At 38.1% G+C, this 279428-nt stretch overlaps 6 protein-coding genes and 1 non-coding gene across 9 annotated transcripts; 4 read left to right on the top strand and 3 right to left on the bottom strand.

Annotated features, from left to right (window-relative positions):
- Nucleotides 1-169: 169 nt before the first annotated feature.
- LOC139714153 (TOG array regulator of axonemal microtubules protein 1-like) lies at nt 170-37180 on the bottom strand (the record flags this gene model as incomplete). The annotated part of the gene is made up of 5 exons (XM_071625872.1): nt 35063-37180; nt 20452-20584; nt 18290-18430; nt 2061-2363; nt 170-414 (listed from the first exon to the last, which is right to left on the bottom strand). Coding segments are annotated over exons 1-5 (2769 nt in total), but the record flags the coding sequence as incomplete, so codon positions are not given.
- Nucleotides 37181-46462: 9282 nt separating this feature from the next.
- Nucleotides 46463-53071, bottom strand: LOC139714148 (transmembrane protein 179-like). 2 transcript variants are annotated; one of them, XM_071625865.1, is made up of 5 exons: nt 52714-53071; nt 51177-51588; nt 49402-49533; nt 48002-48089; nt 46463-46696 (listed from the first exon to the last, which is right to left on the bottom strand). In XM_071625865.1, exons 2-5 carry the CDS (start codon nt 51464-51466, stop codon nt 46544-46546), a joined length of 663 nt encoding a protein of 220 aa, XP_071481966.1. In that variant the 5' UTR covers nt 51467-51588; nt 52714-53071; the 3' UTR covers nt 46463-46543. The 2 variants fall into 2 exon arrangements, with proteins under 2 accessions (XP_071481966.1, XP_071481967.1); XM_071625866.1 differs by having other exon boundaries at nt 52743-53071.
- Nucleotides 53072-58641: 5570 nt separating this feature from the next.
- LOC139714152 (2-(trimethylamino)ethylphosphonate dioxygenase-like) lies at nt 58642-144414 on the top strand. The gene is made up of 15 exons (XM_071625871.1): nt 58642-58735; nt 73530-73534; nt 75517-75626; nt 77234-77364; nt 81446-81585; nt 82304-82362; nt 86567-86642; nt 87641-87685; nt 90784-90908; nt 95784-95924; nt 98804-98864; nt 119539-119592; nt 131890-131958; nt 137915-138019; nt 143440-144414. Exons 1-15 carry the CDS (start codon nt 58642-58644, stop codon nt 143545-143547), a joined length of 1323 nt encoding a protein of 440 aa, XP_071481972.1. The 3' UTR covers nt 143548-144414.
- On the top strand, nt 123639-128307 carry LOC139714150 (uncharacterized). The gene has a single exon (XM_071625869.1). The coding sequence runs from the start codon at nt 123639-123641 to the stop codon at nt 125178-125180; it is 1542 nt and encodes a 513-aa protein (XP_071481970.1). The 3' UTR covers nt 125181-128307.
- An 11739-nt stretch (nt 144415-156153) lies between the features above and the next one.
- On the top strand, nt 156154-203657 carry LOC139714149 (TNF receptor-associated factor 3-like). 2 transcript variants are annotated; one of them, XM_071625867.1, is made up of 8 exons: nt 156154-156326; nt 181090-181721; nt 182374-182704; nt 196577-196624; nt 197394-197627; nt 198805-199027; nt 200145-200488; nt 200873-203657. In XM_071625867.1, exons 2-8 carry the CDS (start codon nt 181183-181185, stop codon nt 201098-201100), a joined length of 1947 nt encoding a protein of 648 aa, XP_071481968.1. In that variant the 5' UTR covers nt 156154-156326; nt 181090-181182; the 3' UTR covers nt 201101-203657. The 2 variants fall into 2 exon arrangements, with proteins under 2 accessions (XP_071481968.1, XP_071481969.1); XM_071625868.1 differs by lacking the exon at nt 156154-156326 and adding an exon at nt 167070-168601.
- A 14994-nt stretch (nt 203658-218651) lies between these two features.
- Nucleotides 218652-247638, top strand: LOC139714151 (tRNA (32-2'-O)-methyltransferase regulator THADA-like). Its single transcript, XM_071625870.1, has 31 exons — nt 218652-218894; nt 219268-219383; nt 220226-220445; nt 220921-221035; nt 221505-221821; nt 222734-222854; nt 223718-223908; nt 224454-224541; nt 225065-225306; nt 225724-226052; nt 226609-226813; nt 228428-228720; nt 229279-229505; nt 230518-230581; nt 231042-231266; nt 232766-232977; nt 233553-234094; nt 234623-234760; nt 235911-236126; nt 236598-236841; nt 237083-237344; nt 238057-238302; nt 239124-239346; nt 240060-240502; nt 242182-242352; nt 242889-243036; nt 243727-243851; nt 244687-244771; nt 245257-245383; nt 245958-246127; nt 247295-247638. The coding sequence occupies exons 2-31, from the start codon at nt 219334-219336 to the stop codon at nt 247379-247381; spliced, it is 6126 nt and encodes a 2041-aa protein (XP_071481971.1). The 5' UTR covers nt 218652-218894; nt 219268-219333; the 3' UTR covers nt 247382-247638.
- Nucleotides 247639-253758: 6120 nt separating this feature from the next.
- Nucleotides 253759-253840, bottom strand: Trnal-uag (transfer RNA leucine (anticodon UAG)). Its single transcript has one exon. It is a non-coding gene; the product is annotated as a tRNA-Leu (tRNA).
- Between the last annotated feature and the right edge of the window lie 25588 nt (nt 253841-279428).

Genomic DNA, 279428 nt, shown 5'->3' with positions numbered 1-279428 from the left:
CTGTTGCTTCCCAAACCTTGACCTTGCCACGCACATCCCTCTGTTTATCAAAAGTGATTTCTTTTGGCAAAAATATCTCTGTCGCGGATGCGAAATTACAGCAGGTTTGCATGAACTTGACTTTGCAAAAAACAAAATAACTGTTGGGATTTGTGGTAAAAGGACTTACATCTGGCATCGTTTCTTCTTCGGGCCAGTTGGATCTGTAGCTATTTGGATAGGAGTCCCAGTCATCGTCATACTCATCCCGAGGACTGGTCTTCTCGAGGGGGACAAGGGGCGCCCGCTGCTGGCCCCTCCGGCCAGCAGACCGGGCCAGGGTGGGCTTGAAGGGGATGGGTGAGATCGGTGAGGTGCCCGCCGACATGGCAGACTTGTTTGGCGAGGGGATGTCATGGAAGTCATGCCCAGAATCTATGTGTTTGAGAAAATAAAAGCAAACATGAATGCACAGAGAAGTGGTAATACAAGGAAAGCACTAAAACTGACAATTTGCTCAGCTCCAAAAACAGGTATACATGGAATAGGCGCTTCACATGCAACATGTGAAATGAAAACGTATGGGCCTAGTGTGCCTGATTGAGAAAGATAATGTTATGTTATGTAGCAAGAATCATGCATAAATTTAGCTGAATCTCTATTAGGGTAGGACCCACAAGCAACCTTCATAGTTTATTACTTGTTTGCACTATCCTGATTGACACACGAACGAATCGGCATGTAATCCTCTCATTAATCAATTTCCATCACTGTCATATTCAGCAGCACACAGGAACCTCAAGCAGCAGAATGAACTAGACGACCAACTACTGTATACAACAATAGTCCATGGGGTGGGATGCCAGAGTAATTACCAGCATACACACAAACACACACACCACAGTAAACGGCACACAGCATTATACACACAGTACAGTAGCGAGCACCAGAGAGAGAGAGAGAGATTTTAATCCATTTTACAAGCAATATTTCATCTATTCTGCCCTTGAATGGCACTGGACCCTGTAATTAATTTGTACAGTCTGTAGAATATTGAGGCTTTCAATGTTACTAAGGCCCTGCTCAGCCATGGTCAACGATAAGTTTTAATTATACGCAAACATGACTCATAGACATTGTTTATCTATATCATCATTTTTTTTGCATTCATCCCTGAAATTATGTATTCTTTCCTACACTGGTCATTGAAGAATTGTAATCTAATATGCACAGAAACATGTACCACCATCACTGAGAGAAAGTCACTTCAAAGAGTGAAGATCTGATGTTGATTTATCTGACTCAACCGGTCAAAATTTTCAGTGCACTGAAATTCTGATTATGAGTAGAACACTTCAAGAGAAGAATACAAAAATTTATTCTCTAGTGGGAGCAGGCAGAGCATTTTAAATAAAGCTGTCATTCAACTGTGAGTTCCACTTCTAATGCAAGTTCAAGACAACTTTCAAAACTCCCACACAGGGCATGCAAAAAGAGAAGAATAAAATAAACAACAACAAAAAATATGCTCACTTCTAAGTTTAGTGGATATCAAAGGGATTATGGCAATATTTGTCGCGGGTTATGAAGACTTCACACTGGATTCCACCTCCTTAAATGCTTTGAAACAATTACTGCAAAGTCCTAGAGTTTGTTGAAGAGTGTATGATTCTGCTCAGCACCTGGATTTTGGTCACTTTTCATCACACTGGTGCCTCAAGGTAGTTGGGAAATCTGATGAAATTGATGATCACCCCTCACTGCGTGGGTGCTGGGAAGATCAGGCAACTACCCTGGTTTTCGACAAGCAACTCTCGCTACGTTTTGCTTGTCGCATGTGAAATAGTTCATCGACAAATGGGAGCGAGAGAGTATGGCACACCACACTTTGTCAAAATGTCTGGCTTTGCAATAGACACACTTGCTCTGATGGTGTACAAACATTATTGTTCTCACATATTAATTAAAGAGAATGTTGAAAAGAAAGCCATACACACGTACATATCATCATACTTTTGAATTGATCAAGGCGAACTGTTTAGAAATAAAAATAAAAATGGAATAAATGAATGAATCTGTACCCAGGTTCAGGTCCATCTTCTTACGGCTGTTGGAGTTGGCAGACACCCCATCGTCCATGCCGATGCCAGGGTCCGGCCACGAATTAGACAGGCTCATGCGGTGGATGCGCTGCTGTTCAGCCTCGTCCCGAGCCCGGGGCAGGCCCACGGAGGGCATGTGCTTCTCGCTGTAGGACAGCTGCTTGCGGCTGGAGTGCTCCACCTCCTCCCGGCTGTGCTGGTGGGAAAGATGGTGGGGCTTTGCATTGCCACTGCGTTTCTTTGGGATGACGGCTGTGTTGCCAATAAATGGGTCTGGACCAGCTGTATCATTTGGAGATCACACACGCAAAAAAAGGAGAAAACAAACAAACAAACGTCACATATGTGAAAATAGAAAGAGGTCTTGAAATCCCAATATCAACACTGAGAAGTACGAAAGCTTCAAAAATAGATGCACAATATGCAGATGATTAAAGTATCACAAAACTTGGTAAAAGTTGGATCAAACTTGAGTTGACTTTCTGCAGCTCAGCTTTCTCAGCTAGCTTTTATGGTAACTTGGATTACTACTTGAAATATGTGGCAGAAATGCAAAGTACCAGTGGCGGCTAATGCCAGCTACAGATGGCACTTTTGACACTGTTGTACTAAAAAAACAAAATGCTTTTATTTTGTTGGTGTTGTCCACTCAATGACAGTGAAAAAGGAATCTGCTTTATTTTCAACACACTGCTAGAATAAATTGCCCAGCAGATTTCATTATATCAAATCTATGTATGTTCTCTGGGAATGAGGAGGTCTGAAGACATATTCACATGAATGTTTATATTGATATACATACAATATATTAGGCAATGTCAAGTATGTCAGTTCTTACTATGTTGTTACTGATGCCGGTACAAAAAGCCATTATGGTTTTTTGTATCTTACAAGGTTTTCTACACAGAAAGGTGTTGCAACTGGAATACTTGAGCCTAAATGTGTATCCAAGAAGCAAGGTGATTGAATCACGACGTAGAAAAAGAAAAATCAGATTGTATTAATTGAGCAAAAGTGACCCCAGATTGTGTGTGTGTTCTCTCTGGAAAGGAAGAATCCACAGCAAAAGAAAAAGAAATTCAGATAAAAGGAACAGGGAAGCACACATGAGGTGATAGAGGTATGTAAACTGCACTTATTTCATACCATCCTCGTACATTAGCCAAGCAGGCTACGCTGTGCCGATGATAGCACAATTGGCCGAGTATGAGTATGGTAATGCTGGGGGGGGGGGGGGGGGGGGGGGGGGGGGAGTAAAATTAGTAGCCTTGCCCAAGGTCAAGGCCAATGTAGGACAGTCAAAGTGGCATCTATCTATAATTCATCTCATTATGTATAACGCTAGAGATGCTTTTCATACAGCTCTCTGTTTTGGTTGCAATGTACAGAAAAATTTCCTTATTGGTTCACTGCTTTGCTGCTACTGCAATGGGCTTTATCCGCGCGAAATGACGCGTGCATTTAGAGTCCACATCGGTTTATTACCCAACTCTGCCAGGGCTGAGCTTTGTCAACGACGACATGTAGTATGGCCTGTTGACGTCAAGTCCTAAGTTTGCGTCTAATTGATAGGGACAGGAAGTAATCTGACCCTCGTTCTGCACAACATCATCAATCAATAGATGGAGGGGTGGGGGGGGGGGGAGGGCTTGATGCGTCAAAGAGATTTGACAAACATTGGATGAATGATGCCTTTTAAGCACTTGAAAGTTATAGACTGCACTAACATAAGTGAAATTAACTTTTTAATCATCTCCTATAAGGCTAACCAATATTAGTTCTTCGTTCTTTGATTTGGAATATCACGTGGTGAACAGCCTGAGGTTGCTGGGTTTTGTTTTTTTTCACTGTCATGCCATGTTATCATATGTACATCTGAGGTCTTCCCATTTACATAGTATACTGTGACCTTCAAGAGTAGATATTACAGCCTATTTGTGCTGTCTGCAATTCATGTGTCAAATAAAGAAAAATAAAAAAAGAATAACTCAGAACTGCCAACATAAACCAAGTAGTTTCCAGCAAACTGATTAATTTGAAGAGATAAGAATATCCTGGCGACAATCACAACGCTCAACTTTCTGCCTTAATTTCTTCATATTTCCACTAGACTGGCCTCACTTTATTTCTATTCATTTTTTCTTTTTGAAGCAAGATTCATATCTATGTTGTGATCCTATCTCTTCAAGGTGAATTGAGTCAGCACATAATGTAGTCAACCCCCCCCCCCCCCACCCCACCCCAGGTCCACTTTAATGTATTTTACACAGTTTAAAACAGAATTTAGAGCAGTCACAAGTGGTATGTCATCAATACAAAGGTACATCCTCTCATAAAGTCATCTGCAAACTGTTGCCATGGCAAATGCCATTGTTGTCAGCTCTTTACAACATCAAGGCCTCGTCTAAAGACTGCAGTATGGTGTGGTCAGAATGCCATCGAGTAATTCCCCACCCCCGCCCCCCTCCTCCCTCACAAATTTACTAAATACCTGGTAGGCAAATGATGAATAAATCATATCAAGAACAACAGTGGGAGTCACGCATAAGCAGAAATGGCATTCTGGCATTGCCTGAGTAGTTACGTTCAGAAAGTGATCCTTAACCTCAAGGATAAGCTAATTGTAAGTTCATTGTTAACTATAAAACGCCAAGTGTTGCAAGGTCTCTTTCCTAACAAAATGACAATTTTGTCAAGACAATACCAATTTCATATGTGAAATTACATTTCCATTGACGAAATAGCAATTTCCTCAACAAAATGACAATTTCATCAAGAAATTGTCATTTCAAGACAAAGAAAAGAGACTGATGCAACACTTGGTGGCCACATAATGAATGACGAGCTTATCCTCAAAGTTAGCAGTTCCCTAAGGTTAAGGATCACCGTCTGAACGTAACTTCTGGTATTCATGTTGATTTGCACCTCATTTAGATTTTTGTGATACTAATATATTGGCAGGCATCAATACACTCTCAAGATGCCAGTTATCATTGTGTCCTTAAATATATTTCACACTTTCCAGGTTTACATAGTTTTAGTAACTGAAACAACAGAGTGAAGAATATCAGCCATTGACTGGCTGATTATGCAATACAAGTATTTGGCAGACTTCACAGATATGCATCGATAACTCTCAATGCTCATTCTCATGGCCACTTTTATTGATACCTATGGCTGTGGATCAATTTCCAATTCAGTTTCAACCTAGGTAAACTTATGAGTACATGATTAATCATGTATATATTATTTCACTCATAGATCCATGATGTGATATACACTATGAGCTTCGGGGAAATAGTTTTGTATGACGAATTGTTAGGAACTGTTTCCCAGTGAGTTTATGTGGGCTTTTTAAAGAGCACATGTCTCTGGTGCTGTATCAAGTGTCCAGAACAGAACAAGTGTCCCTTTCCAAATGTTCCACATTTTCAGCTTTTTTGTGATGTCCAACAACTGGTTCCATGACATGTGCTCTTACAACAATTGCTCCCATGAAATATCTGCACACAAAGCCAAACATAAATAACCCTAACATGCATAACAAACATAACCCTAACCCTAATCCTAATCCTCACATGAAACTAAACCTAAAACCCTATCACAAACCTAACCTAAGTCCTTGGAGACAATAAGACCAGAGCAACTGCCTCAGGAGCAAATGTCATGCCACCCCAACAACTACATGACTCTCTCTCTCTCTCTTTCAGTGTCCGTCTTTCTTCTGTTCTCCTTCTCTTTTTGTCCCTTATAACTAAGTGGCAACAATACATTTGATCTGTTATGGCATCGGATGAAATATAAGGTTGGCATGAGGAGGGATAAGTATGACAACCTTCCCCGGAGAAGCCTTACACTCCTGGGGTCACTGATAAGCTTACTGTTCACAGGCTACAGCACATGCCAAACATGACATCATGTGGCACATAGCAGGTCTCCCTGCGCATGTCATAAGGATAACAATCATCCCAGAAAATTAATAATTGGTGGGTGGGTGGGGGGAAGCATCGCCCTCTTATTGAACTAGAAACTACAATATTCTCCTCATACAGCTTACAGTAAAACCATCTCTCAGAACCCCACCCCCCTTTTTCCTCCCCTTTTCTCCTCCCTCTGTTCGTATCTTCCTCTAGTAGGAAGAGCTCATGAAAGGCCTCCCTCAAGCACAGAGAGCACTCCTCTGCATGAATGGATATCATCTTGATTTGGAGACCCGCTTCTCTGTCCAATTGTGTTTGATGGCAAGCATGTTTGTGGAGGTGTGGGGCAAGATAAGGGCAATCAATAATTATACAACAAAACAACATCAAGCCCCTTTCATTATGCATGGCTCCACATGGAAAGACAGTCACATTCTTTTCTGTGCTGATGTTATTGTATATAATGAATGTTATCAACAACTATCTCTGGAAAAAAAAAGAAACACAAAACAAGTTTTCAAGTTACACTGTAGTTGACATTCCTTAGAAACATGAACATTTTGAAATGCAGGGAATATTATATAAAAACTTGGAATTTCAAACAATTCTTCTTTTTCCCATCAAGATACTGTAAATCCTGAGATCAGGCAATCATAAATAGAAAACAGGCTTAGCTAAAATTCAAAATGAGATGCCCTAGCATTCATGATGAAGTCAATTCATCACTAAGAATGCTGTGCAACATGCACTCAGCTTCACCTCATGCATGTTTCACCATTGTAATAATGTAAATATCCTCGAGTGTGCTGCATCTCCACTAATGCCCTCTCACCTGCGTATTATTTGCACATTAGACTGACAGAATGTCATGTGGCAAGGTCTACCAATGATTTATCCATGGGACTATAGCGCAAATGAGTTCATGGTTTGAGCACAATTTCAGACAGATATCTTTCATGCATCACGACAAACACAAGAGACATGTGATACTCAAATTGCCTGGGCAAAGCTACATGTCCCCGTCAACAGTTTAGGTGCAAAGTCCAATCACTTTCATTAAAAAAAAAGAAATGACAAAATCAGCAAAGCTCTGAGAACAGCATTAATTGCATCATCCCGCATAGCCTGGGGTTAACAATTAACTCTTTAAGTCCCATCGGCAAAATTATTTACAAACGACGTTGACAGCATTTTAGGAGGGTGGTCCCACAAGGGTTTAGGATTGTGCAGCATTGATCAGCGTCAATCCCAGAGCTATTTCACACTTACATGCGAGCCAGATTGTAAACTTGTTTAATTTCATGCTCATAAAGTTACTTTTGTAAGTGTGATCAAGCAAACTAAAATCCCATTTTCTCAGACGCTCATTTCACATCTGGTCACTTAAGGCTTAGAGGTATTTTCAAAATCCAGCTTTGCTCAATCCCGAGAGCTATTCTCATTGCTCTTGCGAAAAAATCAATGACTAGAAAGCTGAACTAGTTTGGAAACAAACTGAGGTAGGAGTTTGGAAATGAATTCACCATGATGAATACAATGAATTGTGGATGGAAGTTGTAGAAAACAGTTGCTTTAGTGGGTTTTTTTAATATTAGCCATTTTTATTATAATAAAAGGCTTCTTACGCTTTGCACAACACTTCTGGAACATGAAAAGGAGGACCTGTGCATAAAAAGGTAGACATGATCTTCTAAAATGTTCCACATAATGTACAAATGCTAACCTTTTTTTTGTTGTTGTTGTTGTTGTTGTTGCTGCTGCTCTTAGTTGCATACCAATATCAAGTGCTAAAAGTTATTGTTAAATTGATTAATGACATAGGATTCTGAAATGCAGTCTCACTGTACTCCTCAAAAGTACATCCAACACATTCATTGTCATTCATTTCAAGTGCAGGCTGAATTTTCGGTGTAGATCTGTTATGATTTTTTTTTCCCCTCCAGCAAGAGTTCCATGCACTTGAGCTTCCTCTAAACCACTGCGCTACACAACCCAAGCTGCAAATCCAGAATTCATTATCTACAATCTCTTCGGTGATAAGATTGGATGCCTTCCAGATGCCCGAGTTCCAACTGGCATAATGAGGATGCCACACAAGATGTTCTCTTCTTGTGGTACTACCTGGGCAGAGCGAGGAGACAGGAAATTAATCCAGTCAAGATACTTAAAGCTTTTGATGAACACTTCATGATCTGTCTGAACATCCCTTATGTGTTCCTCAGCATAGAGCTGGACCCAGAAAGGGCAGGGCATCTACTATTCTTCTTTTCTTTTCTTTTCTTGTTCTTAGTCTCAACCTCAAACTTGAGCGCTCTGCATTCATTTTGTGAAAAGGCAGCACATTAGGCGTGTCTTCATCAGCCCGAAGTTTCAAAATAGCGCGCTATCTTGCGGTTACCAAACTAGTCCGATGTCAAAATAGCGCGCTATCTGTGTAGTGAAGACGCAGATAGCGCGCTATTTGATCGGGAAAATTTCCCCAAAAATCTTGGTCTAGTTCGTCAACTAGAGCGCTAATTCGTGAAATAGCGCGCTATCTTGGGTGCGTCTCCATCAGCCCGAAATTTTCTCGATCCCTCCACGCTTCTGGTTAGCCAGCTGGCAATGGAAAGCGCATGTACAAGCAGCTAGTGATTGTGTATAGTACATTACACGCACGGTGTATTCAAGGATCACATGTGTGTACTAAAGGCCTACTGTTGTTGTCATCTTTAAAACCAGGGAGGTGATTTCTCTCACCTCCCTTTTAAAACTCAGTGCCGTGCATGCAAGCTGATTTTTTGTAAACTTCTTCTTCTAGTCCACTCTACCTTAGCTGAAGATTCTTGCAGATTGTGTGCATTTTGGATTTGTTTAAACATTGCAATTCGTTAATTTCATATAAGATGCCTCACTGGACAGAAGAAAGAGTAGCGTTATTAATATCCCTTTGGAGAGAATTTGCTGTACTGCTCACCTCCCTGGTTGTAGAATCGTACATACGGTGACATAGTAGATTTTGAGCGGGGAAATCCACTTTCGAACCGCGAGCCAGGCAGAGTAATATTGCAAAGTGCGCATGCGTCAATTTTCGGACTAATTTCCCGAAGCAGGCTGTTCGAGCTGATGAAGACGCACATTCGCTGTATCGGGCTATTTTCTAAGACCGCAAAATGTCCCGCTAGTTTGAACTTCGAGCTGATGAAGACACGCCTATTGACTCCAGAACCTACACAGAATGATGGCACAATTTTTATATTACTATGTCCGTTCTTTAATTTCCAAATATCAGGACATTAAAAATGGCTAGGTTTGAGCTTTCCACTCACGCTTCAACCAAAATAAGAAAAACAAGGCAAACAGCAAGCGATGTCTTGCCCGCATATTACAATTTGTGAGTAGAGTGTTGTTCAATGTAAGTTCATTGACCCTTTGACCTTTAACCTTGTCCGACTGAACCAATACTGCTTACAAGTATAGGCTTTAAGTTCTCATTTTTCACTTCGGGGTTCAGTACATCTACATTGCACATTAACCATTTAAAATTTGTCTAAACTTAGCACACCACGATGGCGAGATTGAGACAATCAGTGGCTAAATTTCAGTGTGAACACACCAAGCTCCTGCAATTAAGCCTGGGCTGAGCCAAGGCTCGGCCCATTTCTTTGGTATGAACAGGGTCTTAAGACTCGCGATGGAATAAAAATCTGCAGGGAAGAAAATGATGCATCACACTGTGACTCCTCCAACACTGAGGAAAAATCATGATGCAAATAGAAGGGTATTGAAACATAGCAAGAGACTTCATGAAAGGCACTCAGATAATCTTTCTACAAGATAAAATGCATTTCTACCTTCTACTGACTACTGCACCTTCTTTCTACCTTGAAATAAATGGCACAGTGAGAATACAAATGAAAGAGGAGTCTTTCTGAAAAACAGAGCACATCCAACAAACAAAGAGGAGGAAATCGTCACTCTTGCCATACAAAAATAGCTCCTCATCGGCAGAGGACGGACAGGCAGGTGGCCCTTCAACTAAATATAAGTCAGTGAATAGCCACTCGATCAATCAGTCGGACATGGGCTGTGTTAGTTGGTGGAGGTGAGTAGTGTGATCAAGGATTTGAAGTGACTGCCTCTGCTCTAGTCCAGGAGGTTAGACGCTCTTTGCTCCCTGTCATTGGGAATGATATTTGGAAAAGTCCCACATCCTGAAAATGTCAGCAGAGTACTAGGCATTACTCAGGGTATTGTGTGTGAGGATACATTTAAAGACACTCAGTCGTGGCGAGTGGTTTGTGCGGCACGGAGACGAACGCAACACGCTGCCTCCCCCATTCTGTATCAAATGTATTGACCCCCAATGAGAATAACGCTGGCTCAATGGGTCAGCGAAAATACGGTAGGCTACAAGAGAGCTCCCTGTGCCTATCTCCTCACCCAAAATGGCTGTCCCAGCGAGCCACGAGAGCTTCCGAATGGACGTACTCTCTCAGTGCGCATGCGCATGAAGAGAGGCCAAAAGAGCCACGCGTCTTCTGGCCTCTCTCCTCCAATCACCGCAGCTCGCGGTGACAATGTTTGTGTATGATGCGTACACACACAGGCACACACACACACTTGTCTCAGTGGTAGCATTGTCCCACACGTTTATGGATATAGCACCGATACTGGCATTGCGCAATTGCATGCACAAACTTCGGTCGTTCGGAGTTTACGTACCATCAGGGATGGCGATCGGCTGCCTTTAAAGCTAAACAACACCAAACACTGAAAAGGTCAGCACCAGGTGCATGTCTCCTACATACCTGGGCATTGCAGAGTATATCCTTGCATTTAAAATGGCTCTTCTGTGACAACCTAGTGAAAAATACACTGATTTCTTTTCTTTTCTCGAGGGCATTTCATGAAGCAGCTTTTTATGCCACAAATTTGCTCTTAGCCAATCAGATGCAAGGAATTCAGTAGCTTGTAAGTTTGTAAGAAAAAGTATCAGGCAAAATGCTTTATGAAATGCCCCCCCCCCCCCCCCCCATCTTTATGTACATGTAGGACATTATCATCTTCTGGTGTAATCAACGTTATTACATTTTGCTGCATTTCACACATCAGTCAGCCATAATTCAGTAAGGGCATTTTTTATGTTGTTGTTTGGGGAGGGGGTTTGTGTGTTTTTAGGGGAGGAGCTATTTTGTCTTGTTCTGTTTTTATATAGAGCAAAAATACTGTTCAGTATATCTGCGCTAAAGACAGTGTCACCGCACACTCTAGACGCACACAGCAAATTGACAGAAATCCCCATGATATGATGGAGTCCTAAAGAACAACTTCACACTCTTGAATTGAAGAACACTACAAATATTTTGGTGGGAATTGAAGCAATAGATCTGGAAAGATCAAATTAGCATATAGTGGATAGGGATGGATAGAATAAGCAGTCAAAACTCCTTTTTTATTATTAGTGGAAGAAAACTGGTGAAGATTCAATGACAAATCTAGATTTACCAAAGACATCATCTTCCTCTATTGGCAAAGACTGCCAAGTTCTCTTGTCTGTAAGAAAAAATGTCACATCAAATGTGGAGGTTAGTGCTGCAAAATGCTTGAAATAGACATCTCTTGCCGGTCTGAAAGTAAGAATTGATTGGTATTATACTATGTATATTAAAGATCATTCTTGCAGCCCAGAAAGAAAGCCCATTTTATGCAATTCATGCAGACAAGACACAGAAAACACCCAGGCAGATAATTTTGAGAAAAATGAGGCAGAATGCTGTGAGTAGCTACCAATATGAAAAGCAAAAAGTAAGGTGGTGTATCGAGCACCACAGCAACTGACATCAGTTCATTTGCCTTAGTCTAGGGCTATTCAGCCTAAATGAAAAACTACATTTTCTCTTCCAACATAACACTTATCCCATATCACATCTGCACAAAGGCCAGGCATTCACATTTTTTTGAAATTCACAAAACACAGGAGGCAACAAATGAGTTAACAAACATGTTGACAACATAAATTACTATCATATGAATATGAAAACAATGAAGTTATGCATGATATTAATAAACGTTATGGGTTACATGAGAAGTGCTGGTCAGTTTCTCTTGGCTTCACTTGATAAAGTAATACAAATAAAATGAAGGCAACAACATCATCTTTTATTTCCCTAAGATTTCCCGAGGACAATTTTAGTTACAGAGGCAAAATTAATTTTATGGAATATACATATATTACTGTCCAACTGATCACCAACATGGCAAAATTTTGCAATTGAATAAGTTGTGAATCTTACTACATGGGAAAATATTTCTTCATCTGAATTTGTATAAAGCATTATTTCAACCACAAAACATTGATGATTATCAGATCTGTGTTTTACCTTGGATCATCATACATTTGGGCTGCTAATCATAGCTGCAGCTAGACAGCACAGTGTACACCAACACACTGTGCTGTCTAGCTGCAGCTATAATGTAATGCATCTCTCACGTGATAGTGTATAAGAGAAAACATGCCGTATACTACTGTATGGCAGAATACATTTCACAAAGATAATATTTTGCAAACTGGGACTTAGAAGACAATTTCACAATGGTTGAACTTGCAATGGAGACCCATAGTGACAGAATGAGAAATAAGTATTATCCCTCTTTTGGAGAAAACTTTAGAGATTTTCCGATTTGGAGACAATACAAAGCATGTTTGCCTTTAAATGGTAAAAACAGCCATCTTGCAAAACAATTCCCCCCCCCCCCACTAAAAAAAAGTAACAAATACAGCATATATACAGGCCTACAGAAAAACAGAAAAAGTTGGGGTCCTTCTTTGTTTGGTTTGCCAGGGTTCTTTCAAAGTTTTGAATATTGAAACAGTAGGCTTGGATTCAAAACCAAGAATAAGTAAAATCTCTCTCACATGGCCATCCTCATTATAAACTGATCTTGTTTGCAACCTGACGAAAGAAAAAGTTGAAGTAAGATCATTGCCTCTTCTGGGTAGAATTTTAAACCTCTGAAGCAATAAACTCTTATGTTGTCCTTTATCAGGGTCTCTCCTTCTGTATTAGTCAGTGTTTTGATGCTTTGGTTGGCAAAACAGGCAAGTATTTTGGAATTGATGCAAATAAACCTGAAATTTGATGCCGCACATCCCTTGTTTGAGCATACACAACAGCCAGCTCAAGATCTCCATATTAAACACCAAAATAAAATCACAAAGCTCATATTACCCTGATGCGGACATGGTAGGGGAAAAAAAGAAGGCATTTGCCGATTACTTTTGTATTCATCGACATACGAAGAAAATGAACGCATCCTTTCATCCCAAATCTTGGATGTCAAGAATGAAAATAAACCAATCTAAAGAGTCTCTCCCAGTCTACAAACAGGAATACAACACAGTCAAATATTAAGTGATCGTTATGAGAGAGGATTGCTGCTCGAAGCTACTGTCGAGCCCTTGATATGCTCAATCTTGGACGCATCATGAGAAAAATCAGGGTTGTTTTTTTTTTTAATGGCATCAAAGAAAGCTTCTCATTTTACATGGCCTATATCAGATTTACGACTGCATTTTCAAAATTAAATCTCTCCTTCCTCTCCTGTATTATTCATTTCAATAGATCAGGAACCCAATAGCCTGTCACTGACTTTGCATACTTTCTACATGCATCGTATAGGCCATTGTATACTGTAGGCATGTGATGTGTCTTGCAAGAACTATGCTGCTTTGAGTGATATTGAAGACAATACTGGTGTATTTTGCATACAGTCTTATGAATTTAAATAAATCCAGTTACCTTTGTCAGTGGACACACAAATGTTCATTCCAAAGTCACCTCTTGTAGAAAGTCACACATGTATGGTACACAAAAACTCCAAATGATAGACTAAAGATAGAAACTCAATTAAAGCAGTTTGAAAAGAATCTGAGCGTATCCAATTAACAATGGATTTTCTCTGGGGGAAACCTTTGAAAATACCATAAAGTTTCCAAAGGTTAAAGATAATAAAAAGTTTTGGTACCTCAAAAGTTTCCCTGAATTTCCTTGTCTTGGTTTGTGTTTCACGTTAAAGTACATTGTCTGTGAGAATTACTCGCCCCAAAGTGCTCTCATGTCTTAGTAATCATGCAATAATGGTTTCGTACCAGAGCCGTCGCCGTACGGCGTCGATAAATATTGTACGAAACCACTGACTGCGACCAGCAGCGTGCAGCCCATTGTACGCATAGCTAACTGCGACCAGCAGCCCCATACGCATAGCGTAATGGGGCTTCGCATTGTAGCATTCAGGATCATGACAGAATTAGTATCGCGGGTAAATGTCAACTTACAATCCAAAAATTTCTTCGATTTGAAGACATACCAATTAAGTTGAAGTATTGAAAACAGGCTTCGAGCAACGTTTGGTTCTGCCAATAGTCCCTTTCTTTTCGAATTGACGACTGAATGTGACTCGGTCGAGAGGACCTTGGGAGAGCTACATACACTGACTACTACGGCCAGCGCATGCGCACACAAACATCTTATCCGTTGATGGATTTGAAATTTGTGCGCATGTGATGTGTTCGCATGCACTGGCTGTAGTATTCAGTGTATGTAGCTCTCCCAAGGTCCTCTCGACCGAGTCACATTCAGTCATCAATTTGAACAGAAAGGGACTATAGGCAGAACCAAACGTTGCCCGAAGCCTGTTTTCAATACTTCACCTTAATTGGTAAGTCTTCAAATTGAAGAATTTTTGGGATTTTAAGTTGACATTTATCCTGCGATACTAAATCTGTCATGATCCTGAATGCTACAATGCGAAGCCCGATTACGCTATGCGTATGGGACTGCTGGTCGCTATGCGTATGGGGCTGCTGGTCGCAGTTAATTGCATGATTACTAAGACATGAGAACACTTTGGGGCTAGTAAGTCTCACAGTGTTAGTTATATGAAAGGTACTTTAACCTGAAACACAAACTAAGACAAGGAAATTCAAGGAAACTTTTGAGGTACCAAAACTTTTTATTATCTTTAATATCTCTTCGAATGATGAGATCTTGACATTTATCAAACTCAATCAGAGAGGTTTATTTCAATCCACACTGGCAAGTTCAATGTTATACTTTCATAATTTTCATATAGTTTGCAAACGACTTTACAAATTTGACCCAAAGCTCAAATCTTCACTTCAGTAACAGGAGTATTTATGCTCTAGAGTTGCCCTGCTTAAACCATTTCCATGATAATGTATCTGTTTCATTAAACTTAAAAACAAGAAACTCAAGATCAGAACACATGACAGGATGTGTTCAAAGAAATATTCATCAAAAAAAAAATATATATATAACTAGATATATCGCTACGGCTACTGATATGCCTCCGCCATAATGCATGGTTCTCCTGATAGGTTTATAGTTCAATGTCTTGACAATGTGTGATGACAGTTTCACACAATTGGCAAAATATTAAAATGACAGGTTTGACACAAATGTGCTGAATGTTCACTTTCCTAGAACTAGGTTCAATTGGATGAATGATTAAAATGTCAGAGTGCAGGTATTTGGGGAACTGATGATTTTTACTTGACTTTTGACCCTGTTATAAGTTTATGCATTGAGTAATTTTCAAGGTATTGAGAAAAAGTATAATTTCAGTATCAAATGGGAAAATAGCATTATCTAAACCTGGCCTTTGACCTTTGACCTCACAGTTCCAAAGAGAATCACTGTTAGGTTGAACATGCATAAATATGTAAGTTTCATGATGATACCTTTAAGTTACTTTCGAGATATGGAGGAAAAAGTGCAATTTAGCACTTTCACTTGACCTTTTACCTTTTGACCTTTGACCTTTTGGCAAAAACCTTCCCCAAAAATATATATTGGGTAATACATGCCATACATCAAGTTTAAAAAAAAAAACCTTCCGGCACATTGCATTTTAAGGAAAGTAGTGATATTTTGAGGAGTTGACCTTGACCTTTGACCCCCTGACCTTTGACCCATGACCCCCAACTTCCCTAGATAATCACCGCCCATCGATACAAGCATATATACTAAGTTCCATGAAGATACCTTGAACCATTTGCGAGATATGGAGAAAAACATGAAATTTCAATTTTTTTCACAAAATAACCTGTGACCTTTGACCTTTGACCCTGTGACCCTAAAATCCACACAAAGTATTATCCCCCAATGATATACCCTCATACCAAGTTTGATGTAAAACCACCACACGGTTCTTGAGATATCGACAAAAACAAAACGGGACGGACGGACGTACGGACGGACGTACGGACGTACGGACGGACGGACGGACGGACGGACGACCCGAAAACATAATGCCTCCGGCCACTTCGTTGCGGAGGCATAAAAATATATAGGGCCTAATCCAATATTTCAATATTCCCAATGGTAGTTCTTTATGCTGTTGTTTGTTTGTTTGGTTGGTTTTTTTTTTCCTGCAGGGGATTCATGAGATCGTCATAAAAATATGACCCTTATTCAACTGTACATCAATCGGATTTCACAAATTTTCACGCTTGAGATGACATACAGCTCCTGCTGAATTTCTTTCACAGAGAAAAATGCAATTTTTTTTTTCCATTGATTAAAGGGAGAACAATATTGAGATAGTATACCATGTGTTTGACATCAGCCCGAAGTTTCAAAATAGCGCGCTATTTTGCGGTTACGAAACTAGCCTGATGTCAAAATAGCACGCTATTTGTGTGGTGAAGACGCAAATAGCGCGCTATTTGGTCGGGAAAATATCCCAAGAAATCTTGGGCTAGTTTGTGAATTAGCGCGATAATTTGTGAACTAGCGCGCTATTTTGGGTGCATCTCCATCAGCCCAAAATTTTCTCGATCCCTCCATGCTTCTGGTTAGCCAGCTGGCTGTGGGGAATTATTGGAAAGCGCAAAGAAGTTAGTGACTTTGTACATACACCCACGGTGTATTCAAGGATCACAAGTGTGTACTAGGCCTACTGTTGTTGACATCTTCTTAAAACTCAATACTGAGCATGCTGGCTGTTTCATCCTTGTTTGTACTTCTTCTTCTGGTCCACTCTACCTAAGTTGAAGATTGTTGCAGATTGTGTGTATCTACTACTCATTTAAACTTTGCAAATCGTTAATTTCATATAACATGTCTCACTGGACAGAAGAAAGAGTAGCATTATTGATATCCCTTTGGAGAGAATATGCTGTACTGCTCACCTCCCTGGTTGTAGTATCGTACATACGGTGATATAGGAGATTTTGCGCGGGGAATCCACTTTTGAACTGCGAGCTAAGCAGAGTAATGAGTAATAAGTGCGCATGCGTCAAATTTTAAGCTAATTTCCCCAAGCAGGCTGTTCAAGGTGATGAAGATGCACATTCACAGTATCAGGCTATTTTCGAAGACCGCAAAATATCCCGCTAGTTTGAACTTTGGGCTGATGAAGACACGCCTACTATGGGCCTCCCTTTCCATGCTCTAAATCATAGCATTACATGAAAAACATGTGTGGTCATTTAACATGTATTGCAGCTGACTGTAAGTGACATGTATTGCAGCTGATTATCTCCTTCTTCTGTATGATCATGAGGTAATTGAGAGAAGTCCACAACACCCTTAAAGGGATCATATCGTTCTGGTTGAGACCTAATTTCAGGTTTCTAATATTTTTTGGCGAGATGATTAAAAAGCTCTTATGAAATATGAAAGAGCATGTAATTCCATGAGGAATTAAATGTTTATTTGATGAAAACTGGTTTTGAAATGGCTGAGATGTCCAAAACAGAGCGATTCTAATAAGTGTGGGATCCACACATTCCTACGATCACTTTGTTATACCTTGTTTTTGGATGTTTCAGTCATTCCAAACCCGATTTTCATCAAATAAACTTTGAATTCCGCTTAGAATGGTATCCTCTGTACTATTCCATAAGTGTTTTCTTGGTATCTCGCAAAAAGTTAAAAGCCCAATTCTCATCTCCACCAATACTGTACCATCCCTTTAAAGGAGTACTTGTACTCACATACAAACTCTTTACTATGCCATCAAAGATGTAACAATGAGACAAAAACATGCACAGCAACAACAGACAAGTTTATCACCAAAAGAATCCATAAATCCTGCTGTATCATTGTACGCAATTATACACAAATTCTGTGGAATGCATGTAATTTCATGTTTGAGAACAAAGGCATCTCCAGTGTCTACATACCTACAGACATTCCTGCGCAGTATGTTCGAACAAGACTTCTCACAGCTGAACTGTTGGAGGAGGAGGGAGTGAAAGCAATTATCAGAAAACCGACCCACCTCTTTCTGTGACAGGAGCACTGTGGCTTCCTGATGGATGTGAGTGTTCCTCCCAGTTGTCACGCCCCCTCCCTGGGTAAGTATTTAGGGAGGCTCTCTTCAGCTTATCCAGGTGAATTTGACGGTATGACCCACTGGAACCTACAATGGTAATGGGTGAAAAAAAAAGAAAAACAAGAGATAAAGTATATTAGACTGGTAGATTAAAATATTAAAGGGTTACTACTACTGTCTACTTATCATATCGTTTTAGCCATCGTCATTCAGAGGTAATAAAGCACCAATTTCTAGTGTCGGGTCTGAAATAATTTATAAAAGTGACCAGACTACCCAAAAATATGATATACATGTACCACTAGACTACCGATCTTCTTCCATTAAATACAGAAACAAACACAGACACAATCAGTGCAAACATAATCTGAAGATTTAAGTGAAGTTATTAGTAACCATGGTTCAAATTTGTAGGAAAATTGTATGAAACAAATGTAAAAAAAGAAAAAAAAAAGAAATGTGATACAAAACTTTTTTTCACCTTTAAATACTTGTTTGAACTGAATCAGTTTAGATATAATTATGTGCAAATCAAATTTACCTGTATTGACTGAAGGCCAAAGCGGAGATAATTAAAACTGGTATATAAGTGTATAGGCCTATATCAAGACTTTTTTTTTCAAAAACGTGCAATTTTCACGTGGTTATGAAATTGTAGACAATGTGAAAGTTGACCAAGAATAATATGAGTTTTCATCTTATATGAACAACCCTGAATACAATATATAAGCAGGCAAGAATGAGGTGGAGTGACTATTTCACACAACACAACCACACAATCTTCAGTTGTGTTTTCAGTATTAATTTCTAAGGGGTATTTTTTAGCAAAACCATGCTCTATTTTGAGCTTACTATAGACACTATGCACTATCATGCGCACAATACAATCTCCGAAGCTATAGACTTAATCCCACAGGTCTGTAGGTTAATAAATATAGCTCTCTCAAGGTACTTTCTCTTACATCCCTCTGCAAGAAGAGTCTCTACTTTGATTTTTTTGAGCAATCCTCATTTCTTCTTCTCTTTTTCTTTTCTTTTCTTTTCTTTTTTTTTTTGCCAGGTGCATGCTGAACTTAAGCCATTTATACCCTCCAGAATCGAGGAAAATATACATATACATATGTTATGTACATGTATATGTATTTGCCCTTGAAGGACGATTGCATTTGATAAGGGATGATTTGAGTCTTTATGTCAAAAGTGAATACAGGATGTCTCAAGAGGTCTCATTACTGGTAAAACTCTGAAAATCAACCTGACTGCTTCGTATCTTTGCAGGCTATATTTGTATGTGTGCAGGGAGGTAGGGATGGCTGAGGCACCTCAGTAAAAGCTAATGAATCACCATAAAGTGCTTGACGTCATTCAACCTCCTGAACTGAACTTATTTTATTCTTCTCTTTTCAGTCCTCTGGGTCTATTCAGTGCATATCATCTGATGATCAAATATGCATTCATTGTAACCAACTACCCACTGTACAGACAAGACAATTTGATGCATTTATGATCTCACAATTCTCAAATTCAACAAAAATATGAATATCATGTTTTTGATCATTAAAGAAGCAGCTACAAAACCCTTCCCTTGTGAACGATGAATGCAGTGTTATTACAATTAAGAAAAGTGGTGACCATATGCAGGGGTCGCACTTACCTTTTTTTTTTTAACTAGCCAGGCGGACTACTTAGAATCAATTTTGACACTGAAGCAATATTTTGGCTAGCCAGACGGACTAGTAACTTCAGAATTTTATGATTTTTAGCTAGTCCGACGTGATTTTAGGTGGCCAATGGCCAGCGGACCATCGCCAATTTCGAACCCTGATATGGATGCATTTTATTCTGTTTTCATTTCACTGGCAACAACAAAAGAAAAGATTTGCATTACAATGTAATCTAAACTTTCAATGTTTAATGAAAAATTAATGACATTTCTAACATCCTATGTTGTACATGTATATCCTCTATTTCCCCCAAAAAACTTTATACATAACTCAAGAGGTCACATTGAGCATAAAGTGGTGGCTGCACAGTTCATACAGCATGGAGGCAGCTTTTACATAGTAAGTGTAAATGGTCATTTGGATGTAGAGGGATCAGATGATTACCTTGCTCAAAGCCCAGATCTTGTGTTGCTGCATGGCTGCGTCTCGTGGTCGGAGTCGAGTCCCACACATCGTCCCCTCCATTCCAAGTGTTTCTCGCCTTGATTGGTGGTCGCCTTGGTCCCTCATCATGTTTCTGCAAATGCACATGACAGGCAAAAACTGACTTCAGTATAGAAAGTGGAAGAAACTGATCTGCAAGAAATTGAGCTTGTTCTGCACACAGGACAATCTTTTACTTTCGAGAACATTCTTTTGATGTCATACCAATGCGTGAAAATAGGAGTGCATTGTGGTGTGTGATTGGCTCATTCACAGCAAATCCCCAGTGAATTCAGGTAGCTGTAGATCGTGCCACTGATCTAATATTCAATCTCGTCAAGAGTACAGTGTCACGGTGTAATGATACTGTGATGGCTTGAACTTGAAAAATCCTCGCTTCACCTTGAGGATGACGAGAACTGTGTCCTACTGAACAGACCTTGAATGCGATAACTTTCCTATGACTTTCCTATACAAATTTCACCCAATAATCAGAGAGCACGTCTAAGGTTAAATGAATGGAACTTTTTCCCTGATGTCATTATCACAATCTCAACCATTCAAATTTTATAAAATGTATGTTGTCCAATATTTCTAATTCCGATGTGCTAAATCAATAAGTTGACAACCAATTTAAAGTTTGTGGTTAAAAGCACTCCATGTGATTAGATTTGTAGCCAGAGTACTCTATGAACATGCTTTTGATGTTTGCAACCTAATTTAACTGTATGATATTAGCACTTTGCTCTTTTATTAACAATCTCTGCTCTTCTGTATCATTCATCTCTGCCTTGCTCTGAACACAAACAGGATTATACACTGTACGTACAAAGTCAACCAACCAATGGAATCAAAGTATTTTTCAATCACATTTACGGGATGTGCTACAGACAATTCTTGGAAAATGTTTAATAGAGACTATTTTGTTGAAGGCCATGGCACGCTTTTTGCTGTTGGAGAGGTTTTGTGTACCAGTATGTGTGGCTGTACTGGGCATATGACATTAGGAGCGGTTACACACGGTCAAAAATTCGTCATTTGAATGATGATTCCAGTGAAAAATAATTCTAATGACGAATTTTTAGCATGTGTGGAAGCAAATTAGAATCACGAATGCTAATCACAATCACGAATTCAAATTCTAGTCCGGAGGTGAATTCCAGTGAAGTTTCACTCAAATTACGGTGCGAAATTTGCGTGTGTAATGCTTGACCTCCAAAACATCTTTTGAGGGGCGGAGCTTACATGACCTTTCAAGCACTTCCGTAGATAATACGCGCGCCGCATGCATGCACTCGATCATACATTTTGATTGACAAGTCACCACGGATTACGTAGCGCCTTAGCTCGAGAATTCGAATTCTAATCACAGTTTTCGAGTGAGCGTGTGTAAGGTCCGATAATTCTAAAGACGAATTGCAATCATCATTACAATGATGATTCAAGTTACGAATTTTCTCTCGTGTGTAACCGATCTAGGTGAAGTCAAATTCCCCGCCTGCTTCCTTTTTTAGGGTCACCTCCTTTTCTTTCTTTCTTTTTTTAATTGAAATTGGTTTTCCATAGTGCTTTCAGGGATTTTTTTTAGAGATGATAAATGCAAAGCTGTTTTGATTATGGGGTTCGGAAAGCCTTTTTGAAAACCACAAATTTGTGCTTTCCGAAACAGGTTTCAGCCAGAAACACGGTTCTAGAAGTGACACAAGCACAGAGCTGTTTTGAAACGACTTTGTACTGCGGTTACCAACCATGCGTTTCCGGTTTCTGAAAAGACACGCGCCACGCCAAACATCACACACAGCACAGTGTGTATTACGGAATTTGTGCATGTCATGTGCACTGTGTAATACCTTAATACGTACTATAGCGTAGACGTTCATTTGTTTGTTTGTAAGCTGCTTTCTGTATTGATCGCTCTTCTCTAACCAGGTATTTATGGTTTTGACTGCGGACAGAGGACGTGAGGTACGATGTATCTGCTGCTTTTGTGGGCAGAGCCCGAGGTTCAACATGAACTGAAATTGAAAGTCCAAAACTGGCCCTCGGAGCTATGATATAGTACACATTATGTACCATATAGGAACACTATCATAGCTAGCCAAAACAAAAATGCGCACGCCGTATATGACCCCTTCTCCTTGGGTCAAACGGTGTAATGCAGCTGTGCAGTGATAAGGCCAGTTTTTGTGGTGGCGATGAGTTGATAAACGCAACTTATTTTGAAAGGCGTTTGTAAAGGGCTTTGGAAACAACTTTTGGTAGTGGGTATGGAAATGGAAAGCTATTTCAAACTTGGGACAGATGATAAACGCAGCCAAAGATTACTAAGTATCTATGTATAGCAACTAAATGACACCCTCCCACCAGCATCCCATTCCCCTAACACCCCCCCCCCAAAAAAAAAAAGATTTACAAAAAATGATACAGTTAATTTCTTTTAGAATTCTTTTTTAATAGCACTGACATAGATAATTGGTGTGATGTTTGACAGAAAGGGAGAGTAAGAATTAGCAAATCTTGATTATCGAGAGTCTTGAAACTTTACAACATCTGCTGGACTGGCAACCATACAGAAACTGGTTACTGTAAAAGCTGTTATTTTCAAAAGGGCTTAACTACTGCAAATTTTGCAAATCATGGTTGGGTCGCAAATTTAACAACACAAGAAAATATTGCAATGGAAAGGAATTACTGCACTTATGATAGCCTCAAAGTCAAAATATCACACACACACACACACACACACACAAAAAAAAAAAAACCTCACTCACAAGAAAATGTTGGTGACCTCCTCATTTGTAACAATATCTGTAAAGCAAAAACAACAGCTCTTATAGTACTCTGCACTTGGTCCTTGCATGCACATGCACACACACACACACACACACACACACACATTTCCCTTTTTTTTTCCTGAAAAAAAGAGACACTTGTTGAATGTGGACTGTACAAAGAAATCTAAATGTGCACAAAGGTTCCCATGACTGAATAGGTGAGGAGCGGCCAGGTTTGTTTTCTGTTGTCCTGGCAGTCTCTCTGTTCTCCTAGCTTGGAGTGTGCCGAGCGGAACCCCCCTGCAATTGAAACCTTGGCAGGGCAATGAAAGGCTACTCATCAAACATGTCCCCAACTACGCTGATACTAGACAATGTTGATACTGATTATTGACTCAGCCGAAGCGCAAATACATATACTCCTCCTAGCTGCCAGTCGCATCTCGTCAAAACTCACAGTGTCCTGCGCTTCAGTGTTTTGTGTGAGGCAGATGTTTGTTCACACTGTCATTCTCGTGACACTCACATGAATGTCAGGGTCAGCCTGTTGCACGATACTCATAATTTTGCTAATCAAGCAGCACGACTTGAACGGTTGCAAACAACATTTACAGATCAGATCAGATTAAGATTCTCACCCCAAGCACTTGCATGTAGTGTATTTGATGACAGAATTGGAAACAAGCACACTGCAGAATTCAACCCCTTAAAATCTGAACTGCCCATGAAAAAACTCATTTGTGGGTGTGTGTGTAGAAATGAGTTTCTTTGCTCGGATTGTCATTCCAGAACTACAGTACACTACTCGCAATCTAATCTCTAGTAGAAGTGTGACATTTACTGCATCTGTCCATGAGTTTTCATATGGGTTGACAGTACAAAAAATTTCTAGGATCGAACTTAAAAATCTTACAGCAAAAAGGATTATAGTTTTTACAGCTACCTACAATGAATGCTGAATCAAGTAGTGCTTTAAAAAAAAAAAAAATAAGCAATGGTTACTGCTTTAAAGGTGCATGGTCCCGGTAGTGTAGAGGGTGCTGTTGACGATACTGCCGATTCACCGTTAGCATTGATACGAAGATTACCGAAGTTCAGCTGTCATCAACAGTAAAGCGCGTAGGTGTTGCTAAGTAACGTTGCCTTCGTTGTCTTTTCTGCGCATCACGCAGTCTGTATTAATGCCAGGGTGCGTGCATATAATGTGCTACTTATTATGACATCACAAAAGAAGTTTGCTAAAGCTGTCATCCCCCTCAGCCTAATCATGAGCCAAACTGTGAACTGACCACTCACTACAGTGAATCGGACTTCTTCGGACTCAGGGAAATGGGTCAAAGCATAAGTGCTAAAGAGGAGTCGATAGCGTATAATGTCTCTATAGGAAACTTGCACCATGCGCCCGCGTCCGCATTTGACTAAACCACCGGGACCATGTGCCTTTAATTACCCCTGTCATTCGCGGAAAAAAAAAATCTACAAACAAAATATTGAATTCAATGACCGAATAGAAATGCAATGCCTACAGGAAATAAAATTTGTCACAGTATGCTATCAGAATTTGCATATTTCTTTGAGAAAATGCCGTACATGTACATAAAGAGCCTAACTTTCTTCGGCCCAGTGAACCAGGAACAAATTTCAATTTCTCCACAAGTACTGGTACACTCCCTGTAGGTCAATTCCACGGAAAGGTTGCATTTTATGAAAATCAAACTATTGAGTATAGATGATTAATGAAGCTTAATTAGATGATCTGGTATTGTTTACTCAAAGCAGCCTTTCACAATGGATATTTTGATACCTCATTTGTGAACATCGGTGAACATGGAGTGGAGTTATGTCCGAAAAACCTTCATTTTTCATGAAAATTGCCAATTTTTGAAGAATTTATGTATCATTTCTGATACACTATTATGACCATAATACAGCTTGTATAATTCTCAGATGGCTTATTTTCTGAATGTTCTTTGGTCATAGATTGGTTTTATGATGTTCTAGAACTTGTTCCGGCATCAGTAAATATTATTCTCTCAATCTCAAAATGTGGTAGTTGATAGCGTCCCATAAGTCACGTTTTTGTGTCTCATCAGTCACACTGGTTTTCCCTATCCTGTTACTGTACCAATGAGTAGATATTCACACCACTTGGCTCAGGGTTAGCACCAACCCTTTGCTACATTCAGGAAAGAAAATATCTTTCCAGAGACTCTGTGTGTAAGAATATTTCAGAACTTACTTTCCCATTTGAAAAACGGTGGTCCTAAAATGTCCCATAAGTCACGACAGCAATTTTTTGTTGCTGTACATAATGCAATGATACTTTTCAAACTAAGTATGGTATTTTCATAAACTGTGATATGATGGATCTAACCATGAACTGAGAAAAATGCATTTGATGCAGTTATTTTCTCAAAATACTGGTTTGAAATTGCTGAAAATTGTCACTTTGTCCCATAAGTCACAATGGAATTGACCTGTAACAATTGAAACCAATTTCCAATGCACTGAACTTTGGGTAAACATATACATAAGAAGCAGGGTGCAAACGTTTCACTCCTAATAGAGCTACCCAGACCCTAAAATGCACCCTTCACCCTATTACAGTCCTTTCAACCATTCTAACATATCCAGGGCTATACACCAGTAGTCTACTTCAAAAAGCAGGGGGTGAGAAAGGATTCCAGCACAATTTATTGTGCAGGGAATACGAAGTCCCTCACTCTGAAACACGCCTTACGAAAGAATACAATAGAGGTGGACAAAGAAGCGTAGAGAAAGCAATCAATTCTCATTACAAATTAATGATGTCCTGGCTGTTCTGCTCAAGGCAAGCACACTTCACACACACACCGTCACAACTACAGGTTGTACCTGTTGGTCTACTGCCCCCTATGGGGACAAAACAATGTAGCGTATAGGCATCTGAAAGTCAGCTAAATAGCGGTCATTTAATCTTTTCATTATCATTACAACCTGCTAGTTCAATGTTTGCTATGTCAATGGTAAATTGAAAGATGGATCTAAGAACGCTATATTGGTAGAGCAGGAGTTTCAAATTGTTAATCATTATTACTCCTCGATAATAAACCTTACGTTTTTATTCATCTACTGTTTTGTGAACAATTGCCAAGATAGAATCTAGGATGACAGTATACAAGATACATGTAGTTTAGGAAATCTTAAAAATACAAGAATTGAATTAACATGTATTACTTGAAAAGCAACAGAAGCATGCAAACTTACTGACTTTTAAGGTTTTATTTTGGAAGTCACTTTCAGAGTACAAACTGCTCTACTTCTCTGGAGAGTAAAAGTCTTTCTCACAAATGGGCATTGAATAAATAAAGAATGAAATAATTATACATTGTGTATAGATAATGGTGACCAATTATGTGGATTCATAATTACTACAGGAGTGATATTTTCAGCATTTCATAAGATATACATGTACTAATGAATTGAGACTTTAATTTCAATGCAATACAAACATGCATGTTTGTAAGAAGAGAATCAAAGAATTGAACACTTCTGTTTTAAGTGGGGCATGAAAAGGTGAGAAAGCAAGCTCAGATGCTGTCGTCTTGATGTCCAGTTGTCTATGACAAGATTGCCTATGATGAATGCCACACTAATGGTACTTGCAACTAGTGTTGCTTAGCAATACTAGAAATAATGGAACTGCCATGTCATCATGCTGCCTTGTTAGAGGCAGCTCCACCAACAGGAGAAAAACAATCATGCTGAATTAGCCACAGTCCAATAGCTGCAAACGGAAAAGCAGCAATGGAGCGTGCCACTTTTCCTCCTACCACGTATCTGTACATCATTACGACACACTTGATTAGCCACACAAAATTAATGAAGTATCAATGCCGCGGGTCAAACAGCACAGTTGCAACACTTAATCGCCATCTCGATATTAGGAAGATGACCACTTAGGAATTCATCTGCTCAGTGTTGCACGGGCATGTATGAACTGGGTTCCTCGGCTGCAACACTGCCCTTGACTAACCTTGCTCCACACAATCGTTACTTAATGATAATGAAGGCAGCACTTCGCCAGAAGCAATGACAATGGCAGCATACAAATAGTTTGTGGGCCGGAAAGTTTGACATTCATGCTTCATGCATCCTTCCCAGTGCGCATGCACTCACCTGATAATGAGAGCGAGAGAATCTACAACGTTCACTGTGTGTCATATTGATATGTGTTCACTGTACCTAGTTCATTAGACAAGAAGATACACTGTACTCTATGCAGAAAAAGAAGAGAGCAATTAAATTAACCCATTAGCAACTAAACTGCCCGTCTTATTGCTCCCTGAAATGCCCGAAACCGCCTGTCTTATTAGTCCCTAAAACCGCCCGTCCATTTTCTTTTATAGTTTTATAATTAACCATTTTTTGTTTTGTTTTTATTATGTACACTGTAAATATGTAATTCAAAAACGGTCAAAGGTCAACAAAAGTATGTCAGAATTACTTCTGTGACACACCATTCTCTCGGTAAAGTCTTGATAGGCTTTCATGATTTATAATAGACAAAAATAAACATGCAGTGAGGTATTCTAAATCATTTAGAAATTTGTCGAAATGAGAGCAATATTGTTATGTTAGGGAACCACAGGCCATTACTTGTATGTACAGAATCTTCAGTTGCTAACAGGGTCAATCAGCAAAAAGATGGAAGAAAAAGAAAGGGAGATTAAAAAGAGAGCGACATTTTCAACTACCGGTACAACTGTATCCTACCGTACATTTTTCTCAGCCAACATGATCAGTCAATATTTCATTACTCCGTCACAAGTTCAATGAAATCTGATTCTTTACCCCTCACAAAAGAATTAGCGCTGCCAAATTGAGTTTTGCAATACCATTTCCATTCAGCCTTTTCTCAAATGAAGAAAAGACATAATGGCAAATCTTCTGAGTTCTATGCTGTGCAGTAGCTATGACATAAAATAGCATTTTTATACACGGTCTGTACCACTGTTAACAGACTCTCATACCTGGTACACCGGAAAAGGTATACACATTGTAGTTGAACCTCTCGTATCCGGACAAGTCGGGACCGGGGCTCATCCGGATAAGGGATTTGGCCGGATAAGGGAGACTCAATGCTTTATACATGTACATAATATACATACACATGTACAGTAGCCCATTGTAGTACCACATGTAGTAATGTGTATACTGCAACCTTTTCATTGTTACACTCAGTAACAGACCCCAAAATAGAGGTTCGTGTTTGCAAGAATGAAATCATTTTCTTTTATAAATTCTTGGGATTATTTACCTAAATAACTATTAGGAAATGTATCAAGTATATGTAATTCATGTGTGTTTGTGTAGGAGTTCTCAAGGAGTTGGGAATCCCCCCTTCCTCCCGTAATTATAAAAAAGAGGAAAAAATCACAGCGAGATTGCGTCCGTATAATAGAGAGATCCGGATAAAGGGAGGCCGGATAAGAGAGGTTCAACTGTACATGCATTTAACGCACTACTAGTATATCTTTTGCAGAATGTTGTTGCTAACATTTCCTTTCAAAAAGAGTGGTTTGAAGAAGCTTTTGTCTAGAAGTTTACATCACAATTAGATACAGTTTGTAGAAGATGCTAATCTTTAGTGTCCAAACAGTTGCTTACAGCAATGACAAAGCTTTTTAGCATATGTTTGACTGCATCATACACCCATTTCTGCTGTAGTTCAACCAAGTAAATTTGTGTGTTCTCTACTTTTTTTTTCTTTAAGTTGAAGAAGGGAGCAATGTACTGTATCTCTCTACCCATAGGTTAAAACATTACATACTGATCACATTAAGGTGATAACCTTTAATAGCTTACATTATCTACTTATAATCAACATCTTGCTTGCTGATATTCTGAAGTTTGAAAATTCAAATCTGCTCCTTCATTACTCACCCACGAAATTGGCATTTTCAGCATGGTGATGATTTTGCTTTGAATTGCAGACTTTATAGCTTGCATGTACATGTACATCGATATGACAATGATTTGAAAAAATGATGATTTGAAAATGATTTTGAGATGGGTCTTTTGTATTTACTTTGTCTATTTTTGGAATACCTCTAAAGCATATTTCCATAAAACAAAGGTCAGAAAAACACATGAACAATGAATTGCTGAAGGCAAATCAAATATTTCTATTTGCAAGGTTGCCCTTAGAGATGAATCTTGGGCAAAGATGCTGCCTGTCTTCCACCAAGTAGCATCCCACACAGCTGATTTACGACAAAATTTACCCAAAGGTCAATCCTGACAGACTGAATATAACTTCACTTGATCACAGAGGGGATTACAGTTCACTCAATGCTGCACACTGGAGGCCACAGTCGGTATGCCTTACTGATGCCGAGCACTATTCATTACACCTAGCTGAAGCCAGAAATCCAAGCCCAAGAGCAGTTCATATTTAATATAATGGAAATATTCTGAACACTTCTGGCTGTCATGTGTGGAAAAGCAGAGGAATAGGCATCAGTATGTGGGTTCATAAACTTAGAGGTGACTCAGTTAAACGAGAGCGGTTTAATTAGACACTCACACAAAGTTTAGCTTTCGCCATACAATCTCATACATTGAATAGCCAACTAGTAATCCATGTGAAGCTTCTCTAGGAGCAAGATACACTGTATATTCAAGATAAACAAATATATTTTGGATGATGGAATATCCTTTAATTAAATTTTTGCATCAATCCCCACCCCTCCCCACACACACCCTTTCTCATCCCTCCTACAGGTACATTGTATGTACAGTGTACTTTATGCCTATACATTTCATAGTTTTCAGTCAGCTCATTCAGTTCGATATGTGCAGGAACATGGTACATAGGCCCTACATTTTTGTTTCCCTCTTAAAGTCTGAAAGGATTACACTATCACATTTCTCAGGTTGAGCATCTCTTGGGTGTATATTTCCACAGTTTACAGTACAGTTAGCTACTGTACATGTAGCTAACTTGATTTGAGCAAAATATAATGTGAAACATCTGACAATCTACAAATTTGTAATTCTACAAGCCATTATTAGATCAGGTGATTATGATCCAATCAGGTATGATCACCTGATTTTTGCCAATCTCTGATGTAAGAACAAGATAAGCAATTTGGCAAGGAATAGCTACAATATGTAGGTCCACAGCTTCAAGAAAACATTAAAAAAACAAGAAAACAAACTACCCCCACTCTGTTGTCCATGCCATAAAGGCATGTTCACACCAACCCAAAGCTGAAGTGCATGATCTGGCCCAGCACCAGTGAAGCGTTATAAATGTACTTATATCTCCACAACTGAAAAAATGGAAATGCACTGCCACAATTCGCACGATTAAGTTTTTGCACTCAGCCAGATAAGATGAATTTTGCGTGCCTTAAATTCCCCAGAATAAAGATGTAAAATAGCATTTCTAATTACATGTATACAATGTACCAGTACACTTGTAACTAGCAACAACAAAAAAGTGTGCTTTTTGCACTAGTTTCATGTTGCACAAAATGCATGCATATTTCCACATTTAATGCACTTACTTATCCTTTAGTAAGGCCTCATCATGTCATGTTTATATTGCACAAAATGCAACTTACTCGAAACTAGCATGTGATGGCGGAGAACAGGGAGGCAAGGGATGTTTTAGTTTAGAGAACTTTGACCCCGTTTACAGAGCGAGGCTCGGCCGCGGCTCGGCCGCGGCCGTGCCCAGCCCCGCTTCAGTGTAAACGCGCAAAAGGCCAAATGCGAGGCCAAAATTGGCCTCGCATTTGGCCTCGCTCTGGAGGTGGTCTCGGCCGCGGCCGAGCCCGGCCATTTCTTGGTGTAAACGCAAACTGGGCCAAATGCGCGGCCAATTTTAGTCTGGCTTCAAAACCCTCTGTCTGTATCTTTCGCTATTCAGGATATTAACCCCCTCAACGTCGAAAACTAGTATAGTTTAAGGTGGTTTTGTCCTGCAAAGGATTCTTTCCTTCGGCAAAGGCCTTTGCCCGAACGGCGACTTCGTCGCCACGGAATTCATTTGGCAAAGGGTCTGAAAACCAGACAATACCAAATTGCATTTGTTTACAAGCAGAGCGCCACTACGACAAAATATTGAAAGGTTTGAATCAAAAGCGCGGCCGAGCCCAGCAGTGTAAACGGACAAAATTGCGGGGCTTGGCCGCGCAATAGAGGCCGGGCTCGGCCGCGGCTCAGCCGCGGCCGAGCCCGGCCCCGCACTGTAAACGGGGTCTTTGTTGATCCAATGCCAACCATTGGCATGAGGTTGCTGATTTGATCTTACACTACTGGGACAATTGTCTCCAAATAAACTCTGGCCATGCACTCTAAGCCAATTTAGTACAGAACTGTAGCTGGACTTTTCCTTTTTTTCTAAAAGACCAAAAATTTGGGGTGCCTAAACCAATGAAAGTGAATACATGTAGAAGGCTGACATTCAGAGAGCAGTATACTTCTAAAAATTAGAACTACATGTAAGAGGGCATTTTGCTTTCTATTCATGATCATATAAAATGAATCAAAAGTAATGCATGTGAGGAGCCTCTAAATAAGAAAAAAAATGCATGCATTAACAATATATTGTATGAGTATGATATATTGTATACAATACATAGCAAATTCGAAAAGGATTAATGAGTACTTTTACACAGTTGGCAAATTGAAGTGTGATACATGTACAGTTGTACTGTACATTGTATACTACATTGTATGTACAGTTCTACAGTATATTGAACAGATAATCATAATACACCAGAAATATTTTAGGCCTTTTCAGGAGCTGTATGTGACAGGAAGAAAATTTCAATGCTCTTTGAAGTTTTAAACAATTCTTTTAAAAAAAAAAATCATAAAGCTGGGCTGCACACTAATCCATTTTCTAATGGCCCGACCTGTCCCTGTCAGACCAGTAGGTACCCAGTTTTTCAATTTTTTACTTGTCCGAACCTAAAATTTACAAGTCCAAAATAAAAAGAGAAAAACAAAAAGACTCATATTTTGTAAGCATATGGTTTCCCCTCCCCTGTTACATGCTGCTTTACTGAGTGTGAAGATGGCAAGAAGCTTCAGCTTTGCCTTTGAGATCGTTGTCTCATAAGCTGCGGTCACACTGGTAAAAGATCGTAAATTTAAAGATCGCAAGGTTTTCGTGATCTTTGCGGTCACACTGGCAAAATTCTGCGAAGTTTTTGCAGTGAATTCTTTTGATATTGTCCAATTTGAGTAAACTCTGAAGATATAAAGTGAGTGCAGCTGTAACACAATGGAAGCTTGTTTAATCTACCAAATATGAATCAACTGAGCCAGTCACTGTAATTTTCTATTTTGAGAGGATGGTCAATTGGTGGGACAGGGAAGGGATCAGGTAATAAGTAATCTGCTGTTCCCATGCAGCAGACATCATCTACAATACCAGTGAAGTTAAAATTCTGGGAAAACTACATGTACATTAGTACAAAGATACTTGTATGCACAAACCCTAAGACAAATGTTTCATTGTTCAGCTCCAGTCGCTTCTGCCAAAGAGTCAAATTGAGGACTTATCAATTACACTCATCAAGTGATGGCATTCTAAATTTGAGGAGTACAGATCATTATACTTGCTACAGTACTAATGTCAGGTACTGTATATACTGTACTCTGGTCCTGCCAGTCCAGGTTGATGCATCGCAATTTACCAAATGAGACACTATTTATACTAATACTTCTGTACTAGTGTTTGGATTAGCTCTCATCTCAAACAGTTTGTTCCTACACTGGTAACATACAATTTGTATACATCTTGATGATGTTACAAGTGTACAAATGTATGTGCCATTATTACATTTGGTGTGCACTTTGTACATTGGCAGTTCACAAGCCTCATTGAGCTGATATTTACAGGCCCCTTTAGCACATTATTATGAGAATTTAAAACAGCTAAAGGGACATACATTTTGTATTGGTACTGTCATGCTTGCTGGTTGACAAGGACATGTACTGCTAAACTGTACCTTTGCTGTCATAAAAGGTACATGTATTCATGAGAAAACACAATAAAGCCTGGTGAACAAGTAGTGTGGCTTCAGGAAGAGCAAAGAGGATTAAACTGGTTGGGTGCTCAAACAAAGCAGTATTGTTACATGTTCTCTTCATAGCAAACCTAAATTGATGTGACAGACCAGTGACTCTTACAAAAGCACAAGATTAACCCCTATGGGTTGAATAAAGGAGGCAGTATGTGTATTCTATTGAAAGGGTTGGTGTTTTTTTTTTTTTGGACATAGTATCAATACCTGTAAAATCAAACACATATATCAGGGCTCGACACTAACGGTGGCCCGGTGGCCCGGGGCCACCAAAAATGAAAGTCGGGCCACCAAATTTCAAAAAGGGGCAAATTTGGTGGCCCGCCTCGGGCCACCCAAATTTTTTTGAAAAGTATGTCAATAAATTCATAACTTTTTGCGCCGGAAATTAGCAGTTAAATTTGTTCAAAGGATGGATGAAAAGGATTGAATGAATGCCTGAGAGTGAGTGTTGCAAGTTTGTTGAAGTTTATTTATGAGTAGATATGTCCAACTTCTAATTCTTACTATCATAAATCTTAAATATTTGACTCATTAAAAAAAAAAGACTTTTATTGTTTTTTATTGCTTTTTCGGGACACCAAATTTTTCTCTCGGGCCACCAAAAATTTGAAATGTAGGATTTTGGTGGCCCCATCGGGCCACCAAACAAAAAAGTTAGTGTCAAGCCATGCATATATGTAACTGCACCCAGCTTTACAAACTGGGTATGGCCATGACCATTGGTAAAGGTGTGCACACATGAACAAATGATATTATTCATTTAGTTTGATGCATTTTTGTTCCAAAAAGTATGTAAACAAGTATGCTGAATACACATTTTTTTTTTCATGTATGTTACAAGAAGTTATTTATTCGAATTCAAGAAATTCTTCCGTCGAGATGTTTTCATTGCAACTGATTGACAAATTGCCCTACATCGACATAAAAGTTGCAAAGAAGTTATTTGTTGACACTTTGTGAATCTGTTTTTCTGATACACCTATACATACCTGTATCATTTCCTAGTAAATAAGCACTGTACACTTTATTTCAACCAAAAAGTGCAAAGAGCAAAAAGTTAATTTAATTGCCTTCCACTTTATTTGTAGAAAACATTCTTTCATAATGTGAAAATTTTCTCCGTTCCACTACCCATTTCATATAGCTTCTCTCATTTCATGATCAAACGTTTGTACTCACATAACAATGTACATAAGATAATGTATGGCTTTTTAGAGAGAACCCTATCTTAATTTAAGTTATTGAGTCAATGCATCAGCATTCAATGCTATGTCTCCTCACGTAAATCTTTAAGATCTAATTCTTAGTGTGTGTTCGTGTGCATATATGTGTACAACCTTCTTCTATTCAAAGTGCAGAACATACACATAAAGGTATCCTTAGTCTGAAAGCATGGAAAATAGAACATTTTGCATGATTTGGAGCTTGCTAAGGGATGGCACATGACATTTTGTACAGTACTGTAAATGCAATAGTTTCACGCGATTGATTATTTTTTCGCACTGAGCAGCTTAAAAACATATTCACAGGTTCTTGAATTCACACTGTGCAATTTTCAACCCATTCGACATGTGCAGATAAAATTGTGAAGATATTTTTCGCGGGTTTCAGAATTCTACTAGCCAAAAGAAACATGAAATATGGAAAAATTTAAATGCAGTTTAGGACCCTATACAGTATAATCCAGTAATTATTCTGATGCAATCTCACCTTTGTAGGAGCACTATTGATTTGCACTCTGCCGTGGCCTGCTACTTCATGTCCTCTCCCATTGTCATGGTCCTCCGCTGCCCTGGGATCTGCCACTTCCTCCCATGGCAGTTTGGAGCGGCCTCTCCCTGCGCTGAAAAAACGCTTTTGGGGCTGAGACTCTGGATTGGCAGCATTCCCTGTTGAATATTTGCCCCTTGTGGGAGATGGCTGGGAGAGCTCGATTCCAGGATCGGTGAATGCGCGCTCTTTAGCACTAGTGTTCCGGGCTGCTTTCAGGATCCATTCTGTGTCATGACCCCCAAAGGGGTTTCTGCCTGTGGTTGCAGCTGACGAAGGAGTTTGCGAGGCATACTCTACCAGCCCATCTTCATTGAGTCTTGGCAGCTGCCGTCTTGCTAATCTCGCCTGCACTGCTCGCATCACACCTTCCTCTGACATTTCAAGTTCAACCTTGTCAACAGCATCAATGAGTGGACCTATTCTTGTCGGCCCCATTGCTTGGGCAAGGACAGCAAAAAGCTCCAATGATGCCTGTCGGATCCTCCTCTTTGGATCATTAAGGCATTGCGATAAAGTCCTGCAAAGCATTGGCAGATCAAAGTCATAGCTAGGAAAGGTGAGAAGAGCTGCAATTATGACATTTAAAGCTTCCTCTCTGACGCCTGATTTCCGATGGTTCTTCAGCTCTGATACTGCATGAACAACTGCTTTGGAACCAGCAACCTGCATGAGCTGGATCATGACCTTCATGTTTGCTTGTCTTATAACAGTCTTGTTGTCACCAAAGCGCTTTGACAATGCAGTCACAACATGTCTAAGATATGGCTTGATGTTCTGGTCCAGTTTTCCAACAAGCCCTTGAAACAGTTCCAGAGTGTGAAGGCCAACTTTGAAATTAGAATCATCCAATAAGTTGCAGAGGAAACTAACAAAATTGATCATGTGTGGAATCAATGGCGCCGTGTCCTTCAGATCAGAGATGATAGCGTTGAGTTCTTGCACACCCGATGCCCTCTCAGTCCAGTGCTCTTGATTGGATAATTGATCCAAAACATCTTGTGGGATAATGCCAAAGTGCAAAGTAGAATGTCTATGCTGTTGGTCATTCTTTACGGGTGCACTCTTAGATTTGATGTCAGAGGTTCTATTCGAGTTCCAATCAAGAGCACTACCAGGTTGCGAGGTTCCAGGATCTGGTCGCCCAGTACGCTTGCAGTAATTAGACCTGACAGTTGGTGGCAAGTTGTCAATGTAAGATTCAAAGGTTGCCTCTCCTACAAGGGAGCATATTCTATCAAGAGAAACACCAGCTGTCACCATCAAATTTGTATCCTCTGTGAACTTTTTAGCTAATGCTCCTGCCACAATTGAGAGGTCGGTTTTGGAGAATTCCCCTGTTAGAAGGACGGGTATAGAAACTGCCATTTCTGACCTGATTTTCGGGTCATCACTTTCTAACCCAAACTTCACGATGGAGTTGAAGATTGGCTCAACATTTGAAGTATTCTTCATGTACATGTGCAATGTCTGAACAGCTGCCTTCCGAATTGAGACCTTGGGATCACCAAAGTTTGAAATAAGGTCTGACAATACAAGCATCATGCACGAATCAAGGTCTTGTTTGAGAATTGGCACCATGTCCATAATAAATTGGATGCACTTAACTCGCACATCCTTATTCGTGTCTTGCAGAACAACTGCAAGACCTTTGAATAAGGAGCGCGTATTCTTGAATGGTACTTTACCTCCATTTTTCCTTACTCTTGAAATCAACTCGTCTATGATATATTCTCTGTGTTGGGCATAGCTATCGTCTCGCAACTGTCGGAAAAGATCATCTTCATCCATAGTTCGCTTGATGTCCGCATCGTTCCCATTCATTACCGTGCGGCGCTCACCTTGCCCGAAGTTGTATACAGGCAACTTGGCAACCGTTCCGGCCATCGAAGCAGCATACAAGTCGCATTACCCTCTGTTGTCTCGTGTGACACTCATAGTGAGATGATAAGGCGCCACTTGCAAATGATCTGTTGCACAATCACATCTTCTACGGAAGTTGATTTCCGAGGAAAATAGACTGAAATGCGATCAGGTCAGCGATATAAACATTCGGCAATTTACATGGCAATGCGAAAATGGCGAGAGACGGCGTTTTGTCACGTGACCTAAATATTAGTTGATAGCCGCTCAAGAGATGGCGCTCTGCAGCATTCAGATGGCAGGTCCATCAAAGCGCAGATTCAGACATCACCGCTAATCATGATTCAAAACCACACACCGTCTTGATGCCCTGCATTCAAATCATGCATTGGTACCTTGTACGAAGTCGCAAGGTCAAATGCATAAGCAATATTCTGTTTAAACATTCTGTGTGAAAATGATTTGTATAATGATTTTACTTCAAACTGCTTGCCTAGACTATCTTCAAGGCGAAACTTGGTAAAAAATGGGAAAAAAATAAAATGAGTAAGAAAATATGGGATATAACAAGTGAGGTATCATTGGAAGGGTTTTATTTTGCTCCATCTGATGATTAAGAACTTATGTATTTCAAAGCATTTTAAATGGTGCTTAAATTGTTTTGTGATTAGACTCTTCATATATCTCATTCTTTTTGATTTGATGTCAAAATGGGAAATCTAGTGACAATTTTTGTACCCCTAAGTAGAAGATTTGGGAGATGATGACATCAGTGGTTTCTTCTAATGACAGTGATTCCTGAAAAAAAAAAAAAGTTTTTTTAATTTTTTCTGTGGGGGTGACAAGTCGGGGGCAGGTTTCGCCCCCCCCCCCCCACTTTCTTAGCATAATACATAGAAACACATTGGGTCTAAGCACTTGCCCCCTTTTTTTTTACCCCAAAAGTGGCACCAGAAAAGAAAATGTAGCACCAGAGAGCAAGGCCTAGCTTTTTTTCCTTTTTTCTTTTTTGCTTGGTAGCTGATGAAACCTGGAAGTGGCACCAGAAATGATAAAATGCCCCCTCCCTCTTTTAAAAATGTAGTGCCAACTGTGTTCTTTACCATTGTTTATCTGATTTATCTTATTCAGTTAAACCAAACTGAGACATGGTGTAGATTTAAAGTATAGTTCCAAACCAGACTATCAGTAAATCATATCATATTTAGACTTATCAATCTTATTTGCGATGTTGTCATCTGTTTACTGTCTCATGCAGTAGTTGTTATTATCATTATTTTGATATTATTCTGATTTCCATTCTCATTTTTTGTTATCCCTATTGTCATAAATATTATTAAATCGATATTGCTTTCATAAACATTATCATCTAATCTGAACTGCTCAGACTTGGGGATGATGTTCACCTTCAATTTTTCTTTCCCATTGGTATTATTAGAAATTGGTCAAATGCACATTTTCTGTTCTCCATGCCAGTCCAGTCAGTTGTTCTGGAACCTACGTAGTTCAACAACATTGCTTCTAGGCAGGTTCAATCATGTTTCTCTATTTCAGATACCAGTCAGTTGTAATCTTGAAGTTGATCCATGTTCATTGTGTTCATCAATACAATTTGTAATTGAAAATGATATTATATTACTGTTACTGTTATTAATTTGTCAACATTATAAGATACAAAAAACAATAAAGAGAATGGATGCATTATCTCATTTGTATTACAGATGCATCACTGTCAGGGTCAGGTGCATCAAGATGGGCTGTCTGGCATTGGGGAAAACTAACTTTCCCTTTTGTGTGTCAACAAGTTTGAACAGTGCGTACAATGCAAAGAGGTTTTTGTGCCAGTCGGCACGCAAAGCATGCAAGGGGTTAATTGATCAGGCCAAAGAGCCTCCTCCTGTGTATCAAAGGTACAGATTATTATAAAACAAATTATTATCATATTTAAAAAAGATTGGGGTTGGTTTTTTTTTTTTTTTTTGCTTATTAACAACATACATAAGATTGATAAGATATAATATACATAAGATTGCTTATCAAAAAAAGATTAATTTGGGAGACATTTAAGAACCAACAGAGTGGCAGATTACATCATAATCACAAAAGTCAAGCAGGAACTTTTTCAAGGATTTTTTTTCCACTGTATACCACTTTTTAAAGTTATTGTGTCATATTTTCTTGAATGGATATTCCTGAACCTACATTAATGATTATTGATATCAATTATTCATTTCATTTACTACAAGGTAGTTTTGTTGGTCAATGAATACACTGCATACTCAGTGAATCAGCTATTAATTCACTGCATATGCAATTCTGTATGAAAGGACTCAAAGAGCAAGTTCTGTTGCAATTCCAAAATCTGGATGAACAAAGGAATCAATGCAGTGCACTATACTTACATCCTCAGTTTGTGTGTGTGTGTGTGTGTGTGTGTGTGTGTGTGTGTGTGTGTGTGTGTGTGTGTGTGTGTGTGTGTGTTTGTTTGTTTGTTTGTTTTTGTCTGGTTACCATGGGTCTCAACTGGTTTAACATTTATGTGCATTTATCACCCTAGAATGACTCCACTGTAATATAAGAAACATCAAGACCTCTCAACAGAATTTACATTGTGTGAGACAAGAAAGTTTCTGGAATATTCATATAAAACTCTTTATTACAAAGGATATGTTACAAGAGTCATACAAAGAAGCATAGTAAAGTTGGAGAAAATATGGAACTGGTATACTACATCCAAAAAAAAAATGTACTGTCAGATAATATCAAGTATTACAAGCAAATATTCTTCTTCAAGGCAAACAAGCTTCCAATGCCCTAAACTCTCACAAATAATGGTTTATAAAGAAAACAAGGGGTAGAGAATTATGTTCCTTTACTGATTCAATGTCAAACTGTCCAGTTCCTTAAGTGAATCCTTCCAGCATACAACTCCTTTTTTTTCTCCTACATTGTATTGTGTTTTTATAAATGGGCTGCTGGCAAGCATATATGCATTTTGAAGAGAGCAATCAGAACTGAGCACAGCTTTCAGCCTATCTACCTCACAAGACTTAAGTGGCACATAAACACACACAGTGACCATCTTGCCAGCAGACTTGAGAATGCTATCACTAACACCGCACTCTATTGTATGACTGCACATCCAATAATACAATCCCTTACTTTTACCGTTAGTGTACATCTTACATGTACTTCATGCAGCCAGTTCGGAAAAAAAAGGAGCAAATTCAGCCTATGTACTTCTACTGTGTTAATCAGCTCTGTTTAATACAAGTTAGATCCTTTCTCTCACTGCATTTGATGCATCCATTGCAAAACATATTATGTATGTATTTCACACACATGCCTATGGTTAGGAAATTCATGGGTATGCAGAGGGCCAACAGAACTAGAGACCCAAAGGGTGTAGCACTCATCTGAGTCTCAGAAGTTCACCTTCCATGCATTCTTGCAGACTATTACCAAGGGAGGACGTAGCAAATATGGAAATCTTTGGGAGGCCAGGGGGCATAGAATCCATTTGTATATTCTACCATAATGGCTATATTTTGCACCTGCCATGTTTGATGAAACATGCATTTTCAAAAAAGATTAAAACATGAAAACTAGCCCTGCAATTAGGTCTCAACCCACAGCGAGCTACCCCTGGATCTGTCAGTAGAAAAAAATAAATAAAGAAATAAAGGTGAAAGAACACTCATCAATGTACTTACAGTATTTACTCATAGCACTGACTCCATCATGTGTGGTTTGAGAGAAAGAGATCTTTAAAAAGATTTTCTAAAGTGGGGCATCTGAACAAACTGAGGTCCCATGACCCTAATGATGCCACCTGGCAAGTTTTGGGAAAAATCCATCAAGGGGCTTTCAAGAAGAAGTTGAAAATGTCAAAAAGTTTACACATAACCCACCCCAGATGACAAATGGTAGCAACAGCTCACTTGAGCCATTGGCTCCAGAGAGCTTAAAAAAAAGAGAAAAAAATGACTTGAGAAATACTTTGTTTCAGTATCATACAAGTACCATCAGCTACTGTAGTACTAGGTGTGACACAAAACCCTAGCCACAAATAGTTTACTAGGAAATGGACATGCATGCAAAACAGTGGATCTAACATGATGGGTAAAAGCCCTCATTCATGTCACATACCTAAAAAAACACTGTGGTGCCTGAACAGATAAGCCATCACCATCTCAGGATCTGACATTTAGTTGACAATCTAACTTTAATCAAATTTCAAGGAGCGGAAATGCCTCACTCCTTCCAATTAGCAGATTAAAGATTTCTAAAAATGCTTCCTTTCCTGAATACTTGACATGTAGGCAATCTTAGGCAGAAATATTACATACACTGTAATTCAGACTGAGGATTACATCTTGATATAATGTAAAGAATCAAACCAGATACATTACATATACTGCAAAGTTTAGGATTAAGGCATCAAATACATTATGCTTCTCTGCCTGAAGTCATGCTGTTTGCACACCATTCTCACATACTGATACTAAGCTTTTGAATACACACCCTTCTTTTTCTCAATCTCTGTTTTACACTTGGGGCAGGAGAGAGTTCTGGCATAAAAGAAGTGTACTCTATAACAGCAAAGAGGTGAAACAGGGTCTTTAGAGACGACCAAGGTTTATCACTTTTTGTGACAAATTTCAGTACAAATACTGTAGTTCACCCAGGGTTAATAACTTTTAGTCATTAAGGTGTAATCTTCAAGAGTATAAATTGAGTCACTAAAAAAAAAAAATCTAAATTATGGTATGCAAAATAAAAAACATACAAAAGAATCTAAAGGGATGATACAGTTTGGGTTTATATGGGGCTGCAGGTTTCCAACTTTTGTGTGTGTGAGTGTGTTTGTGAGATGAGAAACCTTTTATGAAATAACATGTAATTCCTAGAGGAATTCAAAATTTATTTGATGAAAATTAGTCTTGGAATCGATGAGATATGCAAACAGACTCAGAGTGATCCTAATGAAATATGATAGGCTACAACTGTTATTAGGATCACTTTGTTTTATCTTGTTTTTGGATATCTCAGTCATTTCAAACCCATTTTTCATCAAATAAACTTTCAATTCTCCTTAGAATTGTATGCTCTTTGACATTTCATGGCGCATTTGCTAAATATCTCACAAAATGGTAAAAGCTGAATCCCCAACTGAACTAATATTATACTATCCCTTTAGATTATGCTATACAAAAACAAAAACAAAATTCTTAACAAATGATATTATTATAATAAAACAGATGTGTATATGCGACATCAAAACATGACAGTGATGAAGCAAAGTGTAAAGTGAAACAATCTCAGCCAATCTTAGACCAGCATGAAAAATCATGTAGAAAGCATTGTACACTTGTATAATACATCGAGCAGAACAACATAATTGACCTACTAGAATTATATGGAACAGCATTGCACAATAACTGACATATTCAGTCTCTTCATCTGCTTACACTACAAACATCAGATGTACGTTACGATAAATTCTCGTTCACCTTCAAAGGATTTTTGTCCAGACATTGCAGTCTTCTGTGCTAACTGAACAGAGTAATCATACCATTTTTTTTTTCAACTAAGCTTTTGAATAACAAATAATTTCTATGGACCTCTTTTGCTTTTATTTCATCACTTCATTCAAAGCAAACTCTTTTTGCACTGATACCTTTTCCATCCACATGGAACAAACCTTATTGTCTTTCTTTTCCCCTATAACTGGACAATCAGATGCATTTCTTCATATCAGAATCATTTCAAATTGCCTAAATCAAGCTGTACATGTACATCATGGATAATCTCCACTGGCAGTGGTGATTTTACACACAACAAAGAGGTGCATAATGAACAAGTTTCAATCTACAAGGGTTATCATCGGAGGGCAGTTCTTTGTGCTGTATGGCAAAACTTACAACATCGTTCTGGTGCAATATAAGGCAAAATAAGAAGCAAATGCAGAAGAAGTACAGCCAGCAGTCAAGGCAGTTTGCAGATGTGACTAAATGAAACTCAAAAAAGGGTGCAAGCTTTTCAGCCACCATTTTGTTTTTAATGCTTAATCGGAAAAGATGAACTTTGTGTTTGTAATTTCATGGACAGTCACAATCAAGCGAGCACTTTAAACAGCTCACCGTCATGGCGGTAATAGGCTTCAGCAGCACATGTTACAGTCAAAGGTAACCAGTCTGCGTTATGACAGCAAAATCACTCACACTAAAGGACTAGCAATTGTGAAAAAAAAAACCCTCAAATAACATAGGTGATACCCCTAATATATACCCATCATGATATCAAAGATAAGATAAGAATCATACTTAACAAGAAAAAAGTTAGCAAGCTTTTATTTTTTGCAGAGGTTTCATGCTGTGCAAAATGTATGAAAATGTGTGTTTACAGTACTTTTGTAATCTAGACAATAGCACTGTAGAAATTCATAATATAGCATTTAAACACACCTCCACAAAAATGCAACAAATCGTTTTTCATTAATACACAGAAATGGAACAAACATATTACAAAATAAACAAGTGCATCCTGGATTTGCAGATTGTCAAGGAAACTGTAGAATGAATAAAATCCTACATATTTCTTGTGGACTGAATGGGTAATCAATACACACACACACAAAAAAAAAACTCACAAAATTCCGTCATTCCAAACAGTTCCTTTTAGAGTTGCAAAAGGTTCAGTCACTTCACCAACAAAAGAATAAGAATCCAAATTTCCCACCATTGAGAAATAACTATGAATTTAAAGGGACTTGATCTAACAGCTACATCTTACAGCAGTCACACTATAAACAAGAGATTTATAGATGCTATAATAAAAGCGTTACATGCATTTACAGGTCAAATATTGGCTGTCTTAAGAAGTCAAACAAATTCTGACACAAGCGATGAATTTGTTTTGTGAGTACTGCACTAGGATTATCACAAATATTCTATATCAATTACTTGTCTATGAGTTTTCTCGTTCTCATGATTCTCTACATTTTGATTTCAATCCAATTTACATTCATATTCTATAAACATTTGAACAGCAAATACAGATAAACATGTGAAGATGATACAAAAATATATGTATTCTGATTAGAAAAACATACAAAATATGAAAGTCATTAATAGAAATACAGGGTGACATAACCAATTCTCTGTGTAACAATGTTTCAGAGCATAATACCTATACTCCCTCACCACATCTGTGACCTCATATACAGCTATACAGCAACTCAGCCATAAACTTCAGCGACAGTAAATATTCAGCAAACATTCAATTCAAGCAAGATGGAAATTGCTTCCTTAGTACTTCCTCTACATATCAGTGAATCATTTTCTCCTGATAGAAAAATATACCCTTTATACAGTGAACTGATAATTATTATCATCTTAATAGTTGGCAATCTAAAATGGGTTTCATTGTAAGTACCCGGAATTGAATATCACTGATTATTAGCATGAAAAGCTGGCCTTAAAACACAGATTCCTACCTCACATATGTGGTAAAAAAACCCCAGTGAATTTCAGTTTTAAAGTGAAAAGTACAGCAAATATTTGTATGAATGCCAAAACAAGTAATTTCTATGTGCATACAATTATACTGGACACTAGAAACTGTATATTGTTTGCAAAATCTTGAATAAAATGCAGCACAAATATATTTAAGTCCTGAGGGTTTCAGTCTGCTAGTTATAAAACCATAAAATATGTTTCAGTATGTTCCTTGCCAGCCCAGTGGTATTCTTTTTTGGAACTTTAAACTAGCATTTTTTGAAAGACAAGAAATTTTGACTTCGTTTCCGTCTTATACCATACATCAGCCTGAAAAATGTAGTGTCAAATATACGTCTACACCCAATATCCTGTGAATGTCAAGGACACATAAACTACTGTATAACGTATAAGAAGCAAGCTATACAAGTAAGAAATGGTAAACACAGTATTCTCCTATGTTTCAAACATAAATTCTTAGTAGTATACTACCAGTACAATTAAAAATTGCTTCATGTGCAGAATATCACCTTCAGTGCTCTGGAATGAAGCTTGGGCTTTGAGGGTAGGAAAAGGTTTCATACAACACCAAATCTCCTGGTTAGCCCTTATGGAAACAGGATAGATGTTGGACATAGACATTTTCATATGTGTACTGATCAACAATTCATAAGATTATGAAGTACTGGATGTTTTCATATTTCATATCTATTTGGTGCCCCACCATTCACCCCAGACTTGTCTAAAACTTGTCTGGACTATTCTGAGCAGCACAGGGCAAATATGTGATATACTAGTAGTGACCCCCCAACTACATAAGGTGTCATCATTTTGGGCTCCCCCACTTTTTTTAACCCGGAAGTACGTAAGTGGTACTAAAGAGAAATAGATAGAGATCTTGAGGTGTCAGCGTGGTAAGGTTATGTTTTTGCGCTGAAGACCCCCTTTTTTTTTTGCTTGTCAGCTGAAGAAACCCTGAAGTGGAAGGGGAGAGATGAGCTGAAGACCTTTTTTTTTTTGCTTGTTAGCTCATGAAACCTGGAAGTGGGCCTCCCCTCCCCCCCCCCCCCCCCCCAACTTTTCAAAACGCTCCGCCGGCCCTGTAACAGACTATCAATTAAAAGATTTTCTGCATGCAATTCTGTGAATACAAATGATTTCCATTGAAAAAAAAAAAGAATCCTGCAATATTTACCATTTTCCTCATTTGCTGGAGTAAATGAAAGCAAGTCATAAGTCTAAGAGATATGATTTGTGGTGTTGTGATATGCTTGTGAGCTGTAATGGACACACTCAAATACAGATATAGTGTGGGTACCCCTAACAATTACTGCCTAGACTGTTTGATTGTTCCTTTAACTAATCTTTCTCTAGGACCTAAAGATTTTTTTTTTCTAGCATTGCTACCCACAAAGTTCAAGAGTCTGCCTCGTAATGTCAGAGATAGAACCTTAATGTCCCTGCGTGGCTCCTCAAATCATACCTGTTCTTGTGATATTGTATTTCAAACAATTGGTACATGCATTTTGTGTAAGCGCTACTGTATATCATAGTTGATAGCCCATCTTAAGGCTCCTTGTATTTTCATTACCATTATTCACTTGCAAACAAATACATGTGTCCTGTCAAGTGCAAACAGGAAAATACAACTGACAGTCGGAAGCTGTGTTGACAAATATACCCTTATTTTGCTGTTGACACAGCCTTTCTTACATTTAACAATAACCATAATGACTATCATTGATGTAAATCAGTGATATCATCATGATCATCATGTTTTTAAAGTCTGATCGTACAGTGTGGTGTCATTTTATTTTAAACCTAATCCCATTGTTACCCAGAATGTATACAGGTGAGGTTGAGCTAGCAATATTACATGGCAACAAAAGCCCACGCTATTAAAACTACAGTGAGGTACATGGAAGATCCACTTCCGTCACTTGGCTGATATATCATAGCTGATGATTACCATGCTTTCCACCAATTTACATGATGTCAAACAAGCGATAGTGCTGCAGACTCTGGAGAGGCACTGGTGAGGAACTGTGTACTACTGGACTCAGATGTCCGGTTGCTCGTAGTGTCCAAGGAGACGTTGCCTCTCCCTGCTCAGACTGCGCAGAATGTTCTCCTGCTTGTGCAACTTGAAGAGCTTGGCAAGCGAGAAACAAACCAGGATGGTGTATACAATCCAGCCACACCACAGACCAAACTGTAAAGAGGAAACAAGCAGGATGTTTGACGAAAATGAAAAATTCACCAATTTTACAAAAATACACTAGATGATTTTTACAGCAGTAACAAGTGAAGCCACTCATTTATGAACAGTATCATATGAAAATCTGTCATTAATTCATAAACACATAGGATTATATACATATCAGCAGAAGAAATTGATGTGCTCCATACACAGCTTTCCTCAGTATGCAATTCTATTTATCTTCTCCTTTTTTTTCCTTTTCAAATCATGGTCTCATAGTATCTGTTGGTGTGAGTTGCAGAAATAATGTTTAATATGTATAAGGTAATGTATACAAATACATATGATTTTCATACACTACATGATTTGACATATTTACTATGGCAAATATGAGACTGCATAAATCATATGGCTCATTTCAAATGAGGTCCAAAAATATCATAAGCTGCTTTAATTGTAGATATCACATACACATGGTCACAGCCATGAGAAAAAAAAAAAATGTCCAGTGCCTATTACGTTTCTGCTGTAGTAAATCACTAATTGCCAGCATTGTAATGTTCTGTTGGAACTGTTCCAGCAACCATTGCTACTTAAATTAAACATGCAAGCCCTGTTTGATGTGGTACCCACCTGATGATGGCAAAACAAACACCACAAAATGATTTGGCAAAAAGCATTGTAAGACTAGATCACACATACCCCGTTTACAGTGCGAGGCTCGGCCGCGGCTTGGCCCAGCCCCGCTTCAGTGTAAACGCGCAAAAGGCCAAATACGAGGCCAAAATTGGCCTCGCATTTGGCCTCGCTCTGGAGGTGGTCTCGGCCACGGCCGGGCTACGGCCGAGCCGCGGCCGAGCCCGGCCTTTTCTCGGTGTAAACGCAAACTGGGCCAAATGCGCGGCCAATTTTAGTCTGGCTTCCAAACCCTCTGCCCTTACTATTTCGTTATTCAGGATATCAACCCCCTCAACGTCGAAAACTAGTATAGTTGAAGGTGGTTTTGTCCTGAAAAGGATTTTTCCTTCGGCACAGGCCTTTGCCCGAACGGCGACTTCGTCGCCACGGAATCCAGTTGGCAAAGAGTCTGAAAACCAGACTATACCAAATTGCGTTTGTTTACAAGCAGAGCGCCACTACGACAAAATATTGAAAGGTTTGAATTAAAAGCGTGGCTGAGCCCGGCAGTGTTAACGGACAAAATTGCGGGGCTCGGCCCCGCAATTGAGGCTGGGCTCGGCCGCGGCTCCACCCAGTCCCGCACTGTAAACGGGGTCTTAGAGAAGGATAGCATACAAGAATGGTGTACAAGATCACCTTTGCAACACCCCAGTCAATGTTGAATCCTTTCGGATCAATGCTTTTGTCAGCAAAGAAATTCACTGCATAGCCAGCAAACTCGCAGCTGTTGAAAAAACCAAAGGAAATACAAACACAGACTGTACTCGTACATTTGCAGGAAACACCCAACTTGCAGAATTGACAGTAAGACTGAATTCAAATGTGATATATTCTAATTAACAAACAAGAGAGTTCTTCTTCTTTTTTTCTTCTTACAATACAATGTTGCTTCATTCCTGAAGATTATGCACTGCATGTGCATGTATGAGCACCATACCCGAAAAATGACATTACCGTCTTTGCCTAATTTGCATGTTGTGAGTTGTGAGTGATATCACCATTTCATGACAACATCATTAAAAACTACACGACAACATATTTTCCTTACGTTAAGGCTGTAGTTAATTCTACCAACCTTTATTGTTTTGTTTGTTTGATGTAGTAATTCATTTCATCAAGGTCAACTAAAGTACACCAGAAACAAAACTAGAGGCATCTCAATGAATATACCTCAACAAACTATGCCAAATATTACCCAGATGCAACCTGTGCCTGGAATAATATGTGCTATTATGAATTTGCTTTTGTTTAAAAAAATGTTTAAAAAAATGTAAAAGAAAAAAAAATCTATGACTCACTGTAATTTACCATGTTCTAAATTATGACAAAATGTCATTTGCATTAATGTATTGATGGCCACTGCAATATCCTCTAAATTTGTAGTCTCATTTATTATCCTCACAAATAACATACCGGGTACCTGTACCACTACAAAGACAAACAATGTACATGTAGCATAGAAAAATACACAAATGAAGACCCTTCATGCTTCTGGCACTAATTCATTGCAGAGGGAAAGTGAAGCAAAAATCTAAAATTGTAGTTGCATTTAGCCACAATCTCATTCATTTATTTATTCATTTATTCAGTATTCTTTACCCAGGGTAGCCCCATCAGTGGTTTATACACTGCTATTCTTGGGGGCCCCACAACAGAATAATAAAGTACAATAGATACAACATACACAACGTAACAAATCAAGGACATCCCGCTATACATCGCAATATCAAAACAATATCAATGCTTTAAATGCAAAATAAATCTTTGATGATATTCATGATACACAAATTCACATTATTTGAAACAGGATGATACCCTTGCATAATAAAGGGATATCAAAATGACAGAATTTCCAACTCAGATCACAATTAATTTTCTTCAGAGATGTTGATAACATTATACTCCACAAGTGGTGAATAAAACTGTGACTTATTCATGATTTCTGACAAATGTTCGTGTGTCACTAGCATGGCTTACCAGGCAACAACAGCAGGCAAGATAACCAGCCACAAACAATGTACTGTACATGTACTCACATTTCACCCGTTTGCTCTTTAATCCTGTGACACCACATATTGTAGCCATCTGTGACTGTAATGGCTGAAGCCAGAAGCATGACCGACATCAGCATCGTGAATAGCCCTGTGATGCATGTCATGAGGAATGAACTGTGGAAGCAAGTCGTTCAAGAAAAAGTTCAATTGAACTCACAAAACAGCACTTGATATTGACACTCACATGGACACTTAAAGGCAGCCGATCGCCATCCCTAATGGTACGTAAACTCCGAACGACCGAAGTTTGTGTAATGCTACCACTGAAACAAGTTTTAGTGTATGTGTGTGCGTGTGTGTGTACGCATCATACACAAACATTGTCACCGCGAGCTGCGGTGATTGGAGGAGAGAGGCCAGAAGACGCGTGGCTCTTTTGGCCTCTCTTCATGCGCATGCGCACTGAGAGTGTGCGTCCATTCGGAAGCTCTCGTGGCTCGCTGGGACAGCCATTTTGGGTTATGAGATAAGCACAGGGAGCTCTCTTGTAGCCTACCGTATTTTCGCTGACCCATTGAGCCAGCGCTATTCTCATTCGGGGGTCACTACATTTGATAACAGAATGGGGGAGGCAGCGTGTTGCGTTCGTCTCCGTGCCGCACAAACCACTCGCCACGACTGAGTGTCTTTAAATATTGATTTAGTTATAACAGTAAATGACTGTCAACAGACAGGGCAATACCAGAATCAATTTTAGATAATGAAAAAGGGAAAATTTTCAGTGTAGAAATTTCTGAGGAAACAGGGCAAAAATACATGCATGCAAATCTTTTGCTTGTTAATATGTAATACTGCTTTATGTTTTGATTTTGCAGAACTAAAAACATGTGAAATTCATCTTACCCAGCCAAGTGCAAAAAATATAATTTTTATATATTTAGTATCCAGAGAGTCATGGCAATACAAGCATTAATAACACAACATCAATGAGGGCATCTCAACTGTTAGCCCGACCAGACGCTGTAAGTACGCTGTGCGAATACAGCGTCTGACAGGCGAGGCATGCAGCTTCAAAGTGAGGAACCTCAACACAACTAAAATACTTATGAAAAATTATACTTTTATTCTACAAAGAATACGTTACTCACGCTAAATGCATGCTTGTATTACAGAAGAATTGTTCACCACATCGGGTCCATAGAGAGCCCTTGCGATAAGTCCGTGGAACAAAAAAATGACAATTTCAGGCGCAATTCTTGACCGTCCGGGGTTTATCATTGCAGAATTCAAAATGGCGCCTTCATGCTCCAAAGCAAGCGCGGCGTATGCGTTGAGAACGTACTGTATTACAGAACCTATATCGTATTGCGTAGGGCCTACTGCCTAACGTCGTCTGCTGCGGAGAGATCTTATGCATGCGTGCGCTGCTTGAGTGTAGCAGCATGGTCGATAGCATACAGCTCTATGGGGCATTCACATCACGTATACGTATGTGTATTCAAATTGGCCTGGCGTGAAAGACAATGTACCGTTTGGACATGCTGGATATAATCATCAATTTCGGTAAGTTTCATAACGTAAATTTGAATACTGATAGCATAGATATAGAGTCTTATTATTGAAGATTGTGTTAGATGAGTTTGAGGTGACAAAAATGATCTTAAGTATCAAAATTGAAAGCGATCGGAATCCGATTACAGAGCTCTCTTCGTGGTTGGTGGTCCCGCCTGTACAGCCCTGTCACGACGTACCTACGTACAGCGACTGGGCTGTGTATAGTTACTCAACTATGTGCAATGTCATATTAAAACACAAACCTGTCTGTTCCATTGACGGCGTGAATGGAAAGACGAATGGCCTGCCACAAGGATATCCCCATCAACCACACACCAACAAAGATGGCGAAGCCACACTGGCTCCCATCAGACCAGTTATCTATAATGTACGTGTCTGTTGTGGTGTTCTTGATTCCGTAGGAGAAGAGGATGCAATGTCCGTTGAATTTGCTCTGGCTGGCTGCTATCGGTGGGAAGATGAAGAGGGAAAAGATGACACCAAAGACGTATCCTGTTATCTGCGACAGGAGGATCAAATTGCCCATTCCCATTGTGGTGGTTAACGTGTTGCCTTCCCCCTTTCTCTCAACTGGTGTCAAGTATCCTCAAGGAAGCCAAGTGTCAGTGGTGCCCAAAGGTGGAGTTCAGAGGTTAATTTCCCGCTATTCACATCCTGTAGGCATAAATGATACAAATTCACAAATGTTACAGATGCAGATGAGAACATTGTATAAGCAGGGCGCAAATGTTCATGGTTATCAGACTTATTACCATACACTTTGGTCTGCTATTAAATTTGAATTTATATGATTGCAAGCTTTAAGTTGCTTAGAATTTGACAGGGATTATACAGCCATCAAATTATCTTAAATGCTAAAAACTAAGAGCTGATGTGGATGCAGCTTTGGTGACAAAGGAAGGTGAAGTGTTAGTTCCTTGGTAGGCCTACATGTAGATAGGTATTCCATTTAGTCAAGAAATCTGACGTGGCTCTTGATATATAACTTGCATACATTGTACATGTTTGGCTTTCTGGCCTTGAACTAGCAATACTCTTTATCAAATGATCAATCAATCCATGTTTCAAGATTGCATCATTGCTGGTGACCAAGTGACAATAGACTCATTTATGTTGTGGATCACATTATTTGCACCTACAAACTATACAAAAATCAATATGATTGCTCTGAATGATTTCTAGACTAATAGTAGAGTAATAGATTAAATTCTGCATCCATCAAACTCAAAGGGAAGGACATCAGTGACATAGACGTATGTTTTCAAAAAAACTTTAATGTTTTGAGTTTGTTTGGTTTTAGAATACATACGTCTACTCACATTGCATAATAATAATACATTTATTGTGTAATCAATTTCTAGAAGTCAAGTCCCAGATCGGGATTAAAAAAAACAAAAAAAACCAAAAAAAACCAATGTGTTATCTCAGCGAGAGGTCATTCTTAAAAGCTTAAATTCCATTTCAGAACCCAGCTTGCTGCCACCTTCCATAGGCCCAACAATACATGTTAACAGTTAGATAGTTCCAATTCAAAGTCTACAAAGCTACACTAAACCTAAACTTAAAGAGAGCGATTTATTCCATTGATTGAATGAATGATTATTCTCAATCATGCAGTGCATACTAAAATATACTTCGTACTGAGTAGTTTGAGATTCATATCATACATGTACCTGTCCCAGAAGAAAACAAAAGATAACCAGGTATCTATGTATTCTATTAGAAGTTGTCAAAATGCCTAATTATTGTTAAACAATCACACACAGTATTTTTATTTACCCTCAGAATTCTGGCGACATCAGACCCACCTCACAGTATGCCTACTCAGCTCAGTCTCAAGAGTCGGAGCGCGCACGTCTCGATCACCGACAGACAACCCGAACGAACACGAACCCCGATATCTGTTTACAACAGCGATTTGTTTGTAGTCAGTCAACAAAACTAGACAAATATCCGACGAACGGACGAACGTGTGTCCACTTTTACCACTAAGTTTTACTCATGACAACAACTCCATTCAATTGTTTTCCCAAGTTCATCATCTAGCTAGCTCGGCGTAGTAGGCATGCAACATCAGGCAGGCGCAGGCTTCTTCGTGGGGAAAGTGATCATGTGATCACGCCCACCACCACCACTAGTAATACACCACACAGTTGCGTAGCTAGCCCAGCCACTCATCCTGACGAGCTAGCAATGCAGCTAGCACATAACCCGGTTCACCTCGGGGGCTGAACAACTCGACCCCGAGACAATACGAACCGAACCCTGAACAGCTCGACTGGGCCCTGTTGATCGCAATGACAGGGCTAAATTTGATGTTTCTTATAGAAGACGTATACTTAGCGGTATAGTTTACTTGACTTTAATCCAACGATGATGTAGGACAATGCCTGTTCATTTATCTAAGCTTGTCAAACATAGAGTGTGTGAACAGACAGAGGTGTTCAAGAAAATACAGTATACAGCTACTAAATAGCAGCCTACAGAGTGGTTCAACAGACAAGATCATGATTTTTCAGTGGACCAGGATGAGGACTTAATTCTTGAAACTATATGTATACAGACATTGCTGAGATGACATATTCAGCTAAAGGAAACGTTTGTTTTAATTGCATGATTGTGTTTTAGATTAGATGAGTAATGTAAGAAAAACATTTGGCCGAATTTCTTGTTGTTCTTATTGTTACTATTGCGAACACATGAACTCCAACCCTATATGGTATAGGCTTATAGCTATCGTAAGTTTAGGGTTTCTAAAAGATGACGACGAACCGTCACATGAATCGTATGTAGGCCTAGATAGATCTTTATCTAATCCTCTTTGTCATTTCTATAAATATACTAGTAGTTAGCCCCACCAGACGCCGTCGCGTTTTTACAGCGACTGGGCTCATAAAAAAGTAGTGGGATCATTTTAGCAATTGGCATCTTCGCTACGGTCACAACTTCTCATCCACAGGTCTGGAGCGCCACTGATCCCGATCCCGCACTTCAACAAAACGTAGCTCTGTTGTTGTTATTGTTATTTCTATTTCAAAGACGCGTGTAGGCCTACACTCACATTTTTTTTTTTATTCAAATAGATAAGAAAACTTCCACGCTGCATAATCACCCAGCATTATCATCGCCGCAATTTTGGAGATTCTGAGCAGACTGTCGATTATCAATTTATCACACATGGACAGTTTTTAAACTCTGCCAGTAGGGGAATATACGGTGGGCGAGGTTATGTTTCCGATATGTTTGGTTTGTCAATCTGTCTGTCTGTTCCGGTGTACAAAATTACTTGAAAACGGATGAACGAATTTTTATTTGCAGTGTCTTTATAATGAGGTGATATATAAGACCAAAATTTTGGGGGTCACGAGGTCAAAGGTCAAGCTATATAAAATATAGAATAAACTTAAAGGGATGGTATGGTTTTGGTTGAGATGGGGCTTCAGGTTTTCATCTCTTTTGGTGAGAGAATGAGAAATTTAGTCTTACGAAATATGAAAGAGTAATAAAAGGTGGGACCCACCTTTTATTTGGATCGCTTTGTTTTACTTTGCTTTTGATATCTCAGCCTTTTCAAAATCAATTTTCATTAGGACTTTGAATTCCTCTTAGATTGGTATGTTCAGTAACATTTCATTAGTGGTTTATGAAATTATCTCGAAAAAAAAATGAGGGGAATCCGGTCAAAATGATATATGAAGTTAGTCTGATAAAAGAAAGAGTGAAATCTTACGTGTTCAACGGTAAAAATTTGACTGAAATTGGATGAAAAATAAGGAAGTTATGACATTTTGAAGTTTGTCTAATTTCTGCAAAACAGATATACAGTGGATATGGATATGCAGATGAGTGAGCTATACCATGTCATAACCTCACAATTTTCCATTGACTGCATGTGTAGTGTGTTTCCCCCCCCCCCCAAAAAAAAAATAATAAAATAAAAAAATACGAAAATTCAATGTTTCTGCATGTCATTGAAGTCTGAAACATGATGTTATTCCTGGTTGAATAACTTCGGAATAGTGATTATTTAGATATACCAGGATTTGAACCTCAGGCATAACTGCTTTTGAATGAAAAACTGGAAATTTCAAGATTTTATGTGCGAACTATAATGGCACGTTGTGAGAGGATGACATGCTGCCATTTGCATATTCACAGTGACCGTTCAAGGACTGTTTCCTGAAAAAATAGCGAAACTTCAAAATGTCATAACTTCCTTATTTTCCACCCGATTTCGATCGAAATTTACCGTTGAACTCGTAATATTTTACTATTTCTTATCAGACTAACTATATACTATTATTATTTGGACTGGACTTTCTCATCTCAACCAATAGGCCCTATACCATCCCTTTAATCTTTAAAAAAAAATATCAGTAACAGATGGCAAGGCAGGCATGATTTCACCGAACTCGCAGGGTGTGTTTGTAATGAAGTAAAAAAGAAAGAACTTAATTAAGGGATCACGAGGTCAAAGGTCAGAGTGTCATAAAGTATGAAATAAGCTTAATCTCCCAATAACTTAAGAATGGATGATTGGATTTTCACCAAACTTGCACAGTACGTTGATGTCCATGATAAAATACTAGAAAGGTCGGATTGAATTTGAACAACGTCATAAAGAGGTCAAAGGGCAAAGGTCAACTCAAAAGTGTCTATACCTCTATGGTTGTGTTGAGATCTACTGCCTACGAAATGGATCATCATGCCATTGGCAGATCTACGACGGGTGTGTGTGTCAGAGATGCCAAGTTCAAAAAACTTTTATGAGTGACATTTTTATGACTCGGCGTCTCGGCGCTCGCGGGCATGCGCACGCGAACGAGGAGGGTGTCCCCCTCCCATGGTAGGGAGCTTTTTTAAATTATTAGCTCATAACGATGCGATCTGGTGCATACTTAAGTGACTATTTTTTACTAATTTTGAAAGGCAAAAGGGAAATATACCTTCAATTGCAACTATCACTCTAATCCTTTGAGCTACGCTCCTTATTTTTGGCCCAAATTGCAGACTTCACCAGATGCGTGAGAAAAATGGGTGCCATGCGTGAGATCGTGAGACAGACCCTAAATGCTTGAGTCTCACGCAGAATGCGTGAGACTTGGTAGCTCTGGTGTGTGTGTGTGTGTGTGTGTGTGTGTGAGGGGGGGAGGGGGGGGAGGGGAGGGGGCGGGGGGTATGGGGGTATTGGGGTTGAGATGATGTGGATATGGAGAGTGACATCTTCCCCCCCCCCCCCCTTTCCGCTGGAGGGAGCTTTGACAATTTTACATTTTGAATGATGCGCATTGGTGCAGACTTCAGGAAAGATTTCAACACATACATACACAAAGTGTGCGTCTGAGAAAATCTCGAAAGTTTGCATGGGCTCCTTTATGGAGCTCCTTTATGGAGACAATAATATTATGAGCTCCCTCGTGGAGACTTTATGAGCTCCTTTGTGGAGACAGATGAGCTCCCTCGTGGAGACGATAATGTGCTCCCTCGAGGAGACTTGGTATGCATTTAATATTCTTGTTTATATCTCTTTAAGATCTATAATGTTTGTTTTATGTTATAAGTGCTGTCTGGGGCAAATTATTTGTGTAAGGCCCCATTTCTCTCTCTCTCTTCTTTCGTTCTTTAAAACAACAACAACATGGGCTTGGGCATATTGAATGTTCGGATGATCAGGGATTTGGGGAACATTTCTCACTCCTTTTTTTAAACTTCTGTTTTGGGGTTCATCGTGAGAATTCTGTCACCAGAGTGACATAGTTTCATTTTGATGAATTGCGTGAGTCCTAACTGCATGGGAGTTGACAGTCCTTTATTAGAGTTTTCTTTTGGTCAAACTTCCTTCAGGTTTTCGCTTGGAATATTATAGTTCAGTTTGTATAGGTCTTTAGGTTGTCACCCAAGCATTGATCTCTATTCCTCTCAACGCTTTCATTCCTTTCCAATTCTGTTTTGTGTCCATTCATTGCACCCCACATCCTATTCTCTTGCTATATTGTGTTAGGTAAACACCCTATGATTGTCATCTTCATACCCGCTTTTGTGAACAGATTGTGGTAAATTCATTGTATTTATAGTTCCTGTTGTCCGTTTAGTCCGTTTATCTCTACTGGTTCTCGCAGTTAATTTGAGTATGCAAAGTGCAAAATGTACTTCATTAAAATTAATATGTTCATTGTGATGAACTTTCCTGGGGGCAAGCAGCTCCACAATAAATCAGTGCACCTCAGAAAGTTATCGTTCGTTCATCAGATCTTTAAACCCGTGAGTGAGTGACCGTGGTGAAATAAAGGGTTAATAAACTCAAACTCAAACTCAACCCCCGGCCTGATGACGGGTTTTCCCCGAAGAGATCACATACAATAAAAGTTAGATGGCAACTGAGGGCGGGCTGCGTAGCACGGATGATTGTGTCGTAAAATAACGACAATTATTCTTATTTTTAATACAGTTTTATTTGAATCAGACATGATATGAAATGAAATCATACATATTTAGAGGTGCAAGAAAACAAAGTAAAACAATGCTGGTGATAAGATCGAACCCAGAAAAACAGGGAGATGGGCAAACATAATTATCATTTACTGTTTCCCAGTTACCCCGTAATTATGATCACTGTTGTATAGTTGTTGTTGTTATTATTATTATTATCATTATTATTATTATTATTATCATTATTATTATCATTATTATTATTATTATTATCATCATTATTATTATTATTATTATTATTATTATTATTATCATTATTATTATTATTATTATTATTATTATCATTATTATTATTATTATTATTATTATTATCATTATTATTATCATCATCATCATCATTAACATCAGTTCATTCTATTTTAATTGTAAAAATGCAAAAGCTCCGTCGTGTGGGACGGGAAGAGTGATCCGGTTCCAGAGTTCTGTGTCCGGTACACGTATATGTACTCGATTAACACATTTCTGGGGCCTGTTTCATAAAGAATTGCGATTGATCTTACTCTCAATTTATTGAGCGCACTTAACTCGGTGAATCGAGCGTTAATTCAATATTGAGCGTAAGTCCTGTTTCATAAAGACATAGGCCTATTATACGCTTGATATCAAGAAAAATCAAGTGTATCTTCCAGTAGATTGAGCGTTTATTTGCGATCAATCGCAAAGGTTGTTTAAATGAAACGCCATTTGCGATAGATCGCAATAGGATAACGTTTGATCTTTATGAAACAGGCCCCTGGATGGCGGAGGTGAGCCTCTTTCCATCATTCTATTATTATGAGGTAATTTGCTACAGCTGATATGCACGACAACTCTGCACTTGTTGGTGCAAAAAGTGATGTACCTACTAACAGTGGCTCCGTTTTGCTGGAGTATTGGAATAATGTATAATAGTGATCCGAGCGGGGCTGGGATGAAAGCGGTACGATATTGAAATACAGAGTCAATATTATTGTAGTTGTACGTTGCATGCATGGCCCTGCGGGATCGGAGCTGCATTGCCCAAATTCTCCTTGCTAATTTATACAAAGTACGAATTCTACAAATTCATTAGTTTCCATGGGTGGTAAGAGCAGATTGCCGCAGGTTGCCGTTATTATTCCTTGACATTTCGTTGTAATGTTTTAATCAGGATTCTGTTTCATTATTTTCCCTGCGGCTCCTTCCCTGCTTGTAGCGGGCACGAGAAAGCATCCAGGTTCCCGCGGTGACGCAGCTCGGATGCGCTTGGGAAGGGTACGGCAGTCTGCGAGTCGAGTGTGCCAGCTAGCAGCAGCTGCAGCAGCATCGATCATCCTCAGTCAGGAGACGCAGGGTGAGTGAATACTGTACATTGGAATCCTTGACCGAAAGATCGGTCTGTATCTGGTCGTCGGGGATATGTTCCGCGGAGACTGCGTCAGGCTTTGCGGATCCTCTCTAACGCTACGGAGAAGAGCCGATTTAAAAAAAAAAATGATAAAAGGCTCCTCCGAGCTCCGGATAGACGGATTTTTCTGCCGCGTGAAGTCATTGCCCTTCTTTAGCTTCACACAATCCTGTCGCTTCGATCGAGAGGTGGGTGACACGGATTGCCCGACTGCTGCTTCATGAGGATTCTCACGCATCAGACTCATTTTTATTTATTTATTTGTTTGTTTTTTAAAGACAAGTTCACCTTCATAGACATGTGGATTGAGTGAGTACAGCAATGTAGTCATGTAGAACACATCAGTGAGAGTTTGAGGAAAATGGGACCACTCATTCCAAACTACATGCCACATTGTAAGTTATGAATTTTTGAAGTTTCTGCTCAGGCACTGCTGGATGAGAAGACTAGACTAACTTTGTTACACTGTAGGTCCTACTGAACAGCTGTGATGTCACTTGTAGAACAGTATAGAAATTAGAATATGTCTAACTCGTTAAAGAAAATATAAAGAAAATTCAACAAATTTTTTCTTTTCTTGCTTACCAAAGAACACTTGACTTGCCTCTTTCAGAATTAGGCGAGGGGAATAATATTACCCTCAACATACAACCGTGACAAGTCGAGGAAATGTGCACTCTTTTTTGAAAAAATAAAATTTTGTAAAGTTCTCTTTGTGTATTTTCCTTGTATTGTTCACATGTGACATCATACACTGTAGCAGAGTGTAATACTTGGTACTAAATAGTCTTCTCATCCAGCAGTGACTGTGCAGATACAAAATTTGTAACTTTTGATTGGATTGTCCGATTTCCCCCCAAATTTTTTCTGATGTGTTCTAATATTGCTGCTTTCACTCAATCCACATGTATAGTATATGAAGGTGGACTTGTCCTTTAAATTGTAGCAGGGCCTACTTGTACTCCCCTGAGCAAAATTTAGATAGTATACTTGGGTGACCCGCACCTCGTCATAGTTAATGTTTGCGCGTATTTGAATCACATTTCCCCACTGAAATTCTTTGAAATTCAACTCACATACAGGAAAAATGCTGAAAATTCCAATGGAATCACAAGCTCACTGATCGATATCGAAAATTTGCAGCTATCGTCGTCAAACGCGAACGATGCGAAATAGCTGTGCGCTAAGGAAGGGGCCCGCAACTCGTCACCCGCGCTCCCATAGACAAAGCACGTAAAAGACGTGTGCGGGTGACCGTGATGCTCCCATAGACATACACGTAAAAGATGCGTGCGGGGACAGTGGTGATACTTATAACACGTAGGGTCCTATTCCGATTAAAATTTCCGATTTTCGCGAAAAACTGTTCGGTTTTCACCAAAAATTTGCTTTGCCCTGCCAAGTTTCAAGCATACTGAACACAGTCCCGGGCTTAAATTTTTGTTTAGTGCGCTTAAAACAATTTTAAGCGGGGTGACGGTATTCGGGCCCCTGACGAGGTGCGGGTACCTCGCTATATACATGAGTTGTTCTGTGTAAATTTTAGCTCTCTGTCACTTAGTGTCAGTCTGTTTTCTACTGTCTGACAGCTGTGCCTGACGAATACACGGAAGTTTCATCATAGACCATTATAAAAATAACAAATTCAGCCGAACTAGCTACTTCTTAACATTTTGTTCATAAAATGCATTCATCTGATTCATAAGTAAGCTAACCAACTTTGCCAAAATTCAATGCATTCTTGTCATGAGCATTAATTTGTTATTCTTCTGTTTTGAATTGAATGAAAGGTTTCAACAACAGATCAAATACCGGTATGTTTTAAGTTTGGTAGATTTTCTTTCCAAAACCAAAAGAAAATTGTTCATTCCTCTAGCGTATAGGGCCAGGGTTGTTTTTTTTTTTTTCCTTTTCTTTTTTTAAGTGTGTGTGTGTGTGGGGGGGGGGGGGGAGCCCAGTTTATATTTCTAGGGCCACTTCTGCATTAAGTCAGTTGACAAAAGAAAAAAGAAAAAAAAAAAAGGCTTACCACACTTTTCTGGTGCCGCCTCCAGGTTTTAACAGTCAACAAGCAAAAGAGGCTTATCGGTACATACAACCATGGAGCTACAAGTAGCTCCATGATACAACATATTGTAAAACAGCATTCTTGTGGTGCCACTTCCATGTGAAAAAAAAAGGGGAGGGGGAGGAGACCCCAAGTGGTGAGGCCCTGTGATATGTATTCCTTTTTTTTTTTTGAGGCTATACAAGGGAAACATCGTGCATTTATTACCTCCGCCAAGGGGGGAGGTTATGTTTTCGTTACCGTGGTTTGTTTGTTAGTTGGTTGGTTGGTTGGTTCGTTTGTTCGCTTGTCTATGTGCAAAATAACTCAAAAAGTAGTTATCGGATCGAGATGAAACTTGCAGGAAAGGTTTAGAATGACACAAGTAACAAACGATTAACTTTTGGCAGTGATCCGAGAATTTTGGGGGAATTTATGAAGGATTTTTGATATTTTGGCAGGGAGGGTCAATGAACTTGGGACTTAAGGCTGCGCGTATTTGAGGTTTGCATGCGCGCACCAAAGTGCGTGCTCTAGTTTCTGCCAGGGCGAGGCACGCGGTGCAGCTGAGGGTTTATGACGTAAGAAAGGCTGCTATATTGGGAAATTGGGCGGCTTTCAACACACAATGCAGCACGTATGGGTGGAAATCAAAGACGCTTGCTACTGTCTTTGGTGGAAATCACTGATCTCTGTGGAAGACCAAGATCAGTGCGGGTGGAAATGGGCTGCATGCTTGGCGGAGGTCTGCGCTCTCAGAGTGCTTCTCTAGTTGTAGTCATGTATCAACTATGTACATCTTTGTACAATGAAACACTTTGTGCACATTTAGCTTGCAATTGTCGTGCAGTAATGGGATCCCTACATAAGCAGAACCAAGCAGACCTGCATGCTGGTGAAAGTTTAGAGAAGAACTGTTCAATTTGTGTATGGGCATTTAACACCAGAGAGAGGCTATAGTCACTGCTATGAGGGAAAGGATCTGTTTCCCCTCTCTAGAAGAAAGAAGACAATTTACAATGTAGCTCATCTGACCACTTTCCTCCAACTGTACGAGGCAGTAAACAACCAGATTGGTTATTGGTGTAGGGCCTACCTATACCAGATGACTTCAAACAGAGATACAGAACAACACAAAGCAGCCAATACCAACACTTCATGAGACTTGCCTCTACCTTGCACAGATGCTTACATAGTAATAGGGCCTACAAATAAGCTTTTAACCAAGGACAAGCAGAGCGACCATTTGGCTGCTCTCCGTTAAGCAGTGCAGATCAAGAGCCTTAGAAGCTAACTAACCAATGGTAGAGGCCTGTTTACCTTCACAATGAACACTTATCATACCTGAAGAAGCACAAAGCATGAATTCCATCTATTGTTCGAGATGCCGCACCACAAACTCTCACCCAGTTGCTGGACAGGCCTTGATAAGAATCAAGCACCATAAAGATGTATTCTGTTGGTTGGTCAATCTAACCTTGTGGTCACAATACCCTGATTTTATTTTTCTTTCTTTTAATCGAAATGTGTGTGGTATTCCGCAAGGAACCGGTTCTTGGTCTTAGCTAGCAAGCTATAATCTGAGCAAGAAATTCATAAAATGTGGGAGGGGACTCGGACACTTTGTGCATGAAGAGTGTTAAGTGGTAATGTGTTAGTGCTGTGCTTTAAATTGTGTTGTTTGGTTTTCATTTCTAGATTTCTGTTTTTGTTTTTCATATGCCTGACCCTGCATGTGCCAGATTTGTGATTCGGATTGCAAATTTACAGATATTGTCATTTCAGTTTTGAAATCAATATCGTGTTTATACAGGACCAATTCTGTAATTTTGATTTACAAGTATCAATCATAAATGAATTTAGGTTAGTGGAAGCACTTTGCAAATAGGAGCAACATTGAGCCAGACCTGGAATGAGCCTTCAGGCATTTAATATATACTATCATCAGAATGGTAATTTGGGCTTAAATGAGTGATCAGAGTTAGATAATAGATTGGCTTTCCAAAGTTCCAGTTTCCAGCTCTCCAAAGCTTTTGATTATTATTATTTGGCAAAAACAAAACAAACCAACTTCTGCTGCCTACACATATTCTAATAATGTAAAGCCACACTCTTCGTAAAATTATTACTGTGAAATTTACCTGTATCTTGAAATATCAATATTTGAAATACTTCAGAAATGACTGTACAAGTAAAAACAAAACAAAACTAAACTCCAAAAGATGGAGAAACAAAATTCCTACAGACTGTTCCAAAAATGGCAAAAATCAGATAAGAAGTAAGATATGACATTTTGAAATTTCTCATTTCTTTGGAAAACATTTCTTGACAAATCCTAATGAATATTCAAAATTAGCAGTTTGATGATGTCATACCCTCTCACAATTTTTCATGGATTGAAATTCTGAAAAAAAAATTGTTGTTAACATTTTAGCTAATACAGGGAAATTCCCATACCAGAGCATATCACAGCTAACCTTTTTTTTTTTTTTTTTTTTTTTTGGGGGGGGGGGGGGGGGGGGGGTTTAAGGCAAGTTTTTATTTATACAACTGAAATATGAGATTTTTTTGCCATTTCTGGGTATGAAATGAATCAGAAAATGTGAAAGCATGACATCATTAACTTACTGATTTGAATATTCATTTAATGACTTGGCAAGAAGTGTTTCCCTCCACCCCCAAAGAAAAACAACATTTACTGTCAGAATGTCATGATAACTTCCTTATCAAGCAGAAAACTTTCATCAGTTGGGGAGATCATACAATAGGAGATTCAGGCTTCTACCAACCTTTAGTGATTCCCCAATTAAAGCAAAGATATGTCAGATCCTTTCAGTCTTATACAGCAGTAAGGAGTGTTGCTGTATTTTTGTTGTGTGTGTTGTTGTTTTTTTGTCCCCGCCGAACGAGTTCGAGCAGGGGACTATGAAACGGGCTCCGTACATGTGTGTGTCCGTGTGTGCGTCCATCCGTGCGTCCGTCCGTGTGTCCATGTGTGCGTCCGTGTGTGATCAAAATGTTCAATTTGCTACTTCTCTGTCATTTATGAGCCAATTTTGATTCTGTTTGCTTTATATGATAGCACTACGTGGGAGCTTTGAAACTTCTGCACAGAATTTCAGTTGTGACCTTTGACCTTGACCTTTGACCTATAATGTACATTTTGCTTCTAAATGCTACTCCTTCGCCATTTCTAACCCGATTTCGATTCCGTTTGCTTTATGTGATGGCACTAGGTGAGGGCTTCAAAACTTATACACAGAATTTTGACCTTTGACCTTTGACCTTGATTTTTGACCTATATTGTACATTAGCTACAAAATGCTACTCCTTCGCCATTTCTAACCCGATTTCACTTCCGTTTGCTTTATGTGATGGCACTAGGCGAGGGCTTCAAAATTTCTACACAGAATTTTCACCGTTGACTACTTTGACCTTTGACCTTGATTTTTTACCTGTATTGTACATTTTGCTACAAAATGCTACTCCTTCGCCATTTCTAACCCAATTTCGATTCCGTTTGCTTTTTGTGATGGCACTAGGTGAGGGCTTCAAAACTTCTACACAGAATTTTGACCTTTTGACCTTGATTTTTGACCTGTGTTGTACATTTTGCTACAAGATGCTACTCCGCCATTTCTAACCCGATTTCGATTCCGTTTGCTTTATGTGATGGCACTAGGTGGGGGCTTCAAAACTTCTACACAGAATTTTGACCTTTGACTTCTTTGACCTTTGACCTTGATTTTTTACCTATATTGTACATTTTGCTACTAAATGCTACTTCCGGCGGGGACATATATTACGCACCGCGTAATTTCTACTTTTCCTTGTTGTAAATGATACTTATAGAAAATTACGTTACACTAATTGAAATGCTCAAGATGAATACTTGGTGTGTTTGCAAGGTAAACAATGTTTATTGTTGCTGTTGTTGTTTGTTTTTATGCCTCCGCCATGAAGTGGTGCCGGAGGCATAATGTTTTCAGGTTGTCCGTCTGTCCGTACGTCCGTCCGCATTCGTTTACGCGATAACTTGAGTAATATTGAATGGAATTTTACCAAACTTGGTCCAAGTATAAAGAATGATGGGGCAATTACTTGATTAGATTTTGGGTGAAATCGACCAAAGGTCAAGGTCAAATCATGAAATTTTATCTGTTTACGGGATAACTCAAGACTATAAGATCATGCAAATTTCACCAAACTTTGTCTGAGGATAATGTATGGTGGGACAATTACTTGATTGATTTTTGAGTGAAATCGGACAGAGGTCAAAGGTCAAAGATCAAGGTCAAATCCTAAAATTTATCTGTGTATGTGATAACTCAAAAGTGGATGGAGCAGCTTTCCCCACACTTGGTCCAAGGATGATGTATGATGGGGTAATTAGTTGAGTAAATTTAAGTGACATTGGCAAGAGGTCAAAGGTCAAAAGATCAAGGTCAAATGCTAAAAATGTTGCTATTTCCCCCATATCCATGCCATGCCCAAAGGTATTTTCTTGAAACTTAGTATAGACATGTACTACTGCTTAAAGATTCTCCAGAGAGAGTTTCATGTTATAAGGTCAAAAGGTCAAAGGTTAGGTGAAAATGTTACAATTTCACTTTTTTCGCAAATGGTTCAATGTACCTTCATGGAACTTGGTACATACGCATGTACTGACTGGCAGGGATTATCTAGGGAATATAGGGGTCATGGGTCTATAGTCAGGGGGTCAAAGGTCAAGGTCAATTCCTCAATATTTTACTATTTCCCTCATATGCAATGCTTGCATTATTGTTTTTAAAATTCAATATACAATATGTACATGTATTACCTAATGGAGATTCTCTTGGAAATTTCCTGCCAGAAGGTCAAAGGTCAAAGGTTAAGGGTCAAAGCAAGGTTTTAATGCAAAAGAAAAAATCTATTTTGCACTGTTAAATTACACTCTTTCTTCATACCTGTAAAATTACTCGATGCATAAACTTATCAAAGGGTCAGTCCGAAGTTAAGTAAAAATCCTCAATTCCCCAATTACATGTACCTGAACTCTTTCGTAGACAATTATAGCAAACCTAGTTCAAGGAAAGTGAACATTCAAGATATTTCTGACAAACCTGTCATTTCAATATTTTGCCAGTTATGTGAAACTCTCATCACACATTTTGAAAACATTATCCTATACACCTATTGGGAGAATCATGCATTATGGCGGAGGCATCAGCCGCCATAGCGACATTTCTATTTTTTTTTTAATGGGGGGGGGGGGGGGGGCGGGGGGTTATTGCTTGTTGGACCACATGGTAGGGTCAATGATCCACACTGATGAATTCAATTTGAATGGGCATAATTCAAATCCATGCAGCTACAGCCAATTTCATCTTTTTTGTACTCTCATGAGCGATATGCCCAAATTTGTCAAAATATCTGTAGGTCATCTCATCGTACCATGGGCCTGGGGTACCAGGTCACTGTTATAAGGACTACAGGTGGTTTTAATGATTGAGATGTACAGTCTTCAAAATCAGTTGATTTACCATCCCTTTTCAGGCAGCTAGTTCTGTTCTTCTGAATTCATATAAAATTTTCTCGGCACAGTTCTCCTGTTCCCTTCCCCTCCTTTTTTTTTTTCAGAAAGTTTTAGTAATATGTGAACGAGGATTGCTCTTTTGTGTATTTTGGTGGGGCACGCACCTCGTAAAACTCTGCTTGTGATGGCAGTCTCCTGTATTTGCTTTGTCGGAGTGTACATATGATCAAGGTGCAGCGTATTACTGTGTTTTTTGTTCAAGTAACAATGATGAATTTGATAAAATGATATGAATTTGGCTATTTCTATATTGTATGTCTTGCATACTTTGTTTCAAATTGAAAAAGCACAGAAGCAAAACTAAACCAAACGAAATGTTGAAATTATCAGATTGTCAGAAATGTGTGTGATGTCATACATGTATCATGATTGGTGTTTGTTGCTCTCATCCTATTGAATGCTTATGTGGGGAAATCTTTTTGTTTTGTTTGTCTTGTTTTGTTTTGAATTATTCAGAACAGTTTTGATCTGCTTCAAAATGGCCTCGATGGTAAGGATGACTGCCAGAGTGTTGGGATCTACCCAGCAGGCTTGCCGAATGCAGATATTGCCATGGGGCTGCTACCGACGATGGTGGGCTAGACCAAACACGGCTAGGGAGAATTGGACTGGTATGAAAGGGCTGGCTTTCGCACGGACTCAGTCAAACTACTCATCAGTGGTTTGTATCATCAATTAAACCAAGTTGGGACCGATAAGGATAGGCAATGATACTAACAGTGGTAGGGTCTGAAGTGTTACACAAGGCACAATGACCTCATGAGTGGTATCATTGTTCTTTGTGACATACATGTCACTAGCATCCATGTTGTAATCTACAAGATTGAGTCTTCACGTTTTTGAAATTATCAATTTCTAATTTTAATTAATGAATTAATTAATGCAAATTAAGCTCAAGATCATATTCTAGCGTGATTAAAAGCATTGAGAGACTACTTTTAATTTGTAGATCTGTTTTGATATAATCAACAATTGTGCATCACAAAAACTTCAAAAATCATTTAATTCTTAAAGTGGTGGATCCAGAGGGGGGCGCAACCGGCAAAGGCCCCCTCCCTTTATTTTTCGTTAAAAACAAAAGAAATAAAAAGAAAAACTGAAATGAAACCCGGAAGTGGCACCAGAAACGTTAGTTGCGCCCCCCCCCCCCCCACCCCTTTACAGAATTTCTGGATCTGCCCCTGTCTTACGTATTTAATTGTTTTTGGAATTTCTTATGTATTTCTTTGTTTGATAATTTTTTCTTTGTTTTTAAATGGAAAATGTCAGTGACCACTCTTCTACCATAATTAGTATAAGATTAATCAAAGTGATTAAAAGTAAAAATAGTAAGACTTTTATGAGTTTCATGGCAGTGAACTGTTTTCTATAGAACTGTACACAAAATCACAAAATTGTGTCTGTTGCGGGATGACTGACATGCAGGTACAAAAATGGGCATGGCTTCTTAGCAGTACGTGCGGACATTGCAAATTTGGTCTCAAAAGTTGCACAAGACTAAAAAAAAAGCTCAAGAAGCCTTATGACAGGGCATCTCACGTTGCAGAATTATTGCCCCCCCCCCCCCCCCCCCCACCCTTTTAGGGTTAACAGACCTCTAGATATGAAAATAATGATGATATGGTCTTGGCTGTTTGGAGAGTCTTAGTGGTGTCAACTATTGTCACTAATCTTTTTCAGGGCACCGATGTGATTTTTACCTCCAATGTTGCCAGGTGTCAAAGTTCAAACTAAGGTCAAGACTAACTGAAAAGAATGGAATTATGTATTGTTTTGCTTGAAATGTCAAAGTACATATGTGCGAGGTAGGGATCAAAACTCAAGATCAACTGGATTAAATGTTTGAGACCTCTTGTGTTCTACCAAATATATGTGTGAATAATGGTGTAGCAGGATGGTCTGTTTGTGCCAGTACATATCAGCAATTTCTTTCCATTTAGAAATGTCTATCGATATACTTCTTTCAACGACAGTTGTTCAAATCTAAGTGGCTGCGGACATGTATTTCTACATATTCTGGTCTTTGTAAAACTAAAGAAATACCAGTATGTTTAAAAAAGCTGAGGACAGTAGATATAATACTACTACTAGATTACTACCCATGTAACAGTCAAGAAATCAGCTCTTTTGCAATAGGGTCTAATGTCTGCCTCTACAAAATACAACTCTGTTAAATATCTGATTTAGTTCATATTCTTAGTATCTCCTCAATTTAAACATGGAAACACTGGTCCTATACGGGGGCCAGTTTTCACATTTTGAACTACACTGTATTTGAAAATACTCACCGGTAGTCAAATTTTCTACAAACTTGGGAGGTGTTATTGCTAGTGTGATAGGATACAAATGAGCTCCATGCCCGCCTGGAGGCCCCAAAAGCCCCCCAAGCTTGCTAAATTCTTCTTCAGTATTAAATGTGACCCTGCACCTCAAAACAAACAAAAAGTCGCCAGATATGAATTTTTAGTTAAGACCATATTCTGAAAGAGCAGACTTTAAGCTTTAAAATAATGTATAACTCGGGTCAAATGGACTCTCCTAACCTATCTAAATATTGGAAAGAAAGCACAAACTCAGGAAAAGTGTGTACTGAGAAAAGAGGCTCTGAAGTACAGTGTCTATTCAAGCGCTTAATCTTTACCAAACCTTGCTTGCTGTTCGATGAATGGGACAAAAAACAGGAAGTAAACCACCAGAGTGACAACAATGAAGGGATTATTGGATTAAATTGAAATTAAGCATGCCTCATTAACAAATCTGTCCATATTCAATGCCAACTTTCAAAGCAGTAGCTATATCCTTTCAAAAGTAATTAGAAATGAAAGTGAAGAGTGTGTACAAGGTTTTTCAGAAATGAGAAAGGGACACTAAAAACACACCTAATCACACTATTCTACCAAAAAATGTTCAACATAAACTGCTAAAAAACACACTTTCCCGCCCGTTTTATGATACCAAATTTTAACATAATGTAAAGAAGACCTGCTCTTTCAGAAAATATGAAAAGGTCAATATCGGCTTGGTTGACCCATTTCACTTATTTTCAGTCCTCATGCAAAATCAATGTGTGCGACTTTATGTTCGTTTTGAGGTGCACGGTCACAAATAGTCTGCAAGAATGCATTGAAGATGAGCATGCAATACAGTTGAGCACAAGACCCACTAGGTCTCTTGTTTTTCCAGAGCACCTTGGGTGTTTACCTCTGCCAATGTGGTTATGGTTGTACTTATGTTTGTTTGTTAATTTGTCTGTTTGCAAAACAACTCAAAAAGTTGAAAACATGCAGATTGGATGAAATTTTCAGGAAAAATTGACAGTGATACAGGGAACAGCTGATTGAATTTTGGTAATGATCCAGATCATTGTCTGGATGAAGGATTTTTTTTTTCAAATTCTTTTTAGATTTAAATCTCTATCTTTGGAAAGAAGGGCCAATAAACGAGGGAATTAAAGCTGGGCATATTTGAGGTGTACATTACGCCATGCGCACACTAAGCATGTGCACCATGCACAGGAGGTAGCTGAGTTAGAGGTACTGGAAAGAATTCTTTATCATTGGGAGATAGGGCCATTTCCAGCATATGTGTATATTGGTGGGTACGAGCTGCTTGACGGAGGTCTGCACTCTGAGTTCTTGTCTAGTTTATACTTGTATGTACAGTGCACTCTCATTATAACAAAGTCCTGGGGGCTGGCAGTTTCCTTTCATTATATTGATTTTTTTTTTTCTTTTTGATAGCTGAAGAGTAAAGAGTGTAAAGATATGTAATGGCAATTTTGAGACCTGAATTTTTACTTCATCGTAACGAGAATTTTGTTATAACCATGTTCATTATAACGGGAGTGCACTGTACATATTTGTGTGTGTATGATATGAAGGAATGGAGAACATACTACAAGCATGCACTGTCATACAGCTTATAGTGCAACAACTCCCCATGTTTGTAGTTACTTGAATTGATGAATTTGAATGAATTTACAATATGTAACATTAGAGGAATGTGCACTTCTGCCTATATATAGATATATATTTGTTTGTTCTTTCTTTTTCTTTTTCTTTTTTGCTTCAAGTAACACAGTCACTATGGTAATGGAATTTTCTTGGTAAAAGTCAAACATAATCTTTATTTTTGGACAGGTACAAATACTAATATGTATGCTGTTTGCTATGGATATACTTTAGACCAGTCTTGACTTGGCCACATTGGGTGTGGTCTGTTTGCATATTATTGTAGTCCAGACCTAGACCAAGCCTTTGTTTGTCACATGGTGTAAGCTGACTTGAGCTTCCAAGGTCATATTATGAGAGAGCAAGTGACATGTTATTGACCTTGGTATGCCAATGTCTGGTATATGAATTTAAGGTATTACTTTGACTAAATTTTTAGCTTGTAGTATAAGAATATATATCATTTGCCAAGGACAGCAAACTATAACTACGTATCTTAAAACTTCAATTTGCAAGCCTAGAAAGAATGTAGTCGTGAAGGGGTTTGTACGTTTCTGAATTGTCCTTCATGTGTACTGTATAAGTGGATATTTTTGTGCGACTAATTTTACGCGATCAGCTGGGTAAGAAGGGTTTTGCATGTTTAAATTCCACGTAATCAAGATATCAACTACTGGAACATATGGCAAGCAAAAATATTTGCGTGCTTTTATTTTCGCGCTAGTTTCTGGTTTGCACGAAATGCGCGACAATTTCAACACCGCGAAAATTTCCACTTTTACATTATGGCATTTACTTAACTCTTTCATAATTGTTTTTTTTTTTAATTCAAAGCTCTCTTTGTGCCTCTGTCACTAAGTGTCCCTTGAGGCATTGTGTGTGTGTGTCTTTTTTTTTCTCTCTCTCTGTGCCACTGGTTCCACTTGCAAACTGCATGTACTGCACCATTCTATTAATGCTCCAACTGATCATTGGCGAACCTCCTGTACATTGTAGTTGGTGCTAGCTGGCATGACATCCAGATTACACAGTCATGGGTATAGTTACAGTGTGAATGGCATGCTTTGTTCAAGTCTGGTCTCACATTAGTGCATGCTACATGACCTTGACATGAATGTGTCTCCAGGCAAATACGGAGCCCAGCTCAAGCTTATTACACGAGGCCAAATGACAAGAAGAAGAAAGGCTTGTGGTTGAGTGATTAAGAACATTAGAGTGCACAGATACTGCCAATTTCATGCAGGCGGTACTATAGAATCGCAGAACTATAGCTGATTGTATGTAAAGATGGTTTGTGAAGCTGTATCCTTTTTGGGGTACTGGGTATCAGTATTGGTTACATTCCCCCTCATTCTTGTTGATATATCTCCTTTATTCCTCTCATGACCTTCATTCCTTTCTTGTTCAGATGAGTTCATTCAGTGCATCCTCGCATCTGACTCTTTTATTCAACATTCTATGTTGAGGTGTTGACCACAGCAAGTTGCCATGCATGTCCTACTTGCTTCCATTGGTATTTTTTTGGTGAATTCGGTTCTTACATTTCAGTGTACCTCTTCCATTCCATTTACCTCTATTGGTTCACATAGTTAATTTTAATATATAATTCAAATATGCAAATGCACTTCATGCAAATTATGTTCATTGTGGTGAACATTCCTGAGGGCAAGCAGTCCCAGAATAAATCAGTGCACCTCATGATTTCATGCTGTACTTGATGTGTACAGCATCATGTACATGTAGATGTACATAGCACTCCCATAGAACTCATCGCTCAAGCCTGCCATGGTCTCACAATTGTTGCACACTAGGTAATCCAGATATGAATGACAACGTGTCCCAGGGTAAAGACTGTATGAGCCCATCCTAAGCATAACGTCTGTGACAGGAAGAAGGCGTGGGGTTGATACATAAAGAACGTAATGGGTGCACTGATGCAATTTCCTGCAGGTACTGCAGAATCACTTAACTTTCACATGATCGAACCTGTCCCAATTCTCCCCCCCCCCCTTGAATTCATTAAAAAAAAAAATGGCTAAATGGAAGTTGCGTGCGGACTTGGATGTTGGATAAGTTGATGGAAAATCCAGTCCCTTTCACTTTAGATATATGAGAATTTTAATTGCATGAGTCAAAGTGACTGAATCTTCCCATAGATCTCACGATAACAAACATTGCTTCATGGTAGATACAGTTCCAATGCATTCTTCTATTTTTTTCTGCATGTGTTCACATCCGTTATGACCCTGTGTCAACACAAACATTGGCTGCATTTATCATCTTTCCCCTGTTTAAACGGCTTTCAAAAGCTGTTTCCAAAGCCCTTTAGAAACGGCTTCCAAAATAGTTGCGTTTATCAACTCTTCACGAACACGATAACTGGCCTGTCACTGCACAGCTGCATTGCGCAATTCGACCCGAGGAGAAGAGGTCATATAAGGCGTACATGGTTGGCAACTGCAGTACAAAGCCGTTTCAAAACAGCTTTGCGTTTATCTCGCTTCAGAAGGCTTCTAGAAAAAACCTGTTTAGGAAACCTGTTTCAGAAAGCACAAATTTGCGGCTTTCGAAAAGGCTTTCCAAAAAGGCTTTCCAAACCGCTTTGCGTTTATCATCTCGTAAAAATTCCCTGAAAGCCGTTTGGAAAACCTGTTTCTGCCGAGAAAAAGAGTTGATAAACGCACCCATAGAGGTATAGAGACAGATATCTTCATCTTCACAATACATTTTGTGAAAATGATCACTCATTCTCGAGTAATTGGGAGATTAAGGTTCTTTTATGTTCTTTTATGACCCCTACGATCTTCGACCTTAGACCTCATGACCCCCAAATTTAGTATTATCTCTCTTCTTTGTGAAAGCACCCTACAAGTTTGATGAAAATTGGATTATCCGTTCGTTTGTCATTGGGAGATCATGGACTTATTTCATATCTTTTATGACCCCTATGACTTTTGACCCCTGACCTCATGACCCCCAGATTTAATGCTTTCTCTCTTCATTCTGAACACACCCTGCAGGTTTGGTGTAAATCTGATCATCCGTTCTTGATGTAGTGGGATATTAAGCTTATTTTGTCTTTTATGACCCCTCTGACCCTTGACCTCTAGCCTTATGACCCTGAAATTTAATACTTTCTTTTTTCATTCTTATTACCCCTTGCAGGTTTGGTGAAAATCTGATCATCTTTTCTTGAGTTATGGGGAGATTAAACTTATTTTATGTCTGTTATGACCCCTATGACCCTTGACCTCAGACCTTATGACCCCCAAATTTTATTGCTTTCTCTTCATTCTGAACACACCCTGCAGGTTTGGTGAAAATGGGATCTTCTGTTTGTGAGTTTTGGGAGATTAAGCTTATGTTAATGTAATTTTATTACGCTACCCTATGACCTTTGACATTTGACCTCATGTCTCCAAGATTAAATTGTTACTTTCTTATGGGCTGATTTCACTGAGCATGCGAACGATATGCAAAGGATGCGACTGTCAAAATAATGGCAAAGTCCAACATTCAGAAAATTTTTCTCCCATGTGTTCAGCTTATGGAACTGTAAACCAGTTTTGCGCAGTTTGTGCGTATGTAGTTCTCATGACATGCATACATGTTAATGTCGTGTGTACCATTGCTAAACTGCAGCCAGTCACAAACATGAAGAATTACACACGACTTGAATGCAAACTACGCAAATTTTCCAATCACGGAAAAAAAAAAATGTTACCAAGGAGAGTTGATAGCTGTCTTGAGTTGAAGTTATATTTGTTCTCTTTTCTATCTCCTTCCTCTCCTTTTCATTTCTGTCTGTTTTTTGTTTCTTGCACACGCGCTTGTTGTGTCTGTGTGTGTGTGTGTGTGTGTGCGTGCCAATTTCTTTTCTTAGAGCCTACCCCCACAGGCAATTTTCTTTTATGTAGGTTCCTCCACACATCTCGATTTTCAAACATAATTTTGGTGTAATGTAGGCTGATGTGTCTATGTATTTTACGATTTTGATTTGTAGAAAACTTGATATATGGTGGTATTACAAATTGATGACACTCGTCCATCGGCTTGGCTTGTACATAGCAGCAATCAGTGCGCTCATCTTGCGTATTTAGTGCGGAGCACGTGCTTATTCGGTACGATCTGCATACTCATTGAACAGTTGAACTGAGGGAAGTGCCGAGTAAGCATGGACTATGCACTTACCACGGGCACAACACGCACGTGCTAAGTGCTAAGCGATGGTGGGAAAATTTTCAAAGATTCACGGAGTCAGTGCGTTGTGCACACATTGACTGTAGAGGGCATGCACGTCACCCGTACTTAGGGTGAATCCATAGCCCGAACACAGTGAAAGTTCCTCGTGTCCTAAAAGTGCTGTGGCATGTCTGCGTGCTTTAAAATCCGTACTGAAGCGGTACTTACTACGTACATTTTTGCAAGTAGACGGCACACACTTGCAAGTACGGCGAGTTGTGACCAAGGCCTGAGGTTTATGAAATTGAATTCATTTGCATTACAAGCTCTTGCTCTGAAGTACATGAGTGGAGTGTATATCAAATGTGTGTATACTTCTAGGATGAAAACCAATTTGCAAGGTCGGTTGAGTGTACGGGTGGGGCGGGGGGTCTTTTCTTGGATAATGCATAGGAATACAAAGATACAATACAAACATTTTTACCCCTGATGTGGCACCAGAAAAAAACAATCGAACAAATAAACATACAAGTGGTTAAGCTTTGTGTGTGTGTGTGTGTGTGTGTGTGTGTGTTTGTGTTGTACAAGATGGCTTAGAAGTGTGGGTAAAAAAAGTTGCGCTGAAGGCCTTTCTTTTGCTTGTCAGCCGGAAAAAACCCGGAAGTGGCAGCAGAAAGTTGCGCTTAAGGCCTTTTTTGGCCTTATTCTCTCAGACAAGTGGGGCTTATTGTGTCTAGATTATCTGTAGTCCTATGTTTGTGCACTTAATGAACCAACCATATACACATCTATTTCAACCAGATTCCACGAAAATAAAAAACTACTTGCTGTCCCCAATATCTTGTTGCAATGGGGTTTCACTGTTTCGTGTATGCAGAGTTAAAGAGTTATGGCATACATCATTATGGCATACATCATGACTTCATACTCTTGTTATATGATATGTATTTATGTTCTCTTTGAATCACAGAACCTTGACGAGAGGAACAGAGGCAAAAGGCTCGGCTTAGTTGCATCCCTGGATACAGACAATGATGGCAAGATTCTCAAAGTGGGATGGCAGGATGGCTTCAGCAGTAGGTAGGTAGAGTGCGATGCAGCACTCGTTTGCACTGGCGTAATCTATGACCCCGTTTACAGTGTGAGGCTCGGCCGCGGCTCGACCGCGGCCCACACCACCTTCATTTCAGTGTAAACGCGCAAAAGGCCAAATGCGAGGCCAAAATTTGTCTCGCATTTGGCCACGCTCTGGAGGTGGTCTCGGCCGAGCCGCGGCCGAGCCCTGCCTTTTCTCAGTGTAAACGCAAACTGGGCCAAATGCGTGGCCAATTTTAGTCTGGCTTCCAAACCCTCTGCCTGTACTATTTCGCTATTCAGGATATTAACCCCCTCAACGTCGAAAACTAGTATAGTTTAAGGCGGTTTTGTCTTGCAAAGGATTTTTTCCTTCGGCAAAGGCCTTTGCCCAAACGGCGACTTCGTCGCCACGGAATTCAATTGGCAAAGGGTCTGAAAACCAGACAATACCAAATTGCGTTTGTTTACAAGCAGAGCGCCACTACGACAAAATAATGAAAGGTTTGAATCAAAAGCGCGGGCGAGCCCAGCAGTGTAAACGGACAAAATTGCGGGGCTCGGCCCCGCACTGTAAACTATTACAGTACAGGGTGATGTACATGTAGTCCAGCATGCTATTGAGAGTTTAAGAGTTCACTTTTTTTGCCATTTGGTCCAGAGTCCTTGTGATAGAAATTCATAAATACAAATGAACAAAATGAAGTCCTTCACCTTACATTTTGAAGAGGAATTTTACAAATGAATGAATGGAATGTATTTGATAAAAGATGAAATCATATACTAGTGTTTAGAAACTGGGCACCAAGCTTTATTTGAACTTGACACTACTCTTGACAATGTAGGTCTGTGTAGTATATGCATGTGTATAATTTGTTATGCCTTCCAGCTCTTTACTTTTATAACTTTTTACATTTTTTTTTTGAGAACTAACTGTGATGTAGTAGCACAACAGCGTGCCTTAGTGTTCGATGTGAATAATGAATAAAGTGATAAGTAGAGATGCGATTAATTTTCGAGTAGGTGTAACAATAAGAAAGAGATTGTGTTATCGTGCAAAAATTCATTTTATTTCACCAAATACAATTTCATGCAGTGAAGTTTACAGAAGTAGTGAAATGAGGTTTGTATATCATATATGATAATGGTACTAAATGGGATTGATGGCACCATCAGCTTGAGATAACAGGCTGGCACAATCAACTTGAAACCCCTCCAACCCCCCCCCCCCCCCCCCCCCCAAAAAAAAAAAAAAAAAATAATAATAATAATTATAATAATATTGCAGCTAGATTCAGTCCATACTCCTCTGATGATGGTGTAGGTAACCAAAACCCAAATATAAACATGGATTGAGAGAAAGCAGCAATTTTGGTAGAACACATCAGTGAAAGTTTAGGGAAATCGGGCAATCAATTTAAAAGTTATGAATTTTTAGAGTTTCAGTGCCATCGATTTGCGAAAACATCTTGCTGAAATGTCTATGACTTCATTCATGAAAATATGTATACACAAAAATAACACCTCATACAGGACTGTTTGTAGTGGTAGTAGTAGATATAGTATTTCTAATTGTACTGCAAGGATTATCACATTAATCTTTCTTACAACAGATTCAATACGTCATGGCTGCGATACAACTGCCACTGTGAGAGATGCATTCAGCCACTTACAGGTCAAAAGATTGTGACGATATTAGACTATCCCAACCAACTGACCATACAATCTGCAAGTCTAGAACAAGGTAATGTTTAAAAGAAAAAAGTATAGTACACTTGTAATAGCTACATGTGGGATAAAAGATATTTCCTTCGTGATCTGTCAAATGTGACAAAAGCTGGTTTCTCATTTACTGACAGTGCATAATGTGAACCACGATTCCCATGAAGCATCACTAGAATCATGATTCAAATGACATTTTTTTTGCCCATGTGTATGCAAACTGGAATCATGGAGGTGATTTTGATCGTGATTCCACTAGTGATGCAAATGACGATGAGGTGTTTTTCAATCACAATTTTTCAAAATTATGAAATGAAACAGTCGTGTGAGTGGATTGACCTCCAAATCGTGCTTTAGGGGATGGAACTTGTGATGACCTTTTAACCACTTCTGCCGAAAAATTGCACCCCTTGAATCCTCACACTGCAGCTAGTCAAAGGGAGTGCTATTTACCACTCAAAAGCAATTAATGGGAACTCAGGAAGAAGTTCAACTTCCCCTTGCACTGAAACTCAAAACCGCCGAATCCGCAAAGCCTTCCTTAGTCATGTGTTCGCGCAATAATTCTAATCGTAATTATGATTGTAATTTCTCAACTGGTGTGAAAATGGCCAAAGGCATTTTTACCGTTGATAGATATGATATGGAAGGATTTTTGCATTGCATTACTTGTGTTTCCACTGGACAACTGAAAAGTGAACTCATTGACCGCTCAGTGGCAGGAGAGTGATAGGCACACTACATCCTTCATGGCTGTCACATGAAACCAATGCCACAGAAAATCATTCAGAGCAATGTCAACTGGTGGCATTGTAAAAGGACTGGGCAATTAGCCAGCACCAAGATGCATACTAATGTGCCTTGAAAACATCTCTAAAGGTACCCACCTTTCAATACAACACTTGGTTACTGACACACGAAATATGTGGCCACAAAACACACCACAAGTGCATCACGGGCCCAGAGATACTGGTCATGTTTGAATATTGATGAAGTCGGACAAGGTTAAAAGTCAAAAGGTCTGTGAACTCATTGAATAACACTATACTCACAAATTGTGATATGCAGACGAGATATTGCCTGGTGTTTGCTGTGATAGCTTCTCTGAGATAAGCATCTGTGATATAATGATTATTCATGTGATCCGTACAGATGGTGCTTGCCGCAACATCCACCTGGCAGCAAGCCTAGTATTTTGCAGCACCTACATTAATAGAAAAATAATACATTCAATAAGAATGAACAAAATCGATGTTTTCCCCATGTGTTAATTGACAGACCATTCTTGTCACCTGGTCCCTGCAAATTTCCTCTTTGTTTGAACATGATTGATGAATTCCATAAATTGCTACGCCAGACGAGGTTATGCTTTCAGTTGGTTTGAAAACCAGCGAAGTGCTTAACCAGCTGATTAAAAAAAAGAAAAAGAAAAGTGATATGAAGTAATGTGTACATGATCGAGCTAACTCTGAGCTTGCTTACTAAAGCCCCCGTTCCACTTTCAAGATCTGGACCCCGATCTGTCCCGATCTAGCAGATCGAGAGAGAGCGGCAAAAGCGTACGGGGATCGGAAGCATCGTGGCAGCAGCGTGTGGAGGTCGGGGTTGGAGCTGGCATTTTTTGAAATTTTGAACTTGTTCAAAATTTCTTCCCGATCTCCCCGATCAAAATTGACCTATTTTTAATCGTACGGCAAGCGGGGAGAGCGTAGTGACAATGTAAACGTACTGTGTCCAGATCGGCTCAGGTTCTACCCGATCCTTCCCGATCTGAGAAAATTGTCAAATCGTAGCAAGAACGGCAAAGTGAAATAGGGGCTTAACGCTCAGATATGTTTGTGGTCATTTGTGACATTTGTAAACTGGTGTAGATAATGTTAATATGAAAAGAACAAAACAAGCAACCTCTTTAGGGCTTTTTAACACCAGTGGCCCTTTTCAGGACATGAGTTAGAGATCAAAGAGCACAAATTGTATGAAATCAAAGTGTAAGGAAGACAAAAAGCAGTGTTAAGCACACATTTCATGCTGACAGTAAATACTGACAAATCAAATTTGCTTTGTGGTTTGAAATGCTTTAGATGTAAACATATGTTATAATAGTATAGACAGGGCAGTGCAAAAAGTTGCTATGGTCACTCACCCATATTTTATCTTGCTTGGTCATAACAAAGTCACTTTGAAAGTAGAGTGTACTTGTACTTAGTCCATATTTATTTTACCTGGACTTTGGTTGCTCATGCGTTTTAGTAACACTTCTTTGATCTTTTTTTCCCTTTCTTTTAGTTGGTCTTCCAGTAATAGTATGGCCTAAATTCTGTATTCCATAATTCCCCCAGTCTGATTTATCTCAGGACCTGCAACTGTATACAAGCTTGCTTTTACGCAGGCCCCATCATATTTCTCGCATTATGACCAAAGCTCAACTTTAATGTATACAGACCTTTGTGTTAATATTGAGACAAACTGTTGTACCTTTTGGTGAACTTTTATCTAAGTTTTTGTCTTGTACTTTATTTTGTATTGTATAATTATTTTCTTTCTGTGCTATTTATAAGAAATATTTAAAAGAAATTGAAATTGAAATTGTAAAAACACGATTGTGAACTTGCCAACTCATAGATTCAACTAATAGGACATTTTTATGGAGATTTGTGGCCATGAAAGATATTAACTTGCCAGCTCCTTTCTCGAACCAATGATGATTCTCTAAGTCTTTAAACCCTAATGGCCATTGTAGGACCTGAGTGAGAAATCTTTCAATTCCCCTTATAATATCATATTTTAACAATCCAGTGTAGCTAATTCTCAGGTAATGCAAAGAATGAAAATGGAAATGATGATATTGGTCTTTAACATATACTGCACAGACAAACAAATTTTCATGAAAAGGACAATTAAGCGAGATAAAAGATATGTTAAGCACACATCTTTTACTATAATTGAAAGTCATGACAAGTGAAATTTATTTCTTGGATGCAAATATGTGGATGTAAACAAATGTTATCGGGGCGCTGTATGAAGGACAGTGCAGAAGGTCACTGTGGTGTAGAAAGGTCACTGTGGTGTAGAAAGGTCACTGAGGTATAGAAAGGTTACTGCTGGACAAGGATGTCATTTCTGCTGTTTGACCCTTTACACCACTCATAGATTTTGACAACTACTCTACGAGCTGAAATTTTCGGGACTTGCTACTTGGAGGACATTTTTGCGTGTTGTTAATTTCGCAGTTGTGAGGGTGTAACTGAACTTGGTTATTCACGCGTTGTTATTTATCGCGTGTTGTTATTTTCGCGGTTCAAAGGCGATTCGCGAAATTCGCGAAAATAAAACCACCGCGAAAATTTCAGCTCATACAGTATTATGTCAAGACTTCTGGGGGGCATTTCATGAAGGAACTTGTCGGATAAAATATCTGACAAGTCAGTTATATCCGACAAGTTCAGAGAAATCAGCCAATCGGACTAAAGAATTTCTCAAAACTTGTTGGATATAATTGACTTGTCAGATATTTTATCCGACAAGTTCCTTCATGAAACGCCCCCCTGATGGACTCCACTCAAAGGACAATATTTGTGTAATCTTTTGCCGGATTGATGCTCTGTAACAGTAAATCACCTGATGCAATTGATGTAACATAGAGTAAAGTATCACTGGCTTCCGAATGCACCCAGTTACAATACACAGAATTTATGTACTTCATAAATTCTGTAAACAGCATCAATTATTTCTTTGTTTTCTGTTCACAGAAAAAGTAGCAATGCTATGGATGTTTATTAGCATATATATATTCACAAAGGAAAAACAGAATTAAAAAAAAAAACAAGTCTCTCCGAGCACAGCATTCTCCTTTGAATATTTAGGGTTAATTTCATTTTTAAAAAATGACTCTCTCTCTCTCTATGTATATATATATATATATATATATATATATATATATATATATATATATATATATATTTTATATATACATGTGTGTATATATCCATTATGTGTATATCCATATCCTATGTTTGTCTGTACAGTTTATTGTGCCTGTGTAGAAATAATCATCTCCCTGCTTTTTTTTAAATTAATTTGTTAATACATTTTCATTGATTCAGATGGTACATATATTGTGATCCAGTTCAATGAAGAAGACGATCACGAGTGCGTCCTGCCCGTAGAATGGTTAAAGCAACACAGCTACTCGCCTGAGGACCTTGAGCGCAACGCAAGGCTGAGAGATGTCAAGTACTTGGGCGTGAGTCACATCTCAAAGCCTCCCAGATTCCAAATGCTTCAGCTGAGGGATTACAAAATAGTGTTTTCCATCATGCTAGTTTCTAAGCTAACCGACATGTAGTTCTGTGGATTATTGTAGTGTTTAGGTTTCCACCATTTATCAGAAAACAAAACAAAACAACAGAGGAAAAGATAAATGTTCCATAATACATGCCTTTTATGTTTCCCATGAAGTCTAGATTAGGACTTAATATCTTAAAGAAGCAATTGTCAGTTCAGCAGTCACTGAAGATGGTCCACCTGAAAAAGAAATTTTTTTAGTGTTTTCAGTGCTTTGTCATTCCAACACCATGATAATGTCATTCGAAGGATGCATTTGTTTCCCCTGTCTGATTCCATGTCAATGCCATGGAAAGTAGGGAAAACAAGTCAAGATATATATCAGCAATCAAGAAAGTATGCCTGTATTATAAGAACATACAAAGAATGCCCTGCATGGATGCACATAAAGATGTGGCAGCAACAAGCAAAAGAATCATCTATACCAAAGTATTACAATCCTCATGGTCTCTTATTCTCCCATTCTAAGGAGTTTATGACATACATTTACATAAGCATCTGGTAAAAACAAGAAAAAGAATCATCTATACCAAATTATTCCATGGACTCTTATTCTACCATGCTAAGAAGTTTGTGACTTCACTTTTGAACAATACTTCCATCTTTGCCCAATGCAGCGTAGTATTGGCTCCTTCGATTGGGAAGACATCAATGAGTCGGAGGATTGCTTCTTTGAGTAAGTGAAACTGATGAAATGTGACCGTGCATCACAAAACCAACAAAAAGTCGCACTCACTGATTTTGTGTGGGGACTCAAAATAGGTGAAACTAGTCATTCTTGAGTTTTTCATATTTTCTGAAAGAGCGCTTCTACATTATTGTAAAGGTCGGGATCATAAAATGAACGGGAAAAAGTGTTTTTAGCAGTTTTTCTAGAACACTTTTCTTGTAGAATAGTGTAACTAGGTGTGTCTTAGAGTCCCCTTTAAACTCTCTACATACTCTTCACTTTCAACTCTTGTAACTTTTGAAAGTGATGCTACTGCTTTGAAAGTTTTTATTAGTCATGGATAGAATGTGATAAGAGAGCATGGTCAATTTCAGCTTAATCTGATAATCCCTTCATTGTTGTTGCTGTGATATTTTACATCCTGTTTTTTTGTCCCATTCAGGGCACAGAGCATGGCTTGGTAGACGATTAAGCACTTGAATAAACCCCACTAAGTATACTTCAGAGCCTCTTTTCCTTACACATACATTTGCAGAATTTGTGCATTCTTTCTAATATTTAGATAGGTTAGAAGAGTCCATTTGAATTGAGTTATATATAATTTTAAATCTGCTCTTAGCTAAACATCCATGTCTGGTAACTTTTTCTTGGGTATTGTGTTGCATGGTCACAAATGTCCAAACTCTTCCCTCATTGGTAGAGGACCATTTCTTGATGTGTGTGTGTGTGTGTGTGTGTGAGAGAGAGATAACACATGATGCCAAGACTACTATATATGCCATTTATTTAGCAAGTCTAATTTTTATCGAGCCCACCGGAGGTGTGGGGAGACTAAGGGATCGCCTGCGGCGTCTGTCCGTCTGTCGTCCGTCCGTCCGTTGTCTGTCCGTAACGCTACAAAAACTTGAATAACTCTCTACTGAGGATTTCAATTTCAATCAAACTTGGAGGGAAGAGTGGTAATACAAAGTTGCACATTTTATCAAACATGAAGGGCACCTCAAGGTCAAAGTTCACAGGCAGAGGTCAATGAACTTTAGGGCCCAACGTTAAGTTTTTAGGGCGCATTTTGTTTATGGCTCGTAACTTTTGATGTATCTGTCTGTTTGTGACCAAACTTAGATGGTAGATGTCCCTTGGGAAGTTGAAGGTTACCACAAGGTCAAAGGTCACAGACAGGGGTCAACAAACTTTTAGGGCCCAATGTTAAGTTTTTATGGCGCGTTTTGATTATGGCTCGTAACTTTTGATCCCTTTGTCTGTTTGTGACCAAACTTGGATGGTAGATGTCCCTTGGGGAGGTGAAGGTCATAACAAGGTCAAAAGTCACATACAGGGGTCAACAAACTTTTAGGGCCCCAATGTTAAGTTTTTATGGTGCGTTTTGATTATGGCTCATAACTTTTGATCCCTTTGTCCGTTTGTGACCAAACTTTGACGGTAGATGTCCCTTGGGGAATTAAGGGTCATGACAAGGTCAAAGGTCACAGAAAGGGGTCAACAAAATTTTAGGGCCCATTAAGTTTTTATGGCGTGTTTCGATTATGGCTCAGAACTTTTGATCCCTTTGTCTGTTTGTGACCAAACTTGGATGGTAAATGTCCCTTGGGGAGTTGAAGGTCACCACAAGGTCAAAGGTCATAGGCGGGTCAATGAACTTCTGGGAGTTTGAAAAATATTAATTTCTTGTACGCGAATGGGCGAGACACAATTTGACACTTGCCTTGTTTGCAGATTGGGACTTCCCGACAATTTCGCAAGTGGTTAAATTCGTGATTGTGGAGTACAGTATTGAACAGAGGAATTTATGCGTGCACGTCACATTCATGTCGGGATGAGAGTTTATATTTTCGCATGTTTTTCAATTCTCGAATAGCACCGGACTTGTGAAATTCACGAAAATAAGCCTCGCAGAATATTTGGCATATACAGTAGGCGTACTGTAACCCTTTGTGTGCTTGAAAGCCAGTTGGCCCAGAAAGAGTTACTCCACTAGACCTATAAAAGCCAATGAATCGTGCAACAGTTTTGATGGACAGTGTATTGAAGGTTCCATGATATTTGCTCCTGCTACAATTCCTCCCATGAAATATCTGCACACTGAACGAAACATGACCTCTACCCACAAACATAACCCTAACCCTAATCCTACATTCCTCGCAGAAAACAAGACCAGAGCAATTGTCGCTGGACCAAATGTCATGTCACCATATTAGCATCACCTGACATTTGTGGTATGAGGGTTGCAATAACTTGACCACCTATATCAGTGGCAAGATGTTTTATGTTTTTGTTTTTATGCCTCCGCCACGAAGTGGTGCCGGAGGCATTATGTTTTCGGGTTGTCCGTCCGTCCGTCCGTCCGTCCTTCCGTCCGTCCGTCCTTCCGTCCGTCCGTAATGAATTTTGTGGACAGGGTAACTATCAAAACCTTTTGAGGTATCCTAATGAAACTTGGCATGAGTGTGTAATGGGGGGTGAAGTTGTGCCTATCAACTTTTGGGTGCACATGCTCAAGGTCAAAGGTCAAAAGGTCAAGGTCAAATACATATAATTTCACTATTTCCATCATTTCTATGCAATGCCTAAAGATATTTTCTTTAAACTTAGTGTACACATGTATTACCCGATTAAGATTTTCTGGTGAAAATTTGGGTCATGAGGTCAAAGATCAAAGATCAAAAGGTCAAGTAAAAATATTAAAACTTCACTTTTTTTCTCTGTACCTTAGAAATTGTTCAAGGTATCTTCATGGGATATAGTATATGTACATGTACTGACTGGCAGTGATTATCTAGAGAATATAGGGTTCATGGGGTCAAAGGTCAGGGGTCAAAGGTCAAGGGCAACACTTCAAAATTTTACTATTTCCCTCATGTTTATGCAATGCCAGCAGGATTATTTTTTTTTTTACACTTGGTGTATGCATGTATAACCTAACAGAGATTCTCTGGAAAGTTTTTTTTTTTTCTTTTGTTTTTTGCCTCAAAGGTCAAAAGGTCAAAGATCAACTGAAAGTGCTGAACTAAGTTTTTCCTCAATATCTTGGAAGTGGCTCAAGTTATCTTGAAATGTACTTCATATTTATGCATGTTCTGCCTGACAGTGATTATCTTATGAATTTTAGGGTCAAAGGCCAGATGAAAATGGTAACAATTTACTATTCAATACAGAAATTGCACTTTTTCTCCATACCTTGAAAATTACTCAATGCATAAACGAATGAATGGGTCAAAGTCAAGTTAAAGTCCTTAAATCCCAAATACATGCTCTCCTATTCATCCAATTAAACCTAGGTCAAGGAAGGTGAACATTCAACACATTTGTGACAAACTTGTCATTGTAATATTTTGCCAATTTTGTGAAAATGTAATCACACATTGTCCACATGAACTATCTAGACCTATGAGGAGAATCATGCATATCAGTCGCCATAGCGACATTTCTAGTTGTTTTTGTTTTTTACCCTTTGAACATCTCCGTTGGTCTTGTAACAGGAGTAGAATGATTGCTTTGTTTGGCCATGTTTTACATTTTGTGTGACATTTCTCTTTGGTAAAAAAAAAAAAGTAGTCATGGCAATCTCACCTGCGTCCTGGGGACCGTTTCATGAAAGTTGTCAGCCTTGACATGTTGTCAGTCTCTGACAATCACCATGGTAACAGTCAGTGACCAGAGCTTCTCAGCCAATCAGATTTTGCTGAAATTGTCAGAGACTCACAACTTGTCAGCACTGACTAAATTGATGAAACAACCCCCTGTATTGTATACCAGAGTTGTCTTAGATGCTTTCTCCTGTATGAAAGTACAGTATCTTTAAAATGGGCTGTGAGTGCTCGAACATATGTCAAAACAAATTCTGTGCTTAATACAACCAGTAGCTCTTGAAGCTACTCTAACAAAATTTGTCATATGTTCATCTTGAGGTGCCAGGCACAGGTTGTTGTTGTTGGGTTTTTGTTTTTTTTTAGGGGGGGGGGAGGTGAGATGGGGAGGGAGAAGCAGCAGAAATTGCATTGCTATATTAACGATGTAATTATGTCAAAAGATAAGTGGAAACTTTATGAGTAATTACTTCCATAAACCAGTGCCCTCATTGCTCATACAAAGCAGTGATACAGCTTGTTTGCAAACTGATACTGGTAAATCCTTAATCAATATGCACAAGTTGAACTAACAAAAGCGATTACTTTGTCAAATTTGTTTACAGATGGCTGGATTATCTAAATGCTTATGGTGTGGCCATTGTGAAGAAAGTGCCTTTGTCCCCTGATGCAGTCACAAAGGTATATGTTTGTGACGTGGATATTCTTTCTCGATTTCTGTATCTTTTTTAAAGACTCCCCCCCCCCCCCCACACACACACACACACCTTTATATCCTACTAGCTAGGTTGAATTCCTATAAAACAATTATTCAGTGGCAACTTGTCATTGGCAAACATTGGCACTATTTTGATTGTTGAGGTAAACTCTTGAAAGAATGGTCAACTGTCATAATTCATTGCAGCATGCATTCTTTCAGACTTGCCCTAGTATACCAAAATATATGTATTTGTGAGGATTGATTTGAATAATTAATCTCTGAAGTTTCTTGTAATTATACTTTGAACCGCTCGCTCTGATTGGTCCCATTGTTAGCAGGAATATAATTTCACAGAATTATCAGGATTAGATCATCAGATTGTATCATTTATGAAAGAGGGGAAAAAAAAACCAATAGTTAAGCAAACTGCATTTCCAGCATTGCGTGTCATTGGTTGGTGTGCAGCTATTGGAGAATCCAAACACATGGTTCTCATTGACCATTGTCCAAGATTTTTATGAAGTTTATTAGCAGATCAAGGGTAAAGCCTCCTGTTAGTTCCACACAGTCACTCTGGACTGGAATGTCTAATAGTCTCTTGATGTCCAACACAAAAATAGTGGAAAGTCTTGCGCAAGAAACCTCAAAACAGACTAGTTACACACATGTAAAAGAAAAGAACAACAGAACAAAAGAGAAAATTGTGAAATGATGAAGGGAATTTCTTTTTTCATGGTAAAACCAATGAGCATTCAATCATATTTACAGAGAATAACAGTGAAAAAAAAATCTCTGTAAGAAAATTGTTTCATCTCAAAGGATGTGTCAGATTTGATCTACAGCTTATATAAAGCCTTTGCGATTATTCAGTGACTACGCTAGTGAATCAAGACATTATATGCATGATTGCAAAATGTTTAATGAAAATATTCTCATGATGAGATTTGCATGTACGCTTGTATCTTTTCTCCTCCTTCAGGTCGGGGGTCTTATTGGACCAATCACTGAGACTCTGTATGGTGGGGTAAGTTTCAATGAAATAGCACACAATTTATACCACATCAAACTTGTGTAGCCCCTCCCTGCAACCTATTACTGATGTTATTCTTGTTGTCGTTATTACAATTATTTTTATCATTATTGTTGTTATCATTTCTATTGTTGTTATTATTATCATCATCATCATTATTATTTTTACTATTACTATCATCATTATCATCATCATCATCTCTATCATCACAAGATATATCTTGAAGATCAATGTCGCATCAAGCTCCATTCTTGAACTTAAGACTTCTAACAACTTTTCTGAGGATTCTTGCCGTTCCTAGCAATGCTGCTTTTTGGAGTACTTGCAGTCGGTTGTTACGAGTGCTCCAGCTAGGGGAGGGGTCACATTCGCTCTTATAACCCATAGGCAGCAAAGATCTCTTTCCAGGTCCTGGTACTTTCTATCTTTTCCTTCTCCTTCTCTGCCACCCTGCTGTCTCCTGGTACCATCATTGAGGCTGATCTGCTCCATCTCCACGCAATCTTGATGCTCTCACGAGCCATCGGCCTCCTTCTTTCCTTGACAGGTACAACCTGTCGACATCAGCGCTCCTTTGGTGTGTTTTGTAGATTGAAAACAATTTTTCTTGTCTTTCGATCCATAGCAGCCAGTTCCACCTTCGTTCATTCCACCACTCCTCCTGTGTATCTCAAGACTGCTACCGCCCAGGTTTTTAGAGCTGTGATCACGTGCCCTCCAGTTAGGTGTAATTTTAGTACTCTTTTCACTCGTGAGAGGTACTCCTTTGTAACAGACTCTTTGATCGCATTGTTCCAGACATCATCAGACTCCATTACACCCAGGTATTTGTGATTCTATCCTTCTTCCAAGCTCTGTATCATTCTTCCATCAGGAAATGATATTCCTGCATTCTTCACTTGTCTCCCTCTCTTCATAACCAGGGTAGCGCACTTATTGCTGCTGAAGTCCATTTGGATGTCTTTCCTGACCAGACAAACCTTTTGAACTAGCATGTCGCACTGCTTCTCATCTTTGCAAAACAGCTTCAGGTCGTCCATGAACAGCAGGTGATTGAGAGAGCCATGATTTCCTCCGAGGTTGTAACCGACCGAGACATTTCGTAGCATGACAGTGAGAAGAGGTGACCGTGAGTCTTCTTGAAATATTCCTCGTATTCTCACCTGACCAGGATCCTTGCCAGTCGATGAGAGGGTTGTGCACCATGCCTTCATAGGCTTTGTCAGCAAAGCTTGTGTGTTATCTGCAAGTCCAAACATCTGCAAGCAATCATCAATCCCTGAGTGAGGCACCATATCATATGCTTCTTTGTAATTGATCCAGGATACTCACAGGTTGGTCCTCCTTCTCTTGGAATTTTTCATCACCATTTTGTCAATCAGTAGTTGGTCTCTAGTTCCTCTGCACCCTCGCCTCCCACCTTTTTGTTCAAGAGGGAACAATTAAGTCCTTCCCTTCAATGAAGCTATAGATCTCATTCGCTATGATGCCAGTCATTAACTTTCATATCATGTCCAAATAAGTTATGGCTCTGTTATTGGAGGCAACATTGCCTTTGGATTTGTCTTTCATGACAAGTGTCGTCCTGCCTGTGGTCATCCAGTGGGAAACCTCTCCTCTCTCCAGGGCAATCTGTAGTTGTTTTGCTATTTTCTCATGGACTGCCGTGAAATGTTTCAACCAGAATTCACTATTATTATTATTATTATTATTATTATTATTGTTATTATTGTTATTATTATTATTATCATTATCATTAGTATTGTTATTATTATTATTATTATTATTATTATTATTATTATTATCATTATCATTATTATTATTATTATTATTATTATCATTATCATTATTAAATAGGAGTAGTAATACCTTTCTCTCTCAAAACAAAATCAACACATTGCTTCGCTACAACTGCATTTTCGCAAATGCATTTATGACATAATTGTTGTTCTTCGTTCAGCCATTTAAACGAATATAGATTATGACATGGCTCAATATAACAACGATCCTTTGCCAAAACAAACACCTATGAAAGGGAAGAAATGTGTAGGCCTTGGGTCCAAAAGGCTAAATTCAAAGCTGTTGACAGCAGCCAAGTAGCTTGGCATAAATTCAACAAAACTTGTTCAAAGTATGCATATTTGTGTGAAGTAAATATAAAGGTGCCATACATGATGAAGTGAATTAGTTTGAAAAGGTTATGCATTAGCTGAATATTGCATGAGAAATAATGATCAAGACTCTACGCTTTTCATGATATACTGTCATGTTGAAACACATTTCCATTTATATCCCTACCCAATTTGGCATAATAATGATTTTTTTTTTTTTTTGGCAACAGAATCCCATATACCCAGTATTAAAATTAAAGTATCCATACCATATTGTACACTGTATGTGATTACAACAATGTGAGCAGTACTACAACTCCTACCCCATAAAATTTAACAAATGAAATGTCAATATCCTCAACTGAGATATGATTTTGAATTTGTTTTGAGCAACTAAATCCTGAGACTACGTGTTATTCTCATTTGACACCTTATTGAAACGCTATTCATGTATCTGTAACATTCTTGCCAGTTTTATCTTTCCCATAACATTTGGGTCGGCACCCACAAACTTGACCTTCCATAAGAAAGAAGGTCCGAATGGGCATAACAATTTGTCAGTCCTACAAGAAGGCCATAGTCGCATAGGAGTGATGGAGGGGGGGGGGGGAGAGAATTATGTAATATCTATTTACAGTTGACAGTTGACAGTTGCCTCCAAACAGTGCTAATCTATGTAAAAAGCACAGTGAAAGTTGAACTATTTGTTAAGTTTTATAATATTTCCATGAGATTATCTTCAGTCATCTGTACTCTTCTCAATTTAACCTTTTTTATTCTCCTGTGGGTCAGTAAAAAAATATTAAAAAATAACTACAGAGAGTGAGTTTCGGCAATATCAATAAAATGTCAGTAAACATGTCATCTTTGAAGCTTGATCATACTGGCATAATGCATTTATCTGAGAATGTCTAATCACCTTTTGCCATCTGTCTGTCTGTCCGTCTGTCTGTCTCTTGTCTGACTGTATGTGTGTACTAGAGCTTTTCTGTGAAGGCTGATCCCCAGCCCATCAATGCTGCCTACACCTCTGTGGGCCTTGACCTCCACCTAGACCTGGCCTACTATGAGTCCCCACCGGGTTTGCAGCTGCTCCATTGCTTGCAGTAAGAAATTCACTTACTTCGCTCTCCTGAAGCCACTTAACCCTAAAACGGCCGGGGTGGGGGGGTTGAATCAACCTTCCCCCCCCTCGACATTTTCCATGACCATTACGCCGCATGAGATTTTTTGACCAAGCTGCTCGCTGACTTTCACAAAAATTGGGCATACCATTACGAAGCTACACGACCTTTTATACATGCTTGTCAGACAAAAAAATGGCTCAAAAATGTGATTTTGTGTAAATAGAGTTTTCTCACCTTTTTCAAAAAGATATTTTTACTTTAACTTTCAATGGCTGAAATCAATTGATTTTTGCATAATTATCCATAGAATAGGTTCTGTAATAGATTTTGTGAAAAAAAATGGAAAAAAAAACAGAAAGTTAAAAAACAAAGAAATACAAAAAAAATTCATAAAACAATAGAATACATAAGAAATTAATTCTTTTTTCAAATACATTGTTAGGAATGCTACAAAGAATAACATCACCAAAAATAGGATGCTATTAGCTTTATTTTCTGAATTAGAGCAAAATGTATGATTTCACGCATATTAATTAATATAAAATATAAACAATGAAAATTTTGATTTTTTCTTTTAAGCTTGGTAGATTAAACCACAGGTAATGTATATGCGAATTTTCATGGTGATTGCGCAATCGACAGCTGAGATCTCTCGGGGGGTTTGAATCTACCCTCCCCTGGCTACAGAACAGCCCAAAAAGCCCAGCCTGGTTAGGGTCAAGGGACATGTCCACCTTCGTAGACATGTGGATTGAGTGAATGCAGAAATATGGACAATCCGTTCAAAAGTTATGAATTTCTGAAGTTTCTGCTCAGTCACTGCTGGATGAGAAGACGACTATCAGATTGTGACGTCACATGCGTAGAACGATATAAAGAAACTATGAAGAAAATATTTTCATGTTTCTTGCATAATAGAAGAACACTCGACTTGCCTCTTTCAGAAGGCAGGGGGAATAATATGTGACCCGCTACAACAAAAGGATCCGAAAGTCGGGGGAGGACAATTTTCTGAAAATTGCATGACAATTTTGCCTTACTCTTCTTCTTTAATTTCATATTGAGCATAACTCATAAAAGTAATCGGTTGTGGAGATATCGATGATTTTATTAGCGCATGTCAAGTGGTTGAGGAAATCAGAGTTTTGAGAAAAACGCCTTCAAAGTTTTCCTTCCGACGCTATTATGATCAAATGGAGGCGAGACAGTTTTCACCGCTTGACAATAGAAGGCATGCTCCTAGTGACCTCCACGATGTTCATTCAAGCTTAGCGCCAGCGGTCCACGCAGGACCAATCAGTAATCAGGATGCAACGCACTGACTAATAAGATCACTCCCTCGTTGCTAGGGGCGGAGTCTACCTTCGGTGCTAAATCCAAATCATCGGACACGTTTCTGTTACGTTGAAAGTTGGAAAATCATCGCCCAGAAAAACCATGATTTCTTGCCTTTCCTTTGATCATTTAGCTTCGAAATTTCGGCGGATGATAGACAAAACATTAGTTTACATAAGGATGCCAAAATTAGAAATCGGATTGTTTTGACCGAATTTGATAATGTGACTTCAAACTCCATTTTCGCGGCTCGGCCGTCAGCGACTTTAGGATCCTTTTGTTGTAGCAGGTCACATATTATCCTTAACATACGTCAGTGACAGGTCGAGGAAATGTGAACTTTTTTCAAAAAATAAAGTTTTGTGAAATTCTCATTATATTTTCCTTATATCGTTCTACGCATGTGACATCACACACTGTAGTAGTCTTCTCACCCAGCAGTGACTGCGCAGATACTTTAAAAATCTGTAACTTTTGAATGCATTGTCTGATTTTCCCCAAACTTTCACTGATGTGTTCTACTAAGTATTGCTGCATTCACTCAATCCACATGTCTATGAAGGTGGACTTGTCCTTTAAAGATTTCCTAGAGTGGGGGATACCATGGGAGTGGGAAGGCTGGTCCGGCTCGGATATATTCGAGAATCCCCGTAGTGAAATGTGTACAGCTTTATCACTGATCTCTATGTAAGTAAACACACTTCCAAAAAATCTCCACTGGAGTCGACCGTTTCTGATGAGCATACGCTTCAATGTCCACATTCGCTTTTTTGACCACTACTATTTGTGGTTTTCGAATGTACCCCAGTGGGCAGCGAATGGATTTGGCCACCCTTGAATCCCAACACTACTGGGTTTTTATTTTGCTATAACATGCATTTAGACACCTGTCTGAGTATAAGGACTAATCATCAGCAGGTTAAAGATAAAACATAATTTCCTTACACCTGCAAAAACTTGTCAATATTTGCTCAAAAATGGACACATATGTGTAAGAAATGTGGAAGATATGCTGTGACATTAAACATGATTTCAGTTGGGCTATGATAAAAGTGAGAAATATTAGTTAAAAAGGTACTGCAACAGTATCGCAATCGGAGAACATATCTGATCGTGGTTACTACATAGTATTTTATAATTGACCACAAATGGGTCTTAAAGTAGTATCCATCAATCTTTTCGACAAGAATGAATCACATGCAGATTGTTGGGACATACTACTGCTAAGGCACTATCGATGACATAATATTAAATGGGTTAGTCAAATACTGGTTAGTGATTGGCTAAACACAGTCACATGATGGAGGCACATTGGTTTTGTTCACCCATGGGCAGAACATTTTTGTAATGTTCTCCCATGGGAAAACATTATCACGTAACAAATGACAAACGATACCAAACGATTGAACAATCATAGTTTTCATGTAATCGATGGGATAAATTTGCCTATTCCATACAATGTGAAAAAGCAGATTTGACTAACCCATATAACAGATGATGACTTTTGTTGTCGGTAACATGTACCAAATGTTCCCTCCCCCGCCAGTCATCATCTAGATAATGTTCTATCTACCCACTCACAACTTAACAGGAAGGGTGCTTATTAGGAATGAAAGTCGGGTACTCTAATCTAAATTATTTTAAACTTTTGATCACAAAATACTCCAAAGCAACTCATCCTGGCAAATCGCGTCAGCCAGATAAGTTTCTCAGGAGACCATTTTGATATATTGCAAACAAATTCCAAATGGTGGGAGGTGAATATTTAGCCCTTCTGAGAACCATGTTTTACCTTTAGGTTATTGTTGAATTACTCTTGTTATCCTTTGTATTTTGTTCTTGTGTGCTGTTTCTGTAAACTGCATATCTAGATTCCTCTCTTGTGGCCTTTTTATGCCTCCACCACGAAGTGGTGCCGGAGGCATTATGTTTTCGGGTTGTCCGTCCGTCCGTCCTTCCGTCCGTCCGTAATTAATTTTGTGGACAGCGTAACTATCAAAACCTTTTAAGGTATCCTAATGAAACTTGGCATGCATGTGTATTAGGGGGTGAAGTTGTGCCTATCAACTTTTGGGTGCACATGCTCAAGGTCAAAAGGTCAAGGTCAAATACATAAAATTTCACTATTTCCATCATATCTATGCAATGCCTGAAGATATTTTCTTGAAACTTAGTGTATACATGTATTACCCAATTAAAATTCTGTGGTGAAAGTTTGGGTCATGAGGTCAAAGGTCAAAAGGTCAAGTAAAAATATTAAAACTTCACTTTTTTCTCCGTACCTTGGAAATTGTTCAAGGTATCTTCATGAAACAAAGTTTATATACATGTACTGACTGGCAGTGATTATCTAGAGAATTTAGGGTTCATGGGGTCAGGGGTCAAAGGTCAAGGGCAACACTTCAAAATTTTACTATTTTGCTCATGTTTATGCAATGCCAGCAGGATTATTTTTTTTACACTTGGTGTATGGATGTACTGTAAAACATGATATATTCGCGGCATGAATTTTTCGCGAATTGGAGCCGACAGCCTTTTTTGCGGCATGAACTTTTCGCGAACTGCCACTGGCATTCAATGCATATAGTGTCGACAAGAACTTTCGCTTGCATTTTAATTTCGCGAATCTTGGCGCTTGCGAAATTCGCGAAATTAAAATGCACGCGAACATTCCTTGTTTTACAGTATAACCTAATAGAGATTCTCTTGAAAGTTTTTTTTTTTTTTTTGCCTCAGAGGTCAAAAGGTCAAAGATCAAGTGAAAGTGCTAAACTAACTTTTTCCTCCATATCCTGGAAGTGCTTCAAGTTATCTTGAAACTTACTACATGTTTATGCATGTTCTGCCCGACAGTGATTATCTTGTGAATTTTAGGGTCAAAGGCCAGATGAAAATGGTAACAATTTACTAGACTATTCAATACAGAAATTGCACTTTTTCTCCATACTTTGAAAATTATGTAACATAAACGTATGAATGGGTCAAAGTCAAGTTAAAGTCCTTAAATCCCCAAATACATGCTCTCCTATTCATCCAATTAAACCTAGGTCAAGGAAGGTGAACATTCAACACATTTGTGACAAACTTGTCAGTTTAATATTTTGCCAATTTTGTGAAAATGTAATCACACATTGTCCACATGCACTAGACCTATTAGGAGAATCATGCATTATGGCGGAGGCATACCAGTCGCCATAGCGACATTTCTAGTTTAGATTTTTTTTAAAAATCATGTTGCCTTTGTGTATGACATTTCTTCCTTTATGTTGTTTTTAACTTTAAATCTTAGATTTTATTGACAATCATACAGCAGTTTGCATGGTTCTGTCACCTACATTGGTTGTGCCAACTTGATATTCTAAATGTGTACTGGTGTTGCATCTTTCTGTTTTGATTTTGTTTTGCCGATTTTGTTTTTGCTTTTAGTTTGTTTTTTTTTGTGTGGAAAAAACAACAACATTAAATTGTGAGTGAAGAACATCCTTATTTCATGTAGCATTGATTTTTAATTTTGACCAGGTTTGATGACGTTGTGACAGGGGGAGACAGCATCTTTCAAGATAGCTTTTACATCGCAGAGGAATTCCAGAAACGCTACCCAGAGCTCTTTGAGGTGCTGACCAGAGTACCTGCCACTTTCAAGAAGTTTCACTTTGAGAGGTGAGCTGGTTACCATGGTGAATTTAGCTTCTCAAAGATGGCATAAATACTATTTGCAGATATAGATCGAGGGGGGGGGGGGAGACAGAACTAGTTATATAAGGAGTGGAGCACATACAGAAACAAAAGTAGATCAATCCCACCTGTCGGATTTTACTTTGTTTGGTTTCTAAGGAGCTCACAATCAAATTTTTGTCTGCATAAACTTCCTGTTAAGTGGAAGTCTCTTCTTAAAGCTTTACTAGTCAACCCAAACGTTCTCAAGACTGAGGTTAATTCACTTCCATTCAAGTTCATTTCTTTACTTGGTTGCATAATAAAAACTTTGTTCAGGTATTGCCAGCGATTGAAAACAGAAGGTAGAAAAGGTGTGAAGTGACATTGTATGACCATTGCACCAAAAGCAACAGTATGAGATTACCCAAGTTGGCCTAAATATACACAACATGTTTGATTTTGATTACTGGCAGAAGTGAGAGGTAAGAAGAAAGATCTAAGACTAAGAGTATCAGAAATTGGTAAAAACTAGAACACTGACTGCTAATGTTCAAGTCAAATTTCTGGTATTATTACTACTTCTGCCTTTACAAGTGACAAAGTGACAAAGCTCCTAAACTATGGAATCTTTAGAAATCATCTTCTTTAGAACCAGAAGTGATAAACAAAGTTTGTGTTACAAGTAAGTATATTGGTGACTGCAGTATCAAGTCTGCAGTTTTTTGTTGTTGTTGTTGGTTTTTTTGTGAGTTTTTTTTTGGGGGGGGGGGGATGGGAGACCAAATTAGGGTCTAATTTGCACATTTTCTTTTTCTTGAAAACACTTCAAATCTGTCACCAAACTTGGCAGGCATTATCACTAGAGTTACGATTAATACAAGGACCCCAGAAACCCCTATTAGAGAATCTATTAAAAAAAGAGTCTTGTTTAAAACTAGAAATATTCTGATTTAATACATTAGTTAATGCACTTTCAATGTTATTTGTGGTAGATCCAGGGATCAGGCGGGCCCTTTTTCAGGCCACTTTTCACTTTTTGAGCTTTGCTCTTTTTTTTCCCTTTTTTTTTTCTTTTTTTTTTAAAGCTACATAATACAATTTTCTAAATACACTGCACTTGGAAGGTATTTTAACCGGTGTGATAGAATATACAAATGGACATCATACCCCACTAGAGGCCCTCAAAGCTGCCCCACCCCCAAGTTTGATATGTTCTCAGGTAACGCCATATATCTAGCGAGTCTAAATCTTCGCGAATCGGGACTTCCCGACGATTTCACGAGTGGTTAAATTCGTGATTGTGGAGTACTATACTGAACGGAGAAATGTACATTTACAATTGTATATGTGTGCGTCACATTCATATCGGGATCAGAGTCATTGTTTTCGCGAATAGCATCTGACTCGCGAAATTCGCGAAAATAAAAACCTCGCGAAATATTTGGCGTATACAGTAATAGTCTGCAAGAATGCATGCAAGGTGAACTTGTGTTTCTCTGGTGAGGGCCAGACCCCTGGGTCTCTTGTTTTTGGTTGGCACCAGTCCATTGTTCATGTCTCATGAAAAATAAAAAAATAAAAAAAAAATAAATAAGTTTCTTCCTCTCCCCCATATTCTAGTATGAGTGGCTTCACCTTCTGATATATACATATATTTCTTTTATTTCAGCATATTGCTTTAAGAATTACATGAAAGTTTATCCATTATCTGGATCTTGCTTGAAGAATGCACGTAGTTAATTCATTGAAACTCATGTTTGTAACTTTCTCTGAGCAAAAAAAAAGAAAAAGAAAAGAAAAAAAAGTGGTAGTTAATTTCAGAATTGATAAATCTCTCTCATAAAAGTTGATCCTTCTCCTTTCCTCATCATGTTTTGTTGTCCCCCCCCCCCCCCCCCCCCCCCCCAATGACCAAGGTTTTGTAAGTCATTTGACTGCTATGGGAAGGTCACATATTGTTTGTTGTTCTTTATCTGTAAGTTACTGCTTTCCTGCCTCGCTGGATCAACAGATTTCAAAAAGGAAGGACATTCTCACATGCATCATTTGTCTACCTAGTCTAATAGGTGTCAACTCAGCTCTGGTTGCAGCACCTTTAAAGGAGACCTCCGGATGATTTTCAGACTTGTACATTTGAACACCAATAATCGGTTATACTGAGTACAGAGTTTCAGAATTTCTAGTGATTGGGAGAGGAATAAGAATGTTTTCAAAATCTATAACAGATCACAAAGAGCAAGGATGATGACATGGCAGATTCACCTTAAGAATGCATGAGTGTTGGTTCAAGGAAGCAAAACAAAAGAAGAACACATGCATGAATTCTACACAGGTGAACTTGTTAAGCAAGCAGTATATTGTAGTGGAATTACACTGCTACATTTCTGAAAAATATGAGCCTCCTATGTCATTGTCATCATCTTTGTTCAGAGTAATTTGTTTCGGGTATTTTTTACAGTATTGGTTTATCTGCTCAAGGACCACAATAAATTCCACACATCTATATATGGAGCTGCTGATTTAATAACAACGAATCATCTGGACTTCCCCTTTTGTGACTGTTAACAGCTGGATAAAATCTGCAGTGTCTGCTATGCCAAGTATATCTAAACTCAGGTTGCAATACTTTTGATACTGTAAATGGATGTAATAAAGCTGTTGCAGTGCTCACTATGCTAAGTACAACGTGTAAGTCTAAACTCTGGTTGCAATACTTTTGATACTGTGAACGGCTGTAATAAAGTTGTTACAGTGCTCACTATGCTAAATATGTCTCAACTTAGGTTGCAAAACCTTTAATACTGTAAGCAGCTGTAATAAAGTCTGTGCCAAGCTTGAAAGAAGGACGTCTTCAATTCTGTGTTTTTCTTTTCTTACCACAGAGCAAATCCAGCTGCTTACATCTATCAGAGGCCCCACATAAACGTGAACAGATATAATCAGGTTAGTGAGCTGTAAGTTAAAAATCCCATTGACGCAAAGCCCCATCGTATGAAAGCAATGCTGTTATAGAGTGCGCGGCCCAATACTGTGAAATCATTTTTACACTTTAATGATGAAACCCGCGATCGAAATTTATCATGGGTAATAGAAAGGTAAGTTGAATTGAAATTGAATTTAGGTAACTCAAGCCCATGTTCAATGTGACTTTAGTAAACAGATCGAAATGAAATGAATGAAAATAGGTTAGGCATGTAAAAATGAAAAATATGGAAATTTACATGTACTTGCCCAATTGGGCAAGTAAAATTTTGATTGGAAAAAAAAAAAAAACAGATCCCAAAAGCAAGCCAGTTATGTGTAGAATTTGTTGAAATTAAAAAGCCAGTTTTATCTGAAAAAGCAAAGCTCACACGATCACTAACAAGTCCAGGAAACAGCAAGCATATCGCGCAAATATTGTATGGGTAAGGAGTGCAGACAGTGCATGAGTGTTGATGGCCCAAAATAGCAGCATTTTGTACCAATCAGCTATCTTGATGTCTGTGCAGCTAGTGACAGAGCAGACTGAAAATGTGAACTGGATATTGAGATATTACGACAACGCAAGTGTGTGCGAACATGTTGTGTATGCAGGGCAATCGCTTTACGACTTGGCTGAGATTGGTATGAACACAACGATCGGGTGATCAGGAAATCAAAAAAGTTAATGAGAGGAAGAAATTAAATTGATTGCCATTGTTGTTCTCTGTTGATGTGTAGTTATAAGATTTAAACAGTAAATCATTCAATCGTATGTGTCAATTTGTTTTCTGTGTTGATGATCACTAACAATGTACATATTTTACATCTTCCTCTTTTTTTTCTCTTCCTCATAGCACTGGTGATTTGAATCTCATAGTGTTTTATGTGTTCAAGTATATTCCAATATAGACACCATACTGAAAGTCAATGATTAGTAGATTATTTCTAATCACAATCATGGACATCAAAACCAGCAAGGCACCCTCCTCTTTAACATTTTCCTTTTAAATAGCAAAAGAAAAAATAATGAAAGATATTTTTACAGACTTTTGGGAGATGTCCATAAGAATCATCATAATGCTCATCTTTGTATTTTTGTTTCACTTTTTTGGGCAAAATACTTAGATTCCTAATAAATCACAGTTCGTGCAACCCCAGATCAACAATAATAAACTTCAAATATGCTATGAAAAGAATTTTCACAAGTTATGTCAGTCGTATGATTGTTTAATATACCGTAAAAGCTGTTTTTTCACGAGGGTTTTATTTTCATGAATTTCTGGAATCACTAAAAACACATGAAAACATCACCATGTACAGTAAATTGACGGAGCAAGCGCCTTGGTGTCAAGTCGTGAAAACAACATGTTGCTTATATGTCTGTGACCGCATTTGTGAAAATATCTGTACACAAAAATAACAGCATTTGCAGTATTTTGGGGTTCCAGTGGTGTGTCATCATGCCTTGTCTTGAAATAAATGGGTCTAGACAGGCACAGAGTGATCTCTTTGAGCAGTAAACAATGAACAGAGACACACGTTGAAAGCTGCTAGCGTTTATCAATGATCTGTCTGATACAAAGAATAAATGTCATTTGTCACCCTGCACTTTTCACAAAACACAACTTGAAAACATGTCAGACTGTCACTGAGATGACTGTAAAAAATATGCCAACGCAATTGCTTCATGTTCACCCTACAAATTTTGTTCTGTCATTGTGGAAATATTGTGGTTACATTTTTTTTTTTTTGGTATTGCATTGTTAGGTACTGCACATGTATACTGTAGGTTTGCTTGTAACCTTATCTGCAACCACAGTGGATTATTGTTTGTTGGTTTTTTGTTGGGGTTTTTCTATAGAAGTGTTCAGAGGTTCCATAGGACCTCTTTGTTTTTGGATATCTCAGCCATTTCAGAAGTGATTTTCATCAAAAATATTGTGATAACTTTAAGTCTTTGTAAAATTGTGTGCTCTTTAATATTTCATAAACCTGGTAAATGATTTCTAATTACCTTGCAAAAAATTAAAACCTGAATCCCCATCTCAGCCAAATCTATACCATCCCTTTAAAATGAAACCTTAAAAGGGCTTCCTGTATTATACACTGGTCATTTCCTCTGACTGTGGGAATTGGTTCTTGGAAAAAGATGGTGTAAATGACAACAAAATATTTCCTAGTGGTGTTGCAGAAGTAAACATAGTGGAGATAGGCAAGTAGAACCTGATCTCACTTGCAGCACTGTTTTTCTACAATTATCAACTCTAATGTTGCACAGATTATTTTTGAGCAGAGATGAATGTCCACAATGCCCAGCTGACTCATATAACAATTACATTGTTTTGAGGCATTCTCTACACAATAAATTAGTCAGTACCCACAAGGAATGGGTCTGGACTTAAGACAAACTAGATGACTTCTGTGAGAAACCGGATGCGATACCACAGTATTGCCACTGGCTGTCAACGTCTTGTTGAAACATGATCTGTGGTTTGACCATTCAAACCAGTGGTCAGATCAGTCGGACACGTTCCTCCCTGATTAGATTCTGTTGGGATTCCCAGTCAAGTATGCAACACTCAGTTCAGCCCATTTGAGACTGTCAGAGGCTACATCAGGAAGTGAAACAACCACTTTGGTCAGAAGCAAAGAAAATCCCCCATCCTCAAAAGAAGGAAGAAAGAAGTATGTTTGTTTGTATGCATGTGTGTGTAGGTTAACATGTAGTATGAATTAAACGCTCTATACTGTAAAACCAGAAATGTTCGTGTGCAATTTAATTTCAAAAATTTTGCAAGGGCAAAGATTCACGAAATATGTATAAATACATATATTTATATATATATGTATATATATATATATATATATATATATATATATATATATATATATATATGACATACATATAGCATCCACAGTACGTATACATGAGGATCATTCTTGGTCGTTTAATTTGCATATATGTGAAGTCAACCACTATATGTGTATCTTTCCCAAGTAGGATGATTTTGCCATGCTGTTATAAATTTGTCACTATGTTAGGATTGTTATGTTTGTTATGATTCAAACAGGTTAAATTTTGACCATTTACACCTCTTTTAATGACTTTTAGATTATTCATATTATAACTCTCTCAAAATTGAGGTCATTTCCTTTTTTCCCCTCTGTGTACTGTATGTACCATATGTTTAGCGAGTCTAATTTTCTCAACAATAGAGCGAGTTGTTAAATTCTCAATGATGGAGTACAGAAATTATCATCTACTTTGTTCATATACTGTATACTGCTTTCCAGTACATGTACGCATTCATGCTGCATTCGTGTTTGGATTAGAGTTATTTTTGTGTGTGTGTTGCTGAATTTGCCAAAAAATACAAAGCTGGCAAAATTTGTAAAGATAAAAACCTCACAGAATATGTGGTGTATGCAGTATCACTGAAGCATTCCCTTTTATCGGATCTTGTTGGTGATGAAAACAGTGAGCAGTGTGCTATCCTTACAAAAGTAAAAGGTAGGTTAGGCCCTACTTCTGGTTTCGCTACTGAACATAAGGCTGCAAATGACCATGTAATAAAGATGCGGGTTTGAATACGGAGATGAGTGTAATACGTTTAAAAGTGCTTTGCTCGCAAGGCCGTGACACAGTACATGTGTGATATATGTAGAGTAAGTTTTATGACTGTCCCCAATGTACCATCAGATGTTATGGACAGCCTTTACAACGGCTGGTAACGCCTTCTTTAATGAATGATTGATGGTGATTTAGCCAGCGCGATAGAAACCATATATGGTACCCACTCAAATGGATGGAAATGCACGATATGAGCAGCATATAGTCAGCTGTTCCTTTTTATATCACAGGATGTGTTTACAGCCCCCCTGGATCCCCCCCCCCCCCCCCATACCCTCAACAAAATCATTTAGGTTTTTCATCAGTGTTGGTTCAAGAGTATTGAATGTATAGAGGTTCAGCATACGATAGTCCAAATTGAAGAGTTTCACTGTTTGTTCAGTAACTAAAGATTTGAAAACAGTATGACAGCTACGACAGTATAGTTTGAATTTAGTACTAAATCCCAAATATCACTGTTAATTATTATAATCCAAGAGATCATGGAGCTACCGTGAAGACATATGTTTGGCATTGTTTCACTGACTATCCTGCTTTTGCGTAGGAACAATGAACCATGAACAGATGAGCATTTGAATCAGTGAGAACTAATGAAATTCATAATTTCAGAAGTTGTTATGTCAGATTTAGAATTTAGATTGACTTCGATGCTACGAGGGATCAGAACCATTACTGACTATTGGGCGAAAGCTTGGTAGTCTAGGGGATGTGATGCTTGTCTAGTAGTTGGGAGGTTGTTGGTTTGCTTTCCACCCATTATGTCTGATTGTACTGTATTGTTTACTTAATTTACTATAAATCATATTTTGTCAACTTGAACAGGGTGTGGACTGGCACTTCAAACTTTTCAAAGTGCAGCATATCTTTCCCAGGGTGTCAAAACCTCATATCTCAATTGGCATAAAATCAAACTCAAATTTGAATGTTGCTCATACTGATTTGAGTTCTGAGACGAAACAATTTTCGATGTAATCCAAAACAATGTCTCCATTCTTTGACATGAACATTGATGCTTTATGTTGTTTCAATGTTGCCAAATATGGAAAAAAAAGAGAATTTTGTCCCCTGAAGATTGCTGATTTTTAAGGTATGAGACCATGTTACCTCAAGGACAGTATGTACTAAATGTGCTTTCATTTGAAACAAATCTCTCTCATGTGTTATCTGCTGTTCTCAAACCTCTTGAGGACCATCATCTGTGAATACCAGCTGCATTGTATTCAAACACGTGGCCATAATCGGTGGCAACGTGTTCTCCCGATGACACCCATGAATAAATGTTCGTCTACAAACTACACATGTCTGCAAGCTCCCTCTTGCGATGATTCATGCCATGCATTATGTATAGAGACCTGTCAGCATATGGCAGTCGGTTGTACAGATGTTAAGAATGCTTAGGTACTTGTCATCAGTTTCGATCAGGATGAAGCTGTGAAAGCTTTCACTGTTGTTTTAATGAAAGTCGCAGCTATCAGGGGCAAAGCATCATTGCTTTCTGTAACAGGAAGATATGAGAGCCCCCTGGACTGGTGGTTATCACTTTGGAGGTGTTTTACAACAACCTTCGCAGGTACTTTATGTGTGAATCCTAGTCATGCTCAAGTTTAACTTGAGTAAATAAAGAAAAATCAGATTGATAAAATTGTAGAAGTTTCATCAAATTTGACAATTGATGGAATAGTATTTGGCGGCATGGAAGTTACAGTTTCACATGTTCAATAACCAAGAAATGATGTTGGTGGCAGCCAACCTCACAAGCAATGATGTCATATCATATTACAATTGTCATTTTCTTGTATTAAAAAAATAAATATTTTAAAAACGATATTTCTAATCAGATATTTATGAAGTGCAACTCTCCTCTACTCTGCACAAATGGATGCATCTTATTGAACTACTTCATTCCAAAACAAAACAAACACAAAACAATATAATGCAACTCTCTTACATGGCATGTCTGATTTTGTTGAAACCTTTAGCATAAGGTTCATCAACTTTATTTTTTTACTCAAAGCCAGGTCCACCATGACTGGCATGGTACTTGCAATAATGGTTACATGACACAGTCATCAATGCATGAGTTCATTTTTAACTCTCTTTAGGTCTTAAAGTTCTGTTTCACAATTGTAAAGACCCGAGTCATACATAAGTGCCCGAAAGTCATGCGCACCTTGCCACGAGGATTTTACCAGCACTTAAATGTACTAAGTCATGCATATAAGTGACTATTAAGCAGTGTCACTGTACGAATTGCCTGCCCGTATAAATAAAAAAAGAGAGTTAACCCATTGAGGATGAACTGATTTTGCTATCACATGTTTCCTGTAGACACCTGCCTGTGAATACTTGGTACTAGTCTTCAACAGGTCAAGGCCTTCTCTGTGAACATAAACAAAGAATTTCTGTAGTTGACTCAATGGTCAGAGTAGCATAATCCTACAAGCATGATTTTCCATTGCTTGTTTTATTGACCTGGTGTACATGTATGTTTGTTTTGTTTGCTTTTAACCCGTTGAAGATGAGTCCCGAGTATACTTGGGCAAGTGTCTGTGGGAAATGCATGTTGTAGCAAAATCAGCCTGTTCTCAACGGGTTATAGTGTGTTTTATGTGTATTATGTGTTTGTCTAGCTGATGAGAATCTATTTTTCACATTAATTTGATAGTTGCCAATTACAATTCCATTGTGCCACAACAGGGTAAACAGTAATTACAATACTCTTTGAAACTTCATTCTTCTATTTTAGTTAAAAAATGAAAGAAATAAAGTATAACTCATATCAATACAATTTGCATTGCATGGTGCTTTGGTGTGATTGTATATCATGCTGTGCTCAATAGTTATTATATGGAGATATACAGCACAGCTGTTTTCACTAAAACTACAAATTAGCTGCTTTATGGTGTGTAATCAAATATCATAAAAGTAGTTTACTGTGCAGGGAGATCAAGATTTCGAAGCTAGGTGGGCATTTGCTTCTTATGCATACACTTCATGAATAAAATGAATTTTGTACTTCTTGTCATTTGATGCACAGCTTTCAATTTTGAACCTGTATTTTTGTCATGGCCCAGTGATTAAGACTTGTATGCCCTTCCAGAGGAATGCAGCGAAACTAATCATAGATCATTGTAATAACATGTTTATAGTTTCATTTCAAAACTATCATGTTTGGTTAGTGGTAGATTGGTCATTGAAATTCTGTATCCAGATTATATATGTTGCTATACATTGGTATTGGATGAATAAATGATCGTAATTCAACTTGAACAAATCAATTTAGCATCATGCAGTGCTTGCTAGATTTTATATTTGATACAGTGTATTTGGTAAGCTGCAATATTTCACATGAGACATCCTAAGAGTAATGTCATTTCATGGTAGGTCGATGCTGTTATTCATGATATGTTTGGCCAGGTAGAATATAGTTATTGATTTTGATGCCCAAGTACAAGGAAATACAACTGGAAAATGATTCATGACCTTGTCCCTAACAATTGTGTCTTCTAACGAGACTGATATTTGACCCTTATTTTAACCAGTGAAATCATTAAGATTGCTGACAAAAGGTAAAAGTGATCACAGGATGGCTCATATTGGGCTCTATTGAATAATCTTTTTCTTTGGCTAAAGTTATGATTTCATTGATTGTAATGACATCCTTTCTTCTATCCATTGAAATTTGTGGGGTAGTCTTGAAAATTCATGGTGTAATGCAATTTCTAAGGTCTGTTTTGTGGCAACTACTATGGTAGCAGGAATGAGTGGGAGTGGGAATTCCCGACTAGAGCACTATTGCGCAATCCAATAAAGCCTTTGCATAGTTCAGTGTTCAGTTTGGTTAGACCATGGACTGCATCAAATGTGGTAGTACTTATTTTTCTTCAGGGGTGAGGAAGGAGGGTCTGTAAGCATTGCTAAAGAACAATGAACTGTGAGCACACGGTCCTATAGGGAGAAAAAATAGAAAAGTGCGAACAAAGGAATTTTGCCGACATTGCTATGAAGTGAAATAAATCAATCACTTGGCAGGGTCTCAGGAAGCTATACAGCTGGCCTGGAGTGAGCTAGGCAGAGGAGGATCGGTATTGTTCGGACTGGACAGGGTCATATCAATTGTGTGCATGCCTGTGTTACTATATTTAGATGAAGACATGATAAATCCAGTGGATGACAGTATCAACTGGACTTGAGCTGTATACAAAATGATAATTATCCAGGCGCCCTGAGTTCGAGGACATGATATAGACAGAAGGCATGGAAATCAGTCAAACATATGTCTTAATAGCGACCACATGTCTATAGCAGCTATATGTCTTAGCGACCCATGTCTATAGCAGCTACCTGCTGTATATGGCCACTAAAAGCAACTCCTTCTGAGAGATAAAGCATATTAAAGAACCTGTCTATAGCAGCCACCTGTCTATAGTGGCCATGCACTTATTTCATCTCCCTTGGGGGCCGCTTTTTAATTACTGTAAAGTGGAGAAAGTCACTACCTGAAAGTTCACTCACTATCATGTTTGTTCCAATTAGAACACCCCTAACCTAAAAGTCTGAGTGAAGTTGCTAAAAGTGATGACGTAGTAATGGGTTTAATATGTTGTCTCGTCATATTATACTAGTAGGTCAATAAAAGTACCAGTTTATGAGGCTCAGTTGCACTGAAATCTAAAATGTGCATAGATATATGGCATTGCTAGTGGTGGATGAAAGACTAGTTACAGATATTACAAGATCTATTATAGGCAGACAAGAAATCAGTCTTTAGTAAAGTGGCAGCCAGTTTTTGTCAGCACACAGACTGGGTGGTGGCATATCATGGCAAACACAGGTCCAATGTTAATCGATCCCCCACCCGTCAGCCCCCACTCAGGCAAATATTAGACAGGGTGTCTCTAAAAAAAGTAAACCCAACTTCAACAGCAAATTTTCAGAAAACTATAAAATGTTTGCACATTATTTTTTCATGGTTAGATAGTCCAATAAGTCCTCTATCCAATGATACCACGTAGGTTATGTAATTCTCATGCATGACTGAGCATGATTCAACTTAGTGAATGGGTGTGAAATCATCACTGTGGCAAGTTATTTCTTGCTATTGTCATGCATTCAGGGCATATTTGAAGTTAAATTTTTGTCACATGTTAGGCCTATAATTACATAACAACTTCAGCAAAGGTTGTTCCTGACACATTCACACTTCACATGCTTTCCAAACATGATACAGTTGACAATTGAGCAGAGAGTATTCCTGGTAACTCGATACCAGGAAACAAGAAGTTTCGTGGAAGTTCAAGAGGCTTTTCGGGTGCAGTTCCCCGACAGGCGGCCTCCAACAAAAAGAGCCATCTGGTACAATGTAAGAAAGTATGCTGATCACGGAACTTGCCACAGTGATGATTTCACATCCATTCACTAAGTTGAATCATGCTCAGTCATGCATGAGAGTTACATAACCTACGTGGTATCGTTGGACAGAGGACTTATTGGTCTATCTAACCATGAAAAAATTATGTGTAAATATTTTATAGTTTTCTGAAAATTTGCCGTTGAAGTTGGGTTTACTTTTTTTAGAGACACACTGTATAGCTCTAGGCCAACCAAACACAAGAATTATTGATTTTTGGATTGCATGCAGACATAGATTTTATTTGCAGCCATTCGGGGGAAAAGAAAGAATTGCATTGCCACAAGTGAAGCACTCTTTAGGGCTTTTTACACTTGTAAATTTTTGCTTAGCCCCGGACCAACGGTGGGGCTAAGGGGGGGCCTTAGCCCCACCGTTGGTACGGGACTATCCTTAGCCCACTTTCTGTTTACACTCGTTTTTGCCAAAGTGGGCTAGCCCCACCGATAGTACGGTACTATCTGGCCCTGCAAAATAGCAGGGGTTAGCACCGCAATTGCGGTGCTAGCACCGCAATTGCGGTGCCAAGCAAGTGAGTGTAAACAGAACGAAAAAATAATCCTGGGCTAAGCGACGGAGACGAAGTCCGACCTTCACTGACCAATCAGAAACGAGGTAATCAAGTGCTGCCGGTACGTGCGTGTACGTGTACAGTACACAGCGTAATTATGAATATTCATGTGGTTTGGAAAGTCCGGGGCTAAGAAATACGAGTGTAAAAAGGTTAGTTTTCTCCTTAGCCCCGGACAAGAGATAGTACGGGACTAATTGGCGAGTGTAAAAAGCTGAAAAAATTGGTACGGGACTAACGATAGTCCTGGGTCAGAGAAAGTCCGGGGTTAAGAAACACAAGTGTAAAAAGCCCTTTTATCTCCATACTGGGCATGCCAAAGCAATGATCCGCAGTATGACCTTAATAATCACCCTTACCCTGGCATATTGCACCTAGTTGAATTATTGTTTCTTTGTTTATATTTTATCCATTTTATATTCAATTGGATTTTCGCCTTGGGTTGTTGTTGCGTGCTGTTCACACACACTGCACAGGCAAATTAATCACAAGGATTTTTACAACAACCCAAGACAGACAAATTTTTCGTAGCAATGTAAATTGTGATAGTGATTTCTTGTGTGTCCACACTCGAGAATTAGTGTAAAACCTAAAATTTTTGCTTTATATTTCACTCCCAGCCAGGTAAGGTGAATTTCACATTCTTTTCTCTCTGCAGAATCGAAATATAAAGTAGTATTACATATCATACCAAGTAAAAATTCTGCCTGCTTTCATTTTTGTGTTAGTTTCATGTCACATAAAATGCACAAAAACATTTACTCTCTGTTTTTGCATTGCATTGCCAAAACTGAGCTTTAACCCACTGTTAATTTGAGGTGGGTGTGAACAGGTCGTCTAACAACAAGACTGCACGGAAGTGGGTGTGTCGATTGAAGGATGTAGGTTAATATTAAAGACAGGCTGAAATGCCAATCTGCTATTTAGGTTACTTTGGCGTAGGCCCAAATGCAGTAACAGATGAGGGTATATAAATTTCATAGAAATCTGTGGAAAGTTGAGATATATGGTTAGATGTATTAACTTTCGCAGTTTTGTGTTGATCCCAGCAGTGCACACAACATCTGCCATTTTTCTGGGCATGTTTACTTGGACTTGCATTGTTCAATTGTACATTTTTATAAGACAGTGCCATAGTTGAAAATAGAATAGAAAATTGAATATGAAGGAGAAATAGCTATGAGGAATGATCCAATTTTTATTCAGTGGGGTAAAAAAGGAAGAGAAAGTGGATAAATTTAACCTAAACTTTACAAATTCATAACTGCTTTACAGATCGTCTGACAGAATATGTTTATCTTAGTTCTGAGAGAATTGAATCATGGTAATTGTTCTTTGAAGAAAGAAAAAGGAAGAGGAGCTTGGTGAAAGAAACATTGTGATCGAGAGGAATGGAAAAAAAAACCAGACACCGTCTGGGCAGGGAGGTGTCTCTCTCACACCTCCCTGGTCTGGGTGATGTCAGAGGGAAGACAATTATTGGCAGTAACCTTATCTCCAGTACCAGCAAGTATTTCATTCTTACCCGAGACAAGTCTGAGGTATGCCATGTCACTGCCTGTATTGCACGATACCCATGTGAGAAGAGGATCACATAAAATTACATTGACACGACATTCTTAAGCTTAAAGTTAAACTCAAAGTTTCAAACATAGTTGATAAGCTCGGAGTATTCTCTGGACCATGTTGATGCACTCAAAGAGTAATAGCTATCTGAAAGATTACGCGATAAGAACCACAAGATTTCTCAGGGTGTCTGCCCTATTCATGAACTGCAAGGGTCCCCACTCAAATAGGTTGCCATCGAGTGAATAGGATAATTGACAAACTCAAAATTTAGCATGTCCTCTAAGTGAACCTTATTCCCCCTCGGCTTCAGGTCAACCTTCAGAGCATGTTGTACACTACTGTATCATTGCACCAGGATCAGGTTTATCACTAGTACTCCATGTATGTATTTCTCCCGCTTATGTGGTTTTAATCATTAAAGTGGGACTCTTGTCCAAAGTTCAGTCTGTAAGATCAGGTGTCTTGTGGATGGGTGTCATAGTTTAGGGGGCAAGATCTTATCAGTGAATAGCTACCATCGATGATTAGCCACCTGTGAACGTATCTAATAATAGAGAGAAGGCGGAGAAGATAGCACCGTTTGGCAGCGATCAGGGCATGAAATGGAAGAGAGGAAGCAGAGGGCGTTGTGGATCGATGCCCCAAAGTTTAAGAAGTGGGAAAGAGCAGTTAACCCTTTGTGTGCTCTGACTGCTAATCAACACAGATAACACTAGCATTATGCACACTGTCCAAAGTCCATGGCACAGAAAGGGTTAAAGGCAAGGGAGAGCACATAAAATGCCAGAAACCATATTTTTGTAGCCTCTGTCTTCAGACATTTTTTGCTACTCAGATCATTGGATCCCTTTGTTGTTAAAATGTATTATTATTATTATTTTTTTTTTTTTTGGGGGGGGGGGGGGGGCTTTGCTGGCAGATAATTAAGCAAAAGCCTCTGAATTGCTAAAAACGTTAGGCCTATATTACTGATTCTTAAGTAGTTGCCAATGTATTTTTGACATATGACAGGGACGTTCTTCTTTCTGAAAGTGGCAAATGTTAGAAGATTTATTTATATATCTATGTATATATTTATACATTTATATATTTGTATATCTATACATTTATATATTTATATATTCATATAGTTATATATTTGTTTATATATATAGTTATATATTTATATAGTTATATATTTATATACTCATATATTTACACATTTATTTATTTATTTTTCAAGAATGTATCCATTTCATCATATCCTTCTCCAATAATAGATAATGCAATGAAAGTCAATAGTACCAATTTAATGATGATAAAATCATTACTTCAGCTACAAATTGCCCAAAAGGCCTGATGGTGAGTTATGACAGTTCAAAGTAGAGCACTTTGCAGTGTAATGATTACAAAAAGTCAGCATTTATGATAGATGAGGGCAAGAAGTCAAGAGATATATTTATAGATAGATTGAAGAGAGAGAGTTGGGGGGATAGAAGGGTGCTTGCCTGGGAATTATTCATGAAGTTGAAAAATATTTGGTGGGAAATCCCATGCGTGGTTATTGGGAGAGATCAGGAGCAAACAGGTGACACACAATCATCAATGTGATGAGTTACCTGTCCGGGCCTGTCTTGGTCGGAGGCAATGAATCACAGGAACAAAAGGTGTTATAGAATGGGTAGCGAGAATTCTGCGATCTCATTGGTCGAGAACTGTGTGTGAATTTTCTACTGGCCACACGCTGACTCACAGTGGTAAACCTGTTATCACGCACTTGTAGCAAGAGTACGCGCACTTGTAACAAAGGTTCGCACACTAAGCAAGCGTTCGCGCACTCAGTATGAGATGCCTATTACCGGTGGCTGAAAAATCGTGCATCCAGTAATTACTGAATGCATGATTTGGGGGCATTCGTCCATGGCAAGCCAAAAGGAAATGCATCCAGTAAATTTGCCATCAGGGAACATGACCGAAAAATTGATTTTTGGTGAGAAAAGTGTCCTCATTCTATAACACACAGATGACACACATGTCTTTTCCTACATCAGTCATATGTGCAATTTAGCGTAAACCAACTCGGCTTCGCCTCATGGGTTAAGCATGCCATAGTTACCTTATGCACATAATTCCGACTGACGCATTGAGACCTGGGTTTTTTTTTTTGTGTATTGATAATTTCACAGCGTTGCTTTGTTGTTGTTTTTTTGTGTATTGATAATTTCACAGTGTTGCTTTGTTTTGTTTTTTGGTTTTGTGTTTGTTTGTTTGTTTTTTTGCTAGAAGACCCAATTCTTCCTACTGAATGTGTATTCTCTTTAAATGCTGAGGGCAGTTTAGTTACTACTGATGCTATGGGAGCAACAGCTTTGTAACAGACGGTCATTTATGATCATATTTTTGTTCTCTGGGGTGACAAAACCTTGTATTTCAAATTTTGGTGACAGTCACTTTTTTTTTTTGGGTGGGGGTAGGGGGATTAATTGTCAGATAATCAGTTGAGTGATGTGCTGTCCAAATCCTAGCTGTCTTACCCTCAAAATGAAGCCACCACGGCATGACACAGGATTGGTGATCCCACTTGATATAGTACTTTAGCTGCTTTTTTTTTTTTCACAAGGTTTTGCTGCCCCAACAGCAATTTGGTATATGTTTTGTAGTTGAGACTGTGTTATGAGTTTGGACCAATGACAAGTGATTTCTTGTTCTGCAGGTGGGGCAAAGTACATATCAATAATGATTGTATCACGTGTAACAGCAAGAAACGCTGAATACTTGTTTTTCTGTGTTTTCATGATCGCATCAAAAATACCTTTATTTAGTATGTTTTATATTTTTAGGCTCTGCTCAAGCTTACTGTTGTATGGCCACTGGGCATCTGTTTCTTTTATTCTAGTCTTTGTCAGAGGCCCTCTTGTTGCAGTACTTGCGAGAGAGGTGAGCAGATGGTGTTCACAAGAGGTGGAGTTAACCACCAATGAGTAGAAAGCTCCAATATGAGAGGGCGCTTTAGGGAGGACCTGTCCAAAGTTATTGACTACCCCTTTGAATTACTGAAGTTTGCTACCAACCAATCAGTAGATCTATAGAAAGAGGATTATAAATGCATATACAACGTTTCACACTGATGGCCATTAGACAAATGTAACAATTTCATTGGTTGAATTAATCTATCGGCTCAATAATATTCGTGTTTGCAGGTCTCAAAGGGCCCTCAGGCTGATGTGCTCGGCTGCAACAATTGTCCACGCTAACAATTGGGGTAGGATCTTTTAAAAGTTTAAGGGGTATAGTGGGAGGGGAGCATTCCATTGTCACAGGTAGATTGAGTGGCCCAGAGAAGCTGGCACGTAGGCTAACCCATACAATTCAGGGGGAATTCCAGGTGTATTGTTTTTAGTCTCGATCTGCTTTATAGGCGTGAGACTATCAACGCGTTGGATTCACGCAGTGGAGAATCTGTCAACCCTGGAAAAACAAATAACATTTAATGGATCCTTTTTTGAGATGTGAATGAAATAAACTTCACAAAGAATGTTTTAGATCATGAAGGAATGTGACAGTCTCATTTAAGATTATAGTGTATAATGTTATTTAATGCAGGTATCAAATGGATGAGCCTTGTATAACTTGGCTTGTGAAGCAGAGCTCTAGATCATGTTGTAATGCCTTTTGTTCAGTATCATATTGACAAAGATTCGAAGGCCACTTAGCCATTTCCTGCCAGCCATGCATTCCCTGGTAGATGATTCTTTGTTAAACTGTGATTATGTAGAGCTTCATTAGTCAGTGCTGGATGGACAGATACTCGTAATCTACAGATACTAGTGATGTCACTGCAATTTCCTGCAAAACAACCAATGTTCAGTAATATGTATTCTTGTTATTAACTTTATGTGGGGGCACTGTGGCATAGTGGATAAGACTCCCAACTTTCGATCGGATGACCCGAGTTTGATTCCTGCCCAGTGCTTACGTCCTTGGACAAGATGCTTTTACGCACCATGTCCCTCTCAACCCAGGTGTATAAATGGGTACCTGGCAGTGCTAGGGTAGTAGTAATGGCAGGGCCCTCTGATAGAGCAGTGGAAACACTGAAGAGGCTACCCTGGATAAACAAGACCTTATAATAATAACTTTTATTAAGTGGAGGTTTCTCAGTTAGTCCTAAATGTTGAATGGTAGATTTGTAATTTACCAGAATGGAAAATGTTCAAATATTTTTTTTTCAAGGTTCAATTCCAGGGATGCTGAGTATTTACTGTATTAAAGAAAAAAAAGGACTGCTCTATAGACTATAAACCATTGTTTTTGTAACATCATATATATTTTATATGTATATATTTTGCAGGGTTTTTGTTCTCATGAATTTCGTGGGTCTCATGCTTTTCACAAACACACAAAAATGCCAGCTCTGCCTCCAATGTGAATGTGATGTGCATACATGCATTTCTCTGCTCATTACTGTACTCCACAATCATGAATTCAACCACTGGCGAAATTGTCAGAAAGTCCCAGTTTGCAAAATATTGGACTTGCTAAATATATGGGGTATATAGTGTACTGTCATAAATTTAAGCTAGACCTTAGTGGGGAATTGCACACTGAAGACCTGCTGTTTGTGTAGCTCTAGCTTCATTCCAAGTTCCTTGTGTGCATCCTTGAGTATTATGTGTTCGCTTGTGCATATGTGGGAGTATATAATGCGAGTATAATGTTGAGGTAAAACGTGCATGCGTTACGATATAATTCTATGAGGGTGATTGATGGTGGAAGAATTTACTTCGCCCTCGCCAAGCAAGAGGATGTGGTTGTAATGAATGCTTGATGAGGCAGATGATTACTCTGGCTTGGTTTTCCCCAGTTATCTAGTGCCAGAAAAGAGAGCTCGCTTCAGATAGGTAAAAATTCATAGGATTTCACAGAAAAAAAAAGTAAAACAAAGGACCTTTGAAGATTTTTTGTGATTCTTGGCTACTCTCTCAATAATAGTCACTTTCTCTCGTATGCAGTCATTCTATCCACATACTATGGACTGCATCCGGAACGTGGGCTAGCTGTCTGTTCAGTCTGATTTCAAGTCCGCTCTAGTGGCATTTCGTCAAAAGACCAGGATGTACGTCCATTGACCATACTTTCTGCTCTCATTTGATTTACGTATATGGGTCATCCTTCGCTAAGTGTATATTTTTGGCCTTACAAATTATTGAAAGAAAAAATGTCTCAGAAATGGAAAATCTTTCATAAAGTGGGAAAATCACAATGAATGTTGACTTGATTTAATACGGGCGCAATCTTTATGGGGTGTTTCCTCATTTAAAATAACTTCCAATTTTTGTCTCGCCCACCGGAGGTGAAGGCGAGACTAAGGGATCCAAATGGCGTCGTCCGTCGTCCGTCCGTCGTCCATCACAAATGTTAAAGTTTACCTGCAAGACGCTCTTATGATGCATAACTTGGCAACTGTTACAGCAATGGCAGCCACACTTGGGTGATAGAAGTACTAGGGGTATCTTCATGTTATGGTGTTGTCGGAGGTCATGTGATGATGTCGAAGGTCATTTGAGGTCATATATTAAAGAGTTTGAGCAAGACTCTTTTCTATGTTAAAGTTTACCTGCAGGACTCTCTTTTGACAAATAACTTCACATAAGTTGCTTGGATTACAACCGAACTTGGGTCATAGATGCACTGGGGGTACCTTCATATTATGGTGCTGTTGGAGGTCACAGGATAAGGCCAAATGTCATTTGAGGTCCTACGTTAAAGTTTACTTGCAAGACTCTCTTATCACACGTAACTCGACACATGTTGCTACAATGGCAATCAAACTTGGATGATGGATGCACTGGGGGTACCTTCATGTTATGGTGCCGTAAGAAGTCACATGATAAGGTCAAAGGTCATTTGAGTTCATACGTTAAAGTTTACTTGCAAGACTGTCACAGACAGGGGTCAACGAACTTTTATGGCGCATTTTGATTATGGCTCATAACTTTTGATCCCTTTGTCTGTTTGTGACCAAACTTGGATGGTAGATGTCCCTTGGGGAGGTGAAGGTCATCACAAGGTCAAAGGTCACATACAGGGGTCAACGATCTTTAAGGGCCCAATGTTAAGTTTTTATGGCGCGTTTCCATTGTGGTTCAGAACTTTTGCTCCCTATGTCCGTTTGTGACCAAACTTGGACGGTAGATGTCCCTTGGGGAATCAAAGGTCATCACAAGGTCAAAGGTCACTGAAAGGGGTCAACAAATTTTTAGGGCCCATTGTTAAGTTTTTCTGGCACGTTTTGATTATGGCTCATAACTTTTGATCCCTTTGTCTGTTTGTGACCAAACTTGGATGGTATATATCCCTTGGGGAGTTGAAGGTCATCACAAGGTCAAAGGTCATAGGCGGGTCAATGAACTTCTGGGAGTTAGAAAAATATTAATTTCTTGTACGCGAATGGACGAGACACAATTTGGCACTTGCCTTGTTGAAGTAAGATTTATAGTTTCACTTGATGACACAGCTCAATCTTTAGATAAAAAGTTTACTTTCTCTAGCACCAAAGCCCCACCTCTTTGAAAAGAAGGAAAACGATGAGTTATCATTGGAGGAAAAAGGCAATACTGTGTATCCTCTGTTAATAGCTGTGCTTAGCCCAAAATATATCAAACCATGCAAGTTTAAGATTGTTTCTTTTTTTCTGAAGACTTTTTGACAAGCCATTCCATCAACCCATTTAAATTTGTATAGGCCTACTCATTACCTCTTATTATGGAAAACCAGATCTTAACAACCAGTACATGTAGTTGCTTTATGGAGCAAGGCTTTAAAAGGCAAACTTGTTCTGGTTATCGGAAACACTTTTGTCTGTATTTTTTTTTTCATGCCTCTGCTACAAAGTGTCCCCAAAGGCATTATGTTTTTGGGTTGTCTGTCTGTCCACCTGTCCGTCCTTCGGTCCATAATAAATTCTGTAGACAGCATAACTAAAACTCTTTTTGAGGTATTCCAATGAAAATTGGCATGTATGAGTGGGCAAACTTGTGCCTTTTTACATTTTTGGGTGCACATGCTCGAGGTCAAATTCTCAAAATTTCACTATTTTCCCCATAAATCTATGCAATGCCTGAAGGAATTTTCTTGAAACTTACTGTATACGTGTATTGCCTGATCAAAATTTCTAGAGAAAGTTTTGGGCCATATTTCATTTCCAGTAAACAGAGAGCATCTGAACAATGTTAAATAAGTCTTAAAAAGAGTGGAAACACACACATACAAACATGATTGCAAAAGAGATTTTTTTTTTCTGGTAAATATCGCAGACTTTCGTAGCGTTTTCTTTATGTGATTTGATCCCCAGGTATGATCTTGACAGAGGTTTATGACTGTGCAGAATTCATAGTTCAGTTTTCTTTGTGCTTTTGTCCTCCAGCAATTTCCTGATTACACTGATAATCAGATCTTAATTAACATCGTCAATGTAAAATTTACCCAAATTTCAAAGGAGAGAAACAGGAGTCTTGGAGAAAACATGTAACACACATAACTGGAAGAAAAGATGCGTGAAACTGCAAGAAATCAAATGCCTTCATACTAAATAATATATGCTCATCAGCTAGGTCACCACAGATTTGAATAAGCCTCAGTCTTTAATAGCATTTCTAACATTATCCCTTTGAAGGAGACGTTTTCTTTTTCACTGTTGTGTGCCAAATGTGAAGCACTGTAGGGCACTATTTTTTTATTATTTTGCTTATGAGTGGATGGACATAAACATCTTTTCTTTTATGCTTCCAGAGCAATCTTAGTGTTATTTGAATCTGTAATGAGAAATCTCAGTACTGTGTCACTGCTAAATATAGCTACAGTGTATGTGTATCACATATGCATTATGGCGAACAAACACCATCATGTGTGCGACTTTCGTATTAAAGCTTGCCAGAACTGGATAATGATTATCTGCTGGTTTTTCCCCTAAATATATATATTATTCATAATTCAAGTTTACACCAGTGTGCAAAGCTAAAGCATTAAACAGCAAGAAGTCTCTGAGACATCCTTCCTATTTGTGGTATTTGGTTTCTGAATGGCTAGAGGGAAAACAACCCCAGACATGTATCATGTGGTTTCAGCAAATGCAGAAACGCTAGAAGAATACATTTGTGAAGTTTGAAGAGAATCAGACAGTGCATTCAAAAGTTACAGAATTTCAACAATTTGTTCAAATCCATGAGCCATCATTACTTTATTATAAGAAATCTATAAATGAGCCAGATTCTCACGTACAAAATAGCGGGATGCCGATAACGTTCCAAATCTCAAGATTTTTATGCAAGCGTTCATATACCCAGAAATGGCAGGTTAGCAATCACGCTCCAAAGCTCAAGATTTTTTGCAAGCATTAATTCACAGATACATAAGTAGCCCGCTTAGTTGCCGATCGATGAATTAATAAATCTACTATTCTTGCGCCTTACAGTGGTGTGGTGTGCCCACTGTATATTGTAAATAGTGATGTGCACTTTGAATAATGGGATATAAAATCTTGAGCCTATTTGGTCAAGCTTTCACACCGTCACAGAGGGGCACGTTGGCGTGCTAATTCAGAAATAAGCGCAAGATTTCTTCGGTATAGCATACGCTGCTGACCGTGCAAATTTGTGAGCTTTTGTGCCCTCACATGCAAAAAATATGAGCTTGCAATTGCAATGCAAATATCAAGATTTGTAACCCACTAATTTAGGTACTTTTGAATCCCCCTATCGTGATGGCAGAGCAGTGGAACAGTGTAGAGAAAATGAAAATAAAATTGCACAAAATCAAAATCTTAATGAAAAATACATTCACTCGACTTATAAGTGATGTGTCTAGGGTGATATTCTTCCATCTGCATTCTGAAGGAGGTATTTAATAAGTCAATTGCTCTTTCATCATCCCAGAAAAATGTATATAAGTATGTTGAAATCTCTAAAATGTTTTCTTTATATTATTCCACTTCTTTGACGTTACAAGCTGCTAGTCTTCTTGCTTATGCTGTGCTAAAGCGAATACAAGAATGCTATCAAACCTCATTTTTTATGGTTTTTTTTGTTAAAGACAAGCTGAAAGACATCTGCTCCATCAACATTCATGTTGATTTCATCACATTTGATAAGATTTGCACATTACGTGTGCAGTGTTGACATTGAAATAGAAGAAGTTACACCTTCATATGAAGTAGGATTCAAACCTGCATAGGTGCGAATCCTGCCCGAGTATGTATGCCCATGATTTCTTTTGTCATGGCTACTACTAAAACACTGATCAATTCAGTACTTGTTTACATTGGTGTAGGGCAATTTGTCAATCAGCTGCAATTAAAAAAAACAACAGCAACAACAACTTGAGGGAAGAATTATGTGACTTTGAATATGTATGAAGTGTTAAGAAAAAGATATGTATTTTTCACCAGTTACCCCATTCATCTATCCATTGTCCTTTTGTTATTGGTCTTCCTTAGATAACTGCTGTCACATGGTCACCACAATTTGAAGGCCCCCTGTTTGTACCAGAGGTGAGTCTTTTTTTCTTTTCCCGTTGACTTTTTGCAAATTTTTAATAGCAATTTTAAGAAACTTAACTCTCAAATAAGGCAGTCTGAAAAAGAGCAGTAATATGAAAAACTACACTTGAACTTTATAACTGAGATGAGTTAAAGTATGTACTTGATACGAAAGATATGTCATCGGTCGCTAATGATCACCATCTTTGTAAAGGGCGATAGGACATGTAAACCAAGATACAGAATTAAGTATTTTCGACATTTAACTCTTATTTATGCAGTCAGGATGGCATCTGATGAAGTAGTTGTTATTTTAAGAAACAATCCATGTAAGAAACAATGTAGGTGATGTGTATGCAAAATATGGGGGCAACAGGGCTTGGATCAACCAGGATAGAAAACTATAGATATTTTTTTTTTCGTAATTTCCACAGCTAAGATGACGAGAGATTAAGAAGTCGTTACTTTAATGAAGCATCAAAATGTTCAAAATTTGTGGAAGATAGAGCATGTGTTTCCAAAGACACACTGGAATATGTTCTAAGGTACAGAAGTGAGTATTTTTTACCTTTGACCCCCAATTTGTATAGCCAAGATTACATCTGATTAAAAAGTTGTTCTTTCACAAAAAGATCTATATAACATGATCTGTCTATACAAAATATTGAGGTGATACGGCGTGAGAGACGGAAGCTTACACACATTTTAAGAGTTTCATCGTATCCAGTATAGTTTCTCCCCAAGATGATCTGAAGTGCTCTCTTCTGTACAAATTAAATTTTGTCAGCTTGTGCTTTTGTTAGCAAAGTGTGCCAAACTGGCCATGCTCTCACATTTACTTAAAGGAAGAATAACCCTCTGATGCTATGCAAGACAAGTCATGAGATGTGTTTTTCCTCTGATGACTATAGTCACAAAATTTATGAAACCATGTGCCTTTAAAAACAAGTTACAAATTTATGAATAGATGCTTCAAGTTCTTACTGAAATATAAACTTTGGATAGAGATTTTCCTCAGAGTTTTTAAAACATGTGCCTTTCTGCAGAAGGCATGCTAATACTCAAGAACCGGAGGGATGATAATTGTTTGGTGTATGTGTCCTAGCATTTATGCCGTTTTGCCTCTTGAATATGTGACCCATCATTACCTTACTTTGTTAAAAGTCACAAAGCTAAAAAAAAAAATGGAAATAAAGTACTAGTATAACAAGTTGTCATGATTTCAAATGGAATGCCTACAGTCTAGAGAATTCAAATAATGGCTTCCCTCAATGAAAACAGTTGTTGGTCTTGGAAGACATGTTTCCTTCCTACCAATATGACCTTAACATATCCCATTCACTTTGTTATTTCAGTGAGCAAGTATTTGTTGAGAGAGGTTTAAGTGCCTGGACTGTCACATTCTGTACAAACACACGCACATGCACACACACACACACACACACACACACACACACACACAAATGAATAAAGCAATTGAAGCTCAAAAGTTTTAGATCATCAGGCTCATCTCTTTGTTTTAACACATCTGCTGAAGCATTTCTTAATATTCATGAAAGTTCCCTGTGAACCGTTTAGAACCAATAGGGTGTTACAACTCGCATATGAAGTGCCTGTTGAGATAGGACCAGTATCCACCTATTCAACTGATGATGATATCGGGACATATATCTCCATAATGTTCTCTTTGTCTTTGAAATGAAAGCATACTTTCTTCCCAATTAAGAATGAATCATTATCCCTCAGACCCTCAACCCTCAATGACTCTTGTAACCACAGCCTCCGTGCTTATGACTTCCTTAATCTCTGATGCATCTGTCACATGTATAATCCTGTTTCTTTCTTTCTTTCAAAAGCTGCACTGTCTCCTCTTGCTTATGCTTTTGTCTGTCTCCCCATTGGTCGAGTTTAGCAAAGCTTCTGCTTTCTGACTGCCTAGTTTGTGCATGAATTAATCTACGTGGTTTCAAAGATTTTGCATTGTTTTATTTAGTTTTTTCGCTGGGATTTTTGCCCCACTAGCTTTGATGATTTTCCAATTCTGGACTCGGCAGTGCACACAGATTATTATTTCGCTTTCAGCATGTAAGTGTGGACACATTTCCATCAATTTCCATCTTGCTGTGTGAACAAAGCTCAAAATTTGTTACATTTTGGATTAAAATGGAGTGAATTCACCATTCATGGCATCATCTGCCTTCTGTGGCATTAGTATTGTTATAACTATCATCGTTATCATCATTGTCAATTTTTTAATGTATCAATTGCATACTTGTCTTTAGATATTAAAATGCAATCATTTGACAGAAATGAATATTTTACTGAAGGATTATTGGATAACTTAATCATCAAAATGCAATCATTTGACAGAAATGAATATTTACTCAAGGATTATTGGATAAGTTAATCATCAAAATCATGGACATCAAAACCAGAGCTCTTTCTTCAGACTTTCCTTTCAAAAGAAAAATGAATAAAAATATCAGCAGATGTCTGTACAAATTATCAAAGCACCTACCAGTCTGTTCTGTATAGTTGCACTTTTTTTAGCTGAAGTATTTCAATTCATAACAAATAATACCTTGTGCAACCCCAGAATCTAGATTTAAAACTTCAAATGCCGTTACAAAAAAGCCACTGTTGCTAAGAGCAATGAGAAATGATAATTTTTGATGTTTGTTATTCTTAACATCATTCAAGTAGGATTTCTTTTAGGGCGAATGGAATATGAAAAGTAAGAAATCTGCTAGCCCAATGGGTACATTAAAATAAAAGTTAGTGTAGAGCCCTGTGGAATATATTTGTGAATCTAAACCTGTGTATGGTATTGTGAATTCATCCTCTCTCTTCTGTGTTCATTGTGTTCATGAGTTCCAAATCACCCATGGTAAAAACTTGTCCTTGACTCTATGTGTTTAATCCCATTTGGTATTTAACAAAAGACTGCATCATGCACCATCAGGTTCACTGTTGCTACTATTTGCAAGGGCCAGGAATGTTCAAACAAAGTTCAAGTTCAACTCTGTGAATTTAGGGCAAAGTTACACAGGAGGATGAACAAATGTACATACATATTGTTGATTTTTCACGTTTCAGTTTGCATGTGAGTATTGGAACTTATACATGCTTGGTAGTCTCAAGAAAATGCGCTGAATCTTTTGGTGCCATGCATAAGGGGACTTTGGTCACAGTCAGTGGAAAGGAGTTGAATTTTTGCATAACTCAGGACCATTGTTACCATGATAAAGTCCTACACATAAACTGGGGGAAAAAAATCAAAATTTTTAAAGATTTTTAGAATGAAAATTGTCAAAGATTTTAAGATGAAAATTTGTACATTTGTAACAGAAATTGAAAGTCCAATACTGTAGAAGTGGATATTTTTGCGCGTGTAATCTTTTGTGCTCAGCCCGGTAAGATTGGTTTCATGTGTTTTTAATTCCATGGAGTCAAGACATGCGCTACTAGGACATACAGCAAGCAAAAATATTTGGGTGCTTTTATTTTCATGCTAGTTTCTGGTTGCGCAAAATGCACGAAAATTTCCACTTTTAGAGTATCTCAGATACCTCCTGTTTTAGTTTTAAAGTTTGAGATATCCTTAAACCATGAGAGTGTTGGTTTTAGGAACAGGAATGGAACAAATTATTGATCATTTGAATGCTTCGAATCTTTACTGAACTTTATGTAATACCAAAATCAGAAGATAATTACATGGCAACTTCAATATCAAGCTAAGCCATAATGTGTACATTAAATGAGTATACAATAATTTCATAACATGGAAACGCTTGATACCATTGCATTCTTCCACCTCACAGCAGAGAAAAAGAAAAGTTATTATTTTTCGTAATCTCCGTTGTTCGTTAATATGAGATCCCACTCGTACGCATGCGCAGTCAATTCATTCGTAGCGTGTGTTTCTTAGCGGTCAAGTCGCCATTTTGAGCTCTAAATTTCGCCGATTTTCTTTCACTTTGCAATCTTTCGCGTTCTAGTTTTCGGGGTTTAATAGGTTATTTTACCTCCCCGATCTTTGGTAGTATTTTTGGAGAGTGATGGAAGCGAATTCGGGTTCTTCCACGAAGCCGAATTTCCCGCACGAGAAGCTGGTTCGCGATGCGGGTTCCACCAGCATCGCCAGCGGACCGCGAGCGGGTCCCTCCCCCGGCAGCGATCCGGGGGGAAAGGGTAAGACGGCAGCGGCGAGCTCGGCTAGCCGCGGTGGTAAAGGCACGGGGAAAGCCAAAGGCAAAGCACCGGCGAAGATTACTTCTCCTCCTCCCGTGATTGCACGGAAGTTCGCCAAGTCGGCTGCTACCTCTGATGTCTCAGACCTTTTGATTAAGAAGCCCTCGATCATGATTGACTCTGAGATATTAGCCAAAGATTCTCGGGCTGTCCAGGACTGCATTCGTGCAGATCCTATTTCAAAGAAGGACAGTCAGGCCTGCATTCGTGCAGAGCCTCCACAGACCACGACCTCGAAGTCGGGACCAAGCACTAGTGTTGGTGGCTCAAATTTTGAACATCGTCTGAATAAACTGGAAGAGATGCTGGGAAAATTGGTGGATCATTTGCCACTTTCTCATCCACAGACTCGTAGTAGTCATGACACGAGAAGTCTCGGAGATGAGGATGATAATCTCCTTTTATCTGACTATGAGTATGACTGCGATCAAGATGATGGGCCTTTTGGCTGTAAACTTACACCAACGTCTGACTCACAGACTTCTGATTTCAGTGCTGAAACAAGCACTGAAGATAGTACTGCTACTCCTGCCTCTGGCAAGAATGTAGCCATCCCAGCTATCGCAGCAAAATTCGCAGTGCCTCTCAGCGTGGGGAAACCCTTAGATGAGAATATTGCTGGGTCGGTATCCTACCTTGTCAGCCACACTCTTGAACAGGCTGCCCTAGAGGAGACTGGTAAGAAGTACACTAGCCCAGAAAACTGTCCACTACTTGACGTGCCCAAAGTCAACTTGACAATTTGGGAGAATCTCAACCCTACTACCCGGGCTAGGGACCTGAAGCTACAGCGTATTCAGAGCGCTCTTGTAAAAGGCATCACTGCTTTTGCGCAGACCCTTTCTGCTTCGGAGCTGTCAGAAAAACAGCAGGACGCTCTCGGACTCCTGTGTAGCTCTAATTTTGAGCTAAACGCCTTGAGGAAGGACCTCATTAAACCTGGTTTGAATGCAAAATTTGCACACTTGTGCAAGCCTCAGAACCCTGTGACCAAACAGCTGTTTGGTGATGACTTAGGAAAGAAAGTCAAAGACATCCAGGAAGAACAAAGAGCAGCAGCCGGTGTTGTGAAAGGCTCAAAACCTTTCTCAACAGGTAACTCCCGTCAGCGTCCATATTCGCAGTCACAGTCTCATTATCACCCTTACCGCCGACAGACGGAAGCTAATTACCGTAGAATGAGATCAGCGGGGTGGACCACGCCAACCGTACAGGCTGGGTCGGTACAGCGGCCTTTTTTAGGCCAGCGTTCGTGGAAGCCACACACTGCCACCCCGATGACCAGACCCAACAAGGGCAGCAGCCGACAGAGCCCTCAATACCGGGGGTTTGCGGGGGCCCGCAAGTAACTGAGCATGTTAAACCAACAGTCTCCTCATCCTCTGCAGAGGTGAGTACATGCCCTCTCATAAATCTTGCTTGTTCAATGGTGGGTGGACGACTGAAAAATTTCTATGACAAATGGAGAAGCCTGACTTCAGATCCATACATTTTGAATGCTGTCAAAGGATACAAACTCGAATTTGATCCTAATGAATTCCCTACTGTAAGAGGGAAAGAGTTGTATAATTTATCTCGCAGTTCAGAGCTTAACAGTCAAATAGAGGAAGAGATTTCTCGCCTCTTAGCTAAAAATGTGATTGAACTTTGCGAACATGAGAATGGAGAATTCATCTCCAATATTTTCACGAGACCCAAAAAGAATGGTTCCTTACGAGTTATCCTTGATCTTTCTGATCTTAATACAGGCATCCTTTATCAGCATTTCAAAATGGACAACATACATACAGCCTTGTCACTGCTCAGCCCAAATTGCTACATTGCATCTATTGATTTACAAGATGCATACTATTCAGTTCCCGTCCATCCATCATCGAGAAAGTATTTGCGTTTCTATTGGCAAAGTAAACTGTACCAATACAAGGCCTTACCTAATGGTCTCAGCTCGGCTCCCAGACTGTTTACAAAAATGCTGAAGCCAGTGTTTGCCCAGCTTAGAACAGAAGGACATGTAGTTATGGGTTATCTTGATGACACTTTGATAATTGGGAGATCTAAGGATGCTACCCAAAGGGCTGTTTCAGCTACCACTAAGCTTCTAACAGAGCTGGGGTTCTTAATTCATCCTGAGAAGTCAGTACTTAGCCCAGGCCTAGACCTAGAGTTCCTTGGGTTTCATTTGAATACTAGGTCAATGCACATTACTTTGCCAAGGGAAAAACAAGATGACATTTATGAGGTTTGCACCTCCCTCTTATCCCTTGCCACCCCTTCCATTCGAAAGGTTGCTAGGGTCATAGGGAAAATAGTTGCCACGTTCCCTGCAGTACAGTATGGCCCACTGCATTACAGATATCTAGAGAGAGACAAGGTACAGGCCCTTAAGGCAGCTTGTGGTCATTTTGATAGGCCCATGACTCTTTCCATGGAGGCACGACATGAATTGATATGGTGGAAAGAACATATTCATGAGTCATTTAATCATGTTGTCAGACAAAAGGTCAATTTGGAGCTACGTACAGATGCCAGTGCAGAGGGATGGGGTGCTACAGACTTAACCTCTCACACAGGTGGCAGGTGGACCACAGAGGAAGTACATTCAGCTCAAACATCGGGTATTAATTACCTAGAAACACTGGCAGCTGGACTGGCTCTGAAATCCTTCTGTGCAGATAAGAGAAATGTACATGTCCTATTGAGGATTGATAACACTACGGCTGTTGCCTACCTTAATAACATGGGAGGGCTGAAATCAGAAACGTGCAATCAGGTAGTGTTAGACATCTGGCATTGGTGTATAGAACGCAATATATGGCTGTCAGCAGCTCACTTACCTGGGTGCCAGAACAACGAGGCAGACTTCATGTCTAGACACTTTAATGACAGAACAGAGTGGATGCTAGATAAGAATAGCTTTGAGAAGATTGTGGCTAAGTATGGTACACCAGTAATTGATTTGTTTGCATCCAGACTAAATGCTCAGCTACCTAGGTACATTTCATGGTTGCCAGATCCCAATGCAGAGTCAGTTGATGCATTCACACTAGACTGGGGAAAATTTGCACTCTTTTATGCCTTCCCTCCTTTCTGTTTGGTAGCAAAATGCCTACAGAAAATACAAGAAGACAATGCACATGGCCTGCTTGTGGTACCAAATTGGCCTACACAGGCCTGGTTCCCTCTCTTGACAAGTATGATGAGTGAAGAACCTTTGATCTTGAAAAGAAGCAAATCCTTGCTGACACAACCAGTATCTAAGGCTACCCACCCACTCTGCACTAAACTCGATCTTCTTTGTTGCAGGATTGGCGTTCACAGTTCGAGATAAAGGGACTACAGGACAGGACTGTGGACGTGTTGTGTGCATCTTGGAGACTGTCTACACGCACACAATATGGAACTTACATTAAGAAATGGCAAGAGTATTGCAGACAGGAAACTTTGAACAGTCACTGCACTGCTGTAGAAAGTGTTATAGAATTTTTGAGTTATCTGTTTCATGTACATAAGTTGAGTTACAGTGCTATTAACTGTGCCAGAAGTGCTTTGGCCTCGGTGGTGCTGTTGGAGAACAGCAACTGTACAATTAGTACACATCCTTTGGTGACAAGATTCATGAAAGGTGTATTCCATTTACGAACTCCGCTGCCACGGTACAACCATATCTGGGACGTTAAAATCGTGTTAGATCATCTCCGCAGAATGTCACCAGCCAGTAAGCTATCTTTGTGTGAACTTACTCATAAGCTGTGTATGTTGCTCGCACTCACTTCGGCACAAAGGGCACAGACTTTGTTCTACATTCATATTGATGGCCTGGTTTGGAAGGATAATAGCGTAGAGATTCATGTCAGTGACTTGGTAAAACAGAACAAGACCTCCGACAGAGTAGGGAGTACGACTACAATTGAAGAGTATCCTTCAGAGAAGAGACTCTGTGTGGTACGCTACCTGAAAAAGTACATTGAGCGTACAAAAGTGATGAGGAATACGGAAAGGCACCTGTTCATATGTCATAGGAAACCTCACAAACGAGCCAGTAAGCAAACCATCTCCAGGTGGATAAAGGAGACAATGAGTGCGGCGGGTATCGACACTAGAATTTTCAAACCGCATTCTACAAGGGCTGCAGCAGTCTCTACTGCAAAGACAGCAGATGTGCCCATAGCGGACATTCTGAAACAGGTCGGATGGTCTAATGAGGAAACCTTCAACAGGTTCTATGATAAGCCGTCGATCAGGGCAGGACCTACATGTAGGTTCTCCATGGCGGTACTGGATAATCATTGAAGAGAAAGAGTATTATTGGTGAGCTACTATGTCATTCTTATCACCATACATTGCTTGGTTTTTGCAGAAATGCGACCACTTGCTTCAAAATCTCATATTAACGAACAACGGAGATTACGAAAAATAATAAATAAATTAAACGAGAACTTACCTGTTTGAAGTTTGATTTTTATTATTTGAGTAATAGGAGTGTGAGTTAATATGCCCTCCACTCCCACCCTCAATTCAAACTTCAAGGTAATGTTCTTACTCCGTCTATTTACAGTGTATTCCAGATTGTGGGATTGTGACAGTGGTCGCATTTCCTCATGGATCAGGCAAATCTCACTTGACCCAGTTGGGTCTTTGGTTCAGTTCTCTCACCTAAGTTGACATTATGTATTAGACGTCGGAAGACAGTCCGATTGCTTAGGTGGAGATTTGCCTGGGCGACGAATATTGACTGCGCATGCGTACGAGTGGGATCTCATATTAACTCACACTCCTATTACTCAAATAATAAAAATCAAACTTCAAACAGGTAAGTTCTCGTTTAATTTATTTATTCATCAATAGAATATAGATTTTCAAGTTAATACAAAATACTATGGTGACAGGTCCTTTTTGGTTGCTGTCCTCAGATTATGAAAACCGCCACCACAGCAGACTGTAATACATGATATATTCGCGGCATGAAATTTTTGCGAATTGGAGCCGACAGCCTTTTTCGTGGCATGAAATTTTCGCGAATTGCCACTGACGTTCAATGCATGTAGTGTAGACAAAAACTTTCGCGTGCATTTTAATTTCGCGAATTTTGGCGCTCGCGAAATTCGCGAAATTAAAATGCACGCAAAAATTCCTCGTTTTACAGTATCCATCAGTCTCCTACATTGGTTCATTCAAATCTTTTTTGATATGTCTTTATATTGATTTGTGAATTTATTTATTTTTTTCCATGTTACCTAAATCAAAGCATACAGCTTATGTTGTGTGTTGTATATGTTGTAAAATATGCTATATTCATTGTTATTTTGAATTTAATTTGTCATTATGTCATGTGTTAGTGTTTGTGAACCCGTCTCGCACCATTTCATATTTGCTTGCAATATATCGTAAGGGTCTACCAAGAAACATACCTGGCTGACGCGATTAGCCAGGATGATGAGTAGTTCTGGAATATTATGAGATTAAAAGTATAGAAAAATAAAAGTTGGTATAAGGACTTTTATGCCGTGAAGGATCCAGGCTAAATCGGACTCACAGACAACTTGGCCCTATTTCAGACAATTTACACGCAGCAGTTCATGATTACCATTTTTGACACATGTAGGCGCACGCATGCATGCCAAAGAGGTGCTCTTCTAGAACCTCTTTGATGCGCGCATTGTATCAACTCGGCCCCTTACTGCGACCAACTAGAACACGAAGCACTCCCATAGTACAAGTGTGCAGTTCAGATAGACAACTCGGCCCCACCGTCAAAGCGAGGCCGAGTTGTCCTCGAGTCCGAGTTTGCCTGACCCCGATCGGGTAAGTTCTGAGATTGCGACTTCAGTGAGCCCTTTTGGTTGATGTTTCGCATTTTCGTCGTTACCCAACAAATATCTTGTTTTAACAGCGTTAATATGTACATTTTAGAGCAAAATTTAGCAGTTTGAAAACTATGTTTTACTTTTAATATTTGTTCACTAAAATGCGCATTCATACATCACACAATATGGTCATCTGCTGAAAGTTTCACAGCTCTTGTCTGTTATCTGTACTACATCATGTATCATTTGTATTCTTGTCATTATTGAACAGTGGTACTCAGTGCATAATGGTATTGGTTTGTTCATCAAATAATGTGTATTTTTGGTTTCTATTTATTTTTGTGTGTGAGCATTTATTTTATGTGTGTGTGTGTGCACTTACCCATGGTGTAAAACGAGGACACACATATGAACTTTACATTTAAACCAAGGACACACAGAGAACCGAGGATGTCCTCAGTAAGCAGACCATTCCAAACGGTCTGCTTTTGCATGCTCTTGCATGTAGGGGTACATGTTTGTAGATCCTCGATTAGCATTATTTTAATAAGTCTTCGGTTGGACGGTAATACGAATGAGTCCTCGGTTGACAAGAGTCCCACTGACACACAAGGCCTCGGTTTTGTGGTAAAATTCTTATGGGTAAAACAGGTCCTCGGTTTCCACCATAGACACGTATGTGTGTGTGTGTGTGTGTGTGTGTGTGTGCTCTGATGATGACTTCTTCATTGTATGATCATCCATAGTACAGTTTCTCAGTAAAACCTGGTGTGTGTATGTGTTTGTGAATAACTATACTGTTAGATGACAATTTAAGGCTTGAGACGATGAAATCCAAAATCACAGGGTAGAGATTTGTGAGGCCAAATTTTCAATTCACAAGCTTTAAAGGGAACACAAACCCCAAAGAGCAATGTGGACTGAGTAGAAGCATAAACATTAGCAGAATACATCAGTGAAAGTTTGAGGAAAATCGGACAATCGATGCAAAAGTTATTAATTTTTAAAGTTTTGGTGTTGGAACCGCTGGATGAGGAGACTACTAGAGGTTATGACTTATGAGTGGACAACAATATAAAGAAAATATAAAAGGAATTCCACAAAAATTCACTTTTCTAGCAAAATGAAAGAGTACTTGACAAACCGCTTTCAGAAAGAAGGAGGAATAAGTGCTACCCCTTACATATGTCAGTATCAAGTTGATGGAATGAGTAATTTTCATAAAAAATGATTTTTTGTTGAATTCCCTTTATATTTTCTTTATGTTGTAGTCCACTCATATGTCATAACCTCTAGTAGTCTCCTTGCCCAGCAGTTCCAACACCAAAACTTTAAAAATTCGTAACTTTTGCATCGATTGCCCAATTTTCCTCACACTTTCACTGATGTGTTCACTAATGTAACTGCTTTCACTCGATCCACATTGTTCTTTGGGTTTGCATTCCCTTTAAATCCCCAAGCATTTGATGAGATTCAGTGCTACCTTGAGTCATATGTGTAAATCTAGTGGAAAGCAAGGTAAATTTCTAAAACATCATTTCCATAACTGCAGGAACATTTCATAACACTTTACCAAACTTGGTTAAATAAAATTACATCATCTCAGATTAATTGCACGAGATTTTGAAAGAGCTGATTATGGTCAACTTGTTTAGTGGTCAGACAAGTTCAGAGATTTCATTAAGGTATCGTGTTGGCACAGAATGTGTAAAAACAATTCATTTCATAATCTTAGACTCACTAAGCAAGGGTATGCCAAGAAAGCTGCATCTATGAGAATTTCAGAAGCATTAAAAGACAATATCTATCTATCTATCAGAAGAAGAAGAAGAAAATAAAGATACCAAAAAAATATTGGATACCAGTATAGCTGTCTTGAAGGTCTGAGGTGTAAGTATTTGACACCAAACCAAAAAAAATATATATAAATAAATGAATAAATAAAATAAGAAAAATTAAAAAAATAGAAAAGAGGGGGAGGGGTCAAATATACTGACTACTCCTTATTTTGCACTTCTTTATGGACTTCATTATTTGTCTAACTAAATTGTTACAAATGTCTACCCTGCTACTTTTACTACTTTCACTGCAATGACTAATTTGTTAGCTTTTTACTCAAGGACACAGTGCCATTTCATGATTTGCAGTGTACTTTAATGCAGAACTCCATGATTCTGCTGATCCTGATGCGAAAAATTCATCTGGTCATATATTTATTCCTGCGTTTAATATTTCACATTGTCCTCTACTGCAGGAAGATGTAGAACCATACTATGAAGCGTATCGACAGTTCTGCATTGAGCTGCAGGCACCCGACAAAATGGTAAGTTATGCTTATCGCTTTATTCATTTATCTTTTTTTTTATCATTTACAGTTGATTCCAAATTCCTAATATTTCTTTCAGTGTACAGGATTGTTAAGCTGCCCTTTCTCAGAATATTTTCAGTTTTGTTCAACAGAAATTCAGGAAAATTTGGAAGTTTCCTTTTGTGAAAAGCGCTGAAAACCGAAATGGAATATGGCTTAGAGCAAGATGCCTGGAATTTGAATACAGCTGGAAATTTTTTTCTGAGAGTCCTTGTTTTGCTCTATAGAAATTTGGTGTGTTAGAGTCAAAATGTAATGTTTTGTGTTCATTATGTTGATTTAAGTTGTAGCAATGTATTTGTATGTGCCCAAATGAGAAAGAATCCAGAGGGCGTAAACACTCCAGAAGTAAAAGCAGGGGTGAAATGAGGCTGACCCTGTATGAGATTGTAGTGTAGAAATAGGAAAAGGAAGGATGGATGCAAACTCTGGTGAATTAAAAAAAAATTTCAAATCATGCAACAGGTTTTTATTTTCATGTAGTTTTAAAGGTGCAGAACACAACTTTCTTGATAATTTTTGTCAACATCTTCATGAAATGAAACATTAAGAATGACATGTTGAGTTGAATCCCTTCTGAATATGGTATTCCATACAGATATCTTTGATTCAGGTGTAATTGGGAATGTTTAAATAGTCTACTGCAAATTTGTAAAAGCTAGCTGATTGTATAAACTAGTGTAAGTTTCTGTGGAAACGAATTTTGTCTGATTGTGTGCTTGTTGAAATGTCAATCAGCTGTGAGTAGCAAAACCAATGTGTAATGCAGTCACGTTCACACTTGTCCTGATTATTTCATACCTTGTGGGGCTTGTCTAAAGCTATGACATCATATCATGAGCAGGCATGAAATGATAAACCAAAATTTCATTTCCGCCGAGAGGAGTAGTCCCAATGTGCACACGTGTCCTGATTATTTTTCATACCTTGCGATGCTTGCCTACAACGTTGACAACATAACATGAGCAGGAATTGAATGATTAACCGAAATTTCATTTCCGCTGACATTTGTGGCCTGCTGAGTAAAACATCTGTTAACGCTGTGGCATCACTGACTTTTCATGACAGCTTAGTTTGAAATGCCTTTCATTCAACTTGCAGAATAGACCACACAGTGAAAGTGAATTTTATGCACCTCATCTTTGCCAAATTTAGCACTCGGTAGCTTAAAGTTACCTGCGTAGAAATATCTGAACATAATGTTTTATGAAGGACATTAGAGAATTTGTCAGTGTTACTGTATTTATGATTTCAGCAAAAAGATACAGTGGTAGCCTGTTTCCACTTTCAATCAGCTGCAACAAAAGATACATTGAAGTGTTATGTCGTGCTTGTTCTTCAACGTTATCCAGCCAGAGTTGACTGTGTATAGAAAATATTTTGTATGTATGTGAATCAGTTAAGAGTATGTTTGTAAATAATACGTGTTTCCTTGTTCCATATACTTATCATTCTATGATATTCTTTGTAACTTTATGGTAGGAAGATGACGGTGTAGTTTGAGTGTAAAGTGCGTAACACTTCCTCATGCGTACTCAGTTCTCTTTGGTTTCAAAACAAAGGAGATAATCAAACATCCACTCTGTTTTACACACACAATGTCCAGACTGGAGCATCTAAGTTTAGATATCATGAGACCCATTACTCTTCTAGTTTGATTTATGACTGTCAAGATGAACCAGGTATTCCAGGTGCAAAGAAGATGATATGGTAAGGACCACTTAAAAAGAAGAAAAAAGTCTTGCTAAGACCATAAAGTGTTTTGTTTTGTTTTTGTTTTTTTCCACAGACAGATTTGCATTTCTACCTTATATACTATGGTGGTTATTTGTTTCTCTTTTCATCTATCCACTTTATTAACCCGTTGAGGATGGACTGATTCTGCTACAACACGCAATTCCCATAGACACCTGCCTGAGTATACTCGGGACTCATCCTCAACGGGTTAAAAGTCACTTCATATCTGGGGAACTACAGTTTGAGGATTGCCAAAGGGCTCAGAGTTCCTCAAGAGACTTTCCTCAATGCTGAAAGAATGAATAGGCACATACAAATTTTATGATCAGAAGCGACATACCTAAGGCAGATATGAAGGCGATGGTGCCAATATCAACGAAAATGAGAGTCAGAAAGACTGTAATTGAGCATTTATTAAAGAGACTTATGACTTGTGGTTTGCCTCACTCTTTATCATACACTGAACAGAAAAATGATTGGCAACTCCATGCCAACAGCTAGAAAGCGATTATCAGATTATCTTCAAACTTATTTTGATAGTCTGTTCACTCTGTCCCCCATTGCCTTAGCCAAGGAGGCTGTGTGCCTGCCAATATAAGTGTCATTCTCATTGCGAAAATTTCCAACTGTGGGTCGCAATCAGGGTCCGTGTCATTTTTGTCGAGCCTACCGGAGGTGAGGGGAGACTAAGGGATCGCCTGCAGCGTCTGTCCGTCCGTCGTCCGTCCGTCCGTCGTCTGTCCGTAACGCTACGAAACCTTCAATAACTCTTTACTCTGGGCTTCAATTGCAATCGATTTGAGGGGAGAGGGGTCATACAAAGTTTCACATTTTACCATATATGACGGTCACCTCAAGGTCAAAGGTCACAGGCAGGGGTCAATGAACTTTAGGGCCTAATGTTAAGTTTTCAATGGCGCGTTTCTATTATGGGTCATAACTTTTGAACCGTAACTCCATTTGTGACCAAACTTGGATGGTAGATGTCCCTTGGGGAGTGGATGGTCACCACAAGGTCAAAGGTCACAAGCAGGGGTCAACGAACTTTTAGAGCCCAATGTTAAGTTTTTATGGCGCGTTTCTATTATGGGTCATAACTTTTGATCCATAACTCCATTTGTGACCAAACTTGGATGGTAGATGTCCCTTGGGGAGTGGATGGTCACCACAAGATCAAAGGTCAAAAGCAGGGGTCAACAAACTTTTCGAGCCCAATGTTAAGTTTTTATGCCGCGTTTCTATTATGGGTCATAACTTTTGATCCATAGGTCTGTTTGTGACTAAACTTGGGTGGTAGATGTCCCTTGGGGAGTGGATGATCACCACAAGGTCAAAGGTCACAAGCAGGCATCAACGAACTTTTAGAGCCCAATGTTAGATTTTTATGGCGCATTTCTATTATGGGTCATAACTTTTGATCCATAAGTCTGTTTGTGACTAAACTTGGATGGTAGATGTCCCTTGGGGAGTGGATGGTCACCACAAGGTCAAAGGTCACAGGCAGGGGTCAACAAACTTTACGGGCCCAATGTTAAGTTTTTATGGCACGTTTCTTTTTTGCCACAAATTTTTACCCTTTTATATCTCTTTTCATCTGTTATATCTCTTTTTTATCTGTTATATCCCATTTGCATAGAATTTCTTGTATGCGAATGGGCGAGACACATTATGGCACTTGCCTTGTGATTCAGTGTTCTCACTGTAAAAAATATTGAAACTTTTTGGGTGGTGATTATTTGCAAAGACCTGACTTCTGCATGTTTTGAATGGTTTGCGTAATCAATGTCACAAAGCCAATTCAATATACCGTGGTGTGCCACATCTGGTTAAAATATAGCAAGGAGTGACACATGTGGTGCATTGGTACATTGTATATTGACATTTTTTGTGGTCACCATTCTTATTGCACATCTTTGTGTCTTTTTGCAAAAAAATAATCATACAAAGTATTGCAATTTGGATGGCGACCCACATCTCACAAAAACAAAAACAAACAAAAAAATTGTTATATCTGTTCTCGCTGTAAACATTTCTAAATTTGGGTCACTATTCTGATTGCGATTCAAAATAACACATTATTTTGAATGCAATGAGATTAGGTTTGCCTCTGTAGGGGAGCTTTTTTAGAGCTGACACAGGAATTGTTTACACCCTCTCCCTGCCAAGGAGGTCATGATTTTTATGATTTGTGTGTGTGTGTGTGTGTGTGTGTGTGTGTGTGTGTGTGTGTGTGTGTCCTTGGTTGTTTGTCTGGCTGTCCGTTTCTGGCATGAATCTCTGTGGGGTAATTTCAACATGTTTCAACATGAAATGATTGTGTATCCCCTAGAAGGAATACCCAGAATACTTGAGTCATGAAATACAGGGCAACCTCACAGCTAGCCTTTCGTCAAGGCCCTATGGTGAAGAGAGCCCAGCTGAGTTTGGTTGCGTGAGGGCCTTTTGAGGTCTGCTTTGCATTCTTTTGTTACAGCCCTTTAGATAACCGACTTTTGCTTCCCGAATTGGGGAGCAAAAATCGGCCAATCTGTGAGTCTGTTTGCCCGAACCCAATCTTCATGCAGCGAATGCATGCCACAAACCTCCACTGGTGGGCAGTGATGCATACGAACAGACCGGACAACGCCAAGTAGACAGAGGATGTGGGGAGCGTGCCGCTCCATTGGTCGACCAGAACCTATTAATATGACTCTTAAGTAGGGTTCATGTGTCATGAACACCAATGTGTGAAGCAGATCTCAAAAGGCCCTCGCACTGTTGCGCTCGGCTGATGGTCTCGTTTCGCTCGCCCGTTATAGCCATCTTACAGTGAGAGGGCCTTGACAAAAGGCTACCTCACAGCAAGATCTATGATAGCATGAAAGGTTTGACCTTGATTCTGGCGATATTCTGGATGTGGCATTCAAGAATGATTAGAGTTACTGTTCAGGAGACACATTCTTATTCTTATTATACACACATCATCATCAGTCGCTTAACATTTTTGAGGAAATTAATAACCTGCCTCTGCCAAAGTCTATGTAAAATCTCTTCAGCATTTCAATAGCTATGTGAATTAATCACTGTGACTGTTTGCAGTATTACTTTCCTGACTGCATGAAGAGTTTTTGTTGCAATTTTGAATAAAGTTACTTTCAGAAAACCAGCTAGTGGGAAGATTAGTGGGTATGCTTAATGTTAAACTTAGGGGTAAAATGGTCAATAAAAACAATAGTAAGTACTTTTGAGTAGATGATGATGTTATGCCCTCAAATTTCAGATTTAGATAGGCCTATCTGATAAAGATTGTAATTCAGAACATCGCACAAACTCAGCATAAACCCAAACCACATACTGTAAAACACGATATTTTCGCGGCATGAAATTTTCGCGAATTGGAGCCAACGGCCTTTTTCGTGGCATGAAATTTTCACAAGTTGCCTCTAACATTCAGTGTGTATAGTGTAGACAAGAATTTTCATGTGCATTTTAATTTCGCGAATCTTGGCTCTCCCGAAATTCGCGAAATTAAAATGCACGCGAGCATTCCTCGTTTTGCAGTAGGCCTATATGATTGTATTATATATTTCGGGTGACCCAAACCACATATTTCAGGCCTACCAAACATTTCAACCCGTACAAGTCTCTCTTGGTCTTTTCTATTTGTGAGCTTTCATATGCTCATTTATTTTCAGTGTCTGCCTATTTGTCTGGTGTAATAGACAGACTTTTTCTCACTTCCATCAGTATGGAGAGAGACAATAAATTTTAATCAAACTTGGTTTGAATTCTCAAGTTATTCAGCTAGACCAAGGGCAACAAGTGCTGCCTTAGTCAAGTACTAAAACAAGACATCGCTTGCTTTCAAGATTCCTTCTCTTAGACAAAGAATATCCACTACCGTACAATGATAGGAACTAGGGGCTTATGTTTCTGTGGTAGTCATACACTTGGTTGTGTGAAGAATATAGGAACATTGTTTCATGGAGTTTCCATGACAACCCTATCTATTCAAAGAGATAGGTACCAGATATGGGAATATTTCCTTTGAAATCAAAGGGGGACCTATTTTCTAAAGGTACTGCACTTGTATATTTTCTGTTTTTGCTGTGCATGTGTAAATTTTTTTGGAGTCTCACGTCTTTAAGCTACGTCTTTTATTGACTGCTGCCTTTGTCCATTATTTTTGTTCCAGGTCTCATGCAGACTGGAAGAAGGTGATTGTGTGATCTTCAATAACAGGAGGATCCTTCATGGCCGCACCCAATTTGAGCTGAATGGTGGGACCAGACTGTTACAGGTAGGCCACTGTAATCATGCTTGTTATGTTTGATTTAATAGCAGGCTATTGGCAGTAGAATAGTTTTTTTTTTCTTTTAAGGTTTAAGCATGTGTCAACGTTTCAAAGCCTCAGAAGTTCTCTGAGAATGAAAGACACTTTGTGAGAGCAAATGTTAACCAGGTATGCTTTTTATTCTAGATGCTTGAGATGTTTATGGAATAAAATTTGCAAAGATAGAAACTGCATAAAATGCCAACTTGGGCATTTAGCTCATGGGGTGGTGTGAGACAAGTGACATACTCTTTCTTCGACATAGATTTTTCCATCTTTATTTGTATGAACATATTATGATCTTCTTTTGTCCTAATAGGAAGAAGTAAATAAAATTTCATAGTATTTGTAAAATTGCCAAACTGTAAGTTGGTTTATGATTTGGAGTAACTGACTGTAGGGACTACATTAAAAGACAAAATTTATCATACAATGTACAGTCTTTACTAATCAAAAGCCACATGTACTCTTAGCTCAGCCTAGGTAATCAAATGCTTGTAAAGTATTGGCTGTATACATTTCAGCCCAGCAAAACGCTGTATATTTTGCCTTGTCAAAGTGGCTATAGAGTGTTTATGATTTATAATCTATCTTTCTTATGTTATAGTGTTTTCTCATTTCCTTTCCTCCTTTTTAGGAGGGGGAGCTTGAAAGAAGTGTAGATAGGTGTAGTACAATAAATTCATGCTTATCCTGTCTGAACTGTAGCATATTGATTATCAATATGGACTGTAATTCATTTATAATGAGGTTGAGGACTATAGATTTGATTTTTAGGCAAAACTTGAATCAAATCATCATCCATATGCAAGTTCACCTTTATATTGAATTCTATGGAGATGTACAAATGACTTGTAATACTGGTGATAAGTTTAAGTCGTGTTATAATTAGATAATTGCAGAAACAGTCAGAAATTATAACTTATAAGAAAACATGAACATGAAAAAAAAAAAAACTGCAAATAAGATAGCACTTATATCTCTACAATTTACTTACCTTGAAATCAATGATCAATAACAAATAATACATGTAAAACAAGCAACAACTAAAAAGAGCATCGGTTTATTTTTGCACCATTTCTTGTCATAGAATGTAGAATATGCAAGAATTTCCAAACCGCAAAAATTCCCATTCTTACTGTAAGTTCTTTTGTCCTAGAATGCTTGGATTGCACTGACAATATTGTGCTTAAAGATTTTGCATGAGGGAATGAATTTGACTACAAAATGAGGTTACAGTTTAGGCGATTTTTTTTTTTTTTTTTTTGGGGGGGGGGGGGGGGGATGAAAGAAAACTGGGCATTTGTAGCCACATGTATTAGTCCATGGGCCAGGCCAGATATTGGTACCATCTGAGGTGGCAAAACCTTTTTGGTGTCATTTTGTTTGTCGGACATAGATATGCTTATCAAGCTATGATAGCATTTCCAAATGAGTAGCTTAGTCATAGTAAATGAATTTTTAACTAATTTGGTCTCGTTGTTATATCCCTATACTTCTGAATCGAAACTAACCGCCATACAAAGAAGAGCACTGTCTTCTGTATGTTCCACGGAGCTGTAAAATGCAGCTCTATGGTATGTTCACAGGTGTTCTGTTGTAAACGCGGTGCGCTTAGTCTTTATTCAAGGCAGCTAAGGGAATATCCAAAGGTTATGATGCCCACAGCGCTTAGTCTTTATTCTAGACGATGAAGGGAATATCCAAAGCGTATGATACAGTGTATGTCCTTTTATCTAAAAACAACAACAACAACAAAAGCAATTCCTCGTGAATTTTACCGTATCTTTCAATTATTTATCATTTTCCGGCGAAAACGCTATGGTGAAAACGCTGATACCACGCCAATGTCGCTTTATTTCCCTCCAACAATGAAAGATAATGCAAAAACAATGTACCGGTACACTACAATACATTATAATAAATAACATTATAAATGAACAGAGTGATTTTTGTTTAAAACTGATGTATTTGTTGATAGGGTGGTATAAAAACAGTATAGATAATCCCTTTTAATTATGAGGAACTTTAGATATGATAACGGTACATTGGTCTAGATAAAGAACTAAGCGCACCGCGTGACAGCTGTGGACATCATAACCCTTTGGATATTCCCTTCGCTGCCCTGAATAAAGACTAAACGCACCGCGTTTACAACAGGACACCCGTGGACATACAGAAGGCAGTGCTCTTCTTTGTATAGCGGTTTAGTTTCGATTCAGAATTATAGGGATATAAATACGAGACCAAATTGGTTAAAAATTCATTTATTATGACTAAGCTACTCATTTGGAAATGCTGTCATAGCTTGATAAGCATATCTATGCCCGACAAACAAAATGGCACCAAAAAGGTTGTGCCACCTCAGATGGTACCAACAACCCATTTTTCGGGTCTTGGCCCATGGACTATATATCTTCTTCATCACAAAACCAAAATGTATTGCAGCATGAAATACATGAGGGGAGAAGTACCAGATATTGTGAGTTATCAGATGAAGAACTTATGGTGGCATCTCTGTTTTGCAAGTGCCAGACTGGGTCGACTGAATGTTGCTTCAGCAGCAAAATGCTGTAACAGATGGATGTAATCTCTATTGCAGCCCGAATGATAACCTCAAGGGCATGTGCAACGTAGGGAATAAAGAACACAACTTAACAGCAGATACAATGTGGCATTAGTACATATGTAGTGAGCACAACAAAGTGTACTTTGGCTATGTAAATGCGAGTAAGGTGAAAAAAGGTTCAAGCGACAGTAAAATGGGTGTTTGGGATCATTGCTGAATACCAGGGAAGGGGGCCCTCAAGGTGATGACCAAATCAACTGATTGTTCAAAGTACAAAATGTCTCTGCTCACAAGCCCATTCATTTTGTTGCCCAAGTCAGAATTGCATTTACAAAGAAAGCAAATAATAGTATGCATTGACAAAAATATGAGGCGTAGAACAGGGGCGACTTTAATCCTGAAGATGTGTGTGAGTGATAAAGGTTTCATTGATAAGATTTAGCAAGAGCTAAGCATTATGCAGCAGGTCAGTGTATTTAACACTATTTTGATGTTTATCTGTTTATTAACCCATTCACTCCATGACTATTGTGATTGCCACTGTTATTGTACATGGCACACCCAGTCCGTGTCAGAAGTGGGTTAATGTTGTTACCAGTCTTCGCATGGTAAGGTGTAGCATTTTTAAAACTGTGAATCATTTGATCTGTTGCGTACTAAATGTAATATTTTGGATTGTCCTGACAAAAGATATATTATATATGTACTTTCTCAAAATGTTACTTTCTAGGTGATGACTTCAGAGGCATCCTTTATCTTGTTTTTCGACACATGCCCACTATTTTTCATAGTCAGCTTTCAAACTTTTCTTCCTCCCAGGCTAATACTGGCATCCCTACAATGACATGAAAATTAAAACCTTGAATGACACACTGTGTGGTGACCAGTTAACTGTGTGTATCACCGTTCCCTCTGTATACCCTTTTCATCCTTCAGATATAATATGCATGTTGGTTTTGCTTTTTTCATGCGACAGTAATTGCTTTAATCTCTCTTTTCTTTGCTGCTGATTAATCCACAAATTCAGTGAGGGTAATTGGGCTCATTATTGTTAATTCTTTATCCACACCAACAATTGCAATAAAACCCATGGGGGAAGGGGTGGTACCTGAATTGACCCTCTATTCTCCCTTCTCACCCCCCCCCCCCCCATGCTTGCAAGCGCGCACACACACACATACACACACATACACACACAGAAATAAAGTTTTTTGGTCCTTGCATTGACAACCCTGGATGAATTGGGGATTCCCCAGTCATTTCCTGCACTGCGCAGTGTGAGAACGAGCTGCTTAATCTATGTTTGCCGGTGCTTACCATCTGCTCATATCAGTGAGTGATACATTTGCAAGTCAGCAGCTGATACCCGGTGCTTATTTTGATTGAGGTGATCAGGTGCTTGAACATTGAACATTCTGTTCACCACAAGAATAGATATTTTGTGTTGCCAATGCAGGGTAGTGGGAATTCAAAGTGCACTGAAGCTGGTAGATCAAATTGTCATGAGGATTTAGTCTGAACAGGGAGCTGGTTTGAATGTAATTTATGTCTAATGGCTGAAGTTTAGATTGATTATAGCTGTGGGGTTTGTAGATTCTCCTTTAAGTGCTTCAATGAAGAAAGGCTGATTCAACAAACTTCAAGGAAGGAACCTTCTCACATATTCCTGCATGGATTCTTTCTACTCAAATAATAATTGTAGCTTATACTGTAAAACGCAATATTTTTGTGGCTTGAAATTTTCGCGAATTGCAAGGAGCCGATAACCTTTTTCGCAGCATGAAATTTTTACGAGTTGCCTCTAACATGCAATGCGTATAGCATAGACAAGAACTTTCACGTACATTATAATTTTGCAAATCTTGGCTCTCGCGAATTTCGCGAAATTAAAATGCATGCGAAGATTCTTTGTTTTACAGTATTGGGCAGGGTTGTAGAGCATCAACATGAATATCCAACAGCATTGACCACCCTAACCCCTCCCACACACTCACACTGAAAGGACCTTGGGTGGTGTTTTGAAAATCTTCCTAAGTTTCTTCCTATGTCAGAAAGTTAGGAAGTGCCTAGGAAAGACCGAATTGGTATTCTGAAATGTCTTTCTAGGAACTTCCCTTTTACATGCAAATTAGGTCATCCTTATCCCCACCCAATGATTTTTTTCTTTTGCCAATATGAAACGTCATATCTTAATGCAAATCAGGTCATTCTTATCCCCACCCAATGTTCTTTCATAAGCTATATGGAACGTCATATCATGAGGAACCAACCAATCACAATCATATATTATTACATGTATGTTATAAGGTTAAATAAAAGTGTTGTCCGTACTCACGCTTTATGCGCTGGCAAGTCCTATTTTTCATGCCCATTTCGCGCATATAAAGTGCTTATTGCACGCAGTCTATGACAAGCGTCCATCACAAAGTTTTGCATCTTATCGCTACAGGGTATACAGTATCTAACAACATACTTAGGACAGGGTTGGGGCTTTCCTAATAATCTTCGTAGTGCATTCTAGAATACCAACTTCTTCCTAAGTCAGAAATTCGTATATCTTCTCATGATTCATCCTCATTTGCATATATGCCTTAGTTTCTTCCCAACTTTAGAAAACAATTTAGGAAGAACCTAAGGAAGAAACTACGGAAGATTTCAGAATACCACTTAGGAAAAAATCCTGACTTATGAAAAAAAAAAAAATCTTCTTTGGAAAGATTTCAGAATACCACCCCTAGTATCTAATGCATATCTTGCTGTTTTTATAATATATAAATTTTCCCTGAGAGTCCCTCCTTTTCTTTGTTTCTCCATCCAGGGCTGTTATGTCAACGTCGATGACTTCAGGAGCAAGGTCCAGTACCTTCATGAAAAGAGAGGATTGGGTCAGATGGCAAAGCGTGTCGGCAACCAGTGCCAGCTGTGAGAGAAATCCAGTGGGGTGTTTGAACCGAGCACCTACACAGGCTTCCGTCTCTGTCTTGGGGTGATGGCAAACCTGCCACCCGAATATCATTATGTTACTTGACAAAAGTGTAAAACTTGCCTTTAAATGATGATCTCCCCTGCCTGTTTCAACATTTTATGCCAACAAAGAGATCTTGTATCAAATTATCAATGAATGAATGAATACGGTGCACTCCCGTTATAACGAACACAGTTATAAAAAAAATCTGGTTACAACAAAGTTAAAATTCAGGCTGCAACATCATCCACCCTATGTATTTTTATTTTTCATTTTGTTTGGTTATAACGAAACTTCAATATAACAAAAGAAAACTGCCGCCCCTGAGGACTTTGTTATAACGGGAGTCCATTGTAGTTAATACAATGTATGTATATCTATGTTTATTTGGAAGTTTTATGCATGTATATGTAGGTATGTAAGAATATGCTGTGAGGGATTTTATTACTCTCCAGTCTTAATATGTCCGGCTCATGCAATGTTAACTCTGTATATTTGCCTACATTTGATATTGTATGCTCCTGGAGTTGTGTTTGGGAATGTTTGTTACACAGTCATTATATGCTTGCAGACTTTTAACCTTTTGTGTGCTTTTAGTGCTGATTGGCACAAAGTACCCCATAGCGTTGCACTCATTTTTGCAAAGTCCATAGCACAGAAAGAGTTTAAAGCATTTCTCTCTGTAGGTACATGATGGAGACTTTCATTGCAACTCTTAATAAACCTTCTGTTGTTCATGGCCAAATATTCTTGAAATCATTGATGGCATGGCTGGGATAGTATTTACAGTAAAAGCTGATATTTTTGCATACAGATATTTGCACATATGAGGAGGAGGTCATGGACAATTTCTTGCGATGTTTTCGCAGTTCAACACCGCAGCTATACTAGTTCATATGCTAGCATGCACATTGGACTCCAACTTCAGTAATGATAAACAACTTTCTCTCAGGCTTTGCAGAGTAAAGCTATAATATGTGCCTAGCTGTGAAGGAATTTGTATGTTAATAATAATAATAATTAGACAAATTTGTATAGCGCAGCTACTATGTAAATATACTCTACTGCGCTGTGATGTAACAGAGCTCCTAATATTGTCACTGATTGGCTGCTATGTATCCCTAACATCGGTCATTGTGTGCCTCATCAGTATTGAAATGCAATACATATATATACAGCTTGTATTCTACAGAAAGGGTATGTGCGACCCTGCAATACAGAACTTACAAGGTGAAGGATAGGGTGATTTGCTTGTAGACCTGAAAGTATGCATTCAGGGTCAACTTGGATAGGTAAAGATTTAAAGGTAAGATGTAGTCGGTATACCAACTTTTATTATTGATCTCAGAAACAACTCGTCATCCCAGCAAATCGCGTCAGCCAGGTAAATTTCTTGGTAGCCTCTTTCGATATATTGCAAGCAGATATGAAATGGTGCAAGACGGGTTCTCAAACCTTTACCAGAACTATGTTTTCACTTTAAACTTAGTTCAAGGAAGATAAAAACTCAACACATTTGTGACAAAGATGTCATTTGAATTTTTTGACAATTATGTGAAACTGTCCACTCACATTGTCAAGACGTACTCTCGACCTATTTGGTGAACCATGCAAATTGGCAGAGGCATATCAGTCACCATTGCTAGTAAAAAATTCAAATCTAATATTACATCTGTGCAAACCGTGATTATATTTTTAATCATTTCTTTTGTTTGCTTATCTTAATTATCTATTGTGTGTGATTTTTTTTTTGTTTTGTAATCATGCTATGCAATTTATTAGATAAGATACATATAGCATTTTACATATACTCATCAGATATAAATTTTTGTGTGGTATCAGCAATCATTAACTTTGTAAACTTTTGTGAGCTACCCGTTCTTTCTTTGTTTCATTTTGTTCGCACCAATGAAGATGTAGCTTGTAAAGAGAGATACCCAGGCTTAAATTCTTGAGCATCAAATTCCACTTCTGTGTGATCAATCTTCATTGATGATAATGTACAATATGTACTGTCTATTTGTGAACTTTTGTTATTTAGCAATATATTATGAGATTATGAAGATTTGTAATGCTATAGTTGCTTGGTGCAAAACTTCTAATGAAGGGAGGATATTGTATTTCTGTAAACCTTCCCAGAAAGAATGTTTTAGCATTTCTCCTCACTGCAGTGAGATGTAGAGTATATTTCTAATTGTACTACATGTACAATGTATTGGGAAAGAGGGATATGTACACAAAGGTGCTAAATAAATTGACATGTATGTCCATCTAATGGCTAACAGCAGTCATACAATTTGAACATTTGTTTACTTTTTTTCGGTGATGTCTGCTTCCTTGATGTTTCAATGATGTGTCATGTATGTTTTACTTCTCTCATTCAAGATACAGTATCACGAGATGAAATCAGCTTTATAACAAAATTTTGTTGCAACGAAGTAAAAATTCAGGTCCCCAAATCATGGCGCTAGAGTCACTTCCATGTATACAACGAAAATGGTTGTAACGAAATTCTCGTTATAACAAAGTCATTTCCGAGTGCCATTGACCAAGAAAGAAACAAAAGAAATTTTCCCGTTATATCAAAATGCATAGATCGCTTGCGAAATAATATTTTATAGCAGAACAATCATTTAAAGAACGTCTATGCGTTCGCTCCCTGTGTAAGTACCATTTCCAATGAGAATTTACATTATTTGTGTAGCCAAAATTAAACGAAGTTATTTAGTTCGCTTTCCGGATCACACGAGTACCCTATGTATACCTAGATGTTCGTTAATTCTGAAAATAAAATAGCGTTCATTATTACGAACATTTCTGGTGTTATTCCGAACGTTCGTTAATCCGAAAATGGCATAAATCCGAAAATTTTGTAATCGGAAAATGAAATCATATCGGTTTCTTTAAGCCGAAAGTGAAAAAAAAAAATGTGAGAGAGAGAGACGAGTACTAACAAACATTTGGAATTTCATTCCTCATATCGTTTTTGGATTGTTGAATCTTTGGAATAACAAACTTTTTTTTTTTCATTTTTGGATTATCTAACCTGCGAAATAACGAACCCTATTTCACTTTCGGAATTACGAACCGACGTAAGAACGAACCTTTGGAATAAACGATCTTATTTCATTTTCGCATCAACGAATCCTCGGAATAACGAACCTTACTTCATTTTCGGATTAACGAACCTTCGGAAGAACGAGTCTCGGGGGAATTACAAATCTTCGGAATAACGAACCTTTGGAATAACGAACTGTGACCGAATCCTAAACCATCAAATTTCGTACATGATGTGTTTTCAAACTGAGCATGAGAGTACATAATAGATAACTTCATGCTCTATCTCAAATGTAAAATAAATTAATGAGATAGCATCTCGTTTAACATTTCTTTTGAGCGCATGATGACTGTTCAGGAAACAAGATACCCACACGCACTGTTTGCGTGTTTTCGTCAGAAAAAAAAAATGATTCAACAAAATGAAAAGTGCATGCCGGTCCCGATCAGACTTTGTTATAACGCAAGTGTACTGTATTGCATTGTCCGTCTGGCGTCCGGCGTTATTGGGTGTCTGTCATTCATAATGACAACTTTTCTTGTTACTTCTATATTACAGTACATGTATTTATATTTCCATGTCCAAACATGTTGAGGATTCACTTATTGGCTCCACGAAGAAATGAAGAAAATAAACTGGAACCGTAATGCATTTTTACCAATAAAGAATTGTTTATTCGACTTGAATTTTCAGCGGCCTCCGCCTTCTTTGTCAAGACTCCTGAAGAAAGCGGAGGCCGCTGAGAATTTGAGTCGAATGAACTCATTCTTTATTGGCGAAAAATACATTACCAGTTTATTTCTTCATTTATATTTCTATACTATTTCTTTATTTCCATTTTCCTTTTGAAAACTGGTGTCTGGATTTTGACCCAACTTGGCATAAAGGGCGGCGTGAAAAGATGAATAGACTATATAATGCCCCGTTGGGAGCCCCCTAAGATGGGGTACGAATAGGGCTTACCCCAAATTAGCTTATTTTCACAATTTGGGCATTGTCATCTTCTTAAGAACGGGTTTCTGAATTTTTGACCAAATTTAGTAAGAATCACCAATGTGAGAGGGAATGAAAAGAAAGCTCATACAGACGGCGTGATGCCACGGCTAATGTGGCTCCCTATGATAAGGTAGGACACACATTCGGGTGCTGTGCGTTGTTCCAAAGGTTCCCTGTTCCGAAGGTTCGTTATTCCGAAGGTTCGTTAATCCGAAACACACATATTCCCTTTACCTACAGGTTCTTTAATCCGAAAATGAAAAAGGGTCCGTTAATCCGAGCATTATTTTGTGGCGTTATTCCGAAGGCTCGTTATTCCGGAGATTCGTTAATCCGAAAATGAAATTCGGAATAACGATCCTTCGGAATAACGAATCTTCGGACTAAAGAGCCTTCGGAATAACGAACCTTCGGAATAACGAGCTGTAACCCACAAATTCTCTAAATGCGCCGATTGTATTTTTTTTTTTGACAATCTCATCTCTTCAAAGCCGCATTTTAGACCTAATGAGATAACCTTACCCAAGAGGGATTACAGTTTGCATGTGCACAATGAATGGTGATGGTTCCTCAAAGGGAAAGAGGGCGACCGCGCCCTGCCGAGATGTCCCAAATTAGGGGATGTTGCCTAAAGGGCAAACCCTGAATCTCATGATATTTGAAGAGTTTGCCCAGAGTACAGTTTCTGTGAAATGCGCTGCTCAGATGAGCATCTCTTGCTTGGTGCCATAGTTCAGTTGCTTAAAGGGTGTGTACAGTTCTGGTCGGGGTGAGGATTTAGCTTTTAACGTTTTGCGAGATATTCAGAAACCATTCTATGAGATGTCAAAGAGCATGCAATTCTAAGGGGTATCAAAAGTTTATTTCATGAAAATCGGTTTTGAAATGGCTGAGATATCCAAAAACAAGGTGAAACAAAGAGATCCTAATAAAGGTGGGGCATGTCGCCTTTTATTATTATCACTTTTGGGTAAATCTCAGCCATTTGAAAACCAATTTTCATCAAATAAACGTTGAATCCTTCTTAAAATCACATGCTCTTTCATATTTCATAAGAGGTTTCTCATTATCTCACTTAAGAATGTTCAAAACATGAATCCCCACCTCAACCACTACTGTACAGTCCCTTTAATTAGAACCCGCCTATATCTCTCAAAATGTTATAATAGGTGACTTATGTGTTGATAGTTGCTTTATTCGAGACCTATTGCATGTTAAAGTTTTTACATAATACAACTGTACAGTGTATATTATAGGTAGTTCTGTTGCAGTTGTATATGCCTCGATCCCCCTCGGGTGCCTGAGGCATTCTGTTTCCAGGTTTTTGTCTGTCTCGGATCTGTCCACTCCTCCAAGATCTCTTAATCAGAATAAGAAAAAGAGTCACGTGAATTTCCCTCTGTATGCCCACATGGTCCAGCCCAGGGTGCATGCTACATGAAGTGCTATATGTAGGGCCTATTGATTAAATTTTAATTTTTAATCAAGTTTCTTTTGATACAGATCTGTCGAGGTAGTCACGCTCAAAAGCCATCACGCCGCAGTAAGTGTCGGAAAGGTGAACGGAAAGTTGTTAAGCCGCCAGCGATAAAACCCCAGGCAAGCGCCAGGGAAAGTGCCTTTGGAGACCCTTCCGAATTCCGTTACTTCCAACTTGAATTATCCCCAGTTGTTTGTTACCACCACAGTCAGCAGAACTGTATTCGACGGTTATCATAATTATACATAGCATTCTGACGGCCAATGGACGATTAGCAGTGATAATCGAAGTGACCAGCTGAATTTGAGTGTTGGTTTCCTAGTTGGTTTTAGCAGGGAGGTGGGGAGAGACTCTTCTCACCTCCCTGGTTTTAGCCAGTATGTAGGAGGAATGCGCTGGTTGAGGCTGGTATACCATGGCTCATGAATGATAATCGCATGTGGTACAGAGTTGATCACAATCAAAGAGATTATACCTATAGAGTAAGTATGGTTGGGTGTCCATAATACCGGACACCTAACGTTTTTCTATCAATAGAAACGTGAAAAATCTCACAATTGGCCTGAAATTTTACTCACGTGTGGAGAAAATACTCCGTATTCACAAGCGCGCACTGAAAATGCGATCTGAGGTACGCGCTCTTAGATGGCGGCTTCGAACGCGTGGGGTGTCATTTTTTCCGCACTCAGTTGCCCTGCTCATTTCCACCGACCACCCTGAGAATACGTATAAAGGGCACTTAAATGCGTTTTTTCGACAGGCCGCTGTTTTTTTCTAGCCGTCATTTTTTTCCCAATAATATCTGAATATATTTTGAATCCTTCGATATTACTTTTGAAGGACCGTTTGATGAATTTGAATTGATTTTCATAAGGAAACTTCATCGTAATTGAAATAAATTAGATGAGTCGGTTTGTTTTTTCACATTCATTTCTCGTTTCTGCATCAACTCGTACGGTCGTAGCGGGCGACAAAATGTTTATGTCATGTGTATGTGTAACGTGTGTGCTCGATCGTACAAGCGGCGGTGACAATTTTGCGGTCAAAATCGTCAAATTTATTACGGAAGGATACTCTACATCTAACAACGAGTCAGCAAAGGTAGGCCTAGTTATAATATATGTAACGTTAGTTACACGATAAACCTTATTCGATTTTGCTAAATTTCGGTAATTTAGAGGGAATACTTAGTTGTTTTCGCCACATTTTACTCGGTAGCGTAGCCAAGTGAATAATCGAACACCGTTGCGCGTAGTCCCATGCGTACATTTTCTTTCTGTACGCGCAATGCCATTATAATGCGCGGCCGGTCGTTATGGACCCGGTCGGTAGGTTGGACACCTACCATACTCGCCATACGCGTGCGTACAAATAGTGCGTCCAAAATTGAAGAGGGAGCGCACACTCAGCTCCTGGCGCTGGATCTAAGTCTACGTTCAAGTCATATCTTCTCATATCATATCTGGAATGATATGTTATTCTTCATTACACATTTTTATTTTCAGAATCACAATGTGGTTAATTGTTTACATATTAGTTTCTACGATGATATCATATTATTTGAACCATTTGGTAGAGTCCAGACCTTTTTGTTGTTCGCAAAATAAATAGTGGGAACTTGGGTGTAGACTAGACAGTACTTGAGCATTATGACGTTTGTTTCGCGTACATTCCCACTCACGCCATAAAATCAAACAACATCAACACCATTATGACGCTTAAACATGACCATTGTGACGTCACAATAAAACAACGCAAGGTCACTGCGCCGAATATTCAAGTCGAGCGCATTAAACAGTGCTGCCATCTGTCTGTTCAAATTGGTCATTTCGAAGTAGAACGACTCGAACAATACACAAGGAAGGAGAACGTGAAAATCTACGGTCTGAAGGAGGAGCAGGGTGAAAATACGACAGGAGTGGTGCTAGACCTAGCGAAGCAAATGGGAGTAGACATCAAGGCCACGGATTTGAGCATCTGCCATCGATTGGGCTCAACATCGGCGGATGACCATCAAAGGAAGAAAGCGCGCACCGTCATCGCTCGTTTCACCAGGCGTGAGGCAAAGGCAACCTTCATGCGAGCCAAGAAAGGTCTAAGAAAGAGAGAGGATCTGAAACATGTTTACATCAACGACGACCTCACCCGTCTCAGGAGCAAAGTCGTCCAAGAGATGAGGAAGGACACAGGCATACTACGCGTCTGGACAATCGATGGAAAGATCCATTACATCAGTACGTCCGATGGGAGACAGAGCATCAGAGTTCTAGATTCGCTGGACAACCTCCATGACATCGGATGGGACGAGGACCGCATCAAGAAGTTGGGGGTTTACCTTGACATCTAGGAACTCGCGGCACATGCCTGCTCCGATGACCATAAATATCATTGCTCATCGATTTCAAGGCTGAAGATTGCAGGGCTAAATGTTTGCGGTATTTCTAAGAAATGTGATTATGGCTTCCTACAAGATTTTGTCAAAAAGCATGATATCATTTGTCTCAGTGAAACTAAAACCGATTTGAATTATTCTGAGTATTTTCCTGGGTATCAATATGTGACGGCCCAGAAAAGAAACGTCTCTATCCCCCTCAGTGGGACTCATGGGTTAGCAATAATTGTTTCTGAGAGATTCAAGGGCTGTTATGAAATTTTGAATCAGACTCAGTCTGATTCTATTTTGTGGATTAAACTCGACTTTTCTGGATTCTCTATTTTGATTGGCTCAGTGTATATTCCGCATGAAGGGTCAAAGTACTATACTGACGATATTTTTGACATAATCTTAAATGATTGTACGACTCTGCGGGCTAAATACGATCTCCCGTTTTTGTTGGTAGGAGACTTCAATGCCAGAACAGGGATACTTGGTGATTTTCTTACAGTGGAAGATGATATTCAAAATGAAATTGGTTTGTCATTCATATCCGAGAATATAACTGATTCTCAATCTGAACTTGAATTGCTTGGTATTTGTACTAAAAGGTTCAACAATGATCATCATGTTAATAATAACGGTCATAGATTATTAGATCTTTGCAAAAGTATGGATATACATATAGTGAATGGCAGATTCGGTGATGATTTCGGTATTGGTCGTTTAACGTGTGGCAGTGCCAGTACTGTTGATTATGCTTTGGCATCTCCCGAAGTGTTCACAAAAATTGAAAATTTCTCCATCGGTACTTTTGATAAATTTCTATCAGACAAACACTGTCCGATTTCACTCGAAATTGTCAATAAATTTGCTCATGCTGTAGAAAGATCTACTGAAAATTATAATGTTTTTAGAACAGACGTAGGTAATTGTAATGATGAAAAGTCAATCAAGATCAAATGGGAGGATAAGAAAAGAAATATATTCGTTCAAAATTTTGATGATGCAGAAATACTTGCATCAATAGATTACTTAGAGACACTTGCTAAAGGAAACATCTCTCAAAGTGAAATTGATAAGATCACTGGTAATCTACGTAATATCTATTTAGATGCTGCAGATGCGTGTAATATGGTTATTGAGTCTAAAGCAAAGAATTTCAAGGCACGCCGAAACAAATTTCACGCAAATTCTTGGTTTGATAAGGAATGTTCTGATGCAAGAAAAGATTTTATACGAGCAAGAAATGTCTTCCGTCGAACTAAAACTGATCAGAGTGAGAGTGAAATGAAACGTAAAAGTAAGCTGTACAAAAATGTTATCCGTTTAAAGAAGCAAAATCATACCTGGCAATTAAATTCAGCGTTAAGGAATTTAAAAAGTTCAAATCCGAAAGATTATTGGAAACTGATTAATAGGAAGAATAGATACTGTGAAACATCTCAAGAACTATCATCGCATGATTTTTATGATCATTTTAAAAGTTTGGGTAGTGGTAACGTACGATCTTATGATGCTGGTATTGAAGCACTGCTTCATGATATGTCAAACGAAGAATTAGACAGAGAGATTGAAATATCGGAAGTTGTCAATCAAATGAAACGACTTAAGAATAACAAGGCACCAGGCCTTGATTTGATTTTAAATGAACTTCTGAAGAATAGTTCAAAAAATCTGGTCAAGTTGATAACCAAATTGTTTAATCTTATATTCGACAGTGGCATTGTCCCAACAGATTGGGTAAACGGTTTGATAAAACCATTGTATAAAGGGAAGGGCTCACGAGATTGTGTTGACAACTACAGAGGTATTACATTATTGAGCTGTGTTGGGAAGCTATTCACGGCAGTATTAAATGATAGAGTAACTTTGTTTGTAGAATCACAATGCCTGTTAGGAGAGGAACAAGCTGGTTTTAGATGCGGATATTCAACTATGGACCATGTATTTTCATTACATGCTATTCTTGATTTTTATTTACAGAGAAGGAAAAGGGTGTATACAGCTTTTGTTGATTACAAAAAAGCATTCGATTTGGTTGATAGATCTTCACTGTGGTTGAAATTGTTTGACCATGGAATTAATGGTAAATTACTCCGGGTCGTTAAGGATATCTATAGAAAGTCAAAATCCTGCGTTTTTTATAACAATTCTAAATCAGACTTTTTTAAGAGTAACATAGGTGTAAAACAAGGTGAGAATTTATCACCAATATTATTTTCGTTGTATTTAAACGATTTTTCGTCATTTTTGTCTCAGAGATACCCTGGCCTGGATTTTCTTTCGTCAGGTATCAATGAAACGTGTTCTACCGAAGAAGTGAATATGTTTGTTGATTTATTCACATTACTATATGCAGATGATACGATTGTGTTGGCTGAAAATGCTGAGGAACTCCAGTTAGCTCTTGATGCTTTATTTGATTATTGCCAATTGTGGCATCTGACCGTTAATACTGCTAAGACTAAGATAGTTATTTTTTCCCGTGGAAAAGTTAGAACAGCTCCTACCTTTCTTTTCGGTGATGACAAAATTTGTGTCTGCGATGATTATGTTTACTTAGGAACGACGTTCAATTATAATAATAATTTTAAGAAAGCTATAAACAAACAAGTAATCCAAGCCAAAAGAGCGTTGTATTCTATGAAAAGTAACATTTTACCTCTCCTCCTTCCAATCGACGTAAAACTAGAGCTATTTGAACGTTTGATCATGCCTATTTTGCTTTACGGCAGTGAAATTTGGGGTTTTGAAGACCTCGCCCAAATTGAAACTTTCTTTTGTAGATATTGTAAGGAACTTCTTGGATTACATAAGCGAACTCCGAATTGTATGGTTTACGGAGAAATAGGTAAAGATAGATTACAAAAAACAGTGACCCTTCGGATGTTAATGTTTTGGTTTAAACTTGTTAACAGTAATATGTCAAAGATAGCGCATATTTTGTATAATTTTCAATATGTTTTATCGGCGAGGCAAGAAAATTCGATGACATGGGTAATTAGGATAAAAGAAATATTTAACAACTTAGGTCTAACTGCAATTTGGAACAGCCAAGCAGCACATCTCACTTTAGCTGGCTTCAAAAGTTTAGTTAGTACCAGATTAAATGATATTTATAAACAAGAGTGGCATAGTAATGTAGACAAAAATTCTCAATGTTTAAATTATCGAATTTTTAAGCAGGATCTTCATTTTGAGAAGTATTTTCGACACCTTAATGATTCACAGGCAAAAATTTTATGTAAATTCCGTTGCGCTAATCATAAACTGCCAATTGTTTCTGGAAGATACAATCAGATTCCAAGAAACGAAAGATTTTGTACCCATTGTAATGAAGAGAAAATTGGTGATGAATTTCACTACCTTTTTCAGTGTAGACTCTTTAATGAACAACGAAAGAAATACTTAAAAAAATATTACTGGAAATACCCCAACACTATGAAGATGGATCAATTATTTAATTGTCAAAAGAAAACAGTCCTTTCCAATTTATCCAAGTTTTGTAATTATATAATGACACATGTTTAGATTATTAGTATTTTTTATCCTTTTTGCAAATAATACATGCCTTTTTTACAGGCTGTGCCTTCTTTACAATTGATTTGTAACTTATTTGTCTTTTCATTCTCTCCTCCTTTTTTCTTCCCCTCTCTACTTCTTCTTCTTCTCGTCCATATTTCCTTGCTTCTTGTTCACTTAGCGTATGAATTCATTTCCATATGTCTTTGTGTGTTTTCTTTTTTTTTCTGTTTCTTTTTTTTTCTTTTTTTCCTGAACCAAAAGTCACTCGTATATCTTTTGTTAATTCACCAGTCTTGTGTCCTTCTCACTCTCCCTCTTCACCTCCATATATCCCTTCTTTCTCTCTCCTCTCTCTCTCTCTCTCTCGTCATATTTCCCTTTCTTTGTTTTTTTTTCACTATACATCGTGTATATATTGTACATTTCTGTACATTTTTTTTTTCTTTTCATCAATCGCATTTCATTCTTATTTTGTTTGTTATAGTTGTTTTGTACACTTTTCAGAGTTATTTGCAATTATTATTTATTGATATTATAATGTGCTATATGTTTTTCATTGGACTCCGATACCCAGAGTTTGGGTTGTGAGTAAATAAACTTTCAAACTTTCAAACTTTACTGATTAATAACTGTACAGGATCCGTGCAATGGCGGCTCCCACAACGCGAAATGGCAGCTTCCACAACGCGAAATGGCAGCTTCCTCGCGCGGCTGCATCCCCACTGGACTACGCCCTCTTGTGGTATAATCTCTTTGATCACAATGCTCTCACGCGCGAACGCGCGCGGTTTTGTTGTCAGCGGAAGCGGGGAATCCCCGTTTTCTGCCTTATGATGACATGCTGCGCATATCACAGTATGTACCAATATTGTTGTGATACGAAATGTATTCCATTTTAATGTCTCGCAAGTGCTAAGATAATACCACGTTTCTCTTTGCATATAAAAATCTATACAACATTGTAGATACATACATTGTTCAAAAATTGAACAAGATGCTGGAAATAACCCGAGGTACTGCAAACGCGGGAACGGCAAAAACCCAATAAAAAACAAAATAAGAAAATATTGATAGCGGGGATTCCCCATACTATACTAAGTACTAGCCGACGCTTTACATCTTTGCTTCTGCGTCACTTGTGCTGTAGCATTTGCCAGAGTAAGACAGATTTTGATGGTAGACCAACGTCGGTATTTAGTGAAATTGTCGTTCAAAATTCCCCGACTATTTGTCTCGTCATCTTCTTCTTGGATTATTATGTCATAATGGTTGGAACACCAGTGCACTGCGTTGGCGTTGATTGGGTGAGTCAACTTTCTAACATGGCATGTTTTTCCTCTATCCCTCACTCTCCTCCTCCTCACCCCACCCCCATCCCTCTCTCTCCTCATCTCCCCCCCCCCCTCCATATTGATTTGTTTTTAATAGATATATGAATGCATATGTTTCTACCAGAGAAGGTGCTTCCATCTTCGATATCACACACACACACATACACGCATACACACATACACACACACACACAAACATTGCAATACGTAATCCATGTTCTAGTTAGTTGTAGTTGTATTTTAGTTTACTGTCCAGCTATACATGTCAGAGTGAGTAAGGCATATGTGAGATTGAGATATTCAACATGTTCAAGCTGAATGGATTATTTAGAAGCTTCGATAAAAAGTGCATGGAACGCTCTGTATATGTCTGTGTACTATATCTCCCTCTCTCTCTTTCTTTCTCTCTCTCTGTATATATATATATATATATATATATATATATATATATATAGGTATTATGTATATGTATGTATGTATATATATATATATATATACATATATATAGGTATATATATGTATATATATATACATATATATATATATATATATATATATATATATATATATATATATACATGTGTGTGTGTGTGTGTGTGTGTCCGGCGGATAAACTATATTAAGTATTAACTTTAGTTTTGTTTGTGCGTTCCTCTTTCATCATTATTTATGCTTGTCTGTTATGATCTATTTTACATAGTACTAGTTTTGTCTATTTTGTTTATCGAGGGCTTTTTTGTCATGCATTTTTGTTGATTCTAGCAGTAACCTCTTTAAATCTAGTTTGTTTTCCTTGTCCCTTGTATAATTCTGCCTCCCAAGCAGAATTTTTCTCGGCGTATCTCAGTGTTTGGGTTTTTTGTTATTTTTTTAAGGTTCTATAGACGTGCTAGAGATTGTTGGAGAGACACAAAGAACTGTGGACTTCCCCGCATTGCTCAATGCGAAGCGTTAGACTTTTTTTTTCAATTTATTTCCGCTATAGCTATGTGTGCTTTATTATATGCGATAGATCAGAAAGTTTGGACTGAACGTGGATCATATAATGTGTTGTATATTTCCGTCTTCAGGTACTTTGCGTTTTCTCTGTTTCCATTATTGTATTTTGCTAGTGCTTTGGTAGAGCTCACTGCGTCATGACGCAAAGTTGCACAGAGCATACGTGCACAAACATTCGCTGAGTATTTTGCTGAATGTACAGACGTATAAAAATGTTAGGAAATGTAGTGTTCAAATCATCTCGTGGAAATAAAGCGGTAATTGTGGCCTTGAGTTCTGCAAATTGTATCCGAATTTCAAAGAACACACTTAGTTACTAACAGATGCCATTTATACACGGATGGTATACACCCTAATGTTGTCTTGACACTGTCTCGCATCTCGTTTAATTTAATGCGCATTGAGCGGCATGGTATAATTATGTGTGCTCCTTGAACTCTGCTGACCAAAAATATTCATAACTAGATGTATATATAATATATGTAAAGACAACACTTACTGGGAGGACATGCTGGGAGCTTCGAAAATTTGAGGATAGACTGCAATGAAAGAAGATAATCATACTGAGTAGATTAAAACGCTAAATAAGTGGCCATTATTGCGATGGATTTGGAATGATAATTTCTATCCTCGGCTCCCCCGAGTGAAAGGCGATTATCCTCGGCTCCCCCAAGTGAAAAGCGATTATCCTCGAACTTTGTATGTCTATAGACAAAACAGCTAATCTGTACGTCTATGATTATGCGAGCAATCTATCGGTCTGACGGAGACGCTCATAAGGATGTGTACCACGTATCACACGTAATTCTTTTCTTTGCCCTCACCACATTGATATCAAGATCCAGACTCATTAGAATCGTTAATGTCAGCTCCCTGTCATGGGGTCAGCTCCGCGCGATCCTTTTGATGAGAGCCCGACAGGCTCCGATGCGAGACTGAAAAATCTCATCTCACGAAGTCTGCAATATTCACTTTGAAAAATTGCAGACATTAATAGCGCTACAATATCTGCAGGCTTGTAAAACTTATGTTGTTATCTTTCCTGCACCCCTCCCCCCCCCCCCCCCCCCCCCCCGAATTTTCAGAAAGGATGTCCAGTGAGATTTATACTGTCAATTTAGTCGCGAACAACACAACGGCGTTGCAGATGTTTGCTATTAGTATTATCTGTCGTAAATATTCACTACTGGCTTGTAGACTCGCAAATATCGCGACTCCAAAGAGCTCCACGATGTCAGTCCTCTCTCTCCCGCTTAATGTGTAATGGAAATCGCGACTCTGTTCATTTTGGAACATGAGGTGGCGCATCACGACATCGGAAAAATACACAGAGAGAGTTAGGAGGAATGTTCCACTCAGTGCTATCAAGCTAGCGTTTAGGAGTTAAAAGGGGTTAAGAGTGAAAGTTACACAAACAGAAGGTGGGATTTATCAGGTCTATAGGTCAAAATAAAAAAGGTATAGGATACTTGAGATTTTCATTGTTTTCACAAAACATTGTATTCCTGATATAGACATTGATTGAAGGGCCTATTATTTTGGTCCAAATTTCACATGCAAACATGATTGTTAGTGAGCTGCTTATGAAATCTCACTTGAATGGATATCATGGGGCTAATTATTTTTCAATAGGGCCTCATTCATATTTTCCCATAAGAAATCACACTTGAATTCAATTCATACATTCATTCAGTAATAAAAATCGTTTGCATATAAAATTTTTACAAAATGTAGCAGGTACAGTTCTGAGAAAGCCAGAGGCTTGTTAAAAAAGAATGTACCCTTGAAAACAAATCATACACATATTGCAATTTAAACAATGAAATACCAAATAATGATAAAGGTTACCAACATATTATAAAAGGAGCACAGATAGAATAAAACATATTAAAACAAGCACAAAATTAAGATTGACCAAAGTTACCTACGAACATCAAGGGAACACGGAGAGAATAAAACATACTAAGACAGAGGACAAAACAAATAACACCACATGAAGCTAAGCAAACAAAACAAAACGAGGTATAGAACGACTAACCTTATCGACTGTTTTGGGACACGAGTTGGGAAACAAAATGGATAAACATTAGATTGATGCCGTGTTTTGTTGTTGTTGTTGTTTTTTTTTGAGTGAATTTCATTACAACGTGTGAAATAATCCATAAAAACAGATGGAAGTTTATTATGAATGAACTTATGCATAAAAATTCCAGTCTTATACAAAACCAAATCAGACAGAGATAAGACGCCGAGGCGTCGAAATAGTTCATGTGTATGCGCATATTGCCTGCATATGGGGCAAATTATTTTTCAGTAGGGCCCAATTCATGTTTTTCCATCATAAACAACAACAACAACAACAACAAGGTTGGGTGATTTTGTCATTGGCTCACAAATCTCCAAGTCTCTTGCACACATTGCAAATTAACTTAGTTTCCTTGGTAACAAATTTCTGACAGGAGAGCCGGGGGGGGGGGGGGGGGCAAGGGCAGCATCAGCCTCAGCCCGAACGGACTTCATCTGCTGCATGGAGGTGCTCCAGAGATTGTCATTCAAGAGTGGGACTATTCAGCTACTCAATATTAGATGGCCAGACAGCATAATCATGCAGGGCTGTTGCTGTCTGTTGTGAATCTAACGTATTACAGTCGTAATATATGTGAGATAAAAGAGCAAATTCATAACATGCCAGGCCTAACGTCAGATCAGTAGGTCTATACCAAGATGTTGAAATTCCGAACGGGTCCTAATTCTGTCTGCAAGAATCTTCAGTTTATTGAAGGAGGCAGACTTAACAAGAAGAAGAAGAAGGCAGTGAAAAATGCTTCCCTATAGCGCTACGCCATCGTTTCTCGAGACGAATGGATGCCAACCAAATTACTATGGACTTTGAATTCGTGACTAGGCGATGTTGATACAGAAAAATAATGATTTTGGCCCCTAAGTATAGTGTAAAAAATATATATATTGCGATCCCGTAACTCAAGTTACGTGAGACGATTCCGTTGTCACAGAAAAAAAAAAGTAATGTTAATGAATGATTTTCACTAAGATCTTACTCCAACACCAATACCTTATAATATAATTACCAATGTTTCAAAGATCATTTGCAATATATTCATAGAATATAGTCACCACTAGACCAACTTAGACCTATAAAAGCAACACAGGGGATTGGGCGGGGGGGATGTGCTAATCAATGCAAGATTTCTGCAACATTCATGCATATTAACAGAAGCGGGCTGCACGTCACAAACACTGCACAGGCATAATCATTATGTATGACGACGCACAGAAAACAACATCAGTGCCAACGGCGAGGGAAAAACTGAATAAAAACACCCCATATTACAGTACTGACAGACAAAACACAATTATTTTAATTTCTGAGTTTGACATCGCATGATCTGTTATTTTTTTTTTTTTTTTTTTTTTTGCATTAACGCCGTTACTTTACATAATTTTTCGCTGGTTATGTTATATTTCTGTTTGATGCATTTTTCACCTAACCTATTTATTCTCCTCACAGTGTGCGCTTCTTTTCGTTTTGAAATAGTTCCATTTTGATTTTAGCTGCATGAACGCTTTAACTTAACATAACGTGCATGGTGTATTTTGTTTATGAACAGCTCTAATCCCACGTCCGTTGTCAACTCATTTTCTTTTCCTGCTATGTAATAGCTAGTTGTTTTGTTTCGTTTGATTTGTTTGTTGTGTTTCTATTATGTGTCTTTCCTTTCGACTCCCCCATTTCCCCCTTCCCTATCATTTTATTGATATATCGGATTTAGAGGCGTCAATAACAGGTTCTGGCACAATAAACACCTCTCACGCATCGGAGGGGACTAGGCCCCCTGAGGCTGCATGAGAAATCTGCTCAAAGTATATCAGAGCCGGATTGTCCAGAAGATGCAACCCAGAACAAAAAAAGAATAAAGTAAGAGGAACGTTTCACTGACACCGGACCTGGACCCCTCACGAAAAGTACGGTAACAACAACGAAAGCAAAAAACAACAACAACAACAACAACAACAACAACAACAACGACAACAACAACAACAACAACAACAACAACAACAACAAAATACAGAGACCCGCACGTAGATGGCGTCAATATTCGGTACACGGATTGTACGCCACAAAATCTAATAACAACAACAACAGCCATTATCGCTTCCTCGTTTTATTTGTATAAAGTTATGTGGTTGTGGTGAATATCGCTGTCGAACGGTAATATATAGTGAAAGGAGAATATAGGTTGCAGAACGCTCTAAAAACAAACTAGTCAATTTTTGATGGAAATCATTTCAGATTAAGACTTACAAGGTTTCTGTATTCTCAGTCAGATCAAATTTTGAATTTTGAGTTATATCTAACTTCAGACTGTGATCATCTTCAGACTGTGATCATATATGCATAATATAATCTATCTAAAATTTGAACAGAATTTAGGTAGAAATCTCGTAAGTCCCTATTTGAATTTTTTTATATAGTTTTGGGTGTTGTTGTTTTTTTTTTTATAGTGTACTGCGCTACTATACTGTTGTACTATAATTTTCTCATCACCGCTATCAACAATGTCATAATCAGCATTATTATCATCATAAACATTATTATCACTGTCAGCAGCAGTATAGCATCATTATAATCATGATAATGGATGATATTTGTTATTCCGGAGGTTCGTTATTTCGAAAATAAAATAAGATTCGTTACACTCCCCAAGGACCCTATATATGATATACCTATACAAATGTTCGTTAATCCGAAAATGAAATGAAGGCGCGTAATTTACGAGCTTCCATAATCTTTTCCATATGTCGTTTCCTTTCTCACTTCACAATTGTATATTAAGAAAACATCTTTTGACCTTAGGGGGTATAAAAGGGCTTGACATCAACAATATAACCCTTATGTACACAAAGGAAGGTTAAGTGTCAATGCTCTTAAAGCAAAGACTATACTTCACCCTATAGAGGGAGGAGGGTATGGATTTTTACAAGAGCTTAATGCACTGGGAGTAGTTTAGTGTACATGTAAACAAACTAATCATACATAATGAGTATACGTACATAAATTTGAACATAGGGTAAACATCACTTGGGTAAGAAACGATCTAAACAAAATATTTGTAGTACATGTATATTGTGAGATAATAATGTTTAAATGAAACTAGTGAAATAGATATACATATGAATAGACTGTGTTATACAATGTAATACCATATAGTACTTGGGGAAAAAAGAAAACAATGAAAAAAAAAAGAATACAAGATATACAGCATTTATAGGCAAAAATCACACAGTACGTGTAGTCCAGTAACAGAATTATGTTATGAGGGGTAATATGGTTATTTTCATAATCTTTCAAAAGTCCTGAGCTAATAGATATATAAGGGTTGTTATCATAGTTAAGGGTTGCTAATAGTTGTAAGTAAATTTAGTTGGAGAGGGGTAGCAAACGGAGGGATATATTTGGCGGATATGGGGGGGGGGGGGGGGCTAAGGACGGCTTTGAGGATCCGAACTTCGCAATATAGCCCCAATAAGCTCATACAATTCCAGCAATTTAGGCCCTACCTACATTTTCACTATGACTATTCTATTTTAAAAGTAGTTGAATATCAATAATAATATTTAGGTAACATTATCCTGTCTCTGAGTGTTGAAGAAGCTATGTTCCAAACAGGGTATGAAATTCGTCACAAATCTTATCTTACCTAATGTACATACTCTTTCATCGTAATTGATAATCATCATCATATATCTTCCTGTTACAACACCGGAAGTTGGTTGTTTGGTAGCCTGTAAAATATGGTAAAATTAATAACATGCTTGTGAGGGAGAATCAACAGATTTATTTCCAACTTGAAGTTATTTTTGAATTCCATAATTATTGACCGTGCATTACTTGATTCAACAGTGCTGAAGCAAGATTGGCTATATTAATCCGGTAACTTTTGCTTGACATCCTTTGTAATCCAAGGACTGCTACACATCTGAGAAAGCCAGAAGTCAGTAATCACTACGTCTTTATGTACAGTAGAAGAGCCAGTCTGATTGAAAGTTTTGGGTATTTTGTATATTTATTACAAATTAGACAACACTTGATATTAGCAATGGGAGAATGATCTTTCTGAACCACTGTAGTCCAAAAATTAACCCGTCTAAATCTTGCATAATCTATAATTGGATGACGCCCGAGTTTCCGAGCATACAATGTATAAAGAAGTTGATTATTTTCAGTTAAAAAGGATATTACAAAATTTTAAACACATTTTTTTCAGCTATCATATATAGGGTTCATTGTGAGTAGCCAAAAGTTCCACAGCCATAATGTGACGATGGGTAGTACAAGGCTACTGTAACTTCATTTTAGTTTCAGTAGGCACTGCACCAAGTCTTAATTCTTATTTAGTAACTAGAGAGTACATCTCTTTCCTTTAGCCTGGTTATATAATTTCTTTTCTGCTTTATTCATTCTCCCATTGTCATTAACGCACAACACTTAAGTATAGTATGAACTCATACACTACTGAGTTCTTCCAAACAAGAATTCCCCGCAATGATGAAAGGAAGGTTTCTTTCTGATTTTACCTCTTGAAAAATAACAATTTTGGTAGTTTATCGTTACAATAGTGTGCAAGGTAAGACATTTTGAATACATCATCTCTAGAGTCACCCATATTGTATCATCAGCATATCATAATGTTATTAAATTTCAATGAGTGACTGTGTCCTCAGTCTTCTGTAATTCATACGATATTTCCGATATCACCTTCAAGCCATTATAGTAGGCCTACATCTTTTCAAAAGTTCAAAAGAGGCAATAAGTTGTCACCCTGTCACACAATAATAAGGGTATTTCGGATTACTGAATCTTGGAACAACGATCCCTTTTTCTTTTCCTTTTTTTTTTTTCATTTTCGGATTAACAAAACTTCGTATTAATTTGACGAACCGTTGGTTCTTTTCGGACTTACGAATATCTCGGTATACGAAATAAGTGAGTATTTCGGAATAACGACCCTTCGGAATAACAAACATGACGTCGTGTTTTGCCTCGGTTATAGTCAGCTATAGAGGGCGGACTACATAACATCGGACTCCATCCACAGAACTCGGTTCTGTGACTCCATCAGCTACGGTCGAGCTTCAAGATCTCTATCGCGGAACACTCTGCGGACAGGGGACTTTTGGATTGGAAGGGAAAATGCACATCAGAAAATGCCGAATCAGACGTGCGGTGTTTCTTTTTTCTTTACAATATAGAGATTATTGTATTGTGGATGAAGGTACATTTCAACATAGAATCACAGGAATGTGATGCATTGTCTTCAAGAATTTTGAACATTAACAGTATTTGATTGTTAACGGTATAGTTAAGGGAAATATTAGCTGGATTAAAAAAAAAAGAAGTAATAAAATACCCACACTATTCATGTATAGAGAATAATGATATAAATCTATGGTTTCTTCTGAGAAGGAGCATGATTACTACATCCACCACACATAACATTTTCTTTTATGAAATGCTTAGAAAACTTTGTGGATTTTATTGACGAATTTCCTGTTCATGAAATCCTGAGTAGTGTTTGTAATGAAATAAGCAGGTAGGAAATATTCTTATAGGTGTTCTTTTTCCATAATGAGAAATGTCTTATAGTATTAGGCCCTACAACACACAGTGAAATTCTACAAAGGCAAGACCTTATTTTGTGTGCCCCTCAGAGTATCTGACTCATACCATTTACTGCCAATTTATTAGTGCTCCGTTCATCACCGCTGATTCGTTGATGCTTTGATAAATGCTAGTGAATGAATTCGATGATGCAGATACACTTGTCATAAAGAGGAATCGGAAAAATGATATAGGCCTACATTTCTTGGATTAATTTCACCTCATTTGATGAGTTCCTTTCTTGCTATATATCATCATCAAAAAACACAAACAGAGACTCTTCATTGCAATTTATTTCTCTTACCTGTTTGAAAATAAAGCTTTATGTTTGTGTATTCATGTTACAACTTTCTGTCTTATATAATATGCATTTAATCCTTCTACACTGTAATAGTCGGTCATTTGCACTTGAAAAACAAAGAAGAAACACCGCACGCAGGCATATACCTCCTTGTTTTTACCATTGCAGATGCGTATATCAGCTCTTAAGTTTAATCGGGCTTATAAATTACGGAAAGACGATGACTTTTGTTCACTCGACAATGACGAAAATAGAATACACTGATGTAAATATTTAAACTGCTTTTTATTTTGTTTTATTTTATTCTACTTTATTCTATTTCATTTCACTTTATTGTATTTCATTTTATTTTATTTTATTTTATTTCATTTTATTTCATTTTATTTTATTTCATTTTAAGAAGGGACAGATAAATGGGACATCCGGGTACTTTTCCCTGCCTTAGGTGATGGATGAGCACCCTGCAGAAATGGCGAGTTGTGTCTAAATATTATACAGTGCGGAGATAACACATCCTCTCTGGACTCTAGTGCCCCTTCTCGAATGTTTTGCCTATAGATGAATGTTTTGCTATTCTTTTTCTTTGAAACATTTGTCCATTTTATTTTCATTGCATTCTCTCAATTTCATTTTCCCATAATTTATTTCTTTAAAATAATGCATACATTATACATGAAATATATATACACATTATGATATATATATATATATATATATATATATATATATATATTTCTCTTATCCAGTCATTATCTTCATTGAATATGACAAAAGTCACAAGAATTCTGCTGTTGATAATGTACAGTTTTGATGAAAAAAGGCCACTGGAATAAGCAATGCTGAAATGAGAGCACTTTCAAAAACTCCAATTTCCGAAACAAGAGATGACTGTTTGGTCAACCTTTATGTTTGGTTGTAATCTGCAGATAATACCTACTGCAGTTTTTTAATTTGTAGATGAAGCCTGGAATCAAATGATATTCTCACAATGAATTCATTTTAAGCACATTCCTTCCCTGAAACGACAAAGCAAATGGGGATTACACTGTTTGACAAACACGTTTGCTCTATTTTGCAACATTTCACATTTGACCTTTCCTCATACTAAGTCATACTTTTCATTCCAGGAATGCATAATGTAAACAAATGAGTTGTCGTTGTAAAGAAAATTAATCAGGCTTTCTTATGATGTCACATTTGAATGAAGTGATGCAGTTTTAAGAGAAATATGATACATCAAATTGGAATTGCAGGACTTTTTGAGGAGTTATATAAACCAAAGTATTCAAGAATTACTTGGAATCACGTCATTATTATGATACAGATATGAGTTTGAAGGAAAGCAAGAACATTTTTAGCATAGTTTTCTAATTGCAAAGTGCAGGTGCATATAATATGAATGAATGTTACAAAGATTATTATGAAGAAATAACAACCATACCCTCCTGGCTTGCATTTTCAAAACATGTAATGTGATGATGAACTCTCTAAAAAAAATCGAGTGAAAATTTTCACTCTAAAAAGAGTGAATACAAAAAAGAGTGAATTTCGAGTGAAATTGGAGTGAATTTTGAGTGAAAATGCTCATTTTCACTCATTTTGGAGTGACGTCAGGGATCACTCGAAGGTTTTGAAGTGATCCCTGACGTCACTCCAAAATGAGTGAAAATGAGCATTTTCACTCAAAATTCACTCCAATTTCACTCGAAATTCACTCTTTTTTGTAGTCACTCTTTTTAGAGTGAAAATTTTCACTCGATTTTTTTTAGAGAGAAGGAATAATGATAATTTTCCTTCAGAGGAGAAAAAAGTCTCCCTGTCGTTTTGCGTAATCGACTACTGGCCGTTATGGTGTAACCAAGGAGGTTCGAGAAATGAAGTCACAACAGTCTTCTTCGCTTTGATCCCATGCTCGAAGCCGCTGCTCAAAAATATTTGAATTAATGAAGTATGTGTCAAACTGGATCTGCCACTCAGATGTGAAGACAATTGACTCGTGTCTCATTGCATAATCACCAGCCACTTTCCAAGGAAGATAATTATGTCTTTGTGATGGTAATTACTTTTCGCTATCCCTACTTACAAACGATGGGCGGTAGACAATGGTAAAGGCACGGGGGTGCGCGAATAAAATTGCTCAAATATTGCTGAAATAGATATCAAAATTACTCGACTGTACGTGTCTGTACGCTAATCTGACATATTAATTTGTGAAGAACTATACTTGAAGATGATACCATATTAGTTTCATTTGGTGGAAATAAGGAGAAAAGTGATAAAACCGGCTTTCCATGATGGTAAAATTTCAAACACTTTCACAAAATACAGCTCAGATTTAAACTTTTGAACATAATATTTTCGAACGGAATTGACTTTTGTTTTATATGCTTTATCATAAGGTGAAATTTCATTGCATTTGATATATAAACGAGCAGCATATGTACCCGATATTATGTTAGCGTTAAAAATGAATCTTCAGATTGCTCAGAAAGATGGCGGCTTCAAGCATCGAACATCAAAGGCACAAAATGCACCTGTGGAATTTTTTTGTCCATTCATAGAAAACTGACAGCTGATTGAATAATTAGTTGTAACTCCATTTCTCGAACCTCCTTGGTGTAACCAGGGAGGTAGCGTCCCTGGTGTGACGACTCAAAAGAGTTCAACATACTTTCTTCATCATAATATTACAGTCCCGTATCTGACATCAACCACGCTCTCGGGATCAACAAGTTGGCCAAAAGTATTTCACTGTACAGCAGTAACATAAAAAAATGGTCAACCGAATGCTGCTGTTGTTGTTCTTGTTTTGTGTTTAGTGGCGTTTTCCATGCTCTTTAGAATATTTACGCCAAACACTGCTCTATAAATTTATTTTCCTTTTCTTATTTTTTTTCTTTCCCCCTTTTTTTCACACACACAAAAAAGGGTATAAACTATTGTAATGAGAGTCCAGTTGGCAAAGGGTCTGGAAACCAGACTAGTGATATTGGGAATCCCCGATGTCCTAATTTTAACCACACCTGCATGCGCGCCACTGGCGTACGGTAGCGTCTAGTATCGGTACTACAGTACATGTACATTACGAGATTGCGAAGCACGCGGCTGCTGGCCGGCTGGCAACCGGTATTCACAGGCAGTAACGTTAGAAGTTCTATACGTAAACTAGCAGGTCACGGCAAAAATGGCTACAGTACTACCAAATTCACAGTTATATCAGTATTTATGTTACGGGTCGTATTCATTTGTGCATAATGTTACAGAAAGGTATGTTGAGCGTTTCTTTTCTTGTTTTGTCGTAAATTTATAGCACTACTGCAGTGTACTGGGAACTAGCGTTAATAGACCTACATTAAGTTGTAACATCTAGATCTAATTGTTGACCAACCAGCAGGGCGGGCAGGGCATGGCGCCCGTCTATCCAGTCGACATGTCTGATTATTGAATAACAACCATATAAATGTTAATTCAATGTCTGTGTGATAAGGTAACCAGTAGACCAGTAGATCCTACACAGTATATGTCAAGTTGAAAAATCAGTAACCATGCCATGTTAGCAGTAGACTAGTCATGCTAGTTATGGTATATGGTAGCGTTCTTGTCGTTACTGTACCAGCAGCACTCAGCAGTAGTACTAGTAGCAGCGCGGCGCTACCACTACTAGACTAGTGAGTACTGGGAAGGGGGGGGGGGGGGGGGGGGGGGGGGGGGAGGGGGAGGCGAATAGAAATTGCTCAAATATTGCTGAAATAGATATCAAAATTACTCAACTGTATGTGTCTGTATTCTAGTCTGACATATTGATTTATAAAGAACTATACCAGGTACTTGAAGATGATACCATATTACAGTTTCATTTGGCGGAAATAGGAGAAAAGTGAGAAAACCGGCTTTCCATGATGGTAAAATGTCAAACACTTTCACAAAATACAGCTCAGATTTACGCTTTTGCACATATTTTCGAACGGAATTGACTTTTGTGTTATATGCTTTATCTTTAGGTGAAATTTCATTGCATTTGATATATAAACGAGCAGCATATGCCCGATATTATGTTAGCGTTAAAAATGAATCTTCAGATTGCTCAGAAAGATGGCGGCTTCAAGCATCGAACATTAAAGGCACAAATGCACCTGTGGAATTCTTTTGTCCATCCGTAGAAAACTGACAGCTGATTGAATAATTATAGTCAGTTGTAACTCCATCTCTCGAATCTCCTTGTTATAACCAGACACAGAACCCTGTCTAGCTGTCTCTACACAGCACTCACTGCTCGAGGTGGGGCTGTACCGGATACCACCGGCCACGGCCATAGAAAAATTGGTGACTCAGTGCGATTACACTGATTTTGAATTGATTGCATAATCTGATACATGTTTGGTACAGGTAACTCACAGACCTAGGCTTAGATCTTACATAAATCTAATCTTGATCATTTTTACTTTGTCTTGGAGTTATTGATTTTGACCTTTACAATGTATAAACACTTGCCAGAAAAACAATGATTTATTTATTGCTTCATCTGCACACACACTGCAGTTCACTTTTCTCCGCTTTGGTAAAGGTAGAAGTTGCCCGGATGGCTGTGCACTTTTTAAAATTCATGCCACCATGAGGCAGTACACTCAAGCATTACGCACTGGAAACAACTGCTGTACATAGCAGATGAGCAAAGGTGATGCACATGGCACACTAATGCAAAGCACTTTGAATTGGTGCAGGAAAGACAGTTTTTGCAGTCAGAAAGGCAAATTTTTCCCAGTAGCTGGGCTAGGGACTAAGCGAGGACATTGCCTATTCAATCACTTTAACAATAATATTAAATACACAATGCTAATAATGCTCAAGATGCTTTACACTGGCTAAAGCAAAAAAGACTGAAAGTATATGATGAGCCATAAAAAGAAAAAGAAGCAGAAGAAATAGAATGTCTGACCTAAAAAATCTATGGTTAAACAAAGTAGGATTTAGGTTGCTCCTAAAAGACATAACATGAAATGGAGTTTGAGTCTTTCAGCTCACGTGACCTGCTATGGATTGTAATGCCAGAATTAGTATAGACGGTCAATTTCACCAGAGTAAATTGCAAAATTTGGGGCAGAAAGTAGCAATTTTTAATGTTTTAATATTTCGTAGGTTGTTTGTTACAAGAGGTATCTTAGCGAAAGAGTACTGCACAGGTTCTAATCAGAATGTCGGATCAGGTTAGATTATATTGTGACAACTAACATTTTTCTTGTGTAAGTTTGTGTAATACAGTGTTTCTCAACTTGTGGGCCACAACCCACTGGCGGACCGCGATGTCGGCCAAAAATATAGAAGGTTTATATTCAATCTAAGAGGACTACAAAAAGATTGTAGGAGCAAAAGTGTCCTTCTGGTTAAAAAAAAGGTTGAGATGCACAGGCATAATGCATAAAATATAAATTGATATGGCATTTATCCAAGTTTTCATCGCTTTAATACTTTGATGCTTTACGTAGCTGTTAGTGTTACTGTAAAAGTAGAAAAATCACAAAATTGTTCTCAAATCCTGCCCTCCAGAAACCGAACTGTTGTGTTATGTAGCATGAGAATATGAGAAGAAATAGTCATTTGGGGAGAGAATAAAGTAAGCATAAATTTAGAGAAATATGCACATCTGCAAGAATTAGAAGCAAGTGAAGTTCATTAGGATAATAATAGAGCAGAATTTCATTTGAGCAAGTTTCACATTCTACAATACTCTTATCTGTTTGCTGATATTTATCAATCATCTGCTGATTGGGGGAGATGTTGTGTAATGTAATTTGATACCTGAATATAAAAGAAACTGAGGTTCATCAGAGAAAATTTTGAGAAGACTACAGTAAACAACAAACTAACAATGATATTTTTGATTTTTCAGTTCAACTTATGGGAATGTTCTGTGTAAATTGACATTATGTAAGACAGTCATCTGATTTAGTGATTATATCTAGATATTTGCATTGCTTTTCTTGGGGTCTCCAAAGATGATAGCAAAATTTGGACTTGGGCCTTTCTTATATTCAAATATTTGGTCGTCAATGAGCAGGGAATACATTTATCATAAATATGCTGTGTAACAATAGTCTCCATGCTTGCGTCACATACAACTGTACTGTACTATAAAAGTGGATATTTTTGTGAGTAATTTTTTGTACTAGGCTGGGTTTACAAGATGAATTTTGCATGTTTTTGATTCTGCAGAATCAAGACACATGGAAAAGTGTAGCGAGCAAAAATATTTGCTAGATTTTATTTTTGTGCTAGTTTTAGGTTGTACAAAATGTGCAAAAATTTCTACAGTGTACTTTTGTAGTATACGTGTATTTTGTGGCATCAATGAGCAACTACATTGCGCATCAGCTACCCTGGTTCGATCCCAGTAGAGACCACTTAATATCTTTTCTAATTGGAGTCAAACAAGGCTATGTGTTTCCTTTACTTGCTGACGCCCCTCAAGTGACAACACTCTCTCCGTACCTAGTCCGGCCAGCCTTCTGTCATCCTTAGTGAGGTTTCCGAATTCCAGCCTCCCTGGTGTTCCAGCATGCTGATTCTAGCAATGAGTCAAGATGCTTCTTTTTGTCCTGTGAGTCATTGCTACTACCTTCCCAAACTCCACAGCACCTTATGCACAGTTTCAGGATGGTGGTGGCCAACCCCATATCCTTCCTAGTCAGGTTGATCCAGGCGATTGCTTGCAGGCTAGTGCTGATCTAGTTCCTTAACTTTGTCTGTCTCCAGTGTGTTGATAATGCTCTGTACCTGCCTCTTCCAAAATCATAGCTTCAAAAACTAGATGATTGTCTGGTCTATAGCCTGCATTAATTCAAATGGTGTTTGATGTAAATAGCTTTGATATTCTTGTGCTAGATTTGAGGATGGTAGGATGCATTGCCTAGGAGCAACATGATTCCTCCAGCACTTGTCCATCTCCATTTCAAGTTTCCTTATATTCAGCCCAATGATGTTGAGCGTAATCCATACTAGACTACTCCTTACCTTTGTATTTGGATGGTAATTGCCTGGCAGGTCCTTTTTGTCTAGCTGTCCAGAGCTTGATGCTCTTTTAGATGACTAGATTCCTTTTCTCTCCCCAAAGCATCGTTGACATTATGAAGAGAAAACTACTGATTCAGATTCAGATTCAGATTTCATTTCATTGTCCAGTATAGGAAATTCTTTCCGTTGGCATGGTACACAAACAGGGATATGATGCAATGAAAGGCAGACGGCATCTCATCTCTCACAGGTCATAGCCAGCACTGATTTCTGGTCGTTCTGGAGCCCTTCATCCACTGTATGAGCACTGCAGTGTCTCTTTTCAGAAAGCCTTCAGCCACCAGACCGATACCACAGGGATTTGAGTAGTTCCAACTATTTGAAGTATCAGATGGCTTTATCTTGAAGAATAAAGCTCCATATTGGAATCATCCTTGTTGTCACATCCTTAAACCATTGGTAAGGCAGGCTCTTGAGCTCCTCAATCCACATCTTTGGATACTTCTTCCTGTGCCATGAAGTTCTCATAAGTTCTCATACTCATCGTTTTCATCTCAAGTATAGAAGCGTATTCTGCATCTTAGCCGCAATTTCGGTAGCTGCTGCTGTAATCTGACCCCTGGGATCTTGCTGAACTTGAATTGAAAAGAAGACAGCTTGAAAATCAAGAATCACAGCTGGAATACCACACTGAATGATGTCAAAATCATAGCAGATAGGTGTAGATGGATGTTATCAGTAGGGCTGATGGGGTTGTTTCCTGCAAGTCTTTAGCATGCATCGAGCATCAGATTTTCAAACACAGTAACTCCACTTTTCACCAATGACTCAAATGCTGCTCACCGTCTGCTCGCCGGGCTTCGTTTTTAGGCACAAAAAACACAAGTATTACAAATGGAAAGGCTTTTAATACAATCTATGACATGTGTCATCTGAATATCAACACCTCTCTCACAAGATGCGTTGACTGATATTGCTGATTCAATTGAAAAGTCCCTAATGAATGATAAACATGGATGATGGAGGCATCCGCTATGATGACTGTCTACACCTGATTTAGCAAGAAATCGAGTGAGAAATTAACACAAGAGGGCCAAAAGGCCAAATATTAATTAGTATTCAGTCTAAGATGAGCAAACATGTTTACATGATTGAAGCAGGTGAATAAAGCTTATAATCAATTTCATTCACATGATTTACACGGCATGAGTAAGCTGCATTGTGTATTGTGCATGCACAGTTGCAACCTTAAAGGGATGGTTACAGTATTGGTGGAGATGACAATAGGGCTTTTAATTTTTTGCGAGATACCAAGAAAACACTTATGATATAGTGCAGAGCATACCATTTTAAGAGGAATTCAAAGTTTATTTTATGAAAATCGGATACGGAATGACTGAAACATCCAAAAACAAAGTAAAACAAAGTGATTGTAATAAAGTGTGGGTCCCACACTTTATTAGAATCGCTCTTTTTTGGATATCTCAGCCATTTCAAAACCAATTTCCATCAAATAAACGTTGAGTTCCTCATAGAATTGCATGCTCTTTAATATTTCATAAGAGGTTTCTCATTATTTCACCAAAAAATGTTGGAAACCCGGAATTAGGTCTCGATCCCTTTAACAATGACAGTGAGTGAGGAATATGTGGCAGTAATTGAGTGTCTCATGGATGGATGCATATTATCAGAGCTGTTTCAAGGTGGATTTGATGTGCCTTTGTGATAGGTAATCACCCTGTCCCTGCAAATGTTTTACTGGTTGTATAAGCTGTGAAAAGTTTCAGTGGCATTTAAATGATGTGACAGCCAACAAAGCTTAAGTAAGCTAGGTGCTTTGCTACAGCACACTTCTAGGCTTAGACATCCATTCTGCACACATATTGGTCATTTGGTCACTAGTTCTGGATTTCATTGCAGGGGATTTCCATGATGTCAGTGTGGTGTGGTGACCATAATAAACAAGTGGTCACCCACCCTCGCTCGTATTTTAGTCTGGGTGCCAAAGCCACTTTTTGGGCCTAACCTTGTTTTACCGTCCACCCAATTTTTTTTGATGGTTTTACCCTATTTAGGGGGTGCTGAATCCGAATCTGGATGATGCAACTCTTGCATCCTTGAGGGTTTTGAGATATTCAAGATGGCCGCCAAAACCGGAAATTCCCTCGTATTTCCTTCTAAATGGTGAGATATTGAAAACAATTGATGGTTTTACCCTATTTCGAGGGTGCTGAATCTGAATCTGGATGATGCAACTCTTGCATCCTTGAGGATTTTGAGATATTCAAGATGGCCGCCAAAATGGCCACCAAAACCGAAAATTCCCACGTATTTCCTTCTGAATGGTGTGAAATTGGAAACAATGTATGATTCTCCCTATTTGGAAGGTGCTGAATCCGAATCTGGATGATGCAACTCATGCATCCATGAAGTTTTTGAGATATTCAAGATGGCCGCCAAAATGGCTGTCAAAATGGCCGCCAATTAAAACCGGAAATCCCATGTATTTCCTTTTGAATGGTGAGAAATTGAAAACAATTGATGGATCTACCCTATTTCTATGGTGTTGAATCGAGTCTGGATGATGCAAACCTTGCATCCTTGAGGGTATTGAGATATTCAAGCTGGCCGCCAAAATGGCCGCCAAAATGGCCGCCAAAATGGCCGCCAATCAAAACCGGAAATTTCTATGTATTAGCTTTTAAATGGTGAGAAATAGAAAACAGTTGATGGTTTTACCCTATTTCGAGGATGCTGAATCCGAATCTGGATGATGCACCTCGAGATAGTCAAGATGGCCGCCAAAATGGCCGCCGAAACGGAAACTCCAATGTATTTCCTTCTTTTAAATGGTGAGAAATTGATAACAATTGATGGTTCTCGTCAATGGCACAGTTTGAACTTGCTGTATATACAGTGAAACCAGCTCTACTGGATATATTTGAGTTGGTACGATACAAGTGTGCAAGCAATTAACCCTTCAAGACTACAGATGCGGTTGAATTATTGCAAGATTACACTGTTTCCTCTACATATAATGGATAAATTTTGAACACTAACAATTAATGGACAAGACATGTTCATCTAAATCATATTGTGATAGTGATGAAGAGAAGTGTACAGAAATTACCCAACATTACCTGCCTTAATCCATGAGCAGTTTTAATCTCTTTATCCATGAACACTCAAATTTGTTATTTGGTTTATATTGGTGGTCTTGATGACATTGTCGAAGACACGAGTGGGACATTTTTATAGTTAAGCTTCAATTTTTTCTTCCATATGATGTAACATTATGTATGTGTATATGTATATATGTATATATAATCTATTACAAACACACACGAGGGGACGGACAAATCACAGGTAACGCGCCGTGAAAAAAAAAAACTGAATGAAAATCAAACGACAACATGGAAGGTAATAGTTGATAATCCAGTACTTACGAATATCATAATCGCGCAGAGTGCTTTTGAAATTACCCTTATTGATATCTACTATAGTGGTCATGGATGCAACCATTTCCAATGACCTAATCAGAATATGCGACAAGTTTCACAAGAATACGAGGCGAGACTCGTCAGAATACAAGACAAGTTTCAACACCAAATACCAACATGCCATAATTTAATTTTACTCTATTGATAGCCGAAAAGGATTAACTTTACATCTATGGAGCCATGTTATTGGCGACCACAAGCATTATTTCATAACAATTATGCATAAAGACATTTTCAGTCGTATCTTTCTTTGCGTTTGTACGTTTCGGTATGATGTCAATATCACTTCCTTTTTTTTTTTTCCAGTACGTGTTAAAGTTCCGTTTGAGACATATCGGAATATCTCAGTATATTACAATACCATTGTGACAATTATTTTGACTGTCAATAAATTTTGGCTGATTTGACAAATTCGCTCAACTGAGTTGAATTCAAGAATACGAATTATTACTTTTCACCCTGCATGGGTTTAATCGCCCGCTTCGCGTTGGAGCACAATACTTCACCATTTCAGTATAAGAAAATGTTAAGGAGTTTCCGTTCATACAGGACATTTATAGATGTCCGAAAACCTTCAAAGACCTTCAGCACCCTCGAAATAGGGTAAGACCATCAATTTATTATACAATTTTTACCATTAAGAAAAAATATATTAACATTGTAATTTCTGCCACTTATTTTGGCTGTCATCTTGGACGTCTACAAACCCTAAAGAATGGATGAATTTCAACAACCAAGTTTCGAGGGTGCTGAATAGGGCCTAAAATTTACCAATTTTTGACAGTTATTTTGGTGGTCATCTTGGACATCTCAAAACCCTTAAAAAAGAACACGAAAGTTGCATCAACCAGGTTTGGATTCAGCACGCTCGAAATAGAGTAAAACCGCCAATTGTTTTCAGTTTTACACCATTTAGAAGGTAATATAGGGCTTACATGGAAATTTTCGTTTTTGATGGCCATTTAGGGGCCATTCTGGCGGCCATCTTTATTATCTCAAAACCTTCAAGGAAGTAAGAGCTGTATACTGGAGCTTCAAATTCAGCAAACTTAAATAGTGTAAAACCACCAACTGTTTTATATTTTACACCATTTAGAAGGAAATAGGGGGTCTACATATGAATTTCCGTTTTTCGCGGTCATTTTTCGCGGTCATCTTTATCATCTCAAAACCCTTAAGGATGCAAGAGTTGTATCCTGAGCTTCGGATTCAGCACACTCAAAATAAGATAAAAACCACCAATTGCTTTCAAATTGTCACCATTTAGAAGGAAATACATGGGAACTTCCGTTTTGGGCGGCCATTTTAACGGCCATATTGAATATCTCAAAATCTTCAACAATGCAGGAGTTGCACCATCTAGATTCGGATTCAGCACCCTCGAAATAGGGTAAAACCATCAATTGTTTTCAATTTCTCACCATTTAGAAGGATATACGTGGGAATTTTCGGTTTTGGTGGCCATTTTGGCGGCCATATTAAATATCTCAAAATCTTCAAGGATGCAAGAGTTGCATCATCCAGATTCGGATTCAACACCCTCGAAATAGGATAAAACCATCAATTGTTTTCAACATCTCACCATTTAGAAGGAAATATGTGGGAATTTCCGGTTTTAATTGGCGGCCATTTTGGCGGCCATCTTGAATATCTCTAAAACTTCATGGATGCAAGAGTTGCATCATCCAGATCCGGATTCAGCACCCTCGAAATAGGGTAAAGCCATCAATTGTTTTTAATATCTCAACATTTAGAAGGAAATACGTGGGAATTTCCGGTTTTAATTGGCGGCCATTTTGGCGGCCATCTTGAATATCTCTAAAACTTCATGGATGCAAGAGTTGCATCATCCAGATTCGGATTCAGCACCCTCGAAATAGGGTAAAACCATCAATTGTTTTTAATATCTCAACATTTAGAAGGAAATACGTGGGAATTTCCGGTTTTAATTGGCGGCCATTTTGGCGGCCATCTTGCATATCTCTAAAACTTCATGTATGCAAGAGTTGCATCATCCAGATTCGGATTCAGCACCCTCGAAATAGGGTAAAAGCATCAATTGTTTTTAATTTCTTAACATTTAGAAGGAAATACATGGGAATTTCCGGTTTAAATTGGCGGCCATTTTGGCGGCCATCTTAAATATCACAAAAACTTCATGGATGCAAGAGTTGCATCATCCAGATTCGGATTCAGCACCTTCCAAATAGGGAGAATCATCAATTCTTTTCAATTTCACACCATTTAGAAAGAAATACGTGGAAATTGTCACTTTTGGCGGCCATTTTGGCAGCCATCTTGAATATCTTAAAACCCTCAAGGATGCAAGAGTTGCATCATCCGGATTCGGATTCAGCACCCTCGACATACATCGTAGGGTAAAACCATCAATTGTTTTCAATATCTCACCATTTAGAAGGAAATACGTGGGAATTTCCGGTTTTTGCGGCCATCTTGGTGGCCATCTTGAATATCTCAAAACCCTCAAGGATGCACGAGTTGCATCATCCGGATTCGGATTCAGCACCCTCGAAATAGGGTAAAGCCATCAATTGTTTTTAATATCTCACCATTTAGAAGGAAATACGTGGGAATTTCCGGTTTTGGCGGCCATCTTGGCGGCCATCTTGAATATCTCAAAACCCTCAAGGATGCAAGAGTTGCATCATCCGGATTCGGATTCAGCACCCCCGAAATAGGGTAAAACCATCAAAAAAACATTGGGTGGACGGTAAAACAAGGTTCAGCCTCTGGCACCCAGACTATTTAGAATGGGTGGTAATGTTCAAAGGAAGCAATTTCTGCCAATGTGGAATGATTTAAATAGATTTGGAAAATGTGATCCATTTTACCTAAATGCAAACTGAGTTCATGTATCTGGCCTTTGGTTTTGCTACTCAGTGTGATTGATTGTGAAGCAGACCTACAGAGACTCCAACCCCAAGCACCTTCTGATCGGGAGATTCTCCCGCCTGAAACCCCTAGCAAACGGGAGACTCCAATTTGATGTGCACAAAGCACACATCACGAGCGCAAGGTGTGAAGCTCCTTGCGGCCGGGGTCCAGCTCTAGGGTTCTAGATGCTCTCTTGTGCTATCTAAGGCTTATTTTTTAACACACAATGATAATAAGTAGGAAATCATTTCAAGCGGGAGACACAGAGCTAGAGCGGGAGAACGGGAGATTTTGCGAAAATGGGCTTTCGGCGGGAGATCTCCCGTCGAAAACGGGAGAGTTGGAGTCTCTGGACCTATAAATTCAAGCACCCTTGTGAAAGTTCAGTGAATAAAAACCCAGAAACATTCGCAGCATGAAACTTTTGCAAATCACCACTGGCATTTAATACATTGTGTAGACAAACACTCCTCGCGAAATTCATGAAAGTATTATACATGCAAAAGTTTATGGTTTTACAGGAGAGGAAATAAATTGTTTTGCATACTTCCTAGGTATAATGCTGTGTTCCCTTGTATCCATTTTGGTTTTCTAATACGACTGAAGAAATGTTCAAATCTTTTCATTCTTACATGTTTTTATTGCAAAATGAAATGTAATAGAAAGTATATTAAGCAATTTGTAAGAGCTGTGAAGGTTACCGGTACTCTATAATACTGTAAAAGTGGACATTTTCGCGGTGTTGAAATTTTCGTGCATGTCGCGCAATCAGAAACTAGCGCGAAAATAAAAGCACGCGAATATTTCTGCTTGCCATATGTTCCTGTAGTTGATGTCTTGATACCGCAGAATTAAAAACACGCGAAACTCTTCTTATCCGGCCGAGCGCGAAAAATTAGTCGCGCGAAAATATCCACTTATACTGTACTGGGCTGGAGTAAATACCAGTTACCAGATATTATCAGAAGTGAATACAATGCTTGTTAATCATTAAGATTGATAGCAGTTTTTCTTACAATTCTGTTGATTCAAGATTACAAAGTTGAAATAACATTCATAGGAATCGAAATATTATAGAATTGTGTTTGGAGTGAGAGAGTGATATTCCAGTTACAGCTGAACTGCAAACCTTTTATTTCAAGGTTGATCCTCTGTAAGTAGCACAACTCACAAGTGAGCCAAAGTTTGACTATGAAATCAAATGGAAATAACGAAATGTGGATATGATAAGTTTGACTATGAAACCAAATGGAAATAACGAAATGTGGATGTGTTAAAGTCAATGTCTGCTAAACTGTTTACCTATCTTAGCTCTTCTGTGCCAAAGGTCTGGCATCCAACGTGCCTCGTCCTTAAACTTTTTTACACTTTCAGCTTCTTATTGAAAACCCCATATGATAGATTTTCACCAAACTTTGCAGGCAGCATCCATATGGTGATAGGATCATAATTTGTTCATAATTATGGTCTCCATGTCCCACCTGGGGCCACCAGAGGGCCCCAACAACCCAAATCAAGGAATCCTTACAAATCATCTTCCTTTGAACCACAAGTGATAGAGCTTAGTTAGGGCTAGGAGTAAGTACATTGGTAACTGTATTAGATCAAGTTTGTGCATGGCAGATCCAGAGGTGCCCCTCTTAGAACCTGGGAGTGAGGGGCCAAGTTGGGGCCCAATTTTCACATTTCTTCTTTCTCCTGGAAAATTTATTTTCAAATTTTTACCAAACTTGGCAAGTATTTTCACTTTGATTATAGAATACAGATTGGCACCAAGTCTCACTTGGAGACCCCCAGGGGGCCCATAAACCTCCAAATCGGAGGATCAGAAATACTCTAAATACAATGTACAGTACTGGTAGTAAATGCACATACGCCTGTCACTTTCAAGTTTGTCCAGTGGTGGCCCCTATGGACCCAGACCAATTTGGGAGACAGTTTTCACATTTGGTCTTATTTTTGAAAACTCATGTTAAAATTTCCTATAAACTTGACAGGTATTATTGTCATTGTGATATCTACAAATTATGGACATCATGCACTTTTGGCTGTTCCCCCAAAGTTCCCCAAGTTTGCTACGTTCTCCAAAAATGTGTGGAAGGGGAACTTGTGATACTCGTGTGAGCGTGCTTGATTACGTTCTGTTTCCTTGTGTTACATCCTGTGAGCATAGTCTTCTTCATGTGTGGCCAATGTCCTTCATTTTTAAGATCAGTTCAGATATGAGATATGTGAGTATATCCCAAGCATGTACAGGACAACTTGCATTACTCAAATCATGTACGTTTTGCTAATCACTGAGATATATGTATGTCATTTACTCTTTGTCTTTTTATTTCGTTCCTCATGTAGGTATTTTGTTTATTCCATGGGATGGCATAGTGGATCATCAGTGACAACAAAAGCTAATTATTACTTCCAAGAAAGTCTGTGTGCTCAAAGAAGATGCAATTAAACGATGGATTGAACTACTATGACATTACTGCTGATGTTCAAACCAAGAGAATTTTACAGTTATTTGTCCTTTTCAGCGTAGCATTGCAATGTGTATACCTTGGCTTTCTGTACTTCTTTGTTCGTCAAAAAGTAGTGGACTATATTCCTGAGCAGCAGCTAGACAGGTTGCCATATTGTGTGCAGTGTAGTGAAGGACGTGACGATTTCATTTCACAGACTACGGCAACGAGAAAGCTTAAGACAAGAAGTCGTGCAATGGCTGAGAAAGGGTCTGAAAATGTCCTAGCACCTAGCATTAGAAGTCTTCAAAGTGATTCAGGTATGGAGTCGGAGGGCCAGCCGGGATCCGTTGGAACGTCTCCGCCCTTATCGTACAGAGAACTGGAGGGTTACCCTCCGGAAATCTTTAAAGCGCCCCCAAATGATCACTATCTGTGTGGGATATGTGGCTTGATTACCAGATGGCCAGTTCAAACAGACTGTGGATGTGGCTTGTTTTGTCACGGCTGCCTACATAGACATATAAGGTGAGTTCTGAGTTCACCTGTCAGACAGGGATGAGGCCAGAGAGATGGATGAGAAGAACCAGAGTTAAAGGACAAGTTCACCTTCATATACATGTGGATTGAGTGAATGCAACAATATCAGTAGTTTTAATACATCAGTGAAAGTCCAAGGAAAATCGGACAATCCATTCAAAAGTTAAGAACTTTCAAGGTCTCATTGCCACCATTGCTAGATGACGACTGCTACAGTTCGTGATGTCACATGCGAAGAATGATACAATGAAGTTATTACGAAAATTTGCCATATATTCACTTTTATCTCATAATAAAAGAGCACTTGACTTGCCTCTTCCAGAAGGTAGGGGGAATAAAATTGTAGAAAACTTGCAGTATATGAATACTGCACTGCAATTATGGATTCAAATTTCATTAAGTTCAAGTTGCATAAATCTACAATCATAAATTTCTGTATTAGAAACAAGAGTAGAAATTCATTGATGTGTAACATTATTATAAGGAAATTTTTTGATGTTTGGAAGTTGAGTAATAAAGTAGATTGCATTGTAAAGACAAGAAAGAGACACATTGGTAGCATGTGCAATGTTCCTGTGCTCAGAATTGTCCATCCTGCCCACAACTGACCAGTACTTGACCACGTTGTGTCCCCATGCAGGTCCAATCACCAGCCGGATTCTCTCCCATGTCCACGTTGTGAGGAAATGATTCCAACGAGGGATATACAGCTGGATAAAATTGCACATAGACGTTTGCAAAAGTTAGAAATCACCTGCCCGTTTGGATGCGGGGCAGAAATGCTCCTAAAAGACTTGGATAAGCATGAGGAGGACTGTGAGTTCGTCTTTATTGATTGTGTGAACAAATCCCAGGGATGCATGGAATCAGTGCGCAGAAATGAACTGGCAGAACATTTAGGCAGCCGGTGCGATTATCGCATAGTGGTGTGCGACCATTGCAACATGCAACTAGTAGCAAACAAATTACAGGTAAGTGTCTTCTGTGTGGAATATATTATTGGGGCCTCATCAGATTCAGTTTCTTGCAGGAGCCGAATGGCCCAAGTGAAGCCGTTTCAATCGCTCACTGCTCACTGTCCATCCTGCATTATTAGAAAACTATTTCACATTTTTATCGTCTTCTTGACAACTGGTGACTGGATTATATCTCTTGACTATAAACTTGACAAGGAATCATAGCTTGCACAAATGGTAATGGTGCCCCCAGTATGCCCCTACTAGAGCAGGGTCCAAATATCTCAAATAAGCAAATGTTGATAACATTTCTTATGTTTTGTTTCTTTCACATTAAACATTTTTCCCAAAGCACTCTTCAAAATGCCCTACATACTTTGGTGAATGTGAAAAGAGTACATGATACATCTGCAGATTCGCAGACAATGATGCTAATCATGGCTTATTAGAGCCAGAATGCTGATTGGGTTCTATGTAACATTTCACACTTTCACATTTAACCGTATTTTCCCAAAGCACTCTTTAAAATGTCCTACATATTTTGGTGAATGTGAAAAGAGTACATGATACATCTGCAGATTTGCAGACAACAATGCAATTCATGGCTTATGCAGGGTTCCACACTAACTTTTATTTTTTGTGGCCCAAAGGCAAACATCCGACCTTTTTTGATGGCCCGATAAGGCCACCAAATTCTTCATTTCTGAAATTTTGGTGGCCCTGGGCCACCGGGCTACCATTAATGTCGAGCCCTGGCTTATGAGAGCCAAAATGCTGATTGGGTTCTACATGTGACATTCACACTTTCACATTAAACCATATTTTCCCAAAGCACTCTTTAAAATGCCCGACATACTTTGGTGAATGTGAAAAGAGTACATGATACAGCTGCAAATTCACAGACAACAGTGTGAATCATGGCTAATATAAGCCAGAATGCTGATTGGGTTCTACATGTAACATGTGGAAGCATTATAACTTTATTTGCTTAACATTTGTGATGGAATCCTGTTATAATGAGTAGTCAGTGTGAAGATCTATGGTGTTTTACCAGGGAGGTCCACCTCCATGATTTTACCTTGTGGTCTCAATGATAAAACTGCAAATGAAAACTGGTGTACCGCGGAGTAAACTTAACCCTAACTAGGCTGGGCCTTTTGAGGTGTTCTGTGGCTGGGGGAGAGTTGATTCAACCCCCCTCCCCCTGAGATCTCGGCCGCTGATCACGCAATCGCCATGAAAATTGACATGTGCATTACCTGTGGCGTAATCTACCAAACTATACAAAAAGAAATAGAAATTTTTATTATATTGATTAATTATGCTAATATATGTGTAAAATCATACATTTTGCTCTGAATCAGAAAGTAAAGCTCCTAGAATCCTAATTTTTGGTGATAACAATTTTTGTAGTATTCCTAACATTGTACACAAAAAATCTTGGTATCAAATTTAATTTCTTATGTATTTCATTGTTTCATGAATTTCTTTTGTATTTCTTTGTTTTTCAACCTTTTGCTTTATCATTGTTTTTCGCAAAATTCATGACAGAACCTATTTCAAACATAACTATGCTAACATTGTTTGATTTCAGCCTATGAAAGTGAAAATAATCGTATCTTTATGAATAAGGGAGAAAACTCCATTTGCATCTAGACTTTATACACAAAATCACATTTTTGAGCCATTTTCGGTCTGACAGTCATGTATACAAGGTCATGCACCGTCGTAGCAGTATGCGCGATTTTCGCGAAAATGGTGTCAAAAGATGTGCGAGACTTGAAAGTAAAAAGTCAGTGAACGGCGCGGTCAAAAAGTTTTCGTGCCCGGCAGATTAGTCGTGAAAAATGTCAAGGGGGGTTGATTCAACACCCCCCCGGCCTTTGTAGGGTTAAGAAAAAAAATACAAATCATGAACCAGTTAAAGGGCGACTCTGCTGAGGGGCTTGTTTCTGGAGTCCTTGATTAATTAAGGACATTCTTTTCCATACAAGAATTGTTGCCCCCTTTGATATTACTCAGTGATGACCTCTTATCACTTACATGTATTGCCATTATTAAGCATTCTGATGTTGCTCGGGATCAAAAGGAGGGAAATGACTTAATATACTGTGTTCAATATCATTCTGTCATTGATATTTTATTATTTGTGTAAATATCCTTTCTTGTAGTAGTGGTGTTTCTTCATTTTAAATGCCAATCATGGGACTACAAGCCTGTGCAGACATAAAGCAAAACAAAACTTGCTGATGAGCACTGAAAACATTCTGGAGGCAAAAAAGAAGAAGAATAAAACAGATAAAAAAGATTTTAGTTATTGAAAATAAAAATGAAAAAATCTGTTTGTATTAAGCACGTAAGATCAACTTTTGAAGAAACTTTTAGTTTTATTTGAAATCTTCATTCTTGTTTATGATTTTAAAAACCCACATACAGTGTACTATAGATGGTTAAAGATCCCAGTTAGAGGTCTCCACTACCACAGGATAAGGCCCCCCCCCTAAAAAAAATGGTTTGTTTGCCCTTCGCGACCGACAGAAAATCACCGAAATTTCGAGTCGCTTTTTTTTTTTTTTGCCCTTTCAAGTTTATTTTTTCCACAAATTTCAAATTTGTGAATGGTTTTAAACCCAAAATTATCAATTTTAAGCTAAAGAAAGAATGAAAAAAAAAAGTCTTCAAATGTTTGTGTTTTTTTTTTTTTTTTTTCATCTCATCGACCCGTTGTAATTGTGTTCGGGCCACGTGGGGCCGCAGGCTACGTTTTAATGCATTGCATGCTAGCTACCTTTTTGGCTCAATTGTGTACGTGCATGCGCACAAAATCCAATCAATGCATGCATATGCGCATAGGTAGTGCGCTAGCTAGCTAGCTACCGTAACAGCAGCGGCGCAGCACAGCGCGGCTGCCAAGATGGCTACTTTTGCAGCATCCGTTACCAGCCGTCATGGCACCAAAACTGTTTGGGGTTCAGTTGCCAGCATCTCACTGGAAGGTACTTTTTTGGAGCTGTTTGCAAAATTTAACAAAGATGAACGTTATAAGTGTTTGTCAGTGAGTGTTGTTTCTGCCTCGCGTACCGGGCCCTGGCAAGACGTAAATTTGAATGAATCCCTCGGAGTTTTGAGTGCATTGACATGGAAAAAAGGTTATTTATTAAAAATAAAAAATATAAAAAACGAGCTACCGACCCTCTTGGGTTTTAACAATTAAGGGCAAACAAACATTTTTTTCTTTTTTTGGCTAACATAGGGAGATTTCATCTTTCCGCTTCCTACATGGACAGGAGGGTTTTTTTCTTTCTTTCTTTCTTTTATTGCTGTTGGGTGGTGGGTTTTTTTTTTTTTATAGGGTGGGGGGATTTGGGGGGAGGATGGGATTTCCCCAGTTTTCGCTAGTAGAGACTGTATCTTTGCAAGAATATGGATAGGAGCTATAACAGCAATAAAGTTACACCAGTTAGATGTGGTTGTAAGAAATCCTTTATTTGATAACAATTCATCTGATAGTTTTTGAATCCTGGTTAAATACAGCACCATGCAAGATTGCATACAGGTACACTGTACACTCCACCTATAGAGTGTACAGTACATCCGCATTACAGCATTGCTCCTTCATGACACATGCTCCATTCTGCCCATCACAAACAAACGCACAAAATCAATACACGTAGTGCCTTTGTAGTCTCTCTTGAAGGGGATTTCCCTTATCTTTCCACACTCGTGTAATACAGTGACTGCAAGGACTGCCCACGTGGCTATTCTTTTCCTTTGTTCTTTGTATTAATGTGTTCCGTTGTTCCCCATTATACTGTGGCTGAAGTGGTCAGTGATCAACAGAGCTGTACATTGTTTCCACTTTATCTATGTGAACACGCTCCACTGCAACCACTTCTTATACTGTTAAACTCTCAGTAGAAAACGCTCAATAAACAGTATCCATGGGAATGTATGTAAAATGTATCACATGTATGATATCGTGATGGACAAACTCGACATACCAGCTTCATAGCCGTACATTCACTCTCAAGTAGTTTACTCACTACAGTAATGTCCAATGGCATGTGTTTACAACACTGCAAATTTACTACTCTTACATGGCAATATCTGGATCAGTTCAAAGTTAATATAATAAGAAAGATTAAAAGTTGATAAGCACTACTAACACTAACAGTAAATGTTTGATGAAAATTGGATAAGAATAAGGGAAGTTATGACATATATTTAAGTTTTGCTAATTCTTTGCAAAACAGTTCTTGAACAGTCAATATGAATATAATGCAATGATTGAGTTCATGATATACTAGTAATCACCTTGCAACTTGCTCTTCATAGTTTGTACCAGTACATAAAATCTTGAAATCTTTAAGGGTTTTTCTTTTTTGTTTAAATGCAGTTATGCTCCAGCCTCAAATCTCAATAGATCTGATTGTTTATTATTTTGAAGTTATGAAGTGGGAGTAAAATTACTATTGTGTACTTTTTTATGGCTGAAAGGTTTTTTTTTCTGCACATGATCAGTGGAAACTTGTGAAGTGATGACATCTAATCACTCATTTGCATTTTTATATCAATTTTTTTAGAACAAAAATTATCAAACTTCACAATTTTATCAAATTTTCGCTGTTGCGCTTATAAAATTTTTCTCTCTTTCTTTGTTTTTAAGACTAACTTGTAACTGGTCCAAAATTTCTCTTTGAATAATATATCAGATTATACACCTCATTTTGTGCATTTTCAGGTATGACATTTATAAAATGGATAAAGCAGTATGCTGTTCCTCTGTGTTGAAATGTTGCTTTGACATACATATCTAAAAAGTGATACAAAATATCTTTGCAAAGTATTAGAGTGTGAGACTTTGCATGAGAAGAGATGATAGTGAAAATGTTTAGTTTTAGAAATCTATTAAATTCTCAGAGGTTCTGAAGTATTAACACAAACATGCCAGTATAAATGACTGCACAGTCAGTTGTATATAACTTTATTAACAAACAGTTTTGTGATTACTTTCATTTTCTGCTGTGGGTTAGGCACATACACACTGTACCTAACCACATAACCACATATTCACATATATTTCACCAACCAGGCATGCACATACAATATAGGCTTCTTTGGAAATAAAATTCTTTCAGTTTGATTTCTGGGGACTGGAAGCAGTGACCATGAAGAGTAAACTTGTTCTGTCTGCAGTCGAGGAGTGGTCTTTGTATGGATTTGTGATGACAAGCCTTCAGTATACAAATGTATGGGCAGTTTTGGTGACACGTTAAAATTTCAAATCACAGGACATTATGCTCAGCTCATACAGTTGTAAGGCTGGTATGAGTCAGTAAATAGATATTTCTAGTCCACTTTCCCTGAAGATGACTTAAATGTTTGGTATACTAGTAGTATAGTCAACTTTGTCACACTGGATTACTTTACTATAATTAGTGATTGCCCTTTTAATTAGGTTTTTATATAAAATATACACTGTATGTTCAAAACTCACTGCTTTATGACAGTACAAATGAAGAAATACCTGTGTACAATGTACTTGAAACCAACAGCCTCTCAAACTGGGGGGGGGGGGGGGGGGGGGGGGGGAGTCTGCATGCTTTATGTGTCATGCCAAACAAATGGGAGTAATTGATATGCGGAGAGTTTCATTTTCAATTTTTTGATGAATAGGGCCATTGTCCCTGTCTGAGGTGGAAATGTAAGTGATTCATCTATCGGACATTTTAATTCAATCCCTTGGTCTGTGCCTAGTACTGTAAAATGTGCTATGTGCTTTTTCTTCTGAAGGATCCCCTGCCGATTATACCGTCAAACATCTTTCAGGAAGAACTACCAGAATTTGAGACAAAATGTATATAAAAAATATGCAGAAGAGTATTGTCGTATGTACACGTTTTGTGGGGATTGCAGCAGTGAGGGAGGGGAAGAGTGCAATATTATATAGGATCATCTTCCATCATTGGTTGTAACAGTAGAGAGAGTTAAAGGGGAAATCCAGTCCAAATATAAGTTAGTCTGATAAGAAAGTATAGAATAATATGAGTTCAATGGTATAAATTTGATCGAAATCCGATGAAAAATAAGGAACTTATGACATTTTGAAGTTTCACTATTTTTTTTTTTTTTGGGGGGGGGGAACAGTCTTTGAACAGTCAATATGAATTTTATATGTAAATGGCAAAGTGAGCATCTCATTCCCTCATAACTTACCATATAGTTTGTACGTAAAATTTTGAAATTTCCAATTTTTCACTCAAACACAATTATGCCTGAGGCTCAAATCCTCATATATCTAAATGATCACTATTCTGAAGTTATTCAGCCAAGAATAACGTCATGTTTCAGACTTCAATGACAGAAACATTGAGTTTTCATTATTTTTGTGTAGATGATCAATGGAAAATTGTGAGGGTATGACATGGTTAGCTCACTCATTTGCATATTCATACCGAGTGTACAGGAAATGTTTTGGAGAAATTAACAAAACTTCCAAATTTCATAACTTCCTTATTTTTTATCCGATTTCAGTCAAATTTTTACTGTTGAACTCATAAAACATTACTCTTTTTTTATCAGATTAACTTATATTTGGACTGGATTTCCTCTTTAAAGTGTTAAAGGGACACTTGTTATTAAATCACAAGTTGGCTCACAATGAGGTAATGCTTTCAGCAAGGTGAATTTGGCAGTTCAGATTTTCTGTTACTTTATTAATAGTTGGTCTCTTTTTTAGTATGTTTCCAATGAGATATTTTCTTAAAATGACGTAAAATTGGAAGCCTTAGTGTCATTGTATGATTCTTGTGTCACTGTACTTCCTAAAAAAGAAATCCACTCCAAAAAATTGAAAAAATCCCTGCAGAACAGTACAAAAATGATCAAAATCGGATAAGAAATAAGGAAGATATAACATTCTGAAATTTCAATGTTTTTTGGGAAAACACCTCTTGACAAGTCATTATTAGTATTCAAATCAGCAAGTTGATGATGACATGCTCTCACAATCGTATTCATTTCATATACAAATACCAAAAATCTCATTTTTCAGGTGTATATTGATAAAATTTGCCTCAAAACAACCCAAAATAAAAAAAGACCAAATGTTACCTCTGATATATTTTGGTATGGAAATATGCTTTTACCTGTATTAGCTAAAAATGATAATAAAAATCTGAATTTCATATGTATACATGAAAAATTGTGAGGGCATGGCATAATGAACTCACTCATTTGAATATTCAAACAATTAAGGACTGATCAAGAAGTGTGGAATTTCAAAATGTTATATCTTCATATTTCTTGAGTATCCAATTTTTGTTATTTTTGGAACATTCTGGAGGGATTTTTTGTCCCCGCCGAACGAGTTCGAGCAGGGGACTATGAAACGGGCTCCGTACGTGTGTGTGTCCGTGTGTCCGTCCGTCCGTCCGTGCGTCCGTGTGTCCGTGTGTCCGTCCGTGTGTGCGTCCGTGTGTGATCAAAATCTTCAATTTGCTACTTCTCTGTCATTTATGAGCCAATTTTGATTCTGTTTGCTTTATATGATAGCACTACATGGGAGCTTTGAAACTTCTACACAGAATTTCAGTCGTGACCTTTGACCTTGACCTTTGACCTAATTGTACATTTTGCTACAAAATGCTACTCCTTCGCCATTTCTAACCCGATTTCGATTCCGTTTGCTTTATATGATGGCACTAGTTGAGGGCTTCAAAACTTCTACACAGAATTTTGACCTTTGACTTCTTTGACCTTTGACCTTGATTTTTGACCTATATTGTGCATTTTGCTACAAAATGCTACTCCTTCGCCATTTCTAACCCGATTTCGATTCCGTTTGCTTTATGTGATAGCACTAGGTGAGGGCTTCAAAACTTCTACACAGAATTTTGACCTTTGTCTTCTTTGACCTTTGACCTTGATTTTTGACCTATATTGTACATTGGCTACGAAATGCTACTCCTTCGCCATTTCTAACCCAATTTCGATTCCATTTGCTTTATGTGATGGCACTAGGTGAGGGCTTCAAAACTTCTACACAGAATTTTGACCATTGACTTCTTTGACCTTTGACCTTGATTTTTTACCTATATTGCACATTTTGTTACAAAATGCTACTTCCGGCGGGGACATATATTACGCACCGCGTAATTTCTACTTTTCCTTGTTTTTCTTTCTTCAGGAGTTTATTTATTTTTAGGGTGGATTTCCTCTTTCAGTATCTAAGCCTAGGGGGCAATAGCAGTAAATGATTTCAGTATGTGTGTGCCATTGCATACAATTGGATGTTTCCAACTGCAGTTGATGTGACTCTTATGATAACATACCACAAAGGTGTCAAGAAGTGCAATACTATTTCATATCATCCATGTGTGTAAGATGATCTACATACAACACACTGTAGGTGTACATGTATCGGAATATCTCTATGCAGAAATAATTGCACATTATGTGTTCTTTATACACACTTTAGACACTGTTTGGGGGCACATGCCATGAAAGCCGGTGAAGTGCAGTATTTCATAGTGGTAAATTTGGAAATCATTGGTGATTCATTGAGTTTGCAAAAGTGAATCCCTGGTGAATCAAAGGCTTGCCAAATATCAAAATTAGTGGTAAAAAAAAAAGAAAGAATAATTTGAAAGTAACAACTTGCTCAAAAATAATGGTATGTTCTATATTTTCTTTAATCCTCTCCTTCATGAGACAGTATTTATGCAGAAGACACGAAGAAGAAAAGAATAAAGATTAGTTAAAAGAAATATTGCATTCTTCAATACAGTGATGGAAGACATTCACAATGGACAACAATGCTCTGGAGATAAGCTTAGGTGAAAATTGTAAACACTTGATGATTCCTTGAAATACTGGCCTCAGCTACAAATTATGTAGGTTTCAGTTTTCGTTATACCTATCTGTATTGGCCATGGGAACCTCCAAAATACAATGGGGATCGACTGAAACCAAGGTGTTTTGAGACCTTCCTCCATTTAAGCTGGCAAGATTTTATAGCAATAAACATAGAATATAACAGACTCAGCTGTTGGGGTGACATGACCTCTTATCTGAAAAATGTCAAATGCAGAGACTCCAACTCTCCCGCTTTTGACGGGAGATCTCCCGCCGAAAGCCCATTTTTGCGAAATCTCCTTGAGATTTAATTTCTCCCGCTTGAAATGATTTCTTACTTAATGTCATTGTATGTTGGAAAATAAATAATAGATAGCACGAAATAACATCTAGAACCCTAGAGCTGGACCCCGGCCACAAGGAACATCGTGCTTTGCGCACATCAAGTTGGAGTCTCCCGTTTGCTAGGGGTTTCAGGCAGGAGAATCTCCAGATCAGAAGGTGCCTGGGGTTGGAGTCTCTGCATATGTTCAGGAGAGCGAAAAACATGGCAGCCAACAAAGCAGTAACAAATGGGATTGCCTTTCCTTTGAAATGCCGTGGTGGCTTCATTTTTTTTTTTAAAGTAAGACATTGAGGAATGGACAGGACATCACTTGACTGATTTTCAGTCAATTATTCCAAAAAAGTGATTTTCACCAAAATTTGGGATACAAGGTCTTGTCACCCAAGCAATGTATGTGTATTATATGTTTATATGTGCAAATAGTTTAGGACTATAGATATGAATACATTGAAATATATTTACTGTGATAGTTCTGCAATGCCTTGTTGCTTTTCTTTCTGTGTGTGTGTGTGTGTGTGTGTGTGTGTGTGTGTGTGTGTATGCGTGTCTGTCTGCCTGTCTGCGTGTCTGTCTGCATGTCTGTCTGCGTGTCTGTGTCTGTCTGTCTGTGTCTGTGGGGTCTCATTTTGATGTGCCATATTGTCAGGCAGGCCTGTTCACCATATACCATAAGAGGACCCAAGTACCACTTAAGACTGGCACAGATGTGGGGATGTTGTGATTTATGGCTACACATAGCTGATTATCCCATATTGGGACTGGTGATCTGTCTGCTACTTTCCAGTGTACATGTAGTGTACGTGATGGGGTACTGTTATAGGGGAAGTCCAACTTAAAAATTAATTTGTGTGAATAGAAGCAACAACAAAAAATTAACAAAATGAGAGGAACAGGACAGTTAAAAGTTTGATAAAAGGTGATGAAAACTAAGGAAGTAATGATTTTTTTTTGAAAGAAGTATGATATGAACTCTCTCACTTACCCTTTGCCCTGTGCCTTAAATTCTTAAAATCTCTATCCCCCACCGTTTTTTTTTAAACTACTGATGGAATATATTTTCGTATGCAAGGCTTATATAGAAAGGATATTTACAATGATTGCAATAAGTGTGCAATACAAGTAGAAATTTTGTAATTAATGTGGGACTATGAGCATTTCTTATCTTATATTACAGAGCAAATGGAAGCTGTGTGTGCATGTGACATCATAAAATTGCTAATTTGTATTCGATTAATGATGACTTCGAAAATTTATAACTCTCTCAGTGTCATCAGAATTTGCTGAAACTTTTCACTGTCCTGTTCTCTCTATTATTATTATTATTTTTTTTTTTTTGCTTGTGCCCAGTTAATTTTAGTGGTGGATTTCTCCTTTTATGCTGCCTTCTCAACATACATATAATCATGTAGCCTGCAGCATAGTGCTCACTTAATACTTGGCTACGGTGCTAATACATGCAACAAAATTGTAGATGCAGGTAGTCTTTTTCTTGTCATGGATATCTACTGCATATTATGAAGACAACCTGCTTTAATAATCAGGTCATGGGAATATTCTTGGCTGTAACACTACCACTATCTTCCCATTAATGTCTCAATAGTGATGACTTATTCTCCATGCCGGTATTTTTGGGGTGACATCATCTGTGTGCAAATACAGTAGATACAAGTTGTAGTGTTGTTGATTTAAGACCCACCCATAAGATTGTGTTCACAATGTAACCTTTAGAAGTCTGCACCGTTTCCTGTGAATGTTAATGGATTCTTACAGTTGTACTAGAATGAAGTGATACTCATCTCCTATGTGCTCATAGACTGTATTGGGGAATCCCCGTACACATGCACATGAGGAAACTAACAGGTTGTGCACCCAGCATGGGGGAGTCACATGACCTTTCGACCCAGGTTTTTTTTGGTAAAATGTTGCGAAATGTGTTCCCAAATACATTCTAGAGAATGTGACAGTGCAGATGATATTAGTCTACAAGTGTAGTTGATTTCATGTGGTCATTTTTTTTTTTCAACTCAGCACTGCTGATATCTGTAGCCACAATGGCCTGAAGTTATATTGAAATGAGATGAAATAAGAATGAAACCCAAATATGTAGGCCTAATATGTACATGAATTGAGGGAATACAGCAATATTAGAAGAACACATCAGTGAAGTAATCAGACAATCTATTCAAAAGTTTTGAATTCTTAAGATTTCCATATGCAGAAAGTGTAAAGAAAATTCAACATATTTTTACTTATCTAGCATAATGAAAGAGCACTCGACTTGCTTCTTTCAGAGAGCAGGGGGGAATGATTCTACCTTTACATTTGTCCATTGCAAGTTGAGGGGATGTGTACTCTTCATTAAAATTGATAAAAAAAATTGTAATTTAAATTGTATTTCTTAGAGAGAACATTGTTAAAGATAAGGGAAGATTAACCAAAACAACAGGTTGAATTTGAATGTCATTGGAAATATTTTAAAGACATTTGACATAGGAAATTTCACTGTTGCAATGTCAGGAGAATGAGAAAACTGTAAATACCATCTGAATGTTATTATCAAATCACTTAATATCACAGAGCCTGCAGGAGCCTCAAAATGTCTGATTCTGAAGTTTCAAACAAAGCATTTTTCTTCTGCTTTGTTAACAAAAGAAAGAAAGAAATCGAGTTAGGAAGGATTCTTGGATGATGTGTTGGAAAGGTATATGTTTTAAATAATAGCATACACTACATGTATCTGTATTAGAATCATTAAGGAATTTCTCCTCTTGGTGAAAAAAATGATGGATACTGTAAGTTGAGCACTATTTCATTAAATGCCAGACAAAAGAGGAATCTTGTAACGCAGCTGCTGTCATAGTAGTTACAAGACTATCACTTTGAGTGAGGGACTGCACAGGAGTCCATAGACACATAACTTTGACTTTCTGATTGGCATAATTTTGGTAACAGTCGTGATTTTGCGGAGATAAATTCTCCGAACTGTTCATGTTGACTTCGTCATCTCACTTTCATTACTTGATTGATAGGATAGTCAATTACCGTCCATGTTTGATGCATCTTTCTCTTTGGGCAAGATGACTGACCAAGTTTCTATAGTATGTTATGCTTCTCCCACAATATTTGATTGGTGTTTTTTTTTAATGTTATGAGCCTCACTGTGTGCATAAGGTCGTCAGCTACAATACACATCGTAGTTGCGATGAACTGTTATCATTCAGAGAAAATGAAAGAAAAGTGTCAAGGATGTTCATAATTGTCATTGTCCTTGAGACTTTTTTTCAAGACACTTTGCAATATGCCCTCCAAAAAAGGTAAGATAATGACGTGCAACACTAATAGATGGAAAGATAGAGGATTGCTGTAGTTGTTTGTATAGGAGGAGACATGACGACATTGTGATAACAAACTAGTGAAAGACTTACTAGCTGCCAACGCATTTTTCTTGAGTACCTAAAAATAGAAAGAGAAAAATCCCATACAAAGTCAACTTTCTGATATATACTATTCCTTTCGACAGTCAAAGATATTGTTTCAGTCGTACTGGGATTTTTTTTTTTCCTGTACAGTGCAGTGATGAGGAATATGATATTGTATGAGTCAGTATTTTCATAAGCTACGATATGTACTTTCAACTGCTTACGAAGTGTGCATGTTTACGTAAACTGTCATGTGGCGGGATGTTTGTGTACACTCTCATACGTCATTGGATTTCATTCATGATGAGAGCCATCACTCTCTTTTTTTAAACGCTGGTCATACCTTGCAGATTACGTTTTAGAGACTTATGATGCCATTGGTCAGTGCACACATACCTGTAGCTTTCACTTGTGACTGATAAAGTTGTGGGAATAAATGTAATGTGGTGATTAAACCATTCTTTGTCTCTGTGTCAGAATAAAACTGATGCTGGACCTTGACTGGCTTAGAAGTAGCCACACACAGTGGGTAATAAATGCAAATTTTGATGGGTTCTAGTGAGCCTGCATTTACATGAGTTTAGCCATCCCAAATGCATTTAGCTGTTTGACTCTTGAGCACAGAGCATTTACAACGTATACAACTTGTTTCAAAACATCAGAGCGTCTTTGGTTAGGAAATCTTAATGAATTCAAACCCCAGCCTACCAAGTTTTAGTATTGTTGAAAGAAGCAATTTCTTTCATGCATGAGGGATGAATATTAGAAGCTTGTTATTACGACAGTATCTCTTTACTTCCATTCTTTCAGCATGTTGTTGATAACGTGTACGTATTATGCTTGTTGATTTCATGTGTATCTGTGTGTGTTAATTACTGTATACACCATATCTTTAGTGGGATTTTATTTTTCCTAATTTTGCGAGTCAGGTGCTATTTGTAAATTCAAGCACACATTATGATATTAACACTGATCCTTACATGAATGCGACGTGCATACATACATTGCTCTGTTGATTACTTTACTCCATGATTGCAAATTCAACCACTCGCAAAATATTTTAGAAGTCACGATTTGTGAAAACTTAGACAGATTCTGTGCTAAATATATGGTGTATATAGTATATGTTAATTATGTGTGCATCAGTATGTGTTATATCATCTATTTTGTGCGTTGGAAGACGGCCTTGAACAGTTTAGCACTCATCAGAAAGCTTCAGATTAACTCTTTTCTCTCCCCTTGCCTTTATTTTTTTTCTTTATACAGGATCATCAAAAAACTTGTGCATTTACAGAGTCTATTTCAAAATTAATGGTAAGACTTATGCTTATGTCCTCTTTGAACAGTCTGTATGTACTTTGTAATATCATAAAAGTACCATTTTCATTCCTGGGTACAAATATTTGTGCCCAGTGCATATTTTTTTTTTTTGCATTTGTTGCAGCTAATTTGACTATTCTTTTGGAACAAAGTGAATATGGTTAATGCATTCTGCATTGTCAAGAATTATCTTTGTTAGCATATACTTGCTTTTGTTTCTGCCATTCCTGCTGCGTTTTGTTCCTTGTAGCATCAGACAATATATTTCCGTCAGACTGTAACACCAGTAAATCACAAATGCTTGGTCAATTCTGTAGTATTTTCATCATTAGAAATAATTTTCTGTATTAATGAATTGCCAGATTCATTTTACAGTGAAGATGCTATTTTGGTCATGACAGCACTGCTCACAGAGTTGTGGTGGAGGTATGCAATGACAATGAATATCATGGGTCCACTTTGTGTCCACTCTCCTGTGATTACTGTATCAAAACCAGAAACATTCGTGGAATGAGACTGTGGCAAATTGGAGCCAAAGACCTTTTTCACCACATGAAATTAACGCAAATCACTACTGGCATTCAATGCCTTACGTACACAAACACTTTTGTGTGCATATTACTTTTGCGAATCTTAGCTCCTCGCGAAAGTTTCGTGCATGCAAAAATTTCTGGTTTTCCAGTACAAGTGAAAACTACATAGTAATGGAAGGATGGTCCCTCCACAAGTCATCCTCAGTGTCAGCCATTTTGCTTCCCTCCAGGCTAAGAGCGGTTCAGGGAATCAGGAGCCCGAGGTCAGGCCCGCGGCGTCGCAGGATCTCGTGAAAAGTGTGGCCACGAACCTAGAGGCCAAAATAGCCGAACTCCGGCGCATGGTGACAGAGATTGACAATGAGGTGAAGACGTTCAAGACTCTCTCAGCCGACATCCAGGGCATGACCAGCGAAAACAAGCAGAGCATAACAGATGTGGAGAGAGCAATAAAGAGTTTACAGGTCAGTCATTTTTCAAAAAGACTCTCAGGGAAAAATTGCATTATCAGGCTGTGCGTGTGATGCATCATTCATCAGTGCTGTAGTTTTGATCAGAGAGAAATGCAGGGCTTAACTGCTTTTAATTTCAGAATATCAGTGGAACCTACATATTCAAGGAAAATTACTCCAATGACTACTGCCTTGTGTCCATTTTGATGTAAACGTTGATTCCTGTAACAGGATTTTGTCTGGCCAGGACATCAGTTGTTTTTGTTGAGGTTTCTTTTTTTCTCTCAGTACAATGTATAATGCATATGTGCTGTACATATTTGCAATTACATTTCTGAGAGCTGATGGTCCCTTGTATTTATTATTGAGGCCTTGATCCCATTACCATTGATTCTCCCTATATCATATTCCTGGAAGAATGCATTACCTTGATACCTTAAACAAATATTGCCTGCTGAGAATACCACATTTCAATTGCAGGCCTTTCGCAATACAAAGTTGATGGACAGTGTTTGTGTGGGGTGTATAGCATGGGGCAAGAAAATGCTTTGAAAATGTCATAAACAAGAGATTTAAAGTTACAAACTTGTGAATATTGGACAGTACTTACTACTATGCTGGATAGTTTCAAGCATAAACAAGCTTGGATTTCTTAATACAAATGATGTACCAGAGTACATGTGCCATGCTTCTTGGTCATAAAGTTGTTCGTTTTGATTGACTCCTAGGGTGTACAATCTAGCTGAGAAAAGTACACAAAGTGAAAATGCAAACCAAATGTGGCAAAAGTCTGTCTAAATCTTTCTAAGTGACTCTTGTGTAATGAAGATGGGGGGGGGGGGGGGGGGGGAGGGCAGGAATATGTTAGCACAACAAGTGATGTTAGGTCGGATGATATTCATTTTTCCGAAGACTCATTAATCTCAAAATGAAATAAGATTCGTTAATCCCAAGATGTAGAGACAGTGTATACGAATGAACCTTCAGAATTACAAACCGGAGTTCATGTTTGGATTAGCGAACCTTCGGAATAATGAACCATATTTCATTATCATATAAACAAACCTTTCGAATAACAAACCTTATTTCTTTTTTAGAATAATAATTGTAACTTGTTTGGTTGACTTGCTGATAATGCAGGGTACTGATGAGACTAAACCTATATTTACTCACACCTCACACTCTGCAGAAAATGGTCCTCAGTAAGCTGTCCAAACTTCCCACCATCGAGAAGAAGGTGGAAGCAAGTCTCACCAGGGATGAGTTTGACGAGTACCGCAACACCGACATCCAGGACATGAAAGATGAGCTGGAAGTCCACAAGGAGCACATCTCTCTCCTTCAGGATCAGGCCAACACCGGTTCCGCCTCAGGAAGCGATGGTCTCTCTAATCGGGCAAAGGAGCAGTTGTGTGAGTACAAGCATAACTATTCCACTTTAGCTTCCCTAGATCCTATACCATAATTGTTTTGTTACCTCCACCAAGGGAGGAGGTTATGTTTTCGTTACCGTTGGTTTGTGTGTTCGTTTGTTAGTTAGTTTGTTTGTCCGTGTGCAAAATAACTCAAAAAGTAGTTAACAGATTTAGATGAAACTTGCAGGAAAGGTTGAGAATGACACAAGTAACAAACGATTAACTTTTGGTAGTGATCCGATAATTTTTTGGGAATTTATGAAGGATTTTTGATATTTGGGCAGGTAGGGTCAATGAGCTTGGGAGTTCAGGCTGCGCGTATTTGAGGTTTGCATGCGCGCACTAAAGTGCGTGCTCTAGTTTCTGCTAGAGCGAGGCGCGTCGTACAGCTGAGAGTTTATGATGTAACAAACGCTGCTATATTGGGAAATCGGGCGACTTTCAGCGCACAATGCTGAAGTATGAGTATGTATCGTATATGGGTGGAAATAAAATCTCTATAAGCTATGAAAGAACAAAATCAGTGGTGGATGTGAGCTGCATGCTTGGCGGAGGTCTGCGCTCTCAGAGTGCTTCTCTAGTTTTAATTTGTTTTGTTTTTATTCAGGTCAAAATTAAAAATCCCTGGTTTCAACTTTGGCTTCAGTTCAAACATCCTTTAATAATACAACTGATTGGTCACATCAATACTTCCCTTTGGAACACATACTTTTGTGACTGGAATACTAAAGAAAGAAAAAAAAGAGAAAAACACTTTATATGCACAAATTCACATGTTGATATTTCCATAGATGGTAGGCATCTTTGTGTAAGATCATCTAGCACCACAATGGCACTCCACTTCAGTCTGCCCTGTTATATGCCACTGAGAAAATTGTGGATTAATCCTCATGAAAATGTGACAGGTGTGACAAATTTCTAGGGGCAAGCAGATGCCAGGTATATGTATCTATACAAATGCTCAAGCCAGGCACACATCCATTGCTGCACACCTAATTGGACATGAATCTGTTTGAATTTGTCTGATGATGGGAAGATGATATCACTGTTTAGGTCTGTTTGAAGCGCATCTTTGAGAAATCTGGTGACTTTGTACACCCCATGCCCTCTGCAGCGGAGACAGCTAACAAAGTTCGTCTGGCGGAGGACCAACTCAGCATGCATTCGATGCGCCTTGCTGAGCACGAGCTGCGCTTCCAGTTCCAGGAGACAGCCAGCTACGACGGCACGCTCATCTGGAAGATCAAGGAGTTCACGCGGCGGAAGCGAGACGCCGACAACGGCAAGACACTCAGCCTGTACAGCCAGCCGTTCTACACCAGCCGCTTCGGCTACAAAATGTGCGCCCGCATCTACCTTAATGGAGATGGTATCGGCAAGGGAACTCACGTGTCTCTCTTCTTTGTCGTCATGCGGGGCGACTACGATGCTCTCCTGAATTGGCCCTTTAGTCAGAAGGTACAAGTTGCCCCTGAAATTTTTGAAGGGCTACATATTGTGAATGTGACTAGAGTGGTTCTATATGTCTATTTGTGGTGAAGGCTAAGCTTGATTTACCTGATTTTTTGTTTTTTGTTTGTTAGACTCACTTTCAGGCTGTATGATGGACATTGCTGTCACCTCAAAGGAAGCAAAATAAGGTCTTTAACACAAATTCTTGAGGATTCTATTTTTGTTCCTCTTGTTTGAAAAAAAAAAAGAACAAAGAAACCGACACTGGCCACATGAGCAATATTTCTGTCTTTTGAATAAACTTTATTTTTAAAGTAAATTTTTGTCAGAACAAACGCCACATAAGCTGCCATTTGTAACTCACGCGTCCTCTCTCCAATGCCCCATTAGGTGACACTCATGCTCCTGGACCAGGAGACGGGAAGGCGTCATCTGTCAGACTCCTTCCGGCCCGACCCAACATCTACCAGCTTCCAGCGGCCATCTACCAACATGAACATTGCTTCGGGGTGCCCACTCTTTGTGTCCCAGTCGGTCCTCAAGGACAACGCATACGTTAAGGAGGATACTATCTTTATAAAAGTAGTAGTGGAAACAACAGATCTATATGGTCCCTAGCAACCGTCTCCACCTAGCCCTTCACATCCTCCTCCTCCTCCTCCTCTCCTCCTCTCCCTCTCCATCCTTCCCTTGCTTCTGGCATCTTGGGGAATTCGGGCATCACTGGGCCCGGTGGACGAGGGGTGGTATGCAGACGCTGATGTAAGTAGCGCCCTGGACAGCTGAAGAATGTCTGAACATCAGTGCACCTAATGACCTGTGTGACGTATCAAGCGAAAGCTGTTCAGTGCATGCACTGTGCCTCCCAACTATCTAGCGCTCTTTGTGCAATTCTTGGCCATTTTCAGTGTCTGGCGCTGTATTGTGATACTCATCAACATTAGCATGTTGCAATTGTTAGGCAAGGGCTTTTGATTTGCTCTTTTGTTTGTTGCATATACTTTATGTGGGGTTTTTTTTCTGTCTTTGATTTGTGTGACACACTCCCCAAAATTATTAGATGGATAAATGAATAAGTATATATGTGTGTAAAAAGCGAGATTATTCTGAGGTAACTCAGAAAGGAGTGTATGAATGGATTATATCAGAAGAAATTGTTTACCTTTAAAAGAATCAGTCAAAAATGTCTTAATGGAAGTTCAGATGTGTGATTCTTGGATCAAACTGAATACTCTGTAGTACATAAGCAAGGAAAACGCCTATACAAAAGCAAGCTGAGATAAATATGCTACTGACAAATATATAGTATGCCTATATTGCACCAATTGTACTGCAGTGTGTTGTCTTCATTTCCCCGTGTTGTGTTAAAAAAAAAATGACAGATGTTAGTATAGACACTGTCTTTGCCAATGCCAGTTCAGAGAAAATATTTCCTGAATTTGATTTCATCATAAAATGCAGCCATCTGTGTTGGAAATATCAATTCGCAATACTGAACACAGAAATGAAAGGCCAGTGATTTCTTTAGAACATTTTCCCTCAAAATAAAGTATTTTGTGAGAGTTATCCATTGCAAACTGTGCAATGAGATTCTGGTCTTTCCTCCTTGTAATATATTGCTTTACTTAATGTCCTATTCTGTGGGAGAATGTCTTTGATTATTCTTTGTGACATGATTTCAAAAATCTTTTTAGTTCAGGGATAGATTCATTCTTTACAAACTGCGACCTCAAGTAGCTGGAATTTTGAGATTCAAGCAGCACATACACTTTGAGATATAAACAATATATATGTAATGGTATGAATATGTTAAAACTATTGAGAAGCAATGTTAAAAGACAAAAATTGTTAGGTTTTTATTTTTCTGTTTTGCCTACTGGGTGTAATAGAATAATAATATAATATCATTGGATTAATTTGTACAGGGAAAATCACCAGGGAATGTTACAATGTGGTGTGGAATTACCAGTAGTAATGTCATGTGTATTGTGTCATTTTTTTTCAAGAGCTCGTCCATTTTGGAAGCCATGTATATAATTTTCTAGTGTTGTATACCATTTTATTTCCATATCATTGTTTGAACATCAAGAAAAAAAAGCTAAAAAGTGTATCCACACTATTTTGTCAACATTGATCCCTGAGAAATGAATTACTGATTCAAACCATGCAATACTCTAATTTGTTATGACTGTGTTTGCCAGAACACAATCTGGCTATCTCCACTTCATTCAGTGCCAGTGGTCACTCATAGATGTTTATTTCTTAAGATTTCTCTTGCTGTGCTTCAGTTTGATTTGATTTTTCCCCCTGTGATGAGCAGCTAGTCATTCATGTATACTCACTTTCTGGTAGCGCCAAAATGAAGTGAAAATGTACTTCGAGAGATTTCAATGTGAAAACTGATCTGGGATGATTGAGATGCAAAAGATGAATGCACAGACAAATGCACAGTACTTTCATACTAAGCTTGTCAGAAGCAGGGACTTCGAGTGAATTCCCCTTATGGATGTCTCTTCACTGAGCATATGTACGTTTTGTATGAAATAGAAAAGTGAAGACGCAAATCAGAAAGAAATTAAAGGGAAATAGAAGTAAAATCTTAATGAGAGGAGCTTTCTGAAATTGAAAGATGCAAGTGGGTGACAGCCAGGTACCAACTGTAGATACACAGATGAGGTTAATGAGAGTGTCATGGCTTCCCACCCTTGTATATAAAGGAACTATATAATGCAAATGTATGTTCACTTGTGTCTTTATTTAAGATACCCTCAACATTCTTCATGACGCTAAATGAAAATACATGCCACATATTTGATAATAATTTTCAACTTGTTTTTCTTCTGATTACTTTTACACTCCCACCAAAAAAAAAAAAAAAAATCTTCCAAACCAAGATTTTGTCGGTGACATCTTCTGTTAATCACTGCTAAAGTACCAATATGGTTACCAAAAGACATGAGAATACACATTTTCCCTAACTGAGCACAACGAGCATGTTTCTATGTTACTAATATGATTAGCAATAGACACTGAAGGGAAGCATGCAAGCTATGCTCCGTCTAGAGGAAAATGCATTCCATTGTTTTTTGTTAATCATATTGATACTTTAGCAAAGATTGACAGATGATGTTGCTGATAGAATATTAGTTTGGAAGTTTGTTTGTTTGTTTGTTTGTTTGTTTTTTTTTTTTTTTTTTTGCATATCCAAGTGGTCTGAAGAAAAATAGTAGAAACATTAAATACCTGTGAAATATATGGCACATATTTAGACATTCTTTTAACCACATAAGTGAGGATCAGGGTATTATGAATCAATCCAAGTGAAGATGCATTTGCATTTAGTTCTTTGCATTTCTCTGATGGATAGATTCTACAGCAAATTGAAATAGAACTAAGAAACAATGACTTTGCTGGAAGCTGTACAAACAAGGAAACAAAATAAAAGGGCTATGGTGCTGCAGTGAATGTCATGTGTATATCTGGTTCTCCTAAGCAGCGCAAGAAATTGCAAGATGTTGGTTGTTGTTTGTTTGTATTGGAGTCATTTCAGAAAACAGAGTAGAATGAAACTATAAAGTGCATGATATGTAGATTGGGCACACCTGCAGTTATCACTATCAAAATGGAGATCTGGTTGAAACACCAAGAAATGTGGAGCATACAATGAGCATAAGCCTGCTGTCCTGTTTGATTTTTTCCTCACAAAATTTATTTGCTCGTAGAACAAGAAATCAAAGTGATTCAAAATTTACCATAATGGTGGTCTAAGTCTCTATTTCCAAATTGTATTTGCTGACAATTCAACTTGGCATCATATATGAATTTATGTGATTGTTAATATAGGGGGAATTTATCAGAGTCATATTGGTTTGTGGAAGTTGTGTCTCTTTCTCTTGCAGATATACATGTATTCCTGTCTGTTCATAATGTGTGCTCGTGATTCTCAAATGTGGAGCTCAAGTTACTTGAGCCAAACCAGGCTGCTTGACTTTGAATTTGGAAATAGAAAAAGAAAAGGCTCACGAAATTTGTCTCTTGTACTTTGCCCAATTGCAGTAAATAGGGGACCTACGGTTCAATACCTGGATATTTAGTAAGACCCAAGTCCATTAGGAAAAGTTTTCTGGAAATTAAGAGACAAAACAAAGCAAAGCTAATGAATGATATCCCTGTATGTATATGATTTTGAAGTTATGGGATTGTTATGTATACAAAATTGAAATGTAAAACAGTCATTTCGATAATTATCTGTATCTGCATTAGGGCAATTCCGCGGTTAGTAACGTTACATTTGAACAAATTTAGATATTTGTTTTTCCTACTAAATTACCATTTATTCATTTCAAGCCAAAATTATGTCAAAAACATGTTCATCATTCCCAGGTTTATGATACAGAAAAGAATGAATACAATCCAAGACATAACAGCATTGCTATGGCAACTTGAAGGGCTGGTTAGTAACGATACGAAAAAAGGACATGACAAAAAAAATCAATGTCTTGTAACAAAAAGTGTGCAAAAATTCAAGTTACTTCAAACAAAGTGTTGCATTAATTTCAATTATTGCATCATGACAAATGTTCACACAATGTTTTTTAGCAGTTCGACCAATAATTTCTTAGCTAGACCCCCAAAAGCATGGTTAGTAACGTTACGGTTAGTAACGTTACATTTGTCCGGAGTAATTCCGCAGGTCATTTCACCCTTTTGTAATTGACAAAATGTCACATGACTTCTGGAGTATTTAAATGTATTTATCTTTTACCCTTTAGCAAAACTTTGAGGAAAAAATTTCAAAGGAACCCACTGTAATTTGCATTTAAGTAAATTTCAGCATCCCCAGTCCCACATGTACATTTTAAATGATGGTTTTAGATCTCGCGAAATCAATCAATACGAAAGATAAAATCTACTGAATTTGAAAGACCTTAATGATTGGTGAACATCCATGGCATTAGTTGATACCTAGATTAAAGAGTAGGATAAAGAGGCACATTTCTTTTATCCATGTCATGTCCACCTAACTGCGGAATTGCCCATTACCTTGATCTTGAAGGATCTCCTTAGATGACAGCCAAATGTGGATTTCTTATAAACATGGATGGTTTGCATTCAGAGTTAGGACTGTACTCACTACAAATACTTTGTGAATGCACTACCCCACTCGAAAGGATTCATCTGCTCTTTGTTTATAATTGCTTTCTGACATCTCTCACAAACTTTATCTTGCTATTGTAACTGAATATTTATGGTTATTAGCTTGTGGACTTATAATTTCCATAAGTTTGTTGATGATTATCCGAATTTTGTCAGCACTTTAAGTATGGATCCATTATTCTTTTTTGTTGTTGTCTTTTTAAAGGCAAAGTCAAATGAATGTTCTGTTTTCGTCACACACAAAAAATGAAATCAGGAAATGAAATGAAGAATTATTTCATTTCGTATTTTTGCTAGTGTACTGAAAGTATATATAAAGGAATACTGAAATATCCTAATGGGCATTATCTCTTACATAAGGCATGTTCTGTATTTCATGTTTATTCTATACATGAGTGTATAAAGCATGTAAAAAGTAAAATGAGTTCAAATGATTTGAATATTACCTGCGTTGAGTCTCCATTTTGGAGAATTGTTGGTGTATCCTTTACCTAATCTAACAATATATCATGCAGGAACATTGACGTAACTTTCTATTTTAGTTTTACCAATTTCTTTTTGTGTAACCCAATGGTATTTCAGCTAAATACTAATAAGAACTTATCTCTATATCAATTTATATTGCAGAGACCTGCAGGTCCTCAAAGTATGTTTAAGTAGAGGTGCCTGCAGTCATTATATTAATTTGCTTACAATTAAAGTTACTTCATCATCAACTCAAATACTCAACTGATTTCTTGCTCCCTGGAGCTGCCATAGAAATGACACTCACTAGTAGTACAACTACAATACTTAAAAACTTTTATATCAGATGGGCGATATGCTACCATTATCTTTGTGGTGAAAGCTGCTGTGCGAAATTGTTAAAAAAAAAAAAAAACAAGCAAAATAAAACAAAACAAAACAAAACAAAAACCTACTTAGTACTGAAAAATGGAAAATAGAGCAAAATAATAATATTTTTTAAAACATAATAAAAAGTAGAGGAGAGACCTACACTTCAAAATTGAGCTGCTTCGGTATTAGATGGAACAAAAAAAAAGTAGGCACAAAAGGAACTGAAATGCAAGGGAAAAAGCAGTTTGCATGCATAAATCTTAGTTGTCTATCATTGATCAACTATCTTCTTTTTTTTTGGAATAGATTAAGAAATGTTTAGGATTTTTTCAACAGTGTTAGAGCTTTAAATCTAGGTCCTTTGATTTTATTTCTGTGTTGTTATCAAAAGAATATTTATATGTCTATTTGATATACCAGTTGGATGCCACATTACAAGTTTGTCTATTCAGAAAAAAAAAATGATATCGCATACCTTAATATGTGTGCTGGTCACAGACTCTTATTCAGCCACAGAAAATAAAGAACAACAGGAAATTTTGTGCAATTATATTAACTGCATTGTCAAGGAAATCTTCTAAAGTAGCTCCTTTCATTCAAGGGGCTTTTATGTAGACAGTGAATAATTCTCTTTTACAGTCTTTTATTTTTATTTTTTTGGTAAGTTGTTATAGACTATCACCTATCCTCTTAGTCCTTTTTTGTTTGCAGTTCTTTTGTTTCTTTTTTCTTTTCTTTTGTTTGTCACACAACTCTCTCAAACAAACATGAGAGTTTTAAGACTATTTCACTTTCATATACACACTCTTTGGGGACTTTTTTGTATGTTCTCCAATGCCAGGAAGGTCATGGCACTCCATGTAATTTAAGTATTGAAAACAAAAATGAAATTTGGTCTGTTGGGTCTGCTTTTCTCTTTTGGGGATTCTCTGTCTGTTTTTATAACAGATCAAGAAAAACTGATTTTTTATTTGTTTGTTTGTCAGACTGATGTTTTTGTTGTTTCTTTTTTTAAAGGCAGAATTGTCTTCTTTGTGTTTCTTTTTGTTTTGGGGAAGTATTCAAATGTGCAACAAGGACCCTTTGTGAACAAAGACGATTTGTGTATTGTACAGAGCCTTAAATTTTGTGCTTCAAGTTCCACTGTTGTGTAATGTGGATTTGGTATATTTTGTACGTGTGCAGCAAGGGCCTTGTATGAGCAAAGACAATTCTTGTATGATCCACAAGAACCTTAAGTTTTGTGCTGCAGGCGTTACCATTATGTGATGTGGCTTTGTTTAGTGTTACACCTTGTTAAGTCATTTATGCCAGTCCAGAGCTATTGCGTTTTTATGTTTTGGTTGTGGTACTCTTCTCAATGTTTGTAGCTGTAACTAATGGATTAGATGTAACTGGAAAGATGAGACTGAATACTTTATCTTTTTTAATGGCTAGTTTGAGGTAAAGCTGTTGTTGACAATTTGAGTATGATATGCTTTTTGCAGAGCATGACTTTGCTGTTGAAGTTCAATTCCATGATGTTGAGCAAACAAAAGATTTTGCAACACGGATTAATTTGTCAAAATTTTAGCAGGACAGTTCAAAGATTTGATGCTGTAATGGCAACCCCTCAGAGCCATTACAATGTTTTCCTTCATCAACTTCCAGCTATGTTTGAGATGAAGTTACAGTTTCTTAGGGGTTGAGGATACACTGATAGTTTTTGAAATGTGTGCACACAACAGGGATGCCAAGTGATCTTTTTGTGTGTGAGTGTGTGTTTTTTTTTTTTTTTTTTTTTTTTTTTTTTTGCTGTACTTTGCACTGAAATTTGCCAAAAAATGATACAGGTTTCATGGAAAATAATGTGGTTTTTTTTTCAATTGTATCACCACATATATCACAAAAAGGAAAAATACTGTATATCATTTGAAAAAGAAAAAAAAATCACTATTTTAGCCCTCAGAATACTACATGGTTGTTCATAAGGTTGATACCCCTGATGCGACAATCTTATAACTATGGCTGCACCAAGACTTATCAAGACCTCTGTGCTATTAATTAGTGTGCACTGTCATTTGCATGACAGGATTATAGGTACCAGATCGTACCAAAAGTCAAACAGTCACGCATTCATAGCAATTTCTTTTACAGGACAAAAACTCTTGAACAATTCTCATGCCTTCCCGCCAAATTTCAGCAAAAGAAAAATTTATATCAAAACTTGAAATGCACTTATTCACCCTTTTATTGTTGATGTTTTTCTTGTGGTTCTGATTGTTGTTTAATTACTCCTGTGCTCCTGTATATCACGTCATGTGTAGTTGATTGTTTGTGAAAGTGCCATGAATGTCAAAAGGTCTAGGAATCATCTTGCATGTATCTTGCATGTGATATGAAAATCCTTGGAAAGGGGAACTTATGTGTTATACAAATAGCCAACGTAATTGTTGATATCATTGTTATTTTCATTACTGCTATCATTACTATCATCGTTGTTAGCATTTTTCTTCTTCTTCTACCCTTTTATTATTATTATTATTGTTATTGTTCAAAGGTGGAATACTGTAAAACATGATATATTCGCGGCATGAAATTTACGCGAATTGCCACTGGCATTCAATGCATATAGTGTAGACAAGAACTTTCGCAGGCATTTTAATTTCGCGAATCTTGGCGCTCGTTAAATTCGCAAAATTCAAATGCACGCGAACATTCCTCGTTTTACAGTAATTGGTCACTTGCTTGTGAAAAGAAATAAACATAGTGTGCTTCACAAAATACCCGCAGGAACTAGGGATACCCTTTGTAAACTATAAATTGTATTTTTCTGACCTATAGTATAATATTGTCAGTTTGTAATCAATATGGTGATATAGGCTTTCCTTGTAAAGTATTGCAGTGATATGAATATTTACCATAAAAAAGTTATGAAGCACCGTTGTAAGTGGAATCAGTTTACATAAGAACAGGAAGAGTGTTAAGCTCTAGAGGGTGACACAACATTTCCTGAGATGATCCCTCCGGTCTTATTTTCTCCAAGGACTTAGGGTTAGGGTTCTTCTTCTTCTTCTTCTTTTTCTTCTTCTTCTTCTTCTTCTTCTTCTTCGTGGTCTGTACAATCCACCTTTGGTGTATTTGGGGTTGTGTTAGGGTTATAGGTTTAGTCTGATGTGAGGATTAGGATTAGGGTTAGGGTTATGTTTATAGGTAGAATTTATGTTTGGCTTAGCACGCGGATATTTCATGGGAGCCATTGTCGCAGGAGCAAATGTCATGGAACCCTATTTTTGGGGTTCTTATATCAACTATCCATGATAGCTTCAGGTGAGGTTGATGGTGTATTTAGTGAAACATTTCAGAGGGGAAATTTTCTCATATTTGCTTACTTGGGGCATGTCAAAGTCAAATAGGTGAATGTGTGGTGTAGTTTGAATATTGGTTTGTTATATGCTGTGATGGAAATTAATATACGTGTAAATCTTTCTAAGGAATAAAGAGAGTAGATGATGTTTTTCACATGCATATGATCCCATCTCTGTTATTTCATTCTTCTTGTGAATGACTTATTATATCGGACACCATATGTATCGTACTTGTGTTTCGTGATTGATGTGATCTAATCAAATTTTGTCCAAGTTAGGCCCGATTATGACTGATGAAAATATGTATTTAGTTGAAGTTCATTCTGTTCTGTGTCACGTCTGCCACACATGCATGTATTTTGCTTCAAGGATGAATGTAAATGAAGCTACCTCTGTACAAATGACAACAGAAAAACCATTATAAGATGATGATGTTCATCTACTTTGTGGATGTAAACATAAATGCATCAGTCTTCAAACAGGAATTATAACATTAATTTGTATCTCCTGTCATAAAGATCATCATAAATAATATTGAGGCATGTGTGTGTATATAATAGTAGGTCTGTATAAATGTTATATTTGTTCTTAGTTACTTTGCTTGGAATACATCAGAAAGCAGATCTATCAGCGTGATTTTCAGAAAAAAAGGAGATGCATGACTGGTAAAAACATGAGAATAAGAGTGAAGAGAAACTATTCAGAAATATTCTGTTTGAAATTGAATATAAGACAGCCACTGTGATAGCTATTCTGAATTACTCATACAATCAAAGCTAGACATCATAACTGTCGTTTATTATAATGTAATTGAACATTAATGTGGGCATGTTAACACCTAATATCTACCAACCAGTTATTCTGCAGCCAGTCAGCACAACCGAGGCCTATAATAGTACATTGCGTCTTATGATACCATGTAGCAGATAGTTATTTGTGACACCAGCAGTCGTGGTTATTGTGATTTTGCATGCTATGAAGATTAAACACACAAATCCCGCACTACATTCATCAGTCTGACAGTATATTGTTGCAGTTTAAATCATTTTTGGAATAAAATCTCAGTTCTTGTGTGTGTGTGCGTGTGTGTGTATTTCACCAATATATTGACACGAATATGAAGATATCTATATAATTTCATTGTGATATATTTTTACCATTGGGACTAACAAGCAAAGACTTTGTGAAAGTGATCAGTTCTAATTGTTGTCTTCTATGTTATGTTTTGAATTAGGTAGCACAACCTTTCTGATTGTGAAGCACTCTTTAATTTTCATGTGTACTGATCTCTCAGTGTGCATGCACGCAGTGTGGTAACAGACTGTCCAAATTCTTTGTACAGTTGCATGAATACTTTATCATTGGCCTGTCACATCCATAAAGCAGTCAAATGTAAATCAAAGCTAAGGATGAATGTATGAAGGTCTCAAAGTTTCTTGGAGTTTGCTTTAACTGCACGTTGTCATGCATTATTAGTTTCCTAGTTTTCTGGACGTTTTCTTTTTTTCTTATTCTTTCTTCTTCTTCATCTTTGTGTAGTTTTTCAGTAGTTCGCATAATGTAGTGTAGTAGAAACTTGTAGATGCATAGTGACCGATGTCATAGCACAAGCACAAGGATTTGTCTCATAGTCTTCATACATTTTGAATTAAAATGTTATATGACAGTGTCAGGCCATTCATAACATGTAAATGAGCATGCAACAGCGGCATATGTTTGCCTTCATTGTAGCCACATTCATGAGTGACAGCTATGGTTACACACTAGAAAACATTTATAATACTGTGTGGATGTTATCTTGTTAAGATGATGTCTAGTATTAGAAATCAGCCTATTTTCTGTTATATGCATCTTGCTCTGACTCGAATAGATAGAAGTTTGGGTTTTTTTTCACACTGGGATTACCGTCCTAACAACAGCTTGTGTGTATTGTAATCAAGAAATGAGTATAAGCCTGTATGTATATGTATGTTATATATATGTATATATATATTGGAAAGGATGTATACATACATATATGAGCAGGAATACCCATACCATGGCATCCATAGTATGAAGTCTAAAAATTGATAAAATTTCTCACAATAGTTTGTGTGTATATATCTAATGCTTTGATTGTTAACTTCTCCTTTTTGTTTTTGTTGTGATATAGACAAAATCTGTGAATATACTTCATGCATATGTACAATATTTCACTTAATATGGGCAGAAAGTTTTGGTGTCCTGTACACTGAAAATTAGCATCTGCTTGAAGAAAAAAAAATTATTAAAGATTGACAACGATTGCAGGAAATAAATCATACTTGAGCTTGAAGAATTCATTCTACCAATATTCTCCTCTCTGTATACAGTTGTGTTCTGCCTCAAATTGTGAGATACATATGAGTAACCATATGAATTACAACAAAAGTACAATAAGCAAAAGTGATGAATGAGAAGCAGTAGCTGTGGAAGTGATATACATTAATTGAAGTAATAACTGACATACAAAAATAGTCGTTGAAGAAGTAATGGTTATTGTAATAGTTTTACAGCAACTAAGAGTGGTGTTGATGGCAGTATTAGTGAGTTATTGTCGGCAGTGGTAGAAAATATATTGATGTATTAGTCATATAGTAGTAGGAGAAATGAAAGAAGTAAATAGCAGTGGAGTTATGGTAGTAATTCTGCAGAAGTAGAAGTAGCGTATCAGAAAAAGTGGCAGTAGTAATATGAGCTGTGCTATCAAAGCAAGAAGTGTCGGTGATGGTATATTGATACTTATAAACATGACATAAACAAGTATTACTTAATGGCACTTGTAAATGCAGATATAATTTTTGCCGGAGGAGGAGGTAATCAATGTAATAAAAAGAAAAAGAAAAAGGAGAAGATATAGAAACATGAAGAGATTCCTGAGGGCACAATGACAGAAGAAACCAGCATATTATGACATAATCTTATTCATTTATTTATTAATTTATTCAGTTTTCTTTTAGCAGGGTAGCCCTTGCAGCTCACTCGGAACTGCTCTGCCAAGGGGCCCTGCATCATGTACAAAATACACTTTGAGTAAAAAACACAAGGTTACAAACACGGTAACAAAGAGGGAACATAAAACACAATATTATGATATAAGTCCATATAGAGCGTACATGAGAAAGGGTTGTACACAATCCAATGAAACACAAAAGGAACAAAAAAATACAATCAAATCCGGGAGAGATAGAAAATAATGGTATAAGAAAAGACCTCACATACACACACACCAATACGCACACACACACACACACACACTTTCACCTCCACATCAGAACACAGGCACCCACCCAAACCCGTACACGCACACATACATACCCGTACACGCACACACATGCACTTATCGTTTTTAATAAACATATGTATATCTATCCATATAAACTGTAGAGATGTGATGAACTGGGTAATACATGGTAAATGGTGACTCAGACTAAGGGAGAGAGAGGGAGAGTAGGAAATTATAAAGAAATTGCAAAAGACAAAGAGAGGGGTGAGTGATTAATGGCACGTTGAGGCATACATGGATGGGGCGGGGGGGGGGGGGGGGAGAGAAACAGGTAGGTGCGAGGGATGGTTGGATGATCATAGCTCAAAGGGATGGTATAGTTTTGGTTTATGTGGGAATTCAGGTTTTTAACTTTTTGCGAGATAATTAGAAACCATTTATATGAAATATTAAAAAGCCTACAATTTGAAGAGGAATTAAAAGTTTATTTGATGAAAGTTTTGAAATGGCTGAGATATCCAAACAAGAAAGTGAAACAAAGTGGTCCTATATTTAGGATCACTTTGTCTTTGGATATCTCAGCCATTTCAAAACCGATTTTCATCAAATGAATTTTTAATTCCTCTTAGAATTGTAAGCTTTTTGATATTCAGGTTTCTAATTATCTCTCAAGAAAAAAAAAAACCTGAATCCCCATCTCTACCAAGAGTATATACCATAGAGGAGATAGGGAGAGAGAGTGGGAAAGAAACAACGAGAGAGGGAAGAGTGTGTGATTATAACACTTAGGGGACTAGATAGGGGAGAAAAGAGAGAGAGAGTATAAGAAGGAAACAAGAAAGCGAGGGGAGATTTTCAAATGATTTGATCAGTAAACAATTAAGAAAACTATTCAACAATACAGAATCTAGTTTCAATTATATTTTACTGGCAAATTGAATGAATACCCAACGTGCCGTTGATTGGATATCTCCCAAATTTTCCACCAGAGTGTGCACCAGTTTGACGAACTTCAGTTCTAGAAAATGCAAAAGGGCCCTTATATGGAACGTGAGAATCTCACCCCCTTCCACATCTTCCCCGCCATGTTGCTGCGCTAAGATAACAGATTTTTTTTTTTAATATGATCAATAAATATTAGAAAAACATGTTACTCTTCATCTTGCAATTTGAAGAGATAGCCAAAGTATCGTCTCTCTGTTTGGATTGAAAACTTCCTAGAAATTTCCATTTTGAAAATGGAAAAGCTCTTCCCCCCCCCCCCCCCCCCCCCGCTTGGTCGCTGTGGTTCCTCGCTTCCATGTTCTCCCAAATACTGACAATTCTTCGGAGTCACCACCCATTAAAAGAGGAAGACGAAGAAAAAAAAATCCCCCGTGATACACCCAGGAAGTTGACCAACATCTCTTGCACTCCTTCACCAGCCAAAAAGGGATCAACCCGAAAGAGATGTTCGACATCTTCAGCAACACAAATCCAAGAAGGATGATGCTGAACCTGGTAGCATATAGATGTAAAGAGGGTATTTTAAAACGCAAAAATCAGTTATCTTTTCACCATTAATGATTTGGTTTGAGAATTCCAAGAAAAAAGGATTCTGAACTTGGCATAGATAATGGGTTAGAACAATCCAGTATATAGGCACGAAAAGATGAGAGATTTTTCTTCATGGCTTATGAAAATGTGTCAAACCAAATCATAAGCGGTGAAAAGATAATTGATTTTTTTTTAACGTTTGAAAATGATATCATATTTTTCCATTACACATCGTACCCCACTCGGTTGCTTCACACCCTCATGTCAACGTTTTTCCTGCTTAATAGGGGACTGATGGATGTGTCCTACCATTACTTCAGCGGTCAGTAAATCCGGAAAGTCCATTTGGGGTAAATCCAACCTGAAGAAGTTATTGTCCAAAGATTTTGATTACGGATTCCTTCTGGGGTTATTATCCCACAAAGTTCAGGCATTAATCGGGTATAGGTTTCTCAGTCTATGAAATAGCATTTGACTTTGTTCCCCTCAAATGGGAGAATGAGAAATCCACAAAATGCGTGAGTTCAACACTGAATATTCAACACTTGGCAGCCTTATGAATTCTAGTTAGGTTTTAAGATTATATTAAAGCCACTTCATGAAGAGAATTTGAGGTTTTGATGCGATGGATAGTGACAGGGAGTTTCCTAGTGGGCTGCGCTTGGAATTGCCCTGTTGCAACGGCTTCTTTGTAGGTCTTAGTAGTGTCGTGTGTGTGTGTGTGTGTGTGTGTGTGTGTGTGTGTGTGTGTGTGTGTGTGTGCGTGTTGGATAAAAAATGTAATCCATTTATATTTAAAGGGAAGATAAACCCCAAGAGCAATGTGGATTGAGTGAAAGCAGCAACATTAGTAGAACACATCAGTGAAAATTTGAAGAAAATTGGACAATCGATGCAAAAGTTATGAATTTTTAAAGTTTTGGTGTTGGAACCGCTGGATGAGGAGACTACTAGAGGTTATGACGTATGAGTGGACAACAATACTAAGAAAATATAAAGAAAATACTACAAAAATCCATTTTTCATGAAAATTACAAATTCCATCAACTTGATATTGACATATGTTAAGGGTAGCAATTATTCCCCCTGCTTTCTGAAAGCGGTTGGTCCATTGCTCTTTCATAATTCTAGAAAAGCGAATTTTTGTTGAATTTCCTTTATATTTTCTTTGTGGTGTTGTCCACTCATACGTCATATCCTCTAGTAGTCTCCTCATCCAGCGGTTCCAACACCAAAACTTTAAAAATTCATAACTTTTGCATCGATTGTCCGATTTTCCTCAAACTTTCACTGATGTGTTCTACTAATGTTGCTGCTTTCACTCAATCCACATTGCTCTTTGGGTTTACCTTCCCTTTAACAACAAATATTTGTATTGAAGGGGAAATGGCATTTGATGCAGATTTATTCAGGCGAAAGATTCATTCTGCTTTGACAAACCCGTATAAGATCGATCGCTTACTTTCAAAGTTTGGGTTTAACCCAGTTATAATATTGTTTATGTCTGGAATCTCTGTGATTCTATTTTAAATGGGAAATGTGATGATATTTTGCACAATTGCTTCGAAAGTATATAAACCATGTGTGATATGCAGTAACATATTTTTAAATATTTGTAGGCAAATCATTACTTTAAAAGACGTGCAATCAAGGAAGACTTATGCATATCGTATTTCGTTTCTGGTTTACAAAATTCATATTGCCTATAGAAATAAGAGATGGGAATAAGAAAATTTGATATTCAAAAAAATATATAGTTTGAGAGCTATTTTTGTGAGGCCTATTACTCAACGCTTATCGGAGATCTTGAAGAACTTCAATTTGAATTAATTCATGGGGCAGTTTATACTAAGGAATAGTTATCAAAATTTGTTTTTTGCTGCTGATAACTTATATTCATTTTGCAGTCAAAGGTCACAAACTTATTTACATTTATTTTGGAATTGCATATATATTTAAGCCTTTTAGCAGGATATGACTGAGTATTTTGAGATAGCAAAATTAATTAGAAATTGGGCAAGATATATACCTGGGTATGGAAGTAAATTCTCAAAGAGTGAAATAATGTCATATAGTTATTTTTATAACTATTTATGGCAAGGTTGCAATTAAGAATACCGTCATTGACAGAATTAAAAAAACATTTATATATTAGTTGTACAGTATACTGTGGGGAAGAAAAGGAAATCTCCAGTAAATGAAATAAAGTGGGTTTGCATTTATGGGAGTGTTTGAATATTACAGATAACTAGTTGATGCCCCTAACCTCAGGCTTTTTGTGTGTTTTCTCTTGCAGTGCAGAAGAATATATGTCTATAGATTTCGCGCTTTATAAATTGATATACTATTATCATTATTATCATTATCTTCTCTTTTCGTCATAACAATGGCAATACCTGATTGTTCCTACTGGAAGGTAGGCTTCTTTATTCGTAATTTTGTAAATGGATATTGTAAAGTGTAGTATATTATTATGGACTGTGAATTGATTGTGAAATCGTTTTGTATATATATATATATATATATATATATATATATATATATATTATGCATACATATATATATACATATATATATATACATATATATATATATATATAATGCATACATATATATATATATATATATATATATATATATATATATATATATATATATGGTAATTGAGTATTTCATGAGTGGGTGTGTTTAGGTAGTACAATAGGTCATAAAATTGTGATAGGTAGAGATGGGAAGGGAAGGATAGGTAATTATGTATGGGCGGGGTTTTATTTATTATTGGGGTATAGTATGGCAGTAAAGTATGGTTAGGAAGGGTAGTAGTTTAGATTTGCTAGGGAGAATTATTACGGAGGATGGGTTTTATTTTAGATAAAACAATATTTTCATTATCATTTTTATTGTTGTACTATTGGCATTTTACTTGTTATATGAAAAAAAAGTGTACATGTACATGTATATCCCAGTTGTCACTTTTATTAAAGGAATTATTCCTTTATGTTAGGACTATACAGTGAAATCAAAGTGAATCAATGTTTCTGGTTTTATTTGAATGGAAGTATAATATTATTCTAAAAAAGTGTGTTACTTTAGAGAATGAAATGCCTCAATATTGTACACTGATAATGCATTTATATCAACAGCTAATAGATGATTATTTTGTAATCAGGGTGTCCATTTGATAATCCTCACGTTTATCAATCACGAATTGTAAGTGTTTAGAAAGGGTGTTTTTTTTTTGCAGCTTTGTCTAGTACATGGTATATTATTCATGTGGAATTCCTATATAATTCCACTGTTTATTTTTTATCTTTCTTTCTTTCTTTCTTTTTCTTCCCCCTCCCCCCCCCCCTTCGGTTCTTACTGTATTTCCTCTATTTCTCTCATTTTCTCCTTCTCTCCCTCTCTTTCTCATTCATATTTACTACCTTTAAGATGGAAATATGTACAAGTTATGTAAATATGATGTTTCAGGAGTCTGTATGTATGCTATATCATCAATTACTCTGTACATAATTATGAATATTACTCGTCATGGTGACCTACAAATTTTAAAAGCTATGCTTTTAGTTGGGTCACCCCATTTCCCTTTGTATAAGTACCCTATATCCTGTCAATTCATGCTGATTACTGTAATATTATATGTCAATAAGTAAACAACAATGCAATTGGAAATGAAACGAATAAATTCAATTCAATTCAACATAGCTATTATTCTTTATTATATCATTGTTATCATTTATTCCATTTCAGTGATGATTCTTGAGGCCAATGTGTGGCGATGAAACTAAAAATGTATACTAGTACTTTGTATGAACAATAAACATAAGTACAAAGCAAGGACGCGATATGGCTTTTCATACACACTGCTTACCTCGTACTTGTATGGGGTGCGATTCGGTCGCTCGGCGTGACATAACACACACTATGAATGAAAACTCTTCCGTAATGCCAGAAATGGTTCGTAATTGCGCAACTTATGTAACATCCAAACGTGAGAGCTGCGGAGAGAATAGGTGATACGATAACAGCTAGATTGGGAGTTCTGCCGGTTCGTCGTGAGACTGAATTACCAGTAGTAGCCTGATTATTTCAGCGATAAATGGAAAGATTTTCTCTTGACCCCTGTAGAGTCTAGACAGCGTATTACTGACATGATCTGAAGCCTTTGCCGCACCAAATGAGCAGAAGAACGTTGAGTGAGAGTGCGAGAAATTCGAAGGCAGCTGACGCCGGTACCGCGGGAGTCCGGGCACGGGGAATCGTGGCATTACCATACCCTGTGGTGCAGGTAGGTGTGCGTGTGTATGAAGTAGTTTTACGTGTGCGTGACTCGAACTCACCCAATTTCACTCTGGCCTTGAGTAGATGTAGACTGAATATATCATGAAAGAGATGTAACGATAAATGTTTTTATGTCAACTAGCAGGGAGACTAAACTTTAGCAAGAACGTTAGCACCCCAGATTCAAGTAGAACCTTACCTGAAAAGAATTACCGGTACCGGTATATCTCGTCTTACTCTTATTAAGTAGGCAGACTAGACCTAGATGATAGATCTAGACCCCTTTTTCATATGAAAAGTCTCTTCTCTTGTGAACTTCATGCTTCATAGCTACTAGTAACAGATTGAGCGCCTTTTCTTCACGTTTTCTCCTCACACAGTGGTGACTCAAGTCAGCAAGAGACGGTGTAGTGTACCTGTGAGCAAGTATAGATTGCATTCCCAGTATGGAAGAGTTGCTCATGAGTATCAGCGAATTTTCAGAAAAGATTGCAAGGTAAGTTGCTTATTAATATTAGATAATTCTAATTTCCTTATATGATTTTGAAATGTCAAGGAGTTCCATAGTGACACCCCCACCACCAACCTTAGACCCCATTGCAACCCCAACCTTATCCATGATGCTTAAACTTGGGGTGACTAGCTTAGAATAAATTATATTCAATAGAATTTGTGCTTCAACCAGAATCTAACCCTACTCCTACACTAGCATAGGACCACAAATTTTAGTGGGATATACTCACAGATCTGGACTCCCTAGACCTTATTGGCCTGTATGTAGAAAGGAAAATGACATGTATACGTTAAATTGTGCCCTGGCTACTTCATATAGTATACAAATAATGACTGCTATGAGGGGTACAGTTAAAATTATGGGCCCGAGGTGATGTGAAAACCGTAACCATGCCCGAAGCGAAGCTGAGGGCATGGTTATGGTTTTCACATCACCGAGGGCCTTCATAATTTTAACTGTACCCCGAATATCAAGCAGTCATTATTTGTTTTATAAACCGAAAATATAGATTCCGAAACATAGATACGGAAAATATAGATTCTAGTCTCTTTTACATCACAACACTGGAATTGATTGATTCTTAATTTGCATGGTTCTGACAACTTTCATTATGACGACCAGTCACTGCACTGAAAGCAGGTGCAGAATATGAATCAGTGTTTGGCATTCACCCTCCCTTCTCACCTCGGCATCTGGGAATGGAAACAAAGTCCGGATTGAAAGTTTTGTGTAAAGTGAATTTTCTCTCCCTCTAATACCTCATATTTGATGGACCAAAGCTGAACAATTTCCTAAGAACCACCTGTGAATGGACTCTTCCACAGATCCGACGGGAACCCGAAGCAGTGGCTGGCCACGGCTGAAACGATTTCCAGGCAAGTACATGGGGTCACAGTAGGGGTACAGTCCAATGTGGCAAGAGAGAGATCCTCAGCAAGCTATGCCCACAGGACACCATCCCTCCTTGATGAAGTGGTTGCCCGATTCTGCTGGCTCTTCTTTGAGTCGGCCGTCGACATCAAGCTGGTCAGAATATTACACAAGGTGAGAGTGAGTGGTGATGGGAAATGCCCCACTTACATGTTATAGCATCTCATTTTTGCAGTATTAAACTTCATTATGTCTTTATGCTATGATCTACACAGTTTCATCTCTATAGACTGTTGTCAAATTTAAGTCTTGTGTTTTAAAATTGATCACAACTTTGGGCCCAGTGTTCAGTATGTGTACCTGAAGAAAGGGTTTTTGGATTGATGTACATGTATTATGAGAAAACAAAACAACAACAACAACAAATTGAGTGTAGTAGTATCCATCATTCTCATCTTAATATTGGTTAAGAGATTTGTGGTACGCTACAGTAGTACAATATTTACCAAACCTTCTCACGTCATTTTAGAAATAAAAAAGATGACGCCTTCACAAGTGCAGAGAAGAAAAAATATGAATATAGCAGGAATTCTTTATGCCCAAGTTCATGTATGATATGTCTCCCTCTCTGTCTCATTTTTCAATACAGGCTGCTGTTGCCCTACAGACAATATCCCGTAAGATGAAAGACATCATTGATTGTCAGTTTCTGGTCCTCTTGTCTGAAAATGCTGGTTGCATGACCTTTCCCCAAGCTTCTAAAGGTGAGACATTGGATGACTAGTCATGCCAGTTGTCTTCCCCAGCTGGTTTGACTGTCTCATAAGCAATTGTCATCAACATTTTTATGGTCATAATTTTTCATCAATAACGTGAAGCAGTTTCATTCATCAAAAAGCTGATAAAATGCCAATGTTTCATTTTACATATTTCATTCAAACAGAATATACCACTGCTCACTGAAAACACATTTTATGACACTGGTTTGAGCCACTTTTTGTTGTTGATGCTGTTCATCAGTGATGTAGATGTTGTTGATGATGATGAGGATGATGAGGATGAGGATGATGATGAGGATAGTCGTGATGATGATGATGATGATAATGAGGATGGTGATGATGATGATGATGGTAATGATGATGATGATAATGATAATGATGAAGATATATGTAGTGAGAAATCCATTGTTATGGATAATACTAACTTCTTTCCTCTTCCCATGTTCACATGAAGTATGCAACCTGATTGAAGGAAGCCCAATGGTGCACAAACCCCTGGAGGCCCACTTCCCACAAGTCATTGGTGCCTTGCACCGCACCATGACCTGGGTGGTTGCAGACGTCACTTCCTCTGCGCCGGGCACGGCCATCTCCCCCGGAGCCTCCTCTCACTCTCTGGTCCTTGCCAAGCTGGTGTTACAGGCGTGTCAGTTGGTGCCCCAGCACCACTGGGAAGCCATCTGGAACAGAAGTGCCCCCCACCAGACACGGGAGCTGTGTTCACACCTGTCAGGACTGGTTGGAAATCTTGTCACAGTCATGTGCTGTAAGGTGTGTGTTTTGTCTTCAGTGCTTGGCAATGACTGTGTGACATGTTGTACAGAAATGGAATAGAGGCATTAAATTCTGGCTCAAAGTTTGTGCACAAATATACTGATATCTTGGGACACACTTCATGTCAGATTTTGTTTGTTTGTGTGTTTTATTGTTCAGCCATATCAGAAATCTGCAATAAAAGCAAATACATGAAATTGGGCAAATAAGGGGGGAAAAGGTTAAGCTGTTAGAAGTAGACTGTTACAAAAAATGGTAACTTCATGTGAAAGTACATGTCTAACATTTGTGTATAGGCAGGGGCAGATCCAGGAATTCCATAATCTACAAAATCAAATGGGGGCGCATGCCCCCCCCCCATTTTTTTTCTTCTATTTCTATTGTTTGAACAAAGATTAAAGAGGGGATGTGAGCCTGGTGCCTGGTGCCTGGATCCACCACTGATACGTGCACACAAGAATATTTTGAGCGCCCATATAAGTAACTTCCTTCTTTAGGGTGTCTAGGATCTTTTCTTTTCTTAACATGTTAGCTCCTGACCAGAGATCCCTGTCTTCGTCTATGTTGGTACGAGACCCAACTGTCTCCAACTTCAAGCCCCTCCGTAAACTGGTCATATTTATGGCACTGTCTAGATGGATGTGGTGTATCAAACCAATATTGAATAGCACAAAATACAAACATAATTTGTGCTCATAATTAATATTTAATACTGCAAACACTTATCATGACTGCTTGGTAGTGAGTCTATTTATTTCCTTCATCTGATCTGTAGGAACATCATTCTCTAAGGGATGATGTACATGTATTCCTTGTGTCATTAACAGACATGAAAAATTGAATATATTTGTGTGATTGTAATAGTCTTGTATGTTTATTCTCTATACATGGAATGCAATTTATCTTCAGAAATTCTCAAGGGAGAGTGGTCTCATGTCTGGCTGTGCTGTGGGCATGCTCTTCAACACCTCAACAAGCCCTAGAGATGCAGTTGCCATGGCAACCAGCTTGTTGTCATCTTTTCATCAGGGTCAGTTAAAGATTTGTTTTTATACCTCCATTCATATCATCTCAGTGCATGGCTGTTTTGTTTTTATTCACACACCTTGCATTTAATAGGTGTACGTAATACTTATGCACCATTTCTCTTGCAGGAGTGTGTTTTTCTCTCAAAGGTTAAAGAGTTATCATGCCACCTTCTGATTTGTGCCAAAGTATTTCTTTAAAGGTATTGTAAACATTGATCATCCACCTAGACTTTCATTTATAAGGGTGCATGTGCCCCAAGATATTTAAGTATTATTATGATTTATGCATGATACCACATTGCCTTCTGTCCAAGAGCCTGGATGTAGACAATACTATTGTATTGGCTTAAAGCCAAAACATTGTTCTCACATGCCAGTGGACTGTCGATCATTGCTTCAAAATGTACACATATGCAAAATAATGTGTGAAAGAGCATTGTAATAACACAATTTCAGTTGGGCAACTGCAAAAATGTGAAATGTTAGCCAAAAAGGTTTGCCGGAAGTCCACAATCTCAGAACTTACCTGATCATGGTCTGCAAAGTAATTTTTCGCAATCATCGATAATCAACAAGTCAGGACAGAGCAATCTCCATCCATTTTCTGTGCTACGATCAAAATTGTTCTGCACTTCTGATCACAAAATCACATCAGCCAGGTAAGTTTCTTGGTAGACCCTTCGGATGTATTGCAAGCAAAGTCCAAATGGTTGAAGGTTAATTTTGAGCCCTTCTGAGAACTATTTTTGGCTTTAAACCAAATTGTTTTCTTTCTCTCTCTCTATGTTATTTTTATGGTAACTTCAGGAAATTTTTTTGTGATAATTTTTTGTTGCTATTTTGCCTTTTCTCATTACGCTAATAGGTGATTCTGCCCGAGAAGACCCCTATCTAAAGGATGGAATATTCAATGGACTGACTAGCTTAATGTTCCAGAATTTCAGTCCTTCTGAGAGAGCCTTTGGCAAGCTTTGTCTGACAAGAGGTCTGATAACCTGTGCTGATCCCAAGATCATCCTCGAAAGAATCCCAGACAACATCTCTCCGGACATAGAGGTGGGAAAAACTTTCGTTTGATGAGATTTCAAAATGCACCTACTGTTAGGAGGTCAAAATTTCTTTGCTGCACTCAAAAGTAATAAATCTTTCAATAGACATCTCAATGCCTTGAGAGATTTAAATTCACATAAGTCCTTATGCTGAGCATCGTTGATTTCAAGTTTTCTTCAAATATTATGTAAGCCACTGTGTAATGGCTCTTCCATTCTCGTGAACCACTTTCCACAGGCTTAAAAGGTAAAGTTGTCCATGTTTCTTGAAATGTAGAGCAGTGTCAGGAAGAATATTTCAAAAATTATAATTTTTTGATGAATTGTTCATATCCTTGTTTCTCTCTTGTGGAGCTATGTGAGGTACTCTTTCCAATGCAAGGATGTTAGATTTTGAGTTGGAGAGCATGTGAAATCAGCATTCTCCCATATGAAAATAGTATTTAATAAGTTTATTACATTGAATTTCGCTGTACTTTCTGCATATGTTCTGGATTATCGGTGAGCACTAACTGAATCAGGTTTGGATGAATGTTTTCCATCTCCCCACAGAGTCAAGTCTTCTTGTTGGGCCCCCTCCTCACCGTCACTCAGGAATTACTCACATCTCATGAATCATCAGAATTCCACGCCATACAGTGTAAGTCTTTTCGTCCAGATTGTTTGAAAGTAGAAATGCATGTGATGTAACTCAGAACCAGCTCATAGACTTTGTAATCTTTCAGTTGACCACCACAAATAAAAGAAATAGTTATACCTAGTTTTGTCATCACAGCTACTGCAAAGTTTGCCTGGGTTACATACAACATTGTACATGAATCAGTCAGCATTGTAATATGAACAATTTGAATATTTTTCCTTCAACCAGGATCTTATTTTCATGATCAGAAGTTATGAAATTCCATTCAGAGTGGTTCAAACAACCCTCTTGTACATTATTTGTGTAATGGCTGTTATATGCTTGTCCAAGATGTGTGAAAAAATATTATGTTTTCATTCTCTTCAACACTGAACAAAACTGTGTCATATTTCCTTGATATGCTTGATGTCATATATGTTCAAAGTTGATATGCTTCAGACATTTGATTAAACATCCCATGTTTGGTATTGAATATGTCATTGTGGAATAAAAATTTCCCTTTACTCCATCGTTCATTATGAAGTGTTCACACTGTGGCTGCAGTGTGCTCATCGCAATCTCCAGTGCCTGCGCTCCCTCATCAACAACAATGCCCAGCGTTTCCTCACAGGACAGTCAAGCATTGTTGGCATGGTGCTGCAGTGTGTCTGGCGGTACTGGCACAGCCCAATCGACGGGGTACCAGACCTGATCCGCACTATGTTTGGCTCACTGCTGGAGGCCTATAAGAGTGAAAACCAACTGCTTAACTCAGAAGAAAAAGAGGTTGGTAAATGCTTAACTCTTACTTGGCTTTCTTTGCTTAATTTTTGTGATTGTTGGTGTGATATGATACCAGTTATTATGGTGTGAAAACTTGGATTCATTTGAAAAAGTTCTCCCTTGGAGATAAATCCAGATTAGTTGTGAATTGATCATGTCAAAATGGACTTATATTTCCATTGCAATGCATGTTTAAGTAGTCTTATTTTTTTTCCCCACAGTTGAATGATTGTGAGTTTTTCATTACCGTACATGAAGTGATAGCATTTCTAGGTAGTATGAAGAGCAAGATCACTGCAAACTGCCATAGAAAGCAACGGTAATCACAGCCTAGTATTTTGACATCCATAATGATGAAATAGACCATACTGTTTTCCTCAAATGATTATTTTCTTGTTTTCTGCCATTTTACAACTTCAGCTGTATGTCACCTTGGCCAGTGAACTCCTGAGCTCCCCACGGCACCTGAAGGGACGATACACCCTCCTGTCAACTCTCATTCCCCACCTGGGGGCGACTGCCACCCTGGAGCTTCACCCAGCCCTTCCCGGGGAGCTCCTCGGCTGTCTGGACACCCATCATCTCGTCTTTGCTGCCAACGAGACATACAAGACCCTCTTGAAGGTACTCAAGGCTGAGTTTGCCGAGTCCCGTTCTGGAGCCAAAAAGGGCGGCGGCGACTTGCAGGTGGAATGCTGGCAGGTGCATTTTCAGGGAGTCGTCTCAGCCGGCCTATGTAGTGACATTCCGTGAGTTTAAAGCAAGAGAGTGTTTGTGTTGTGTCGGGTATGCAAATGTAGCCTTACACTCCTGACTGTTGAAATATCTGATTCAATCCTATGAATATTTATCCTGATGATAGTAAGACAGGCTTATTAATTTTCTTGTATGAGCTGCAAATGAGGATTCAGTTCAACCATCCCTGAAGTGATCTAATGATTGTTTTTGTTATTGCTTGTATTGTTCTTGTAAGAAGACTATGTTCCTGTTTTTGAATGAACTTAACTTTCTTGTGTGAATGGACATAGTACCCTAAATCTAGGGCAAATTTATGTCTGAAACCCATGATGTTCAAACCTCTACTGCTTATGCAGAATTTTCACTGCAGATGCTTTTCTTATGAGCATCTGGAAAATTGATTAATTCTACGAAAAACTAGAGTTAAGTTGTATTTTTTATTTGCATGTATAAAATTTGTTCTGATCTTTCTCCTTTACAAAAGAAATGATGTGACTTTGTTTCTTTTGACCACAAACACTCTAACGTCACATTAATTGCTTAATCCTGTCATGATATTCTGTCTAGGCTCGTGAGGAACAATATGGCCAACACATGGCTGCCTACTACATTTAAGCTGTTTCCAGCGACGTTCAAGTTGCTGCTGGAGTCCACTGGAAGAGACTGCCTTGCCTCACCAGATGCAGAGGTGGCAGCAAGAAGTCTCCACTGCAGTATCATCTTGCTGAAACAGGCTCGCGCCTGTAAGCTCCTAGCTGGCCAGGACTGGATGGTGAGTGTTTTGTTAAATCACTGCTCCTCAACACCTCTCTTGTGCTCTTATCCCCTATGATCAGTAGTCATGTTGCTGAAGTAGAATTGTTAAAGGTAGGGAATCCCATTTGCATGCCTTAAATGAAAAGTTGTATAAATACAGTGGTATGTTGAAGAGAATATCATTTTAGAAACTCCCATAAAGTATTGAAAGTGGAAGGTAACATTTAGTACACTTTTATTGACCGTTAGATTTTGAACTGAATTTTTTTCGGGGCTCACCGTAAATTCCAGTACATTACTAGGCTACCTTTGCAGACCCATGCACTGCATGTGTGTCCATCATGTATATTTTGTGAAGAAAGTTCATCAAAACTTACAAACATTTCTATATACATTCTTGCCACACACTCTATATGTTATTACATCAGCTCTTATACTTTTAGATTTGTGTTTATAGATAAAAATACAGAAGACTGCAACAAAAAGGCTTAAGTGTGACTGACACACAGAACTACTGAGTAAACGTTTAGTTGAGTTTTGTGCATTATTCAAATTGTAGATAACTGTTGACTCCCAAATTTCTCAGCAGTGGCCTAAACAAGTCCCCTGAGGTTCATATTTAATGTTTTGCTGCATTTTGGGAGGTCTGTAAAAGGTATCCCCTACCTTTAACACTAGCAGTTGAACATCGACACATTGGTCCAAATTTGCAAAGGTGGTTTAAAGTCAGTCCATAGTACAAATTTCGACCATGGTCCAAAATAAGCATGAAATAGGTGTACCTTTTGACATGTGCGTATCAATGGGCATTTGTTACTGGACGTCTATTGGCGTATGCAGTCTGTCAGTCGTATTTATGCAGAAGAAATTGTCATCAACCATGGTTTAAATTTAAACCACCTTTGTGAATTTGGGCCATTGGGTCATGGTTAGCCATCTCTTCAGGGTAACTCCACACTATCTTTCTCGTAATGTGCGAAAACATGCTGAAATGGACCAGGGCCCTGATTTACAAAGAGTTGTGATTGATTATATAGTTGAATTCTATGGTAAGTCTATGGCAGCCTGTGTGGTAAAGGAAATTTATAAACAATTATATCTTTTGGTAAAATGGGGCTCGGATTTCCCAAGTGGGCCAAGTACTATTCTGCAGGATGTGTTTTTCTTACAGTGCTAAAATGAACAAATAAACATAGAAGTCTGTTGAACATTCTTCTATCATGACATTTCAGTACAAAAGGAGCATTCTCCTCTTCCAAAATCTTATGTGATATGAAATAATAGGTGCAGGACAATTAAACGCAACATTTCTTCCAGACAGAAATAAAAACCCAAGGTTAATGGATTTGTGAGAAAAGCTGTACTGTGCTGGGGACAAGACATTAGAGCCAGGGCCCGATTTAATTATTTAAAAAAAAATGCTCTGATAGCATCTCTTGCTGCAGTGTCAAGTGTCATGGTAACAGCAAGAATCCTGCTTCTTGATTGGCTGTTGCTATGGGGAGTTGCTTTTCTAGCAAGAGTTGCTATCATAATATTTCTTATGAAGTGGGACCTTGACATTCTTTATCTAACAAGTTTCCCAAAATTCGTTACTTCACCAAACCCTTTTCTTGGTCCACTTCTCTAGGAAGAGCATCGAGTTATTCTCGCAGCCGCAACCCATCACCATAGCGATGCCATCCGCGGTGACACCGTCACTCTGGTGTGCCACTCCCCCAAGACCGCTGAACCTGTCAACGAGAGTGAGGTGAGGCTGGTGAAGGCGCTGGTGCACAACAGCCTTAGCAGCGACGACACCTCGCTGCGCAACCAGCTGCGGATAGGGGTGAAGGCTCTCGTGATCCGGCTGAGGGACAGTAGTTTGGCGTGGCTCAAGTGGTTGCAGCCAGCCCTGGCAAAGGGGAATTCCAGCGATGATAGGTTGGTGTGAGAACTGAGATCTTTTTGCTTTGTGGAAACATTAATATTCCACCCCGTATGTTCATCACATTTAGCAGGTGTGTGATGCATGTAAGGAGAAAAAGTGGCAAACGTTTATGTGTGCAGAAGGGGGGGGGGGGAAGAGAGTTTAAATCACAATCAATTATGATGACTATATGTTGTAGAGTCTGGTGATATCTATTGCTTTGGTATATCAAGAAGTCAGTTTAGGCTTCGAATGCATCACATGTTGATTGAATTTCTGCCAAATCAGTTTGATAGCGAAAGAACATGCTAAACATAAGAATAAATGCCTGTATTCTTGTCAGGATACCGTCACAGGAGAAAGAGGCAGTACCAACCAGTTGTCTCCAAGGAAAAAAAAAGTGTTGATTCAAGTCATGGAGCATACGTCTCATCATTAACCTGTTGAAGACTAGTTCCAAATATACTTGAGCAGGTGTCTATGGGAAATGCGTGTTGTAGCAAAATCAGCCTGTCCTTAATGGGTTAATAGATAGAGGGATGTTGAGCAAAATTTACTATTTCCACCTACAGTGGGACCCAGGATCCATCACCTCTCATCCAGTCGTATCAGGCCAAGCTCCTGTCAGCCATGGATCTGGTGGACTGGCTCCTAGAGGAGTGCTTCGGCTCCCTCTTTCCTGGAGCCTGCTATCAGAGGAAAAGAGCCTCTCTGGACCTCCTCCAGTTGGTATATGAAAACTTCACGTCCGGTAAAGAGGTGGCCGAAGCGAGCAACGCTCAAAGCACATCTTTTTCAGGTTAGCATGCAGCCACTCTTGAAGGGAAATGTAGTTCTTATATACCTGCACAACTATTCATTTTTGCTCTAAAATGTACACTTATGTGGATAAGAAATGTGCTGAATGATGCTGTAATAACATGATTTCAGTCAAGTGACAAAACAAAATGCAACATTTCAGCCAAACAGGTTCACCAGAATTATCTCAGTCTCAGAGCTTACTCGATTATGGCGGCTACATCATTTTTAATTATTGATAATCAACAAACAGGCCACAACAATGTCCACAGATCTTCTGTGCTAGAGTGAATGGCGTGTAGCTTGTTGGAAAATATGATTGCCAGGATACAATCAGTCATAATGTAACATTCTTCCTACCCACTTCTGAATGGAGAAGGCGTTTCATTAAAGTAAGTCGTATGCATGTGATCTAAATTATTTCACACTATTGATCTAAAAAAATACTGCAAAACAACTTATTATCCTGGCATACTGCATCAGCCAGAGAAGTTTCTTTGTAGACCTTTTTGATGTACTGCAAGCAAAAATCGAAAAGGTGGAATATGTAATTTTAGCCCCTCTGGGATGAAAACTATGTTTCAGCTTTAATCAGTGATGGTTCTTAAAGTTTTTATTGTATGTCTTACTAAATGATCATGGATGACTTTGTGAAGAACATTGTTTAGAAGTGAAGTTAAACTGTTTGTGGAAGTGGATCTCACTCTGTTGTGAATGATCATCTGCAAGGCAGAATAGTGTTGATCTCCAAAACTGCATGTAACATCTCTCACCTTGTTTGGACTACAGAGAGCAGAAAACATGATTTGTGTGTATGAGTATATGTGTGTATACCAATTTCAAATTATGCTTAATAAACAAAGCAAAGAAGAAAATAAATTCATCTACGAGTACTGTGCACTTGACTTTATTTTAAAAAGAGAGGGAGAGATAAAAAGATCAGATCTCTCCATCTAACCTTCATTTTGATGATGTTTCTATGCTTTTGAATGATGTTCATTTCTTCCCGTCAGCTGCAATTAAGAGACTTGGATCATGGAATCGACAACTTGGGAAGGTTAGCCTCTTCTCTGAAAGGTCAGTTGGTAACCATCACTTCTGTACAGGTTAAGGTTGAAATGATATGCATATATTTGAACAGACTGGTAGATCCACTTAAACACATTGATTTGTTTTGTTTTCTGTAGTCGTTTTTCTGTAAGCATAACAATATCATCTTGCAGACTTACTTTAATGTTCATGGTTTTCTGTGTGCAGTAAAACCCAAATTGAATCAAATTGAATTGATATGGTGTCCAGGTAAACATCCTTAAAATTGTTTGCAGGGTCAATTTTTATGTCAGATCAGTCACCATTACAGTGCAGTTTATTCTTATGAGTAACCAAAGAACTAGCTCACTGAGGTACCACAACTTCTATGAATGAATTTGCTTAAAGATTTCAAGTGTCCATACTTAGGTAACTTTTAACCTTAAGTGGGCAAAATCTACCCCACTTCTGACAAATGTTCTTCTGCTCCATTCTGCTGTCATAACAGGAATGCATCCCTCCTTGTAAATTGCCTGCTGGATTCATCCAATGACATCAGGTCATCAGCATACGACCTCCTGATTGGCTACTTCCCTTGGCCACTCCCATCCTCCCCAGCCAATCCGTGGTCCAGTCCCTCTGAGATCCTGTGTCAGGGTCTAAAGCTCATCTGCAGCCCTAAGTTCCATGAGTGTGAGGCGGGGGCCATGCTGTGCAAGATTTCCTTCCACAGGTATGTTCTTTCTCTTTGAATGATGAGGAGAGGCTGATGATGTTGTTTAAGAGGATGAAAATGACCTTGACCATGGATGGTGAGGTGGCTCAGTCAGTAGTGTAGCTGCTTTGCAATTGAATGGCTCATGTTCGGGTGCAGATTTGAATCCCAGTGAGTCTTTGCTGAGCAATGTTGTGTTATCACGCCATTCCCTGTAGTAAGAGGCAAAACACTCTGTCCCAGGGATGAACAGAACATGGAGGTCTCGTGTATGAGATAGTCACAACCCATGCACGTTTAAGATCGTGCTTATTCATTCATCACAACAAGCAGGGTGCAAAACCTGGTGAAGTGGTCTGCCCACTGTGCATATAACTGGACTCCATGGAAAATCAGCTAGTGCAGCTCAATAAGGGCTATGCAGCCATCTTGTTCATATGGATAGGTAAAAACAACAACCATAAAATCAATATAGGAGTATTATGATGGAAATGACAATGTGACTGTTAATGAAGGTAATGATGACGATGAAAGAGATTGTGGTGTTGATGATTGAAGCGCTGATTTTGACAATGTTGGACTGGTCAATGGCACAGGCATCAGTATCAGTCTGCTCAGAGGCAAGAAAGTTATTGCTTGTGTGCACAGTCCACAAATCAGAAATTGGCAATTGTATAGTGAATATTGTTGGTGTAACATTCAATGGCCAATCTTATTTGTTTTGTTCAGTAGCACTTCTACATTGTTGATTTTGTATATTCTATACCTCTTAACCAATAGTCAACTGATGATAGGTCTCAAATCCAACCGCTTCCTGAAGATGCAAACTTTTATATAGTAAAATTGACCATATTGTTTTGGAAAGTGTGTATCAAAAGAAATCTGGAGAAATCTCTTTCCTTTCAATTTAACCAAATAAGATTTCTGTTCAATTATTGACATGTAGGAACATTTAGACATGGCTCGACACTAACTTTTTTGTTTGGTGGCCCAATGGGGCCACCAAAATTCTAAATTTCAATTTTTTGGTGGCCCGAGAGAAAAATTTGGTGTCCCGTAAAAAACAATAAAAAACATTAAAAGTCCTTTTTTTTTGAATGAGTCAAATATTTAAGTTTTGTGATAGTAAGAATTAGAAGATGGACATATCTACTCATAAATAAACTTCAACAAACTTGCAACACTCACTCTCAGGCACTCATTCAGTCCTTTTCATCCATCCTTTAAACAAATTTAACTGCTAATTTCCGGCGCAAAAAGTTACGAATTTATTGACATACTTTTCAAAAAATTTTGGTGGCCCGAGGCGGGCCACCAAATTTGCCCTTTTTTGAAATTTGGTGGCCCGACTTTCATTTTTGGTGGCCCCGGACCACCGGGCCACCGTTAGTGTCGAGCCCTGATTTAGATAAAGATGCTGGGATTTCATGGGATCAACTAGAAGTAATGTCAGATCATTTTTTGGTGTACAAGACATGCCAAACACCTAATCCTTTGAATCAATTTGCCTCTTTCAGACAAGTGGTTGAGAGCAGCAAGGGTCTTGAGGAGTTTGTTAAGCAGTCCAAGAAGAAACCTGCCGCAGCAGCGACAGACAGTGCCAAGGGTGTGTCCAGCCAGGGCAGTCCACCGATCCAGTTTGTGGTCAGTCTCCTCCAGAGCCTCAAGTTCCAGTTCAAGTGTGCTCGGACCAACATCCTCAGGGCTGCTGCCCTCACTCCAATGCATGGTGAGTGACTGCTTGTGATCCCCATGATTCCACAGGACACTTGTGATGTATATAACAAGCGTTTTGCCCTCTGTCATGAAGAGTTGTGAGATTGAGGTCTTGGGTCTGATTGTACCCAGTCCCTCACATGAAATTTCTGAGTTTACTTAACACTTACAGCAGTATTGTAAAAGCTAGGAAAGTAAAACATATATTGAAGTGGTGAATCTGATTGTCATATATCTGTATCAGAGATGTACATTTGAGATGCCAAGTAGACTAAAGCATTCATGATAAAAGACTCTGATAAAAGACTCTGACTCCCTGACTAAAAGACAAAGTTTGCTCTGATCATGATACCGGTAAGTCTATTTTTGCTTTGAAAGCATGAAAGCATTGTCCTTTATTGAAATGTTTTTAGTCAAGCCATTTGTACATACGTTTATGCCTTTGGCAAAAAGACTTAAAAAGGTATGCTGTAATCCTTTTTTTTTCACAAAGAAATTTTTTCATATAAAGATTCAGATACAGGTATGTTGTAATCCTGATGGTTGGCTTTAAGATTCCCTGTTGTTTGTCTGTTGACTCACATGCAGGCATCATCTTGGCCATGAGGAAAAGTCTACTGGAGGATGGCCGCATCTTTGAAACGGTCGTTGCTAGGGACCGGGAAGCCTGGCAGGCCATCTTGAGAGAGATCAATGGCACCCTGAGGCACATCATTCACTTCATTCTTGGCCTCCTTGCTGGACACGCCCAAGCTGCAAGCCCCTCCTCGTCCAGCCAGGGTAGTCCAGTCCGAAAGGGGGATGGTGACCCAACGAACATGCAGCGTGATGATGACCGAGAGGGTCCCAGTGAGATGGACACGGGAGGTCCAGGTCCTATTGCAGGAGTACCAGGTCCTGATGGTGCTGTAGGAAGTCCAGCGCTTGGAGTTCACGGACTGCAAGGGAACTCTGAGGGAGATTCCCAGCACATTTCTCCATCGTTTGGCAAGATGGGAGAGGAGATTGAGAAACTGGTGATGGATCTTGGAGAGAGGGGCGGAGCAGGCGGCGAGGACTCTGAAGACAGCACTGCTATTTTGTCGACCGAACATCAACTCATTCTCTCATGTTGCTGGCTCACTCTGAAGGTATTGAATCTACTATCCCCCATATCTGGGTACAAAGCTTTCGTTTACATGAGTTGAAAGGCATAGAATGGTCGAGAGCCATGATATTGATGTAATTTGCATACATTTCAAAATGTCTGTTTCCTCCTCAGTCCTACTGTGTATTTCATATTTCATGTAGATGATCAAACCCTAACGGTGTCAATATGACATTGCTGTAACATTGCCGGAGTTGCATTATTTTCTGGGTGGTGCCACTAATCATGATAGTTGTTCCTATTGCATTATTGTAATTACTTACTTTGATACAGAATCAATGCACTAAATATATTTATTCTGTTAACATTTTCAAAAAATGCAGAAAAAAGTCCTTACCCTCAGCAATTTCTGATACACATTAAAGTAATGCCTCTGTATGACCTAAACATTTCTGTAGATTTATTCACAAGCTAGGTATTACATTGTTAAGTAATCTGCTGTATGACAGTGATATTGCATTTACTGACCTTGCTCTTAATCATGTACATTCCATGTTTCTGGATTGTCCAGGAATCAAGTTTGTTGATGGGTGCTTTGGCCAAAATTGCGCCCCCATTTGGTGATGCCAGTCACAATCTACTCGACAAGCAGCAGTTTGAGCTCATGTCAGACTGCCTGGTACAAATTCTTACCAAGTGCCGTCACAAAGTAAGTAGCAGGAGCAGCGCTTTGTTACTCAAAGACCAATTTCACTCCACATTTAGGTGACTTTGATAACTGGAGTGAAATCAAGTAAACGGAATGGTTTAATGCAGAAAACTTTAATCAGTTTGGGAGATCGCACAACAGGAGATTTAGGCTTCTACCAACCTTTAATGACTTGCTGGCTAGCTTTCGTCCACTCCTGTGGACTTCTTCAGGCCAAGTGATTATACCATTTCTTTGACACTGCCTGCTTGTTTCTTGATCATTGGGCCGCCAGTGCTTATCGCCAATCTTCGGTCCAATGATCGAGAAACAAGCAGGCAGTGTCAGAGAAACAGTACCATCACTTGGCTTGAAGAATTCCACAGGAGTGGACGATAGCTAGTCAGCAAGTCACTAAAGGTTGGTAGAAGCCTAAATCTCCTAGTGGAATGGTGTTGGAATGGTGTAAGTTTGTTAAAATCATCCTAGTTGTTTGTTTTATACAAGCTTGGTTTATGTGAGGTTGACTGTATGCAAATCAGACGAAGTAGTGGTGTTAGTCACCTTGCAGAGCAACAATAAAATGGCTTGATTACTGTAATTCAAGTTTTTCTTTTTTATTTCATCTCAAAAGGAAATTCAAAACCAGGTTTCTGTGCAGATCACAGAGCAACGTGAAAGTTGATAACATTATCACCTCATCTAATTTGAATATGTGGTTGCAACTACAAGTACCATCCCCTCTGTGTTACACATGTGACTGTACGACAGTTTCACCTTTCTATATCTGAATGTGCTGAAACTTGAGCCATTTTTTCCATTTATTAAAGGTAACTTAACCTTGGTAAGGCACTTAACATCAGTATCTACTTATGCATTATCTCCTGTGATTGCATTAATTCATTTTTTTTTTTTTCATCTGAAGATATATCAAGTGTTTTCTTCAAGCAAACACATTTGCTACATATTTGGTTAGTCATCTTATACAATGACCGTCTGTCTCTTTGGCTTGTCCCTTAGATATTTTGTCATTGTTGGAATAGTCGGAGTAAGTGTGCTGAAATGGCCTTTTAGTACATGTAACATTTGAAGTCTTGTCGACAGCATTCTTGAGATTTATTTCATGCACATTGCAAGCATGATTCCTACCATTTCCTTAACCACCGAATAGGGAGCTCTGGAGGGCTGCAAGTCTGGTTTCTACAAGGTCTGTGCCGCCATGCTGTCTTGCCCAGATCCAGAGATGGTCGCCATTCCAAGGAAGCTCCTGGATCTCGTCTTTGCAGTGATTGGGGGCACCTCCTCATCATCATCGTACACGAAGAAGAGCGCTGGTCTCCCCCCTCTAGTGGAGTCCATCATTGTTGCTGAGCCACGGGGCAGAGAGGTACGTCACTTAAATTTCAACGACATAAAATCGATCAAATTCCATATTTAGAACTTTAAATCTCTGTGTGCTTTGAGTGCCAATTGGTACAAAAACATCTCTAAGCATTGCGTAGGCCTACACTGTCCAATGTCTCTGGCACAGAAAGGGTTTAAAGAGAGAAAGATAAAGAAAAGATGGTGGAATGTGTCAAGAATTTGTAAATTTCATACACAAAGTGTTCACAGCACATTTAACCCATTGAGGATGAACTGATTTTGCTATAACACACATTTCCCATAAACACCTGTCCGAGTATACTTAAGACTAGTCTTCAATGGGTTAAATCATCAGAGGTTAGTGTTGATCTGTCATGCAAAAAGTGAACATATCATCTGGTATTAATTCATAGGGATCATCTTTCTAGGAATTAGAATAAATATGGCTACAGTGTATATTAGGTCAGAAGTCTTCTCTTCATCGTACTTGCAGAGGCATCTACTGAAATATACCGTCGAGAAACTGATGGAAATAGCGAGGCTTCCCCTACCGGAGCAGCCCGATGCCAAACAAGACCTCCCTCAGTCCCATGGCCTTAATATCCTGCGGTCCCTGTTTGTGAACTCTTCCCTGGCCTGGGATGTCCTTCCCTATGCTGAAGAAGCGGTTCAGCTGGCCATTGATGGGTTCTCCTCCAGCAACTGGGCCGTGCAGAACTCCAGTATGCAGCTACTTGGTAAGTTGGCATGCTAAACTTATTGAAATATATGTTGGGTCCGTTGATAAAGAGAATTTTCAGAAATGGATCTTCGCATTATAGTTTCATGGAGGATATGTGTCATTAAAAGCCATGTATCATATGATTATGCCCATCTACTGAATTGCCTTCATTGCAGCAACCTTTGATATTGTGTGCTTCCCCAATTTCCAAATTTAATGTGTTTTCTGACAAATGAACTTCTCTTCAAATGCTCAAGGGGCACTGATTGCACGCATCTTTGGGCAGAAAAAGGTGCAGGACGAGCACTCGCAGGTCAACACGCTGTCGGCTCTAGAGTTCTTCCAGCGTTACCCCCGCCTCAGAGCCTACCTTCTGCAGGAGGTGAGGACAGCTGCCTCCCTTCACCAGGATTCTGGATCCACCGGTAGTGGGAAGCTCCACCTCATCCCCCGCCTCCACCCAGTGCTTCTCATCCTGACTAAGCTTGGTGGTGGGATGGCGACACCAGAACAGAAAAGGTGAGTTTGCCTTACAATCATCTTGAAATGTTGAAAGAAAATGAATCATTATGTGCTGCCTTTCAAAATATTCTCCCTTTTTTCTCTAGTTAAATATGCTAGATGACAATTGATTCTCTAGGCTATAAGAAAGACATGAGCAACTAGAAAAGCACTCTCAGAGCGCAGACCTCCACCAAACAGCTCATTTCCACCACTGATCTTGTTCTTTCATAGAGATCAGTGATTTCTACTCATACAGACATGCTGAAAATTGCCTGTTTCCCAATATAAGCCTTTTGTTTACGTCATCAGCTTCCAGCTGCACGGTGCCTGACTTTAGCAGAGCATGCACTTTATAGTGCACGTATGCAAACTTCAAATATACTCAGCTTAAACTCTCAAGTTCATTGACCCTACCTGCCAAAAGATAAAAAATCCTTCAAAAATTCATAAAAATTCCAGGATCACTACCAAAATTTAATCATTTGTTCCTTGTGTCATTATTAACATTTTCAAAGTTTCCAAAGTTTCCAAAGTTTCATCCTCTTCCATTCACAGCTCTTTGTGTTATTTTGCACACAGACAAACAAATAAACAAACAAGCAAACAAACAAACAAACAAACAAACCAATGCCAGCATAAACATAACCTTCTTGGCAGAGATAAATATGCTGCTACTAATGGTCTTGTGACTGTACCAGTAAGGCATGTGCTACTCTCATTTCCACAGAGACCTCCAAGAGTTCATTCAACCCATCCAGTCTCTGGTATCCAGCCCAATCTACTCTGTGCGCGACCTCGCATCCCGAGCCATGCTGCCCCTCCTCTCCGATGCTGGGTCGTTGTCCAACATGACTCTTCAACTGTTGAGCGGGATGCCCCCGAGTGAGCACCCTGTCATCTTTGACCAGAATCGTCTCCATGGTAACCTGCTGATGATTCAGAAGATGATGAACACATGCATCAATAACAGCAGGTGATTCTTCTTTTTTTTTTCTCTCTCTCTCTCTCCATTTTGTGTGTGTCTGTGTGTGTGTGTGTGTGCAATCTATGCTGATTGGGGTTCTCACCTGCTCTTTTAACAAGCAAGTTAGAATAGTAAAGTCTCTGTATGCACCTATCTGCCAGAATCTCGGTTTCATGCAATGATTTTTCCTCCATCAGCCATTTGCAGAATAGACATGTTTATTCCAAATTTGAATACCGTCCACGCCATCAGACGCGGGATCTTTGCAGTTGATAAACATTTTTGTAGTAGATTCATGCTTTTTGTGTTTTACATGAAATTTGCTCCAATTTGCCTCAGAGAATAGACAGCTATGTTACGTGAGATGTCAAAAAAAAAAAAATAGATTGTAGTTGTCTACAGCTAGATGCTTTGTATCAGTGATATTCTTTCACTGTTCAATTATATCTCAGTTGGGAAAAAGTGCTAGATAAGTTTATTTGTTCACATATTTATACAATGTAAACAAACTATGTTCTTGCTAACCTCAAAGACAATATGGTGCTTTAATTTTTAATCTGATATCTAACATTCTGTGTTTGACTGAATGTAAACTGCTGAAATGTTGCCGTTTACACATACACATAGTAAAACCTAATTGTATACTGTGGTGTTTACTGTATATGTATTTGCCTTTGGTCTTTTTCTTTCTTTTTAAAAAATAATCTTGTCACTGATCTCGTCTGGTGACTTGTTATTTATAAGTCTATTGCATGCATATAGACTTGGTTATGATTACGAGATACTCTTTGCATCAGAGAGTAAGCACTGTTTTTTTTTTTCCCCCACAGTTTGGAGGAGGACTCGGTAGAAGCCATCACAGCAAAGCTTGGGCACTCTCTATGGATAGGAACGAGCACCAACCCCTGTGCCATCACCCGGGCTCAGTTCATGGAGATCTGCACCCTCTGGTGGGAGGGGGCCTTTGGGGTCAAGCCAGATGACCTCAGTGACCTCATGGTCAAAGCCAAGACCATTGTGGATGAGTTCTTTGGCCAGTCCCCAACATATCAGGTAAGGAGTCAAGAGACCGTTTGCTCTTCTGAAAGGTTCTTCATCCATGTTATACCTCCTGACCTCAGTGTTTGATGAGTACCTGTCAATGCTTGAATAATGATAGCAACATGACACTGCAGTGTGGGGAGACTGTGTATTGCAAGAGGTTGGCCCCACTCCAATATATACAGGAATCCCTAAAACAAACTGTGTACAGTTTTATACACAAAACACATGCAGTCGAAGAATCTCGACGAGAGTTGAACATTACCAATGAGCATATGTTTCAGTGCACATGTTCGTTTATAAGCAATTTTGTTCCAGCAGGCCTATGGTAGTCACAGTTTTTGAATGTACCTGTCAGTGGGCAGCCAATAAAAAGCTAGTCAAGTTGGCCAACCTTCCCAATACATATTCTCTCCATGACGTTATGTCTTTAACCCGTTGAAGACAAGTCCTGAGTATACTCAGGCAGGTGTCTATGGGAAATGCGTGTTATAGCAAAATCAGCCCATCCTTAACGGGTTAAAAGATCTACTGACGCTGGTGAGTCTACTCTGGGTTAATGTCATCATATCATGATTTTTTTTTTTCCTTCTAGAAATCTCTCTGCAAGTGAAAATGTTTGTCAGATGTTTTTGTGCATTTTGTCTTGTATGGTTATAAATCTCTGTGTGTCATCAAGCATTCTGCCTGGTCAACATATTCCTTTGTTTCCTTGTGACCTGCAGGTTGGACTCTCCTCCCTTGGTCTGAGGATGACCAATGCCTTCTTGTCCATGTTCAAGTTTATTCCGTCCCACATCACCGACATTCCTTCCCTCACTCGCATCCTACTGACCTATGGCCTGCCCGAGGTCAGAGAGGTTACCCTTAGGCAGCTGCGGAACACCCTGGCAGGTTCCAGGCTGGATCCGGAGACAGCCTCCAACCTCTGGCAGCAGGTCACCGACCTCTTGCTGGTGGAGAATGACTGGGACTGTCTACCAGTGGCCCTGGATGTCTGGGTGGAGTTCTCCAAGCGTGTGGAAACCAAGCCGAAGGGTGACTGGTTGGCGCTGACCAACAGGCTGCTGTCACTGCTGGACGGCGGCAACGGAGGGACCGGCCAGTGTTGGGCGGCACTGCCGGCCCTCGGGGTGGCCCTGAAGCTGGCAGTGAGCGATATTGACAGGTATGTTCAGTTGGAAGGAGTTTGATCGTTCGCTTCACCTATGAATCATTGATAGCACATCTGAATACTGTTTACGCTATGATTTTCGCGAATTGCCGCTGTCGCACATTTTCGCGAGTGGTTGAATTCGCGATTGGGGGACCAGAGAAAATATGAAGTGGCAAAGAAAGTGTGAATTTTCAACTTACTAGCAAATAAGATTGATACTAGTTATACACTGCATGAAAAAAACTTACCAAACTCTGCTAACTAGTAAGTTCGAATTCAACATTTTTGAAGTGGTTAAATCCATTGCGCTAGATTTCTGACGAGTGGTCCCCTTGCGATAATGGATTGGCTCTCTACAGTATTCGTAAGTAGACGTGGACGTGCTATATATGTACGTAAACAAGCTTAGCCAGTACAGTATATGGTCTGTTCGGTAAGCCATGACATGGTATACTACTAGTACTAGTACTGAAATTTTCCTATCATCAAGGCAAGGGATTCATTTTGGAAGGTAATATTTTCGCGTGTTGTTAAATTCGCGAATAGCTCCCAACTCGCGAAATTTGCAAAAATAAACCCCCCGCGAAATATATAGCGTATACAGTATGTTAACGACAGTGGCGGATCCAGGTGGGGGCGCACCGGGAGCGTGCCCCCTTTGTTTTTTGTTAAAACAAAACAAATAAAAAGAAAAATATGGGGGCAGTGCCCCCGCCCTTTAATTTTGCAAAGGCACCCCCCATTTACAGAATTCCTGGATCTGCCCCTGACATACACCATTGTTTTGGGCTGTATTTCAATCATACATTCTACAGCTTCTATTTTCTTTCTCAATATCAGTTTTTAAAAAATGAGGATGACTGTTTGTGTCTGGATTCAAAATGACACAATAAGATTCGCTTACATCTCTACAGTTTTCATAAGCAAGCTATCAAAAGCAGCATGCGTCACTTTTAAAGGGTAGTGATATTGCAGATTTTCAGATTACTCTGGAGGCTACAAGTAATTCTGTAGAGCTGTCTCATTTTTGGTTTTTGTTTTGAAGTGAGTTCTGATCGGAGGTTGAAAGGAATTTCACAGCTTCATTGAAAGATAACAGGAGAGACTCTCAAGAAACATCCTTTGACAAAATTTTTGGAGACAAATCAAAGCAATTAAATTGGACAAAGGAGATATCAAGTTTTCTTTCCAATAGAAAAGACTTGTGTGGTTTCATTTCTTTGCACATTACCAAGGTTAATGTCACTATGATGTATAGTTGATACACATTTGGTTGTGAATCTGTCTGTGAATTTGGGAGTGATATTACAGGATACAGAGAATCTCAACATGACATATCGTATACGCCGAATATTTCGCGAGGTTTTTATTTTCGTGAATTTCGCGACTCAGGTGCTATTTGTGAAATTAAAGATACGCGAAAATATTGACTCTGATCCCAATGTGGATGACGTATGCGTGTACATTTCTCCGTTCAGCACAAGACTCCACAATCGTGAATGTAACCACTCGCGAAATCGTCGGGAATTCCCGATTTGCGAAAATTTAGACTCACGAAATATATGGCGTATACAGTAGACCAGAGGCAGTATCTTAGATCATTATCAGACTGGGTATTGTAAAAATTTAATCTTCTTCATTTTATTACTTGATGGCTGACCTCAAGATGACCTCTGTTATTCTCTTGATAGTTCGAACGAGACCCTGATGTATAACACCTGTGACCTGATAGTGACCGCCAGTGACCCGGGTCAGTGCGAGACACTGCGGATGGCCGCAGCCAAGGCCCTGCAGCATTGTGCCCTCCATGTCTTTCAGATGTGCAAACCAGATAAAGTCGAGCATTGTGACTTTGCCTTCATGTAAGTTCTACCCTGATATCTTGCTCTGCACAATTCATTAGTAGGAGAGATAGTCCCCATGGTTTTTCCACTTTTATTTGGAATGTTTGCTTTGAAGAAGAGGAAAAAAAAAAAAATTGAAAACTGGTAGCATATAGCGATCAGTGTTTTAGGGAGACCCAACATAATTTTTCACAAATTTCTATATATGTCTTTCAGAAATTTGTTTCAACAAGTTTTACCTATTATTCTCTAATAAATTGACCTATTTCCATCCATGATGTCATTTATAGACTGCCAATCTTACTTCAAAGTGCAAATGAATTATTTAAATGTATTTCAGATGCCCTTTTGTGTTCTGTGCCAATGAGAATCATATTTCATAGCAAATTTGAAGTCATAAAATAAGTTTATCCATACTCCCAATATTGACTGAAGTTTTGTGAATCAAATAATGGTGGGGGGGGGGGGGGATAATGTTGATAAAAGTGAAGATTTAAAACACACCTACTGAGACTACAACTTTTGTAGCTGTGTTTTTATGTGTGTACCCAAAGGCTTTTACAGGCAGGTATGCAGCTCTTGCAGGATGAGCAATCTTCTGCGAGGGAGGAGGCAGCCAAGTTTGCATCCAGGATACCGAGAGATGATACCGTGTCCCCGGGTGGTGAGGGATATCAGCTGCACTGTAGTGCTGGTCTGAAGGTGAGTAAAGAGTCAAATGCTTCTTCTTTTTTTATATCACTCAGTAGGACATATTCATTCAGTCTTGCCATATTTCCATATTTCTTATAAGCCCCTCCCCAATTCTGTACATGATCTCCAATGCTTTGCTGTGCAGCATTATGTCTTGATTGTACCTTTCACTGTACACTCTCTTTCTCGAATCAATCATAGTTCAGACACTGTTTGTATGTAAAGATGTTATGTTGATGTTTATATCTGTCTTTCTTCCATTTTCCTCTCTCGTCTGTTCTTTGATGAACTGTCACAACTTATGTCTCCTGGATTTGCCCATACTAGCTAGTTATTTGAAAGCTTCTCCCTCTCCCAATGTAGTAAATTGCATTCTGTTGGGAATAAGCTTGATTAATTATTGATAATAATTGATAATAATTGATAACTACTATGCACTATGCCTTTTCTGTACTTCATTGGTGCCATTTGATTTGCCAAAGTCAGGCATAAGGAATCAGCTAAAGTCAACCTTCACTCCTCTGCAACATTGCTCAGAAATCTAGAACCTCTGTTGATGAGTGATGCAAACTGGTTTTCATGATGTGGAAAATCAAAACAGACAGAGTAAATCTCAGTATGTGTAACAGTTGAGATCCCTTTTGAAAGTTGGCAATGAAATGTATTGACACCACAACTCTGCTTCTGTTTTACCCCCAGGTTTTGCTGAGATACACTTGCAATAAATTTTGCTCCAACATGAATTTTCTGGATGCAGTCACCAACCTCCTCGTAGGTGATGCCTTTTCTGCTCAGGAATTGATTCAAGAAGAGACAAGTGGAAAGTGAGTTAATTACTTTTGCTGTGACTAATTAAAACAGAGTGAGGATATAAATAAAAGTATGTGAGTTATCTAGAACTGACCTCTCTACATCAAATTGTGCAGAAACGATGGAACTACACTTGGGCATAAGCAAAAGTGACATGTCTCAAACAGTTGTCGCCTAATACCAGTTATGACAGGAAAATGTTGTCTATCGTCATTTTGGCCAAGCTGGCAGTGTGTAAATTCAGATGTTAATAGTTTGTAGGACAAAGAATATAGGGCGACATTATGCAGCCACGGCTGGCACAGGATGTGGCGGCTGCATCTGCTTCATAATCCCAAGTTTTTTGTTGGTCTCCTTCATGTCCAAATAACATAAGTCCTCCAGTTGCATTAAATAATTGAGTTTGAGTGACAAGTTTTATGGAGAGGTAAGGGCAGATGTTGGCAAGAAGAAATCGGTGAATGTGAAATTGAGAAGGATTTGTTGTGTACAGAAAATAATTATTGTATATTCTGATACTGTAAACACAGAAATCTTCACAGTAATATAATTTTCACATATTTTTTGCTACTGTTGGCTGGCACAAATTGTACGACCCGTGAAGATAATTTCACAATGGTCTCTGCACATTTTGAGTGGGTTGACAATTGCGCAGTGCGAATTTAAGAACTCGCGAACATGTCTTTAATCTGCTCAGCACGAAAAAATTGATGGCATGAAAATGTTGATGTTTACAGTAGCCAAATGACGTTTCACAAGAGAATAATACATTGCCAATGAGTTTGCAAGGCAACGTAAATGACACTGAAAACCATAGTTTTCATTGATAATTTGTTTTCTCCTCCAAAGCTCCCTGAACCTCTTTGAACAAGAAAGCATCAACATATATGCAGAAGGGGTCATGGAAGCTGATGCAGTTTTCCAGGCTGTCAAGGTAAGTACAACATTTGGAGCAGCTTCATATAATACTGCCAAATAACACATAAATTTGCTTAATATCCCTGCTCAGTCTGAAAGTTGTTTCATACTAAAGAGTTATAAGTAAAAAGTTTTCATTCGAAATATGAAAATGTGACGCTGCTGATGGGTTAAGTTTAAAAAAAATGCAAAATTACAGAGGCAGTATCATAGCCACATGAAGTAGATCAGAATTATGGTAATTTCACTGAGCACTATAGTTGACTGCCTTTATGACAACATTTCAATTGTCTCATTACTTCCTTTTTTCATAAACTTCTACTTCTCTGTTACCTTTTTTCAGCAGGTTTTCCTGTTTAATGACATACAAGATAATGTTGCCGTGTAAGTGCAATACCTGTATGGTTATTAGACATTGGTATTAATGGTTGATTGATGCACAGTCCAAAGCATAATAATTTGATTTTATTTTATTTTCACATTTATCTCCTGTGGAAACAGCATGTTCTACCTGGTCTGGTTGAGAGTAAACGGGACATCTTTTGGAAGTGGAATGAAGAGAGATGGGTCTTTACACAACAACAATTGACTACCATTACAGGATTCTTGGAAACGCATCCAGTAGCAGGTACTTTGTGGTTATGATAATCCTCTTCCGTTTAGTTGTGTTTTGTCTTAATATGAACAGAGTATGGTTGCATATGCTATCACAATAATACAGAAATGATGTGATGAAACAGGTCAAACCTTTTCACATATTTGAGCTTGCTCTGATGTAAGCATGATGAATTCAACATGTATTTTGTAAGTGATCAATTTATGGCCACACCCTACCTTCTAGATACTTAGCTGTGCTGGACATGATGGACGATTAGTGAAAGCTTACAGAAAATAGACAGTGGCGGATCCAGGCAGAGGCGCACCGGGTACTCTCCCCCCTTTTATTTTTTGTTAAAACAAGAGAAATGAAAAGAAAAATTGGAGGGGGGCATGTGCGCCCACCTTTAATTTTGTAAAGGTACCCCCCCCCCCCTTACGGAATTCCTGGATCTGCCTATGAGTAGGAGCTATATTTTACACATAATAAATGTGATTTTCCCTTTCAGAAGCATCTTTACTGTTTATTTCATTCATCTCTTTTTTATGTTAAAGAGGAATGTTGCTTTTTATACCCAATAATCTTTCTACCCTAATCTTCACAGCTAACAGTTTCTATGCAGGAACGGGTCACAGTAAACCCTACCAGGCTCTGTACAGACTCCTACTCTATGTGCGCCTACTCCAGGAAGTGTCAGTCCTGACTAAGCCCACATCAGAGAGGGTTCAAAAAGCAAGTCAGAAGATCGCAGACCATCTGAAATCCCTACAGGAGGTAAGATTGTAGATATCCTTACAAAAACATGAAGGATTTTCATCTTATGTTATGAAGGGTGACACGACATTTGCTCCTGGGACTGATGCTCCGGTCTTATTTTCTCCAATTACTTATGGTTAGAGTTAGGGTTAGGGTTAGGATTGTGATAGGGTATTAGGTTTAGTTTGATGTGAGGATTAGGATTATGGCTAAGGTTATGTTTGTGGATAAAATGTATGTTTGGCGTAGTGTGCAGATATTTCATGGAAGCAATTGTCTCAGGAGCGAATGTCATGGAACCATTATGTAGTTCTACATCCGACTATTGTCCATTTCTGCATCCAACAAACAATCATATTACCAAGGTAACTCCTACTAAGACTTCTATATTACCCTCTAACTATCACCTACCACTACCCGTTTACGCTTTCTGCCAACATCTACTTCTAATTTCAAGTCTTCTTTCTTAGTTGGCTTCTTGACACATAGAGTCAGTAAGTCTCCTCTGGGCCGTTATTCAGTTGTAGAATATTATAAATGAGCTTTAAAATATCTACAATCTGATTGGTCAGTTGTCATGCATTGATTTTTACCGATCCACACTGAGCCATGCGTCCGGTAAAAGCCGAATGCATGGCTCAAGTCTTGTATAGTGTTGTAGGTGTACCGGACGCATGATGGGGAAAATGGTTGTATTTCGTGAATTTACGGGCCCATTTTATAACACAAATGATGCACAGGCCTATTTCGTGGATCAGTGAGAATTGCATGCTCTCGTTTAACTTTGGAATAGTCTAAAACCCACTTGCTGCGCTCGTGGTTTTAAACAGTTTTAAACAGTTCCAAAGTTTTCTTTTCAGAGTTTTCAAAAAACTTGTGCATCCAGTTCTCACCGATCCACTCTGTTCTGTGCATCATTTATATACTGTAAAAGTGGATATATTCGCATGAGTAATTTTTTGCACTCGACCTTGTAAGATGAATTTCACATGTTCTTAATTCCGCAGAATCAGGTCATTAATTGCTGGAATCTAACAGCCTGCAAAAATATTCACATGCTTTTATTTTCATGCCAGCTTCTGGTTGCACGAAATGTGCAAAAATTTCCACTTTTACGATATTGCTTTCAGAGTGGAGTTGATATTTTCACCTCATTTTCTCTCTTTTCCCTTGGTTTGTTTCCAGATGTTCTACTTGTTTCCTCTTCTCAAGGCTGCCATCCCAACAGTCATCAAGGAGGATGCGGAGGAGAAACCCAGTGAGATGGATTGATGAGAGAGATGATTCGTTTCCTCCCACGAAGAGATCAGTCACCTTGATGTGTGTTATACAAACATATAGAATGCACACAAAGAGTGTGTGGATGGATGGTGTAACCCAGTATATATCTTAAAGGGATGGTACAGTATTGGCTGAGGTGAGGATACAGCTTTTAACATTTTGTAAGATATTTAGAAACCACTCTATGAAATTTTAAAGGATATACAATTCCAAGGGGAATTGACAGTTGATTTGATAAAAATTGGATATCTCAGGCATTTCAAGACCAATTTTCATCAAATATACTGTGAATTCCTCTAAGAATTACATGTTCTGTCATATTTCATGAGAGGTTTCTCACTATCTCACACACACACACAAAAAGTTGGAAACCTGCAGCCCCATCTAAACCAAAACTGTGCCATCCTTTTAAGATGCCCTGTAACCCCATAGCAAATAGATCAGAAAAATATAAAGCATAGATGGAGAAAAAAAAAGAGATTAAATTTTTGCCATATTTCTGATTTTATATTGCATCACAAGATCTATATATATGTAAGGTTTAATCCATAGCATGACACTTACAGCTCAGTACTGTTGGGTTCATAAATCCATCTTAGTATGCACCACATGTTCATTGGTTTGAACTAAACTGAATAGCGTGGACATGACATACCATTTTGTGAGTCAAACATGGGAGGATGACACTCCAAGAGTTAAATGAGTTACCTGTGCTTAGGGAATGTGATGACGGTGTGCAGTCTTTCTTGCATTTGAAAAAAAAGACATGTGTTGGTCAATCTGTTATATATTGTGAGGGCTTAAAAATCATCTTGTCTCTTACAAAAACAAACAAACAAACAAACAAACAAACAAACAAACAAATTACTCTGAAGGTTTATCCTATAGGTCTTTTAGTGACATGTTTAGAGGGTGACATTTCATTTTTAACCAAAGCTTTCTTTGTTCACACACAAAATGCCCCAAATTCACTGAGTGTAAGAGATGCCATTTCCGTGTAAATTAATTGTACTGTCTGTAGATTGTGCTTCTTTTTACTATGACATGAAATGTTATTATTTATTAAGACACTCACTTAATAGAAGGATTTTATTTTTTGTTGGAATGGCTGTCATATGAGATGAATACTGAGAAAAGTTTTGTTGTGAGTGGAAGAGATTTGTGAATGTATCACTGATCAGTCTTGAGAGAAATTATTTCTAGAAATGAGTGAGTTTAATTGGGCAAAAAATCTAAATTGGCCAAAACTATGCACGTTGTCATCAATTATGTGATGTTTTCAAGGTTTGTTTAATCATTGATGTTATGTCCTGAAGAAAATCAAAACATGACATCAAAATCCCCAGATTGTACTATCGTTTTGAGATCTGTTCATGCTGATTTACTCACAATGTTACTCATTTCTTGTTTGCTGTGGTTATGCTATGCAATGTGAATGTAATGTTAATTGTTTTCATATCCTAAATTCAGAGTATGACTGAATGTAATTGTCTGTACAAATCGATTCAGAGGGGAAGAGGAGATAATATATATCACTATCACCCATGAAGAGTTATCTATTACTGGCACTTCACTTATGTATGATTTAGTTATCTTATTCAATACACTGCTGTTGTGCCATAGTGTAGGGTTGATTTTTTAAAATTTTTTTTAGGTCATGCAGAGCTTTTATTGACTACTATTCCATCCACTGACACTTGCTCAACTTGCTTTAATTCAATTTCCTTTTTCTTGATTTGAAATAATTGTGAAGGGTAAGAGAGACTGTGGGTTTTCTCTTTTTTTTTTCCCTCCTCTCTTCTCCAAGGCAAGATATGCATATCTTGTCATTTGGTAGAAGGGTTCAGAAATAATGATTATTCGTCAGTGTCATTTGGCTGGCTCGAATGGGAAAAAAACAAACAAACAAACAAAGAGTAAGAAAGTTTTTAAGTCCATGTATATCGGAGCTTAAAGTGACATAGAAGCATATAATGGAAGAGCTGAAAGCTGCAACCATCTTGAGTATTCCATTATAAATCAGTTTTGTCTCTGACGTGAATGTAATTAGGAGTATTGGGTCAATACTTTCAGTTTCCTCACATGCATCTGAGTTATTTTTTTCTCTGTAGAATTCAAAATACTGTGAAATGACATCATATGAGAGAACAGTGTGTTATCCCACACCTACCTTGGTATTGTGTAAATGTGTCTGAGTTATTGCAAGTATATCAATGTTTGAGAGTATATTGTCTTCTTTAGTAATGACATTTTAAGTTGAAGAAACAGCCACAGAATCAAGAGCTTGCATTGCAAATTAAACATAAAAGTCTGTTATGGTTTCTTAGATGGATGCGGTTCGAGCATTATTGTTCAAGATGTATGGGTTTGAATTTGCAAAAGCTGTCATACAACATATACCATGAATATTTAATCAAAAGGTATTTCTCAGGATTTGTGATATTTGATCTGAAGTTTTCTGTGAGGAAAACAGAGTGATGATTAGGTATGATGAAGCAGGAACTGTTATACTTGTCTCATGCAGTGACAGTCAGAAGAGAAAGAGGAGAACTGCATTCACACTGGTAGTTTGAATTAATTTAAACATTATTATGGATTACCATAGACATCTGGACGGATTTGCCCAGCTTCGATAGAACAAGAAGAGAAAAGAAAGTGGTTTAGAAATGGATATGTTCATCGGGATGAACGAAATGTTTGTATTAGATTCTTGATAGTGTTCTGTAGTTTTGTGAGCATGTGAGCAATATACAAATACATGTAATTATGAAGAAGAATTATTATCCTGGGCCTGTAACATGTGCTCACTTTACAGACATGTCTGTTAGTGTGCGTTCAAAGATTTATATTGTGTCATGTACATCACTTACACTTATCTGTTATCAAACAATGCCATCATGGAAGGGAAAATCTAATGGACAAAACTCCTTGAGTCCTTTTCTAACATGTTATTGGATATACATATAGATTCTGAGTCTTCATTTCTTTGGGTAGGGTATTAGTGTGTGAAACCATGCGCTACAATCAGGTATCATTACTGCACATTCCCTGTCAAACATAGATATGTACTTGCATGTAGTGACTACCGTTACTTTTCTTTCAAACGTTGATGCTTTTAAATTTCTCTAGAAGTATATCATGCCTTGTGACAAAAAAGAAAGAAAGAAAGAAAGAAAATGAATTGCCCCGCGGAATACATTATTTGATGAGTAAGTAGTATAGTAATATGGCTTTGCTTCGCGAACGAAGATGAACGAAGCATGAAGTCCATGTCTGCTGCAAGCTCATAGATGACCGACAAGACATGAGTGAGAAACCTCAAGCAATTTTATTTGAGGTCGTAGATAGTTGAGATATTCTAGTCTTGTTTGAGACTGTGTTGAGGTAATGATTTGTATGTGTACACATGAGTGCTTATGCCATATTAAGGGATGTCAGAAGGAAAATTGATGAAGATTTCAGCTCGACATTGTAATGACTTTGTGTGTGTGTGTGTGTGTGTGTGTGTGTGTGTGTGTGTGTGTGTATGTGTGTGTGTGTGTGTTTGTGTGTGTGTGTATGTGTGGCAGAAAGGTGGTTATTCATCTTAACTTAAACAAAAGCCTTACCTCACTCTTCTTTTGAAATATTCATGTATGGATGATAGTGATAATGATTGTAATGTTTTCAGCTGCTTTTGACAGAAGAGCATTTCAGGGAAGTTGAGTATGCTCTCATTTATTTATTTATTTATTTTGGTTCTCTTGTTTTTTTCTTTTTTCTTTTCCAAAAGGTGGGGTGGGGTGGGGTTCAACTTATTCAACTCTCAATTTAGCAATCTAGCCCAAGTCTATAAGATATGTACCTAAGATGGTACATTTGGCAAGTCATTGGCATGTAACCTGTATTTTACCACATTCTGTGTGAGGGGAAATGTGTTTTTAAAGTAACATTACACAGATTTTGCCGTGACACTTAATAATGTTAGCCTGTACTTTGAGGAAAAAAATGTTTATGAGTTTAAACTGATTGATTTTAGTGGAACTGACAATTTTTATAGATAACACCTAGATATGCAATAAGAAAAACCTATGTGTGTTGGCCACTTTTATGATCTCTTATCGGAAGTCAATGTGTTAATGCTTGTAGATATATTTACACATGTAGGCTTGCATAGATAGTTTTTGAACTTCACAATATTTCATACCTTTCAACACATCTTTTGTTGTTCATTGATGCAAGGTGCTAAATCTTCACTTTCTGCTTGAAATTATCATGCGTCTGTTCATGAAGTGATGAAATAAACTGGTCGGTTACCTCTAGAGAGTAACAGACACCATTTACAATCAGTTTGACATTCTCTTGTAGCTTAGTGTGTGTTGATGTCAGGATAACTTTGTGGTTTGCCATCTCCGTTAGTGATTTGGCACCTCTGTACATGTTGTTGGTACTAACTGTGGTATCATAAATGGTCTTTCTGTGGGGTCAATTAAAGGGACAAAAGCATAGCCTTAGAAAGACATACATTAGTGGTATGTTACATGATATACTAAGTCTAGTGAACACTCTCCTTCCATTTTAGTTCCCTTTTTTTTTTTTCAAATTGTGCTCTTTTTCTTTTATCCATTTCTTTAGTGTTTCTCATAACTGCTGCCATTTCTTTCTCAGTCCCCAACACCTCTGGGTAATTTGTCAATTTGATAAGATTATTGTCATATTCTGAAATGCCATCTGATTCAAGGAATGCAAAGTTTTGTATTTTGTCCTCTAGTCACTCACATCAACATAGCCGTAAGATAGGAAATGTATCTGAAATCAGGTATGGTTTTTAAGAGTCTACGGCCATCACTAACCAGAGAGAATAGTCGATAGGCATTACATGCACTGTACTACCCTTGTATGCCCTTACCCCATCTGCTGTTTGCAGATACACACCATGAGGGGCGGGATAACTAGGGGCAGGGGTGGGGGTGGGGGAGGGGGCTGGGAACAGTTCCATTTTTGTTTTTGTGAAGGAATGTACATTAACTTATCAAATTTGTACAAATAAGTACAAGATCAGTACATGATGTAAGCACTCTTGAGCCTTCTTGGATGGGCATGTTAATTTTTTTTTTTTTAATAAGATTGCAAACATGCTGAGTATGTATTGAAGTATTACTAGTGTCAATGCTGTGTGAAGCAAGGTGAGGTCAGTATATGTATCTTTTTTTCTTTTCTTTTTTTGGTAGTCATCATTTGTGCAATCAACTGTGTAAGTGTTGGTCTCCAATTATTTATTCCTATATTCTGTTCTACCATTGAAAAAAAAAACAACAACCATATACATACACATTTGGATCCTTCATGCTTAGCAAATATGTCAATTTTGGTATATTTTTTTAAAAGGCAAAAGTAAAGTGATACATGTACTGATGAAAGTTTCTCAACCAGTTTAATAAACACCCCATTTAAATTTGTGAACAAGCAATCATGATCAAGTGATCCTACATTACTTTTCCCACGGTTCAAAATTTACCATCAAAAACTTCACATTTTTATGGAAAAGATCATCATCTTCAAAGTTGTCATTCAAATTGGTGATATTTTCATTCTACTTTGTGGTACAATATCTTCATTTAGTAACATATTCTTAATAAATGTATTTTCAATCATCTTTCTTCTTTTCATCAGACTCTCTTTACTGATCAATTATTTATATATACAGGGCTCCACACTAACTTTTATTTTTGGTGGCCCAAAGGCAATCATCTTACCTTTTTTGGTGGCCCGATCAGGCCACCAAATTCTTCATTTCTGAAATTTTGGTGGCCCGACGTGCGTTTTTGGTGGCCCCGGGCCACCATTAGTGTCGAGCCCTGATATATATCATATATATATATATATATATATATATATATATATATAGGTATATATATATATTTATACTTACTTACATCCATTCATTTTTATCTATTTATTTTTAAATTATTTGTGTGTGTGTGTGTGTGTGTGTGTGTGCGCTACACGCACCTGGGGAGACGTGTCACCTCTAAACAAATACCTGAATACACCAAACATGTTTACCTCTTAAAGTATTTGATTGCTTGAACACTCGCAACCCAGAAGCTAGAGTTAAATTGCATGATGTTTTGCATGCATATCTAAATTGAATCCTCCTATTTACACTTTTGATCGACAAAATCATGAAATTGCATGACCATAACTTGAAATTGAATGGCCATAATTTTAAATTGAATGCCTATTTTAGTTCATTTATGTCTGTTGTCATTATAATTTCACCAAAAGTGAATCGAAGTTCAGTCATTTGGTTGAGGGTGGGCAGGAAAATCTAAAGATAACTGCACGATTTAGCAGAGCTGCATAACAAAGAGGAACACCAAAATATGTGGCAGCGGTGGGATTCGAACCCACGCCATCGAAATGACTGGTGCCTAAAACCAGCGCCTTAGACCGCTCGGCCACGCTACCGTGATGGTCTGTGATGAAGCCGGCGGCGACCCAATCTTCAGGACGGAGTGAGACGAGTCGGTAGCGGCTGCTAGAAACACAACAATATGTCTTGAAATTTGTTCATTATATTTGCCTAGTGGCCAATATGTCATTACTTTGTTAGTAAGACAGATTGCACTGTTTTGCGTTTTTCACTGGAAACAGTTTTATCGCTCAAAAACTACGCCGCCACCTGTCGCTTATAAACGTTCGCGCGAGCTTCAAAAGAGCTTGAGTGTGGCAAGACTCGATCGTCGAATTCACTTGAGTGCACCGACCGCATGAGTCACTCTTCCGCAGCGCTGTCCCGTGGTCTGTGGCTGGCTCTTCGGTGCGAAATGAAATGCACGGGCTCTGTTTACTCAGCGTGTCGCGGAGACTCTCCAGCATAATAACCGCTGGGTTTTCCACAAAACTGTGACTACAAACAAAACACGTTTGTTTCTGTCGATGATGTTGCTATTTTCTCGGCATTTTGCCTTCCCTTGTACACTTGCTTCATGTTACAAATCTAGAAGAGGACAAGTGGTTTTGGACCTCCAGTCCGTGGTGTACAGTGTAATATTTTTCACCTTGATAACACAATGACACAGATGAGAGCATTATACAGTTGCTGCTTCTGCTCCTTATTTCGCATATACATAATTAACTATACACTGTATATATATATATATATATATATATATATATATATATATATATATATATATATATATATATATATATATTTAAATGCAGCTGATCACATTCTGTTTGGGCACGGTTTTCATAAGAACTAATGTCATTTTATTGAATACATAAACAATATGATAATAAATAAGCCTAGGACGTCGCCGAGGAAAAAAAAACAAAAAACAAACACATAATAGGCCTAACAGCTCTAAAACTATCAAGTAGACCTGTCAGTATGCGAGCAGTACCCCCAAATCGCCCAAGATTTTATCAATGTGTGAAATAATAATTCTTTTCGCAAACCATTATTGTTGGGTTTTTATTTTTCCCCCAGATGCCCCTCCTTTAATTTAGGTATATCAATGATCAGTATTCAGTGGCAGATATCGGGGAGGAGGGGGGGGGGGGATGAACCGGGAGCCCCCACCCCCCCCCCCCCCTCCCCATTTATTTTTTTATATAAAAAATAAAAAGAAAAAAGCTAAAACTTTTTTTTTACTTAATTGTCAACCAATGAAACCCGGAAGTGGGAAAAATTGCACGAGAGCCTTTTTTTTTTCCTTTCATTCTTTTTTGCTTGTCAGCTGATTAAATCCGGCCACTGGTATTAATTTGGCTTAATGACTTATGACTTTACCAGATACAATAATCATGGTATAGGTAGGCCTATAAAAAGACAACTGCAGATGAATTATCTCGTACAATTTTCCCTCCTTTTCTCTCCCTCTCTCTCTCTCTCTCTCTCTCTCTCTCTCTCTCCCTCTCGGTAACAGAAAGTGATCTCAAAAGGCCATGACCTTTACTACACCACGTGTAATAGTTTTTTTTTTTTAACTGATCTATCCTCAAGGCTAAGCCTAATCGAATGACATCGGTAAAAATAACAAGTGATTTTTGACAATGATATTTCTAAACATTTTTTCATGTATAGATCAAAGAAGCACATTAAACAATGGATGATTCACTTGCATGTTTCATTTATCAGTATACATCGTTCATTAAACATGTATGTGTAATATAAAATAATATGATCAGGGTCATATATTTCTTCTTTCTTTATTTTTGTCCTATATCTCCTATACTTTCTGCTAAATTTGTGCATACCTCTCATCAAACTGTTATATTTTCAATAATAAAAGTAGGCCTATATACTATATACCCTTTACATGATAATCAAACAATCATTTCATGAATACGTGCTTATAAGTTTCTATGTCTCAAATCAATATCAGGTTAATTATTTATGTAGGGCCTATGCTGAGTTGTCAGTGATATTTAAACATCCCTTTTTACCCACCTGTCAATTAACTTGTTTTCACATATAGATAGGTCCGCTGTCATGGTTTATGATAATTGTCAAGGTTTACAATCATTTGAATGTTTTACTCAATGATTTCATATACAGTGTACTATTTTTTCCTAAAGTAGTTACAGTATTACGTGTTATTGGACGCACTTTTTCATAACTGCAAATATTTAATGATGTCGTTATAATTTTTTTTTCATTGTTTAGTTATATTATGCCATCTTTATGTTTTTCTTAATTTTTTCGGGCCACCAAAAATGCAACACAAATTAGTATCGAGCTTTATATAGATTATTACATACACAGATGGCAGCATACATTTTGTTCATAACCTTGTACATCCTATGTTTTTTTCCCCGATAAGTGAACATGGAACAATAAATACTTCTGTGGCTTTTATGATCGTATTTAGTTGTCATTTTCCAATTAAAGTGAATTTGAGTTTAACTTAATTTGCATAACAATAGAAACATTGAGATTTTCTTCCTTTTGGTTGTCCTTAATTATTAAATGATTTTCTAGGAATGTGCGAATTGTCACTGGGAACATGATGAAATCTAATATGCAGTTATTACAAGCAAAATTGCTAGTGATCAAAAATTGGGATAAAGTCTGGATAGCCTTGGAAATAATCTCCTTATACATTTCTTTTGTCATGCAAATGTATTAGATTGCAAATTCATATAATGACTTTTAGTATGACAATGTAAGGCATCTGACCTACAGATGTCTGATTGCCACCACAAATATACTATTTTATAAGAAACGGGCAGATATTTAGGGATAATATGATTAATTTGGCAGACATCTTTGCTGCATGTCGCTATAATCTGCTAAAATACTTATGCATCAACAATCATAACGATTTTGATTTAATAAGAATAGAAAACAATAGAAATATTTTACAGAAGAAAACATAAACGTATCAAATGTCAAGCAACGTACATTTAGGACTGATTTATTTTTGCAGTTCATAGTGGTTTAGAACCACGCATCTATATCTTTCGATGGCTCTATGATGGTTATTCAACAGCGCCACCTTGTGCTGTTGTTCTGAACTTTTCCACGCAGATCGTTACTTTACTCTGTGCAATCTCATCAGGATTATGTTTTCAAGTTTTCCTCTCCTCCTCCTTCTCCCCCCCCCCCCCCCCCCCCTCCTCCTCCACCCCTCTTCCTTTTTTTATCTTATTATCTTATAAATGATGATATGGTGGCAAGCAAAACAGAAAAACGACATTTTTATTGGCAAAAGAATTTCTGAATATTTTACACCGTGTTATTATGTTATTTTGTTGGCCTTTTTACAAAAAAGTTGCGAATATTCTGAGAAGATTGCCATTTGTTTTGCTTAAAAAAAATAATAATAATTAAGGGTATGCCAGAGATAGTGAAGATTAATTTTGTTTGGAAAAAAAAAAGAAGAAAAAGGGGCAAAATGCATGGTCGAAAGGGAGATATCATGGACTCTGCTCTTGTTCCAAGCAGTTTATCACACAGATGGTGTGACGGCCCTCTAATGTGAAGCCATAATCGGATTATACTTAACGGGAAAGATGTTCGTATATCATTATTATTTTTGCAGTGACACTGATAGTGGCAACGTTTTGACGTGGTGCCAAAGCGGGTGTAGTAAGATCTGTACAATTAGCTAACGAATACTTGCTGCATCATTAAGCGGTACAAGTGGTCAATCTGACATTCATTCATCTGATAAGGACAGTTCGTCGAATACAATTATATTGATAAAGTATATGCACGAATGATAATACAAATTATTTTAAAAAAAGAAACAATGCACACTTTGTCATGATGGCAAAAAAAAGAAGAAGGAAGTAATCAGAACGACGCAAAGAAGTGTTCCACTAAAAAGCCAAGCTTTTAGGACGTGGAAAACTGGAATGTTAATAACGACAGCACCAATATACCAACAAAATATACTAACATTAAATTCATGTATATGCCATTGTATATATTTTGCTCATTGATAATGTGATCACGTTTATCAGGTGCAATGCAAATGCATGAATCCCGCATCACCGACGTTGAAGAGAGAGCTAGAGAATTCGAAGAGGGAAGGGGGGGGGGGGTGTGGATGGAGAGGGAGAGGGCGAGATGAGAGGGAGGGGGTAGACGGAGACGGAGAGAGTGAGGAGGATGTATCACATTCATCACAAGCGATTAGCTTCGGTTAACGAGCATTATTATGTATAAACTGTTCACGATGGGAGCAGTTCGTTATTCCGAAGATTCGCTATTCCGAAGGTTCGTTATTCCGAAGGGTCGTTAGTCCGAAACACACAAATTCCCCATACCTAGAGGTTCATTAATCCGAAAATGAAAAAGGGTTCGTTTATCCGAACGTTTGTGGCGTTATCCTGAAGGTTCGTTATTCCAAAGATTCGTTAATCCGACAATGAAATTCGGAACAATGAACCTTCGGAATAACAAGTCTTCGGACTAAAGAGTCTTCGGAATAACGAACCTTCGGAATAACGAACTGTAACCGTTAACGATCATGACCTTGCCATGAACAACACAGGCTAACGGCCTGAGGGATTGAATTTTAATGTCCATGCCTTATCCGCCATCAATTTTGATCAATATCAAAGGCACGGTGTATAATCAACTAGGAAATCTTCTGATTATACATATCAAAATAATATGTCTGATATTGCGGAAAAGAAAATGTCGGAGATTTCTTGTAATAAAACAAAATGTTTGTAAGCTAATTGATATTGTAATACCCGACAAGCTGCATTCACTTTAATAACGGTTTTGTTTTTATTTTCTTCCTAGCAGATCAACATGCATGCAGTAATAGAGGGTTTTACCATCATAGTGTATCACTAATAATTGCATTTACTACAGTGCACATGGTTACAGCGTTCTTCAAACGCTGAGATATTGAACACTTTTCCCCATGTGAATGAAATAATAGAATACTATTTCCATGAGCAACAGTACTATAATGTAGGAAAATCCACATGGCATTGAGAAGACGAGAGCTATGTACACTGTATGATCATGGGTTTGGGGTTGGATAAGGTCATAAACCTGTATGCCTGCGTACGTAAGCCTATTACAAATATTTTCCTGTGACAGGAATGCATCGTGACGATACTCTTATGTCTCGTAATCAGTTCTTTCTTGGAATTCATTCTGCTTTCCATTGACTCTTCTTCCATTTGCAAGCAGTGAATGATGGTTTACAACACTTCTCATTACAGAGAGGGCATTGTCGGCACTGTCGACAAATTAAAAGGGAAGATCATAGTTTTGGTAGGGACTGGACATCAGATTTGTGTGTGTGTGTGTGTGTGTGTGTGTGTGCGCGCGCGTTGTGTCTGTGTGTGTATGTGTGTGTGTTTTTTTGTGTGTTAATTTATTCTAAGTACATTTTGAATATTCATGTACGTGTATACGTTATTTTGACTAATTATTTGTTTCTGCAATGATTGACATATTTTTTCTTCCATGTTATTGTAACTTATTTCATAGCCTCTTATTTGACAATATTCTCAGTGTCTTGTGTGTTGTAGCTTTAATGTTGTGTTTTTGATCTGGTATAGTTTTTGTCAGCTTTATTATCATAATGTCTATAGCTGATTTAAATTGGAAATGCTCTTTTCAAATACCAGAAATAATCTAAACAATTCTATAAAGATTATGAGATGTATCTTCCTGATGGGGGGCATCACAGAAACGGAAAGACATTAAAAAAAAAAAAAAAAAAAAAAAAAAAAAAAAAAGATCCTCCAGATCATTCACTATCATCCATCTAAAAGGAAGCGAGGTAATGGTCAATGCCCCGAATGTTAGTTATCCACAGTTGCCCATGCCGGAAAGTGCCACGCCTTATACCAAGGAACCAATCAAATGCTCGAAAGGCGTGGCTTTATTTCCATCACATTGCCATGCCATGTGTTTTGACGCAATGCATCTCTTGTGCCATTCAAAGTCTCCAGGCATCAACACAGCAAGCAGTGCACAATGACTGCCGAGGGATCTGGCGCAGCGGGCAATCAAGCAATAATGTTTAATCAGCCGCCACAGAGGGGAATCTGACCTTTCTCACATCTATAGACAGTCCATATTTCTTCCATGCTTGATTGTGCGACAGATACACGTCTGTTTGTGTGCACAAGCGAGATTCACGTTGCCGTTGACGTCTGCTGTCGGCGACGACGTAACTCCAGCTCAGCGACGTCACCCAAAACCAAGTGTATATTGGATGTGCCGTTCGAGCTGTGGACCATTCTCGCGTTTATCATAATCGCTTTCCCCTTAAAAAGACCATCTGAGCTTGATTCCTTGATAGCACATGAATCATCGAAGATGATGAAGGGTATCGAGGAATAAATAAGTTCGATCATGGACATTCTCTCTTTGTTTAATGTCATCAAAATCGAAGAAGTGACATTGATAATGATCAGTTTATTAATGGAATATCAGTGTATTATGTAACAATTATATACATAATCATCAAAATATCAGAGTTTGTCTACGTACACTTTACAGTTTCAGGCTCGCACGTGCTAAATCAAAGATGTGTAGCTCCCTCTTTCATTTCGTTGGCATGATAAAGAAGTAGCAATTGAGAGAAAATTTCATATGAATTAAGTCTTTATTTGATTATTTCCACTTACGGACATAGAGAAATAGCGACATGTTGCAATTAATAACACTGAAGCTCAAGAATTGTGATATTGATTTTGTTCAATGTGGCGTACAATTTGATGTAACCAGTCCACAAAAAGAGTAATGGAGAGAAAGAAAATGTATTGTCACTATAAACGGTAGGGATTTGCTTTCAGTTTATATCATAATATTGCTGCAAAACGGATCTGCAGCATGCAGACATGGCATCACATTACCAAAACACATACACACACATACACACACACAAATGCACACACAAAAACAAAACATATTAGTGGCCGTAGAAGGGGAGGGGGACGCTGCAGCCCCTTCCCCACAAGCACACTTTTTGCTCTTACAAAAAAACAAAAAAAAAACCGGAAAAAAATGAAGAAAACAAAATAAGAAAAGGAGAATAAAGAATCGAACATACAAGAAAGCACACAACTTCGAAAGGGCTACGCCCAGAGATTCTTCCCATCGAAGCGGAGGAGGAGGAGGGGGGGGGGGGGGGGTAATACCCATAGTCCCTTGACCCAACCACGACTACCGACCATCCACTAATATTACTAATATTTCTCCACCCGAATGTTCATGCTCGAAAGTGTCATAGAACTTATATGATGATGTAGCTTAAAGCAATACTGGCAAAACTAGGATGCCGATGACATTGGTGGTTTCGTTAAGACCAAGCTAACTTTACTTTCCGCATAGATAAATTATGTTTGGGATCTTGAATTTCCAAAACGTGATAACATTAATGTTTATATAGAGCACGTTTGAAAATTCGACATATTTCCTGGACTTATGCTTGTCAGTGCATGATTAATGGTGACAATGTTGGATATTGATACACTTTCTTGGTTCTAAAGGTGATCTTGTTCGATGTTTAACAAACTAATGCAAATGAGGAAAAAAAATTCAAACAGACATAATTTTGAGGACTGAAAATCAATCCATTGTGCAACAATGTGTTACCCCGTGTGTTACCGCATCCTACACATCTGATGGAACAGAAATATTATGATCAACTGATACATTGCTCTGTCCGAACAATCAAGAAGCACTGTGTACAATGATCGTTCACACTTGAACACTATCCCTTTATCTTCTGAATATTTTGCGTCTTTCCCATCAGGGACTATTATTGATTGTACAATCAATCAGTGCAAACAAAACGCATGAACTGAACGATTTTTGTTTCGAAATCTTGATCATGCTGATACACTTTCTCACAAACAACTGACAGACCGGCGGTTTATCATAACTATCATAATTATAACATTAAGCATATTTTATGGTAAATACGAGAAGAAAGAAAAAGCTGTCATGAATACAATTCATTTCTTGACTGGAAGACTATAACGCTGATTTAAATCTATTCTTAGAGAAAGTAAAAAGCAAGATAAGGTGATTTTTCAACTTCATCAATCATCTTTAAATATTTTACTTTGTAGTACAGTGATATATATATATGCACAATATAATCTATCAAGTTGCAATTATATGAGGAGCTTAGAAACGATATTGCCTGTCCAAGGATAAATGAAAAAGGATAAATGAAAAAATGAGAAATGTTATATATTTTTATCATAATTGCAATCATTTTCATTATGATTATCATCATCATTATTGTTGTTGTCATTTTATTACATAGACCGATAATTAGTAACTTTAATTTTCAATAAAGCCACTGACGCACATGATACAAGCTTGGTATTACAAAATATTATATCCATGTTTATATGAATGTGACTACACGATTTACTGGATTGTATTATAGAGCCCTGATATTCTATCACGATAATTTACTCGTCATGCTATATTATTACTGTCCGGCCTGCAATGTGTAAAGTTTTACTGTTTCAATGATTGAGTATGCTTATTGTACAGTCGACGACCCCATTCCGCAATCCAAATTGAAAAAAAAAAGGCGAAATGGGCCTTCATCTATCATCACGATTTAGAATTAAGGCCATATTGTAGATGAGATACTCTGGAAGCGCTGAGCATGCATTTTGACATTCTGCATACTCTTGACGTATTGGTACTGTAATTTATCTACACAATACGGTAGGTAATGGATGTGTTCTTCATTGATGATGGTATCCTAAATTTATTATTGTTATTCGTGGATTCTCAGTAAGCAAACAAACCAAGTGTATTTTCAGCACCCCGAAAATAAAGGACAGTCTGTGATATGAATTAACCTAAAACTTAAATATGTTTAGCGATTCTGTTCTTTAATGCAGAGCTACAGTATACGTTAATCTATTTGATATCGAAAGCAACTTTTAAAAACCAAAGGAAAATGCTATCCATAATATCGTTTATATTTTTGACTTGCATGGGATATTTCATTGCGTTTATTCCTCAATAAGCATGGTATGACAATAGTATATACAACTATAATACTACGATGCCTTGATAATTTTTAAACCAGAAACTCGAAATTAGCCGGCGTATATTTGTTTTATGTTTTGGAGAAAAAGATTCTTAACAAAAGAAGGGAAAAATGAGGCGAGAAGTTTTTGAAGGATCCTGTCACAGCGACAGTACGAAGCAGGGCAAGATGTCAGATTGCTTTGTGACGTCAGAATTGCTGTGTGACCTTTCTCAAAGTGATCATACGAAGCAGCGGGAGATGTCCCAGTTGCTTTGTAATAATAATAATAATAATAATGATGATAATAATAATAATAATAATAATAATAATAATAATAATGATAATAATAATAAAAATGATAATAATAATAATAATAAAAATAATAATAATGATCATAATAAAATAATGATAATATTAATAATAATAATAATAATAATAAATGATAATAATAATAATAAAAATAACAATAATAATGATAATAATAATAATAATAATAATAACAATGGCAACTTGTAGTAGCGCACAGGTCCACCTTACAGTGCTCATTGCGATTCAAAAATGCAAAGATAGATATATACATTATACAATCCATGTTCAAACATGACAACAGAGAAGAAACTGCAAACAACAACCAAACACATACCAGATAAAGAATACAATTGTTCCGAACATTATATACAGCAATATTATAGTCCTCGGCGTGAGAGGAATAGATACGTTTAAAACTTGGATTTGAATGTTTCTGTATAAATGACAGGTAACTGATTCCTTAATTTCGGTCCCATAACGGAGAAAGCAGATCACCTCATAACATGTTTTACTTCGGGTGTTTTGAGTAACAATGCATCTGATGATTAACGTAATATATACTATAGACTCCGTGTTGGATTCAATGTATTTTTGAACAGAGTCACGTAGGTATACGGGGGAAAAGAATGTACTGAATAATGTACTAATAACAGAATCTTGCAAATAATCCCTTTTTTTCTGTAAGGAACGGAGAATTGGTGATATGGAATCAAACTTATTAGTAAACGTTAACAACCGGGTAGCAGAATTTTGCAACATCCTTTGTGACATCCTTTCACAATAATAGGAAGACCTCCACAATACGAAATGGCAACATTCTGAAGTAGTATACACATAATACTTTGCCTTGAGAGTTTCTGGTTACAACTATATAGACATGCCACAACAGTACTATTGGAGGCACCGAGGACCATAATAGCTTTAGCCAGAAACTCGAAATTAGCATAGCATATAGGCCCTACATGTATTTTTAAAGAATCAAAAAAATTGTGGATCAAAGATTTTAACAAAAGAAGGGGAAATGTGAGGCGAGAAAGTTGTGTGGTGAATGAAATTTTGTGGAGGAATCACACTGACCGTATGAAGCAGCGCACGATGTCAGAATTGCTTTGGTTGATCGTTATCAAGTGTTTTGCTGGAAAGTTTTACATTAATTCACAGAGTGACGGTATACGAAGCAGCGCGCGATGTCAGAATTGCTTTGTGACACCATTTCACAGATAGTATAATAACTACTTGGAAAATGACATTGTCATAAAAAGTGACGTCATTTTGCAAATAGTTCACCATGGAGTGTCAAACATGCCAACATTCTGACATTTTAATTATCTGAAAAGTGTCGTGAAGCCCCTTCAACCAAACACTACAGGATAAAACGATTCAAAATGATAATATTCACTATACAGTGCACTAAAAAACGAAGTCCGTGGGACCGGCAGTTTCCTTTCGTTATATCGAAATTTCATTATAACCGCGTGATGGAGGATATTAATAGATGTAAACACGCGAGCTATAAACATTACAAGAAAATAAAATGCGCATATATACGTTGTGTATATGGAATGCTCATCATACGCAGAAAAGCAATGTTAAGTGGGATAACCATACTCATAAATGGGTATCTTAATGGGGGAGGGGCTCGGCCCCCACTTTTCATGCATCATACAAAGGAATACATAATAAGGGTGTCATCACTCTGCCCCCCCCCACTTTTTTTTTTTTTTTTAACCCGGAAGTACGTACGTGGCATTAAAAAGAAATAGATATCTTGAAGTGTGAGGTAAGGTTATGTTTTTCCGCTGAAGACCCTTTTTGTTTGTTTGTTTGTTTGTTTTTTGTTTGTTGTTGTTGTTGTTGTTGTTGTTTCTTTTTTTTTCTTGTCAGCTGAAGAAACCCGGAAGTGGAAGGGGAGAGATGAGCTGAGGACCTTTTTTTCTTTTCTTTTTTTTTTTGCTTGTTAAATTTAGCTCATATGAAACCCGGAAGTGCCCCCCCCCCCCCCCCCCCCCACACACACACTTTTGAAAACGCTCCGCCGGCCCTACTACTAGTATCTCATTAATCTCGTTTAAGTCTTCACATTAAGAGATATAGCATGAAGTTGTTTGTGCTTTCATGTCTAAGATAGTTTGAATATACATGTATAAAAATAATGTGATGGCTTTAGGATACGGCTCCAGTTCGTTATTCCATAATGATTGTTATATTCCGAATGCTCGTTATTCCGAAAATGACAAAACGTTCGTTATTCCGTAAGTTCGTATTTCGAAGGTTCGTTATTCCGAAAGTTCGTGATTCCGAAAATGAGATTAGTTGTTTCGAGGCTTCGTTAATTAGAAAATGAAATAAGGTTGGTTCGTTATTCCGAAGGTTCGTATGATTGTAGCCTTACGCTTGTCAGTGCATGATTAATGGTGATAAGGTTGAATACGCTTTCTCGGTTCTAAAGGTGATCTTGTTCGATGTGTTAACAACCAGTGCAAATGAAAAAAAAAAATAAACAAACATATTTTTGAGGAGTGAAAATCAATCCATTGTGCAACAATGTGTTACCCCGTGTGTTACCGCATCCTTCATCTAATGGAACAGAAGTATTCTGATCAGCTGATACATTGCTCTGTCCGACAATGATCGTTCACACTTGAACACTATCCCTTTATCTTCTGAATATTTTGTGTCTTTCCCAGGGACTATTATTGATTGTATACTACAGTGCAAACAAAACGCATGAACTGACCGATTTTTGTTTCGAAATCTTGATCATGCTGATACACTTTCTCAAAAACAATTGACAGGCCGGCGGTTTATCATAACTATTATGGTAAATATACGAGAAGAAAGAAAAAGCCGTCATGAATACAATTCATTTCTTGACTGGAAGACTTTAATGATTGAAATCTCCGATAGAGAAAGTAAAAAGCAAGATAAGGTGATTTTTCAACTTCATCAATCCTCTTATTTTTCTTTGTAGTACAGTGATATGCACAATAATTTTATGATATATCAAGTTGTAATTATATATGAGGAGCTTAGAAACGTTTCAAAATCTTGATCACGCTGATACACTTTCTCACAAACAACTGACAGAACGGTGGTACATCATACATTTTGCGAAGATTCTTGTCATTTTCGGATTACGAATCTTCGTAATAACGAACATTATTTCATTTTCAGATTGACAAACCTTACGAATAACACCGATGTTATACCGTTCGCAACAACGAGCTCTTTTTCATTTCAAAATTAACGAACATCTAGGTATATCTGGAGAGGGGGTCCATCGATAATGTCTATATATACCAAAATGTAAATGTATGATTATTTACTGGTACGTCGGCATGGTGTGAATTAAACAATTTGTAAAAGTGGACTGTGTACATTAGTTTGATAGGGATAATCAAGTTAGTGCTGTACGTTGAATTTAAACACTTTCGTTATTCATTCATGTTATCTATATATTCTGTTTTTGAAATGACAGTTTCCATCATTACTCGGCAAGACAATCTGAATCCATCTCTTCGATTACCTCAGTTGAAAACACTATTCATGAAAAGAGCGTGTTCCAGTGTTTTGGAATTCCTTACCATCGTTACAGACAAAACAATCCCCAAGTTTGTTCTCATTCAAGGGCAAATCGAAAGAATATTTGATATCCATGCAACTGTGGATAATATCTCTTTATTTCTGCCCCCTCTCTCTTTCTACTTGATATATCTATGTTCTGTTGTAATTATTAGCACTCAATATATCTATTCATATATACCTCTGTTGAGAATTACCCACAATGCAAAGAACATTAGTTTGCACTGGTCTATCATTCTAGAATTCCTTACCATCTGAAATTAAAAATCCCCAAACTGTTCTCATTCAAGAGCATAGAAAGTATTTTGATAATACGATATGCTAATATGGATAACTCTCTTTATATTTCGGCTCCTCTCTCTATATTGCTATTACGCGCCATTATCAGTGTTCTATTGCTGATTGTATAGTTCTTAGCACTCAATATAATCATGATAGTCATTATTTTCATGAATATCTTAGGGTAAAAACGGCTGCATCTATAGTATGATAATCTCTATTGAAGATTGTTTTATTTTAATGTATATATAGAATTACCTATAGTTACTATGAGAAAAATAATAAGACATAGCAATTCTAGCATAGAGAAGGCAATTATCATTGTGTACATTTCCTGTACTTCTGGACATTACTGTGGTATGCAAACTATGACGCTTCTTTATTCTTCCATGACAATAATCATTGTAATCTTTTGCAGTTCACGAAGAATATCTTATGCTATGAATGTATTTTTCTTATTTTTTTTTTTGTAAGGCTGTTTCATCGTTTATCATGTATATGGATATTTGGAAAAATAAATCAAATTAAATCAAATCAAATCTTGATACGCTTATAATATAATTATTCTCCTTTTCTTTTACGCATTCATTATTGATGCAACCATGCAAGTCATTTGTTTATTTCCCGTGTTGTCACGCTTTCGATAGTAGTAATTGGTACTATTTATTCAAGTGTATAGCTCAATGAATCATTAATCGTTATTGACTATTTTCTTTGTAAATTATCTATTCATCCATCCATTTGTTGATTCACCTCCTTCCAAAACATGCAGGCTTGCAGGCTATTCGATTATAGACTTTATACTGTAGTTATATACCTCGAACATTTCGACTTGTCATTGTATTTGTGTGTATTTCCGTAAAAAGAGATATAGGCCTATATAGAATAACTCATATTAAGCCTTAGTTTTGGTTGAGACTCATAACGTCAGGTTTCTACCATTTTTTAATGACATAATGAAAAACCTCTTATGAAATATGTTGTAAAGAGCATGTAATGCAAAGAGGAATTCAACGTTTATTTGATGAAAATCGATTTTGATATGGCTGAGAATGATATCCAAAACAGAGCGATCCTAATAAAAGGTGCAGGGACCCACCTTTTATTATGGTTGCTTTGTTTTACTTTGTTTTTGGAGGTCTCAGCCATTCCAAAACTGATTTTCATCAAATAAACTTTGAATTAATCTTAGAACGGTATGGTCTGTACTATACTTCATAGTGGTTCCTTGGTATTTCGCAAAAAGTTAAAAGCCCAATCTAATCGCCACCAATACTGTTAATAGGGGGAATTATAGTGTGATACATAACTCTATAGGGGATGCATGAGTTGCTATATATGCATGCCTGATAATATTTACTCCAAAGAGAATGTTCAATAATGAATAACTGGCAAACAGCTATCAGTAATGACAACGTTGATTAGCCCTCTGTATCAGTGCAGCCCACGTTCCGGGATTGGAAACGAGTTTAATTTTCGGTCAATTTGCCCCATTGGGACAATTCCCTGTAATCGTGAACGTTGGAGAAAATTAAATCCCGAATGCGGAGTGATTGATTTAATCTGGCGATTTTGAGCTTAGGTATTCACTTCTTCCCCAAGTCAAATTTTATAAACCTCCATGAGAACAATGTAAAACTACTTAGGGCTTAAACGAATAACAACAACGAATACTATAAGCGTTTACCTGACAGGGGTACATCGACAATAGGTATAATAGATATCAAGATAGGTAGATAGAGGCGTAATTCCTGCTGATCATTATACGATAGCACTCATGGAAATGTGATGAAATTAAGGTGGCATAAGATTATAGTGAAAACTATACAAGATCAATGCAATAAATGTGTGATCTATTCTTTTTGTACCAATATCACTTTAAATAAGCCCTGATGAGAAGAAAGGAAACTTCACAAAATTATCCCTCTTCATGGCACTGTTTGCTTTCATTTGCCCTTGAAAATACCATGGCTGTGTTGACGCCATGGAATCCCTCTTGCATAACGATACTACATGAGCCGATCTGGAGATGAAGGGAACGGATATGCACAATAGGCCTAGATGATGTTGATTTGTGTTGATTCATAAAAAAGATCATATAATTACGGCAAATGGGGGAAAAAAGTAAATACGTTGTGCCATATGGAATAGGCACCATTCAATAATATTTTTTCTACACAGTATCATCTTTTTTTTCAGGATTACCTTCCAAATCAAAATCCTATCAAATGGTAATAAGCTACCAATCACTGATAAGTAGGCCTACCAACTAGATTCAACAAAATACATCAATTGGAATTCACCTTATTGCTGATGGCTTGCACGTTTCCCTGTAATATATTTTCTTACCTATGGAAACATGACCTAAAACAAGTTATGGTCAGTGTCATCCCACGGTGTTTGATTGCTCATTAAGACGCACGCAGAACATGAAAAGCAATGCAGACAGCGCATTGTCAACATGATGCTATATATCTGTTACAGCCATGTCGGTTTCATTTCAAACGATTGCTTACCATTCAATCTCTTGTCATGAATAGTATGACTGTAAAAATTCTTGTGTTCGTTGTTTTCTTTACTCATGCAACAATAATCGGACATAATTGGGTGAATAAGTGGTTAAAACGGTTGTACTAGATGACCCTAAATGAAGAAGTGGAAAGGCCATAAAAACTTTTAAAATGGGGTGGTGTTAGAAGAAGTGCTGGATGAGGGTAAAATATAGAACTCCCACCGAACATCTCTACTTTCTCATTTCCCTTTAGATAACATTAATTCGCGGTATTTTCTCAGGATTCGCAATAGGTGAGAGAAAAAAAAAAGACAATGAACTTTCAATTTCAGACAGGCAAACAACAAAGGCTTCCAGAACAAGTAAGTGGAGCGGACTAAAATTACGAGTGCTTTTGACAGGTCAGGGCTGGTGCTTCGTTCGCCATCAACGCGAGGCGTGCTTTTCGCGTGCGTGTGTATTGCACATTCTGCTTGCAGCCAAGCTACCAGGGCCCCCACCCTCTCGAAGCCGTCACCCCGCACCACCCAACGCACAGTGTGTGAGCTTGCTCTTCGAGAGAGGGAGAGACGAGCTTGGCCCGAGACACACGAGTCGCGTGGGGGCATTTGCTTACCATCAGTGTACATCTCAATCTGTCTGTAAATGCTCGCTGCACGTCACCGCGATAAACGAGAAACACGCCTTGGAAGGAAGCGATTAATTTCGTTTTGTAGGAGTAGAGATTAGGGATATCATAACACAGTTATTCTGACGAGAGCAGAGATTATAAACACATGGACTACTGGACGACGTATTGGCAATAACGGTTTGTTTTTGCACAGAAATCGTGTGCATTGTCGTCTGATTCGTAAAGATTGTGTGATTGCTCAAGCGTGTGGAAGAAAGAAAAAAATTGCACAAAGATTTGACGCACGTGTGAACACGATTTGCTTGGCTGAGTGTATCGAACCCATGCGAAGGAAGTGGACAGGAGTCATCGAAAAGTTGCTTTGGACAGAATCTTTTGCATCCTAGGAGCAAGATGGGGAAATTGTTCAGCAAGAATCGCCAGTATGACTTCAAAAAATCGGACGAGTCAGCCACCACTGATTCTGGTAAAAATGGAGGAGGTGTCAAAGTAACATCAGTGACTCAGGGTGACGACAAACCAGACGAGCCGGTAGCGGACTCAGCATCACCAACTGATGCGGCTGCAGATGCAGCTGCCAAGGTATAAATTAATTAATCTTCTGCAAGGGGTGTCTTTTACTTTGAAGACTTCATATGCCAATAAAATATGCAATAGGACCTATATGTCTGTATGTAGTATTTCTACTTCAGTTTTCTTTCGTACAACGTATTATTGGATATGTCATAGCATTGCCAGGTCTGGAATATTGCCAATTTTAAACTTAATGGTCATCTGATCTTGATTCCATGCAGATTGTCTTCTAAAAGGTCCTCATGAGTCGTGGCGTTAATACGTGATATTTGTCTTTCCTTTGTTTTCAGCACATGATGGATATCTGCACATTGAAATTCTTTGATTGTTGAAGCATTGTTAGACGCCCATTGTGATTTGTCCATTTCCATCTCTTCTCAAGTCACGATTTGTTTGGGACAATAGCATGAGGGTCAGAGAAGAAATAATCCTTGGGGTAGCAGCATCTGATATTTTTTTTTTTTTTTGGCTTTATCTGTTTTTGTCTTGAATCAATCATCAGTGCCAAAGCACTAGATTACTCTGGACTGTACAGACAGTTTTCCCCCATGTACTGTGTAGCAAACCCCTCGTGTACCTTTCTCAGTCCCATATGTATGGACACACATTGGTAACCAATGGGGAATGTGATATCTTCAAGAGACAAATTTTTATTATGAAATATGAAAAGAACTGAGGTCAAGAAAGCTACCACAATTTGCAGTTTAGAATATTTGGTGATTAAATTATGTGTTGTAACATTCTATGGTGACATTTAATATAGTTGCTACTTTTACTTCCCCCCCCCTCCCCCCCCCCCCCCAAAAAAAAATGAAAATGGCTCCACAAAAGGGCGTAACGATAGACTTCAATTTGAATAATCATGTATCATTCATATTCTCTACATAAGGGAGTAGACTGTTTTGTTAGAAGTTTAATCAAAGCTTTCCATTAATGAAAAACTTACATGCTAATTGCTAGACACATGTTTGGTAATATGGCAGTTTGTTTAAAAAAGACTTGCAAAGATTGTACATCTAACTATAAATATTTTGAGAGTGGAGACAAGCAGAGTACTGCTACTGGATATATTGATGTACAATTTGAAGGGAAAAAAAATGCTCCAGGCAATTTAAAACCAGAAACTCTCTTTTTTATTTATTTAATTTTTTAATGTCAGTAAATGTTATCTTGATTAGTTTTCCATCAAGATTTTATTCAGGGCTATGATATTAGTCATGCAGTTTCATCAGACAGTATTCGTTAACGTATTTGATATATTTTTCCAATTACGGTACCTCTTTCTCTCATTTTGCTCATATCTGAATTTTGAATGCCAGTGGCTGCCTCAAAACATAAAAAGCTTTTACTCACCTTTTGAAATGTCTTGTCGTTTTCAGCCAGTCAGGAAAGTACAGGTGTATGAGTTACACTCAGGACTGGAAGATTTCGCAGAGCGATGAATCAGCGTTAATCACTGATTGGCTTTTAGAAGCTTCTGAAGATAATTTTGAGTCACGACTCAAGCGGGATTAGCTATGTTCTGTAAAGATGACAGGCAGTGGTGGTGGGGTATATATAAAGATATGCCATTGTTTTTGTCATTTATAAAGCTTGAATTAAATCAAATGGTGATTGGTATCTAGATTTTTTGAGGATTCTAGATACAACCGTAGGTGACCCTATAAACCAATTAGCTTCATCTTTTTCTTTTTCTTTTCACCATCAGTGTTGAAAGAAGTCCACATGGGCAAATTGTACGAGCAGGTCTTCAGGTCTTTATAGAGACTCTCTGTGCGAAACTACATGATCATATGAAATACCATTTCAGTAAGAGAATGCCAGGTTTATTAGGTAGTGACAGGAAAATATCATAGTGCCGTCAACATTTCTTTTTATCAAAATCCCAGTGACTGTATGTTGTTCAGTATATGATGTGAGTGCAATAAGCTATACCATAGAGATTTGCTGACCATTATTTTACAAGTGCTGTCATTCAGATGCTCTAGCAATTAGCATTGTATGCTAGTGAAAGACTTGGCATTCGCTAAGAAGCTGTGCGGATATTGTCAATAACAAATGATTAAAAAGCAAAATTTGTTCAGCAAAAGGAACCTCAGTATCATCCTATCCACAGCTGATGTCTGAGTAGTTTTTTTTTAAATCTTTTTGTTAACCACCACTACCACCACCATCAAATAGATAAATGAATAAATTAATAAATAAATAAATTAATTAATATTAAATAAATGGATTATGAAATAAAAAATGAAATCTGATGATATTTTAGGGTCAACTTAGATTTCACGAGTCATAGGAAGTGCTTTTATCATGAGTGAGAGTCCATGAAGTTTTTAATCAGTGAAAGGACAGGTTATATTAGTATTCTTGATGATAGACCAGAGACTCAGAGTAGGTCACTTTCAGAATGGTTGTGACTCATGTTGTATTCCTACCTCCTTTCATGGAGCTGTGATTACCAAGGGCATCGCATGTGTTGAGTCAGTGTGGAATGTCCAGCAGAGGCCATTAGTGGTGTTGCACCATTTTCCCAATCCTTACCTCCTGCTTTCAATAGCTGGAAGCTCCATGTCTCTCATTCCAGGTATTGATGACATAGCATGTTCGGTGTAGATTGGTTCTCAGATGTTCCTGATTCCACAATGCAATCTAAGACATCAAAGTCTGCAAGAGTATAGGTCCTATTGGTCTATTTGATCTGAAATGCGTAATGAGGCAATTTTGTAGGCCTGTCTATTTCACTGTTTTCAGACCTCCAACTCTTTGAGTGCTCTTGAATAATTTCATGTTTGATTTATTGTAGCTTCATAGCATATATCACATCATATTCATAGTATATTCTGATGTCATGTCAAAGGCATTCATTAAAAAAAAAGTTTCATTTTGTTCTTGAAGAAGATGGAGCTGTGAAGTCACACTAGCAGCAGTGAAATATGTGAAGTACATGGGAAATGTTTTGTGCTTTAATATAGATTGTATGACCCTTGCTTGGGCTGCAACATACATGTAGCAGTACTTACAGGGTGGATTGACCTGTGTTTTATGCCCCTAACTGGCCTCCAGGGTACAACACTATACAAGCATCTTCATGCTGTGTTACTCGGTGGCACACGCTCACCTCTATTCCAGTGCGGTTTGACACAAATATGCCAAATATCTTGAGACGCTCCTGAAAATTTACTGCACTTTTATGCAGTGGGTGACTGCGAAACTTGGGGGCATACCTCAAAGGGTCAAATGGGAAGAGTTATTTCAAATCTCCATTTTACAAGCCAATAATTCTGCTTTCACTCTTCATTTCTGCTTTTCTTAAGACTGATGGACTTTTGTTGGTTTGTTTCAGGCATTCTTCAGTGCAGTATTCATACTTTAATCTTTTTACACTTAAATATTTTCCAAAGCAATGAAACTTGCTGTGGAGACAGTGTACTGTATGTCATGTTAAAGGTCTGCTTTCTTCAGATAACAGTAGAAATTGTAGTCAGCACCACCTTGATAGCTATTTAGTTTTAGCTACATTTTGTAGAAAGGGTAAATTATGAATGCACCTGGCATTTTGTGGAAGCTTTTAGTGGTTTGTAAAGGAAATAACAAAATCAGGGAAAAGGAAGTCACTTAAGTGGTGTTTTAGTAAATATCACGGACACAGAGTTAAATTTGAGGTAAGGCCAGTTTCGTATTCTTTACTAATTAAAAGCAAACTACCAAATGCAAACAAAACAAAACAAATTTAGATATTCATGTTTGCTGGCATTTAATTCATGAAATTCATGAATTCTCGCACCTTTCCACTCATAACAAATTATGGGATATTATCTAATCCTTTAGAAATGTGTAAATCTGTTTAGTAGGAGAGATAAACAGGATTACTGCCTTTGTGAACAAGGTCCAAGTTTCAGTCAGTTGCAGTAAGGTCTAAGTGAGTTTAAACTGTTGCAATGATATTTCATGTGTGATTATGTAATGTGTGTCTCAGACAGCTACAGTAACTCAATGTCCTTTCCAAAGTGTCTACTTAAAGGAGATTGCCTGAAAGAGGCAACTTTTCCACTCGGGCATTGTCATTGTAGGTCACTTTTCTAACCTGTTCTGTTTCATTTGTATGCTAATTGAGCCCCGGTGGTAGTTAGATTGTAAACAGCTTGTATGTATTATCCTTGATAGACTCCCCTAATTTGCATGCAAAGGAATCTTAAAGGTATCAGGCAGATATCCAATTTTATATTTATGTTCACTAAAAAAGTATTGTGTGAGATGTACATTGAAGAGGTTAGAACAGAAAAGAAGGCTTGGTATTCAAATACTGTAAAAAAAAAATGTTTTGTTGTGACTTACAATGATTTTAATTTTGGTATTTTTTGATTCTGTTGAAAAAAATAATAATTTGCAAAATTAATCGTACCCAGCAGAATATGAAAATTAACCTGCACAAAAATGTCCACCTTTACAGTAGGTTGTATTCCTAAGGCCTGTTGATATTACTGTCAGATGGTCAGCCAAAAAAGAAGCATCAATGGAAGCTTTGAAGAACATTATCATATTCACAGGTATTTTCCCACATACAATGGAATAGAAAGCACTCTGCCAGTAGTTATTAATTCTCATCATTGCCATTGGGTGGTTTGTCATCACATAGTGACTTTTCACTCATCATCATAATCACATTTCATATGAGGCTCATGGTAGCATTTTATCTTGCCGGACAAGGACTTTCTGGATAAGAGGAAATGAGGTAGACTGCGATGCTATTAAAAAATTGTGAAGTAAGAAATTGTGAATTTAAATAGAATGAGCATTTAGAACTTGCTGTCATGTAACATGTGACATATCTATCTTGGTTTGAATCAAGAGTAAACCTTTGCATTGCAAGGAAATACAGCAAGAGCTAAGTATAGTCAGGGGGTGTTTCACAAAGAATTAAGAAAATCTTAAAATTTAGAATCAACTTAAAATTTTGGTATGCCACTGATTTCCTTAAGTTTTATCAGCCTTTCAGATGTACGTCAATTTTTTGAATGAGAATAGTATACAGAACAAATCTTTTGTTACCTATTTCATTTATTTTTTATTGATGGATGTATGGAAAAAAAAAGTCTCCAAAATTGTCTGTTCTTATTAGGAACTTAGAATACAATTGAAGACACACCCAGCAAGGCAGCATACAAAAATTGAAGTTGATTTTAACTTTCAAGATTGGTTTAAATCCTTTGTGAAATGCCACCCAGGTATGAAGATTGAGCCACGAATTCAAGTAAGCCAGTCAAAAGTGTATGGAATGTGGGAGGTATTCAGTCTGAAAGAAATATAGACCTTTGGAAGATTTATTTGACAAGTTTTACATCCTATCAATCAAGTATTTTTGATTGATGTACGTGCAAAATTAGAGAAGTTCCTGCAAAAGGATTTGGTTTAGAAATTACTTTTTTTTAAAAATTAACATTCAAGGGTTCTTTACCCAAATGGTAAGTTGTCATACAGTAATAAACAAAGTTAAGAAAGATAATCACCAACCCAACACCATCTAGGTACACAAGTTTCCAGTTTTACGAGTCTGTATTCAAGAGGACTTTGAATGATGAATATCTTAAACCAGCCCATAAACAAACTTTTCTTAAATATTTTGCTGTGTCAAGCACCACTGAGCTTTGATAATGCGTTGTATGTTTAATACTTGTAGCTACATAACAGAAAATGCTGTGAACATGGAGCATTCCAGCTTACACTTACTGCTTAAACATGCATACGTTTGTCATCTGATACTAAATCACAGATTTGTTTTTGCTATGTCTGAATCCCATGATTTATAGATTGCTTTATAGTCTCATGAGTTAAAATGCTCTTTGAGACATAGATTGGATTATTTACTTCCAGTCTGGACTGAAGAGAATCGTTTGAGTGTTTTTGTTTTGGTTTGGTTCTTTTTTTTTTCTTCACGACTGTAGCTTGGCTTAATGGTTATGAACAGAAGTGGTGTCTGCTAGACTTTGCACGGTCTCAATAAAACCATATTTACAGTAATACTTCAAGTCAAGCACGAGTACCAGAGAAATAAGCATTTCTCAACTGCAAACCTGTTGTTATTGATGCTCTGTTTGTACAATTATAAGTGTTTGGTTCAATATGATAGTCACCTTGCTGTGATTAATTCCTTGGAAATTGGAAGGGCTTCCCAAACAGAGTGCCATGCTCGTCTTTAAAAGGAACTGATTGCCAGATATTATGGTTCTGTGGTGTGTTTATTTGTTTGTTTGTTCATTTTTTTCAATCTGAAGATGGCTTGATAGCTCATATTCAGCTGCACTAGCTAATCAATCTTCATTCGCTTCCCATCGCAGTACAATCACAGCTAGTGCATGCCTGCTAGAATATAATTGCCCATCAGCACATTTGTGCACTGAATCCTGATGGTATGATGTTACAAATCCTATTATGTAAAGTCAAGGATGGCCAAAGTAAGTCCTAACTGCTTGATAGTCATCTCGCAATGGGGCTGCTTGCAAGAGCCTGTAATGTGAGCATTTTCTAAACCATTACTAGGGTTCCCAAATATATTCTGAGTTAGGCCAGCCTTCACAATACATAATTTCCCCACAATACAGTCCCAATCAACAAATGTAATACCCCCTTTCAGTAGCTCCGTGGTGCGGGCCAGGCCTGAGCTAAATCGTGAAATTTTGGGTTTATGAATGGCATGGGCCATTTTGGCCTGCACAAGGCTTGGGCTATTTTGGCACTGCTGTAGGCTAGCACCAGGAGTGGGCCTAGCGTTGACCAAAGGGTTTATGAACAATAGCGCACCAGGCTCCGGCCAAAATTTGTTGCTTGGTCGAAGGTCATAATTTCCTGAACATGCCTTTGCTGGAACGCGCTTTTAATTACCATGGCATTTATCCCTTACGTAGCAGAGTTCGTGAATGGGTCATGGGAAAAGTAGCGAGGCTCTGCTATTACTGTATACGCCATATATTTTGCGAGTCTAAATTTTTGCGAATCGGGAATTCCCAACGATTTCGCTAGTGGTTAAATTCGCGATCATGGAGTCTACTGAAGTTTGCATTATCAACCAGTAATTAAAGGGTGTCAAAGAATACTCAAAGAGCTTTAACTACCCACACAGAGATAAAAAGTAAAAAATATTCTATCTGAAGGAACTTGACGACAGAGCAGTTCAAGGTCATGTAGCAAACAGTTATCCACAGTATAAATATTCACAGTAGGCCTATATGGGAAGCATTGAAGTGTATGGTTTGATTGATTGACAGAATATATTTGATAGAGTTTCAGGGTTTATGGGGTTTTCAATGCCTTTTAAAGTATAATGCAGGTGGAATCCACTCAGAGGAATTCACAGTGATTTGTAGAATGGAAGGTTACTGTGATTTGTAAATGATAAAAAGAAACAGGCATTGACCCAATACGATTTCAAACTCAGGAAGAATCCCTCACCAGTACATGTTGATGCATGTGTTGTAGCTTCCCTACCAGCTCATTTATTCATGCAAGTAAATATTAGTGGCACAATATAATTTACACCCCACCAAAGGAACACTCACTGGTACGTGTCTAATTGACCTCTGCAGTTAAAATCAAGTTTCTCTGGAGTACCAGTATACTGATTCATCCCAAGCTATTGTACCAGCCATGGATCACTGCACAGAAATGGTTCATCTGAGAAGAAGAAAATATGAATTGATCCCGTGACAGTGTCACATGAACAAAGGTTTGAAAGTGCTTTTCAGTCACTGCCAGGACTTTTGAACAAATCATATGTGGGATAACAATTTCGAAAATTCTAGCTTTGTGTGTGTGTGTTTGTGTGTAAGTGTATGTGTTTGTGTCAACATCACGTCACATTTTGAAAATATTCAAGTCACTGTAAAATGTATAGGAATAGTTAATACCGGTATCTTGCTCCAAATTAAGACATTTATTGGCTGCTATACCTCCAATATTTTATCATATACTGACTGCAAATGTCACATGGTCAATGCTTTTTAGTCTACAATTAACCATTAAAATCTAGACTATTTTGAAGGGAATCAATTTCTATCAAAATTGTAGGGAGAACACTATGGTTGTAGATTTGATGGCAAACAGTTGTGAATCAATGTGCTGCCATTGATCAATTTTCACATTCCCCCACACTCCCATCTGTGCTGGACTTTGATATGGATAGAAACGGTTTCAAAACATGTTTTTGCATTTCTCCCCCCCCCTTTTTTTTTTTTTTGGGGGGGGGGGGGGGGCTACGTAGAAAGAGAAATAATGATTAGGATGAAGGAAGCATTTCTATTCGACACAATATCCATAGTAAAACAGAAACTTGAAGTGCAAACAATAACTGAATATTCATAAATGAAAACAGACAGGAAATTATACTTCCTGTTTGTGTAGCAGTGAAACTCTTCTTTGAAAGATGTCATACTTTCTGAAGTCAGTTTATGCAAGATAAAGGTCAAAGCATCTCTTTGTAATTACCAAGAACACTGTCCCCCAGCTTTCTCACTGTATTACTGCGTGATTCGCAGTCGATGAATCCTCAGTGAAAGAAATGTGTGTAGAGATGTGTTGAAACCATTAGAAGCCAGACTCAAAGATCAACAATAGGACCATCTGCCCCAGACAGTTAAGATAAATGCCAGCCAATGGGCTAAGGAGATATATCTAGCCCATAGC

Source organism: Diadema antillarum, unplaced genomic scaffold, assembly GCF_040938485.1.
Source record: "Diadema antillarum isolate AM-2024a unplaced genomic scaffold, OU_Dant_1.0 seq00002176_RagTag, whole genome shotgun sequence".
Lineage (NCBI taxonomy): Eukaryota > Metazoa > Echinodermata > Echinoidea > Diadematoida > Diadematidae > Diadema > Diadema antillarum.
The sequence above is the reverse complement of the archived record's forward strand: the minus strand, read 5'-3'. Positions and strand labels throughout refer to the sequence as shown.

Coding starts and splice junctions, on each gene's coding strand:
- LOC139714148 (XM_071625865.1), bottom strand. CDS start 51,466: ATGGGAATGGGCAATTTGATCCTCCTGTCGCAGATAACAGGATACGTC. Junction 49,534..51,176: donor GCCGTCAATGGAACAGACAG/GTTTGTGTTTTA, acceptor TTGCTTCCACAG/TTCATTCCTCATGACATGCA. Junction 46,697..48,001: donor TTGACTGGGGTGTTGCAAAG/GTGATCTTGTAC, acceptor TCCTCTTTACAG/TTTGGTCTGTGGTGTGGCTG.
- LOC139714152 (XM_071625871.1), top strand. CDS start 58,642: ATGCGCTTGGGAAGGGTACGGCAGTCTGCGAGTCGAGTGTGCCAGCTA. Junction 75,627..77,233: donor CAGGATGGCTTCAGCAGTAG/GTAGGTAGAGTG, acceptor TTCTTACAACAG/ATTCAATACGTCATGGCTGC. Junction 81,586..82,303: donor GAGATGTCAAGTACTTGGGC/GTGAGTCACATC, acceptor TGCCCAATGCAG/CGTAGTATTGGCTCCTTCGA.
- LOC139714150 (XM_071625869.1), top strand. CDS start 123,639: ATGGAAGCGAATTCGGGTTCTTCCACGAAGCCGAATTTCCCGCACGAG.
- LOC139714149 (XM_071625867.1), top strand. CDS start 181,183: ATGCAATTAAACGATGGATTGAACTACTATGACATTACTGCTGATGTT. Junction 181,722..182,373: donor TGCCTACATAGACATATAAG/GTGAGTTCTGAG, acceptor GTCCCCATGCAG/GTCCAATCACCAGCCGGATT. Junction 196,625..197,393: donor AGTCTATTTCAAAATTAATG/GTAAGACTTATG, acceptor GCTTCCCTCCAG/GCTAAGAGCGGTTCAGGGAA.
- LOC139714151 (XM_071625870.1), top strand. CDS start 219,334: ATGGAAGAGTTGCTCATGAGTATCAGCGAATTTTCAGAAAAGATTGCA. Junction 225,307..225,723: donor TTAACTCAGAAGAAAAAGAG/GTTGGTAAATGC, acceptor TTACAACTTCAG/CTGTATGTCACCTTGGCCAG. Junction 245,384..245,957: donor GGAAACGCATCCAGTAGCAG/GTACTTTGTGGT, acceptor TAATCTTCACAG/CTAACAGTTTCTATGCAGGA.